Source organism: Brachionichthys hirsutus, chromosome 1 (assembly GCF_040956055.1).
Source record: "Brachionichthys hirsutus isolate HB-005 chromosome 1, CSIRO-AGI_Bhir_v1, whole genome shotgun sequence".
In the NCBI taxonomy this organism is placed as follows: Eukaryota; Metazoa; Chordata; class Actinopteri; order Lophiiformes; family Brachionichthyidae; genus Brachionichthys; species Brachionichthys hirsutus.
Window position 1 is genome coordinate 12,852,239 of NC_090897.1, and position 239,095 is coordinate 13,091,333.

A 239,095-nucleotide genomic window follows, 5' to 3' on the forward strand; every position below is an offset into this window, starting at 1 on the left:
GATGATTTGCTGAGTCTCAGCATTCATTTTGTACTTAATATCCTTTAAATGTTCTCCCGACCAGATGAGTTGTAGCCCTACAGACATATTTAGTCCTACAGCGAGAGATGGCCAGAGGCACCACACAAGCATCTCACCCTCACGCCGTTCAGACCCGGACTAACTGAAGTAATGGCTGCAATGAGCAGCACGATGGCAGCTTGCTAAAGAACTGACGCAGAGCAGAAGAGCAGCAGAGTGGCCCGAGGGACAATTAGTAGAGAGCAGAGTGGAGCCTGCTTTCTCACAGGGATGCTCTTGCTTTAGTCAGTGGGGTAGGACGGCACAGAGAGGACGTCTGTCTGTGTTTGTCTTCCTTATCTCACGAGGCTTTGCAGCATAAACACACAAAACACAGCAACCGAGAATATAAATGACTTTTTTTATCCATCAGCGGATCAGAAGATGTTGGAGGACGAGTCCCTAAATAGATACATGCTCTAACTTTGCCGACTTCTTGCATGCTTTCACCATCATTTGCATTCCAAAAGAGGCCCGGGACTCCTGCTACCACACGAACCTCTTCATGAAACACGCCTTCTTACCTCTGCAGCCTTCTCAGACGACGGGCGTCCACCCTTCTCTCAGACCAAATATTCCCTCCCTTCCTCTTCCTCCAACCCCAGCAGACAGCGAGCGTCTGCTCTGCCTCCTTCTCTGTCTCTCTCATGCCCCCCCCCCCCCCCCCCCTCTATACACTTCTCCTGTACGGATGGCTGCAGGGCTAGCACTCCCTCTTCCTCCTCATACCCTCTTCCTCTCCCATCCTGCCACTCAGTCATGCCACAGCCTCTCACGCCCCCAGCCCAGACAGCGCCAGCAGTAGAGTAGTTAGCCATTCATCCCGTTTCTTCTCCCACACACTGCATGTTTGGAATAACGAGGCCGCTCTGGCCGAGTCCCAGCACCACCAGCAGCTCTCCACCACCTCCTCCCTTCCTCCTTTACAGTAATCTCTTATCTGATCTCTACCTCTTTTACTCTAATCCCTCACTCCACAGGTATGAAAGCGATCTAATTTATTTGAAGACAAGTGGACTGCAGGGAGAGTTTGTTTTAAACTGCAGCGCCGTCAAAATCTTATGAGATAAATAGATTGGCAAACCAAGGCCCGGGGGCCATATATGGCCCATTAGGCTATTTAATCCGGCCCGCCAAAGTTGTCCAAAATATATAATTAAATTATATTTTATTATAATTAAACCTCATTCATTTGACCTTTTCCCTGTAATGCTACCTGTAAAAGGCCAAATCCTTTCAAGTAATGGCTTTTACACATCATTAATATTAGCTCACACAAATACTCCATCCATCTGTTCCTTGCCCGGCCCCTCTGCCAAATTTTAGAACCCATTGTGGCCCGTGAGTCAAAACGTTTGCCCAACTCTGGATTAGATAGATAGATAGATAGATAGATAGATACTTTATGAACAAAATAATATTAGGAGTCTGTAAATACTGAAACTCTCTTTTGCATGACATTGAAATGCCTATTAAAAACCTAGTGGAGCTGGAGGTAAGGGAGCGACCTAACCTCGTTTAGAACGCCCCCCCCCCCAGTCAGCTGGATATACTGAGGTGGGTGGAACGTCCCCTGATGATTGTCTGTGGGGTTGAAATGAAAGTGGAGCCCTGCAGGTGTACCTGCCTTTGTCGACGTGCGTTGTCTTTGTTCCTGCCTCCGTGTCTGACCATGTGTTGTCTGCATACATTTATTGTAGTTTTCATGCCTGTGGGGCCGACCCCTCTAGAGAGCAGAGCGTGTTTTTTCGTTTTTTTTACATCTTGCTTAAAGGTACTGCGTTTGCTCTGTGTGTTTGGTCTTTCTCTTTCCCCTTTGTGAGTTAAATTCATCTCCAGAAAGCAGCAGAACTTTGTTTCCCAGTCAAACGCAATCATCAAAATATTAAAATACTGGACAAACTTGCCAAGGATTCATTTTAAAATCGACATAACTTGTATTGCGTATTCCTATTCATCCCACTTGCAGGCAGATGTCTGCTCACATCTCAGACTACAGACAGCCAATGCAAAATAAAACTTTATTGTGAACCACGAGAGGCCATTCAAGCAGCAGCAAATGAAATGAATTGGTTCAATTATTCCAGTAATAATTTTCTCAATGCTGGTGCCCAGTAAGGAAGAAGAGCCATCTGAACTCACATTCATCAAAAAGACATAAAAGGGACTCCACAGGGTGACAACATGTCCTGCCACTTAGACATAGCTTGCCCTGTCAGGCTGCCACACAGAGTTCCGTCTCCGCCTCCTCTTCGCTGGCAGCGACACTGTGGAGTCATTTATGATGACTTCCCGTCTCAGTGAGGGATCAATCTTCACAAAAACCAGAGAGAGCCTGTTGGCACCTCAGGCCAAATTTTCTCTCAGCGTGAAGATTTTCTGTTTCCTGTTCCAACAGGAAGTGCCACAGTGTGGGTGGAGAGTGCAGAAAATATTTTTAGTGAAGCTGGAAATGTAGTAGTTATTACCTCTGCCGAGGAGGGTTAGGGTTAGGGTTAGGTGTTCGCCAGCATTTGGTTAGTTTGTCTTTTAGCAAAATAATAACTCAAAAAATTATGTAAAGATCTTGATTACATTTTCAGGAAATGTTGGGAATCTTAGCAGGAACAGTTGATTACATTTTGGTGATTATCCAGAAGAGATCCTGGATTCTGGATCACTTTGAAACTTTCGTTAACATTGTAGTCAATGGAGCTTCAAAATTTTATTATTTACCAATGTTTATGGAATTTGACACAGTCATGTAGGGTGGGGGCCTCTATCTCACCACCGAATTTCATCTAGATCGGATACTGTCGCAATCCAGATTTTCCCACATACTTCGAATGGAGACTTAAAAAAAGAAATATATATATATATATATATCTTGGACAATTCACTCACCAAAAATTTAAAAACCTGATCAAGTGCCAGATTTTAAATAATATTAAAGACATTTTTACATGTGACAATATGAAATGTGAGTGGTGTCCACAGTGCACTGAAGATAATATTTACTAAATTCAGGAGTTGCTGAATAAATTCCTTTTTTTTTTTTTTGCTTTACTAGAAGTTCTGTCTCAGACAGCCTTCCTGCTCCAGTGACTATAGGGAGAATCCTCCTATTGAACAACCTCCACGGATCAATCCCATTCCTCTCCCTTAGCACCAGCGCTTGCTTCTCCTTGAGGAGATGGAGACTTCTACAGAACTACAAAGCTTTCATGTTTTCAAGGAACCCTTGAGCAAACCAGGCATCGCCTCCGATTTCCATTAGAAAAATGACAACCCGACATTAGGTCCGAGTCAGCTCACAGTCAGCCCCCCCCCCCATAAGACACTCCCCATCCAGGTTGATTTTATTTAAAAATGGAACCACCATGGAGACCATTTGACCTGGAGAGGAGGGGGGGGGGGTCTTCTGAAGATAATGATAAACATGTTTCATAACCTGTGTGCAACATGCATCACCTTGAAACAAGCTAAGGCGACGTGAGAGGTAAATAAATAAATATAGTATGAATATCTCTTGGGAGGCATAATGTGCTGCTTTGATGCTAAAAAGTTGTCTGTGCAGCTTTAATAGTGAAATCCAAACTGTTTCCGTGTCAATCATAAATCTGACACTGGGATGTTTAGCAACAGTCAATGTTGTTAGAGCCAACCTTCACATTTTGGATTAATGACTAATCTAAAGACTTCAGGCAGTCAGAGCTCAATAGCAATGTCAGCGGGTTTGGCCATTATATGAAAGTGCAGGTGTGATCGGGAAAAAAAAGAAAAAAATGATGTGTCTAAATGCTGCAGTGAATAAGGCCCAACCCGACTGAATACAGTCACACATCAGGAGCAGGAAAGCAAACACGTTCCAGGAAGAACATCTAAGCAGCAGCTACAATCTGTAAAGACTTACAAGACAGCCAGTTCCTCTCCTCCGTTGGAAGCATTGTTCAGTTTACTGCTACAAATTCAGAGTCATTTTGAATATTCAAAAATCAAGCATTGCCGAAGCTACTCGTTCAATAAATTGGATCAGATACAAATCGGAATTGCGAAACTACACAGAAATTAATTAAGCCAGGCGATCTTGCTCAACTGTGTTACTGAACAAATGTAAAATATCTTGGTGTCACTGTCACTTCTCTGTCTTCTTCCTCTCCTTTCACTCCCTCTTTTGTCGTCTCTCATCATCCCTTTCTCTCACTCCATTTCTCCTCACAGGATTAGAGGGATTGAGAATGCGATAAAAGCAAGTCTGGACATTCCCGTGCCAAGCGGCGGACCAAGCCTGGCTCGGCCAAGGACTTCTTCATTCCAGACGTGCAACCATCTGAACCTTGGCAACAAGAATTTGTGCCGACAGAATGCAGATCATCCGTCCTCTATGAGATGTCGTTAGGAAGGACAGAAAAAGAAGCATAAAGCTGTTATAGTTATCAATGCAAAAAAGAAAAGACTCATGCCGTTCACCCGCGCCAATGCACGGCAACAAGTCACACACAATACGCTTATCATTTCAGTAGCATTACATTAGCTTCCTTTTTATTGTAATTTTCATTGAATGCTGAAATGTTGTGTCAGAACACAAAAATGTACCTTTCTCTGCTCGTATTACGGGATGTAACAATATAGAAATCTCAAGTCTTAAAACTGAAACACTGGACTTGGGCTTTTAACACTTGGAGATTCCCCTTTGAGTCTGAGAGGACCGATCAGCCAGTGTTTGTTCTTTTGCTGGTTCCTTGTGGCTACAGAAACGTGTCACACTCTGCAATGACAGGAGGAAGACCAGATGTTGCTGCGTGTTCAGCGCGGGAGCGGTGTGGAAATACGTCCATTGGATAAGGGACTTAACCCTTGAGTGGACAAAGGGCTTTGCATTTTAGAGATGATGGAATAGGTGGCTCTCTACATTACACACACAAACGGGAAGGCGCACAGGCAATCGTAATCACTTTTGCACCCATTTGTGAGCTCGCTAAGCCAAATTTGAAACGACAGTATTCCCATATGTGCTTGAAGGTTAATGTGTTGTGAATTTGACCTATTTCAGAGGAGCCACTCTGTTGATGAGATCACCAGAGAAAGCTGCGCACAGGACTGTTGATGCTGTTTTACGGTCCGCAGTCGTGTGCAATCGTTTCTTGATTATGACGCTTCCGATGCGTGGAGGATATTTATTGTAAGGTTTGCATAAGAGACTCTCACCCAAATGGCAGCAGTGTGTATGTGTGTAAATGGTCACTGATGCACATTTTTCCAGTCTGTTGCATTGATCTTGTGATTGCCAGTCCGCAGATGCTGCAGCAGGAGACGCACAGTATGTGTCCCAGTTCAAACACAGGACCTCCTTCCATTCTTATCTATGAGGACACAAACTTAATTCCACATGGGATTCTTTACTTTATTCTACCTGTTCATCTCACTCACTTCCACAATCACTTTTTTTATTGTATTATCTGCACATCCCTGGTTTCAGAGTATGTTTTTCAGCGTTACAGTGCATAAAAACCCAGAAACTATAGATATGTCATGCGTGACATCATATAGGCTGTGGGAAACGGCCTCATCTGCTGGTGCAGACAACAATTACATGCATTAAATTGCATGTACATCTATAGGTTAGAATCTTTTCTCCTTCTCCTCTAACTCACAAGTTACAGGGAACTAAAAGTGTTGCATGAGGACCAGAGTCTATATTTACACCGTTATCATCGCCCAAAGGGAAATCACTGAGCGGAATATAACTCTGATGAACTTTGTATTGGGCTGAGTGTGAGTAAAATAAATGATGTGTGGGTGGTGGCATCCTCCACCGTGGATGTGCACCCAGCTCCTTTCTTATGTTCAGTGAGCTTTCCAGCACTCGTTCTGTGCAGCAGGTAAACCTTCACAGGAACCTTACACGTTCAAACCTTCTCCTTCAGAAAGCACAGCGCAGCCATCACCTCTGAGCGTGATGCATGAAGAATAAACTCAAATGTGTTGGAATGAACCTCAAATGTGAGCTGGCAATGCTCAAACGTTGAAGAAAGGAGAACACAGAAACTCTACTGTCAGCTCTCGGCCTGGGAATGACACTTTATGTAAGTCGACTCCATCAAACTTCATCAAGCCCCCCCCCCCCCAACAAGGCATCTGTGTGAGTGGAAAATGGACCGCCATGGATCGCCGACAGGCATTGACCAGTACAGTGTGACCAGTGCAGCTGTGGTGAGAGTGCATTCCGTTCTCAGTCTCCTGATCACTGATGGCACAATAGATGAGAAGAACAAGAAGAGCTTTGTGACTGGACAGCGTTATTCTATTTAAATAGAGCGCCAGTCCCAATTCATCACCATTATGCAACTTTTGCATTACAATGTGTGGCTTTAAAATTTTATAACATATTTAATATTTTATTATCAATTGTTCTGTATCTATCTATCTCTATTGGTACTGATAAATTAATAGCTTATTGATGCAACAACATTTTAATGCAACAATTGTCATTTTTTTGTGTGTTTTGGCCGTTCCTTTACTAAAGAATGACATCATCGAGGCTGAAAGGGAAGCTTTTGAAAACTGGAACACCCTCATGTCAACAAGAAAAACAGGAGTCCTCGGAAGACGATAAGGTCAGAGCCCAACTTCACGTTTGCCGACTTTGTGAAAGTGAAAAGACACAGAAACCCAACTAGAGATGACAGAGCCCTGCTAGACAGCTCATGCATCAGTGTATGTAATACCCTCCTTTGCTTTGGTGAATATTGGTTGGGATAATTAGAGAAAAGATGAGCAACCTTCAGCATCACTTTAAAATCATTTTCCATAAAAAGGAGAGCTGTGGATGAATCTAAATATCAAAGGTGAAGCTATTATTTTTAATATGTCTGCAAATGTTAGAAGCTAGAATGAACATATTTGCAAGCAGCACACAGTTGGCTTCAGCCCAGACTGAAGCCTCAAGCACATTTACAAGAGGAGAAAAGAGACGGAACAAATGGATATCTCATGCTGATACATGGAGGAGTGAAGGAGGAAGAATGGCTGGAAAAATTATGTTCAGACGGGAGAGACACCAGGGCCATTACATAATAGGGAAATTACTTCATGTAATGCTTTAAAATGTCAAATATACCAGGAATCATCCATTCAATACCATCACATGCTGACACAGACAGTAGCAAAGTACACTGCCCCCAGGCCCACAAACAGGAAGCACATCCTACACACACACACACACACACACACACTGTATTGTATGTGCATCTATTCATACTTGGAGGGGAGAGGCGACGCCATTAAAGGTCTCTATCTCTGGACAAAATGCATGTCATTACACATGATTTGCTCCTCTTTTTTTTAATGCATCATCATCCTGAAGAGCAGTTTGAACACTTAAATTCAAAAGCCACAGCACAGTTTTCCTTTGGGCTCATTTCACTGTAAATTCAAGTCATAATGGAGTCAGAATGTCGCCTCTTATTGGATTGCGTGAATGCATTCACAGCGGATAGATGATTCATGCAGCGGCCCCGAGGAAGGAAGGGTATCCCGACTCATTTGGAATCACACTCAGGTTTTTTTGGGGGGACAGGCACACACTGAAGACGCACACATTGAGTCGGTTCAGGAAGCTTTCTGACAAGAAATGAGCTCATGAGGCCTGAATGCCACCCCGCGGTCAACACTTGTCTGAGGCTTTATCACATCTGTCTGCACCCCTTCTCACACACGACTTGGCCTCCCCATGTTAATTCTTTCATCTGCTTCATTTGGAGTGACGTGAAGATTAATCCTGGGTTAAGTATTCTTAATCTGATAATCTGTTGTGTATTTTCCCTACACCAGGTTTTAGGTTGTTACGTTGGTGGTTCAACGCTGAATTTAATGTGTCTCTCTCTCTTAATGTGTACGTTTGAGTAAACATTGATGTTGTCAATTAGCCATTGGTCCAAATCAGACTCAGTGATGGTTCAACGTTGGGCGAGTTGCCTGAGTACAGAATTTAGCCACTTGGCTGGATTTGTGTGTGTAAATGTAAATATTTGTCATAGTTTTCATGTCTTGAATTATTCCACGCTATGCGAGTCCTAACAACCTCACATCATGAGTGGAAGCTGGCGCCATAAACACTCGGGAAATCACTTTCAGACGTGTTTCCAACCACTCGAGCAGCTGATGGCAGCCTGTATCGCCGTCATAATTGGGATAGTTAGAAGAAGAAAAATAATCCTTTATTGTCAAATGTATGCATGCTTGCAACACACAGTACACACACACACACACACACGCATTGAAACCCTATGTTAGAACCCTACGTGTCACTTTTGTGAATAGAAAACACAAAGTTGAACTGCTAAAGGTTACAAGGACTCTTAAGGGCAACACTGGTGTATTTGTGAATGAACATCTGACAAAGAGAAATGAAGAAATACCTCGTTGTTTGTTTGAAATGTTCAGGAAATGTTGGGAATGGTACCAGAAACAGATCATTACATTTGGGTGATGATCCAACCTCTGCCGAGCAGCTCATTCGCCTCATAATTAGGTTTACACATCCACATTATGACCTTGATCATGACCAAAAGGTTATAAATTGTTATTATTGTAAAGGGACACAAATTCTGAATTACCTCCGTCACAGTGGAGTGTAATTCTCTGTTGGTGCAGAGTTGGCTTTGATGCTCCTCTTCAAAGGAGCATCAAAGAGAGCACTCCAACAGGGTGTCCGAATTTTTTGGGAGCAAAGTTTGGTAATGGAAGACAGGCATGACCAATCTTGCAGGCTGATGGAATGAAACCAGTAGATGAATGAGAAAGTTAGGATGCCCCCCCCCGATGAACAAAAAGTAGAAGGTCGGGGGTGGTGTCTTTGTTCACTCTGAATGAATTCAGCTTCCTTTACATGCATTGTCTCTGATGACATTTCCTGAGGATCTTCTCAATGTTAGAGGAAAACCTCAGGTGGCTGTCAAAAAGCGTGCCCAGGTATCTGTCCTCCTCCACCACCTCAGCTCCCCTCGGAGGGTGGTAGGAATTGCCTCTGCCTGATGAGATAGCAGGCAGAGGCAATTGTTGGATCCAATTATCCAATTGTTGTATAAGCTGATTCAGTTTATGGATAGAATGAGGATATGCAAAAATAAGCATTGCTTCAGTCTATTCCTCATTTAACAGACGGAGGCCCTGGGTGACCTTTGCCTTCTGGGGGAGGTCAGCTTCTTGCACTGAGTAATCCCACCGTGACCATCATGCCTCTCCCTCAACTCCCGTGGATTGAGAGCAAAGCTAAATCTGTCAGGAAGGTAACCCAGGGCAACAATCAAAGCTCGGCCTAGCATTTATTACCCTGTGTGTTGTTGGAGGGCACAGTGTGGATACACACTGTATGGATGTGTTGTTCCTACTTGAATCTTAGATGGTTTCATGACAACTATTTGAGATGAAGTCAAACAGCGGACATGGATCTGGACAAAAGACTGACGATTATCAGGTTTGCGCTTTTTCTGGTATCAATAAATGTCATAAAAACTCTGCACCACTTTAGAAGCAGAGACCTGCACCTTTCAGCACACTGCCGTCTTTCCCTGCAGGTCTTTCCCTGCTACTCCTGTAAAGTGCCTTGAGATGACTTTCTGTTATGATCTGGCGCTATATAAATACATTTGAATTGGATTGTCTGACAACTAACTCCTGTGCCATCCCTCCCACACCCACACGCAGTCCTAGCAATAATAATCCACCACACCTGAGAGTAGCATGGTGTCAGATTCCCACTGAAGAAAATATGTTTTATTTTACCATTTGCTCTTGAATGATCTGTAACAATGCTATGATTGCTATTTTCTTTTTAAGTTTCATGTATAATACAATCAATGATAAAATGGTCTTGTAAATTACAAACCAGAAGTAATATCTATTCTAACTGCACATATTATCCGCGGGGATTAACGCTTAACAATTCTTATTACTCTTTAAACCACAGGTGCGCTTGCAGATTTATGAATATTAAAATATCTATAATATTAATAAGGATATTGTATTCATTGAAATGAATTGTACACAATACGATAAAACACACATGTAACCCGGTTGTTGACGTGTGGGGAGAGTAACCTGCAACCTATGTGACATGTACAGCCTGTCAATTAAGCTGTCAGCCACTTTACCTTTGGTCGTCTGCTCAGGTGTGAGCCTGTCAGACTGCACTGAGGGCTGAGATGCATTTTTTTTTTAAAGCCCTGTTAACTATGCCACTTTCTCCGATAGTCAATAACTGCTGAGCGCCTGAACAACTACTGCAGAGGAAACTGTGCCATCACCGCCTGCAGCTTTTAATACATAAGATTCTATGCTTGTGATACAAAAACAGAATTATCCTTGTGTGGAGAAATAACACTCTCAAACAGGCTGCTGACGAAACAAACGCATCAAAAATCTCAATCTGTAGGATAACCTTTACTATTTGCAGGTTTTCACTGTGTTTCACTAAATGAACCAATAGGATACGATTATGTCTGGAATAAAATTTCCATTTAACCTTAGACCATGAAAAGATTTCATGTCCAGTATATTCAGCATGCATAACATTTGCATAATGATGATCACTTCGTTGATATTTTTACAGGCTGCTATCCTAAACGTTGTTTTAAAATACACAACTTGTGCAATATTTAACATCTTTCAATCCACTTAATTGGCAGTTGATGTTTTGTTGGCTGATCAACCACAGAATAAATAAGACTGCAAGACAAGTTATATAGCGAACTACTCTTCATTAAGCAAATTTATTTCTTAGACAAGCAGATATATTAATGTGTGTATGCATATAATCCAAGTTGCGGTACTGAGTTGGTGCATGATGCCCGCTGCATGCATGATATGGCTAATTTAAACTCCTTATGTTTGCATCCATGTTAAGCCTGCATGTATTGATATCTATGCTGCCTTTCATACGAGTGTAAACCTGGACTGTAATGTTGGAGGTCGAGCCGCATCGTGCAGCGGCTGTCGTTTCAGAGTTCTATCCGGTTGTGTGAGTGTGCTGAGAGTAGAAGGCTGTTTAGCCTCGTCAGCACGGCCCAGCCGCTTTGCCCCGTTTCCCTCCCAAGGTGACTTCCCTGCTGTTGGCAGGCAAAGCCATGAAAGCTCCTCCCTAGACTCCCCTCTCTGTTTTCCCTCGTATGGCCTTCAGCTTTAAGATTACATGAAGTGATGCTGCCTTATGCACCTTATTGAAGGAAATGTTAAAGCATGTGTTCATCATTCCTTTTCTTCTTCACCTCTTACTCCTCAACAGATTCCCATAACAGAGCAGGAATAATAATAAATAAATAATCTGTGTAATCATTTAAATTCCATTCACTGCCGCATGGCCTCGTCTACGGTCAGCTATGGCGTTTGGCTCAACGCCTGCCACACGAGCGCCTTGACCTTCTGCTTCTTTCAGCTCTTCGAGTAGAGAACGTCCACCTACGGCAGCAGGAGACGCACCTCCTACACAATTTATCTCACACACACAGGCCAGAGGAACATCTGTGCTTCAAGAGAAAACGTTTGTGATGACAAACTACGTCATTATGTATTAACAGATTCTGTGTGCAGGTGCATGACATGAAGAGTGTGCACATGGGCCATTGTCCTGTGTCTGCAGTAGGTCAGCTATTTCGGTCCAGGATAATTCTCTCCATGCGAGTATAGGTGTACTTATTTCCTCCTGCTGGGCGTCTCCTCCAATTTCTCTCTCTATGTTAATTGATTAAGAAGATTCAGGCGGCCGCTGCAGTGTTAAGCACAGACTGTGACCACCCATACAAACATAAACACACACACACAAACAGCTCGTCACTGTTGCTTGAGCAAGCACTGCAATAACTCTATTGCCAGATAAATGACAGAAATCTGAACCATGTTGAGCAAACTGGACCCCCCCACCAGCGTTTGGGTCAGAGCTAAGAGTTGGGATTTTGTGATTTGCTTTGTGGGAACCGGCTTTTCATCCCAGGGTTGGCGGTGAACCGTGAATTGTGGGAATCTTTCTGTTAGGTGCTTAAGTCTGCAGGAATTTGCATATTGCTTATTCTGTTAATTAGCGCCATACGTCATATTTGACAAAGCCACATGGAGGTTTTTATGTTGAGCGCGTTGCTTCCTGGAGCTGCTAGCAAAAAATAAATAAATAAATAGGAGATCAGAGTAGGCCAACTATCCAGCTCCAATAAGATTGGTGATAAAAAAGAATAAAATGCTTTAATCAACCAAAACTCACAAGATTATTATGTAGATAATGTGTCTGAACAATTTTTGCACATTGAAAGGAGGCTCAAACAAACAACCTAAGATAAAAAGACTTAATATTTACTGTCTTCTCTGAATGCAGCTCATCTAAATAAAGTTTTTATAGATCCCAAAAAAAGAATTACTTGCACAGACAAACAGCAATTGTTGCACGCAGCAAGCTGAAAACAGAGAATGCAGTGACATCTTTTCCAACCCAATCAGGACACACAACCTCAGACCGCAGCAGGATTTAGATAACCTTGCACAACTCCAAATGTATACAAAAACTTAGCATCACTCCTTTGTGGACAAACACACACACACACACACACACACATGACAGGATAACGCCTTAGACGACCTTCACACCCCAACCCAGCCTCGACCCTGGATGGCTGGTGGCATGCTGAGAGCTGTCCTACCTTTGTGACAGTCATGCAGAATCAGTTGGTGAGGAGCAGGCCGGTGTCCCCTTCTAGCAGAGAGCAGCACTGCAGGAGTGGCGGAGCGATGAGGAGGAGGGGAATATGCAGAGAGAGGGAAAAAAGAGGAGGAGACAGACAGGTTAGTGTGCCTGGCTCTCTCAGTATGGACGAGTAGCTGCTGCTGCAGTGAAGCAATGGCTGTCAGTCGGCGTGTGCTGGGCTACTACAGCAGGGAAAAGCTCCTTGGTAGGATACACCCTCCCTCCTCCTCCCTTCCCCGCTACACACACACACTGATGACGATTCCCACAGAGTGTGCATGCGCTACTCTATGCATCTGTCTCCTGCAATGTGATTAGTGACGGGATGATACAGCCTATTAGCGGGCAGTCATCCAGGGACGCAGGAAGATGCAGGAGGAGGCAGGAGCGGTGCTGCCTGGGACAGGAGAGGAGAAACTGCAGATACAGAAGAAGGAAGGGAGGGAGTTGGATGCTGTGTCGCAGTCTGTTACTCAGGCATGCACGTCATCCAAAGAGTGTTGGTGTGTGTGTGTGTGTGTGTGCGCGTGTGTGTGAGAAACAAAAGCATTCCAGATTTCTGCACCAAGTCCAAAATACAACAAATCAAATTGTTTCTATATGTGAAAACAATACAGACAACACAAAGCATATGACAATGGACGCACAAAAATACACAAGAATGTAGAACTGGTGGAGACTCTTTTGAGCACTCGGGTCTCCTCCTCCATCTCCCAGTCGTTTACTCCTTTAACTGACCCGAAACAAAAGCTGAGAAAACATCCGGTATCCAGTGCATCGACTGTCCACAATGCAGAACCTGTCTTCATTTTGTGGAGCGACACAAAGCCATCCACTCACACTCAGAGTAACACACATTTGTCACACTGTGTGAAAACGCAGGCTGAGATTCGATCTCATTAATTTCAACTTGACTTTCCATTGCTCTGAGGATTTTTAATAAATGCCAGCGATGGCACTTGTGCTTTCACATGTCCTGTACTTGTGTAAAGTCCTAAAACCACCAAAGACAAAGACGGAACAAGTCCTCATTGAGATGTGTAATTAAACGCTGAAAGGTTTTTCAGCTCACTGGGGTTGTGTCAGTTTTCGTGATTGCTGCTTTTAAGAGGTCGCTTCGCTCAGACAGGTTATCTGAAGTCCTCTTCCTACCATTTCCTGCTGGCAACAATCGTATTTCCTGTGTCTGTGTGCAAAGAGAAACCAGCTGGGATCCCATTCTGTCACTACAGTGAGTAAATGACACTGATAATGTGATATTGGCCAAAGCCTCGTCAATTAAATGACTGGTACTGTTTTACTTTTTATAAGAAACAGATATTTAGAAGGGTTAATGTGGTAAATGCAATTTCTCAGTTGACCTTCATGAATATGAGCAAGTGTGAAAGATTTTGTGCCATAAAAACATAAATAAGTTTGTAGTCTTGCCAGTTCAAATGATGAAAAAGGTGCGGAAGGAGCGGATATTATCCACTGGGTGGAGGTGTGGAGAAGGAGAGAACTCTGAAATGAGTGAAAGTCAATTGTTTCATGCCAACAGCATTCATTTTGACGAATGGAATAATAAACATCAGTAGCTGCTTGCCTATCTTAGCTGTGTGCTTGGAGGCCGTTCTGTTCCAGTGATTCATGCTGGGTCTGCTTTGGATTCAGAATTTCATTTCCCTGTTTTACTGTTCTGGCCCTCTGACAGCAGAGTGACCTGAAGGCAGCCAACATTTATAAAACTCTGCTGCCACCTTATGGCCAAAATAGGTTATTACCTCAAAAGAGTAAAGTGGCAGCATTATTTGGGAGCATTATTTTTTAACTTCTCGTATAATCACATGGTTTCCATGGTAAAAAATAAATAATAATTTGAAAGTTTGTTGTGTTTTCCATAGCGTGAGCATCTACTAGTAACAAATATTACTGGTAAAGGCCATTTTAAAGACATTCTCAACCGTTCTCTGAGTTTATATTGAAAGGTTTGGGGAAAGAATTCATCCCTGGTTTAGAAAAGACAAATTCAACGTGTTTCTTGTCTTTGGGTAAATGAGGCTGAGCTTGTTTTGGCTATGAATGAGCACACAGATAGGATGATTGGATGGACGGTGACGTCAGCCTTGGTGATGACAAGTGTAATAATATGGAAAGCTGATTTTACTATGTTTACAAAGTATAATATATATATTTTTATGCCAGTTGGATAGAAGAGTCTTCAAACTATGTGGGAATATCTTACTATTTGGAGCCAGAAAGTTTCAAATAAAAATACAATTCCTTGAAAAAGGAATAAGAAGAGAAGCAACAATCAGGCCTGAGTATCGGCAGGAAAAATCCTATTGTAGTTCTGCAGGTTTGTGAAGATTGAATGTCCGGAGAACCAGTCAGTCATTTCAGACCCTGCAGAGTGAAATTTAAACCCGCCGCCATTTTAACTCACACGCCTCTCAGATTGGTTCGGTGAACCTTCCCAGATAAACAAGGCCCTGAATGCTGAAGACGCCGCCGTGGAATCGTCTATGCTGGCTGTCAAAACACTGCAGAAGGTGATTACAGGATTATTTATTGGCTTGTTCACCATGCAATTAAAATAATTTACTCTGGGATAAAACAAACAGCACATGGTTAAATTATCATGCACAGAAAAGACAACAGTGACACCGTAACACTAACACGACATGTAAACGCTAACTTGTTGTCTTCATATTTTATCATGTCATACTTCACAAAATGCAGACACAAAACAGCAACACTGACAGATTCCTCCCCTGCCATTCTGTCTTTACAAGCTTCTACCAGTCACAGCAACGGCTTTTAAATTCACTTTCTGATTTAACATTTTCCACCGGAGCACGTCGGTTGTCACAGAGCAGCTTCTTCCTTCTCCACCCGATAGTTGCAGCACATCAGACGACAACAGCGAGAGACTGAACATCAGTCTGCCAGAACCATGAGCGCATGGATTATCCAGATGATGCACAGCGCTGTTCAGCTGCTGCTGATAAATCCTGACTCTAGACAGCATTCTTTAATGCATTAGTGGAACGATCTGCTGAGCTAATATTTTTTTTTTTTTTTTTTAAATGCTGTGCAACCCAAAGCTGTTCATCGTCTTGGTCCTGCCTTTCATAGCAAACTGGTAAGGACATGCGAAACACAAATCCCGGCTGACTCACCAGTGGTAAAACCCATCATACCAACAACCAATCGGGTGAGTCATTTTGTCAGATTAAAGGCTGCTTGCATAGACAACTTCAAACTGCAATGTTAAAGTCATTTCATGGCTGAAGTGCAGCTGACATTCCAAAGTTAAAACATCTCACCCAACAAATCAAAAACAGAACCGTGTTTCAGAGGTGGATGTTTAAGGTGACTTTAAATACGGTCATCCAAATAAAGATATGTTGCTTCACAAAGGCTATCGTTTAAATAATACGGATTTAATTCATGACCCCCAGACACATATACTGACACGGTCAGATGCATGTTCATTAATCCTGAGGCAGAGATTACTCTACTCATCTGTTCCGCAGCCTGAGGTGAACCCACTCTGTAAATCCGTTATTAATGAGTGGAAATAAGCACAGAAACAAATCCGCAGCACAAACAGCATCTATTTTTTACAGCCCTTCAATTGCACACAACAAAATGTCAGCAGAGGGAAAGATGGACACAGGAATGATGGAGGAGAAAGAAGACATTGATGTGGAACGGAGGGACGTCATAAAACTTTGCGCCAGATAAACAGCACGCACCAAAACCCAGTCAACCACCAGAACGGTTTCTGTTTTGAGTCATGAGCAACCCCCCCCCCCCCCCCCCACCCCCCGGATCCTTTAACAACGGGCCACTGCATGATCCCCCCCCACAGAAGTTGTTGCTCTAGTGGAACATTTAATGCACTGCGGCTCAAATTTCGGCTTCCCCAGCACACAGTGCGCTGCTCCATCCAGCCAGTCTGCACACAAACCACTTCCTCTATCTGAAGCAAATTGAAGAAGAGGAGGGGAGCGGGATGAAAGAGAAGAAAAATGGGTAGAGGTGAGCAAAGCTGCTGGTAGGATACACCCCCCCCTCCTCCTCCCTTCCCCGCTACACACAAATGAGTGAAATCAGTGCAAGACAAAGCGATCAATTGGTCAATCAGGCTTGTGTATTTCTGGAGAGACACGTACTGCAGATTCCTCCTGATAGGTATGTAGTCTTCGTGCCGGTGATGCATCACAACATCACGATTAGGTCTAAGTGAGTTTCTACAAAGGGGTTGTTCTGCTACTGCTGACCTCAGCAATTATGTAATGGAGTTATAAATAATCATAATGGAATAGAAAATGCAGTTCAGGAGGGAGATATACGATATCTATATATATAACTATATAAACTCAGTTACCAGACACACATCCACTCCATCTTTATTGCTCTTTTTTTTGACTGTGTTTCTGCCTCTTTCCTCTCCCTAATACACACTCACCACACACAGAGCCTGGAAAACAACACACTCACATTCAGCCATTGACAGCGGAGGAAAGGCTCAACATGTGGTAACGGTTAAGGAGACCTTTAAAATCCAATAGAACGAGAATAGAGGAAAATAGTGGAAACGGCAAACAACATCGTATATACAATCAGGACATAACTGCTGTCCCATATACTCCATCAGCTCTGGTACAAATACTCTATGAGCAGAGACAAGCAAACTGCTATCCTACTTTAGTGCATTCATTTCCTCTTTACAGAAGCCAATGGTCGTTTGGCTTTCATAAAAGTAGGAAAGGAGAAAACACATTCAAACCTTCAAATCCACACGGGGTCATTCACCAAATAGATTGAATGAGTCAGTTTGGCAAACATTAAATATTCCCCATGTCACCTCTGTCCCCACCAACGATTACGAAGTGGCTTTTATATCCATTTGGTTTTCATTTGGGGACAAGTTGAAGAGTACAACGCTGTAATTTGATGGATTTATGATTGACATTTCGTTAGAATTTGTAGATTTGTGCCACAAAGGTGCCGAGGCAGGTACACACACACACACCCTATAGGTCACACACGCTATAGTCCCAAGTCCAGTGCCCCCTCTTCAATTAGCAAAGCTTCCGTCACTGCTTTACGCAGCATTTTAGTCAGCCTCCCGTTTTCTCCCGCAGGCTTAGGACTAACAGACTACGGTTTATCATAAAAGCATTGGAATGCTATTGAACCTCCTGCAGAAGTCCGCATCCCTTTCTCTGCTCTGCCAAGATGTGAAAACAGAGACTCCTGAATCTTATTTGCTCACACTTAAGGGTCAGAAAGTCAAGCCAGTTACTCGAACGCTCAAAAGCATCCCAAGGAAATGTATTTGCGACACAGTAAGAAGAACCTCTGGGTCAATCAAGCTGCTTCACTCCTCTTATATTCTTGTCTGCTTAAAACAGACAAATGGATTGAATCCTAACATCTTTGCATTGATTGCGTTCCAGCTTTTCCTCTTGATTGTGTTCTGAGTGAGCTGGTAATCAGACTTGGAACATAAGCAGGTTCTGATTCGTGCCAGCTGCTTTGCAACCAGTGGCATATTTCTACCACATGGAACCAAGTGGCACAGCACTGTTCAGTCTGGCCATTTGCCTTGACTTATTATGATATGAAGCAATTTTTTGAATTCCAGTTCCCACAGCAGAGGGATCGGATCAATGTAAAACCTCCACACAAGCCGAGAGGACATAACAAATATATTGCATAGACCTTGCTCCAAGGCACTCTGCTATTTGAAATGCTGTGTATTCTTAATGACTTTATATTTCCAGGGGATTATGACATGTACTAAAAATGTAATGGCTCAATAAACGTTGAAAGGTGCCGCTGTAGGATTGCTCTAGTCGAGACTGACAAACTGCTTCAGAGAGTTCAATAACCATATAGAATTTTATATATATAAAAAACCCAGACAGATGCAAAGGGTGCGTTTTGTCTTTGCCACTACAGGAACCTATTTGCCGTCTGCTTTGCCTCCTGATGGCGTCCCTCCTTAATGATTTCATGCTGCAGCAGCGACTAACTCGTGTGCACAGTGGCATCTGTGTTGAAACAGCTGGTGCAAGGAGAAAGTAGGCGAAGGTGTAAGAGAGAAGACGGCCACTCGAACTGGACATAGAGGCCAGCATTTCATTTGTTCTAATAGTTGGAATCTGTTTCCTCTGGTCTTTGAAGAGTTTGAAGTTGGTGTGAAGTCTCTGATCTGACAGGTACACTGATCTCTGCAGACAGGCGCTGAAGGAGCTTCGTGAAGCAGAGCTTTTTAGGACTCGGTGCTCATAAACTGTGAAATTGAACTGGGGGTTCCAGCTGTCTGCATCAACAGGGGGCATATTTACCCGTGGCTGTCATGAAAGACGGCCCGTCTACAGTGACCCAGGGCCGTCCCGAACTCTGCCATCCTTTTACTGTAAATCGTGGAGTGGTGGGGGTTGTTGAAACAGTTTAAAAGTCGGAGTTGGTATTTCCAGCTGAACTTCTCATTCCGGGAAGCCAGCTGTTTAGCAGCGTAAAAATGGGGCTCAGGCCAGCGATATATCTTGGTGGTTTTTGGTAAAAGTGGCGGTGGACTTTCTTTCCACAGCTCATTTATTTTTTGGGGGGTGTGGGGGGTGGCATGTGATGATCATTATAAGTTTAATACTTTGTATCTGGTATTGTTAAGGCTGTATTTGGGTATATGTGTGTGGAACCCTTTGAATACCCTCCAGGTATTAAGCACCAAGTAAAAATAATGCAATCTACTACTACTACTGTACTTTGGGCTTGTCCAGTGAGGGGTCGCCACATCAAACCAACCTTCTCCACTCCACCCTGTCCTTTGCATCTTCCTCCCCAACATCCTCCCTCACTAGGTCCATGTCTCTTCTCCTGGGTCGACCTCTAGCCCTGTTCCCTGGCAGTTCCATCCTCAGCATCCGTCTACCGATATAGTCCCTGTCTCTCCTCTGGACATGTCCAAACCATCGAAGTCTGGTCTCTCTGACCTTGTCTCCAAAACGTCTAACCTTCACTGTCCCTCTTATTGTCTCATTTCTAATCCTATCCAACCTGGTCACTCCCAAGGAGAACCTCAGCATCTTCATCGCCGCCACTTCTAGCTTTGCCTCCTGTCTTTTCCTCAGAGACACTGTCTCTAAGCCGTCCATCGTGGCTGTCCTCACCACTGTCTTTTAGACCTTTCCGTTCATCCTCGCTGACACTCTCCTATCACAGAGCACACCTGATACTTGTACTTTTCCATTGCTAGCCTCAATGCAAACATTGCGTCTGTGGCACTTTTCCTCTCCATAAAAAGTCTTTGATCTAGCCCAGGGGTGGGCAAACATTTTTACTCGCGGGCCACAATGGGTTCTAAAATTTGACAGAGGGGCCGGGCCAGGAACAGCTGGACGGAGTGTTTGTGTGAACTAATATAAATTGCATTTAAAAGCCATTGCATGAAAGGATTTGGCTGTTTACAGGTACCATTATAGGGAAAAAGGTTAAATGAATGAGGTTTCTAATAAAATTTTATTTAATTATATTATTTGGACAAGTTCGGCGGGCCGTATTATAAAGCCTAACGGGCCGTATATGGCCCCCGGGCCTTAGTTTGCCCATGTCTGGTCTAGCCTCGACCACCTTTTCCCATAAATTCATCGTATGACTCATCAGCTTTATACCGTTATAGTTTCGACAACTCTGTATGTCTCCCTTCTTCTTGAAAATAGGCACCAGAACACTTCTCCATTCCTCTGGCATCTTCTTCCTCTCTAGGATTGTATTAAGCAACCCCATTAAAAACTCGACAGCTTCCTCTCCTAGATACTTCCATACCTCCACAGGTATGTCATCCGGCCCAACTGCCTTCCCGTTCTTCATCCTCTTCATTGCCATTCTAACTTCAATCATGCTAATCTGTGTCACTTCCTGGTCCACAACAGGTGCCTCTACTTCACTTTGTACGCTCTCATTTTCCTCAAAATAATTATTGCAAAAATAATGCAATCAAAGTCTTTTTAAAAGCATTTATTATTACAGATCGGTTTTGTTTGTGAGGTTCAACAGTCCAACAGTTAATCTTTATGTCATCATATATCAACATACTAAGACATGCTTCCCAGTGTAATCTGCACAGACATGGTGAAATACACCCAGAAGGTTTTACATGCAATTTTGTTGTACTTCTTATGGTGACTTCATGAATTAATATGCTACTCTTTTTTTTCCCTGTATACAAAACTCATTAGGTCATCTAAGTTCGAGCACAACTAAACCCACGTCAGTCCTTGCCATCCTCACAGCTACAACCTGCGAGAGGGGTCAAACCTGGGTTCTTTAGGCCAGTTCAGGAGCCTGGCAGCCTTGTGGTCACCAGCCCAGTGGTCTGAACTTTAGGTCATTGGGTACCGCTGACCGTGTGATTTAGGTTGTCAGGAGAATAAGTCCCCTAGAGGTAGGAGACCACTTAAATAATATCTACATATTAGATCAATTAACCTCAAATGGCACAACACAAATTCCAATGTCACATCATAAATAAAATAATGGTACACAGGATTTGCCATGTCCCTCACACTATCATTGAGTACACAGAATGTGAACTATGTGAACTATAATGTGTTGTTTTAAAATGATTGTTGCCCTATTTGTGCATGCTTTTGCATGTTCCTATCTGTGCAGCTGTTACTTTTATGTACCGTATTTTTTGGATTATACGTCGCTCCGGATTGTAGGTCGCACCAGCCAAAAAATGCATAATTAAGAAGAAAAAACCATATATAGGTCGCACTGGAGTATAAGTCGCATTTTTGGGGAAAATTTATTTGATAAAATCCAACACCAAACAACATATAGCACAAAGAACATGCTAACACGTTTACCAAAATATCAGGTTTTATTCAGAATCACGAAATCCAAGGAAATCTTCATCCTCGGTGTCACTTTTGAACAACTCCCCCAACTCGGCAGGTAGACAAGACGCCGCTTCCTCTTCTACGTCGCTTACATCAGACTCGTCGTCAGTTGCAGTTCCAATTATTCCAGCCTTTCTGAATCCCGACAGGATGGTTGCGGTTGTCACTGAAGCCCATGCTTTGTCGATCCATTCAATGACTTCCAGGAAAGTTGCATGGCGCATTCTTCCAGGTTGCCGTGAAGCTGTGCTCTCCATCCGTCATCCACTGCTCCCACAGGTTACGCAAAACTGACTTAAAGCTCCTATTCACGGAGATATCAAGTGGCTGGAGTATTTTGGTTAAGCCTCCAGGGATGATGGCAGGTATGGAGTTGAAAAATTTTAATTTATTTTTTAACTGTGGTGTGATGTGCGCTCTCATGCTATCCATCACAAGCAGAGCTTTGCGTGCTCTAAAGAAGCCATCCGGTCGCTTATTGTAGCACTTTGTAAGCCACAAGTTCATCATTTCTTGATCAATCCACCCTTTCTCGTTCACGGCGATTTCAACTGAGGAGGATTGGATTTTTGGCATGGTTTTTTGTTGGAAAATGACCATCGGTGGCAGTTTTGATCCGTCTCCACAACATGCCAGCATCACTGTGAAGTGTGATCTCTCATGACCAGTTGTAACGATATTCACACTTTTTTGCCCTTTCTCTGCAACACTTCGGCCCATGGGGATGTCAAAAGTGAGGGGGACCTCGTCCATGTTAATAATATGATCCGGTGTCACGTTGTGATCACTTACATGCTTTTCAATGAACGCGCGGAAACTGTCAACCTTGGCTTGGAAGTCCGCTGGCAGTTTTTGGGACAGTGTCGTCCTAGCTCTGATAGAGAGGCGTTTGCGCTGCATGAAGCGGTAACACCAAGAAGGTCCTCCCGCAAAGCCGTTTATATTCACTTCCCTGGCAACCACTTGGGCGCGGAGACGCAACTGCACCGTTGACAAACCTCTTCCAGAAGCACGTTGTTCAAGCACCCATGCGTGAACTCGTTCCTCCAACTGTGGCCACCTAGCTTGTTGCCCGCGATTAGCTTTCTTTGTTTTCTTCATTTCAGTAAGCATAACCTCCGCTTTTCGCCAGTCCCTTACAAGTTTTTCGCTCACTCCAAACTTTCTTTCTGCTGCTCGATTGCCGTTTTCGGCTCCATATTTCACTATCTGAAGCTTGTAAGCCGCGGAATATGACTTTCTTTTCGGCCCCATTTTCAATCAGCCCTTCTAATTGGTGTTTTTAGATAACAGGTGTGACAGATAAATATGAACCTCCAGAAACCGCGACAGATTCTGACGGGTCACAGAGTTCCCTGTAACACCTGTTATAGAAATGTGTAGGCTACTGTCTCTGCGCTCACAGATTTTGTAAAAAAAAACATATATAAGTCGCTCCGATTTATAAGTCGCACCCCCGACCAAACTATGACAAAAACCGCGACTTATAATCCGGAAAATACGGTACTTTCTAAATTATCACGCTAAGCAATGAAAGCAGGTTGTTGTTTTTTTCCTGATTAAACCTCTGCTATCATGTTGGCAGATTATTTCAACCACGACGTAGAGCACGAACTATAACTTGATTAGAACCATTTAAAACATTCACCTGATGCTTGCCAAATTCAATAGTTCTTTGAAAAATACTAACATATTTGGGGAAACCGAGTCTGCTAAAGAGCTGCCAAGTCTGATGTGAAAATAAACAGAGGGTTTAAGCCCCCGTTGGAACGGTAGCTGCCAGGGTGTAGAACAACATGAAAGACCATTGCACGTGGACTCCCCCCCCCCCCCCCCCTTTGGAAACATCACCCGATTAGCCGTTGGTGTGTTGTCGTAAGTGTTGTACTTTAAAAGTACTTTAAAAGTACATAAGCATTATGAAACCTAATAATTATAAGCAGAAAATTGTAGACTGTTTGGTTTTCCACAGAGATCCAAGACGAGGGGGGGGGTTGCACATTTACTGATTTTCCATCTGTCTCACAATGAATGTAACTGAGTGTGAGTGTGTGTTCTCCCATGATGAAGGCATGAACTGTGTGTGTGTGGGGGGGGGGAATGTGGTAATTGACTAATTCACTATATATAATATATATGGAAAAACCACATACAAGAACATGGCTGATTAAAAGTTGATTATATCTTACATGACTCTCCCGTAGTCAGCACTATGTTATCCATTATTATGAAGACGTCTAGGAAACCTCCTCACTGACATGTGACTATTACTGCATTCGTGGAAGTAATTTCATAAGGGCACAAGGCTTTGTGTTTAAGCTGTGCGTTGAGAGACGGGCTTCGCCTTCAATGTGCGAGCTTTGTGCCTTTCCATTGTCGTCCATCTTGCGGCGTGTGGCTTTAGTTTCCACAGTTCTCACTATTGCTACTGGCACGAATCAACCGGCACAATGCGCTGCCAGAGATCTGGAAAAGTTGGAATGACTCAGTCCGGCTCAGACAGAAACATTTACTTTTCTCATTCTCTGTATGCGGCTCTTTAATATGTTCATTTTAAAATATTCACCACATTAGGATTTTCCATGAAACGGTGTCATGAGTCACTATTTTACTGTTTTGAAAGGTCAGCATGTGGTAACCAACGCATCAGTGTATAATACTATGCCTAAGGCGCGAGTTAAATGGATTTTAAGTGAAAATATTTTATTTTTAATTACCCTTCAAAATCTATTGGACCTCCAAATAAAAATGTATGTACTTATTTTATTCTGAATTATGGAAAACAGCAGACTCCACTTAGCAATGCATAAAGCAAGTTGCTTTTCTTTTGATGACAGACATTGTCTGGTCCTGATCAAAGTATTTCCTTTTCAACAATAATAATTGATCCTGCTTCATGTAAAAAAACCCGTTAATTACTTTACTTGCATGATGAACAGATTGCTCAGGAATATCAACTATAACATCACCGTATAAAACAACTGCTACTACTCCCATGAATTCACATTGCAAATACAGAATTAAATATTAATCTATGTCTACAGATTATAAACCATGCACAGAGTGCACATATTTAGATATATCATTCTTATCAACCTGATATATGTTTATATATTAATAATTCTGATCATTTTAATTCATTTTTTGATGCTTTTAGGATATAAAGTTATGATTGACAGATGAGCCCTCCTCAGGATGGTTTTCTTTTTCAGCTAACACCTTCCAAAATCTCCAAAACCCCCTTCTTTTAGCTCTGGTTTGATCTCCAGCAAATTCCAAAGGGGACTCCCATGGTCTTTCAGCATTTGAGTGTGTACCTGCATCATTGCATACAGGGACAGGCAGGAGCTGTAGTTTAACACATTCTGTTTAGATTATTGTGTTGTCAAACTAGAAAAGGAGTTGCAACTCTGAATACGTCTTCAAGATTCTCTGAAGGTGAGTGAACTATAGTCCGACCGGCCAGGTACTTGGAGAAAGGAATAGAAGTTTAGCATATGACTGCACAATTCTGATTTCCAGGTCCCAAAGATACCACAGTGACTTTCAAAATAATACATGGGATGTATTACGTGTTTGTACTTTGAAATAGTCTTTCAATCTTAAAATCATGGATATCAGATTTAGACTGTTTATTCTGAATTTGAATTTTAGAAAACAGCCACACCAGAAATAAAGCACTACCTAAGCAAAGACCTTCAGTTTAACTATCTCTCTCTCTCTCTGTCTCTCGCACACATACACAGAGAGAGAGAGAGAGAGAGAGAGAGAGAGAGAGAGAGATAGAGATCCTTGCTTTGTTTATTTACCCCTCACAGTATAATTTTGCTTTTAGGTGGAGTATAAACACAACTTTCCTGTAAGAGAACAATCTTCTTCAGCCTGCATGCTCACAACGTGCAGTAACAGTGATAATGGCCCCGTGATATATCAAAAACTGATGTAACGAAAACACACACTGCCTGCTGGAGAGCCGGAATCACCAATTAGCGACTAAATCCGGAGAACAAGAGGAATGCAGATATTTTGAACATAACAGGAACAGATGCAGATGGCCTGTTTTTAAATTACATCAAAGGAATGTTGAACAGGCACAAAGCAGCCAGCACAATGAAACCTCCCGAGTCCCACGGCTCCAGGGACCTTATGCTGCTAGGCTGATGTTATGTTCAGTAATCCGAAACACAACAAACCTGAGGTGGGATTATCATAAATGTCTGAAATGACGGATTGAAATGTATGCATTTAATCACTGGGCTGGTATTTGCCTTAAAAGTTCTACAGAGACAGCTTTGGCTGTCAAAAGTGAAAACTGTTCCAGTTTTTTTCAAATTAAGTGTGACACTGCATCTCCAAAAGGACTGTACCATTAATAATAATGAAAAAGAATCAGGGTGAGAGACTGAGCTGAGAGCACACCAAGTGCTCTGGGACTGTTCATTGTTTAATTATGGCTCCTTCTGCCTTGGAGATCAGCTTCTTTTCAATCAAGACAGCTTTACGGTAAGAAATAAATCAACAGGTGGGCAGATACTGGATCTGTACAGTTGCAGATGTGACACTTACCTGTAAACAAATGTGGAGCAGTGTGGAGTTTGACCTTACTCCCTTCTGGCTGCAGACGACACCTCGGCATGTTTTCCCTGGAAAAGTAAGCAGCACACGCATTGATGCGGTTGAGAATCAGCATTTTCAGCGGTTTATATGATCAAAACTTAGTACCATTAAAAAATGTGTCAGAACATTTACATTTGAGATTTGCAGTAAGCCCATTCCTCACAAGTTTTCAGTGGAGAGACGATGCATGAAAATGCACATCCATGGATCAGAGGCTGATCTTCAGAGCAGAGCAGAGAAGACTGCAAGCTGCTTCTTCTTCTTCTCTGCTCCGAGGGACAAATCAATAAAAAGTAGTATTTATTTACTTCTTCTTCTCTGCTTCTCCTAAAAAGTCAAAAAATAAATAGTCATATATGTATTGTTGTGTTAACATTTCATTGACTACATACGTTAGAACACGTACATCTCAGTCGGATTCAGTCGGAATCACAACTCGACCTGATTTTGGTGAAGCCATTTGACAGTCGTCCTTATGAGGAGAAACTTGCAATTAAATAGCAGGACAAATCAACCTGATATAGCCAACTATTTAAAAAAGTAAGTCTATTATTCTTGGATTGAGATATAAACAGTTTCCAACGCTAACTTTGAATCTACATTCAGAGGGTAAACCTATAAAGCAGGTGGACAAGGTCAAATTACTCAGACTAAAAGTAGATCATCATTTGTCATGGGTGGAGCACATTGACTCAATTGTTAGGAGAATGGGATGTGGTATATCTATGGCAAGAAAATGCCTTTCTTTTGTTCCAGCACACATTCTGGGACAAGTTGTTAAATGTTTAATTTTAAGCCACCTGGACTATTGCTCACCTGTCTGGTGATCTGCATCAAAAAGTATTCTTAAGAAATTACAAACAGCCCAAAACAGAGCAGCAAGGCTAGTGCTACATTGCCCTCCAAGAACGAGCATAGACAGCATGCATCGTAAATTATCATGGTTACCAGTTGAGGAAAGACTTGCAATAAACACAGTCACATTCTTCAGCAACACAATTTATTCTGGTAAACTTGAGTTTTTGCAGAGTCAAGTCATCAAATGCAGTGACGTCATTTCACTAGAACAGCAGGTGAAGGCCAACTCATGTTACCTCACCCAAAATCAAATGCCCTAAAAAAAGAGTTATCTATCGTGCTATCACTGCCCTCTGTACATCCGTCACTCCAGCAACAAAACCTCATTCAAATACAATTTAAGAAGGCATTACTTACAGCTGATCAATGGTCCTGTTATGACTAATTAAATGTTTGTTCTGTTTTCTGGATGCTCTCTTGAGATATGGTTTTGACGATGAATACATGAATGTAAAGTTTGTTGAGGAATACTGATATGATGTTCTGTGTGGATATCTAGTGTGTATATGTATTGTGTATATGTACATATAGTGCTTTCCTGATTTGAGTTATGATCCGTGTAATCCCGGACCCCAGGAAGACTAGCTGATGCTACGGTGTCAACTAATGGGGATCCTTTTTAAATAAATAAATAAATTGATTTGGAGCGAGTCGGGAAAGTGTAACAGATCATTTCAGCTCCTCTGGTCTGACAAAGTTAGCCGGCTGACTGGAAGTGCTGCGATTAGGAAAGTGTTCTGTTGGCCCAGCCTCTTGAAGTACCTAGCTATATATCCTGAGTGCACCTGGCACGAAACATTTCGGCACACAGGTGTACTACGTGCACACCTTGGCATTGGGTACCAGGTGACATCCAGCCATACGGTGACATTTGATGACTCAAACCTGGTCCACAGTTTTCTAATCCCATTACTCACACAGAGGCTGCAGTCCACATACAGCAGCACTTGGGGTGGAACCCTTGGCCTGGAACACTATAGTATGTATTTGTCTCACCTCGATTACACCGGAGGGCACCAACAGAACTGCTCCTTTGTTGTGACCAGGACAGAACCAGCTGGCCAAGCACTTCAGAGAACACCATGCTATTGCGTGTCCCTGTTACCACCAGTTCATACCTGTCGACGTCCAGGATCTTCCAGGTTTGTGTTGCAGAAGAAATCCAGAGTGAACGAAGGTGTTGGCAACTAACCCCTGGTCCTGAACTTTGTTATCTCATTTGGCAACCAGAGAGAAGTTAAACCTCCAGCAGTGACAGGCAGAATGTCACGGCTTGATAGAACTTGGGCCCCGAAATTGGGAGAGGGAGGCAGGAGATGGAGGATGTATAAATGATGTAATAAATCTCAAGAACAGAGCAACGACTCTTCTATAGTGGGAATGCACATAGCCTCTTTCGGTGGCTAATATGCAGGCCCAGTCTCGTTCTTTGAACCCAGTGATCTGTAAAACAATCGGCTACGTGATTGACCTTTGTCGCTGTGATAAACTTTGCGTGTAGCATGATTGGATAACACGTGGTCAAGCTGATGCCAGTGTTGCCATGTGTTCATTGATCCGTCTTTGAGTTGAAACATCGACCAATTACGTTCAGCTGACATCTGGTGAAAAACGCCAATAGCATGAGGCCATTGGAGTTTCCGACACCATGTTCGCCACGAGTTCCGATCTTTACCCACAGGCGAGTTGAAATCTCGCTTGTGGGTAATAACTGCACAAGCACGCGTGAGGTCAGCCTGCAGCTTCCCGTTGTGCTCCTCCATGTTGGACAGTCTTCTTCTTCGGGTGATTTGTTTCCTTTTTTTAATCATCCCATTCGACTTATGTATTCTCCCAACGCATGATGACTGACAGAGCTCTGCGAGAACATCCTGTGAGTGACCTCTCACCACTTTCTCCAGGTTAATATTTGATGCAGAGTTCAAGCTGGGCTTCTGCAGCAATGTCTCCCTGCTGTCCACAGAGAAGATGATGCATAGCCAAAAGATTAGCTGCTTAAACGGTAACATGTTTTTAAAAGCTTTTCAGAGGAGCCTGAGTGTTTATGCTGTTGCTCTAAAAACCATTTTGTGTTTCATGCTTCGCCTACCTTACTTGGCTGTGATTTATGGAAAGTAATATCTCCGCAGGCAGTGAGCTTCAGCACGCACAGCCGAATGTTTGAAGAGCAATTCCCAAGCAGTAGCTCAGCAGAGAGCTGGAGATAAATTATGACCACAAAAGAAAAGACAGGATATTGGAATGTGGAAGTTCCAGTATCAGTAGATGTCTCAGGAGTCACTCCCAGATCTGAGATTCTCAATTTGTGCTCCCAAATGATTCCCTTCTTTGAGTTAGAGGGTGAACACTCCCCCTGTTGTTTTGTTACGTTACTCATGAACTTGAAGTCGGTCTTCTGAGGCAGAGAGAAAGAGGATATGAAAGAGAATTGGAAAAGAGATGGAAAGAGAAAAGGGAAAGCCTTTGTGCTGCAAGGCTTTGAAATAAAGCGTCTATTGTACAGCACTGATTAGTGACAGGTTTGTGGTGAGGTTCAAATAGGTGGTGTCTGATGTTTTTGGTTTTTGTATTTATGGTCCACCGAAGCCCACTGGAGGACATTTTTGTCAGTTTTTCCCAGGTGTAGAGACGACAAATTAATTTCTGCATTTGAAAAGTGCTTCTTAGAAAAACTGAGTTTGTCTCAGACCTTTACAGAAGTGCCAAAATGAAACTACAGAAGGTGCAAAGTGATGAATAAAATAGAAGTGACGCTGAAAGGAACCGGGAGAACATTTAAACATATAGCTTTGCATCATTTAACTCCCCGAGTGGCTGATAATGTTAAAGTCACGCTGCCCCAGGAAAAAATGCGCCCATTCATAAGGACTTGAGTAGAGAGGCCTCACGAGAGCCTCAGAGATGACAACACAATGATGGGTGACAGATAGATGCCGGGTCTCGATCCAGTCTCATCGGGGGTCGGCTGTTTGCTTCTTCATGACTGATCCCGGAGAAGCATGTCCTTTGTCTGGCCAGAGCCCCCCCCCCCCCCAGCCTGAAGAGGCAGCCATGTATCACACACAAACACATGATCCATGGGTGATTGAGGTAAATGTTTTATTCCACTTGTTAATTGACAAGAAATTAAATATTTTTTAAAAATGCTTCCTGAGCTAATCCCCCCGTTATGTCAGGGGAAAACAGAATATAGCTTCAGACATATTTATATAACGGATGACAGAGGAAAAACTTTGTTCTGTGACATGTAGACATTTGTACAATTACCTCGCCTGCACTCATCCAATGCTGTTACTCGTTTGAAGACTGCTGCACATTGTTATTTACATCTGCACGAGCAAGTAAACGTTTTTGGCAACAGCAACAGGCACAAGGTTTTATTTGTTGCCTTGAAATAAATAAGGATTCCAACAGTCGACAGAAGAAAAGTGACAAAGATGGAAAAACTCCACTGGGAAATTTAAGGATCTTTAATGGAAGCAAGACTTGATTCATTCTGGCTTTTGAAGAGCCAATCAATCATCCTGAGTCATTTAAACCCAAACCCCAACTTGATTTGTGTGATCTTTGGCTGGTCCGTGTTGAAAAGAAAAAGGGATCATGTTTGTGAAGCAAGAGGAAGTGTCTGTTCCAGCCAAAGATGTGTCTGTGACAGTCAGACAGATTTCCTGATAAGACAGCTGCTCAGAGGTCGGATACCAAAACTGGACATTTTGTCTCATGATGGATAACCTCCATAATGACTTCCACCATGTCTCACATGGGCTGTTTGAACGTCTGCCTTCTCAGGTGCAATTAGAAAAATGTACCTGGCAGACACAGACTGGGGGAAGGGTCAGGTGCAGATCTACTGGATCACCACGAATGGACTCAATGTGCACAGATGATGTTTTATTACGTAAGAGGGATCATTGTGTGTTCAGTAGTTCGGTCTAGATGGTTCAACTACACGGGTTCGAGGCAACATACGAGCCCCGCTGTCACGTTCCAGCGTTCCGCTGGTTAATTTGTGGTTGTGCCATGCTGGCAGCATCTGTGGTGAGTAGTTTGAGTCTGACAGAAGAGGTTTTATTCATGTGAAAAACACCTTTTGGCAGTGTTAATGTTGAACTGTGTGAGATTTACTTGTTAACATGGATCTGAGGATCGCACCGCTGCTTTTTTTATTTATTTTTTGTCCCGGCTTGTGTCTCTCCAGAGCTTTCAGTTCATTTCATGCCGTGTCAAGACAACCTCTGCTGTCTTCCAAGCTCAAGTGAACCAAATATCAGACTTCTCTGCAGTGTCTGTAAATTTGGTGCATGTTTAAAGAAACGTCCACAGCCTGCCTTTTGGATTTATTTATTTTTATGCCTCTGCTTTGGCTAGAGGAATTGTTTTTGGAATGCCCGTGCTGTTCTTGAGGACACGGAATCAAATGGAATGCACAAATGTCCTCCTGGAATTTAGGACAAATTTGTTTGAACTTGTTGGCCACAAGTCAACATCACTTTGACCTAACATCTGTCCCATTGTTGATAACAAGACACATTAGAAACTCGTTTGAATTTTAAGGTCTAAAATCCAAGGTAAACTTCAGCGTGATTCAACAATTTAAATCTGAAAAATGCATTTTATAATTTGGTCTGGACTGTGGCAATATTTCACATTTGGTTGAATGGTGACAATAAACCCATTTGTTCGTGAATCGAGGAGTTCGTGAACTCTGAAGCACCGATTTTCAAATAAATAAATAGGATATGTGCAAAGATTTGTAGCTGTATTGCTGATTCGGCTTTTGTGTAAACTTCTGGCAGCTAAATAATAATAACCTTATAATAAACCTTATAATAAAAATCAGCTGAGACAAGACAAAGTATACACATCACCGGACTATAACATGTGACTGAAACATAAAATTGTGGCATACGTCATGCTGATTATACTATTGGGATACATCACAATATTCATTACTGAATGATAACTCCTGCATTGCGACCACCAGATTCTTGACAATACACAACTTCAACCGGGAGAACTTCAGTCTGCCACATCTGTCCTTGCTGTTTTTGTTCACTACTGATTGACCTTATGCCATTTGACAACGCTTTTCACTAGTTCTTTGAACACTTATGTAAATATCAACTCTAAATGAAGAGCTCGTGCTTCTGACAGAAAAGCATCCATTTTATCATTTTAATCAATGCATTTCCAATTCTCATCACCTAACCAGCATTAGGAATGAGTCTGGACAGACATGGGGTGTAAACTGAATCTTCTATTTCATTTTTTTATTGGAGGGAATCAAAATTGAGGCAGAAATTCTTGTTAAATTTTTTCGAAGTCAACATTTTGTTTGAAATCTTTCAGTGGAGAGAATGTGCTTTAAATCATTCACACCGGAAAAAGTCAAAACCTCATCCCTTCAAAGTGCATGTCATTACAACTCCTCTTCAAAACGCTCCAAAATAGTGCAACCAGTCAAACCGAGTCGAGCGCTTCAGCCTGCTCCCTCGGAGTGGACCTCCTCCTCCTCCTCCTCCTCCTGCAGTCGCCTCCTACTTCCCCGACATATAGGCAACGTTTTAACTTAGACCCAAGTCAATCAGAGTGGGATCTTTAACTCTGCCTGCCACTGGGTCTCTTTGCTTCAACCCACCACATACACACTCACAGGAAGAAGCACACATACACACACACGCGCACACGCACGCGCTCACACACACACACACTGACAGATGCACACTTGCAAACATATGGAGTACTTCTTCTTTCTGCTGCTCTGGATCTGCAGCCAGCAGTTTGGTGAGTAAACAGTGTTATTCATTGTTGCTTGAACGTGAATGTCAGTCCTTCATTCAGGATAATAACGGCCCTCCAATGCTTAGTTATATTTTGAGCCATTCCAAATGCAACTGGACACTTTTGAGACTGCTGAATTAAAAGGTTGCTTAAAAACCACGTTTTGTCAGTATTTTTAGGTTTCATTTCCAAACTGAGTAAAATAAATCAAATTTTACAAAAGTAAATCAACCTTTATATTCACATTTTATACTCAAAGAAACAGTGTCATCAATTTCTTATGTGAATGAATGGCTGCATGTATGACATCATAACACTACAACCTGACCCGGAGGGCTGAGGTCAGCGGCTTTGCTGATGGACGTGTTGTCCGGTTCAGGTATAACCCACTGCCCTGCGTCTCGCTGGAAGCACACATGTTCGCTCAAATGAAAGTTGACACTGTCTTTTTTTTTCCAGTCAAATTTCCAGTGAAAAGAGACTTGCTGGTGTTCAGCCAGAACTGTGGTCAATTACCAGTGAAATCACTATAGCAGTAACACATCGGCGCGGGAGGAGGAAAAGAAAGAGGCGCAGAGTGAATAAAAGGAAAAGTACAACATCTGACATGCAGACATGTACATTCACTACAAGTAAAAACGACTTTAGTGACAGATGCTTTGCCAAAGTAGAAATTTTATAGGATCAGATCTTTATTTTTTTTAGCACTGATCCTTGGCCAACATCAAATGGTGTTCTTCACTATGGTTGTGCGAGCATGGACAATGTTTTTTTACATATTTTTTGGAACAACAATGCATTATTTACTCTATTGCTTTTGCACCACAATGAGGTTTATACTTACGAAGAGGGAACATTGAGGTATTTGAGACCAGAATTTTTCCAAGAAGAATTCATGATTCCATCATTTTTTGACATTAGGTAAATAAGACAAATTGAAGGAGTGGAACAGAGGAAACCTCCATTGTAAATATTTGGTTTGATTTTGGAATTTGTTTTTGGCGTGATGCCACAGCGAGGGAGACGCTGACCTCGGAGTCGGAAGTCTGCCCTGAAGAATTCTGCGCTGGCTGTGGTCTGGGATGTTTTGGCAGGCAGCTAGGAAGGAGGCTGCATTTGAGTCTGATGCTTTGAGTATCAATTAAGATATCCAGATATTCTTATGAAGCAGACTGTCTATGTGGGATTATTGGACGTGAATATATTTCTAAATCGAATGTATAATTTGCATGGAAGTGCGTCATCCTTGCATACCTTGGCCAAGCTGTCACAAAGTTTTCCCACTAGAATTCCAACTTGTTGCAGGAGGTTAAAGCTGCGCTGATAAATATAACTACCCTGAACTGTTACCGACATTCTCACAAAAATTATTTATTATTTGAAGAAATTGAAAATTCCGACTATGTTTGTTTGTTTGTTTCATCAAATTAAAATGGCAGGTGCCTGATTCTGATTGAGTGATCAATAATACCCCGTGAGGTGTCCTGATAATGAGGAACAGAGAGAGTCCATTATTTTCTTAATGGATAAACCTCAAAGTGCGTGGTAGCAATTATATCATGGCCACGGCCCAGAGGACTCTGGGAGGCTGTGCATCACTCCATGATTATCCACTTATAACATTTTTCTGTCGTCACTACGAGTTATGCTTCGCTGAGTTTCACCACCGAGTTCACTACTACAGTAGCTTCAAGCAGGGGCAATTCTAGAGCCAGACCTGAGGGGGCTCATCCCCTCAAGACGCTTCTCAGAACAGCAGCTTCACACGAGTGGTCGAGCCTCCCATTATAAGATACGGAGGTTTACACACAGCCTCTGCATCATTCTGTTTTGGATGCATTTTTTAGAGAGGTTACAGGTGCAGACGAGAAGAATGAAAAAGAACAACAACAACGCTGGATGAAGACGTGTGTAGTTCCAAATAAACTGAGACGCATCAAATGCATGGACAAGTTAAAATGTGAAGAAATAGACCAATAGAGTACACATGCAGAGGGTGCAAAATGGGCCTGCAGAATACAAAGGTCACCTGACACCGCCAGTCATGCTGACCTACTGCCCATGCAGGCCTTGTTCGGCCTGCCAAATATGACACATATTTTTGTATGTGCATGTTGTACACTTATTCTCGGTGGATTGGAATGTGCTTCAGATTGAAGGAATCTGGAATTTCCTATTAGAATGCAACAACAACATGAAATCCAAATTGCTGGAAGCATATCAGATCAGCTGAGCAGAGCCCAGAACCCATGCTTCTCCCAACACAGTGTGACGGACAGCTCAGAGATGAACAGTCGGTCTCTGTTTGAGGAATTGTTGTTTCTTTTCTTTTTTTTTCTCTCTCTCTGCATGATTCTGATGTGTGAAGTGTCCTTTATTTCAGAACAAGTCTGAACAAAGGCCTCTGTATGCTGTAATAACAGTGTAATAACAGTTAACACGGGTTCCTCCTTCCTCTTTGTGGACAAGGCTCCCACTGCCAGGAGGAGGACCGTGGCACTTGACGGTTAATCTGTGGGGTTTTTGGGGTATTTGCTGAAACAACCAATCATGTTGTTTGGCTCGGACAATGATGGTTTTTGCTGGAGAAGTCTATTCCTGTTGATGATGAGCGCAGTGAGCATGAAATAAACTATAGATGTACTTTAAACGAAACCACTGGCTCATGCATTTCATGAGGTGAATAGTTTCTCCCAGTTTCTGCTCTGGTTTACATCAAAGAATGCTGATGACTGCATCAAACAGCCGAGTCATGCTTTGCCCGTTTCATTTCATAATGTGTCTCAGTTTGAAATCCCGTCCAACAGTGGAGGTTTTCGCCGTTGAATACATGAAGAGGTTAACTTTCTCTGTCATTTGTCTGATATCTTGATTATTCACCGTTTATCCAAATTCACATGATGACACAGTTAAAGGTGGGGGGGGGGGGGTTCCTAAACAGGGATTTCCTCATTTCTCCATGCTGCATTCACTCCTTTTTCTGCTTCCTCGTCTGTTTTTCAATAATTTCATCCCAGTATTTACCTCACAATGCGCATCCATATATTGGCAGTAACAGCCATTACAGGGACAGTTCATAGCAGAATGTCTCATCAAATTGCCCCCCCTGAGGCCTGCCCGTCATTCAAGAGGAGTTTAACGTTGACATTTATAATGACAAGCTGTATCGACTGCTACGGCTGGTTAATGCTCCTCTGGTTAAATTCAATTCATCATCTGTCATGGAATGAATCCTTGCCATGTTCTTTCTATTGCAACAAACTGCAGCTATCTTGACAGTGTCATGTCGTTCTGGCTGATACAGTCGTTGACATCTCGCTGGCAAACATCCTGTTTTGCACTGCCTGGAGGCTTGTTTTGAATCCCCTGTTGAAATTCAGTGACTTTATACCATAAACATCTTATAACAAATTGCCCAATGGACTATTGTGCACGTCGTACATCCCTTGTAAAGATGTCTACTGCCCCGATGATGCCAGTTACTGATGCGGTGTAATGCCAGAGTACATTACAAGCGCTACTGCACATTAATACTAAACCAAATGAAATCGCATCGGCTTATGAAACGACATCGTGCATGTCTGATATGAGAATGTTCCAACCCAGGAGTTTGCACAATGCATGGATGTTCTGTGCCAGTGGTTCTGTGGTCGAGCCCCTGCAGCTTGGTGATGGGCCAAAGGCAGCATCGAACTAATGGGAGTTATGCCGGCAGCCACTGGGCTGAGGTTTATTTATCTGGGCATGGAAGCCGGTACGCAGGAAACCCAACAAGGCTCTGGAAGGGCGTTAGAACCTACTGATATTACTTGGAATATGACATCGCTCTGCCACATTAGTGGCTTGAAATGGAAACTGGAACACTTCCATTCTCATGCGTTCACCCTGACCCCCCGTTCCTGTGTCAGCGTTCGCTCATTTCTCAATCACACTACAGCTATAATTGTGACCCGGGAAATGTATTTTCACTGCTCAAGTCATCCTTGCATTAAACCAGCCACCAGAACCAAGCTTCAAAATGAAAAAAGCACCCTGCCTGTCCTGCATCGAGATTTCTATGCTTCGATTGAACATTGACTTATTTTTCACGCACCTTTTTCGTTCCCAGCAATCTATGCCCAGTTGCCGATTTTTAGGTCTCTACATAAACACAAACATTGACGGGATGTTTGGGGTAAGGATCAAACCCCAGCTGTATGTATGAACCATTCATTTGACAGGAAATGAGCAATGTGGAGAACGTGTCAATATTTACGTGAATCATTCTTGCATGGCAGAGAAAGCCATTTTTGAAATGAGGCTTTGACGAAACAGACTAGGGTTGTGCCAATCAGGACGGGACACACACTCAGTCACCTGTGAGACGTGAACCATGAAAGACTTATCTGCGCTCTTGGCTGCCGCTCCACCCGCATTGTGCTGTGGCAGAATGATCGTGGCGGCGGCTTGGACGCTGCCTGCAGTCCCCGAACCTCAGTTTCAACCCAGGTGCACAGAGACTTTCTGCAGAACGGTGGGAGTAGATATTTGTTTAACCAACCTGCTCTTAAATATACATCGTGGTCCTTTATGGTTGAATCTGAAGACAATGGACGTCTATTTAGGGTTTGAAGACCTATCGCCTCTCATCCAAGAGGCTTTCTGAGTCTTAACGCAGCGAATTGTGCTTCATTGATCCCTTTTCCCACAGGGACATTTGTCTCGGGTTGGTTTGGCTTGGTCCTGTCAGAGATCAGACTCACTGTGATTCAGTAGAAAGACATAAACATGTATAATTGGTTACATCTCAACTTTCACCTCAGTCATTTTGTTACTTGAGTTTGCCAAAGGCTGGAATTGCACTAGTATGTTGGGGTCAAACTCTGACTTGGATTATTTTGGATAAAGGGTTCATGAGCACCAACCTATCATTTCAGTTTCCCCATCTTAGTTTAGCAATCTTTCACCTTATTGTTTTACGGCCTGTTGAAAATGAAATAAGGCTTTCTTATCTTATCCTCGCAGCCTCTTAGGGGGGGGGGGGGGGGGGCACGGAGCTGTGAGTGGGGCCACTTTAGTTCAGGCTAATCAATAGGATAAACCCAAATGTGTGTGGAAGCCTCCGCTAAAATGGAGCTTGAACTGATCAAAATAAGTGACGTTTGAGCTCTCAGTTTAATTTTGCAGCTCAAATGTGAAGCAATAATATGCTTCTCATTCAGGAAACGTTTTCTCGGCCTTCGCTCCGACAGTTAAAAATGATCCACGGCCTTGTAGCGCCTGAAAGCTCAATAAAATAGCACTGATCAATAGATGCTGGTTATTAGTGAGGCAGACCACAAGGAGACTAAGCAGGAAGCAGATGAATGAGATTGAACTTTTTTTCTCTATTCGTGTTCCATAAGGAAAGTCTCATCACTTCAAACATTTTCTTCGTCTTTTGATGCAAATGATTCACTAATCAGTCACAATCTAGGTACACAACTGGAAAGAACACTTTTGCTCTAATCTGGTGCCACAACAACTTTTACATATTGCGCTCTTACTATTACTACCTGTGTAATCTGACAGGTATTAACTGGTGTAATAGATTACATACACCGTCAATTACCTACAATATCAACACAGAATTTCTATTCACCACTCTTGTCACTGCAGATTAACAAAACTATGAAGTTATGTAGTGATGTTTTTAGTTTTTGTTTTTTTTAACTTTGTCTTACAAAAGGACAATACTGTTAGCTTAGTACTTAGCAGTAAAACACATTTATGTCTTTAATATGGGCTGCTGCGATGTGCTGTGTTTGCTGGGTGGATGTCAGAAAGTCAGCAAAGCAGGTGATGTGGTTGATCATGTTAATACTGCACTGTATTAACATCAATCAAACTCCCTTGGATCTGCAAATGTCTGGTGGAAGAGCATCACTCGAAGGTGACAAACAGCTCAGTGGCAGCAAATACAGTCAACATGTGTTTCCTGTGTTTAGACTGAAACGGAGAGAAGCCGACACAGCATGGAGTAGGGACTATTTAAACAATGAGTCAGACTACTTTGCAGCTGTTTGTTGCCATGCGTTTTGAGTTGGTCCTTATAACCTCTGTTATAACTCACATACTAACACACGCCTAAGAAAACATGATGACTTGCTCTCATTTTTTTTTCAAGGACTCCACGACTGCTTCAATATCGACACTAAGAAACCCAGGATCATCAAGGGCCCGAAACAAGCCCAGTTTGGATACACCGTTCAGCAGCACGTCGCTGCAGGAGGAGAGAAGTGGTGAGAAGCTTTCATTCATTCACTCACTGCAACGTAGAGACGTGCTACAGCGGCCTGATGCTATGAACTGGAAAGTAAAAAAAATAAAAACTTTATATCAAATCCCAATCATCAAACATTCCTTAAATTAAAGTTAATCATTATGAAGATTCCGTAGTTGTACTATAAGTCTGTTTATTCACTGTGTAGGAGCTCAGCTGTTGTGCGATAGAGAGAATGTATTTGTCTATTCTACAATTTTAAGTTATTAGCCACTAGATTTTATTACATAAAACATCAGCATCTGTTGTGACGTTTATTTGAATGATCTGCTAAACTGACAGACGTTAGTGATCAGTTGCTATTTACGTAAATATTAGGGATTAGTTGAAGTACGCCAGGACTGTAGAGCGGAGTGCTGTCAGACTTCCTGATGAGGACATACGGCTTCTTTCTGGAAAGGCAGCAATCCAGACGAGTTTTCACCCATTCATAAAACAAGCTGGCGTTCAGAGTCAGATTTGTCACCTTCATTGAATATCCTCATAGCACAATTTAACACACACACACACACACTACTGCACACTAGTATTAGGCCATGTGGGGGGCCAAATCTATTTCTGGCAGCTCCAAAATATTTGGCTGCAATCCCCATGATTACCTCCATTTTCTTTTATTCACTGTGCTATGCCTTTTATTTCTCTGTGATTGCAGACTCTTCTTGGTAAAAACTATTTCAGAAGTAATTAATTTGGAAGAGTTGTTTTAAAAAGGCAGTGACAAGTGATCTGCTTTGTTACTGACACATTAGGGCTTCCCATCTTATCAAGTTATATAATAAGTCAGACTACTGCTTATATTTAACATTTTCCTCAAAGCAGCAACTCACTCAAATTCTGAGATCATAACTGTTGTCAATCACGTCTCCTCGTTGCTGCAAGGCCATTGTGACACAAACTAGGATGCCAAACAAGAGCTTTGTTCTGTTCCTTAGACTTTTCGACACACGCGTCGCCGTAACCTGAAAGTTTCAGCTTCAGTGTCAGGGTGTGCACTCGCGTGTTCTGTAACCTACCTAAAACAGACAGTGACACATTTGGAAAGTAATGTGGAAAAACCAGCAAGAGCTGCCAACTCAAGAAAATCCAAGTCTGACTTTGCCACAGGACCCCGCTTGTCAGCGGGTATTCCCATCGGATTGTAAAATCTGACCCTGTACCATTCTGAGCAGCTGTCAGCCAAGCATGTCTATACCAAAATGGGAAACGCACGATGATGCTGGCTTGTGTGGAATGAAGTTTGCTGCCCTGACTGGGGAGATGTCAGAGAATGAGGTGGAAAATCCAAATGGAGTTACTGGGATTAGGACACCTTTATTCATAAGCAATCAAATAATCCTAATGTGCAATAATAGGAACACAGAGGCTCATCTTGTATTTGGTGCGGTGGTAAACTGCCTTAAGGTCTCTCACTTCGCTTACTCTTCTGTCTGCGCGGCAGACACGTGACTCCTCCAATGGAGTCAGTGCAGCATTGTGTAAGTGCACGTCTGTGGACACAGTGTATGTACAAATTCAAGCTAGACCGTATATGTGTGTGTCCGTGAGAGTCTGCGACTGTGTGTGTGATGTATAATCTGACAGTTCTCAGCTGAGGCGGGGAACGTTGCAGCATCCGAGGGAGACGTGAACCCATGATCTCTTATCTTTGAGTAGAAGAGAATCTGCCTGGACTGTTTTAAGGGCCAGATACCAATAACCCCCCCACCAATGACAGGTTTTGTTGAGTGTCTCAATTTACAAGAACCCGTGAGTTATTATTGCACACAGTGACTGACGTCTCGATTCAAAGTTACAGTTCATGAGAAGGCTTCTCCATCCCCAGGGCCCAGGGTTCAAGATTCAAGATTCAAGATACTTTATTGTCATTATGCGAGCATAATAAAATCGTGAGAAGGCCCACGGCTTAAGGCACACATCATAACAAACTAAATTCTCTCTCTTAAGAAACAATATATATACACACAGAGAGTGAGAATCACAGGCAGTAGTGCAAAATGGCAACAGCAGCAACAGGGCCGGCATAAAGTGCAAAATAGCAACAGCAGCAACAGGGCCGGCATAAAGTGTCCCAGATCGCTACAAGGGAACGACTGCTTTCACAGCTCGGGGGAAGAAGCTGTTTCTTCCCCAGGGTGGGGGCAAAGGTGAGGTTAGGCTGCAGTACATGATTGACTGATGCCCCACAGGGGGGGGGTAGTCTTGGATTTGCACAATGCCTCAAACACTAGGTTTATACCTGCACTGCCTCAAAGTCTGGGATGGGAGCAACGCGTTGATCCACCTGCCTCTCAGTATCAACCATTCCGAGTCAGAGCTTTTGTCCGACAAATGTGTTTGTGAGACAGCAATAATCTCATCAGATCAAGGCACAATCTTTTTTCTGTTAAGAGGAAATACAAATTGACATTTCACCCTGCAACATTTCGGCAGAACATGAGCTTACACTCTCAGAGCAGCAGTTTATGCTGTTTCTCTTATGGCCTGTTTGGATATAGTCACTTAATGTGCTTATATAACTTGAACAATCGACTGAAAAGCTTTTTCATGCTTTAACCGTCTAATCTCCACTTTAACCTTCAGTGGCGTCCCCTCATTTTAGAATTCAATAGTTTTAAAATTGCTACGATGAGCAGTGTTGCCTGGGAACGTCTGTATTGGACTGCAGCAGCTGGAGCTTTATCATCTACTCTGTGCTTTGATAGAAATGGGATCACACTTTTATTCAATGAATGAATATATGAACGCTGAAGAGAGGGTAAAATTATATAATTTGTAATGGGCGAGAGGTTGAGCCAAATTCATCGTTCTTTTTTTGTGGAATACCTGACGTGGCCCGACCTCACCCAGACTTTGCCTCTGGCGGCCCCCCCCAGGTAATTTGAGTTTGAGACCGCTGACTTTGACAGAGCAGACATACTATGGGGAGCAAAGAAGAGGCCACATTACCTTCAATTAGCAAGGGGGCTTAGGTCTCTAATCCTGTTTGGATACACAGACCTGCACACACCGCGAAGCCTCCCACTTTCTATTTCCTCTGTTTGTTTTTCTACAGCTGTATCAGGTCTTCTCATTGGAGACCTGACCTTCACTCCTCGGCTCGGTTACGAGCTGTACGTCACAAAGAACAGCAGGGAGTCTATGAAGTCTTTCACTGCTGCCCTGAAATAGTGTTCCCTCTATATAGCCTGTTTGAAAAGCTGCAAAGGAAAGATATTTTTACGCCTCTGGAGATCTGGAGGCAAAACAACCCACTCACTAATTTAACATAAAGACTCACAGTCACGTGAATGTAAAGTCTGTTGCCTTCGAGTATTTTATTCGCTCCGAGTTGGAAATTAAATATGGGTGAAAGAAACAGTGAAAACAAGATCATATGTAACAAGTGAAAATAAAAATGTAAAGAAATGTTTTGGGGCTCTGTGAGGTTTTTCACCTGACACTGTCAGGTAGCACGCTAATTTGAAAGAGTATGTTCAGCACAGGAGCTGCACACTGGCGCAGTGGTAAGCGCTGTCGCTTCGCTGAAAGAAGAGCACAGGTTCGAATCTCACTTGCTGCCTTTCTGTGAGGAGGTTGCATGTTCTCCCCGTGTCTGTGTGGGTTCTTTCCGGGTTCTCCGGGTTCCTCCCACCACTAAAAAACATGCAAATTGATTACCGGTACACTAAAATTGCCCATAGGTGTGAATGATTGTCTGTGGCCCCTTGATGAACTGGAGACTTGTCCAGGGTGTGCCCTGCCACTCGCCCGCTGACTGCTGGGATATAGGCTCCAGCACGACCTGTGACCTGGTAACGGATGAATTAATTAATTCATCACAAATGAGCACTTCTCTTGACAGGTGAAGTGGACCAATTCTGGCCTACTGTACATACAGACATGTGGCGGTCCATGTAGAAGTTAACATACCCAGCATAGCTTAAAACACAGACCTATATTAAAAGGAAATTAGCATAGCTCAGTGTTCAATCTAAAAAAGAGTTAAAGCAACAAGGATGTGCCTGCATGTTTCCTACAGGTCATCTACTCACCCCGTCAGTCTGGTAAAGGTTCTTCAGTAAAATTAACAAACAAAATGAATGCCTTTCAAAAGCAATTATGTGACCATTATTTATGAGGCAGCATGAGTAAAAAATAAAAATAAAAAACTATTTTTTTTCAACATAGACAAATGGAATGTGATGAGTGTGCTGCTATTGGCGCAGCACACTCATGTTTGAGGTAGGGATGTGGTTTCACAGGACGGCCATCTCTTCCTTACAAAAATGAAACTCGACACCACATTTATGACAAGCCTGGGTTTTGGGCACGGCGGTTCCTCTAACCCCAAAGTTCTGTATTCCTCCGTAACCATGGTAGATAATTGCCTCACGTTCATTTTGGGTAAAGCTATTTCTTCGGCGTCATTACCATTCCTGTCCTGATGATGCACCAAGGCTAGCACTTGAGCCGAGTGAGCTCTGGAACACGATTGATTGAACAGCTTCTGCTGAAATCCAGTTGGTCTCCAGACAGACATCCAAGCTGAAGGAAACAATGGCCCCTTTTCATCAAGGCAGCCTGACCTGAAGTTCTGCTGTCGTGTCTGCCTTTTTCCAGCGTATGGCAAAAACCGGTGGAATGATCCTGATATTAATAACTGCGAAAAATATGAGCGCTGATCGAGCCACTGTGGCAGAAATGACTTCCAGATTCTCTGAGACTTTAAATGTTGGATTCAGATACAAAGCTGAGGCCAATTTCCATATGTCTTGATCTTTGAGTCAACAGAATCAAAATTTCCTCATGTCCTTCAGCCGCTGCTGCAAAATATCAAATTCTAATTGGGTGTTAAATGTTCTTTCTTGTCACAAGACGACAAAAATATACTCAGGATCATCCTTGAAATAAACAATCTCACCTAAATGTGCGTTTCTCTTCTGGAGCTTCAATATTTTTCACAAACAGTTTGTTCAGTTGTGATGAAATGAAACTTTTAGTGTCAATAAGTACAATTATATTAAAATATCATAACAGACTGACGATGTAAGTCAAAGATAAAAAAACAGGAAAATATAAATGTAAAATGTCATAATGTTAGATTATCATTCCTCAGAACAATTAATACAGTTTGTATACAGTCTCATATACTTTATATCATTAGAAACTTGCTGAGGTTTCAGCATAATAATAATGAGAAGACGGCTGGTGACAAAACTTCTAATTGAATGAACATCTGTGTTTTACTCTGAAATTTAAGTCTTTATTGAATTAGCAGATGAATCCCATCGACATCTGAGCTGTTGTGCCAAGATGTGCTCAAGAAACCAGAATGTAATTTTTTTTTTAAACACATTATTGGACATGGTTTTAGGCCAGCTCCTATCTGCTCTTACTATTCTGCCCTGATGAATCAAGTAGAGATTATATATGTGGTGACGAAAACAGTATTTATACCTGAAGGAATCCTCAGGACACGTTTGACTTGATGCACATCATGTTGTCATCATAATGGAATGCAATAGCGAGAAGACTCCTTGTCAGTGTTAACATCTATTATGCTGTCTCTGTCTATAATGTCTATTATGTATGGGAGGTATTGGAACTGTTGACAGGGAAAAAATCTTGGAACAATTTTTTTATGGTTTTTGACCATCCAAGCAGGATGCTGGTCATGATCTGCTTTTGCTATAAAGAGGTTTCACGTGTCTTTCCTTTGGAGCAACACTGAACTGGGATTTGCCCGTTTGCCCTCTGCGGCTTTCACTGGGAAAGATTACCGTACTTGAAGTCCTAGTTGACTACTGTCAACGTTCTCAAGGATTTGATCGGTGTAGCTTGCATTTGCTAATCAGGGCTTGACTAAGGAAATCTATGAAGAAACCAATGAAGTGATGAAAAGTAGAGTAGAGTCCATTTTAAAGAGCATTTATCAGTTGTTGGTATTCACTGTATTGTTTCTTCAACTATTTGTACGGTGGCCCTGAAGTGCAAATCACAACAACAAATCGTATTGCACACAATAAAGAAGGAATCGCGCAAACAAGAAAAAAACACACGCACAAATAAGGAATCGCGCAAACAAGAAAAAAATACACACACAAATAAGGAATCGCGCAAACAAGAAAAAAATACACACACAAATAAGGAATCGCGCAAACAAGAAAAAAACACACACACAAATAAGGAATCGCGCAAACAAGAAAAAAACACACACACAAATAAGGAATCGCGCAAACAAGAAAAAAATACACACACAAATAAGGAATCGCGCAAACAAGAAAAAAATACACACACAAATAAGGAATCGCGCAAACAAGAAAAAAATACACACACAAATAAGGAATCGCGCAAACAAGAAAAAAATACACACACAAATAAGGAATCGCGCAAACAAGAAAAAAACACACACACAAATAAGGAATCGCGCAAACAAGAAAAAAATACACACACAAATAAGGAATCGCGCAAACAAGAAAAAAACACACACACAAATAAGGAATCGCGCAAACAAGAAAAAAACACACACACAAATAAGGAATCGCGCAAACAAGAAAAAAATACACACACAAATAAGGAATCGCGCAAACAAGAAAAAAATACACACACAAATAAGGAATCGCGCAAACAAGAAAAAAATACACACACAAATAAGGAATCGCGCAAACAAGAAAAAAACACAACAACAAATCGTATTGCACACAATAAAGAAGGAATCGCGCAAACAAGAAAAAAACACACGCACAAATAAGGAATCGCGCAAACAAGAAAAAAATACACACACAAATAAGGAATCGCGCAAACAAGAAAAAAATACACACACAAATAAGGAATCGCGCAAACAAGAAAAAAACACACACACAAATAAGGAATCGCGCAAACAAGAAAAAAACACACACACAAATAAGGAATCGCGCAAACAAGAATACAAAACACACAAACAAGAATCGAAACCGCGCAAACAAGAATACAAAACACACAAACAAGAATCGAAATCACGCAAACAAGAAATGAAATCACGCAAACAAGAAAGCTCCAAACCGGAAATGCTAAATATCGGACATGAGGGGTCTGGTTGCTGATTGGACAGAAGCACTGTCAATCATTCTGACTTTCGCTCCAGGTTTCCCGTAATTGAGCAGCAATTAGTAGCAATTGAGTTGTAGGTAAGAGAACAGCGTGAGATACGAAAATATGTTTTGCCGTCATTGTGGTAAAAAGTTACCCGAAGAAGAACGGCCGAACTATTGCAGTGGTTGCGGCAAGAGACTTCAAGGGATTCTGGACAATGAACCAAGCGCATGTCAACTATTGCATCATAAGTGTGTCCCGCATCAAAATAATTACTGATGATGTCTTCGGTGGCAGCCATAATTACAAATAAACTTTCTCAGCAATCAGCATCCGGACCTCTGCATGTCCGATATTTAGCATTTCCGGTTTGGAGTTTTCTTGTTTGCGTGATTTCATTTCTTGTTTGCGTGATTTCTATTCTTGTTTGCGTGATTTCATTTCTTGTTTGCGTGATTTCATTTCTTGTTTGCGTGATTTCGATTCTTGTTTGCGTGTTTTGTATTCTTGTTTGTGTGTTTTCTATTCTTGTTTGCGTGATTTCTTATTTGTGTGTGTGTTTTTTCTTGTTTGCGTGATTTCTTATTTGTGTGCGTGTTTTTTTCTTGTTTGCGCGATTCCTTCTTTATTGTGTGCGCTACGATTTGTTGTTGTGTTTTGCACTTCAGGGCCACCGTATATTTGATATTAAAAAATAATATTTTTTGTTATGGATAATTATAGAATGGCATCCTTCAGCGACAGACAGCATTCAGCAGCCCCAGCATATATCAGCATTCATTATTACCTCCGCTGGGAAGGCTATGGTTTCGCTTGCGTTGGTTTGTTTGTCTGTTAGCAAGATAACTAAAGATTATGGACGGATCTTGATGAATATTTCAGGAAGTTTTGGGAATCTTGCCAGGACCAGTTGATTAAATTTTGGTGATGATCCACCGTAGATCATGGATTCTGGATAACTTTCAATCTTTCAGTCAATGAAGTTTCAGAATTTGTTCCTCAATATCTTGGTTGATTATTGACCGATGTTTACGTAATTTGAATCGTGTACGGTGGGGGCCTCTATTTTACCGTAGAATTTCATGTGGATCAGATCCGGATGGCAAATACTGTCACAATCCGCCTTGTCCCTTTTACTTACAATCGAGGCCTTTTGTTTTTTACAAAACAAATCATGTCTTGTAAAACATGCATTCAAGTCACTCACCAAAAAGCGTCGCGAGAGCAGAGCAGGAGGGTGGAGCGATGTGGAGCAGGAGGCTCTGGCCGGGTTCCTGACAGATATGCACCGTCATGCTGCAGGTTGATTTCTGCTCCTGCACAGCTGCGGAGGCATCGTTGGACTGAACGAGACACACCTGTTACACATCTCACCTGATCAGCTCCCGCCTCTCTGGACCGTTCTCTGACAGAACATCCTCTCTGTTTCCTCAGTATTTTCAGGCTCTCCCGTTCTATGTGTCATCCCGTATTCCCTAGTTCCATCTTTAATGGAGGTGAGGAAACAGATCCAGTTGAAATCGGGTTAAATATTCACAACAAAACGATTTTGTTTTTGGACACTTTCATTAATATCTCTCTTATTACCTCCACACAAGAGGTTCTGTTTCACTGTTTAATTAGTAGAGGACAAACGGATCTTCAAAAGCTCTGGATCTAGATCCAGCAGAATCCACCATTACTGAAAGTGGGCTTCAGTAACTTAATCTAAACTATTAATAATAACAATGTGAATCCAATTGCTAAAGGTGTTTTCATGGCAAAGTAATCAAAACAGATAGATGAAACAAAATTTTTGGTGTAAATCACAACATAGGGAGACTGAGGTGCTTGGCGGAGGTCTATGCTTTCCAAGTGCTTTCCTAGTTAACATTAATATACAACCACCTGCATATTACAATAATGCAAATATCTTTTTTCATGGAGATGCACTGATTATTGAAAGATCAGACTCCCAGGGGATGACTGGTGCTGGCTCCAACCTGCTACTGCTCGGCCACTTCATGAAAAGGAAGTCTGGTGCTGCTGGATGTGATTTCACATGCTTTGTTAAAATATTTGGATAAATAAAGGATTAAAATCATCATCTTAAGAATTGTCGAGCTTCTATTTCCTCTAGATTGGATGGGAATCTAATATGGCCTCTTAATTTGTAAATACCTAATATGTTTTTTTCTTTGCTTTGCTCTAACATTCAGCAAAATTGCTGAAAATGAAAAAAAAATGTACGTGTATTTTATGCGACTAAGTTTCAGGTCTTGCCTTCCACAGGTTATTGGTGGGGGCACCGTATGAGATGAATGGCCCTTACCAGACAGGAGATGTTTATAAATGTTCACTAAACAGACGAATCAATGGCAACGGATGCACCAAGCTCAACTTGGGTATAGTATCAAAAAACACAAACACCAAAAGTGGCAATAATGAATGCATGATCAAGATGAATGCGTGCGTTGTTTGGGTGTCCCAGTAAACATCATGGTGGCATGTGCGAGACAGACGTGCGGGTGTCATTCCAATCATTCCACATGTTAACCTTTTTTTTCTGTTTATGTACATTTCCACATGTGTGTTATACCACCCATCTCACCACACACATCCTCATATGGGCCTGGGCCTCCACATGTTGTGCTGATTAGGCCCGCAGTGTTTCGTAAAGAGCACATTTTAATCTGAGGATGTAGACGCTGCTCTGGCTTCTCAGACAGCAATAACAAAGTCCCAGATGGTGGAGCCTCTGTTTGCTCTCTGGCGGATAGATAGATAGATAGGTATGATGTATATATACAGCAGTCTGCACTTCCAAGATGCTCTCAGTGAGATGTGTTTTTCCCTCAAGGAAGGATATCTCTGACCAATGTCTCAGAGCGAAAGGACAAGATGAGGCTGGGTATGACGCTCACATCTAACCCGAAAGACAACAGCTTTGTGGTGAGAGCGGCTGTCTACATTGAGTGTGTTATTATTATTAAAGTTATAACGCATGTTTTGAGCAACTTCAGATTTGATGATATAATAGAGATCAAAATGGGTAAATCAATCCCACGGGGTTATTTTTATTTAATTTTTTTTATGCACAGTTTTTATATACTGCAACTCTTCCTAAAGTACCAGCCTCACTGTTTGTGACTTGCTGGTGTTGACATTGTTTCTCGTGCAGGCTTGTGGGCCTCTGTGGTCCTACGAGTGTGGCAGCTCCTACTACAGCACCGGTATCTGCTCCAGAGTCAATGCCAGCTTCAAGTTCTCCAGAACGATTGCTCCGGCCTTTCAGAGTAAGTAACTTTCCAGTTTGGTAATTTACCGCAAGGGTCATTTCCTTCTTCCAGTACTGTATTGTTATGTATTATTCATGATTGCCGCGTGCACGTCTCACCCTACAGGATGTGAGACCTATATGGACATCGTGATTGTTCTGGATGGTTCTAACTCCATCTACCCCTGGTATGAAGTGCAAGCTTTTCTCATCAATATTCTTCAGAAGTTCTATATTGGACCAGGTCAAATACAGGTGTGTCGTGGATGTTCCCTTTTGGACAATCATTTTAGTTGAATACAGGCCTCTTTTGTGCTGCTGTGCATCATTGCCCCTGTGTTTCTTTGGTGGACAGGTCGGAGTTGTGCAGTATGGCGAGAAAGTGGTCCATGAATTCAAACTCAGCGACTACAAATCCGTCGAGGAGGTGGTGAAAAGGGCGCGCAGTATCGACCAACGGGGGGGAGAGGAGACCAACACGGCTCTTGGCATCAATATAGCACGGTACAGTAATAATGCTTATGAGCAACAATAAACTGCCCCCCCCCCCCCCCCCATTACATGACTTATTTCACTGAACACATCAAAAATGTCTTCACAGCTCTGAAGCTTTCAAACAAGGCGGTCGACGTGGTGCCAAGAAGGTGATGATAGTGATAACTGACGGAGAGTCACACGACAGCCCAGATCTCCAACAAGCCATTGAGGACAGTGAGAAAGACGGCATCACCCGTTATGCTATTGCTGTGAGTCTGTTTGTATTTGGGTTTAATGGCTTACATTTAAGAGCATCCTGAAAGCTAATAAATTTCCAGCGCAACGTAAAACGCCGCAAGCATCCATGAGGATTGAGTCTCTCAAGCGCTGAACTAAGAATACTGCCAAAATCCTCTTGGACACCTTGGAGGGATCCGAAGCGTAGCCTCAGTGGAAATCTACAGTTAAAGCTGTAAATGAAACCCTGAAAAACCACAAGGAGCTGTAAGCTTGTGGCGCTTCTCGTAAGGCTAATGCCACACTCATTCATCATCTAGCCAGCGTCTTAGCTGGGTGTCCGAGCCCCGAGTTCTCCAAAGCCAACAGACTCCTGTTTGATCTCTCCTCACAGGTCCTTGGCTACTACAACCGCCGTGGAATCAACCCCGAGGCCTTCCTCAATGAAATAAAGTACATCGCTAGTGACCCCGATGACAAACACTTCTTTAATGTGACAGACGAGTCTGCGCTGAAAGACATTGTGGATGCACTTGGAGAACGCATCTTCAGTTTGGAAGGTTTTGCAAAGAAATTGTTTTGAACTATATGGAATTCATCTGGCAAAAATACACTTCATTTAAACAGCTCAGCTAAGAAAGGATAGGATCCAAACCTGCATCTCTAAATCAAAAATATAGGGGCGAACTTATTTATGACATGAGAAGAAGCTAAAAAACACTGCAATCATTATTATTATATTATTCAGTTATTCAGTAGATGTCAATTGTTTACAGCTTTTCTCAGTTTTCTATCTTTTAAATTGAACATCTGTTCAAATACCACTTTTGTATAATATAGCAATCGGAATTTGACCTTTGGCTACGGGAATTACAATAGTAATGTTCACTTTTCTTAAAACTGTTCACGTTGAGACTTTGCTGCACTTCTCGTGTAGGTTTTCATTGTGGTTGGCAGTTTGATTTATTTCCTGCCACAGTTCAAACCTGTAAAAGGCTGAATTGTTTACACAGGAACCAGTAAGAATGGCACAGCGTTTGGCCTCCAGATGTCTCAGGCTGGATTTTCCGCTCACAACGTGGAGGTGAGTCAACTTCGTCTTCCGCCTCTACTCGCATCATCTGTCAAAAAGCAGAGCAAGGCGTACGGTCCCACTCTCTGGCATGTTTTAATCTCTCCTCATAACTTGCCATTTATCACTTTCCAGTCCCCCCCTGGGATCCCTGCTGTGTGGCCCCAGAGTTTTAGGGCATTCTGATTTAGGAGCCCCTGTCAGAAGAGTGAGGTCTTTTTCCACTCCAAGCATCCACTGATGGGTAATGAGACACTTCTTGTTCCCCAGGGAAACATATTAGTAAGGAGCTGAGACCAGATTTAGACAGTTCTGCCAAAGATTAGCTTGGTTGTTCTTCCTTTTCTTAGAGCAGGGGTCTCAAACTTAAATTACCTGGGGGGCCCCAGGAGGCAAAGTCTGGGTGAGGTCGGGCCACATGCGGTATTCCACAAAAAAAGAACGATGAATGTGGCTTAACCTCTCGTCCAAAACAAGCATATCTTTCTTTTCTTATTTTCTGAGAAAAGCGGCTTTGAGGAAAAATGTTAAATATTACACTCTTTTCAGCATTTTTAACAATCGAAAACTCAAAAGATATTCTAGAGATATTCATTCATTGAAGAAAAAAAATGAAATTCATATAAAAATCGCAGGTCGCATTAACCTTAAACTTTCACATTGTCCTGCGGGCCACAAATTATCAATCTGCGGCCTGCAAATGGCCCATGGGCCGCAAGTTTGAGGTCCCTGTCTTAGAGGATTTTGTATCTAGCAGTAGCTGCAGCTGTCATGACTTTAAAGCTGACACAAGTGGAGGAGGGAGATTAAAAAAAATTACACACATTTAATTTTTTTTAATTCGTGACCGTCTTGTTCTTTCCACCTATTTAATGATGCAACTGCTTTGATGTTCCACTTCCACTTCACAGATAACTACATCCCCATCTTTGATGAAAACTAAATACATTAGTTTAATACAAAATGTGCAACTGGGTGGTAGGAATTGCTGGAAAATTCTGTCCACAAGGCCAGATTCCAGAGATGCTCAACGACACCAACGTGCATGTTGAGAAGAAGGAAGTCTGGAAAGAATGCTTTAAAGTGTCAAGCAGACCTGAGGACCCAGACGGTTTCCGACTTCTGACAAGTTTTTTGGCACGGTGGCAGAGTGGTTAGCGCTGTCGCCTCATAGTAAGAAGGTAGCGGGTTTGAATCCTATCGAATCCGTGGGTTTTCTCCAGGCTCTCCGGTTTCCTCCCACCTCCAAAAACATGCAATTTAGGTCAATCGGCTGCCCCGAATTGTCTGTAGTTGCTGACTAGATCTAAAGTTTATATACCAACTATATGCTTATGTATAACCAAAACGTTGGCCCTTTCCAGGAGAGTACTCAGTCGACATCTACTGCCAGTGCATGCATGGACATTTAGGTCATTGGTTTAGAAGCTTGAGCTGTTTCGGGGTTTCGTTCATTTGCCATGGAGACAATTTTGACCCAAACGGATAACCGCATCAGCATAACGCTGCTGTCAGAGAGTGACGTAGTGCAACCGTGGTGAGCACACAATTCCATTGCTCAAGACGGAACTGGAAGCCATCCAACAAATGCTTAAATGCTGGAAAATGTGTTGTCTGCATATTGTGTATGGGGGAGAGAAAAAAATGCAGCTCATTAAGTAGAGGAACCCGATCATTACAGTGTCAGTCATACAAAGTATGGTAACCCAAAGAAAATAGAAATCCATCCTCTATTCCTCCTCACATCTGCAGCTAAATGCGCTCTGGTTTGTTTCCTTTTGTTGTTTGGTGTGATTAAAAATACACACCGATAAAGACTCAGCAGTAATTCCTTCTTCGCACACTGCGGTTTTTGCTTGTGTGAAAATATTCAGCAGTCGCTCTTGTGGCGGTTGATGAAGTAGCTGTTGTTGGTCATGACCTCATACTGTCAAGCTGTACAAGCTTTAAATACAGTGCGGATGAGAAAGTCTGTCTGACGTGATGCTTTGTCGACAGGCCTTTTTTTAATTCTCTAGAAGTAGCAGGAGTCGCAGCGTGCGAGGAGTTCCAGTGGAAGGACTGTTGTGGCTGTGAAATGCGTCTGTCGCTTTTGACGTTAACAGATTAGCCAAGAAAATAAATATCAACCTGGACCATACTCTCATCCATGCATTACCAATATGGGTTTGAAGGTATTTTCATGTGTTGAATAAGAAAATAAAAATGCAATCTGGATTATATTATTAAAATAATGCAGTTCTGACCTTAAAATTAAAAAGCATTTCCATAATGAATTTTATTCTTTTAATTTGGCACTTCAAATGTATCATTGGGCCATTGTTTGCGTGTGGCGGGCATGAAAACAAAAAAGCACAATTAAAAATTAACACAATTAAAAAGAAAACTTATTTTTAATTGTGTTACAAAATGAGCAGTGTTGAAGAAGAAAATGAAAATGCAATCTGGATTATTTATTACTCATTTTATTTATGAGTCAATTAATGCAGCTCTGACCTTAAAATTAAAAAGCATTGAATTTTTGTACCTATTTGCTGGGGCATCTTTTGAAAATTAAATCTTAAATTATTTATAAATTATTTATCATTTTAATTAAGTTACAAAATGAGCAGTGTTGAGGAAGAAAATGAAAATGCAATCTGAAAGATTTAGTACTCATTTCTTTCTGAGTCAAAAAATCCACCTATATTCTGAAAATAAGAAAACATACATGTTAATGCGTTGTAAATATTGATGTCTTGTAAGAGTCTCACTATTCCTTGCATTCTGCATACCTCATAATGTTCTTGCTGTAGAGACGTTTCCATGGTAGCGATCTGATAAACTGTCAGAGACAGTTTTATGGTCATTACTAAATGTGAGAACCTCGTTTAGGTTTGATCATTATCACTCTCACCAAAATTAAGTTCAACCACAAGTCCCAAGTCCCACCATTAATAATGTGCCTGAAGCTATGGTGTGCGTCTGTGCTGCACATGGAGTCACATCATTCCCTCCTTCTCTGTTTAGAGTGAGATGCTTTGAAAGCATCGTTTCGGAATGTGCAAATTAATTCACACGGTAAATTATTGACCTGCACCAACACTATCCTCCTGGGAAATTTGGTTTGTTGTCTAAATCACATTCAGTACCGCAAGTTCACTGCTGCTGAACACAGAGCCTAAGAATGAAACAGTACTGCACCTTCCCCACAGGATGGGACTCTGGTGGGTGCCGTCGGCGCTTACGACTGGAACGGAGCGGTGCTGAAGGAGACTCGGCAGGGGAAGGTGGTCCCTCTTAAGTCCTCCTATGCACGGGAATTCCCTGAAGAGCTCAAAAACCACGGTGCTTACTTAGGTGAGAAACGCTGCGACGAAACTTAAAGAACAAACCAAAGCCTTGGGGATCAGGAATCAGGTCCGGACTTGGAAATGTTTCAAATGGGAGAAGAAATGTATAGAAATGATCTTTCTCAGCTATAACCTATCTAGTGTAATGTAGTCAGTGCTCAGCATCGCATCCAGCATCCACAGAGCTCTGCTTTTACCATCAGTGGTTGGTGTCCCGGCTTACCCCCCCTCCCCCCCAGACTGCCAATGGAAGCCTTTCTAGACTCAATAGTAATATGAATGGAAATCATAATTTTGGATAGGCAGCGAGAAAGTTTAAACTGGTGTTGGGGGAAAAAATGAGTATGAAGATGAAAGATGGATGTGGAAAAGAATCCAAGGATTAAGTGAAACTTTTGGAATGAAATTCAAGAAATGGAATCAGAACATCCAGCTCACTGGGTTTTTTTACTCACTCCAGTTGCAGCACTTTCAATTTTCCGTTGTGCTACTGCTACACGGTTCATTCTATAGGTCACATAGGTCAGGTACACAACATGTACAGACATGATATCAAAGCGCAATGTCTGGGATCTTTATTGCTATTTGGCTGACAAGCAATCACTTTGCTTAATTTACAGATCCATCGTCAAATAAATAATAAGTGTGTTTTTACATAACCAGGCTACACTGTGACATCTGTGGTGTCGGCCAGAAATGGTCGCTTGGTCGTAGCAGGAGCTCCACGATTTAACCACACCGGCAAAGTCATCATCTTCACTCTGAAGAACTCGGGGGAACTCACCATCCTGCACTCCCTCAAAGGCCAGCAGGTACTGAGCACGCAGCCGTAACCATAGCGAAATTACTCTCATAGGTTAGTCCAAGTAGAAAATGCTGTTTCAGCCGGTGCACTGGGTAGAAACTAAAATATTTTCAGACGCTACAAATAGCAGCTTTACTTTAACTCTGAATGTGTGGGGATTAAATATAGTGTGGATGAAATATCAGTCAGACAGATCAAACAAGATCCAGGATCCCATTCTACTCATGCCCCGACTCGCAGACATTAAATGCTGTGCATGTGAATAGGGAGATATGTGCATTGGTTTTTAGCACCTGGACAGCTATAAGGTAGAAGTCAATGATATACAGTAGAAAACGTACCTTTGGTATGAAGTGTGGGAAGCATTTATCTGATGTATGACCAGAATTACTAAGATAGAGGGAAGTGAAAGAAGCTCAGAGAGGTCTTGTAGCTGGTTGTCACCAGATTTCTACCAGCTAGTCAGCAGGTTAGTGGTACTTCATTCAAACCCAGTCAGCTGAGTGCAAGTCAACCAACATAACTATTGCACCAAATTCACCATAACCTCCACTGACTACTGGTATGTCGCATTTTTAACAGATTTTTGAATCCATAAATGGGATTTAATGTGAAAATGTAACATTTGTTTTGGACCAGATCCAGATGATATTGTACATAATAGTGCATATCGGACCCCTTTATGGCTGTGATTTTTAGTGAGTTAATTGAATGCAATTTTTTTTAAGCCTCCATTATAAGTAAAAGGGAAAATCCAGATTTGTTTGAATCCAGACAGATATCCGGATCGCTCCCAAAATTTAATGGGATCTAAGTTAGACCAAGACCCATCTTCAGATTTTCTCTTCATTGAGATTCATCCAGTAGTTTTTCCATAATTCTGCTAATGTCAAGAATGCTGAACAGGATGGAGTCAAAATGCAGAGACGAACGGTAGCGCAACAGAAGGGTTTAATCCTGAAAAAAAGGTTTGGTACACAGGAAACAGTCCATACTGGCAAAGGTAAAGTAAAAAAAAAAACAGGCAAAGGTTCAGAAATGAGACGATGGTGTGGGAAAAAAGGCTGGGCGTGACTGTGAGGTTCAACAAACTGGCAGAGAACTGAAGAGGGAGGGAGAAGAAGGCAGGGTGACGAAGGGAATGAGGAGCAGGTGTGGCAATCAGAGGGAAAGAGGTCAAACACCGAACACAGGAAATAATGCAAGACATAAAGGAAGGGCATGAGAGCATAAAATAATACAAGGGGGGAAGAAAACACAAACATGACAGCTAAAAAGACAAACAAGATAATATGTTTATATTAATTGCTGTTGTGTCAAAAGGATTCAAGGTCCATGTGGAAGCCTCTCCTGGCCCAGAGGCTTCTGGTTTGTGACTCCAGCGTGTAGCTGATGGCATTATTGGCTATTGAGAAGCTAATATTTTGTTTTACTCTTTTTTCTGCACCTGTATTTGTAATTATTACAAATCGCTACCCACCATAATATGAATCCATCCATCCCTTTTCTTGGAGATGAGATGATTGTCTCATCTTTAGCCACTTTGCTAGTTGCTGGAGCCTATCCCGGCTTGCTGCAGGCGAGAGGCAGGATACACCTCGGACATGTCGCCAGCGCATTGCGGGCAAAATATCAATGTCCCTAAAAAATTACACTGAAAATTCTAAAATATCTATACTATATGGTTCAAACACAACAACAACAACAAAAACACTGGAAAGGTGACACAAGGACAGTGTAAAGCTATTACCACTGGTGCTATAGATTAGTATTGTTGGTGATGGGATGTACATCAAAGCATGTGTTGGAATTTAAAGGGGACTGTCTGAGTCACATTGACTTATAAAATGATCATCGTTCCAATAAGCATTTCAAGAGGATGTGGTGTTTTGTTAATGACCATCGCCCACATGCAGCGCTGGCCGCTGCTAACTGGCTGCACGCCTGTGGGTGAAGCGAACTGATGCTGCGGGAGCTCACATTCTAACTTGTCATCAACAACTCATTGAAAGCAGCAGATGTTTTTTTTGTTGTTGCAGAAATCGTTCATGATCACAGCTCTTGAGGAATTAAAAACAAAGCTTTTAATGAGCAGATGTTTCCACTCCCAAAACCAATAGTGGATCTTCTAAACACTGATCTCACCTCGCTCCCTAAAGCGCTTCCATGCAGGCTGAGCATTTCACACACACATAACGCGGGCTCCCATTTGCTTACAATAAAGTTCATAAATCACTCCAGATTATCAACAGGCCCAAACAGCACGCGGTAACAGCGTGGAAGAAGCCAAACTTTTCGTGGCACAATAGCCAAATAATTGTTTTATATGGGATTAAAGAGTCAAATCTTTTAATTCAACAACATGCATGCGCAAATGCGTTTCTTTCAGATTGGATCCTACTTTGGCAGCGAGATTGCGCCCGTGGATATCGACGGAGACGGCACAACCGACAACCTTTTGGTGGCCGCACCCATGTTCTTCAGTGGAGGCTTGGAGAAGGGAAAAGTCTACATCTACAGGGTGACAGAGCTGGTGGGTATGAACGAAATTAAAGCGTTCACAAAGACAAAGCACAAGCCGTGATCAATCGACGTTGGTCTCGCTATTCAAAAATGTATGCCCACATCTGTTCAGACTCCAGATGTTCTCAGTAAACTCTAACACACCTCACTGAACGAGAAGCACGTGATTGCCTTCCAGCTTCTCCCTTTCCACACTGAGATGCTGCCGCAGACAGACATTGAACACATGTGCAGACTAAATGTGGAGATCACGTGAGAGGACTTTGCCACGCCAGTGTGCAGTCTTATTATTACAATGAACTCAAGAGGAAACTATTCTGTGTTTCCAGAAACCATTTCCACCAAAACAGTTGGAGGCGAGAACTTCCTTTATTAGAGGGAGACTTCCCAGCGATCCAGGTCTGCTTTGCTCACTGGAATAACACATTTCTTCAGCTGCTTTGAATCAACAAGCTATTTAGGGACCTCCGTTAACCCCCCCCCCCCCCCAAAACCACATCACATCAAAATGGTCAAACTTTACAGCCAAAGAAGAAACACAAAGAGAAAGAAAGCGCTCTTTAAAAATGTTGATCATCACGTTGACAGCCCTGTCATTTCTTCAGGACAATTAATAACAATGTGGTGGATTCAGGTGTTGCTGGACATTGATGTTGTTCTGGGAAACTATTTAGGGTCGGAGACCGTGACTCGGAAATATGTCACAGTTCATTTTTTATACAGAAAAGAGATGTCAGACTTTAAATCATAGTCCGAATCGATTTATTCGCCATTTGAAGTGAAGGAATTTACAAACTTTTATCTCTGTACAATCGAGCAACATAAAACAACGACAAATAATAAAATGCAAATTTCTTCAGGTTTTTATGGGTTGTCGTGACATTTGCGTTTCACATGCTAAAGCGGTTCTGATCAATCGTGACGTATCAACAATGGATCATAACCAGAAGCCAGAATCTGAACCGTATTTAATTTTTAACTGGTTTCACAGCACTCATGGCGGTGCTTTCTATTTCAACGGCAGTTTTAGTCAGCTACACACACACACCATCATTTCCCCCGACGCCTTATTTAGATAACGACAAGATGTTAATATCGTCCTCACGTTCTTTCTGCTTCCCGAAGCAGTCAAAAGTTGAACAACACATCCTGAGAAAAGATGTTGCCAAGGTTGTAACATCTGGAAGGAGCTATGGACAAGTTTTGACTGAATTTTTGATAGCCATGTGCTTTGCATTGTTCTCAAGTTATAAATCAAAATGATGACTTTCAGAATATTAAAGAATCCTGATCTTGATCAACATCAAGTTTGTTAACCTCTAAGATGTGCGAGGCTCCATTCTAAGGGAAAATGTTGTCCAACCACAGAGAGACAAACCGGACCAATCACAGAGCCTCCTTGTGATTGCATGTTTTTTCGGGGGGGAGGAAAACAGAGAAAACCCGCATTATCTTGTTGGTAATGTATGGACGGTATCTGATGTAGTCAGAGCAAATGGAGAGAAGCGTAGTATGTACAGGATAGGAAGAGGTCCAAAGACAAAGGCTCTGATAAAGGCACGGATAAAACTATTGGTCTAAAGCAGAATATTGCTGCATAATGTCTTTCAGCTTGTCAAAAACGAGATTTCACTTAACAGAAAGCACTTTGTAACTTTCAACTTGCTCCTCGGCCACTGCAGACCGCTCGTAACCCATCACGGCCTCCTCATAAACCATATGTTTCACATTTAAACCGTGCTGAAACGGTGTCCCCCCAGTTCCTCCATCAGTAGCCGAGAGGTAAAAGGTGCCATATCCCAAAAGGAACTCCCGTTTCATCTATTCAACTGAAAAAACAAGTGATCTCATGTTCCGTCTGCTGACCCCGAATCCTAATTATTAACTGGGATGCCAAGTGGAGCAATGACATGCATGATTACTGATGGACCAAAGTATTCGGGTCCATTTTGCCAGATTGCTTTCTTCGAGAAACTTTCCAGTTGGGTAGCAGTTTTTAAAGACCTGGATATTTTCCATCTGACGTTACGCGCACTAAGAATAGAACCTCAAATAAATATTCTTCTTTAGTTCTTTTATGACACAGAAGTAAAATTCCTCTTTTTCTTTCTTTCCAGATGTTGAAGATATTTGAGTTCTAAAGGGCCAAATGAAAAGATCATGTGGACTCAAACTTTATCTTTTGTCTTAGGGGAATTAACAAAAGTCTACAAGCCAAAAACGTTTGCATGATCAGTCGACTAAAGAGAATTAAAACGTTAAAACGCAACTGAACGAGGACAGCATCCACATGGGTATTGCCATCTTAATAAAAGGATGGGATGTACATGCATTTATTTGACATGTAGCTGCAGTTTTTAGTTTGGCCCATGCCCCAATCTGCTCGGTGGAGCAGGTGAGATTTATGGCCTTTTCTGGTGTTATTTAGCGCCAGCTGGAGGGAAACAAGACAGCTGTCATGTCAGCCATCTTTGCGTATGGTAGTTACTGAAGTGCAGCCACCCAAGATGCGTGCTGCTGATGTTGTCGAGTGGAATATGACCTCTGAACAAGGAATGACCGGAACAAAAGATGCTTTGTTAACGGTCTAAATCAAACTCGGGACGTTTTCTGGTGTTGAAAGAACAGTTTTCACGATCCTGTAACTTTTGGTCCCGGGTGTTTCTATACGACCTTTTTAGTTTAAGTAGGAACCAAAACAATAAGACAAAGCTTCTGAATTCCTAACATTCCCATGATGCATCACTTAGCGCTGATGCCCTACATAGACAGTGATGTCTGAGCAGTGATGCAAAGTGTTTATCCTCTTATTTAGTGGTTTTAAAGCCGTTTTCCTCACCAAAATGTCTGTTCATCGTCTTCTGAAGCATACTGTCCGTCCATCCATCCATCTCTTTTCTTGTCCGAATTGTCCGTAATCGGGTTGGGGGAAGTGTTGGAGCCTATCCCAGCTTGTCTACGGGCGAGAGGTGGGGGTACACCCTGGACAAGCCGCCAGCAACAAGTTTTAGTTTGAGTTCCTGTCAGATACTTAAGATGTGGGAACCAAAGGAAATATACTGTATATTCTTACTGCAATAAGACTAGTATGTGACTTTGTGTATGATAAAGGCTCTGGATTGAAAATGTCATCCTTCGACCTGCAGAATCGTTTCATTTTTGAGGGGGTGTTGGAAATCCATAATGGTGGTCAGAACGCTCGCTTCGGCTCATCACTGGCTCCGGTCCCTGATCTCAATGGCGATGGCTTCAATGACCTTGTCGTAGGGGCCCCACTGGAAGATGACCACAAAGGAGCCATTTATGTTTTCTTCAGCCAGCACAACAGAATAATACGCAAATACAAACAGGTAGGAGGTGTGCTAAAGGTATCTTTAAAAGACGGTGTCTGTAAAAGTTCATCAGCAATTTTGACGGGTCATTTTTCAAAGAATATCACATGTTTTTAAATTGATTTACTGATATGCGTGTCAGCATGCTTGAAATGTGTGTCAAGTTTCATTATACATGGGTAAATGTTCAATGCCCAGATGTGTGGGATGTTTGCATTTTCTTCTTCTACTGCTTGGTCCTGGCCACAAGGACAGTGGCACGCAATCTGTCACGAAGGGCAACCAAAGCCAGGGCAAGGAGCAAGAGGGCAGTCAAATAAAACCAGTAGAGGCAGGATTTATGTGCAGACAGTCAAGTGATGAAAATGGCCTACGTGGACCTACGATAAAGAGCCTGGTAGACAATCTGGAAGAGTCTGGAGGAAGGGGATCCACAGTCATGGCGAATGACTCATTGGTGAAAACACTGCAGCTACAGAACAGATGTGGAAGCACAGGAGAGGAAGCTGGCAGCATGCACAAATTAAGTTCAGCTGAGGCAGCGTTTATGACTTAAATAGAAGTAGGTCGATGTTTTGTTAGAAACAAGTATCTAAACTGTATCTGAAGTACATGGGATAAAACACACATCGGCTTAAGAGTACATGAACCCAATATGCATCAAAACCTTGTTTCTCATTGGTCAGATGTCCTTTTAGCTCTTTAAATGTGCGTCCCCTTACTTTGCTTTATCTTTTTTGAATAACTCATCTGCAAGCTAGTTGTAATCTGTGACCCCCCGCCTCTATTTTCCAGAGGATAGCAGCAGCAGATTTGACTCCTGGCCTACAATACTTTGGCCGCAGCATCCACGGCACAATGGACATGAACAACGATGGCTCAGTGGACCTGGCGGTGGGTTCCCTTGGAGCTGCTGTTCTCCTCTGGTTAGTATTACACCCATTCAATCATTATTTTCAAAGGGAAAAGCCAGATGTGTCTTTTATTTTTCCTCTTTACTGCTCCCACAGGTCACAGAGTGTTGTCCGGATATATACCACTGTCAGGTTCGAGCCCAGCAAGATCAACGTCTTCGTGAAGGACTGTCAGAGAGGCGGTAAAGACGTGACCTGCATGTCAGCCATTGTATGTTTCAACGTCACTGCCAGGACGCCCATTCCTCCCACACAGGAACTCGGTAAGACAGTCAAAATAATCCAAAGCAGTCTCAGTGAAGCTTCTGTGTTTCTCCCTTTGCCTGATATTTGAACTCTTCCCAGCGCAAACATAAAGCCTTGACCCAGAACTATTTACTTTATGCACATTCGATCAGATTTGTATATAAAAGGAATCCATTAATTATGTTTTAGGTGCTTATGTCGCCAGTTCTACTGTCAATCATTCTTGATGTTCTCAAATAAATTTTCACCACTATGGTAGTAGAAGATTAGCAGTATAGATTTAGATCTGCAGCAGCAATGCATACATTAAGTTTTAGTAAGACAAATCCATTTTTCAGTTCTATTAGAACTTAATGATCTACTTTACTTTGCAATAGGTTTCCTTACTCAGCTGTGGAAAAGGGACTTTGCAGCATGCAGCATGTAAAATAAAATAAAAATAAAAACGTGTCTCCTTTCATTCAAAGTGGAGTGGTTACTAGCAGCGACAGATTCGGATGACGAGGCAATTTTACTGCCAAAGTGCATTTTTCTGCATCCAAATCTGACGCGCGCTGGCCCTTTAAGTTTTCATTTCATTGTGTAACTGCTGCTTGAACACGAAGGATTCCCAGTAGCATGGTGGCGGCCGGCAGCTCATAGATAACTCACTGTTGTAGGTGAGCGCTGTGCTTCTCACATTAGGATAACAACATGAGCCCACCTACGCACAACCGCAGGGTGTCTCTGTCCAGAGTTAGTTGGACGTGTGTTGGTTGTGCCGGGTTTAATTGGGTATCGGGAAGGAAGGGAAGCTGAGGTGCAGGGGCACCGGCATCTTTATTAAATCCATCAGATGTGCCAAACAGAGAAGAGGAAGGCGAGAGGGGATATCTTGTCTTGCTCGGTTGCACACAATGCAACGCGGTTATTTGATTTTCCTTTCATTGTCATGTCTGGCTGGTAATATATGCCAGATGGGTGCAGTGAGTTTGCTGTGGGCTCCTGCTTGAAAATGAAACTTATTTTTTCTCTGTACCAGTAAATTTAATCTTATTTTGATAAATATTTATTTACAGCCTTAGACAGTTTGTTTTTAAACCAAAAGCCCGGCGGGCCAAATTAAAACTGGAAAATGAGTTCCTGACAAAAGAAAAATGTTTTCTCGTGGCTGATAATAACTGAGATGTGGTTGAAAGGGCACGGCTTCCAGTTTACCATCAGTTATCTGCCACCGTCATTGAGATTTATCCCCCTGTCTGATTATCTAGCCCAACCAGGACACAAATCATGCAACAGTTCAGCATTAGTAGCTCTCTCCATGCCATGAGAACATTCGGCAATAAATGGGAATAATGTGGCTTGGAAATCACTGTGCACTGAAGACACTACTGCATTCATCATTTCCTCAGACACCAAGTCAGTATTGCATTGGATTACCACAGCATGCCGCCTCCATTTATTCAAACCAGCCGAAGACCACGAACTCGATCATCTAAGAGGCATTTTAACACGAATGCAAGGATAAATGTTATTCTGTGTTTGCACATTGAAGCATCACTTGGTAATTCTTCCTCTGTGCCCTTCAGGGATCAAATATAACATCTCTATTTCTGAGAGGCGCTTCAATCCTCGGGCCGTGCTCGACAACCCGACGAAGCAGCCTCAAAACCTGACCCTGCTGCCCGAAGAAGAGCTCTGCGAACACATCTACTTCCATGTCATGGTGAGACACATGGCGGCGAGAGGAGTCAACGCTTCCAGAGACATTGGAATCAGAAAGAAATAGCGTTTTATAAGTTTGGATTTTTTTATTTTTTTATTTTTTTTCATTATGGCAAATGATAACCTTTTTTTTTTTTATCATGTCAAGGTTAAAGGTTTATTTTGAATGCTTTTTATTCGTCTAATTTGAACATTCACATTACATTTTCAAAATATCAACCAGCGACCACTGAACGCATCGATATCATTGCTCAAGATCAATACATCATGTACATAAACCCAATTATAATGAAGTATTTTTTAACATTTATGCATCTTGAGTATTTGTTGAAAGAACAACTCTTTTTTTTCCAGTGTAATAAGTGAAGTGTTATAATTGAAAAAATCCACATGCTAATCTTCACGTTTCCCATTAGGAGACCACAGACTATGCTCGGCCCATAGTGTTTGCCGTACAAGTGGCACTACAGCAATCGGATGACGGCCCGGTTCTAGACGACAGCTGGCCCACTGTGTTGAGGACCGAGGTGAGAGTCACGAGGCTTTATTGAGGGATCAGATGCATCTCTGACCGGCGGATCTTATTCTGTTGGCTATAGCTGCCCTTCTGGAACGGCTGCGATGAGGATGACCACTGCACTCCTGACCTGGCACTGCAGAGTATGACTGACCTGATGACTCGAAAGTAAGCGCACACGTTCATCAGTACACACACACACACACACACACAGCAGCAGACACACAAACATACTACTGATTAAAATAAAATGGCCTTTTTGCTTTCCCACTGTCCTTCCCTCCCTGCCTACCAGTCAGTTCTGTGCGCAGCCCGTTCAGTCTCGTGGCGCCTTCTGCCGCCTTCTGAGCGAAGGGGCGAGCGAGGGGTCCCTGAGGGTCATAGAGGGAAGCAGGAGGCGGATGGTGGTGGATGTCCGAATGGAGAACAGAGGAGAGAATGCCTACAACGCGTACCTAAATATCTCCTACACACCCAACCTACGCTTCTCCAGCCTCATAGTCAAGGTGTGTTACCAGCGCTCACGTGGGTCACCTTGAGAGCTCGTTTCTCTGTCCGTCTTAAGGATCTAGTGTTGCTGTTTTTGCTACAGGACAACTCTGATATCAAAGTAGAGTGTTACACCGACGACAAAGTGAAGAGCGAGAAGATCTGTAATGTCAGCGCTCCATTCATGAGAGCCATGAGTCAGGTAAGACGTCACCCAAGGAATGCATTCAACTGTCTGGTGTACATTAATATGATATTCAAACATATGTTTTATTATAGAAATCACCTGAAACTAAGAATGTAATTTTGGTTACCTTAGAATGATCTATAAATTCCTACCAAGGGAGACGGTCCTCTTCCGCAGTGTCTGCCATGCTGCTGTATTTTTCTACGGCGCCCTTCTGACACAGAGTTTTATGGAATTGCCTGTTACTTCCTGGTCTAGAGAGGGGATTTATTTATTTTTTGTGTTTTTTAGTGGCCACTATGAGGGAGCGTAAGAAGGGCTGTTCATTTGCTTCATGGATTGCAAGTGTTGCTTGATTTTTCTTTTGGCTCTATAGATAATTTTGCTTTTCTCCACGCGCCTTGGCGGCAGGTGAAGTTGTAGCAAACCTTTAACCATCATCAAAAATAATTTATTTATCTGACTAAAAATCAGACTACCATATATATATATTCCAAGGTTAAAAAGACATTGTCCTCATCCATTAAAGACCAAAACATGCTGCTTTGAATAATGAGGGACAAACTTTATTTATAATCTAATCTAAGTGACATCCGAATCCAAAATAATGTCATCTAACAAAGAGAGAGATAGAGAATAATTATTAAATAAGATAAGAGAAAAGCAGTAATTAATCAAAGTGAAGCACCAGGAAGGAGGTGTGGTCATGCAGTGATCCTTGGGGGGGGGGGGGGGTTATCTTCATCATCAGGATTCGGGAAGGTCTTCCAGATTGTGCGTGAGAGCTTTACAGAGCCGTGGTGAGAGTAGTTTCGTTTCTACATCCGGATACGGTTCAGTGCCTCCTTGATTCCAATCTCCGAAATGTAGTTGGTAATAACATGCTTTCATTTCAAAATAATAAGGTTCCTAACCAGAAAAAAATTATAGCTTCAGCTGCAGGAATAAATGATAAGTGATTTTAGGATTTTAGCTGCTACCACAGCCGCGTTTCAGTGTTCGAGCTGCTACACGTAGATGACATGATGGCAGCTTCAAGGTCATATTTGATGTGTTCTCAAGGTCAAATGTGAGCTTCCACATTTCTCATGTGTCTAACTTGCAAAACCATTGATGTAACTGAAAACCAACAGTATGGAGTTTGGGGAATTTCTGGGACGCGAGCCAGAACATGTGTGGGTCCTGTCACAGGAGCCCACTCAGCTGCCTGAATGGGACTTTGCATGTTTTTAAAGCATTAAAATAGCAGACCCGTTAAAAATATAAAAAAAATCAGCTAAGCATGATATTACTATCAAGACACACCTTAGCATAAAAGGTAAAAAAAAATAAAAAAATCCTTACCAAGCCATTAGCGACATTTCCCCTCGGCTTTAGCCTGGTGCACCAAGCGTTTTGCTCATCTGGTACTTATTCTCACATTCAGTTCTATTTCCAAACCTCTCTGTGGTCTTTTAATGTCAATGAAATTTATGACACTGCTGCACTTTCCAGTGAATTTTACAGTAGTGCATCAAGTTTTATTTTAAAGAGGGTGATGTTTGAAATGGCTTTGATAGCGATGACACTGATGGTACGGTGCACAATGAAATTCAAAACTCTTACACAGAAAAACGGTTTAAACGGAACTTCTGTACCAATATTAAGTCTGCTGGCAAACACCAGAAGAATGAAGCAAGGACTGAGTTCATGAAATGTTCCTGACCGCGTCACTGTGTGAAACAATAGTCCTCTCCGGGACAACAAAACCAAGAGGTTCAAAACGTACTGAATGATTTCATAGCAATTCATTCAGCATGAAAAGCTTCCAGAAGCCACAACGCTGATCTGCTCTGGTTGAGAGCTTTTCTTTTTTTTAAATGTTGCCCAGAGTCAAACAAGGCTGATTGTGCACCGGAGCTGCTGCCAAGATGACCCAAACCACTGTTTAGCTGGAGCGAGGAACCTCAGCGGACAGTGTTTGACTTTCCCTGTTTCTTTTGACCTGTGTAAGTCCACCATGTCCTGGAAGCATCACTACTGCAGAGACTGTCGGCACATGAGTAGAATGGGATCATTGATCTTGTTTGGTCTGTCTGACGGATATTTCATCCGCACTATATTTAATCACATCTGGTCATTACTTTCATCTCCTTTCATCACCATGTGGATCCAGGAATTTTTAGATATACGTTTGTGGGTGTGTGGGTGTGTGTGTGTGTGTGTGTGTGTGTCTGTGTGTGTGTGTGTGTGTGTGCTTTGGCGGAGGGTTGCACTCTCCGAGCGTTCTTCTAGTTACATATTGGATGAGAGCTTTACATTCTTTGTGAATTCCCATGGAAAGCCCTGCTGTTACACCAACATGCTCTAGTCAGGGACAATCTCGGTCTTCCAGTTCCACATCACTTGCATGCGTGTCTGTGTATGACAAGATTAAAGGTGTTTGTGTTCTCGGATGTTCACCACAAAGGGAAAGGCTCATTTTGCACAAGCAGGATATGATCACACAAAATCACACGCCTTTCCATTTTTGTGTGCATTAGTGCAGCCTGTGAAGGATGAGTCAGCGGAGGAAAGCTGCAGAAAGCATCATTGTGCATTCCTCTGGTTATCTGACAGGATTTCATCACAATGTGCAGCTCAGCTTGCTTTGTTCTCTCCTGCTAATCAGTCCGCTCCTTTTCTTTCTCTTCAGATTGGGTCTTTTTTCTTCTCCTTTTTGTATTGTGTCTATATTTTTGCCCTCAGTCTGACTCCATTTAGGAGTCGTGTGTCCACAGTTATGCTGATTTATATTTATATCATTGTCCTCAACTTGGGAGAAATTACGTCACTTGAAAAGTGGATCCAACTGTGCAGCCAGATGTTGGGGTCGAACCCCAGGATTTACAGGCATCTATGGCAAACTTCAGCCCACAATGCAGGACCTGTGATATAAATATTTTAAGACACTTCAGTAAATTAGAAAAGTCTCTGCCAAACAGCTCATTTCCCTCCTAATTAGATTTACACCGTCCACATGGTGATCTGGATTATCATCAAAAGGTTCTAAACTATTCTTGGTATCTTTATACACCAGCCATGAAAAGCAAAAGTGAATCAGAGTTGATGTGAATTTGTAACTGATTTTTGAATCCATAAATTGGGTTTTCAATTTTAAAATAAAATATTTTTTCCTGACCTCATTCTGGATCAGATCCAGAAGACATTTTCCATGATAGTTCATATCGGACCCCTTCATGACCGTGATGTTTGATGCTTGAGTAAATTGAAAGCATATTTTACAAGATATTGAAAATACGGTTTTCTTTTGTATTGCGATAATATCCACATGAAATTTGGTGGTGAGATAGAAGTCCCCACCCTATATGATTGTGTAGGGTGGGGACATCGATAATCAACAGAGATATTGAGGAACAAATCTTGAAACTCCATTGACTCCAATGCTAACAAAAATGTCAAAGTGATCCAGAATCCGGGATCTCTTCTGGATCATGGACAAATTTTAATTTGGTAACATTCCCAACATTTCCTGGAGATTTCATTAAGATCGGTCTGTAACTGTTTGAGTTAAGCTGCTAACAGACAGACAGACAAACAGGCAAGTGATTAATTCCTATAATGATTATTTCCTCCTGTGTAGGTAACATTTCGTCTGGAGTTTGAGTTCAGTCATACGGTCTTCCTGGAGCACATCAGGGTGATCCTGGAGGCCAGCAGGTGAGAGCTCACGTTTAAAATGTGTATTTACTCAGATGTAAATGTGTTTCTTCTCTGAATGGGATAGCGTTCCCACTAATACTGTCCTCGCTGTGGCCTTAATATTCAACACCAATCAACGCAGCCTGTCTCTTCCTTTTACAGCCATCCAGTCACAGCTTGGCATAAACCTTCCCCATTTATAAGATTTAAAAAAAAAGCTGCTTTTACGCCATTGCTGACATTTTTGTCTCGTTCGCTCAACAGTGACGGCGAGGAAATGAGCAGCGCTGACAATGTCGATGACATCTTCTACTCAGTGAAATACGAAGCAGACCTTCTCTTCACGAGGTTCACCTGAAACAATGCATGTTGAAAAACGCGGAAGGAAGCGGCGCGTAGTCGCTTAGCAGAATCTGGAAACAGCTGAATGGCATGAGTGTGGGAGGGAACGTTGTGCATGGGATGGGACTTACGTTGCCATGGATTCAACTTCAGGACAAACAGAAGATGACTGCCGCTGACTGTTTATTCTTTACTTCACAAGGGATTCCTACCCAACTCGCTATGAGATCAAACCCGAGCTGTCTCTGGAGGAGGCCGGAGTCATCGGCCCTCCTTTAAACTTAACATTCCAGGTAGGCGCCAGGCTCATGATCACCATTGCTTTAATTTACTGTGCAGGGAAAATGCTGCTTGGAAATAATTGTCTGTTTGCTCCTTGTTGTCGCAGATCCAGAATCTGGGCTATTTTCCGGTAAAGGACCTGCAGCTCAACATTAAAATCCCAGAAATGACGAAAAACGGGAACCAACTCCTGCAAATATCTGACTTCTCCATTGACCAGGCGAGTGTGGGTCAGTCTCAGCAATTAAAAGTGACAATTTCATTAAGAATACTGAAATGTTGAAACGAGTTGTTGAATTTGTTACGAATGAAATTCTTCTGCTTGATTAAATACATCCAATGACTTCTCAGAGCAGGGATTTAACCCTTTCCTTACACTAATTATTATTATAGTGTTGTATATTTCGAGAGCCATCGTAAAATAGTTTAAACTCATAACGGCTAAGGCTATTTGCTTCATTTAAGTTTATGATTTAGAAGCCGTCTAAAGAATTATTTCAACAGCTTCTGGAAATAAAGATGCTTTAGATGCGCAGGATTTATATTGTTTGAGCCGCACGATGCGCTGGCGACGCGTCCGGGATGTGCCCTGCCTTTAGCCTGTAGTAAGATGGGATAGGCTTCAAGCAATATCCGTGGCGCGCAAGGTAAAACGGCTGTAGACGAGACGATTGATGAAATGCATCAAAGAGTTTAGAGTTAGACGCTGCAATCTGCAATTCTCTGCTGTAATAAAGGTTGTATTTTCGTGTTTTTAGAACTTTTCTTCACATTTCTACAGATATCCTACATTGCATTACAGTACTCATCTGTGCCATATTAACAGGCATACTAACACTCTTTCCCACCTCAGAGAGACGGGACGCAGTGCTCACCCCCTCAGCATGTGGCACAGAGCAGGTCCTCGCCGGAGGACCTTTCACGCCTCTCCCGCCTGGTAAAGTGCAAACCCACCAAATTCACATGATTCTTTTCATGTGCAAGCTTTGTCTCCAGCCGCTTTTCTCTCTAAGGCCCGTCTTTGTCTGTCGTTGTTGGATTACACAGAATCAATCCAACACCCTAACTCTGCCGATCCAATGCAGCGTCAGCGTGGCTTCCTACAGAGAAATAGGTGTCAGAATCACGGGAGCACTGCGAATAGATACCCTGCATGCAGTGAGTATAAAGCCTCAAACACTCATGTGTAAAGTTTCATAATCACATCACGCCCTTCGTCTTTGTTGATATTCTTTGGGCGTTAGCAGTGAGAGCTCTGGCGTCGATCAGTTGTGCATGTTTCCATTCTCTCTCCAGCTGAAGTTTAAAGTCTTGGAACTGGTAACAAGTGCGTCAGTGGAGCTCCCCTCCTCCAGCTCCATGTTTCTACATGAAGAAAGGCCTGTCAGACATGTGAGTCTACTATCATTCATGCTGCCAACTGTCTCCTCCTCAGTTTGAATGACTCCGATCTGAGCGCATAACGTCGTCAGGATTCAATCAGTTTCAGCCTCTTGCCGACTTTCATCTACTGCACACATGTGACTAAGAGCGTGTGTCGTTTTGAAGGGTCGCAAAGGCCTTTAGATCATGTCTGAACAGACTGAAGGCATTAGGGTTATGTTATGTTTTAATTTATGCCGCACTACGACAGAGGACACGATCTGGTTCGGTGACAGCTTAATAAAAAGAATGGCTGGGTTCTCCAAGCAGCTGAGCCCGGGTCTGCTTCAGTGAAGCGGTAGGATCAGACAGTGGAGGACGGTGCTTGAACACATCTGCTGCGCGGTGCTTAGGGACCGAAAGGACCAGCGGCACAACATGCAAAACGCTGAGCGCTTGCTCTAATCTTTGCTGCCATCTATTGCCCAGTGCAAACGCTCCTGCACGGCGTGCCTCTTCATGGCGCTGCTGTCGTACGGGGCCCTTCGAGCTGCAACCCGCTCCGAACGTACAGTAACTTATAAAAGTAATGGAATCGTTTTATTCTAAATATGTATGTGTTACCAAAGATGTTACAGGAATCTTTCTCATGATGTGTCTGTGCTGAATAAAACTACAAAAAACTAATTGCAGCTCTTTTAATCCAGAACAATCGTAAAATATTCTGAAAGCACTGCATTTATGGGCTTCAAGTTTGGAGTGGGCCTCGAAAGTTTTTTTTTAATAACATACAGTAAATGACAAAAGACGAGTTCAGAGTGTATCTAATTAAAATATATATATATAAATATATATTGTAATGTCAGGGTGTCTCGTGTCATCCGTAGATAATATTGGAGATAAGGAAGGAGGGAGATTACAGGATCCCTATCTGGATTATCATTGGCAGCACGCTGGGAGGACTTTTATTGCTAGCCCTGCTCATCCTGGCTCTATGGAAGGTAAGTTAAATATGATTAATAATTAGGTAAAGTTTACCGATCATTAGAGATCTTCATTTGATGGACATGGCATTCCTGTTTACAGTAGGTTTTTATCATTTACTTATATCATTATTGATTACCAAACTTATTGTACTGTCGGTCTCGAGTTGTGGTCAGAGGTTTAGTCCGGGGGGGGGGGGGGGGGGGGGGTCATCACTGGCTGTGACCCCCCCCCTCCAGAAACTGTCCATCCAGTCAGAGCAGGATCTGAGTGAAATCTAACCGTTGAGCTTTCATCCCTGTGGTTGACATGATGTACTGGTGAATCACTGGTCACACGGTTATTCCTGATCCATGTGTCCAGTGAGATTTTTCAGAGTATTTGAAAAATCTGAAATATTATCAGAAAATTCTGAAATATTATTAGAAACAACTCATTTCATTTCACATATACTTGATCCCCAGGTCCAGATGAACTCCCCTGCATAAACCTATAATGACTGCATTTGTTGTTTTACATTTCTGCTCTCTGTGTTTCACTGTGTTTCCCTCCCAGCTGGGCTTCTTTCAAAGGCAGAAGCCTGGAGACGCGGATGAACAGGAAGCAAATGGAAAAGTGGCCGACGAACGGTAACGCCGGCTGAGGGCCCCCCCAGCAGACGCCTATTCCATAGGCAACCCGACACTCAGGGACCGACCCATCCCCCTCCCCGCCCAACACCAGGGCAGTTCCACACAAACCCTGTTCAGGGGCACTGGATCTGACCCCTGACCACGAAGAGTCAGCACTGTCACACACATTTAGCATTCCTGCACTGCTGCGACATTAGGATGCATCCCATCGCCCTCATTGTCGGAAATTCATAGATCAGGCTGGAGCGCCGGCGACTTGTGTTGCCATTGGAGGAAAAGGAATATATGGAGCATTGATCGTCTGTTTCAAGTTGCCCTTGAGGCAAACGCTAACCAATATTTGTTTTCTCTCTTCTTAATGCATATTTATTTTAACTCTAAAGGCAATACATGAAGAACCTCAAGGGTGATTCGCCACCCAACAGCTACCATAAGTGTAAAGTAACTATGCTGTATATTGAACGTGATGTTTAAAAGATTTTATCTGCAACATATGCAGCTCACTTGCGTACTAATTTATGAAAAAAACAAAAATGAACTCAATTGGAGATTCAAAGAGGAATGGTGACGTTTAAATGATTGCGATCGATCCTTCTAAACCCGCATCCTCGTTCAATAGTTCACTGCTTTTCTTTTCAGATTTTCATCCTGGAAAACATTTTTGATGCACTTTTATCTTGTACAAAATTAACTTGAATTTTGTAAATAGTCAAGTACCTTTTATACTCAAATATTCCAAATATCATAATGGGCTTCAGTAAACTCCGTTACTGCGTTACTTTGTAGCAGACGCAACGAGGACGATGCAACAGGTCAGCTCTGTGTTACTGAACCCTCTGAAAGATATTGCATGCCTTTTAACATGCACTGCATCCGAGCAAAGGGATGTGTGTCGGATACTGTAAGTCAAGTGGAATGTACCCAACTGATCCTGATGAAGAGCTCCGTCTATACATGGCGATGAGATTCCGTACCGGAGAGTCAGTGAACGCTTGTTTCTTCCACTTTGTCAGCACCTTCCTGGTGTCAATGAATGTTTTGTTCGCCCTGTCTGATGAGGCTCGACAAGCCGTTATATGCCTACAAATAAAAACAAATGTGTATTTACATGAGCGTCTGCTTAATGATTGTGGAAAGGAGCGGCGGTATTTGAAATCCTGTCCATTTTATCGAACACGGGGCAGGAGGGATGACTTGGGGAGGGAGAGGGTTAATAAAATGATAAATAAAATTTCCGGGATGTTGCAGTGCCTGGCCTACAAATAATGATAACAGATTATTATTACTGCCTTCCAGGCTTTGCACGAAGCTTATATAACCGTCTGGGTGTAGCTGTGTACCGTACTGCACAGACAGATATTGAAGAGTGATATCAATATCCCTCATCTCTGCTTGAAATTATTATAAGTATTTGGAGTCTTTACCATCAGTCATTGACGAGGTCACAGTGAAAACATCAATCCCCGAGGGAATGATTTTATAGATTGCTGCAAATGAAGGATGCAGGAGGTGAAGAGCAGCCCATGCACTTTGAGTTAGAGGTGAGTATAAAAAACAGGCTGGACTTCCATTGCAGTGGATTGTTGAAAGGAAATGTGCTGAATGTCCAATGAAAAATTAACAGAAAACATAAATCCAAAAATAAATCAAGAACCTCCTATTTCAACAGAAATTCTCCACCGGAGTCAGTTTGGTTCCACAGAGACTCCGGGGGAGAGTAACATGCAGAGCTCACACTGAGGCTGCGATCCATGCGGAGCTCATAATCAGGTTTGCAGTGGCTGAGAGCAGCGTGCTGCTCACAGACCAGAGGAAGAGTCACGCTATCAAAGGTAAAATAACACAAACTCAAAGCTCATATTTTTGGTCTTGGGATGCATCCATTCATTTTTTTCCAAGTATACAGCTTCCATGTTCGTTTGAGAGACGCTGAATGCACCATGTTTACTGATCATCTCCATAAGCTGATGAAGCTCATGTGTGACTGCAGGGAAATCTGAGCATAAACAGGAACACGCCAAAGAAGGACAAGACTATCGACAGCGAACACGATGTGGAAAGTTAACAGCGTCAATATATTTTATTGCCTGTGAGCTGAAGCGAAGAGTCAGTTTCACAACACAATTATGCAGTACAATATCTGGTACATTCTAAAAGGATCCCAGAAAGGTTTATCTTAAATAAACTGACATTCTGCCATTTATTTGCTCCTTGCCTCCTGCATTGCCTCCAAATGACAAGTGACGGCTGGAACGAATGCACCCATGACAATCCCCTCCCCTATAGGGGTACACCTGCAGCCCAGCTTTTTGGGCTGAACACCATAGAAACACAACAATGTAATCTCATCTGGCTCATTATTTGCCTGTATAGATGCCCCAGTCTCTCCTTTCGTCTGTGCAGCGAGCATCTAGTAAAAAAAAAAAGTGTTTTATTTGTCTTTGTTTCAACAGAAAGAAAAACCTCACTCATGTACATTCAATACCATAAATGTGAGAAAATACACAGTTTGTTTTTTTTCATACTCATATTGACACGCTGTACAGATTTGAACTGACATGAGCTCTGTGGAGTTAATGCCAAACATATACTGTTGTTTTGAAATGAAAGCAGGGAATTTGAAGAAATTGCAGCACCTGTCAAAGAAAGAAGACGACACTTATTTACAGACAGACAGGATTTAGAGAGTCTTTATCCTCCATGAGGCCCGCTTACATAGCACGACCCCAACAATGTGTGGGGAGTCCAGTCGGATACAGCAGCGGTCTTTTGCCCTTTTGTTGCTGTTCATCCCTGAAGTTCCACGAGATGAAAATTGGAAAAAGGCAGGAAGGGAAACTACAGCAGCTGCAGCAGCGAAACAAAAGAGGAGCTGCTCGTTGTCTGGTCAGATCAACACAACCCAGACACATTTTCAAGAATCAAATAAATACACTGCACTCTGAATATCCTTAAACGCGCGTGCACAAATGCTGAGCAGTGAAACAGGAGCCGTGACAGCTGCAGATGATAAAATAAATAAACGGAACAGAAATGTTATCCTGTTTATCCCTCAATCAGACACGTTTAGTCTGTGTGATCGTTTGGGGAGTTTGACAAGCCTTTCCGGACGACGACGGAGAGCGCAGAGTCTCTCTCCGTAACGCGGAGAGGCGCGACTCCTCGAGCGTCCTCGTGCGTAAAGATGCGCGCCGCGCAGCCCTTCTTGGAGGACGGCGTGGACACTCTCCAAAACAACCCGCTGAGCATCTTCCTGATCTCCGGCCTCATCAGGCAGTAAATCACCGGGTTCAAGCAGCTGTTGGCGTGCGCCAGGCACACGGTAACCGGGAACACGTACGTGTGCACCGCGTAATAGGACTTATCCCAGCTGGCCGCGTTGAACTTCACCAACACGCCCCAGAAGGTGATGGCGTGATTCGGCATCCAGCAAAAAAAGAAGGACAGAACCACGATCGCGACCGATTTGGTGACTTTGGATCTCCGTCTCGGGTTGCGCGCAGCCATGCTCCTCATCCTCACGAAGCGCAGGAGCAGCAGGTAGTTGACGGAGACGATCAGCATGGGGATGACGAAGGCGACCAGCGTCTTCTGGATGTGGTAGAGGGCGAGCAGGTCGTGTCCTTCGGGGAACTTGAGGAGGCAGAGCTTCTCTCCAGCGACGACGTTCACGGTGGAGAAGACGGCCGTCGGCGCCGTGGCCACCGTGGCCGCCACCCAGAGCACCGCGCACACCCACTTCACGCCCGCCGGCCTCCTGCAGGTCCTCCTCCGGAGCGCAGAGGCGACAGACAGGTAGCGGGTCACGCTCATGGCGGTGAGGAAGAAGACGCTGGCGTACATGTTCATCACGGTGACCGACAGGACGATCTTGCACATGGCGTCTCCGAACGGCCAGCTGAAGTCCAGCGCGGTGTCCACGGCCCAGAAGGGCAGGGTGAGGACGAACTGGAAGTCCGTCACCGCCAGGTTGATGATGAACGTGTTGATGGTGGACTTCTTCCGACCTTGACGCAGCCTCATGATGAAGAACACGAGCAGGTTCCCCACCAGGCCCACCGCGCACACCGCGGAGTACACCACGGAGATGAGCACCCGCAGGAGGAACGTGGCGTCCGGGCTGTCGTCCACGGCTTCCCAACGGAAGCGCCCGTCGCCTGCCGAGCTCCGGTTCAGCGCTGCGCTCTCGTTGAACAGTTCATCCATCTTTAGTTCTGGACCTGAGATCAGGACGGGGTTCCGGTAGCGGGAGACTAACGCGCACCCCGAACTCTGGAACCGGAACCTGAATCCCAGTGCCTGCCGGAATGACTTGGCGCCGCTTTTATACAGGTGTGACGCTCCTGCTCTCCCACCATTGGTCGATCGGGACCAATCACACTCATTGAAAAGTCAGCTCGTGACCTCACGCAACCTGAAAAACGCATTTAACGCGACCTAACTGCAAATGAAGTAGCAGTTGTGTTCGTGAAATACCGGGGAAAGTATCTATATCTATCATCTATCTATCTCTCTATCTATCATCTATCATATATTTCTCTATCTGTCATCTATCTATCATATATCATCTATCATATCTTTTGATTTATCATCTATCTATCTCTCTATCTATCATCTCTCTATCATCTATCTCTCTCTATCTATCAATCTATCTCTCTCTGTCTATCAATCTATCTATCTATCTATCATATATCATCCATCATATCTCTCGATCTATCATCTATCTATCTATCTATCTCTCTATCTATCATCTCTCTATCTATCATCTATCTATCTGCCTGCCTGTCTATCTATCCATCTATCTATCTATATGCCTGTCTGTCTATCATCTATCTATCCATCTATCCATCTGTCTATCTGTCTCTCTCTATACATCTATCTATCCATATCTCTCCATCTATCTCTCTATCTATCATCTATCTATCTGCCTGCCTGTCTGTCTATCTATCTATATATCATCTATATCCGTCTATCTATCTGTCTCTCTCTATACATCTATCTATCCATATCTCTCCATCTATCTATCTCTCTATCCATCTAGCCATCCGTCTATCTATCTATCGATCTGTCTGTCTGTCTGTCTGTCTGTCCATAACCTGCAGTGCCACCAGTCGTCCAGTAGAGGGGGCGCGGGGACAAAGCAGATGAAGACGGACGTGTTAAAGATAAACGTGATTTAACGCTCCCGTGGAAACGATCGCCTTGCTTCGTCCCGGTTTGATTTGTGCGTGACTGTTTCTCCGGTAGAACGCGTCGCTGCGTTTCCACACGGAGTTGGTGTTTCTTCTGCAAATGAGGAATCTCACGGAAACCTTCGCTTTAAAACACTTTCTCACCTCTTCTCGTCTATAAAATAAACTCTTTCTTTATTGTCAAACACACTGAAGCGTCGGATCCACACCCATTTAATCAGATCCAAAGCTAATGTCACAGTCTCGTCCTCAGATGACGCGCGTTCGAAACCCAAGAAACCCAACCAGGAATGAGACCGAAGCGTCCCATTTCTGGGAGTCGCGTTTCCCTTTAAGCCTCGCAGTCCCACTGAGAGTGAGTCCATTGTCCTAAGTCCACCCATCTGTGTGTGGGGGGGGGGGGGCTGCCAAAGTTATCTGAAGTTTCCAAGCTGTCAGGACTCTGTCGGTGGGAGGCTGATGGAGGAGAGAGGATCGCTGCGCGCAGGCGAGCCGACACCGACGCACAAGCCCCACGATGGACCCACAGCTCCCCGCGTGAGGAAGGCGATGTTCAGGCCTGAGCTTTACCGGGAGCCGCAGTATCAGCACGAAGTGATCAGTGCGTCCTGCCCAGACGGGAATCATTTGATCTGACAGTCGGCGTTAGAAAGAAAGGCGTTAAATGGCCCCAAAGTGTCCGGATAACATGACCCGTCCGCGCCGCGGGCGAGGAGCCATTCCCGTCTTCATCGCGCTCCTGGTTGTCCTGGAAAACTGCAACGCGTTGGGATTACCAAACGGAGCAGGTTAGTGGAGACTGAGTGTGAACTCCGGACCCCACGGCACGGCCCACGGCACGGCCCACGGACCCCACGGGGGCCCACGCCTTCTCGCGTCGTGGTCGCATGATATGTTGTGCAAGATCTTTGCAGCCCGGGTCGGCGCAGTGCGTGCATAACCCAGAACCGCGCAGAGGAGGCCAGCTGCGACTGTTTACAAAGCTTTGTCTGGTGACTGAATAGACCCCCACACACTGAATTATGAGGGGGGGGGGGGGGTCCAAGCCTCAAGTCTGCACCCGCCCTGCCCCAGGGGGGGGGGGGGGGAAGCTAAAATCCCAGTGAAGCTGACACTGACCTCTGAGCTCACCAGTGAAACTATTCCCCCCAGGGAACCTGAAGGACCCCTTCTCATTATCCCCACAGTGGGGCCGAGGCGTGCTCCATGCCGACAGGCCCAGTGGAGGACGTCCCGTACAAGAATGAGTGAACAGAAGATAGACTTTCATCTTTGCAGCCTTTCCTTTATTGTGAGGTTTGGATGCTCAAAGATGTCCTGAGAGTCCAGATAGAAGCAGATCAATGATTCGGGCTTTGCTCAGTCTCATCCTCTATTAATCAACCAGAGAGAGGGGCAAAACTAATTGCTGTCAAGCATCATATAAAGTGATACAGGCTGCCATGGGAGTTTATTGATGAACTCACAAGAGAAAGCGGGACAAGGCGTCGACTTCATGAAACATTTGATGCGGTTTGTACAGAAATGCACGCATTTATTCAGGAAAGTAAGAGGGAGGAGAGGAATCAGTATTGTTGGAGTGATAAGTAATGTTACCTCTGGGGCGATACGCGCTCTCTTGGTGGCACACGGGCTATTACAGATGGAGTAATAACACTGAGCCTGTCTGTTATGATGCCGTTATAGGTCTGAACTCATGTCTTTATCAAAACTCCACAGAAGGAAACTGCCGGATTCCAGCCTTAACTTTTTGCATCAAGTGAAATTGATTTGAGAAGTAGTTCGGCGGGTTTATTCATCTAATTTGGTTTAAAAAAAAAGGAATTAAAGTGGCCTGTAAAAAAAAAAAAAGTTGAAAAGCTTCAAGGCGTCTTTGCTTTGCTCGTCATTCATGCAGCCGGTCTTCCTCTGATCTGTTGGCACTGATGGATTCTTGTAAATATTTGTCGTCTCTGTGCACGACGGAGCAAACAGACGTCTTCTTACCTCGTCGGAAAGGCTGTCTGAAGTCGTTGCTTTCATCCCACATTTATCTTTTGAGTGATATGACCAAAGAGAGCTCTAATCAAGGGTACGATGAGTTTCCTCGTCCGACCTTCTCCGTGCAGCGGGAAGTCGCCTGTCTGTGAATTGCACAGAATGACTAATTGCTGTGAATCAGGCCTGGTTGTTAGACCAGGTGTTATTGTGTTGTTGTTTTTCTCTGTGCACATCGGCCAACTTTTATTGAGACATAGGCAGTAAAGTAAATTCTTTATTGAAGTTAAGGTGCTCTGCATGGTTCATAAATAGCATTTAAATGAAGCCTTACATGAATATAATTGTTCATGTGTTGGACACGCATAAAAAGCAAGATGTTTGGCTCCAAGACTTGTTGCACACTATTTAATTTTTTGGTTTCTCCTCTTTGATAATACAATTTGGTCTTAACTTTCAGTTCTTTTGAAACTTGCCTTATCTTTGAAATTTTTTGACGGTACTTTTTTAACATACTGCATCCAGGAAAGAGCAATATGCAATGCTGAACAGTAAACCAGAGATAGTCAGGGATATAAGTCTTGATGAATCTGTAGCGCGGAGCAGCGCTGGCTGCTGCTAATCCTCCTCTTAAGGCACATCCTCACATTCTGCTGATGCAGCATTTTCCAATCAGAGGGGTGTTTTTTTTTATCAGTATAATGAATTTTCAGATTTTTAGAGAGTAAAAAGTTCCGCTCGGAATATGGACAGGAATCCAGATTGAAGCAGGCGCCGCATAAGAATGACAGATTACACACTCATATAATTTTTGTTGCAGATTCCTCAGTTTTGTCTATAGCTTTTCAATTATTTATTTATCCTCCTCTTTCCCATGATTTAATCGCCGATCTTCTCTTCCCATGTCTATGACAGAGAGATTCCGACAGGATCTTCCTCAGTATGAAGTGGTTCACCCAACGAGAGTGGATGCCAGAGGTCACTTCCTGTCCAACTTCCTCTCTCACCACGCTCGCCGTGTTCAACGCAGGGAGGCCTCAGAGAGACCCGCCGACTCGGATCGAGTCTTCTACCAGCTGTGGCGTGGCGGCCGCAGTTTGCACTTTAATCTCACACTCAACCAGCACCTGCTGTCTCCGGGCTTCCTCACGGAGAGGAGGCACGGCGGGCTGGAGGGGGCTCGGTTGCATCGTCCCACATCCTCTCAGTGCCATTTCTTAGGCGAGGTGTGGGATGAGGCCACCGTGAGAGGAGGCGCAGCCATAAGCACCTGTGGTGGACTGGTGAGTAAATGAAGAGGTTCGGCAGTTGTGTTAAAATGCGTTTCGAGTTAAATGCACATTTCTCAGGTGCAGCAGGGTGACTGTCCTCAGAGCCGAATGAAGTCTGCGACAAGAAGTTTAGTTCAAAAGACCTCTGACAACTTAAGAGTCGGGGCGACAGCTGCTCTCATCGGACGGACTGTCCACGAAGCAGAGATGTGTTTGAAGCTACCTGCTATTATTATTCTGGCAACACAACAGAAACATCACAGTGTCTTCTTCAGATCTGCAATAAGTGAAGCATGTATGCGCGCACACACACACACACACACACACTGCCGAACAAAGTGCCTCTTCAGTGCATCGTCACAACAAGAATCTAACAGCCCGTCATTTTCTGCTCACTCTTGTCCAAAACGTTTTGGTCAAAAAAGGCTGCCCACTCAGAATTGTGTTCCCACAGGCAGAGTGGGAACACAGCATTCCCAACTGGGATCAATACAGTATTCTGATTTCATGGCAGCCGTCCCTGCATTTCCAGTCGTTCACCATCTACTAAAGGCTGAATATACTAATAAATAAATAATAATTGAATAACTCATCTATTATATTTTGGATCTAGTAAGACTGATCTTACCCTGCACTGTGTTTGAATGTTGAAGTGACCACTTCAACTTCGCAATCTGAACACGGCCTTAATCCGCAAACTCTTTGAAGAGTTGCACCACTTCAAACGCTTAAAAGAGCTGAGAAGTGAGAATATACATGAAATTCTATCATCACAATATTCTGATTGGCAGCCCATCTGATCTGATGCCGTTAGCTTTAAAGCCGAGATAGGAAGGGTCATATTGCTTTAAGTCGACACAGTGCAGCAGGAAATTCTGTTAACAGAAGTTATTGAAGCTCTGGTTTTATGTCGTCATGGTAACAGAGCCTAAGTAGAAGTGCTGCACATAAATATGAATGTCGCTTGGGTGAGAACCGATGTGTTGGAGGGAATGCTCAACCTTAGTGGAGGTTCGTAGTCTCCCAAAAACCATTGGGGGAAATTTTAACTGAACATATTTCAATATTGCAAAAAGAAATGTTATTTCCATTCGACCTGGAAGAGGAAAGTTTCTGACATTCTTTTATTTCAAATCCAGAGTGCTGGAGAAACTATTTTCTTGGCAAAACACGGCTTTGTGGAATTGTTTGCCAGAAATCCTAAAGTTTTTTACCCCGTAAATCTGAGATGTGCGTTGGTGTTTTGTGATTAATCTCATTTTAAGCTTGTGTCGTTTTGATGGAGGAATCATGAATCGTGACGACAGGTCTGGAGGAAGAGGCCTGCAGGTCTTTGAGATATTTGTGTTTGGATTTTTGTCCTGCTGTTGGAGGAATCACAGGTTTTCAGGACCCAATGAGGAATATGTTGGTTATTTTAGTCACGGGAGAGGAATGAGGACAAGGGATGTGTTGCCTTTCATTCATTTATGCTGCGCTTTCTCTTTGGAGACACAGATGACCTTAAAGTTTTATAATGATTCTTACCAGCCATGCTATCGCTGCTGCGAGACATCATACGACAGTCTGTGAGTGTTTGTATATAGACAGACCAGATTATAAAAGATCAATATCTCTCGTGGGCTTTAATGTTGACGTTGGCATCTGTGAACGCTGGAGTGGGATCGCATCTTTTCAGATCAGAATCCGCAAAGACTGTCGCTGAAACCCTTCAACAGGTTGGAGAATTGGAGTCAGAGCTGTGTGTGTGGGGGGGGGGGATACACATTATGTGGATAAATAGTATCTATCTATCTACCTTTTCATGCATTGGGTCTGATGAGGCGTTCTCATAGCCAGTCCCTACATGTCATACCTTCCACATCACTAAAGGAAGGTGTGATAGAAAAAAAAGAAAAAACCCTCTTTGGTTTCCTTGCAGTGAGATCCATTGTCCTTCCAGAACGGACTTTGACAGCAGCTTCTAAAGACTTTGGGCTGGAAGAGTTTGTACAAAACATTCAAACGTTGTGCCAAACACAACAATGTTTAAGTCGTAATGTACAGACATTATGTTACCTAAAGGAAGCACATCTGAAATAAAACTGCTGTACAGCAAATAAACAGATTTGGTATTTCAAACCGTTCAATTTCTTATTCATGGTGAGGAAAGATTCATTTAGCTTTTGACTATATTCCAGCGAAGGCATCACAGGAACTCAAACCGTACAAACAGCAGTGCAGGTAAGATGAAACATGCAGCATACATTTCTTACCACAGACTTTTGGCAAGTTGAAATTAGACTTAAAACACAATTCCACAAGAACCCATTGCATGAATGTTGCAGAGGTTTTGTTTGCGGTGCAGCGGATCATGTATTCACAGCACAGACAGGCGAAGCGAGTACATGAATGGTGGTTATTTGCAGAACAGCGGTGGTGTAATAGAGAGCAGAGCCGTCTCTGCATGTAAAGCCATAGTGCCTTGTAATCAGAACAGCAACAATGCCATGCTTGTATTTCCCTTGCATTCAGATGTAAAATGAATCCGTTCTCTGGTAGATGATGAATGAAAAGCTCGGGTGTGACTTTCATGATTCTGAATACACAGGGGTCCAGATGAATGTAGCAACACTACAATTGGACAAATTCACCCAATCAGAAACAGGAGTCTGAACATCTAGTCCTCTGTGTCATCATCATGCAGCAAGGGCCGCTTCCATTCGGTTGTGTTTGTCTGCAGAGGCCTGTCATGTGTCGTAGTAGATCCTTAGTGGGATCCTGTGACAGCTGAGACTTAGTTAATGGGGCGCTGGACAAGAATTGGCAATAATGGTGTGGATTTTCAGCAGAAAAAAGAGGGTGGGGTGGGGGGTGGATCCTGGCTTTGGACCCTTTGCCAATGTGATTTTGGGTCCAATGATTTGCGTGACTGCTGATCTTTGTACCATGGATGTCTGCCGCAAACCAAAAGCGTCAGGCTGTTCAGACTGTTTCACTGAAGGTTGTGTGCTGAGGGAGAAAATAAACCACTGAGCATGTCAGAGGGAAACACGGTTTGTTTTATTCAATATGGGTCTGCATGTAATTTAGTCAATAGAATTAAAAACATAAAAGCTTTTCTTACCTTAAATTCTTCAATAAGATTTAAAATCTCTTGTCCAAATTCATCAAATATTGAATTCACAAAAAATGTAAGGTAAAAAAAAATGTGCTTGTTTACAATAAACTTATTATAAAGACTTTTTTTTTTTTTTTTTTTTACACTGAAAGACGCATTCATTTTGTTCTCCCCAGACTGGACTGTTCAGGTTGGCTGATGATGAGTTTTTTATTCAACCTCTGGAGAAGACGAGTGATGAAGCACCTCAAGCCCACGCCGTCTACAAACGCCACGCGTTCCCTCGCCACGCTCCAGCTGTACGCTCCATCTCAGGGGAACAAGCTTTCAATGGCACCTGTGGAATTACAAGTACGTCCATTACACACACACACACACTCACACACCTATACATGCGTATCTGATGCATTACCACTCCATCAGATCACACATCAGGGTCAGCAGAGGCTATACTCTATGCAGTGGCCCAGTTCTCTTGTTCCACAGTGAGAATTGAATGAGAGGAAAGACAAAATGAGTCCCTATTTTTCCGACATCTAATAATCCCCTCCGAAGAATAAAACCGGCTACTTTCCAAGTGGTTTCATTTTCCCGGGAAGGAGCATCTTGTGAATGCATTCTTATCCCAGCGAGGGACAAAGGATGGAGGAGGATGCAGGAAGGCAGATGTTCAGTGTGTCTGTCTGTTTCTGTGCATACTTCAAAAACTTGATTTGTGTTTTATTCATTTCCGAGTGCTCAAATTGAACTTTGTTCCTCTTTCTCTCCCAGATGATGCTTTATTTGCCAATATTGTTTCATTAAACTTAAAGTACGTGTCTCCCATGGCCCAATATGTGATTGTGACAGCCTGTGTGTGAGTTAATGAAACTACAGATGAAAACTAGCCTTCTGGCTAATTCTGGCTTCTTCTCTTTTTTACAATGTGTAATCATGCGTTTTATGACATTGTCCCCTTTCAAATAAACTAATGTCAAATTTCCACTGGACTTAGAACACATTTTCAAGGATCAGTCAAGTTCAGCCATTTTTTGACAGTTGATGATGAAAGTACAAATTAGTAGATGGATGGATGGAAAAACATCATCATCTCATCCATCTTCTACGGCCGCTTATCCGCCTTATCCGCTTTTCCACGGGTCTGCTGGAGCCTATCCCAGCCGACTCCAGGCGAAAGGCGGGGGACACCCTGGATGAGACGCCAGTACCACCCACTGCGCCACTGTGACGTGAAAATAGTCAAGATAAATGTAAAATGATTCAAGGACCATATTCTAAAATCATTGTGAGGTGACGTAATTCCGTCAGAGCGCCGCTCACTAATACGGTGAAGGATGGCGTGTCTGATCATTTCATGGCATCCATGAGGATGAGGATGTTTTTCACTCAAAGTGTTGTGGTTACTCATGTTGCATGTCAAATTGAGTCCTGCATCATCCCTTATTGAATTTGAACAGATTTTTATCATATAGTTCAAGTCTTACTGGCTGTGCTATTTGTCCCTGGTAACATAAAATGATGGGGGGGGGGGGGGCTATAATCATCAAGAAAAAACAAAACAATTGTCACGTCTGTCTGTTCATTTGTCCTTAACCATTTTGCCATATATTGTAAACGGCAGATTTTTTTTCCCAAACATAAAACACAAATTAAGCGTGGTATGTTTTGGTATTTTTCGTTTTTCTACTCATATTATTTTTTGGTGTTTCCTCTGAGTGACCATTCTTCGTAGGCTTTCATAAAGCGCTAATAGACGATCGTCTCTCAGATTAATTCCTCTTTCTGCCTCTCATTTCAAGACTCCCATCAAAGTTCCGTTGGCACCGAGAGGACGCGGGAGCGGTGGGAGCATCGGCAGCAGAGACGGAGGACAATCCGTCAACGTTCCGTCAGTAAGGAGAAGTGGGTGGAGACGCTGGTGGTGGCCGACGCTAAAATGGTGGAGTATCATGGAAGCAAAGCCGTGGAAAGCTACGTCCTCGCAGTCATGAACATTGTAAGCACACGCAAAACCGAGAACATCCAGGCATCAAAGGCAGAGCTGTGTGAATTGCTGCTTCGGCTTTTTGTGCTCGTCTTCGTTCACCAGCAAAAGGACTTTGCAGGAATAGTTCAAATGTCTAGGAAAATAAGATTGGATTCTTCTAGGAGTTAGGTGGGTTGATGCCCCCCCCCCCCCCCCCCCCACTCTCATCGCTGCACGCTGAACTCTGAGAAAGAGAATGTGAGAAGGGTTTCGATTTGGTCAACCCTGAGCATGTTTCTCAAATTGTAAAAGTATTTTAGTGAAATGGAAGCCTGCCATAACCGTCATCCAGCCGACGCACGCCGACTCGGAGCTCGGACATGGCCATTTAAGTGTTAAAGGGTTGCCAAGCATCCGCGCCAACATCGAGGTCGGACCCACGCACACAGGCCTGTTTGATGATGACAGTAATATTTAAGTGATCTGCCCGTCAGGAAGTGCACGAACCACCTCAGGACCAGATTCCCTGCCATTGAACTGGCCGCAATTTGTCCCGGGGGGGCTACTTCCTGTCCGTCAGGGTCAGTTAGTCATAAACATGGCTTTGTTTTACCAGCAGGTTGCGGTTGCCTTGGCAACAAGCAACAAAGGAAACTATGATAACCTTTTTTGATTTCCTTCTAAAGTGAACGGTTGATTTGCAGTGGAAGCATCCAAACTAGACGCCCGACTTATGTCAGCCGGGTCCCTGAGATACGAAGGTGCTGCGGTTCTGAATCCAGCCGCCCAACAGAGGAGACTCATTTCTTCCCCTTGCGTGACCCTGTCTGGGTCACGCTATCCGCTCATGTCCCTCGGTGAGCTTGGAGCGCAGACCAAGTGTTAAATCTAGAACATCGCCTTCTAACAGTAGAGGAATCCGTCATGAAAGAGCTTCTGAACCCGGAGGAGGGTGCTCGTCGGTGAGCTGTGAACCATCGGCCTCAGCTGGGCGCGACCCAAACACACAACGTGTGGCCAATGGCGAGGCATGTTTTCAGTGATAATGCTGTTTTCACTTTACTGAGGCTGTTTTGGTGACACGGTGGCGTAGCAAGACGGTCATGGGTTCAAATCCCAATGTTCCCAACATGGTGTTTCTGTGCAGAGTTTGCTTGTTCTCTTCTTGTCTAAATGGGCTTTTCTTCAGGTACTCCGGTTAGGAACATTACGTGATGTATTTTTGTTGTACAACTTCTTCTTCTCTTTCAGTTTTTCCTTTCCTGTTCAATAACACAATGGATGGATGCGTTCCCAATGTTCCCAACATGGTGTTTCTGTGCAGAGTTTGCTTGTTCTCTTCTTGTCTAAATGGGCTTTTCTTCAGGTACTCCGGTTAGGAACATTACGTGATGTATTTTTGTTGTACAACTTCTTCTTCTCTTTCAGTTTTTCCTTTCCTGTTCAATAACACAATGGATGGATGCTTCTCCTCTCTTCTCCTCTCGCTCTTTTATTCCCTGGCTCACTAGCCTTTCACAATATTATTATAGCCTTTTCATTATGGTATACTGACTCCCTATTTGTCATTGGCTAGTTTCTTTCCAAAAATGTAGTCACATCTACAGCTATTGGAAGTCAAGAGGACAAAATATCAGGAAAATGAATTCAAGGACAAATTAGCCGACTGAAGAGACGATAATACGCACAGGAAGCCGCCATTATTCTCCACATCCTCTCCTCCGGGTTCTTTTTTGAGTCCTCTATCCTCCAGCTCTGAACTATAAAGACCCAAAAGCTTGATGAAAATGTTCCCACACGCGTCCAAAGGAAACAACCCCTCACCCGTGTCCGAACAATCAGCGATGCCATGCTCTTCCTCAGGCGCCAGCTGTTCCATTGTCTCATCGCTGCCACTGTCTTGACGTTGTCAGCGTCACGATTCAGATCGTTGCGTTCTGCTGTGCTGCGTGAGATTTACAGCCAGAGAGGTCGATCCCAACAGAAATCAGGAGGAAACCCTGCTTCAAAAATAGCTCCGACTTCCTTTCACATGTTGATCTTACGGTTATTTACTGGAATATCTTTGGGATATTTATACAACTGCTTTTTTAGCAAACAAATCTGAACAGCTCATGTTGACATAAAGAAACATAGTAGTATAGTAAAAAAAATATATGACCCTGTAAATGTACAATGAAAGTATTGGTCTTTATATATATATATATATATATATATATATATATATATATATATATATATATATTGCATTTTATTTTTGAGATTTAAAAAAATCATAATACATTTAAAATAACTGCAGCTTCATTTAAAACTAGAAAAGAACTCTGAGAGCACAAACCTCCGCCAAGCAGCTCATTCCCCTCATATGTGAATTTGCACCAAGAATTATGGTCTTATTTTTATTTTATTTGCATTTTTAGATTCAATGACCATCATTAGTTCATGGGTATCCATTGGCAGAGGTAATGATTCATTAAGATGGGTATCCGGATCTCTCTCGAAATGTAATGGGATCTAAGTTAGACCAAGACCCATCTTCAGATCCACCCAGCAGTTGTTCCGTAATCCTGCTAACAGACAGACAGACAATCAGAAACCGTCATAAACATAACCTCGATGGAGGTAACAATAAACAAAACAGGATTGAGGAAGAAAATGATGAAATATGACTCAGCTAGAAAATGTGTACCATGAAAGGTCATGTGAGCGGCAAAGAGAGATTGAATTGAGTCATGATGTGAGTCACGGCTGCTCTATGTGATTTGGCAGCAAGATGGGCAGCTCGGTGGCAAGAAGGTCACAGGTTCAAATCCAACTTGGGATTTGTGAACGCTGTGAGGAGTTTGCGCGGTCTCCCCGTGTCTGCGTGGGTTCTCTTTCGGTTCTCTCTAGGTTCTCTCCGGGTTCTCCAGCTTCCTCCGACCACCGAAAACATGCAGCTCAGGTGGATTGGTTCCACTAAATTGTCCGTAGGTGTGAGTGTGTGTGTGTCTGGTTGTATGTCTCTGTGTTGCCCTGCGATGAACTGGCGGCTTGTCCAGGGTGTCCCCTGCCTCTCGCCCATTGACTGCTGAGATTGGCTCCAGCTTGGCCCGCGACCCGATAACGGATTTAGCGGTTGGGACAATGAATGGATGGTTACACTAAATTGTCCATAGGTGTGAATGATTGTCTGTCTGTGTGCGGCCCTGCGATGAACTGGAGACTTGTCCAGGGTGTGCCCCGCCTCTCGCCCGTGGACTGCTGGGATGGGCTCCAGCACGACCCGCGACCCGGTAGCGGACAAAGCAGTTCATAAAATGAATGAATGAATTAAAGGACGGACGTCCACACGGTTAATGGATGTTTCTCTCTTTGCAGGTGGCAGGTCTGTTCAGGGATTCCAGTATTGGAAATGCGATCAACATAGTGGTTGTTCGACTCGTCCTTCTGGAGCAGGATGAGGTAACAGCACATCTGTTCACGATCATGAGATGAGTGTATTGATGAGAGGACAACCTTGCTAACGTGAACAGACGAGCTGAGCAATAATGTGACAACATGAACGGCAGAGTTGTCTATATTTTTTTTAGTGATGCTGAGGATTTCTTTGGGGGGGGGGGGGGGTCTGCCTCAGCCCAGTGGAAAGCTAACGCAAAGATCTATCTTTAAGGCATTTGAAGCTAACAACCATCACGTAACTAGACAGCCTCAGTAGTTTAATGGTCGGGTATTGGATAGTTACCATTGCTGCTCGTAGGATTCTAAAAATGTTGCTGAACGCAAAGGAGCATGAATTCGGTCCACGTTGTCTGGATCCTTCAGGAGGATGGATTTGAGAGATATTTGAACAGATGTTGGTGAAATTATATGCTGCATGCTCTATTTGTGGGGTGTTTCTACTGTCTTTATGCTAAGCTAAAATAACCAAATGCTGGCCTTTAACATCACACCGTGTTTAAAATTCGGGCACTTTCATCCCAAAAGATGTTATGCTCCAAATGAAAAGCAGAATCCATGATACAAAGCAGATAAAACAGCAACAACACTGCAGCTCAGACAAACACATCGAGTGTAGCCATGCAGTGAATTCTTTTGTTTTGTTCATGAACGGAACTTTGAAGAAAAATAAGGCCTTATTTGTCTTCATGTGGCCAAGAGAAAGACAGAAGCAGACAGATTCTGTCTCCTTGCTGTGCAGCATCGCTTTGTAAGTCAATTGAGACTAATTTAGTAGAACATAATTATTGATCGAGAGACGTGTCCTTCAAGTAGCAGGGTTTTTATTTATTTATTTAACAGTATTTTCCTTTTGCATTGCTGATGAAATAACCTGAAAACACAAATAAAGGATAAACGAAGGATCGATAACTCATTTGTGTTATATACCTATAACATCTATGTCCCATCCATTTTAGGACTCATATGATTATTATTATTATAATAAAACATAATGTTTGTGCATTTTGTTCCATCTTCGGTTGTTATGCAGATGATATATTTAAAGCGCAACATGCAAGACCGTTTTTCTCTACAGTGTTAAAATGGCGACTAAATTGTGTCGGGATGGTAGAAAATCATTTTATTCCTGTATTTTATTCTCACGCTTCGTGATGAAGTGAGTGCAAATCCCTGACACTGTTGCCGACATGGTGCAGCTGAATTGATTTCATCACAGTAATCATTATTTCCCATCTAACAGGTGCAGTAATTTGCTTCAGCCAATCTTGTGCATGATTCGTGCAGTATGATTGCGATGCGATTCGTGTGCTTGATGTTCCTCTCCCCTCTCAACGTGACATGTGGAGAGCAGGATGACTTGAAGATTACACACCACGCTGACAACAGCTTGAGCAGCTTCTGTAAGTGGCAGAAGAAACTCAACGTGAAGGGAGACGAGCACCCGTCGCACCACGACGTGTCGGTGCTGCTCACCAGGTACATAGAGGCCCGCCTCCTGCTGCTCGCTTCCTCTCTCTGATGGAGGACGCGAGCAGAGAGAATTAAAGCTGTGGCACAATTATTTCTTAACATGGGGGTCTTTGTCATGTGCCCTGCTGCTGCGACCTGTATTGAATTTAATAATAATAACCTGAAGGCGAATTTGAAACGTAATTAATAATTTCAGGCGACAATTTATGTTCCAGTCCACTCCTGACTGATAAACGAGAAGATTGAGCCTTTCAGATGATTCAAATAATTATGGCAGGGTCAAACCTTTTACTAAAATCATGCTATCAGAAAAGACCTTCACCCAAAAGGGAATTAAAAAAGGAAGATTCTCAAAACTCATTTTGTCTAATTTGACTTTCTTCTCTCACAGGAGTGTACATTTCTGAATGAATGGCATTGCACCAGATCTAACATGGTGGCAATGACTAACACAAAATAATACAAAAATGTCAGTAAAAAAAAACAGCATTATTTTAAACTAACATTTCTATTTCTGTTTCCTTTTTGTTTTCAAATTTGATTTTGAATGTCAGTCTGCTTCTTTGTCTTTCATGTGGTCGTGCGATAATCTGGTGACTTGTATTGGGTGTACCCCGCCTCCCACTTAATTTGAGTTGCGATAGTTTCCAGCCCACCCATGACCCTTAACGTGATAAGCAGTTAAGAAGATGAAACAATGAATTCCAGCCAGCCAACACTGCTCCTTGATTTTCACAGGAAGGACATCTGTGCAGCCGTCAACACGCCATGTGAGACGCTGGGTCTGTCCCACGTGGCGGGGATGTGTCAGCCCCATCGCAGCTGCAGCATCAGTGAGGACACAGGACTCCCATTGGCTTTCACTGTAGCTCATGAACTGGGACACAAGTAAGGTTAAAGCGAATGTACACACACACACACACACACACACACAATATGATAAATAATATTGCAGTTCAACTCAAACTAGTTAAACTTAATTACCTCTGTCAAGAAGGTTATGCTTTTTATGGCGTCTGTTTGTTTGTTTGTTTAACAGGATTAGGCAAAAACTGCTGGATGGATCTTGATGAAAAAAATCTGAAGATTGAACTTGGTCTAATTTAGATCCCAATTCATTTTGAGAACAATCTGGATTCCTGTCTGGATACAAAAAAAATAACAGAAAACTGGATTTTCCCATTTACTTATAATTTATTCTACAAATCATATTTGGTAAAATATGCATTCCATTCGCTCACCAAGAAGTCATAAAAGGGTCCGATATGCACTGTCATGTAAAATGTATTCTGGATTCTTTTGATGATGATCCAGATCACGATGTGGAAACCCACATCGTGTAATTGGTGTAAACCCAATTAGGGGGGGATTGAGCTGCTTGGTGGAGGCCTGCGCTCTCTGAGTGCTTTTCTAGTTAATGAATTAGTTTACCTTGTAAACTAAGTTTACAATTCTTTGAAATTCCTTAACTTCTCTCTTTTAACTTTAAAAACTAACAACATAACAAAATAAAAGCACTCCCGTATATCCTACTGTAATAAAACAAACTGTTGGATCCAATAATTAGATCAGTAAATGGAGCAGTTGTTTAATTGATCGTTCTGTATGGACAAAAGCCAACCAATAAAAATGTCTTAATTTTCCCCCAGCCATGCGTGTGCAGCTTAATGCTTGCTTATACAGGAGGACTTCGAGATAATGGAAGATTTTGTAGACGGACAGAAATAAATTCTTTATTGAAAGACAAAATAATGGGAGAAAATGATTTGAGTGCACTTCTTGTTTGACTGTAAAGAGAGCTGCTGTCACACAGTGGTACAATGCAGCTCACCATCGCCGTAGTTACTGTTGTCTTGGTGTCAACATAGTTACTACACAAAGACAAACGTGTTCTGCCTTACTGCAGGCATCACACCGGCAAGTTTCAATCAGGTCCCAAAAAGTAATTGTTGTATAAATCTGGTAAAACGCAGCCGAACAGTGGGGCTAGCAAACAGACACTAGAGAAAATGTAACTTCCTTGTCAACGGTAATAAAAAGTGTGATTCACTCTGCAAGAGAGACGTTGTGTGTGTGTGTGGGGGGGGTTCTTTTAATTCACATAGATGTAGCGGCCGCCGAGCAGCGGTCGGGGGGGGGATGAGACATCACATAAGCTGATGGACTCTCACTGCGGTTGCAGAACTCATTGCTTCCTCCCTTTAACAGATGTGAGACTTTTGGAAGAAGCAAATGTCGCCGATTAGCGAACAGCAATTAACAGTGTGGATGCTCATACGTCCTGTTTCTTGTTTCATTGTTGTGCACAGAGATCGCTGCTCCATCCGCAGCGCAGTGTTCTGTACACAAGGCATGCAGTTCAAACTTGTTTTTTGTGTGATTGTCATAGCTTGTCCTCAAAGAACGATCGGCTCGTTGTGCCCACTCACTGTCGCTCTGTGTGGGATGTGCTTTTATGTCGCAGCTTTGGGATTCAGCATGATGGCGACGGTAATGACTGTGAACCGATTGGGAAACGACCTTTCGTCATGTCTCCACAGCTCCTGTACGGTACCTCGCTGCCCAGGTGGTCACGCTGCAGTCGCCAGTATATCACCCGCTTCCTCGAGTGAGTGCCTCACAAAATGACTTCTGAGTTCATGCTTTTCAAATTAACCACAACTTTATTAATTTATAAATTTGGATGTTCTAAATGTGATCTGTGATTAAACACTGTGTATAAATTGTGTAGGTATTTCTGTGAATTCTAGATGACCTATTCCACGTCAAAACTGCTAAATTAAGATTTTAAAGGCATTTAAAAAGTCAAATTGGAAACCTTTTTTTCCAATGATTCTAAAATTGTATGCTCGTCTGTGTATGTATAGAACCGTCTGTCTGTCTGTCTGTCTGTCTGTCAGAAGCCTGGCTCTGGATGCTGGCTCCAGTAGAACACATGCTCACCATCTGAAATAGTTCTCTACAGTTGCCCGGGTTGCTCAGCTCCAAGCATGTGGAATTCATTTAGTGGGTGTTCTGCTGCTTGACAGCATTGTAGCTTCCTGACTCCACTGTGGGGAATAGTGCTGGAGGGTGATAGTTACACTTGTGGGAGTTTTCTACACAAAGGCTGCCCGTTGTGTTCGTGTTCATGTCTGAAGAGTGGTTATTAAAATGGAGACAGACCTTTGATTTGAAAAATGTATTTTCCTGACCAGCATGCAAGAAAGTCATGTTTAGCAAATTATCATTAGCATAACAGAATTTGACAATTAGATTTGTATTTTTAATGTATTGGGGTAAAATCTTATCATGAAGTCTTTGACAAATGGAATGTAATTTTGATTCATCCTCAAACATTTTGCATTTAATGGGATTTGATTAGTTTATCCATTAACCATCTGGACATCCATCCTCTTAATACTTAATACGTTTCTACAAGGGGCGCCATTTTTTCATAGTAAATATGCCGCTCACAGCTACTTTAGCCCAAAATACGGCCCGGGGGACCGTATGTGGCCCGTTAAGCTTTTTAATTTGGCCTGCTGAATTTACAGTAGTAGTACCCGCCTCTGCTGCTCATGTATCTCCAGCGGTTTGATCTGGAGGTGTTATTTTATGTGGAATGTAGAGCGTCTTACAGATCGGATCTAAAAGGCGGGTTCCTCATGAAGCGAGGTTAATATAGGATCTGCAGATGTTGAAATAAATTATTGCATCCTCCCAGGTCAGATATCGCCCTCGTAACTTCACAATATATATGATTAAAATATATATTGAATATAAAGCAATGCTGATATGAATGCATTCAGAAAAAACATGAATTGATTTTCATCAGCATTTCCTGGAAACGTTGGTTTGACTGACTAGAACCTGATTTTCCCTTTGAGCTGCATTCCAGTCCAGAGTTGGACACGTAGAACATTTTAATTGCTGCCGATCTGGACTGTGAGTTCTTTTCAAATTAATGAATTGGTTTTGTTAAACATCCAGCCTGCAAAAACGTTATTCTAGTGTGTTCATTTTTAGAATATTTTTGGTTAACTGATGGAACTGAGAAGGACAAGGACATTTATTTTCAAAATAGGAACAGTATGAGAGCAAAACTGACCAGGCTTCTGATCACGTGCTTGTGTACTAGCCTGTATACGGTTATGATGAACCATAATGCAGTTCTGTGCTGAATCAAGGAATTTATCCATGCGTTTTGAATAGAGATCATTCAGAAGTGATAATTTTTGTCTCCCAAATGTTTCTGACCAATTTCAGACTGTCGGTTTAGTCCATTAGTGTGTCAGTAATATTGACTGCAATGATACAAAGACGCCTCAGTTAAAGAAGGAAGTAGTAATCATCTGAAAGGATTGTACACTGAATTATGCTGCAAGGTTGACACTAATGTCCAAACTTGTGTCTGAGGACACTGTGGCTAAATGACAGTACTCTAATTCCCACTGCCTGGGGCCTGTTACAATGAAACGTGAAGCTGTAATATCTGTCAGTAATGACGACATGACCTGAAATCACTGAAAGAAAAAGCAAAGCCAATCCATTACCTTGAGCTATCCCATAGCTGCCAGTTCTATCAGTGCAACATAAATATGCAGTTTAACGTCATCAATGCTGTTTCTGTTTTGTTTGTCAATGTTTGGGAGGAGAGAAAGTTCCTTATCATTTATAATTAAAATCCGTTAGCCACCAGGCCTGTTTTACTTTTAATTATTACCAGACACACACACATACACACACAAATCTGACAACATGTCAGAATGCAATTACAATCCTGTCAAATCTAATCTAACTGTGTCGGCATGTTTGTCTGCCTCTTCTCTACAGAACACATTTTCCATAAATAGAGTGTGTCTAGGAATGTTAATGTGTGCTCACCAGACTCACTTATCTGCATCCTCCCCCTCCTCACAGTCGAGGCTGGGGCTGGTGCCTTGATGATACCCCGGTGAAGGAGAAGCTGTCTCTCACCTCGGTGCTTCCCGGGGTTCTGTACAGCGCTGCCCATCAGTGCCGACTGCAGTATGGATCTGGGTCTCTGCTCTGCGATGACATGGACGTAAGAACCACTACACCAATAAATCCATTAAAAAATGCTTTTTTTTAAATTATAGTTGTTATAGTTATCTTAATTAGTAATTCAATTTTCACGAGTAAGAAAAGCAATTTCCGATAGCTACACATGTTACAAATAGAATTCCCCATTCAAAATAACAACATTGACAAATATTGATAGATATATATATAAACAAGGCATTCAAAGGATATTCATATTCTCATCTGTATGTCAATATGTCATTTTTGCCATTTCAGTAGACTTATCTTTAATTAACATGCAATTCTCTTAGTTTCATACTCTATATGTGACAATGCCTGTTTTAAAGAATGACTCATGTGCAAGTACTTTTGGCTTGTCCCGTGAGGGGTGCCAGAGCAAACCAACCTTCTTCACTTCACCCTGTCCTTTGCATCGTCCTTCCCAACACCAGCCACTCTCATGTCCTCCCTCACTACGTCCATGTATCTTCTCCTGGGTCGCCCTCTAGCCCTGTTCCCTGGCAGTTCCATCCTCAGCATCCTTCTACCGATATAGTCCCTGTCTCTCCTCTGGACATGTCCAAACCATCGAAGTCTGGCCTCTCTGACCTCGTCTCCAAAACGTCTAACCTTCACTGTCCCTCTTATTGTCTCATTTCTAATCATGGCTGTCCTCACCACTGTCTTGTAGACCTTCCCCTTCCTCCTCGCTGACACTCTCCTATCGCAGAGCACACCTGATACTTTCCTCCACCCGTTCCAGCCTGCCTGCACACGATTCTTCACTTCCTTTCCACATTCTCTTCATCACTCTGCACTGTTGACCCAAGGTACCTGAAGTCCTCTACCTTCTTTACGTCTATTCCTTGTAACCTCACTCTTCCCCCTGGGACCTTCTCATTTACACACATGTACAGTACTCTGTTTTACTCCTGCTCACCTTCATTCCTCTCTTTTCTAGAGCAGACCTCCTCTACCTGCTCCCTGCTCTCACTGCAGATCACAATGTCATCTGCAAACATCATATTCCAAGGAGCTTCCTGTCTCTCCTCATCTGTTAGTCTATCCATCACCATGGCAAACAAAAAGGGGCTCAGAGCTGATCCCTGGTGCATCCCACCTCTACACTAAACTCCCTGTTACTCCTACTGCACATTTCGTCGCTGCCATACATGTCCTGAACTACTCTGACATATTTCTCTGCCACTCTTCCTCATGCAGTACCACAGTTCCTCTCTTTCTTCTTGAAAATGGGCACCAGCACACTTCTCCTAAAATTACTCTGGCATTTTCTTTCCCTCTAGGATTGTATTGAACAATCCGGTTAGAAACGCTACAGCTACCTCTCCTAGACACTTCAATACCTCCATGGGTTATTTCATCCAGGCCAACTGCCTTCCCATTATTCATCCTCTTTATCGGCTTTCTAGCACCATTGCCGAATGTGTTTGTTGTCATTGAAAATGGCATTTAATTGTGAAGACACTGTGTAGCTTGTTGTTCCTAGCTCACGAAGGTGACTTAGATGAGTGTATTTGCGATTTATATGCTAAAATCTCTTATCAATCTTGATAAATGTAGTATTTATCAAAATTTTCTGTCTCAAAAGTATTGAGACAGAAAATCAACTTCAAGCAGTCAAAATGAGGAAAAACATGCCCTCTGGCGCCCACAGGAAAGCAGCTTGCTGGTCGCGGTTCATGTGTATTAATGTTATTCATGTTTATTCATGCTTAATTTTAATCAGCCGTAAGTCAATCAAGTATTTCAGAAGCCTGCAGAAATTACCGAGCTCTCCATAATATCATGAAGGATGCGAGGACACACATTTGGCTGATCCAGCTCAGTTAATTAATTTCATGTGTAGTCTTTATAAGTTGATTCTTCAGTCTGCCTACGAGACAGAATTGTTTTTCAGTATGCCTATTTATGTGATAAGCTGTTAATTGTTCATCTTGAATTGCAACAATTTCCTGCTCAATTATAATCCTCTGTGTACGATCAACAATCACAACAAAGGTTCAGCTTTCATGGCCTTTTGCACCTAAACATGTGACCATCCGTCGCACAAGTATTACATCCAGGCTGGGACTACCGTTGCATTCCCATCAACGTCATTAGTTATTGATTGTTATATCTTACACATATGTATTTTTAATTCATTTTCTTTCTTGTATGTGTAGATTTAATTATTGCTATTCATCCTTGAGCAAAATAAGATTATGCAATTTCCGGTCACCCATGTTGGCTGACCTTTCTGATGTGCGATGTAATATTTATCCTATTATGAGACGAATTATAAATTCTCAGATAGAAAATGTCCTATTCCACAAGCAGATCTGCTACAGAAAGCATCAATAGCCTTTATACAAGCACAGTGGCATTATTTTCTTTACTCTGTGTTACTCAACTACCGTGTTTGGGGTAGTGTGTGAAATGAGGCCATTAAAACAACCGGGTTGGGAAATTGGGAGGGAGACAAAACGCAGATGATTAGTGAAACCCAAATCTGCCTCACTGGACCAGCTCTCTGCTTAGTAATGTCTGCTGACAAATGTTTTGAGGATTTTTTTTATATAGATCATCACCTTCAGACTTTCATTTCTGTTGTGTATTTGTTACACTGCTGTGTGCGAAGGCTAGGATCAGATATACAACAACGGGTGTGCACAGAGGCCACACACACACACGTGCATCTTCCTTCGAGCGGCATAATGTTTCTTTAGGGCAATTTCATAAAACACATGCAGGGTTTATAAGATTCTCCCAAAATAGAAAGACATAAATTGGAAACTTGGCAAATTTAGTGAATGCGTGGTGAATGCTTCTTTTTAATAGCATGGTTGACGCTTCAAGGAGTCATGTAATGTTTGCATGTTAATTTGTTCAAAAGGTTCAAACATTTTGATGGCAAAAATCCTGTAAGACTAGCTTGCAGGCATTGGCATGAATTAACAGTACTAATACGTGTCCTGCTGTAGCTGATCCATCTGCTACGATTTCTTCTCCCTCGCCCACTCTGTTCACCTCCTTCACCTGTGACTCCTCATTTGAGGAGGCTTCTTCGGTTGCGAAAGTGAAGAAGCCTCTTGGATGTAGAGGTGAAACGTCAACCAGCGTTAAGGGAGTCTGGTTGATTCTTTTTTTTCTTTCTTGATTTACCTCGACCTGGATGAGAACCTAGACAGACAAAAACACCTAATTTATTTCAACTTTCTGTTTGAGCAGTTTGTCAGATGATAAACTGCGAGGAGTTGAACTTACCAACTTTTAAGTACTTGGCTTCTAACCTTGTAAGTTTTCAATCCACTCAACCATTTTAACCCAATATAAAAGCAGAAACAGCCTCTGGATATTCTTTGCATTGCATCTCTTCCATAGATACAATGCAAAGAATAGTGATTTCAACTGTTTTGCAGGTAAATAAGGTCATTTTGTTGGTGCATGAACGGCAACTAAGTTTGATGATTAATCAACAGAATCGCTTTGAAGCCATATTGGATCATTATTTGAACATGTTTAGGGTCTGACAATCATCTCCTCTTCTATCTCTTTGTACATACGTGGTATTAAAGGTCCCATATTATGAACTTTCTATGCTATTATGGTGCATATGGGTCATTATCAACCCAAAAACAGCTAAATAAACCATCCAGTCAATCCTTCGTAGTTTGTGTAGTTCTGTAATCAATTACAGAAGTGCTTCTGGAAGAACTCTAACTGTGACGACACAGTACGAAAACGTGCACATGCATGCACGCGCGTGCAAGCAGCTGCGCGAGTGCACGCAATGAATTTAGTTTAGTTTTCAGAGGCTTTTCTGACCGAGCTGTTTGAGACAGAAAAGAGGGGACGTTGTCCTGCAGCATCTGTTCGCTATTTTGACCAAAGACTGTCACAGATTTTTCATATTTGGTGTCTGGGAACTGCATTAACTTGTGGAAAAATGTTTATAATATGGGATCTTTAATACATCAGAAAACTGCTATTACACATTTGTTCTCCAGTGCTCTGATGATTAGGGCCAACAAACCTATAAGACGTTCTGTCCAGGCAGTCTTCATTTGTACTTTGGCAGTGAGATGCTTGACTTGTTTCTGTGTTTTTACTTTCAGCTCATGGTGACTGACAAGTTATTGACATTTTAATGGGAATTCCACAAGGACATTGAAACTTTTGACACGCACATAAAATGTTTTTAACTGTACCCTTCCCAGTAAAGTACTTAAATTAAAATGTTATCACAAGCTTACAGTAAAGTATTTGGTTTCAATTTAAAATTTGACTTCAGCCAGCAAAGAAAAAAATTACTCTTAATAAAATTCTGTGAAAGTAATTCTTCTTATGCAATTCTTATTCACTGTTCCATTTCATTAGTGTATAGCTGTTTTATCCTGCAACCCTGACTGTTAAAAATATGTTGTATTTGTATTGTTTCATGTACAAAAAACACATTTGGGTTCATTTATGTTTTACAGTCTCTTTTGGAATCGGATTTAACAATTTGAGTGTGCCAACAGTCAAACTGTATAATCCGGTTTAGCCTTCCAGATGTGTGAACTGAGGAGGCCTGTAGTGTTTTCAAACTGTATACAGCCACACATCTGATTAATGTTGTACTCAGATAGAAGGATCACATCAATCATTTGACGACCAGCCAGTTTTTGGATTTGGGAGAGTTCCTCTACTGATTTCTCTACTTCTTCATGAGAGCTGGCGAGAGAACGATGTCAGGTTTCAATAAATCTCCCGACTGGGGGGTGGCTTAGAAAGCCGGTTGAAACGCCAAGGAGAATCAGATCCAGCTTGTGAGTTCGACGCGGAGGAATTATTTTAAGAAGTGTTCTTTGGAGTGTGAAGGCCATTCACTGAGATCTTTCCAGTTCTCTTGGAGGCTAATAAAAAATAAGCATAGTGTGTTTTTCCAACTCTTCATTATCAGCTGCAGGTTATCACTTTTGAACAAAGCTAAATATTGATCATAGTTCTTTCATTGCTATTGCATATTTGAAAGTTGCAATAGCAACTCAACAATATGAAATGCAAAATGTCCCCACATACATATTTGTCACAGATGACAGCAGCAGTAAGAATGAGCTTCTACAATCGCACCATTCATCCAGGAAGCGGTGACCTTTTGACGACTGCACTCGTTGCATGCTCAGATTCTTACCACTGTAGGAAATAAACATCATCTTCTTTTCAGTCATTGTTATTTGGAATTACGCAATCAATCACTTTGTGCTGCTGTTGTGTGTGCTGTGGTGATGCTATGAGGGCCACCAGCAAGCTTAGTGTTGCAGCATACAGTTTAAAACAATCATGCAAGAGGACGCTTCACAGAATGCTCGTATGTTCAAAGCTAAATGTGCTGCTATGTTTAGTTGAAGAACCAGTAAGGCGTCAGATCATATATATTTTTAGATTTCTTTTAACAAATCCTGAGTGTGTATATGGTAGATAATAGTATTTATTTAGTGTCCTCACGGACTTTCAGTCCTGTCATATTCACCTTTTTTTGAAAGCATAATCTGTTCGGAATGTTGATTTGTATGTTCAATTCTGAATATGCAAATCAATATTCCTTCGATGGTTTGGACATGTCTAGAGGAGAGACAGGGACTATATCAATAGAAGGATGCTGAGGATGGAACTACCAGGGAACAGGGCTAGAGCTCGACCCAGGAGAAGAGACATGGACGTAGTGAGGGAGGACATGAGAGTGGGAGGACGATGCAAAGGACAGGGTGAAGTGGAGAACATTGAGTTGCTGTGGGGACCCCTCACGGGACAATCCGAAAGTACAGTAGTATAGTAGTAGTAGTAGTAGTAATCTGTTCGGAATGTGTACTTTTGTACATAAGAGTATTTATGAAATTAATCATGAATATTTATTCATAAATATTTCTGAATATTTAACTTAAAGCCAAGTTAATTAAACTAAGCTAAGCAGCATTTAATCAGTTTAACTCAATGAGAAAGATCCTTATTCAGAATGTTGAACTGCAGCTTGAGTCCAGATTTCACACAGATCTTTATCTGCTGATGTATAAAGAACATGATAAAAGTGAGTACTTACCGGCCAAAGATAGTCTGTGTAACACAAAGCAAGACCAACTTTTCCGGGCTCATTCATTAACATTAACGGCGTAACCTGCTACTTGATCTGCTACTGATTGCTCCGGTCGTGTCGCGCCTCTGTCTCAGAACGTATGCAGCACTCTGTGGTGCACGATGGGAAAGACCTGCCACTCAAAGCTGGACGGGGCCGTGGACGGGACCAGGTGCGGCGAGGATAAGGTGAGTCTTCCAATACATGACAGGAATGATAAAAGGTGTGAGTTACGATGAGAATAGCAATGCCATCAGAAGCAGGATGCAGAACCCCAGTTGAAAGTATATTCCTACATATAAAGGATATTCTGTATTTTAACTTAATCATTCATCCAGTCATTGAAAGGCGATGTGGCCGATTTAACCGGGTGAATCCCAGCTATGTAAAGCAGCAGCTTCCTCCACATTCTTTCAAGTCAAAATGATCAACATCACAGTATGGTTTAATTGAATCATGTTTTTACCAGTGGTGTTTCAGTGGAGAGTGTGTCCCTGTGGGACATCAGCCGGAGGGCGTGGACGGCGGCTGGGCGTCGTGGAGCGAGTGGTCGGCCTGTTCCAGGACGTGTGGAGCCGGAGCCCAAAGTGCCCACAGAGAGTGTGACAACCCAGTGTATGTTTAACATTTCACATAAGAAAATACTTTAATATATTTGGAAGTTTTCTTGTTATTATATATTGTTGAAAAACAACATATCACATTTGAATGTAGGTAGCTGGGGAAAATGAAGGCTGAGAAGAAGCATTTTGTGACCCTTGCAGTCAAAACGGTTGCAGTTAGAGCTGGAAACAGTTTCATAGTCTGGGCTGCATCAGGACAACATCTTCAAGTTCATGCACGACACCAGGGAAATAGTACAAGTGTCCACAGCGTCTCCCCGTGTGAGACACTGGTCCCTGAAAGACTCCTCTAACAGGCACAACAAAGACTCTATACAGATGCATGTCTATTAGAATAATATGGCCAATTTTGTTTTTCAGCCATTTAGAAAGTGAAAATTCGATATTCTAATCTAGACTCATCACATCTAAACAAAAATGTTTCGAGCATTTAAAAAAAAAAAAAAAATTATCATTCCAGGCTACAACTTTTTTTTTTAATGTCATTAATAATTATCAAAAATACTTCATTTAACTGTTTGCTACAGTCCAAAGTACCGAGGGAAGTACTGTCTGGGAGAACGGCGGCGGTACCAGGTCTGTAGCAGCACGCCATGTCCCTCTGAGCTGCCTACCTTCAGAGACAGTCAGTGTAGGCACTTCAACACCATGCCATACAAGGGCAAGTTGTACAAGTGGGAAACGGTCGTCAACAGAGGTGAGCGCGCTTAACGTTTGTAAAAGTTGTGTGTTTGACCTGTTGTTGTTGGATCTCTCTCTAACCGCTTCCAGTCAGCCCTTGCGAGCTGCACTGCCGACCGCTGAAGGAGCATTTCTCTGAAAAGATGCGGGACGCCGTCATTGACGGGACGCCGTGCTACGAAGGCAACAAAAGCAGAAACATGTGCATCAATGGGATCTGCAAGGTACCGACGTCATACCTGCTTTTATCTCGCGTCTCTGTTTCAAGCAGTCCCAGCTCTCTCAATCGTGCAGAACGTTTAGATGACCCCCACTTTGTTGTTGCTCCAGACGAGTATTGTACATTTGTCACGGTGAATGAAAATGAGCTCTGCGGCAGATGCAAGCATTGTTGCTGTTGTCGCTCTGCCCTTGCTTATCACCCTGGGCCAAAATGTCAGCAGCTGATACAGACACTGTGGGGACGCAGAGGGAACCACGATCAGATTCCAGGCTCCGATTCCTTGACATTCAGTGACATTTTTCTGCGCACCGTTTTCTCTCTGGACGTTATAATTTGAAGGATTTCAATGAAACATTAAAGGTTGAATCATGATTGGGGTTTTTTTTGCACTCGTATGAAATCAAGGATTTCAAAATGATTTCTCTGTTTCTAAAGTGATGTAATTTTAAGGTAGAACTAAAGCGTTATGTGTCAGAATATTTGTCCGGTTAGGGCGTGTTATTTAGTTCTGTTGGTCGTCGTCGGGTCAATTCTAGATGGTGCATCATCAAATGTTTGCTGCTTTATATGTGTTACAGAAGGTAGGCTGTGACTATGTGATCGAGTCCAGCGCTGTGGAGGATCGCTGTGGCGTTTGTAACGGCGATGGCTCCACCTGTGCGACTGTGAGGAGAACATTTGAGGAGAGTGAAGGACTTGGTATGTTTCAAGGCACTTTAGTTCCAGAAAGAATTTTTTTTTTGCCCAAAAGATACCATGACGTGCCACCGCAGGAAAATGTGTCCGTCATAAGATGATGGTTGAATTTAATTAAGCTGCAATCAAGTGTGGGCTTCTGGCACAACTTCAGCTCCTTACCTGAGTGCATGGAGAGGGATGATGATGATGAATATATTTATTAGATAGAATGTTAGAGTACAAGTACAGTCACACAGTAGCATGTATTACAGTACAAATAACGTCAAACATCCGGTCTAAGAGGAGCATTTCAAAAAAGCCCTTGCGGGCTTGTTTCCGTTGAAAGTCCTTCGTACATAAATCATCCACAATAAGGGCAGAAGCGTCTCAAGAGGGGAATACTCCAGCAACACCTTTACTTATAGGCAGCTGCATTTTGGCCTTCATCAGGGTCTTTATAAATGAGTCGTAAAAAAATTATTTTATAAACGGTGTGTATGAAATCTAATTCATTCATTCATTGTCCAACCGCTTATTCCGTCATCGGGTCGCGGGCCAAGCTGGAGCCAATCCCAGCAGTCAATGGGCGAGAGGCGGGGTACACCCTGGACAAGCCGCCAGTCCATCGCAGGGCTGTATTTAATCTAAACAAATTAAAAAGCCAAAAAATATTAAATACATATAGCCATGTACATTTTTGCACACATTAACCAGTGATGCACCCACACGGTAGATCTGGGAAAGAGGTCACATGGTTTTGAACCAATTACCATCCCATGTTGACATGTCCCCTAAGCTGAGGGACATGGGTAGCATCACAATTAGTCTGGTCAAGTGCAATTATGGAGCAACTAAGTTGGGTCTCAAGATGTGTTCCTTGACAAATCTGGAAAGATTCCAGTTCACCATTTGGTTGAAAACTGTGTACAATAGGGTAAAGTTAAAAACGCAGCAGGAGGAGGGACAAGATACGATGTATAAATTAAAATGAACAAAAACATTAGAGAAATACATTAAAAACATAGATTCATGAGATGTGTCTAAAACACTAAATCCTCATTCAAGCCCTCTGGAAATAAGCTTTTGTTTTGCAAGATCCAACATGTGTCTGTTATTATCCCCAGGAGGGGGACATTACCACCTCTTTAGCCATGTCTTATCTTGTGCCATGCTCACCCTATGTTTACCGATTCCATCGTTTAGGACACGGGATGGGGCCCCTATATCTTTTTGGCACACGGACACTGAATCATGTATACAACACTTATTGCTCGGCAAGTATTGAGGTCCTTAATGGTGATTATATTTCCATTACTTCAGTGATTATATAATACTTTAGTGGATTGGCAGTTAATGCAGGAGCCACACAGAAGTTGCCTTGGATAGATTGTGATTTTGGGTGCTGACATGGTCTTACAACTCTGTCACTTATGTTTCTCCCTCTTTTAGAAGTTACCATTAAGATCGTCTTGAAGGGATGGATCATTTTCAGGGCTATAACAGTGATTCAAAATTATGTCCTTGATGTTCTTTGATTTACGGCTAAATGTAGTGCTGGGAATAAGGTGTGGCTTAGATTCCGAGGATTTAGTTAACTTGCAGATTTTCCTTTCTGCCCTTTGAGTCAACTCTCGTTTCTGTATATACAAGCCAAGCTTTCTTGTGTGTTTGTCTAAATTTGGAGAGCATTTCTTCTTCAGCTTTGGCATACTGTTCTGGAGTATCATAGCTCTTGTTGACGAGTAGGTAAACTTTCTTAAGATGAGGAGGATGAAAGTCTATTATGATCCAAAGTTTAGTACAGACAAATGGAGAGCACAATCGAAAGGCCAGCACTCTACTTAGTTTAATTTAGTTTACCGTAAGTTAAATCCTTTTATTTATATATGCAGGACACACCATTCTATAGTTGGAAGCTGTTATAAGATACATTTAGTTATAAGTTATGGTTTTAATAATTGAAGCACATTTGGTCAAGCTTCATAAGCCAAAAAACCCTTCCTCCATCTCCAATATTCATTCACTGTGTACTAATTCCCTGTGAATATTTGTCACTGGCAAAACCTTTCCTTTAGGATACGTGGACATCGGACTGATCCCAGCGGGAGCCTGGGACATCCGCATTGAGGAAGTGGCTGAAGCTGGCAATTTCTTGGCACTACGAAGTGACAACCCCAACAAATATTTTCTGAATGGTGGCTGGACGATCCAGTGGAACGGAGAGTACAAGGCAGCCGGGACGGTGTTCACCTACGAGAGGACAGGACACCTGGAGAACCTGACGTCCCCTGGTCCCACCATGGAACCACTGTGGATCCAGGTAAGGTCATTATTCTGTCAGAAAAGTCTTAGACTCTTGGAGGAGACTTATCCAATGCAGCAGCAAGATATACTGTTTATCCCTATATCCACTCTCTGAGTTTGGACATTGGTGGTGGTGGCCAATGACCCTGCTGAAGCGCATGAAAGAAGCTGGTCTAGGGTCCAGTTTCCTTGAAGAATTTTGTAAGCTGTCTCTTATTTTAGAGTTTATAATATGATTGCGTTGTGTGTTACAGCTGCTTTTTCAGGAGACCAATCCAGGAGTGCGGTACGAGTACACCATCAGCCAAGATGTTTCAGAGGACAACGATGTCCATGGCTCAGGTTTCTTCTGGAAATACGGTTCCTGGACTGAATGCAGTGTTACCTGTGGAACGGGTAAGAGAAACACGTTAAAGAAGAGATGAAACCTTGACTCATCTGGAATTCTTAGACTTCAGAAGTCATATTAAGTAATAGTAGGTGTGAGCAGGGCATTCTTTAAAAAGGCTCACTGATTTAAAATTTAGGATTTTTCTTTCCAAGGCCATAAAAAAAAACATAATTGAAGGTAAAGTATTCTCTGAAAAATACAATGCTTGCTTTTGGTCCACGTGCAAAATGTGACTCATTCAGAATGCATTTGTCCATTGTGTGCAAGCTCAGCGGACATTTGTCCCGGTGACTATCATACAATCCATTTCTCTGCATGTGGCTGGCAAGAGTAGCTGCTATCTCCTTATAGAGATGCTTTCAAGGAGGAATGATCCGTCAGATATTCATTATGGGGGGGGGGGGGGGGCAGGGAGGGGTGATGATGAGTTGGAACTCGCCTCAGGAGTGTGAGAGTTATTACAGAAAGAGGCGTCGAGAAATGTGTCACAGCCTCAGGATATCCTGGCGCACCTTTGTGTCATGCTGTGTGAAACCTGGGTAATCTGTGCCTCAGTACAAGATGGTTTTAAATAGGTATGAAAGCGGGAACTTGATAAATGAGGCTGTCATTGAGTTACCGTGCGTCTTCTTTGTGCTGTATATTAAAATGGTGTTTATGCTAAAAGCTGAACAGAATCATGCAATAACTCAACGACTTTATTCTTCCTTTGGCTGTGTTTGAAGAACTAAAACGGAAACATGCAACATGAACACTGTCAAATATGTTGAGATAGCTTCCTCTTTCTCGCCGTTAATATTGAAGAGAACATATTTACAGTTTTTCTCAATTGGCTTGGCTCATTTATTACATTATCCGAACAATTTGCCAATTGTCCACAACAGAATTGAATTTCTCTTTCATTTCGTCAAATAGTAAATCTCAATGTCTCGGCGCATCTTTGCAAACTAATTTCTTACAGGTAGCCTGCATAATTAGCACAATAGCCAAGTGAATGGATCTCGTTGATCGACACTGATTGTTTGATTTCTCAGGTCGAATGGTTGTCCTTTCCTAAACATGTCAGCATCTTTTGATTGCATCATCACATGCACAATAGTCTGATCAATTACCGTACCAGAATGAATCAACAACATATTGCAGAAGCATGAATCGCTCTATGCGCTTTGATGTGGCTGGAGGACGGCCAGGGGGGGCGCTTGGTAGTGTTAGTTGTTCAATTCAAACTTCATTTACAGTGTCGTAAGCTACATGTAATTGTCCTTTTGTTATTTATACGTTTATTTATATGTTTATATTACACAATGTGATGTATGGAAGTTACTTTAAAGGAGGTGGTAGGAAACTGGAGAACCCACGCAGACACGAGGAGAACAGAGAAGAATCGAGCCCGCTACCGTCTTGCTGTGAACAGCGCTAATTACTGCGCCACCACGCCGCATGAGTACAATGTGTCATGTCAAAGCTTGGAGGCTAGACAATTAGCTCGACAAAAAAAAAGACACACACACACACAGTAACTACTGTGAATGAAGGACTGGCTTAAGACTTAGAGGTGGATGTGAGGGATATTTCAATGGACATCTGCCATAGAGATAAACCATCTGAACATTTTGACTCGCAGTGCTGACAATGCCAAAGAGATTATGCATTTTGTTAGCATTGACTATTTATATTTCATCACATTTCATTTATTTATTTCAGGCAATGGCAATAATGAGCAAACGAAACAACTCCACAACCCGTGCCACATTGCACCACCCGCAAACCAAGCAACCACATTTTAAACAAATGATGCACCTCGTGAGAATAGATTTGAGCTTTAACAAATGAGTGACTTGTTTTGGGAGAGATACAAGCTTTTGTAGGTGAGCTGTGCTGTGCGGTGAACCATCCAGGTCATTTTGGCAAAAGTACCAAAGTGTCGAGAACATCTGGTCCGTTTTAAGAAATGAGCCGAAGCAATTAAGAATCTTTCAATTTTGGTGGCAATGACTGTTTATATGGAAAATGGATTTAGTTTTGAAACCCGAGTGAACAGTTTTGGGAAGGAAATAAGCTTTTGCAAGTGAGCTATGGTGTGTTTTGGTGAACTGTAAGACTGTTTTGCCAAATGATCTTAGAGTTTTGAGAATGTAATTTCAGTTTCAATAAATGAGCCCAACCAATTGAAGAAAAAAAAAAACTGTAATAGTGGCATGATAAAGCTCGACAATAAACACATCCACCTGGTTTCACAGCCATGTTTGTGTGAAGCTCTTGGTTCTATAACCTGATTCACAACCATCTACTATTAATCCGTCAATACTAACAGCCAACCGGATGTTCCTCTAATTTATGCACAGATTCTGCAGCGGTCATTTCTTTGTTTTAGTCACGAGCATTTCTCCGCTGCCACTGGCGTTGTAGGTGTTCAGCGGCAGATTGTTCACTGTGTGGAAAAGACAACTGGAATCATGGAGGGGCACATGTGCGACCCCTCAACTCGACCTGCTGACAACCAAACCAGCTGTAACAAGGACCCGTGTCCAGCCATGTGAGTTTCCCTCCCAGTTATCAGAGAACAACTGCAGCAGTACTCAGATACAATCACTCAGAGATGCTAGGCAACCCCTCAAAGAGCAAGCCCCGGTCCTTGTGCAAACGTACTATAGTTCATGTAGAAAGTAAATGTAAATGAATTCAGAAATATGTCTTTGTCGTTTATACAAGACTCGAGTTTGCTTTTGAATTTATTGTCGAGTGAGCAATAAAAGGAGCTTTCCGTATGACATGAGCTTGTGTCCTTTGTAGATGATCATTAATATGAGTGTATTTTTTACAATAATTAGCATTGGATCAAACGATTCTAATACGCTGTTATCATCAGCCACATCGTGAGCATCCCAGCATCCACTGGCTATGGAGAACAGAGCTTCTCAATAATGACCAACAAGTGGAGTGCCAGTAGAAACAGGTGCTCTGTAGAGCTCATTCTGAGTGAACGCTTGATTCCTGTTAACTTTGAGCAGTACTGTTCTGATTTTCACAACGTTTGAAAGAGGAAGGGCTTGTCATTGCTGCGCAGAGAGGGAAAAAAAATATACGTATCCATTTGCACTCAGTACTATAGGCCATTTATTGTTATCAGGCCATTATTTAGTCAACGTTGGCTACCGGATGTTTTTGAGCCGTTTTTGAGCTGAGTGTGTGTAGAGTCAGGACTGATGACAGATTAGCTGCAGGTGAGCCTGGGAGCACAGGTGTGCGGAATGAGCTGATTGCAGGAGGAGGATCTAGAAGACAGGGGATGTAGAGGGACAGTGAGTGCATGGAGAAGCAGGGGCCCGCCTCAAGCTGTGAGTGACACTTTATTAAGAGTTTTATATTCAGGATACTAGTTAGAGGTCAGGTAGTACATAAAGTAATCACACCTACCCAGCACCACATGTCCCCTGTCCCTTGTTCTTGTCAACATAATCTCGCATCACGCTGTTTCACTCACTCATTGTGCACTTTTATTTTAATATTTAATATAATTATATTCAATATGATGATAATTTGTTATTTTTGAAAAATCTTAAGGATTTTTATCTCAAGTCAAGCAGGTTAGTATCCGAGGTTGAGGATGTCATTTGGAAAACAGTTTTTAGCAGTTTATTCTATATTGAAACCCAAAAAGGTCATAGCTCAGCGATTTAAGACCATGGGGCATCAAACAGCAGTGTAGTTTAGCTCCTGCCATCTGTTTTGACAGGCAAAAATCTCACAATTTGAAAAATAGGCGTTATTTTTATTTATATAGCACTTTTTTTAGAAATAAAATTCACAAAGTGATTTTACAGACAATAAAAAATAAATAAACATGAACCAGAACCTATGTATTCCACAGCAACCTTGCTCTGTGGAATACATACCTGTACAAACTCTCTGTTTGTACAGGTAGAAAATAACGTCTTCTTTTTTCTCAAGTGGGCCTTCACATTTCAAGCATTCGTATCTCTTAGATGGTGGGCCGGAGAGTGGCAGAAATGCTCGTCAAGCTGTGGAAGTTTGGGCCAGGCTAAACGGACGGTGCTTTGCATCCAGGCAGTAGATGTTGAGGAACAAAAAGCCCTGCAGCCCAGTGAGTGTGAACACGTGCCCAAACCCGAGTCACTATCCTCCTGCAACACGCACATCCCCTGTCCTGCTGACTGGACCGTGAGCAGCTGGTCTAAGGTGAGGTTTCAATTCAAAAATGCTAATTTCTTTCCTCATCAGATACTCTTACAACTACTTTTCTAAAATGTTCCATCTCTAAAATATAATATTATGGTATATGCAGGAATCACAGAGAACGCCGTCGGGGCTCTTGAGTGATGCATTTCTTCATTTTGCAGCATACTTCTTGGACATCTCCTGAATACATAACCTGAAGTGCTTCACACAGAGACTCACATTAGTATATTTATGATGGACAATATGTCATTGCAAACCTTCAGATTTGTAACCGGGACAATGACTACAGATAAGAAAGCACCATCTGACGTCCTTAGAAGTAAATAAAAGAAGTTGCCTCACAACAAAGCTTAATTCATGTACTTTTCTCCCGTTAAATTACCTCAGTAATTTAAGCCTTGCATGTCATTCTTCCACCACCTTGTCTCAACTCTCACTAATTTCTGGATGTTTTGCCAATCAATTTCATTGATATTTGTGATCCGAATAGAACGGAGCCAATTAGATATCCTCTGACATTTCCCCTGGCATCATTTGGCTGACATTTGTGTTTTAGAAAGAAATTAAATTAAACTGATATTGGAGGGATTGCGATGACATTTCGTCGACATGTTCTTGTACAACCTTTGTCGAATGCATTATTTTATTTTTGACTTACAGTCAATCTATGGCCAAATGTCAGCAAACCTTATCACATTCCTATCAGCCCCAGCTGTTGAAAGCTAGTGAGCAATTGTTAGCATGCTAATTTGCTCAAATCTTAAATCAAGGAAAACACTGTACAACATGCTTAAAGGTCGAAATGTTAGCATTTTTATTAGGAGCATGTCCTGGACATACGCTATTGGCTCTGACAAGTTCAGGCTTTTTCATTGCAGCTGATATAACTGACGTGCACAATGACCTTAGGCTGTTAAATTAGTTATTAAAATGCATTTATTATTATCGTTTTAACCTCTGCGATGACGGTTGTGTGTCTTTCCTTGTGCAGTGTTCGCTGACTTGTGGAAATGGAGTCCGGCACCGTAACGTAACCTGCTCCAGAAACACAGGCATCGACTGCGACCCCCAAAAGAGGCCCCTTGCTGTTAGCGTCTGCTTCATCCAGGACTGCCCGCAAGTGGTGGATAATTTTGCTGTCGACTGGTCTGGAAGCGGCTGGTCGAGCAAAGAGGTGCTCAACGAAATAAACTCCATACCTGAAGTCAAACCTCCACCTAAGTACGGCCCAACCAGAGCCCAGCCAAGGAATCACAACAACCTCCACAACGTCGTCGAGGGAGATTTCCACTACCACAACATCATTGAAAATGTCGATCGATCTCCGGTTCAAGTTGACGATTTTTATTACGACTATAATTTCATCAACTTCCACGAAGACTTGTCGGACGACTTCGATGATCCGGGGGAGAGTCACGGAATCGATGCTTCGCAGGAGTCCAAGCCAGGAAGCAGTGCGGAGGAAGACGCGTACACGGAGATGACGGAACAGCCAATTCGGGACAACGGAAATGCAACGACAAAGGAGTCTGTGCAAACTAATCGGGAGTATTCACGCGACTTTCTGTCTGAAGAGGCTCTTCTTCCTGTGTTTACCACTCGCTCGCCGCCATTGTCGACAGCTCAGCGTTCAGAAACCTCGCAGAAAGCGAACAATAGCGTGTGGAGGCCTGATGGCGTTACCACAATGCCTATTCCGGCATTCTCTACAGAGGAACCCACGCAGGATGCGAAATATGGGGAAGAGGCTGAAAATAGCGATGACAGTTTCACTGAGGAGGAAAACCTTATTGCGACTTCCGTACGTGCTGCCCCCGCTCCCGAGTACCGGACCTTCACTAATGCAGCTGTCACTACGCCGGGTGCTCGGGAGACACCGGAACAGGATCACAGCGCCAGTGATAAAAGCACAGGTTTAGACATGTCTGCAGACCAAGAGGATGTAGAAGGTCGAGAACCCACAGCAGAAACGGTGATTCAGTCTGAGGTCCAACTCGACAACGATGCTTCAGGAACACCTCACGCGACCAGTCAGTCAGAGATATTCCAAACTGCTTTCACATTGGAGCACGTTGACTCCAATCAGACGGATTTTGATGCAGTTTCTGCCACTCGTCAGTATTTATGGGATTCTGACCCTGACCTCGGTGCGACTTCACTTCCTGCCTCTGAGAAAGCCACTTCTCTCCCCGCTCCCGTTCTCATAAACTCAGGAAACCGAGCGACCTCTGATGACTCCATATCTGTAACTGGAAAAGACATCACACCTCCCACATCCCTGAAAGCAGACACGCTGCCTCCCCCAGCTGACTTCCTGCCAGCGACAGCGAAATATAAGCCCACAGAACCAGCTTTCAGCCAGAGGCCTGGAACAGATTCCACATCCCGCACGCCATCATTCTCTTCAGCTGCTTTTGACTACAGCGAGGAAGACATTCCCGAGATGGTGACGACCAGTAGAGACGGAGATCCCAACCCTTCACACCAGCTCCCCGAAAGCAGAGGACCTGAGCAAAGCACACCGTCTGGACTACACATGGAATCACCAACACCTGCTGCGCCCCTTTTTCCAAGCCGTCCTCCTTTACTGCGACCAACATCTGTTAATACTTTAGCCTCCACACTCCTCCCTACCGCAGCCCACTGGGTCACCGGCAACTGGAGCTCTGTGAGTCCACGTGAACCCAGCCATTCTGGTGTTACAGTTAAGCTGCAGGAGAAACTGTGTGCCATTATTTATGGGGCTGTCTGCTTTTATCATGCAGACACTTCTAGTTTTAACTGAGTTTTATGGGAACACCATTTCATTTAAAGCTACTGAATTTCAGCGTGACCATCTTGCACATGAAGAAATCCCTGAATTGTGCATGATATGTAAGGTTATCAGTGAAATTCCTAATCCAGTCCTCAGATTGCCAATTTTAAGTCGTGTTTTTCATGTGTTAATTACATTTGTCGGCCAGTGCTCCACCACTTGTGGTCTGGGAGCTATCTGGAGGGCTTTGGCGTGCAGTACTGGCTCCGATTCTGACTGTGACCCAGCCAAGAGGCCGGCACCAGCCCAGCGATGTTACCTGCGCCCCTGCTCTACATGGAAGGTTGAGGAATGGAATAAGGTGACACCATTTCACACTAAAATCAGCAGATAATGTGGTCATTTATTTTCATTTCATTTAACTTTTTCTATCGCGCTTCATTCTGAAAAATAGCCCATGCACTGATAGTAGTACCGTATTTATATTTATATAAGGGCTGAAATCTGTCAGGTCGTAGGCTAACAGGTGGAACCCCAAAATGTAGATGCAAAAGCAGGGAATAACTCAGGAATCAGGAATCCTGATACTCAGGAATCAAAAAAGAAGGCAAGGGACTGGCTGGCTTCCTGAAAACAGTAAAAAAAAAATCGCAGCCAAAAATATAACTAGCAGCAAGAAGATCAAGAAGACTAGCTGAGACTGGTTGGAGTCAAAACTCGAAAATTAGGACAAAAAATACGCCGCCACATGAATGCAAATACTAAATCAAGCTGGAAGCATCACAGGCATGAAGAAGGTGGAAGGGATAATCTGGCACGGGTGAGATGGTGGAGAGGCAGAAACAGAAACAGGTGAGCAGGAAAAAATGAGTAGGAGCAAGTCAGCATGACAGAAATCAACTCTCAAATGGAATATCATATAGAACAGATATTGTTACACAAAAACGAATCTAAATTTTACTTACATTGGCAGTCCACTGACCTGATCTCCATCCGGCGTGGTTCACTTTTGGATATCCGACCCCGATATTTGATCCAGACCCTCAGGATGAATTGGATTTGATGATCCTCAAATATGTCCCATTAAATAAAATGATTATTAGCCTATGAAAATGTAATATATTTAATCATATAAACTGGGCTGCTGTTTGTTCCCCCCCCCCCCCCCCACTGCTTTGTATGAATGGTCGCTCCTATAGCACAATCATACTCACATTTGATTTTTTTTGGCCAGTGCTCCAAGAGCTGTGATGGCGGTATTAAATCTCGAGGGGTCCAGTGTTTTGATATGCGAGACCAAAGACTCCTGCGACCTTTCCACTGCCGGGCCATGTCCTCCAGGCCACCGATCCTAATGCCATGTAACCTTCAGCCATGTCTCGACTGGTACGCCTCGTCCTGGGGTCAGGTGAGTAATGAGTAATGAGAATTGTAAACAGATTTTTACAATTGCTTGGTCTCCGTTTCAATTATCTTGTTGTTGTTTTTCTTTCTAATTTTATTTGTGTTCTAAATGCCTTCGGGTAGGTGGGACTTTCTGAGAGACCAGATGATCAATATTTCACTTAAAAGTTGTTTTGGAAATGAAAACACAAAACATACGTATTTGGCATTGTAGAAGAAGGTTGAGAAGTTTTCTGTAAGTTGTTGAATTCCTTGACAAAGGAGCAGCTTTCAAATCGATTCAACACATAAAATATATCGGGGGAGGGAAATTCAAGGTTCATTCAGCCATTTTAAAAAGCTCGTTCTGTTTTTATTTGCATAAAGTAAATTTACAGTTCCCCGCTGGGAGATGCATCAATAGTTCAATGTTCCTTTGCTGCTACTCTGTCTACACCAAATAACAGCGGTAGGTGTAGAGAAGAGGTAAAACAGATGCATAGATGATAGGTGTGTGTGTGTGTGTGTGTGTGTGTGTGTGTGTGTGTGTGTGCGCGCGTGCGCGTGCGCGTGTGCGTGTGCGTGTGCGTGTGCGTGTGCGTGTGCGTGTGCGTGTTTTCCAGTGCTCTGAGGTGTGTGGAGGAGGAAAGCAACAACGCATAGTTGCTTGTCCAGAGGAAGACCGATGCAACAAGGAGCTTCAACCCGCAAACATCCAATCGTGTAATAGTCAGTCTTGTGCGCAGTGGCTTACTGGATCTTGGGGACAGGTACAGTGCGCGCGCACACAAACACACACACATACACACACACAGATAAACCTAAGGGAATGATTCATTATAGTGAAAAATTCATGGGCTAGTTTGATTAATTCCTCGCTGATTTAAACATCATATTTTATTATACATTTTTAAACAAAGGCTTATAACTAATCCATTAATATTCTGTGGCATTGATCCAGCTGTTACTTTCTGAACTACAATATAAACAGTCTAGTCACTACCCTTTAATGTGATCCATGGGACACATCACGCTGATTGTGTCGTTGTGATCAAGGGGACCAGCAATATAACGCTGCTGAATCCCTTCATGGATTACCTGATTTTATTCAACACTGCTGTCAGGCGTTCCTCCTGTCGCTTGTAATCCCTTGTCAAAATCGTGGGAAAAAGATGCAGTATTTCCATAGCCAACAATCAGAACAGTAATTTGTAATGTGCATGAAGTCAGACTGGATGATGAACATGTTGAGCTCCCTGGACTGTCCCTTCCATATCTAAGACCATTGGGTGGGAAAACAGCGAGGAGGACGCATTCACATTGCAAAAACCTTTGAATGCTTTTCGAACCTCTGCAGTGTTCAGCTCCGTGCGGTGGCGGAGTGCAGCATCGACTCATCAAATGTGTTAACACAAAGGCTGAGACAGATGAGGCCGTGGACCAGGCACAATGTGACCACAAGCTGCAGCCTGAGACCACCCAGAAGTGCAATTTACAGAAGTGTAAGAGCGGCCCCTCTGGTGAGTACGTGCTTTGGCAAGTGAGATTCCTACACAAATAATCCCGTTAATATTCTAAGAAGAAGGAATATTACAAAAAAAATTCAAGGACGTCTTTCACACCATGTTTGCTTGTTTCTAGTGTGCGAATGACATTTAAAACAAATCCTACATAAACTTATCTTTTTCTTTGACATCATGCAATGACAGAGTTCAGCAGCACTTACGAGAAGTAACTGAAAGCTCTATTGCTGTTGTAAATATGTGTTTGAACCATGATTTCTGACCAGAATGAATTTTCATTCTCATTTTTTGTCTTTGCCGAACCTCAGGTAATAAATCTGAGACCAGTGTTTGGATATTTGTGCCTCCTCCTGGCTGATCAATCGGGCCCACTGATTTGATTTTATGCCTTTTGCAGCGCTTTGAGAGAAACGAGGATAAACAAGCGTGTTAGATTACATTTTACACAAGAGAACAGGTTTGACCTACAGTTATAAAAAAATTATTAAGCCTCACATTCCCCTGAGTATACGTCTCAGTGTACAGTGAGGTATCGATGGAGAATGCTTTTAGTGCACTCAAGGGTTTGAAACGTTAAGTGGACTGATGATAGCACTGTCTTTGACTACAGAGTAGAAAGCGGCAGCAGTTATATGACATGGAATCCACAGCTTCTCTCCTACTTATCTCACTGAGCCACACTGCGGTTCCCTCAATGGTCATCTTTGTCAGTGAGACACACAAAAGATGCATTTTGTCAAACGTTAGCGGAGCCGTGGAAGACGATTAAGAAGCTATGCACTGGAATGCAGACTTTGCTTTTCATTTTTGGCTTCAGCTGGGCAGGTATTTTGAACCGATACATTAAATAATTAAGGCGTTTAAGATGAGAGCTAACTGCATTGAGCGTATCAATAGGGCGATCTTGCAAGTTTTCTTTCACCTCCCTGTGGTCGAGTAGAACCTGTAGAAAGCTTTCATTTATTACATGAACCAACACCAGCACGTGGTTAGATTGAACATGCATAACATTCACATTTGCACTAATTAAATATGATATTAAATGTGACTGAACCCAAACCCAACATTTAGTTAATCAGTGTCATGCCTGAGAAGACGCAGATTAAAACTCCCTGAAATGAAACTGATTTTTGAGAGGAAAACTAACAACCGAGGACATCCGCACATCTATCCAAGAAGAGGTCAGGGCCGGACTACCAGCCAGATTCCAAAGCAGTTCATGAGTAATCTTTCTGGTTAGATAAGAGTTAATTCACCCGGTCTGAAATTATTATACTGAGATGTGCTTTATCCCAGAATAAGTACTGATGGAATCAATGTCTAAATCAAAAGTAAACAGGCAGTGATCAAGAAGGGAGTCTTACAGCAAATCTACACACACACACACTGCTGTTATTCAGAGTGTGAACTCAAGGTAACATGATGCACGTGTAAGTCCAGGTGGTCTTCTTCCACTTTGGTGCACTTGACAATTTATCTGAGCTTCTGGTCATTAATGTCCCACCAGGGAGCTGAGGGTGGCTGTGAGTACAAGGAAAAGAGTAAGATGATGTGGGTTCACTCTTCACATCGACTGCCATTGTGGAAGAGGCTGGATCAATAAACAATTAGGGAAAGGTTTTGTCAGGCATGGAGCGACATGAGCTCTTCTCAAGTGCTCACTGTGTCACGTGTCTCCCTACATCCTCTACAGACATTTCTTTTTTCATTTGGTCTTTTCTATGATGTAACGATGCATAGCTTTCCTGTCTTTTACAAGAAGATACTTGAGTCCAGTCTCATTAGGCCCGGGCTCATTAGGTCCAGTCTCATTAGGTCCAGTCTCATTAGGTCCAGTCTCATTGGGTCCAGTTTCATTAGGTCCAGTCTCATTGGGTCCAGTCTCAGTAGGTCCAGTCTCATTGAGCCCAGTCTCCTTAGGTCCAGTCTCATTTGGCCCTTTCATTCATGTCTTTTTCATTCATATTCTTTAATTCATAAGAATTAAAATAAAGCAGAGCAAAATTGTAATACTTTCTGCAACAAGAAATGAGTCTGTCTTTCTTTTATCTTTATAATTATCTGTTTTTGAAATGGCAATCCTTAAAGCCTTTTGTGGTTGTTCATGGCTCCAACGTCTACAGCATGATGGATGGCATCTCTTAGTATTCATGTATGAGCTAAGAGTAATGTCGAGCATACAGTCTGTGGTCTGTGTTCAGCATGCGTGTGATCTGGGAAGAGCTGGAAAGAGAATGGAAGGTTACATGAAAGAATGACATGCATTCATTCTGAATGTGGATACAGAGTGCCATCAGAACTGATGAGCTACATGTGGGGTTGTCATGGTTACATACTGTACATAGAATCTGTATCCACCCAACCTAGATTATATTATTATTAGTAGTAGTCGTAGTAGCATTGTTGTTGTTGTTGTCGTTAGGTCACAAGTGCACCCATTTTCACTGCATTTTATTTGCGATTGCAAAATTGAAAATTATTCTCCGACTGTTCTGTTTGGGGACAGTTGCCCATTGTTTCGTACGGACTGTGCACCAGTTACTTTACATAAATGGCCGTCACGCCCATTGCTTCTTCCTGTCTGTAGCAACAGCACGCTGGTTCACCATGAAACCTGCAGCACAGCTCCAAAGCAGTAGAGCAATACAATTTAACAAGCAGCTGTTTGATACAGTGGCACATGTAGCAGCTGAGGGGCCAGATATTCCCTTCAGGAGTTCATATAGAGACCAGCAGAACTAAATAAAAGGGAATATTCAGTTTACATTCTGTATCTAAGCAATACTATTTTGGGGTCTGGTCTTACTGGACCACCTGAAGATGTTGATTGGTTTTTTATCTCTTGGGCTGAATGAAGCAGACGTGTTTGAGGTGGCTCCCTCCCTTTAATGTCATGGGCAGATAATAGCGATGCCCGCATGTACTGCAGACTGAATATCTTCTCTGTTTAGCACAGTGCGTCTGTGGTGGTCAGTCTATTAGCAGGTTTGTTATGGAACAATGTTCTTTCCATTTGAAGCTGGAAAGCCCCCCCCCCCCCCAGCCTCCGGGCTGTGTATGTACTGGTATATCATGTGACTTTTACATTGCTCACAGGTCGTCTTTGTAATTATGTGTCTTCTGAGGGTAATTGTCACACCAGAACTTCTTAGGGGCATCACAGCAAAAGCAGTGAATGGCAATTCTCAATTTTCAGTCAAGAAATACAAACAGAGGGAAAACCACTTTTTCTAGTGCATGGTGCTGAAGTGGTTCATCCCTTGATGAGGCTCCTCTTGTCACAGGAAAAGAAAACCATATTCTTGTTCCAGGCTTGTCTCAGGACTGGAACGAGAATAACTATCGTTATTGGACTGTGACGGGCATCTTAATCAATAAATCAATGCAAAAGTGGGTCAGTTGAAGAGGAGAAGCCAACAGGATTAGTGGGAAGTTGTGGTGTGCTGCGACATAATATTTCATCATTTGTGCACAAATACAGACAAAATCAAAAAATAGTGTTTAGATTTGTATGAAATGTAATTTATTCAACACATGGAGGTATGCGCTGTATCGAATGCTCCTCTGCTTTAGTTTTTTCTTTAAAACACTTAACAGTTTGCCCGTTTAGTGGGTTGCAGCTGTGACCTTTGTGACCTCTGATGTTTGGGTAGTGGTTCATGGTTCTTGATTGTACCATCAAATATTAAGACCCACTCGGGTCACAATTAAAGATTATTGAATTTAAATTGTTGAATGTACCTCCAGAATTTGATTTGAAGTGTCAATGTGTGATTATGATTGATTATGCTGTAAGCCTTGTCTGAGCCTTCTCAAAAGATGAACCCTGATGCTTTTTATGGCCCTCTGAACATCCCTCTAGCATCACCCTCAGATCATATAGCCTATTTGCATGCAATGTCTTCATGTCTCGAAAACATCAGAAAAAACGGACAGACTTTAAACCTGGTCATCAAATATAAACTGATATTATATTTAATTCATTTTATTGAACTCAACCATTTTGCTTGTCCATGATATGAGTTATGGCTGCTTTGCCCCCCCCCCCCCCTACTATAATTTTCTGTTGTACTGCGACATAATATTTCATAATTTGTGCACAAATACAGACAAAATCAAAAAATAGTGTTTAGATTTGTATGAAATGTAATTTATTCAACACATGGAGGTATGCGCTCTATCGAATGCTCCTCTACTTTAGTTTTTTCTTTAAAACACTTAACAGTTTGCCGTCACCCACCCGTTCCAGAGTTACGAACAAAAGCATTCAAATCATCTAATCTGATAACCAGAATGTCACATTTGATGTGCAGACTGAATATTCAACTCAAGCGTTGAACTGGGGGGGTGCAGCTCTCAACAAAAATGTATTCCACTTTTCAGAAAGTTTATATTGGCTTCTCATACACAAGTTGTCTGTAAAAGTCATCAACTGTTGCCTCTGCCTCTCACTAATGTGGAAAATATTCACCCGAATTAAGATTCCAGCAGGAAAATGGGGGCAGTTTTTCTTCTTTTTAACATTTACAGCTGCTCCAGCTGCTGTTCTTGTGGAAACCAGAGGACAGGTGGTAAACTTAAGAACAATATTGGTGTCAGATAAAGAGTGATAATTCAATAACAGCCCCCGCTCAAGCGGCTGTGGTTTTCAAATTTCAAATCAACTCTGATTCACTTTTAATTTTCATTAAAAGAGTTGAGAATGAAGAATTGTCATTATAGAAATAAACCAACCCAACCTCAATTTAAACCCTAACAGTTTTAAATTGCTTGGTTTGGAACTGAATGGTAATGCTGTTCATCTTCTCAACTGTTTGATCATTTTCAATCAAGGTCAAGGTAGATTGACGCACTGGTGGGTAAATGAATAAAAAAAAAACATTTATTCTTCTATCATTATGCATGCAAATATACTCAGGACAAACCCACACAACGAAATAATATTTCTATATTTAAATCCAAGCCAACAAGTAGCCACCAATCAATGGGCCTTTGTTTCCTTCTGTATGCTGTTTCAGGCTTCTTGGTTCTATTTTTTATCTACAGAATTAAAGAACAGAGATACAGAAAGGCATGTCATTATTTATTGTTTTATTACAATGCTGAAGGGTGAATAAGAGCAGAACTGTGGTTTTACAGTGTCTATAATGTAAAATATTTACATCTTCATCCGCTCTCTCCTCCTCTGCCTCCCACGCAGGGGCAGTTTGTGTTCGTGATCGACTGACAAATCGCTTCTGTCAGACTCTCCGCTGGCTCGGCAGGTGCCATTTGGCCAACATACGAGGCCAGTGCTGCAAAACGTGCAGCCAGCGTTCCGTCTCCAGCAGCGCAAAGGATGCATTTGGAGGAGCGCCACCGGAAACGCAGACTCCTCCTCCTCTGGGGTCACCCACCTGAGCGTCTGACTTCTCCTCTGAGGTCACCCACCTGAGCGTCTGACTTCTGCCCCACTGAGGACTAATTGTAAATCAGCCCCATTTAAACCTGCATGTTCATGCTGGTGACTTTAGAGGGCATGCTGGCATGAATTGAAAATGTAATCAATCATAGCCTCATAGCTTAGCAAAAACCATTAGAATGTAAATATTTAGTTTGCACTTTTTATATTATAAAGTTTTTACCAGAATAAAATTTCAGGGTATCTGTTTAACAGCAAGGGTATTACTCAACGGGTCTCTTGTAGTAATTCTTTTTTTTTTTTTTTACACATGTCGATAAACTAGTCAATAACAGTAACTGTCGGTACAATGCTTTTATTTTATTGACGGCAGCAGAAACGGAACAAAACGGACAGGTGTACAATGCAAAATAGTGTTTTTAAGTATACAGTGGTTTTGGTACAAGTGTTATGACACAAAACATACATTTTGCATAAATGCTATTTGTTTTGATTTACAAATGGTTGACCATATGCCAAACATGAGGCTGCTCAAATGCAGGCGGCACATTTTCATTTGAATATGGCTTTGATTTTACACCGAGAGACAAAAGCTGCCGCCGTTGTTTCTCGTCTGTGGCGTTTTACCACAAACAATATTCCATGGTAAGATTTAACTAAATCAATGTTAGCTCACCAGCCTGTTCAAAAACGTCATGTCATGTTGATGTGGTCATATTTCAAGCAGAATTATAATCAGAACCTGTTCGTTTTATTCACTTTTATATATAAGATATTATGCAAAAAGACTGAAGTAACAATCTGCAGCAGGTTTTAGTTTTCAATCTTGCAGGACAGTTGACTTTGGGATTGTTACCAAACCAAGGGGTTTATAGATATAATTAGACCTGTGGTCTTTGGACACAGTGAAGTCCAAGGCTGGATGCACTACAGGGCCTCATTACGGACGCTAAGTATCGCTGTTCACAGCTTTAGCTAACGGTCAGTTCAATCAGGCCACAGCAATTAAAAGCTTTTAGTCCTCACCACGCACATTTTAGATTTCACAACATTAAGTGTAAATGTGAAAAGTGGAGTGGCGGGAAATACTTGGTGCTAGAAGCGCAGCCGGCTTCAAACGTTCGGGGTCAGGTATTGGCAGGCCCGGTGCCTCATCTACTTGAATTTTGGATAATTAGTCAACATTACTTTTCACTTGATTGAAACATGAGTAAAATGCATTAATTTAGAAGAGGCGTTTTAGAAATTCTTCAAACTAAGGGGAAGTGTTGGAATAATGTCAGTGTCATATCATTAGATACAGTCTATTATTTGGGTTATATTGTGTCTCATTTTTTATTTGTATTTTTCTGTTATGGAAAATACTGTTGCTTTAGCTTTTTCCTCTGCTCAGCTCTGCTTTCAGGATTGTTGGCGCTGATGTGTTTTCTCAGTAGGGATTGATCAGACGTGTGAATGCAGTCCAGCCCAGGCAGCTGTGGTGCCATCCTGTATTTCTTTATGCTGTTTCACGCAAAGCTTTCTGCTGCACTAAACAAATAAAATCCAATAAGGAGCAAATGAGGAAAGAAAAACAATGGTACTCGTATTTTTTTTGGTATGCTGCTTTGCGTGAATAGAGCTTTTGAAGCAGCCTGTCAGCATTGAAGGTATCGCTGCTGGTCAGACGGTAATTGCATCCCATGGTGCTGTGGTTATCGCTGACAGCTGTGTGCGTTCATATTAGCTTTCACACAGCTCTCATGTGATTAACAATGCAAACATGCTTTTCCTTCAGTGCATATATTTAAATTTCACCTCGTTTACAAAAAATGTGCAAATGTTTGTAGTGAAATTAATGAACAACATGTAACCATGGAAATGGGAAGAAAAAAAAGCCCAGAGTTGGAAAAGGCACCACTTCATGTTGTGGTTGATATGTGCACAAAGTTTCATCAAAAATAATGGAAACAAAGCGGGGGGCCAGACGATAAACATTAATCATAAATCAGAGCTGCGTTCAGGACCAGTTTTAAATGTCAGGCTCAGTGGGAACAGCTCTTTCATGTTCATCCAACGAGCAGCGTAGGTTCTCAATGCTTTATCACCTTTTAGTTAGTAAAAGTTGAGGTACTGGTGAGATCTTTAACTGCAGCATGCTTGCTTTAAGTTTGTTGAACTGATTTTTTTTTTTTTTACTCGTTTTAACTCCGAACGTAAAAGCAATGCTTTAATTAAATTATGTAATAATCGTTGTTTTTAAAGACTTTGTTCAAAAGCAATCAATTGGCTGAGAAATCCAACTAAATTAAAAAAAATAATTCATAGAAAACATAATTAAAAACATGTCAAAAAAGTAATTGAGTTGATGTATTTATTAATCATTGGTGTTATTACATATACATATACATATACATATGCTATACAAACATACGCAAGTTTGTATAATGTATAGGCATGAAAAGGGTGGGAATTTCAAGGTTTTAAAACTGACTGAATAAGCCGAGCCACATGACACCTCGTATCTGTGTGGTAGAGTCTTCATCATTGGTGCTTGTGGAAGGTTTGTCCTTGTAAATTCAGTAATCAACAGGTGGCACTGTGACCATCTGGGTGAACTCTTCATACTGGACTGTCCCGTCGGACTTGATGTTTGCTTCCTTGAACAGCTCATCCACTAGTGAAAGAAAGCAGAGGAAACAGCCTTAGAAGTGAACTTGACCCCCCCCCCCCCTCCCCAAACGCAGGGGGGCGGGAGCTTTCGACTGCCTGACAACAGCTCCTTCAAAGTGAAGCCAAAGCCTCAGTGCCCATCCAGCCTGTCAGTGTGTTCGCTATTCCTGTCCTTGATCCTTAATCCTTGTGGATGCAACAGTGGGTTTGTTTTTTTTCTTCTTTTCTCCCTGGAACAAATTATTTCTGTCGTATAGACAAACGCATTACCAGCATGTCTTCTACAAAGGAAGCAATTTCCTTCAAGGTCCCAGAACTGTTTGGCTCAGTGCCTTACAGGACGGAGTCTATCCCGGCTGACTTTGTGCAGGGTGTTCCCATAAATTTTCACTGAATAGCCGATTAACCAAGAGGACGGCCACCTTCCTGTGGTTGGTTGCTTTGTTTGTTCTGTGGATTTCTGTCACAGACAGAATACAGCTCTTGCATTGTGCAGGTCTGGGGCTCCAGATGTTTCTATTTATTTTACCTTCTTTGGTTGTGAGTTTCTCTCCTAACATGGTGAGCTTGGCTCGCAGCTCAGACGCCTGGATGTAACCTTTCTTCTGCTTGTCGGTCATCCTCAGCGCCTCCAGGATTTCAGTCTTGGGGTCTTCCTGTTGCATCTGTCTGTGCATCATCGTCAGAAACGTGGAGAAGTCCATCTCGCCTGTCTTATCTGTCCACGAATAGAGCACAAACATATATACAATATATCTGGCGATCTGATGTTTATTACCCTCGCCGAAGCGGAGGCGAGGGTATTGCAATTGGGTGCGTTTGTTTGTCTGTCTGTTTGTCTGTCTGTCCGAGCGCATAACTCAAAAACTAGTAACCCAAACGACTTGAAATTTTTACACAAGCAACGTTCTGTCCGTGGCTCGGTCCTCCCCGAGAATGGCGTTGATCCGGATATGGATTCAGATTCTAAAATTATTTTTACATCTGGAATTGTGCCTGTGGTGTAAACTGTCACTTTAAGAGGGAGGGAAACGAATGGCATGATGGGAAAAAGAGTCCAGAAAGTGTCTTGTAGTACGTTCCGGAACAGCAAGCTAGAGCAGGTTTGGCCCCTCTGATCCGGAAGCCCTGTTTACTGTCTCACAAGATCGAATAGTCGATTGGAGGCGAGGGTCTGCAATCTCTGATTGTCGTTTTCTAGTTTATAATGAGAAGGATCTCTGCACCACATATATTTTTACCATACACATTTCTAAATGAGTTCCTGCCTGTGCAGATCACTTCACTACGCACATTTTTATTTGCAGTGTTTTGCGCACACAAGCTTTGCTGGCCTCTAACTTAATAACCTCCTTACTGCTTGTTTTGCTTTACCTATTTTGTGAACTTGTAGATGCCTTTCAATTTCACCAAACGTCGGGCTTGTACCGAGGCAGCGCATCACCGTGATCAGGTCTTTGGCCTCTATCTTGCCCTTTTGCTTCTTGTCGTGCAGAGAGAAGCACTCCTTGAACTCTGCAAAGGAAATGGAGAAAGTGCTGAATTGTAGTATTAAAGGACATTTTCAGTGTCATTTTTTCCATCATCTTGTGGCTGCTAAAAGCATAGAAATACATTCAAATGGAACAGAGTGGCATTTTTAATTCTCGCCTTTCCAAAACTATCTTGATTTATTTAAGGTTTGATAAAAGATAAATGTAAAGATTAGATATTTATGAAAAACCACAGATTACAGATGATAATTAACTGCAAAAAAAAAGTGGTAAGCAATGTGCGATATTGTAGAACTACTCCTACCATTGATTTGAGCTGGTGTGAAGAATTTAGCCTGCAAGGGGACAACACATTGATTCCTTTAGCCAGTAGATACAAACATCACATCAAATACATTCTGGAGAAAACAAGCCTCAATGCAGACATTCTTACTCTTACCATTTGTACCTGCTGTTCCTTTTTCAGGAAGGAGAGCGTTTCCTGTTGCTCACGTCACCTGTCTCTGTTCAAAGTCCACTACCTGCAGGTCGACACGTAATCTAATATGCGTTGCCGTGGAAACACAGATATCGGATCCCACAGAGCCGCATTGTCCTTTCTCTTCCCAGTTCTCCAATAGAAGCAGGTCTCCAGCTAATACCCAGCAATCAATGTATTATCTTCCTTTGAAAGAAGGGAGCGTGTAACTTGATAAAGAGGAATAATCTAGCTCCTCTGAGAATATGTTGGCACAAAAGCATATTTAAAAAAATGTTATATAATAATGCATTGGTTTTATATGGTGCTTTGGTGCCTAAAAATGTCATTTTTCTTTAACAATAAACGTGAGTAATAATAACCAGCAAGTAGTAGGTGATTAAATCAAAACAACGAGATCCATCCAATAAACAGAATTTCACAAATTATTTTGAAGTCAAGATGCAGGACAAAATATTAATGCTTGCATTGGAACATTAAACCTAAAGGCAATGGTGCTGACCCAACCTGTTAAAAGAGATTAACAAATGAATAATGCTATAGAATGAAGGAGTTTCACATTTTAAATCCTCCTTGGAAACGTCTTTTATGGACCATCCCTGACTGTAATGCTATCGTTAGGTAACACTAGGCCTGTTCACTTTCGCAGAACACCTTTTGACACGTTTGTTTTTCCAGTGAATTTTCATATTGTCATATAATGAATGAATATAATAATGCCATATTTATCATTTCAGCCTCAAATGTAGGCTATGCCTCTTAATTTACTTTTTAATTTGTAACTTTTTATTGTAAAATATTGCTTATAAAAAATAAAATATCAACGTTTTTAATTAAGTCCAAGGTAACTCAGTATAACAGAACTATAACACAGATCCACTGACACTATTGACAGTAATGATTTATCCTTGTTGTGATTCAACTAATCAGCAACTATTTAACCTAATATATAATATAATGGGAGGTTTTTAGGTACCATTATTCATTCTTCAGCAGGTTTACCGATATCTTCTTTCTTGGCCTAATTTATTATGCATATTACTTTCACAAAATGTCATGGATTTATCCGCAGCTTTATCCTTAGTGAACTCTTTCAAACTAAATTTGGCACAACACTATTTTCTTGTGCATCTGGTAGGACATAAAAATCTCTCACTGTCATGTAGACGGTTGAAGGTTTGTGTTCCAAGGCAAAGACAAACATTACCATGACAATATTAAATCACACAACCTTGTTTTCTTGCATTCAACAGCACCTTGTATCTACATCTTGAGAATTACAATTACCGTATTTTTTGGATTATACGTCGCTCCGGATTGTAGGTCGCACCAGCCAAAAAATGCATAATTAAGAAGAAAAAACCATATATAGGTCGCACTGGAGGATAAGTCGCATTTTTGGGGAAAATTTATTTGATAAAATCCAACACCAAACAACATATAGCACAAAGAACATGCTAACACGTTTACCAAAATATCAGGTTTTATTCAGAATCACGAAATCCAAGGAAATCTTCATCCTCGGTGTCACTTTTGAACAACTCCCCCAACTCGGCAGGTAGACAAGACGCCGCTTCCTCTTCTACGTCGCTTACATCAGACTCGTCGTCAGTTGCAGTTCCAATTATTCCAGCCTTTCCGAATCCCGACAGGATGGTTGCGGTTGTCACTGAAGCCCATGCTTTGTCGATCCATTCAATGACTTCCAGGAAAGTTGCATGGCGCATTCTCCCGGTTGCCGTGAAGCTGTGCTCTCCATCCGTCATCCACTGCTCCCACAGGTTACGCAAAACTGACTTAAAGCTCCTATTCACGGAGATATCAAGTGGCTGGAGTATTTTGGTTAAGCCTCCAGGGACGATGGCAGGTATGGAGTTGAGAACTTTTAATTTATTTTTTAACTGTGGTGTGATGTGCGCTCTCATGCTATCCATCACAAGCAGAGCTTTGCGTGCTCTAAAGAAGCCATCCGGTCGCTTATTATAGCACTTTGTAAGCCACAAGTTCATCATTTCTTGATCAATCCACCCTTTCTCGTTCACGGCGACTTCAACTGAGGAGGATTGGATTTTTGGCATGGTTTTTCGTTTGAAAATGACCATCGGTGGCAGTTTTGATCCGTCTCCACAACATGCCAGCACCACTGTGAAGTGTGATCTCTCATGACCAGTTGTAACGATATTCACACTTTTTTGCCCTTTCTCTGCAACACTTCGGCCCATGGGGATGTCAAAAGTGAGGGGGACCTCGTCCATGTTAATAATATGATCCGGTGTCACGTTGTGATCACTTACATGCTTTTCAATGAACGCGCGGAAACTGTCAACCTTGGCTTGGAAGTCCGCTGGCAGTTTTTGGGACAGTGTCGTCCTAGCTCTGATAGAGAGGCGTTTGCGCTGCATGAAGCGGTAACACCAAGAAGGTCCTCCCGCAAAGCCGTTTATATTCACCTCCCTGGCAACCACTTGGGCGCGGAGACGCAACTGCACCGTTGACAAACCTCTCCCAGAAGCACGTTGTTCAAGCACCCATGCGTGAACTCGTTCCTCCAACTGTGGCCACCTAGCTTGTCGCCCGCGATTAGCTTTCTTTGTTTTCTTCATTTCAGTAAGCGTAACCTCCGCTTTTCGCCAGTCCCTTACAAGTTTTTCGCTCACTCCAAACTTTCTTTCTGCTGCTCGATTGCCGTTTTCGGCTCCATATTTCACTATCTGAAGCTTGTAAGCCGCAGAATATGACTTTCTTTTCGGCGACATTTTCAATCAGCCCTTCTAATTGGTGTTTTTAGATAACAGGTGTGACAGATAACTCTGAACCCCCAGAAACCGCGACAGATTCTGACGGGTCACAGAGTTCCCTGTAACACCTGTTATAGAAATGTGTAGGCTACTGTCTCTGCGCTCACAGATTTTGTAAAAAAAAGCATATATAAGTCGCTCCGATTTATAAGTCGCACCCCCGACCAAACTATGAAAAAAACCGCGACTTATAATCCGGAAAATACGGTACATTGTTTTCACAGAAAGGAGCACAGCTGACTTTGTTCGTTTGGCAGTTCAATGGCTGCCCCGCTCTTACAGCTTTAATGATGAAGAAAGAAAAATAGACTCATTCATAATACTTAATTACAGCTTAGAAACATAACAGCTTCTATTGTCTCTACCTGAACTGAGTTACACTGAAAAATACACAGTGATGTTTAAAATAATGACAAACGTACAGGTAGTCGGCGACGTACGGACACGATTTGGTCGTAAACTGGCCCACGTTAAATTACCGTGAGTGTATTATGCTTTTGGTAGACATCGTGGGTGAAACCGCAGAAACTGGCGTACACTCGAGTCGCTCGGTCGGTTTTCCGGTCGTAAAGTCGTACCAGTCGTACGTCGATGACTACGTGTAAAACTATTTCCAGCCGGGTGGCGAGGTGGGCGGCCCAGGTTCCGATCTGGGTGGCAACTCCAGACCGACTGTAGAACGTCAGTGTAAATAGATGGAGACCAACGTCAGCTGGGATAGGTTCCAGCCCTCTGCGACGCTGCACCGGACAAGTCGTTACAGAAGCTAAACTATTATTTATTTATTTATTTTATTAACACAAATTTTTAGTCCTCAGACTCGTGACAGCAGAGCGTCAGAATGAGCCGAGAGAGAACACTTAGTTATTCCTGGTGTGCAGGATATGTCGGGGGCCGTGACTCCATCGGTCGGGGAGGGGGGGGGGGGGGGGGGATTGTGATGCAGTCGATATTTCAGCAATGAATATTTGTATCGTTGCCACTTCCTTTGGAGCATGAACGGTTGATTTCATCGTCCTTGATGGGTGACACCTTGCGTGCCTGGAGTGGTCAGGTGAGTGGACAGGTGAGTGGACAGGTGAGTGGACAGGTGAGTGGTCAGGTGAGTGCAGCGTAACTACAGGATGCCTGTCTGTTAGTCTCCTCCTACAAACGGAGCAACGGTGGATTTGATGCCTGCGCGTTGTACAGAACACTGAACTGCAATTACGGCGAAAGCAACTGGTCCACATCAACGCCCCCCCCCCCCCCCCCCCCGAGTCGCATCTACCCATCCGTAAACCATCTATCTATCCATCACAGGAAATCTGCAGAGGAAAGAAATCACATGCACATCAGCCTGTTCAAAAGAATGTAAGTAATTCAGACATTCGTCAAATGTCAAACGGACCCGATGTGCTGTACGCTTCACTGCGTCCTCTTCAGGTGTAGGGTGTAGAAGGACCACGGTTCCGGCACGTACATGAAGCCAGGGTACTTGTCTCGCAGCACCGGGTCGTTCCACAGATAGACCACCCACGCTGCCACCAGGAACACAGTCAACCCAAAACTATAGAACAGGAACAAGCCATTGCTGTCAGGGCTGACGCCTCGACGCCGTTGATGAATAATCATGGTAACCATGGTGAGGAAGGTGAGGAGGAAAAGTTCCGTGATTTGTCCCTCAGTGACCAAGTACCTTGAGGAAAAGAAAAGAAAATTGTCTGATTAATGGCACATATCTAAAACCTCCACAATAATCACGTAATCCCGCTAGATATTTCGACAGAAATCTTTTGATACCTGCTTAGTGATGAGAATAATAACTTGGAAAAGGACATTCATATTTAAATAGAAGGTATTGCTTCAACAAAAGGCACACTTTTTAATATGCGAGCCATCCGGGGCTCCTGCCTTTCTGGCAATTAAGTTTGACTTAATGCTTACTAAATTATGTAGGGACGCTCATTCACGTGGCTCCTGCTAGAATCGGCGGCACGACAAGTTTAAATTGTCGTTATGAATGACAATCACTTATCAATCACATCATGAATTATAAAATAATCCCTGATGCACAGTCATTTTTATCATTGCATTACACTTGCTTTGCTGTCAATCACCTAACAAAAGGATATTCTGCAGGGGGGGGGTTGTGTTTGTACACGTTCCATTTTTTTATTTCACATGGCAAAGATCACCCTGCGTCCAACTCTTCCAAGTTGAAATCGTCACACCATCGGAAGCACTTCCTCCTGTGAACTAATTCATAATTCCAAGCTCTGTAAATATGACAAGACGTCATACCAGTAGTAGAGGGCACTGGGTCCCAGTAACAGCCAACCAGACACAGGAATCCTCTTCTCTTCTTTGGACTTAGTGAAGCATCCGGCGAAGTAGATGACCAGAATGATGAAAAAAGGAATGTACCTAGAAGAAAAACAGAAGCAGAAAGTGTGAGGAGGCCTCGTCCCAGGTAGCGTTTCGCATTTCTTCCGTAAATGGATGATGCAACCTGGAAAAAAGTGCAGTGTGTGCTTCATGTGTGCAATTCCACCAAACACTCATTCAGCTGAGATCTTTATAAAATCCTCTTTCCAAATCCTCAGAGCTGCCTGAAAACCAAAAAATGTATCTGCACCCAGACGATCAGAACTTCCTCTGCCCAAGTCTCACATTACCTTCATGGTGAAACTTTCTGTTTGGTCAGACACAAAATATTTAAATGGAGAATCTGAAATGATTATTCATAAATACTGAATCATGCCTTTTTTTTCTTTTATGATATGCGGACATATGGAGAGATCCCCGCAATGATAATTGTATGAAAAGTTAAGAGTGCTCAGCTTTGCTTTTATTATGAACTTACAAGAGACACAAAAGACACAATATCCACTAAAATCCGGTTGATCGTTCAGATTCAGACTTCAGGGTCTGAATAGGTATTAAAGGTCCATTCGACCTTTAATACCTTTACTTTCCCAACATGCTACGAACATGTCATCGAACACGTACCACATTAAGTGTCCCAGGTGTTCGTCGTAGAAATACAACAGCTCAAAGGAGTCTATCTGTGAGGGAGGGAGAAAAGGGTTAAAAGAAACTCGGTCCATTATCAGATACACGTTACTGACATAACTCTAGAATAGACTGCAGCCATTCTGCTCCTAGGAAACAGTGCCACCTACTGTTCTCGTGCCGGCATTGCACTATTACAGTTTTAATTAAACCTAACAATCAAATGCAACCTCATTGGCTACCGTTCCTGTTCAGTGGATTATCATATGGATTTTAAAAAGTAATTATGTCTGCTGTGATCAATTAGTTTGAACTTTTTTCCATTTAATCACAGACTTCTTTATAACAGATGCCTTGTGCAAGAATTCCTTTGTCATTCTTAAACCCCCGGATGTAATATGTCGGTCCTCCTTTTGTGGTGTATTCTACACCGCTGCATTGCATTTGGTGAAGTAAGGTTTGGATGCAGCCGCTCAGCCATGGAAAGCCATTCCACGAAGCTCTCTACGCACTGTCCTTGAGCTAATCTGAAGAGGACACAAAGTTTAGAAGTCTGCAGCTATCGAGTCTGCAAAAAGTTGGCAAGCTCAGTGCATTAAACACCTCGGTATCCACTGAATGTGGCCTTCAGCTCCGTGGATGAGTTCCTGTTGCTCCCAATCACTTCCACTTTATTATTGAACTACTAACAGCTCATTGTGGGATATTTAGTAACGAGGACATTTTAAGGCTGACCTTATTGTACGGGTGGCGTCCTGTCAATGTACCAGACTGGAATTCACTGAGATCCGGAAAAACGACCTTCTCTTTTGCAAATATTTGTAGAAGTGTCTGTTTGCCTTGGTGCTTGATTTCATGCTCCAGGCTATGTAAGTGATTGGAACAACAGAATTCAATGATTTGGATCGGTGAGAAAATACATTTTGCAAATTAGGGTATCTGCAAAAAGTCCTCGGTGGACTTTGATGAAATATTTTGTTGGGGTGGAAGTTTGAATATTCTGAGGTGGACCCGGGTATGCACATGAATTCTGATCACCATTTCATTTTTGTCAACAACATTTTCACAGTATAGTGACAAACAATAGGCTATTGAGAAGAGGAACATCAAAGTATGGACTACTGGAAACCATGCAAAACTATCCAGATCCAGATTTTAACCCGGATCTGGTCAATTAAAACATACATTTAGATGGGAGCACGGTCTTTTGGTTGAACGTATGGTAACACAGAGACACCAATGTGCAGCTGGGATAATGCAAGTTCAAAGAAAAATGGATTTCAGGCATCAATGAGGGGTAAAGACTTTCAGAACAATCGATCTGGAGCCATGGAAAATCACATTTTGACCCATAAATGATATTTCTATCACTGTGTATCAAAGCAAACGGATCATTGCTGTATCACATTCTCACAAGGAGTCCTAAACACAACTTACAGAACATATAAAAATGTTCATATAAGGAAGTCAAGCACATATAGATTTTTTTTCCCCCCCCCAGCATCCCATTATTCCCAGTATCATCATGGATTAAACCCGTTTCACAGTCCTCTTCACTGACACTTACCAGTGAGGCAGGTTTCAGGTCTTTGATGATCGGGTTCTCTCTGACTGACAGGTGGAGCTGGTACCCGCTGAGGATAAGCCGGTGGTTGATGGAGTCTCCTACCAGGTGGATGCTGGCGCCCATGACGAAAGTGATGATGGAGAGGTAGACCGCTGAGCGAGGCAGCGTCCTGGGAGTGCGCTCAATCAGCTGAGCGAAGCGGCAAACACACAGATTTTACTTTTAAATCGTTTTTGTGGCATTTTAAGGAATAGAAAAGTGGATTAACAGCGAGAATAAATGTACGATCATAATCCCAGGCATGACCTTCAATAAAAACCACGGAATAAGCAGCTAAACTATAATCACAAGGATACAGGTTCTGTCATTACAAAGTCACAATAATCAATACTCCCAAAACAAGAATTAGAATTAAACAGCATTAAGAAGATAATAATCAATAACTAATATTCAGCAAAGTGAAAAAAAATACATACATCTATAAATACTATGGTCAGTACAAGGATTTCCCTCATAGACAAATGTTTGAACTCTTCATATTGAATTTCTATGAGAGCTTTCAAAAAAAAAAGCTTTGTTGTTTTTACGCCGACAAATCTTTGCAGTGGTCGGCTTCCCAATCACCAAAGCAGGGCTCAGACAAACCTTGAGCATCAGGAACGGCGTTATCACATTGTAGGCCATGTGGAAGTAGTCTCCAGCACTGGGCTTGTTGAGGGGAAACCACTCCAGAGGAAGAGTAATCTATTACATGCGATCACAGAAGCTATTGAAAAAGTGCTTAAACATGTCTTCATTACTTTTATTAAGTTATTATCTATACCTTTATGAGGCATTTTATGCACTGCAACATGCACTAAACCTGCATACCATGACTATAGGCCTTCCGAAGTCCAGTATCCAGTTCTGCAGCGTCAAATAGAGCCAAAGGTCAAAGTGGAAGTGGAAGTGCTGCCTTCTCTGCTGTGGAACATTTTCCTTTTCACCACCAGGAATGCTGTCAACACATATTTACAGTGAGTAAAAGTCATCGTGATAAAGCAACAATACAAACGCAAAGAGAAGCGAAGATAGGCAGGTTGGGGATACTAATAAACGAAGGTTCACCACGGGGTTTACAGCAGCAGGAAATCTGCGTTAGGTTGACTTTGCTGCTTTAAACGCGTCGACTTTATGACGACTTTAAATGCTGAGCCGCAGACGCACATAAAACAGGAACACAACGCCTTTATTAGCAATCATGACCCAGAGGCAGAGCATGTACTTAGTATACTGTGCGTGTTGTCACCTGCCCTGAACTAGTTTTTTTTTATTATCATACAGTACAATTAAAAAATATTATTGGCATATAAGAGAATAAAGAAGTGGAGAAGGGGAATATGCACATTACAGGCATCTACTTCCCAGATACCCTTTAAGGCACGACTGGAAGAATTATTTTATTTTGGGGATTGCTGAATTTATAGAATTTAAAATTGGAGCATTTGCTATATTACCAGTAATAGATTAGGTGAATAACTTTAACTATATCTTTTTAATCATTTTTAGAGGGGAACAACTCGCAAAAATGTGCTTGTTACAGCTTCATAAATGTAAGGATTGGCTGCTTTTCTTTGCTATTTCTGAAAGTAAATTAAGAGTAAAGTAACAAAGTAACTTGATTTTAAATAAAATCCCATTTTACTGTATTTATTATAACTTATATTCCATTCTGCCTGAGCCGCTCCCATGCTTCATATCGGTCACACGCAACAGGAGCGCTGACAGCTAACACTGTCAAACAAAGTGGAAGTTGCGTCATCTTTCTGGGCGCATACATGCCAAGGATGGTCGATAAGCGGGTTCACTGGTTCTGTAATTTCTGGAAAAAGTCTGCTCTTTATTGATGAATACGTAGCGAGTAAAGCAGAAGTAATTGTAGCGAAATGCTTAGATTGCGTGTCCAAACCTGTTTTGTAGTGGCTTGTGTGAATTTTTGCCTCGACGTCTTCGTGTAGTAAGCATTTTGAGAGACGTGTTTTTTGTCCCGGTGTCGTTAGACCTGCTCTAATGTTGCCCTCGCGTACAACACTTGCAAAGTTCACGCCATTAAATTCACGTGAAGATATTTCTGTCATTAGTCGACTTCGCTTCCTGTTTGTCTTCTTGGTCCCGCCTTCCGGTTTAATCCACCAATCAAACTGCAGTATATAATTCGGAAGTGGAACGGAGCACATTTAACCCTGAACGTGGTTTTCAGGCAAATTCACTGCATTCACTATTCATGAGCGACAAACTCAGGATGGAGTTAATTAAAAAACTCGCCAGAATATACTGATATTTTTTTGAAACCTTAATTGCTATGCTTTAGTGATTTTATAAATATAGGTTTTGTTGACACTCTTAAAAAAGCATATTGTAGGAGGTGGACCTTGGAGGTTTTCTGACAGATACTGCACTTTGCCTTTGTTTTACAGCAACAAATATATATGGCCACATAGAGATAAGGTTTAAAAAAATATTCTGTGAGGTCATTTAATATTTTTTCACAGTATGTCTAAACAGTGACAAAGCCAAATCTCCTAAAGAAGTCACACCATTCTATTTTTCAAATGGACAATTGTATTATTGTTATTATGAACGTGGTATAATTCCAGTTTTATTCATATTCAGCCACTGGGAAAAAACACCTCCCATCTCAGAGATTCAGGTCCTTGAGAGGAAATTGTTATTAAAAACTTCCAATTGAGTGTTTGCTCTTGTTGGTGATTAAACAGATATAAATTTCAAAAATGAAATTTCCTTGAAGACAATCATGACCTAGTTATGACTGAGTAAGGTTCCATGGCTGTTGGCAAAAGTGATGGGACAAACAAAACTAACCTAAAGTCCCAAGATATGCAGAAATGCCACAAACATTATTTTGACAAGAAAGAAGCAGGCAAAGTTGAGGCGGGGTTGGAGCCAGCATGGGTTCTCTCTGGGTTCTCCAGCTTCCTCCCAACACTAAAAACATGCAGCTTAGGTCCAGGTTGTTATTGCAAAAGATAATAAATTCTCAATTAACTTACCTGGTTAAATTAAATAATACCTTGCTGATACTTGAGCATTATTCCTGACTTCTTTAAAATGTCTTTGTAAAATGGCATTGATCGTGGCTTGTCAGGACATTTCAGTTTTAATAAGTATGATTGTATAATTTTTGAAACAACACATTTGCTTAGATTTGAGTTTTGTTTCATTGGGCTGGTTCAAAAACAGCATAGCAGAATTAGTTTTTGTTCCATACGTAATGAAAAAAAGATACTGGTCATTATGTTCTGTTTTTTTGTGATTTTTCTTTGATACAGTCTTGGCCTCGTCTCGGTCTCGATGCTCGCTGGTCTCGGTAATGTCTTGGTCTCGGTTGGTGTGGTCTCGACTACAACACTACTCTGTGCTTTATACAATATGTACTGGTGTGATAAAAAAAAAAAAAAAACATCTTAATGAAGAAATGATGAGAATTCACATTTTGTAGTCCAGATTCTAGTGAATGCATTCAGAATTCTGACCAGTTTGATTCAAAAATGGATTTCTGTCTTTAAAGTAAAAAAATGGGAGTCATGCGATCGTGATCCTCTTCAGTATACAACTCAACACAGTTGTAATTCTGTTCAAGGGACAGCATATGTCCCTAAACGTTACTAAAGTGGCTTCACGAGGCTGTACAACAGGCATGACAAACTACGGCCCCTTGGGCTTTTAAATCCAGCCCACCGAACTTGTCCAAATTATATCAATAAATAAAATGTTATTATAATTAAACCCCTTTCATTAGACCTTTTCCCTGTAATGCTACCTGTAAAAGGCCAAATCCTTTCATGTAATGGCTTTTACATGTCATTTATATCAGTTCACACAAAAACGCCAACCATCAGTTTGCCCACCCCTGCTTTACAACATAACAGCCTCTCAAGCAGGAGGCTTAGATGGATGTACCGGTACCCTGAATTCATTGGTGACTTCAGGTTATGACATTTGAGGATCCTTTAGGAACTCACAATCACCATCTGTACAAAAAAATACAAAGAATATTTAGGAATATTATTTATTCATATGTGCATAAAGGAGATTTTGGTCATCAGAGGATTGAATTATGTGCTTGTGTGATCTCAGCGTTCACTGTCGATCAGGAACAAACTGAGTCTTCATCCTGCTGTGAACCTCACTGCAGTCCGTTCCAACATCCGCTATTCATGGAAAGGAGGACCCCTCCTTCCTCGGGGGGCCTTCCACAAGAGGAACGTCATTCTCCTCAATCCACTCTCGGATCAACATGGACTTGCACGCTCTCCTGTTGTTTCTCGCGGTCACCGCATCAACCCTGGAAGGTAGGAGCTCAGCAATCAGCACGTTACTTAGATCCACACCGCAGGACGATTTTGATTTGGAGGCATGAGAATGCCTTCTTCAGGAGGATGTTAGGTAATGATTGTTTCGTTACCAGCGTTCCCAGTGAAATAAAAAATGTTCTCCAACTTTAAAGCTTGTCACGCAGAATAATCAGTGCATGTGCATATTGATGCAAGGACTGAAAGACATTTGCAGGTTACAGTTGAAAAGCATGTGAGCGTTTGCTGCATTTATATTTTATTTTGAATATAAACTTTCAGACTTTCAGATTGAAATGAGTGAAATACCACAGTAGCAGGCGGTTCCAAGTAAAACTGACTGTAAACCCATTATCAGTAAAGTGTGTGTGCGTGAGAGAGAGAGAGAGAGAGAGAGAGAAAGAGAAAGAGAGAGAGAGAGAGATCAGATTGAACAAACTTTTTTCTTTAAACTATAGTGTGACTTATTTGTGCCTCCTCGTAGTACTGCATGTTTCTATGTCTGACCTTTAATTAGTTGTCCTGAATTTTCATAACTTTGATTTTGCAGCAAATCACTCATTGACTGTACAGGAATTGCCCTGTTATGTGCACGTAAAAGCCGTTGAAAGGCTTCGTCTTCTCCAGGTCTCTTTGACAACATATCAGAAATGTTTCTCGCGTGGAATGATGGCCAGTAATTTACTGTGAATGAAGCATTTCGGGTCAATAACACACACTGATGTCATCTTAAAGATCCCCGTTGTGAAATTGGATTTTGACTGATTGTTGTTGGAAATCTGCCGGGGATCCAGTCACAGACAAAGAGGAGCTTTCATTCCAATCATTCAGCTGTGGAGGAACCGGACGCAGGGAGCACAGGAATTTGGAGAATTCCATAGGCAATACAATCTGTGCCAATTCATTTGGATGATGGATTTCCTGTGAGAATTGTATGATTTATTCCTGTTCTCCTGCCTCAGATGTTTCTGTTGCCTGATTAGTGCCTGATGCTGCAGCTGGCGGATTGGTGGGAGGGGCCTCTACACACCTGATGCTCATCCGGTCATCGCCATTGGCTTCTTAGCTCCTGTCCTTTGTCGTCAGTTTGTTGTGTCGGAGTGCGTTCCCTGTGATCCAACGTGTTCTAGTTGTTCTGCTCAGTGTCGGTTCCACCATCTCGCCAGCTGCTGGTTCTCCTTTCTTGTTTGGTAGTTCTAGTCATGTTTTTGATTGATTATTCGTTTTTGTGCCTATCCACCACTTACAGATTGTTTTTTGAGTAAGTTTTAGTTCTGTATTTTCTATAGTTTTGCTACTCCTGCCTATATATATATTATTTGGCTGTGTTTTTTAATTTATAGCATGCATGGACTCTGGCCGGTTCTTTCCTTAGTTGACTGTAATTCTTTTGCTTGCTTTAGCAAAGAAGCTAAAACTGTCTCTTATGTGTCTCTGCTTCTTGGAGTCTGCCCATTATTCCTGGCCTTAACATTTCCCGTAGGAAGCTTCAGATATTTGGGTTATTGCCACTAGGAAAGTGAGAAACCGTGGCCAAAATCTCCATAGCTCAAGTGGAAATAATGTTAAAATGGACGGTACATATTTCTAGGGATTTGTAATTGCACAATAATAATGAAATCCAGAAGTTGTGTTTGGATGTTTGCCTCATCTGCACCAAGTGTTTTTATAACCTCATATACCTCCACTGAACTAAATTGTCATGACTCAGAAAATAGATTTCAGGCTTTGGTAAAACAAAATTGTGTAATTTTTGTGTTTTTTTTAATGGCCTTCTGAAGAAGAAAATCTGTTCTTGTGTGTGTGAAAGAATTTAGCCCGATTCGTGCCACTGTGAGAAATCATGGCTCGTGTCATTGCACCTGGGGCACAGCAAACATTCAGGTGAAACTTCATGTGTTGTACTTTTCAGTAGGTATACGTTATTTATATAAATTGGTCTCGTATATATTTGCCCCTCTTTGTTAACTTTTGATAGTTGAAGAAAGCAAAAGGGATCCAGAGTTGACAAACACAGATCCATCTGCCGGCGCTCTCTGACCAGTGTTAATACACAGAATCGCCTACTATTATTTATTATTAAAAATTATTATTGTGATCTACTTTTGCCATTGATATGTTAAAAGGTGCCTTGCCTCTTTTAAGGATGTCACATTCTAAATATGCATGCAGTATATGTTTACTACATGAATGTTTCTCCATCCTCCCCAGTTTCTCTTCAAGGGCCGCACCAGCTCAGGCTTTACCAAGACCTGATGGCTGACTACAACGAACTGGTTCGACCCGTCGCAAATGACTCCCAGCCTCTCACTGTTAGCGTCGGTTTAAACCTCATGCAGATCCTGGATGTGGTACGTAAATAATGATGCCGCCTTACCTGACAGCATGGCTCCACCCGACACACCTTGATGTGAGGATGAGTTCCTCTTGTTGAGGCGAATGACCTTTTAATATGATCATTTGGTACCTTGTCACTTTTGTTCAAATCAAATGTCATGTCGTCTTATTCGCCTTTCCAGCCCTGACCAAGATTCCTCGAGTGTGAAACCAATGCTTCGTGATCTTCTCTTTATTTAATCAAAGCATTCACCATTGAAACACCATGAAAATATTCAGATAATAATCTAATCATTTACATATTAAGACTAACCAAAGTGCATAATAGAAAACGAGGTAGGTACGTTATTAAAGTAATTTGCTTACCAAATTGGGACATCAGTGAACCCTATAATTTAAATTCCAGCAAGCAAAGTGTGTTTCATTAATGGCACATTAGAATCAATGCATTTAATTAACAGTTCACAATAATAGCAAAACCACTTCCTTTAGTTTAAGTTGCAATAGTTTCAGATATTCAGGTACCCTTGAGTATTAACAGGTTTGTGACATCTAGATTTATCATATATTGATTACCCACCCAATGGCCTCCCTGAACTCAAATTCACACGAACCGCAGCAGCTCTAAATCGATAGACGTACACGTCGATGACTCTTTGTGAATGAGAGATGCTCACAAGTGCTTTTTAAATCTCTACACCGTGTCTTAAGTCTGGAATGGTTGTAATGAGTGGCTTCTAATCCATTTAGAATCCACAAACTGCATTGCCATAACTCCTCTATCAGTACTCCAACAATAGCAAAGCCAAGCCACAATAATTGCACATTACTGTACAATTATTATTCACCATGGAACAAGTGGTAAACAGAGGAAGAGGAGCAAACAAGGGAGTCAACTACAACTAAACCCTCCAGAACGAGCATTTAAATAAATGCAAGATCCAACATGTGCAAACTAAAGAATGAACACTGAGAAAGAGGCTCTGTCACAACCTCGTATCAGCAAATTCTAATAATCCAGATAACCTCTATTGCTACGAAGCTAGTAGCAAAGCTATGACTGGATAGAGCTAAATATGTAACAAACCACCCGCAGCCACAAATGTTTGTTTTCAGATCCTTTCCCAGTCTAAAAAACAAAAGACAGCAATTCTTAGGTTCCTATCTTGTGTGAAGTATTAATCAAGATTCACAACAGCTCATCTCACGCATCCCAGGGGCCCGTGGACTGATTTTAGATCGCTGCCCCTGCACCTGCTATCAGGGGCTGGTAGCTTTATGTGAGTCGATCCAGAATATTTAATGGTATACCTGAATATTAATGAATGTCATGTTTTCCTAACAGGATGAGACGACCCAGATCTTAACGACTAACATTTGGCTGCAAATGGTAAGACTTTTCTCTGACAAGATCACTAGTACATTCTAATGTTTACAAGTACGTGCACACAACACTTTGCTGATTAAAACCAAGTTTAATGACGAATCAGACTGCAAAACTGATGACAATGAAAATGGTGGTAGGAAATCGAATTTGAAATCACAGATATTAAGAATTTACTGATGTAACAACTCGTTATTTCCCTGCTACACCTGTAAAGTGCCTTGAGATAACTTTCTGTTATGATCTGCGCCTATAGAAAAAAAATGAATTGAATTGAATGAGATGCCAACTCATCACAGGGCTGTATGGAAGTATGTACCTCTAAAATGAATATATGATGTTGATTATATGTATTAGATAGAATGTTAGAGTACAAGTACAGTCAAACAGTAGTATGTATTACAGTACAAGTACAGTCAAACATCCTGTCTAAGAGGAGCATTTCAAAAAAGCACTTGTGGTCTTGTTTCCGTTGAAAGTCCAAAATTCATCGACATGTAACAATACCAATAAAATAAAAATAAATTACTCCACAGATGCAAAATAACAAATGTTCTACTTTCAGTTTATGTTTTGGGTCTCAGAATTTTTATCCTCACGTCGGTGTCTTCGTTGCCAATACACTAAAACGTGGGATGGATTATTGTGTCATCCTGGAATAAAAGATGACTCTGAATGTGTGTTGATGAACAGCTGCTGAATGACGCCATCTGATTGATGAGGTTTCACACTCATTATAGTAGCAGATTACCCGATGCTGCACAAATTCACTCTGATTGAAATGCAAAAGCAGCTGTTTCTCTCCAGGTGCCTCTGAAACCTGACGTGTTGGCTGAGCTCAAAGGAGTGCAGTAAATCTCTACAGTGTTATCCACCACCTGTCGCATTCACCCGCATCGCTCAACTGCAACTGCCAAGTGCCAAATCGCAACTTGAGCTTTCACATTTCTTGGCAAAAGTGTAGACTCTGAGACCCAAAACAGGCTCAACGGAAATGTTAAAGACATGGGAGAAAAATGAAATACTATATACACTATGTGTTGTCTCCGCAGTACTGGGACAATGATTACCTCCAGTGGAATCCGTCAGAGTATCCAGGCGTGAACAACTTAAGGTTTCCAGATAACCTCATCTGGAAGCCGGACATTGTGCTGTTTAACAGGTGGGCCGTGTATCAAAACGTCAACTGTATTTTCCCACAGAAGGCTAAATCCTCTTCAGTTGACGAAGCTGCACGTACAAGATGTGCAAGAATATTCTTCATTCTATTTCCCATTTTACGGCAGACCTGGAAGATCAGTCTCCGTGAGGTGAATGTGCAGTATATCTTGAACATGGTGAGCGGTTATGATAAACGCTACCTTGACTCAAACGGTGCGGGCTGCTTGGTAAATTCTACTCTCCCTAAAATGAATGAAGTGGAACTCATTATTTATCATTGACTCTTGATTTGGGCCAATTTCTGAGCAGCTCTTTCGATTTCGGTTCGACTGCACTCTGACCTCAGGATAGTTTCTTTCTGTGCAGAGGATGCTGGGTGATGGGGAAATGAAGGTGGCCACTGAATAACTGTCTCCATGTTCATGTCTGACTGTATTGGGATGCTTTCCACAGATAACTCAGTAGTTGATAGTCATGTGGCTCCTTATTGCCCACAGCGCTGATGAAAGACTGGATTCTACCTTCCACACCAACATCTTGGTGAACTCTTCAGGCTCCTGCTCCTACGTACCTCCAGGTAAGAGTAAAGACTCTCACTCAGCCCTCACAAAGATAGATAAGCTTCTTTAAAGGCCACTAAAAATACATTCTAATTGATTAAATCACTTTGTAAATCAATTGGTTAACAGAGAGTGTTCACAGTATGTATGATGCAAAGCATATCTTCTCGAATGATGAGGTCGGGGGAAACACGTCAGTTAGAACTTTTAAAAATAGGAAGAAAAACTGTCCCAGCTCTTTAATATCTTCCAATAATATAGATTCTAGAATATGATGGAAATAAAATGTAATTATGGAAACAGACATATTTTTTTCAGATATCACATGTCCTGTGTTTTCATTTTAGGGAGAAAAAGGATACCGAATGGAAGAAAAAATATTTCTATCTAAAACTCCAACCGAACGCTTTATAATGAATACGTTTACACTAACTGATGACATTTTATATCACTTTTCAGTGACATAATGTTCTGCTGATTATTCGGTACTGAATTAAACAATTTTCTATATCAAATGGTCTGAAGTCGTACAAAAGAGAAATCGCCTGGAAGGTTAGACTGATTGATGATGATGATGGTGATGATGATGTTACAGTGTAGGTGTTATGGAACCACTGCAATGGAAGGAAAACATTGTTCCACTTACTTTTGATCAGGTGGTTGTTATGGTGAAGGAGCTTGTAGGTGAGTTTTGTGAACTCGACAGATTTGCCCATATTTACCGCAGCCAAGGTGTTTATGTTTCCACCGGCGTTGGTTTATACACGGGTAGTATGTGCCAGTCCAGCAATATAAGATTATGTCAACACATGGATCCATCTTTACCACACTGTTAGTGAGGCTTTGAATTGTGATGCACTTTACCTGATATAGTCCTTAATGACTTCTATGCTTCAAGAAGATTTGTAACATTCATGTACTTGCACGCACACGCACACGCACACACACACACACACGCACACACACACTGAAACAGAAGGCCCTCAGTGATTACTGCTGCCCCTGGCACACTCTTCTTCGCATCTGCTTTGAGAGATGCTCACCTGCCTCGCCTCAGGACGGTAATCAATAGTGCAATAAGTAGCTTCTCATTGAATTTCCTCTGCATTAACTGCCTCTGTCGCCAGCAAATTGCCTCTCAACTTTTGTTACAAATTAACCCTCATTAAATGCAAAATAGTAATTCCACTATTGGACTGAATAGGAATCCGCTCATCTGCTGCTCACCGCCGTCCATTCCCCGCTGACATTTATGATCTTCACGGCGCTAACACAGGAGAAAATGTTTACTACTGATGTCCCCGATCTTTCAGAGAAATGGATGTAAAATAGATTTGCACCTGCCTCTCAAGAATCATTGTTTGCTTTCCTTTTTTTTTCTTCCTCCGTTCTGATAAAATGAACTCAGGGTTATTGTCAGGGTAAAACCTCCCTTGCTGCCTCTCTAACATTTAAAACCCTTTTTTTTAAATCTTCCTTCACTGCCGTTCTTCCAGAGTAATTCTCCTTCAGCGATCGACACACTGCTGCATCCATTTCTGTTTCCTCTCTTCAGTAACCCTCTGCAGGTGAAGCAGGAACTGACATCCATGTTGCCCTTTCCATGTTTCTCACCACCACCAGGGATCTTCAGGAGCATCTGCTCCATTGATGTGCGCTGGTTCCCTTTTGACGTCCAGAGGTGCGAGCTGAAGTTTGGCTCCTGGACACACGGAGCCATTTCTCTGGATCTAAAGATGATAGAAGCAGACATCACCGGCTACACCGCCAACGCAGAGTGGGAACTCGTCGGTAAGAGGAGCCGAGGATTGCATCACAAATGTTGCTATTTGTCATTTAAATGTTAATGTACCCAAAACCTTTCCTTCCCTGTGTGCTAAAGAAAGATGTGGTTCCTTTTTTGTCTAACAGAAGTTCCAGGACAGATAAACCAGCGTTCCTATGATTGCTGCGAGGATATGTATCCTGAGGTCACCTTCACCATCGTGATGCGGAGGCGGACCCTCTACTACAGCCTCAACCTGCTGGTCCCATCCATTCTGATCTCCACCCTGGCCCTGCTCGTCTTCCTTCTGCCTGCTGACTCCGGGGAGAAGATCTCACTGGGTTTGACCCCCCCCCCCCCCCCCACCACCACCACCACCACCATCACACACACACACACACACACACACACACACACACACACAAGTTACTGACTGCAGGCATTGATAAGCTGACAGATTTTTTAAATACATTTGATCCTGACTGAATGATGCAGCGTTTCATTACTGCACATTGAAATGTTGACAGACAAACATCACTGTTGAAAGTGTGGGTGGGATGTTTGCACAGTATTAGATTTATGGAATCTAGATTTCTGGGTCTGTGGGAAATGGTCAAGGTATTTGTCTGTGTAGGTTCTCAGTCATCCTGGTCGAAGTAAATCGAGGTATTTACGGCAGCCCAACATGGAGGGTTATTCAGACAGTGGGGGGGGGGGGGGTCACTGACCCTAAAAGCCACCTCTAGATTAGAAGATGGATGAAAAGCTCACCAAGGAAATTGGTTGGTGGAGCATCTGGGTGTTGTAAATTGTAAATCTGTTCTTGGGATGGGCCTGAAATTGTATCATAGCTGAAGAGGCTTTATTGTTGTCAGAGACACGCTCTCAAAAGTGTTGCATGTATTTCAGAGATCTGAGTCATCGCACCGAGTCTGTACTTCAGAGAAATAGCAACTCTCATTGAACCAGGAAGAATTTCCCTGAGAGAAGAAATGGCAACTAAGAGATAATAATCAAACTACATTCTAAAACTCTCTGGAGTTCTGCCAAGCTTTAACAACCATATTATAGAAGATGTTACAAATCTCCTCCTACAAACACTTATTTTTGTGTCCTCAGACAGAAACTCACAGAATATTTACAGAACATCAAATATTAAGTGCTGCAGTTCACAACACATGTCGAGAGCTGTCATTACTCGTTTATTTGATAATACTATTCCACTGGAACCTGAGGTTTGGTCTCCCTTGCAGGCATCACCGTTCTGCTCTCCCTGACTATCTTCATGATGCTGGTTTCAGGGGTTATGCCTGCCACATCAGAATCGGTGCCTTTGATAGGTAAGCCAGGCTGTTTGGGTTAAAGCAGGGGTAAGCAGACCATCCAGGGGTCTATATATTACAGATTAATAATAATGCATTGGGTTTATATGGCCCTTTTTCTAGACACTCAAAGACGCTTCACATTGTGCATTATTCATTTACTCCATACTTGCTTAAGGTTAAAATTAGTTTTGCACTCTTGGACTTTAAGATCTTTTTTACTGAATCCTTTTATGTTGTTTTCTCCCTGCTCCTGTTTGAACAATACTATAATGTAAGAACATGATATGATTCCATATCGCTTTACCCTTCTTTTCCTTCACGTAGCTCAGTACTTTGCCGCCATCATGGTCATTGTTGCTTTGTCAGTGATCGCCACAGTTTTGGTCTTACGATGCCACCACCACGACCCTGATGGAAGTAAGATGCCTGAGTGGGTGAGTATTTTTTTTGTTAGGCTAGGGCTAGTCATTTCCCTCCAACTCCAACCCAATAGTAGTAGTACAAACACATTTTACTGCTTTGTTCAAGTACGAGGACTGACTGTTTTTCCGTACTGATTGATACCGAAGATCCGTGTGATCCTGCTGAACTGGTGTGCCTGGTTCCTGTGCATGAAGCGTCCCGGTGAGGAGGGAGTGGATTCAGCGTGTCTTGCCGAGGCTCACAGGAGCGGCCCCTCCAGCATGGAGCTCAGTCCGAGTGCCCCAGCCCCACAATCCACCAGCGACATCCCAAGACAAGACCAAGACAAGGACAAGTCTATGTGCAATGAGTGGAAATTTGCTGCTTCGGTCATCGACAGGCTTTGTCTCGTGGCTTTCTCACTCGTCACTATCTTCTGCACTGTTGGGATCCTCACGTCAGCACCCACGTTGTAGAGGCCGTTTCCAAGGACCTTTATAATTGAGGGCTTTCTAGAAAGCAGAGAGAGCACAAACCTCTGCCAATGCCAGTGTCAATAAAACAGGAACAGCTGTCAGATAGTTTCCAGGTTGTGGCCAAAATTAGATTAAATAAAAAAAACAACCAGAGGTGCCGCCGCCATGATGATGTTGCTTTATTGGAATCTGCCTCATAAAAAACTAAGTTATCCAACATTGACCCTGGAAACCTACTCTGAACATTTGGAGTGATGTGTTTAGCCAAAATATGATTTGCCAGAGTGACCCCAATATATATATATATATATATATATTATATAATAGAATATATTATGTATAATATATTATATATAATATTATATTACCAGTATATATTATACTACATTATATAATATATTATATATAAATTATATTACCAGTATGTATTATACTACATTACATTATATATTATAGTATTTTATATTAGATAATATACTATATACATATATATAAACACACACACACCAGTTGTGGTTGGCTAGTTGATAGTTGGCCATGTCTGGACATTTTTATTTTGCTCATTAGACTACAGTATGATTATAAGGATTATATTAATAACTATTTTTATCCTGTTCTTTTATTTCTTCTTCTGCACATTTTTTGATGTCCCTACTGGATTTCTGCTTTGCTCCCACTCATGGATCGTTCTCGGAAATGTGTGAATGAATCCATTTTTAGTGTGTTATTTCATATCATTAAACACTTTGGTTAACAAAATACCATATAAACATTTTAACTCTGCATTTTATTACATACAAATTTGCTATAATTTACATGCCAACTCTTGAGCATTTACACAAACAAGTAAAATTTGAACCTTTCACAACAACTTCACTCGGCAAACAAGTGGAGAAAATGATATTATACAAAGATGATCATAGTTTAAGTGAGAGACTATCAATTAAATAAAGATTCAATATTATTCCACAGACTAATGTTGGGTTTACAGCATGCAAGTTTTCATTTTGTTTACCTGCAATGATTTTAGATCTGCAGCAGAGCAGTGTCGACACAGTTTGTGTAATGTGTCAATACGCTCCTTGAGGTATCATTGACCCATCACTATTCTTAAATTGTGCCTGTCAGCCATTTTTATGTGCATAAACACAAATAATGACTTGTGGCATTCGGCTGGTTCTCAGAATTCCCATGGTTCATAGATATGACCAACGCTTTGGGCTGAGGGGCGCCTTCTGTGTGGGGAACAATTTCAGTTGTTTCTGTCTCCGTACGTGAGAAGTGTAAAGGAAAGATTGGGTACATCATTATTTATCTACAAGTACTTTGATTTTTCTCTGAAGAGCATGCCTTTTCATATTATTTTCTCATGAACGGTACTGTTTACGCGATGAATGCTATATATGCATATGTTATTACTCAAACTAATGGTCAGTGTGTAAATGACCTATGGATCCCTAACCAATCACATATGTATTGTCGGTACTGAAACTAACCAATTAATGTTAATTGTACACTGTCCCTGTATACATAAATAAAATAACCAAACCAAATTAAAACTATGTACTAGAAGTTAGTTATTAATGCATCCCTTGCTGGCTTTTTTGTCTGTTTGTTTGTCTTCTATTAAAAAAAACTTTGCTTTAAATGTTGGTGTCTGGTTGTGTTTCTTTAAAAGTTTACTAAACACTATGCACTTAAGACTATTCCTGTACTTACTGACGATACAACTGATATTATTACAGCAGTGAACATATTCATTTTCAAAATGAAACTCACAGTCCCAGCCCCAGTTTAAATTTCGATCAGTGTATTCAATTTTTCCTGTTTTCTAAAGCTCCAAGGAAAATAGCTGGAGCTATGATCCTTGTTGTTAAAGAATAGCAGTTAATATCCAGAGGGAATGTCTGTTGAATGTGGCTTTGCCCAATTGAAGAGGAGCTGAGCCTGAATTAATGCATGTCGCCATGGCAACATTGGTTCAGAAGTTAACATTTGCATCTCATCTCTCATCACTTATGCATCATATTGCGACTTCCGACCAGCCTAAACTTTGTTTTATTCACATTTATTAAGGATTTCTTTCATGTAGATACACAGTTTAAATTTACTTCTTACCTTCTAAAGTCCCTACTGATATTTAGCATAAACAGGGTTTATGGCCAGCAGCGACTCTTCTGTCTGAGGAAGCTCGCTAAATTCCAGGTGGACAGGAGCCTGATGAAGATGTTTTATTGTGCCTTCATCAAATCCGTCCTCACGTTCTCGGCTGTCTTTTGGTATGGTAACCTCGCCATCAAGGACAAAAACTGCCATAGAAACATCGTCCGTGTAGCGTCGAAGGTAGCCGGGGAGAACTTCAGCAGTCTGGATGAAGTTTTTCAGCTTCACCTGCTGAAGAAAGCGAAGTCGATTCGCAGGAACACAAACCATCCCCTAAATCAGGAATATAAGATGCTCCCATCGGGTGTTCGACTAGCACTCCCCCCGGTTACTAAAAACAGATATAAATTCTCCTTTGTCCCACTCTCCATCAGGGCCATGAATGCCACAGAAAAGAGGTGACCCTGCTCGTGTACCTGTATGGAACCAGTCTGCTCTGTTTGCACTGTTTTTATCTTGTACAATATTTATCACCTTGACACCGATGCTGCTCTAACTTGTCATTTGTGCCCTATATGTCCCTTAACTGTGTCTTGCGTGTCCATTATATGTTTAACTGTGTCTTGCGTGTCTGTTATATATGTTGTGGAAAATGTGTATATGCTGTAAAACAAATTGCCCTCCGAGGGACAAATTCAATAAAAGTGAAGTGAAGTGAAGTGGAGGGTTGTTTTAAGATGCATTCATTTTTTAAACTGCGCTAATCTCAATCTTAGTTGTGCAAATGTATCTCTGATGTTTCATACTATTTGCGATGTTTTTAAAGTCATAATTTGGTGACGGTCAGGACTGCCCCATTCTGGGAGAAGAAAATATTTAAAATTTTCGGAATGAAATTTGGAACGCGCTGCCCCCCCGAAATTGAAACGTCTAATGGGGCCTGGGCCTACTAGCCCAGTGGTCAGCGCTGGATGGACGGATGGACAGAAACAGCTCATTCAGAGGACCTTTGATCCACAGCACAAGTTGCTTCAGGAATGTTTTCTCTGAAACACAAGTAGTGACTGTGTGCGCCTTTGTTATGCCCTCGACTGGAAACATTCACTCAGTCAGCACCTGCGTGCGCCGGAGTCTTTTAGGGAGACCCACGACGTTTCAGACTTTGATAAAATGTCGGACGTTTTGTTGCAGTGGTGCGTGGAAGAGCTAAACCACAAGTTTGGTTTGGAAGCATGCGAAGACATTGCCCAGTAAGAAATGTTTACGCCGCGTTGTTTAACTGTGACCGACGTGCTGATCAGCTAAACGTTCCCGTTCGATACGTCATTGCTTTTATATTATCGTAATTATTAAAATAATTTATCTCCTGATTTGTACTGAGTTACACTAATAGCCTTAAATCTGTTTTTTTTTGGGAGCTGTCATAATGCCCGGATAGTTTTACAGGTATCTTACTGAAGCTAAATGTTAGCTAAGGTTTTACCAGTACGTACTTTCTTCCCCTATTTCTTACCGCTTGTCATGCCCCACCTTTCAACGTAAAACGTATTTGTTTCCTTTATGCTCAAAATACATTTTAAAATGACCTTTGTAAATTTTGTAAGGCTTTTTGCCTTTACGTTCACGTTTAAGTAAAATAAAAAATGTCTTGTGTCGTGGTTTGAATGTCAATCTCAGAGAGCGACAACAAAGTATTACGTTATCTGCGAATATAAATAACCCATACTCCCAGAATCAAGAGATGTAATATTGGTGATAGGATTATCTAAATTAAAGTAGCCATTCCTGAATTATTCTATCGCTGATCATGTTTGTGTGATTCCGTCTTGAATGTTCTCAACATTCACTTTGATTCGACCTTTAACAGTGACTAGTAAAACCACTCTGCTGTCCAGGTACATTCTGTCCATTGAAAAAGCTGAAGAGATGGTGGAGTATGTGGGAGACCTCCTTCAGGGGACAGACGGGACTAAAGGGCAGTTTATAGATGAGCTGCACATCAGATGGGAGAAGACTCGGAGACAAACCACAGATAACAATGGTCTTTTGTTTCTCAAGGACTCCTCTTTATCAGAAGGTACATAAATAAATATCTGTTGTCGGCCTTTTCATGTATTTTGAACACATGGATATGCTTTAGAGGGTTTTGGACATGATTGACTGTCTCATAAATGTTGCATTTCAAAGTTTTTTTTTATTGAATGCACAACCCACATTTTTGTTGTTGTGTTGCTCTATTCTTAAATAATCTTGTCTCCTTTTGGAGAATTGAAAGACATCGGCAAAGACACCCAGAAGAAGTCTAAACGCAAAGGTCGTAACAAACAGGAAGTGGTAACTGTGAGCCAAACAGAACCTGAGCAAGAAGCTGTCAAAACTCCCATCGATCAGATGAGGGTTAGTATCAGCCTAACATTTGTCTTCTCGTTTATAAAAGCTGTTTTCATTGTGAAGCAAAGACAAAATGCCCAAAGCTAATTGGTGTTGTGGTTTGACCTTGTGTTTTTCTCTCCTTTCCTGCTGCCTCCTCTATCCTCCTATTCTAAGGCGCAAGAAAACAGCCGTACCTCTTCAACAAAGAAGAAAAATAAATTTGTCAGCCTATATAATAAAGAAGGACAGGACAGACTGGCTGTTTTGCTCCCTGGTCGACATGCCTGTGAGTGCCTTGCCCAAAAGCACAGCCTTATCAACAACTGCCTCAGTTGTGGTCGGATTGTTTGTGAGCAAGAGGGCTCAGGACCCTGCCTTTTCTGTGGAAGCCTGGTTTGTTTAACTTTATCATCCTTCAATTCCATTTTCAAATTCACTCAGCTTGTGTGTTTCTTATAATCTCAGATATTATTTTGCGGAGTATTGCATTATTATTTTTTCTTATTCAGGTGTGCACTAAAGAGGAGCAAGAGATCCTACAACGAGACTCAAACAAAAGCCAGAAACTAAGAAAGAAGCTCATGGGAGGTGAGACGCTAAAACGGATCTAAATGAAATAATAAGTCTGTCAAATAAAGATGTGGGTCGATGCTGGGAATTTGTTTTTCATTTTGAAAGAAGGCCCTGGAGAAAGGGATTATCTCCCACATCAAGAAGCCTTGGTGAAGGCCGGTTTTGAGAAGGCCATAAAGCACAGAGACAAACTGCTGGATAATGACAAGAATAGGTATTAAAAAAAAATTATGATGTCAGCACTTAAACTGGGCTTTTTTTTTTTATTGCCATTGAATGTTATCATGGAGGTTGAACTTCCCTGTTTGTTTGCTGTCTTTACTCCAAGCGTTCAGAGAATGCAGGTTCTGGACGATCAGTCGGACTACTTTGCCTCCGAGTCCAATCAGTGGTTGTCACCCGGCGAACGGGAAAAGCTGAAGAAAAAGGAAGAGGAGCTTCGAGGGCTTCGCCACGCTTCTCGCAAGGACAGGAAGATCACATTGGACTTTGCTGGTCGGCAGGTGCTGGATGAGAGAAACAACCTGAATGAGTACTACAACAAGTAAGATGGCGTGAATATCATGGCTGTGATGGCTTTTATGCTTTGTTTTTGTGATAAACCTCCCCTCTTTACAGGTTGGATGAGGCGCTCGAGGCTATGAGCACTGACGCGACATCAAAATCCCAAGTGCAGTCTGAAGGGCGAGGTGGAAATCGGAGCAGCAGATCGCTCGTCAACCCCAACATAATGCAGTCTGCACCAGAGGTGGGTCAGCTGGACCCCGAATGTGTGGTGTCGCCCTGCGCTACAATTATTACATACCTCTGAAAAGATGTCATGTTTGAATTTGTTGTTTAGAAAAGCTGGTAGAAGTTTCTCTGATCTGAGTTAGCCCCCCCCCCCCCCATCTGGACAATTACACAAATGAGATGCTGGCGCTGACGGCGACGCTGAATAAAACGATAATGAACGTCCTCTCCAGTGGGTGGATGTTGGCAGAAGCGAAAGCTACAAGAGAAACGAGGGGCAGGCGAGGGTCGTGGCGGAGGACGTGGGAAGAGCGGCGCGTTCCAAGCTACGGCTCCAGGACAGAGAGCTGCAGGAGATGTCTGACGGAGGCTGGTGCCTCAGCATGCACCAGCCGTGGGCCTCACTATTGGTCCGAGGCATCAAGAGGTAGGAGCTGCAGCAGCGAAACAGCCAGTTCTAAATCTCTATTAGAGGCATGTTGTCTGCCAGACCGGAGAACGAAGCGGTCACTTTCCTTTTTATGTGGGCGTAGGGTCGAGGGGCGCACGTGGTACACGCCCCACCGGGGTCGTCTTTGGATTGCCGCTGCAGCTAAGAAGCCCACCCCTCAGGAGATTGCTGAGGTTGAAGCCATGTACCGCCACGTCCACAAGAAAGGTAGAGACTGCACACAACGAAAGCTGCTCAGAGCGACGTGGGATTTTCCTCTGTCAGTTCTAGTTGGAGGAAACATGATGTGAGTTTGTTGTGTCTAAGTGCTTCTGTAATTCTTCTCTGGTCTGTGCAGAACCCAGGTTTCCTGACGCCTACCCCACCTCCTGCCTGTTGGGCTGCGTTAACGTGACCGACTGCCTGTCTCAGGACCAGTTCAGAGAGCAGGTCAGTGTTGTTTTGTACCAGAAAAGTGTTGCGTATAGACTGAATTGCAGTTCATGTCTTATTGCTATAAGTCGATTGTGTGTGTGATGGTTCAGATCTGGAACCAGGCCATGGCACCATAATGAATACCAAAACCACTGAGGAAGACTGTGGTTTTTTTGTTGTACAGTGGTCCCTGGCTGTAACGCGGTTCATCTTTTGCGGCCTCGCTGTTTCGCAGGTTTTTAATGCAATTTTGCATGTTTTTTTTTACAGTGCTTGAACGCACACTGTGTTCTGCTGTAGCACAGCCACGTCAAATCAGGAGAGAATGGACCTTTCAACAGTAAATATTAACAGTTAACACAAATTAATATTGATACACACAAAACAGAACAGGCTGAATATAACAGCTACGTGTCTTGAGATATTTGGGGCTAATTTCATGTTTTAACGCTGTTTGCTAACTTACCAAACATCGGTCCTCTCACACAAACTTCGTGGCGGAAGGAAATGACGCGTTGGGTTGAGGGTTTTGACTGACGGCTCACGTGTCCAATAGCATTCAAGAAAGGGACCAGAAAAGTTCCAAGTGATTAGGGGATACCCAATTAGGTGGAAGTCATTTTGGCTTTAACGTGTGGTAAAAGGTTTTCAGCCTTAAAACATATATAATAATTGTAAAAAAATTAAGCTGACTTCTTCACGGATTTCACCTATCGCAGGTTATTTTTAGAACGTAAACCCGCGATAAATGAGGGACCACTGTATTAGTTTTCTGGTGACTGCTGAGACTTGAAGCTGTGATGGTGTAATTACGTCTGCATGTAAGAGTTCATGTGATCTCTAAGTTTGTTTGTTGTCTGCAAAGGATTTTGATGACATTTTGTTGAGGCTTGTATCTTTAGCTCAGGAAGACTCAAACTTTGACTCCTGGTGCTGATTCTTTACTTCCTTAAACACTGTGAGATTCCGTTAGAATGCCAGCACTAATACCTGAACAATGGGAAATATTGTTGCTACGTGAGAACAACAATATGTCTGCTTTGTATTCTGTAATAATCATGGCAGAGATTTGTACTCTGTTTTCTAGTTTAATCTTGCTGCATACAAATAAACACACCTAACTTAGAGTTGAATAACGGCTCTGTTTCAGACAAAAACAATTGCACTGGAGGCAGTAAAACATCTTGGACATCGCCCTCTGAGTTTATAGATAACCAGAAGGTTACTTCAGAAGAATTGTGCTATTTGTCTTTTATAACATGCATGGAGATAAAAAATGCTCATTTGAGTTTACCGTATCAAAGTTATGAACATTATTAATGACAGACTGAGTTGTTTGCTTGATGAGGTTAAAATCTCGATGGTCCATGTCTGTCAGGATGACCATAATTTCCCTCACACCTGCTATCTAGACTCAGGTTGACCATTATTGCTGTCTGTTCCTGTATGATTTCTGCAATTGCACGTCTTACCAGCAGAGGTCAGACCCTCACCAGAAATGCTCTGCCAGGTTTACAATCCTCGCCACTGGGGACAGTGTGCGCCACAAGACCCTCCTACACACCTCCCACCAGAATGGTGATATACTCTGTGTACATAAGCATGACATTACTATCATCTTATTGTACTTTAATGGTGATTATCTTTGCATTCAGCCAGAGAAGACAGGAATAGTAAAGAGCACAATGAATACTGATGCAGCGATAGAATGTGCTGCTGTTCTCTTCGCTTTCCATCGCCAGTTCCACGAGGGCTGCAGCTATCGATTATTTAAGTAATCTATTAATCGAGTAATAAGATAAAAATACATTAAAGTGTTTCAGAATATTTTTAAGACGTATAAAACAAACAAACAAATGTTAATGCTTGCAATAACGTTTATATTAAACTGCACACACATCAGCATTAATATTGCACTTTAATTTCACAAGAGCGTTCAATGCAAATAAAAATAAATAAAACACCTGAGTGAAGCCTCACACTGTATGAAAAATAAATATATAGATAATATCTAATTGAATGTTTGCTTCCTGTTTAAGTGCTGCAACATCGATGTAGTCCTGTTGTGATACGCCAGCTCTGTTTGACACCGCTAACATTGCACCGCGTTCTCCGTGGGGGTTTTCAGCTTGAAATGGTCCCAAACGTTTGACAGTTTCTGTCGTTTTTGTTGGACTCCTTCCTCCTTTCTCCTTTCTTTTGGGTCTTTCATTGTCATTCTCTTCTCCATCTTTCTCCATGCTCCACACTGTACTGTGTTTGCCCTGCTTGCTCTGCTCTGGCTTTCCCATGGACATGCATGGGCGGTTCCCCCGCTTAAGTTCCGAGTGGTACGCGCCAGCAGTTTATGGGTAATTTTAATACGCAACACTAATTAAACGAATCCTCATGGCAACAGAATTGAATTTGATGCTTTTTTTTCTAATCGACTTAATCGATGAATCGTTGCAGCACCAAAATCCGCCCTTAATGTTACGAGGACTCTGGTTTGACTGACGCTGAACATGTGATGTGGCAAAGATAATCCGTTCACAGTATTTTAGTGCTGCCATTCTAGACTCATAAACTGTTTACTCAGGCTTTGACGCCCAAATGGCTCTACTTCATTTTTGGGTTATATGGAGTACACTCTGGAAAGTACACTCCATTCTCATTAATCCATCATATGGGCACAGAGTTTCTGTCATAAGCACATCCAGCGGAACGTGTCGAACAGTTACGTTGCTGTACTCGCCGTGCACTTTTCTCCTGAGTGTTGTCGAGACGGCACTGCCAGCAGGACTTATCTGTGTGTGTAACACTGTACACACGCATAATTAGAGGTAGGGCTGCACAGGATGTTGTTTCAGTAGCAGCACCAGAGGTCATGCAATGTTAAGTACAGCTAATGAACTCATACGTGCTACGACTTTCTACTACATGTCCCAAAAGGAAAACTTGTTTATTTACTCCATTTAAAGCACCCATTGAAAATGAAGCCATCTTGTATTTGCTTTTGCGGTGCCGTTATTTGGTGGAATGTTTCTTTTTCCATTTTATTATTATACACTGTTGCTCTGTGTGACGGGGCTGTTTTTATTTTGTAATTATTTTTCAGATGTGACTGCGACTGGTGGCTCACTTCATTTCAAAAGTGTCACACCCTAGAAAGTTCCAGAGCCGTTTGAGCCCGGGTGAATTCTGAAAATGTTTGTGTAGCAAATTTAAGACTTGGAATAATAGTTCTGCCTTCACAGGAGCCTTTACGCCAATTAGCTCAGAGTAAAATAAAACAATTCCACACCCACTAATATGTCAGCTGGTCATCATTTTTATTTTATATATCATCTTTTAAATTCCTGACTGGACAGTTGTCCTATCACACACACACACACACACGGAATAATCTACATTGAACACTATTATGTAAATGTTATAAGACTCCACTCAGACACGTCCCATGATCCATCCCTGTAAAAACTACAATCCCTAGAAATCTGACTGGTGTTTCTGTGGAGCTGAAAGCGCGTGTCCTCATGCCATCAATCCAGTTGTCTTATTTTTGAGGAGCTCTGAATTTTGCTAAAACGAAAATAAGAAAAGCTGTGTGTTGCTGCATGGTTTTCATTCTTACTGCAGGGACCTGTAAATCTAAGGGCTTTTCCTTTCTGTACTCTGTCCTCATTCTCTCCTACACCACTCATTCCACCCTAGGCTGTAAAATCATGTTTGCAGGCAGTGTGGCTGCCCTTTCATCCTGTGAAAGGGTATGTGTGTGTGTCCACTTGCACAGAGCAGCCATAAATAACACCCCACACCCCGCACAAGGCCCCTCACAAAAAAAGAAAGGCAGATGTAGAAAACAGCGGAGCAACCAGAGACAAACAACAGTACCGAAGGTCTAATGATGGCGCTGAGTATTTGGTTTGTGCTCATTCCAGTCGCCAGTTTGGAGACTGTTAACTGTTTAGCCTTTAGCGTTTCAAGCCTGCTTCTTTTCATGTAAGCAGAGGAGTGCGTGTTGTACTAAAACAGAGTAGCACACAGCTGAGCTGCTCGGCTGGGGGGGGAGTGGGTGAGGAGCAGGATTTACTGTCCTGTGCTGGCAGTTGTGGGTGGTTAAAGCAGGCGGGTGGTGAAGAACAGAGAGCCATTATTTTTCAGGATCTTCTAAATCTGCCCCTAGTGATATATGCAATATAAAAAAAAGTGTAATGTGGGTAGATCAAGAGAAAATTAAAGAAAACTGTGAATGCAATAAAAAAAGGTACATTTTAAAAGATGACGAATCCAACATTACAGCAGCCCTTCTTCAGGTGGTGCAAAGCAGCTCCAAAAATCTGACACCCTCATGACAGATAGTGAAGAAAGACCACCCCGGGCAGAGCAGGATTTCCATCTGCTTGACTTGGACCAGTTCTTTCCCTCACTAGAAATTGACTGGTTTATTGATCCATTCCCCCTATAATCTCTCACTCCTCCCAACTCCCCAGCCCCCCTTGCTACAGATAATTGGTCAGCCCTTATGATCCGTGTTCTCTCTTTCCACCCCTCCCCCCCAGTGCTCACTCAGCATTGGGTTTAAATGCATGCCTGACCCTTTTCTGCAGTGAGTGGGGGGTTGGGGAAAAAGAAAAGTGTGTTACAGATTGAAAATGGTCATATTTTAGCTGGAGGAGGCAGAGTGAGATAATTAAAAAGAATGAGGAGTGCGCGCCAGCCAAACGAAGCAGGTTTATGGGTGGTGGAAACGCTGCAGATGGTTTATCGCACATATAGCAATTACAGTCAACTGTGCAATACCTTAAATTGCTCATAAAACATAGTCAAACATCATCACTATATTTTGAGTATAATATTTATTTACCCATGAACAGACACATTTTCAGTCTGGTTTGCCCCACAGGCAAAGCCGCATCCCACCTCACCCAGAGCTCAAATCACCATCAACCTACTCCTGTGGTGAAAAGATTTACTGGATCAACCACCCAATCATAACAGGGATCTGATTTATTACTCCAAATACCATATCTCCCACGACAGAGCTTCAAGTCTCACAGAATATAAGTCAGGGAGGTCTATTCCTTTTAACAGGCATGCCGAGAGCAAAAGCAGTTAGTGTTCAGTTCTCGGTTGATTCATGTGAAATGAAGATTAGGGCTGTGTGTGATCTCTGCATATGTAATCAAAGAGTTCTAGGAATTCCCTGATGATGAAATGTTTACATGTGTTTGCCATATAGAAGTTTAAACCTTCAAAGCAGTTTCTGAATAATAATCTTTGACAGATATGGTAGTCGCATGTTGAAGGCTGACATTTCACAGGTCCCCTGACAGTTATGTTCATCAGACACTTATACGAGACGTGGCTTGTACTCAGTGGTTTATTGCAGTGGCCCCCTATAAATGCCTTGTTTACAATGTGGGTGAAATACTTATAGATGTTATTATTATTATTGGCTGCTCACCTGCTCCTACATTTTGATGGCTTTCATACTGTGTGGAACATCTATGTAACAATACATTGATTGGCCACATGGCAGCATACATACACTATTACAGCATCATCTGTATTTGTGGTATGTATGCATCAGTATCATCTGCATGCAGCATGTAATATGATTTTTGTCAAACAATCACGTGCATCTCAAGAACTTGCCATAGATGCAACACAATATATTTGTTGTCTGACTTACCATACTTACTATTTTAATAACTTAGGACCCTGTATTATCTCACTCTTTTTTTTTTCTTTAGCCTCAATACTCATCGATAGAAGTACTTTAATCTTAAAAACCCAGTCATTACACAGTATATGATATTTTCTTCATTGCAGTTTTTAGCTCCTGCATAACCTCAGTATATAACAGAATACAGTGTGGATCAGATAACCAAAATCATTGGTTTATACAGTATAAGCTAGCTGCCAGCCCAGCCAACCATCTGTTAAAGGAGCGTTGCTTTCTGTAGAATTCCATTTGTCCGAGCTGCTGTTGGCCTCCAGAGTGGGGCTCCCGCACTTGTTATGCCGGCTGGTGGCTCGGACTGATTCTTGTATTTCCTATGTGTGGTAATGTGATATTTATATGCTGAAAGCCTTCCTGCCAGCATAACACACACACACACACACAGATATACATTGGATACATTCTAAGGGAAGATAAGACAGGAGAAGCTATTTGTTTTATTCCCCTGGTTTCTCCAACATTGCGTGAATCCTAGCTGCTCCTGTCTCTCCTTCCTCCCCTCAACCCTCTACCTTTCCATCTTCATATTTTCCCCACTTTCTCTCCAACAGTATGTTTTTCAGGTCAGCCCTGTGTAGTTGCATGTGCTAGTGGAGAATTCAGATTATGCTAACTGAACAGACACACACTTTCACCTTGTACCTTCCTCCCCACTCTTCTTGTACAGTCCCAGTCACACACTCGCATTCCTCTCCTTCCTCTCCTTTCCTTGCTGGGAAGTTTGCCATCACAGGGAGGTCAGACGTCATGTGACTCTGCAGTGTTGTGTTGAATGCATTCAGCCCTGCTTCCCCAGGCACTGGATGACGACCAACCAAACCTCAGTCACAGGTTTTCAGGAGCATGAAAAATACATAAAACCATCTGCCATCTTGAAATGGTTGCTTCACAGCTTTCACAGAATCTCACTGCTGTCCTCAGACCACTTTGTTGAATGCCACACAGTTTCTGCTGTCGGGGAGAGCTGACAGTTAATCCCTCTTTATTATCACCACTTATCTTTCATTTTGTTCTGGTCATTTAATAGGATTTGATGCTCTGCCGTATGGTCGCAGGACATTGAACAGTGATAAAGGCAACGTACACAGCTTCCTCTGATACTGAATGATGACAGTGTTTTTTTAAAATAAATCTGAATCAAAGGGATGTAATACAAAGCTGTATTCAGTGTTAGCCTAAAAGATTGGATTTATTCTTTTCACTTTAAATACAATGTGTTAATTCTCCTTTAAACTAGCGCTCCTTAACTTATGATCTATTTCTAAGATGAAAAACTTCTTTTGTATCTTCTGAACTGGGAAGGCCTTTGATTAAAACACACCACAATCATTGTACAGTCCTTTAGAATACAAACAGTGTAGCCTGCAAGGCTGGCATCACATTGTCCACCGATCCAACTGATCGTGGACATAAAACCTTTTATTTCTACCAGGTCAAACAGGTTTAGCATTGAGTAGCTTTGTTATCTTGCTAGTGAGGAAAATTGTTTTTTTCCTCTTCGTACAAAATCTGTATTTTGTTTTCTTTTTAGCAGATTTAACTGAAATACATTCAACATTATAATTGGTATTCATAAAGCATTAGCTGCCATGTGGCCAAAATTGCTCTAAACTTCAATACTCGTGTTTTTATCACAACACATTAAGCCTAACAAGAACTAAAATTGATTTACAGTATTCCTCAGTCATTCTTTTGAAATCTTTATCCTGTTTGTAGGACAGTTTCCATACATTTTTGTCTAATGGCCAAAATGTTTTTTGTTCTGTTCAGACATTCCTAGCTGGATGTGGTCCCAAAGTCCTTGTAAATGCAGGTCACACAAGCCAACAGCTGTCTCTGGTGATTGTTTGCTTTTTCAATGGTGGATAGAGGAAAAAATGGATGGAAACAAAAAAACACGTTCCTTTTACTGCCCTCAGTGAAGTCGTGCAGCAAATAGATGCAGTGGATTAAAATCAAGTCATTGGACTTGAAGCTGTAAACTGAAGCCTGTAATCATGTGGTTTAAGCATGTTTAGCTGTTTTTGAACAGGCGTGTTTGGAATTCTCTCAGTGTATGTAACGGGGTGAGTGTTTTATTTTTTCAGTCCACTAGTTTCATGTTTAAAACAAATTCCCCAAAATGATTCCTCGTGAGGCCACCATCTGTTCAAGTTTTCTGTTTTGAATTGAATAAATGAACGAAGGTTATGCTGCACAGTCGGTGCTTACTTTGCACAAAGTTAGAAGGCAATCCATTTTTCCTGCTAGGAAGTTGCTGTGAATTGGACGTACTCTCGGTCTCATCATTATTGTGTTTGCTTCTTCCCATCCAAATGTGAGCACAGACATTACTTCACTCATTACGTGGAGCAGATTTGGAGTGTATGCTGCCAGATTCTCATGGCATGCAGTTGCGTTATGTCATACATGCCTGTGCGTATGTGTGTGTGTCGATTTGAGAGGAGAACTTTATTCTGCCAACTCCTGACCAGCAGAGAGGAAGAGCCAGAGAGACAGCGAGCCCGATACTCTCTGCCACTGGGTCAGAGATCACTGACTCAGTTGTACTCTGCTGGGTGACATGTCTGCTCAGCAACGTCCTGCTAGCGACACCAGAGGGGAAGAAATTATGGAAAAAATTGGGGGGAGACGATGGAGGCTATTGTTGCATCCAGTGCCATTAAACTTTCTGTTGGTTTGAGCACAACAACCAAAAAGATCTTCCGCTTGCCCTTCAAGCCAACGATTCTTCTCCAATCATTATTTGGATGTGTAGGAAATAAAATAGCATTTTAAGTTCAAAAATTGAGAGGATATTCCGCACTGATAAAAATCAGAATGGATATCTGACCCAGTCAGGCTCATGGGGGATCAGTATTGATCACTGATCTGTCATTGCAGTTGGGCAATCCACCAACAATCTTGGTTCTAGTTTTCAAAGAATTCTCTTCATTACCGATTGTGCAAAATCTCTTCCATGTGTTTGATAGATTATATTAAGATGGTACATTTGTATGTATTGTGGAGGTTAAATGATAATAATCTATTGGTTATAGAATGCCTAATGAGTACATAGAGAAGCTTTTCTGCCTATGTCATTATCAGTAGGATGAAAAGGGAAAGTCCCGAGACTGCCCTCAGGTTTCTCAGTCTCATCTGTTCGGCCGATACATTCATTTGTTCTATTAAGATGTCTCCGAGCTGACGCCAGATGCTGCCAGCTGTTTTTTTAATCTTTGTGGGGATTGCAAATGTCTTTACGATGGTCTGACTTTGAAATTAGCCATAAACAGACACAGAGGTAGAAAGCTCCCGTATTGTTTGTATAATGTTTCTATTGGCCATTCAAATTACCAGCTAATATGTCAATTATACACAAAAACGCAATATTTTGCACTGAAGAAGATCTTTGTCCATTAAAACGGTATAATTGCCTGTCACTTACAGGTTCAGCTGGGTGTTGTTGTCCATCGAGTGTCTGAGCTCCAGAGGCTCCCTCACTAAATGTCTTCATTCCACAACAAGAGGAGCTGAGCCGTTGTATGAGCTGTGTCCATTTAAGTGAAAGTGTGGTCATTATTTTTAATGAGGCTCTAGTGATATGAACTGAGAGAGAATGCTTGCAAGCCAGTCTGCCTCAGACTCAGCAGGCACCTTGTGATCAAGCAGAATTAACCAACTATGATGTTGCTTTCCCTTTTTGTATTTAAGTCTTGCAGAAATGCCTTTATTGTGCTTGACTATTTGGCCAACAGGAATGGATAAAGTCCATAGAATGGGTTGCTCATTAATAAAAGTACAATTTGAATCCATCTCCCTCAAGTGTCACAGTGAAGCCTTTTTAAGTTTAACATGTTTGTTGTTTATTGTTACTGTATTTGCAATTCCTACTAGCTATCACTAAATATAAATGTAAACGTAATTTTTTTCCATCTTTCAATTTGATTGGTAGACATTACGCGAGGTGCGTCGCAGTGGTGTAGTGGTTAGCGCTGTTGCCTCACAGCAAGGAGGTATGGGGTTTGAATTCTATCGGAGTTTTTAGGTTCTCCCGCGTGGTTTTTCTCTCACCTCCAAAAACATGCAATTAAGGTCAATATATTTCTCCAAATTGTCTGTAGTGTACGAGTGTGTGCACGTATGGTTGTTTGTCTCTGTGTGGCCCCGCGATGCGCAGACAACGCATTCGGGGTGTACCCCGCCTCTTGCCCATAGCAAGCTTGGGATAGGCTCCAACAACTCCTGTGACCCGCAAAGTGGAAGAAGATGGATGGATGGACATAAAGTGACATCCATGTGTGATTTGTAGCAGGTATCAACACTTCAGCATGTGAGACAATAGGAATCTTACTGTATACAGAAGTCTAATTAACATGCTTTTGTTTTTTTACAGAGAAATTATGCATGCCTAGAAATACATTTTATGAGCAAATAGTTTCCAGCTGAGCAACTATATATAGTTCACATTCATTTTCTTAATGATGCTTTTAATACTCTTTTCCTGGTGGGTGAGATCTACAGTAATTCTCCAGGGATCATTCTTAGTTTTATGTAAAATTCTTGCCATGTATCTAAATGCAGTAGTCTGTTTGTAAAATTCAGAATACAAGCATCAATGTACAATAAGGAATTTGCCGGCGTATTCACTTTCGGCTGCCACTTATTTTCTCTTGTGTCTTTGCCATATTTACAGAGATTTCCTGAAGCACGCAGTCCACAAGCTCTTTGCTGTGGTCCACTGGGCAAATATGCATTTAACTGCTTTTGCAGAAGTAGCGTATTGATTTACATGCACCATAATCTTCTTTCCTCTCATTTATCTAGTGGTTAGTGTAGCAAGAATACAATTCAGCATAATCTTTTGAATGACGCTAGCATTCCACATATCTTTAAAGTAGACTGTGTATTTCCCATGCTAGGCTGTTAACATGCCAGTATACCGGCTTACCAAGGTCATGAAACGGGTCTGAACACTATTTGTAATTCATTTTAATTAAAAAATTCCCTATAATAATCAATTTAGGCAAATGTATTGTCAGCAATTTATCATTCGGCATCTTCTTCTCTGACACCAGGTTCAAATAAAAATAAGAAAAACTATTTCACATGAAACAGAATGCTTATTTATGCAAAAGCGCAATGTGAATTTGCATGGTGTACCATCAACGTTTAGGAAGAAAATATAATGTAATATGTACGTTGATCAACAAAGTTTGTTGAAGGAGTGAGATTTTCTTAAGTTGTTTTATTGGGAAAAGAAAGTCAACTTCTGATTTTACCTCGTGCTGAAGCAGCAAATCATCGAGCCTATCACCAGTGTGAAACCGAGCATTCGTTCCAAGGCAAAAGAACAAATCAGTTTGGGTGCCGGTTACCCAAGAAAGCACGCAGCACATCTACTTTGTAGTATTTCCCCACTGGGTGGAAGCCAGTTTTCAATGCTAGATCTGCATAGCCTGAGAAATATTAGAAGCTCAGTTGTGCTCTTTATGGGACTCGGGGCGTTTATGCAGGAACATCGGCTTTTATCTCTGCTAACATTATTTTTACATTTACATGTCGTAAGTCCTCTGGCCAAAAGCCTGCTGTCTTGTAACATTAACTGCAAAATAATATTTTAAATGCTCATTTGTTTATCATATAATATGCATCCTCATTCCTCATATTTATTACACTGCAGTACGAAAAGAGGATTTCTTCAGTGCCGTGTCTTCATGTGAATCGACAGCTGGTAAACATGACTTTTTTTTTGTGAGACATCTAAATTTAGCCTCAATTATTTATCATGTTTATCACAGTCAAATAAATATTAGATAATCCCTAATTGATCCTCAGACGGGAGACGTCATTGCTACCACAACACACGGGCTGAAACATGCAGATAGATAGTTAAATAAAAATGTGAATCAAGTAAGACTTGAATTAAATGTTAATTATACATTTATACACTTTAATGCACAACAGTAGATCCAGATTACCTGGGGGGGGGGGGGCTACAGGCCATTCAGTGTGCAATTACCTGTTGTCTATTTGGTGGACAACACCAATGGTCAAGGCTAGAAATGGGAAACTACCTTTTTCCACCCTGTTTTAAAGTCAAGGACTAGTTGTTTAAAAAAAGAAAGACTTCCAAGGGGTAAACCTGGAACAGGATGGAAGAGTGGAAAACTCGACAGCTACAGTTGCTAAGGAGTCGTAAGGCTGATGTTTCAGTCAAAACCCGACTGTTTAAAGCCAAAGAGGATTCATGGCCGCATCAGTTCAAGGAAGATTCCACCATCCACTTAATATCCAAGATACGTCTCGGCACAAAAATCTCCCTTACACAAACTACAAGCGTACAGCAAATTGAAAAGGAATTGTAAAATGCACTTCTTCAACACTTTCTCTTTTGCAGTCCCCTGTTCTCTCCTGTGGAGCATATCGGTTGGATCACTTTATCTATTGTAAGCTGTAGTACTAACGCATGGGCTTAGAGAAACCTAAAACCAGCCTTGATAAGAATCAAGGAACTGGCTTCCTTCTGTGCTCTTTTCTCAAGCCTTGCGCTCTGGCAGCCTTCAGACTCGAAGGGAAGAGGCAGTCATTTCCCACAGCGGCTGAGTGAACACAGATGGGAGGGCTGTACCCCACTGCCACAATATCAAAGCAAATATTCACCTTAAGAGACAGACATGTTCATAAACTCTCCCCCCCCCCCTCCCGTCCTCCTCAATTTCCACGTTATGAAATCAAATGCAAGTGGTTTGTTAGCTTGCTTAAAATACAAGCCTTTTTTTCTGACAGCACCTACGTGAAGCAGAGCTGGATTTTGCGGCATCGATAAAAGGAGATTGTGGTGGAAAATAAGACGTTTTAATGCCTCCGATTCTCTGGGACTTTTCTTTGAAGTCGAGGTTTGAAAGGAGACATGGTAATTGTCTCCAGGGGTCCCCACTTCAGCGTGTGTGGTGTAAAGGATACTACAAAGTGAGATGCATTGCCTGTGTGGTTTTTTTTTTGTATAACTGCAGTACAGTTGTCTGATACTCCAAATCAAATGGATTTGGAATTCTATGTACATAAATTTTACTTTGTTGAACTAGTGACTTTTTCCTTAATGTCAGTTTTATTCACATCATTGGTTTTTCTTCCCGTACATTTATTGTGTCCATTTACTTTCTTTCTTAATTTCACCACGCAGTCCTCGAGCAGAAGCCTAACTGTGAGTACAAGAGGGAAGAATTTTCCCTTCGGCCGTCAGCGTGTCGAGTGAAATAAGCTCCGACCGTTGAGAAGGCAGCCTTGTTTTTTTGTTGCCCGAGGGCCACTGCAGGAGGTGAAGTCATGAGCACGCCTGGGAAAGTGGAGACGGGCTAAGTGAGTAAGCCTGTGCTAATCTCCCTGCAAAAGAGCACATGACATGTGCTAACTAGCATGCTAATGTGCACCGTGTTTGTTTCCAGTAGCAATTTTTGCAGAGTTAACTTGTTAAAAGGTAGCGGAGTAGAAATGTGTTCCATCACCCGGTTGCTCCTTTCACTCCTATTCCTCTGATGAGTTTGAGTAGCTGGGCGTTGACAGCTTGAAGTCACGTACATCAAGACCGTAACGAAGCTTTTACTGCTCACGCAGAGTTGATTGATGAATGAATACACCCAAGGTATCAGTTAATGTCACCCGATCAAGATTCTTAACTCTCACAGTGATCCATTCGTTAAAAAGAGTTTTTAACTCTAATTTATTTGGAGCAAACCTTGTGCCAACTAGAAGGGTTGCTTTTTTTTTTTTTTTTTTTTTTTAACTTTTTGTTAGAGCAGAATGTGTCAATTGATCTTTCTTTAGTTGCCCTGAAATGGATTGTTTATGAGGTACAGGAAACTCGCGGCTCAGCAGAATGACACGTCGGTGGTAATTGGAAAGCCTTGGCCCCAGCGCAGAGTGTCTGATAATGAGACTTGTCTCTCGTTGTGTTGAAGATATTAATTATGTAAAATTCAGGAGTCAGTGTTGGACACTCCTAGATAATTAATGTTCACTCTCTGACTTGACACCAGTTGATTCTGCAGGTGAAGTAGCGTGCTACATTTTTAATCATCTCTGTGCACCTCTGCTTGCCTGGGCTCAGTTCAAAGGGACAAAGTGAGTAGCAGTTCCCCGTTTTTGATGGAAGAAAGCGGTTTTGCTTCAGGAGGAAGTCTGACGGCACCAGAATAATCCAGAGCCCGTGTCCACATTAGAGGATGCAGTGAGGACTGATCCATTGATTGATGTCATTTAGTGCGCTCGGTGCTGTTGGTGGTTCAGACACTGGTCTTAAAACGTCCCATCTGCGTTGTCTGTATTCTCTTCCTGAGCAGTTAAAAAAAAATGATGCTGTATTGTGTCACTTAAAAGGAAATAGTGATTAATACAGAAATAAAGGTGGTGCAATCGTGATAGGTTGACCTGAGTTATGGGGGTGTAAGGGTTGAGGATATTTAACTGGAATCTAACAGAAGCCGAAGGCCAGAAGCCAGAAGCCATGCATTTACATGCATGATGTGACTTGGATGGTTTCCATTCCCCAGTCGAGATCCTGTTTACAATAAGCTGTTTGCGTGAGCCGTTGACTCCTCGAGTCTCTGTAACCACGAATAAAGCAGCAGACAGCATATTCTAACTGATCTAATCTCCAAATGTCTATGGAGCCACCCACTCAGATGCCAAGTCATCTCTGATAGAGGGAGGAAACCATCAAACACAGTGGTCTCTTTATTTGTGTCAGTCCTAAAACAGGTTTTAAGCATCAGAAGCAAAGAGGGTATCTCAGTCCTAGTGAGAGGTGTTGTTTCAACTGCATTACTTTTCTTTAATGGGTGAAAGCAAAGACCAAGGGAAGATAAGTAAATAAAGTAAATATCACGCTACTTCCATCAGTACAGCCATCCAAAATGTACTTTATGCTGCTGCTCTTTTCCCCTCCGTAGCAGAAATGCTCATTGTTCCATTCGTTCTGATAAACTCTACTTTGCCACCTTTGGTGATGCTAAGCTGTTCTTAATGAAACTCAACACTTGCTACAGATGGTTCACAGTAAACGCGTAAAGATTATTTCTCCTGAACTGCTCGAAGGCTTTTAATGTGAAGCAGATGGAGCAACGGGTTTGCATTAACGGCAAAAGGGAGATGAGAATAAATCAGGAAGGGATTCTTACTGAAATAAAAATCCAACGCATAAAACGAGGGGAATAAAGGTCCGTCTGTTGTAATGTGTGTCTCGGTTCCCGATCCTTTGTGGTGAAATAGGACTTATTCACGCTTACAAATCATGATGTGGTGTTTATACTCGCTGACTCAATATCAACAGTGGAATATGTACAAATTAGACATGTTAATAAAATAAACTGCTTTTATTCCCTGAACGCCGACTGGTGCAAACGTATTTGTTTAAGAACCAGACTGTTCAGTGCCAACTTCCAGTTCTGGATCTGGTTACACAATAACTGTATTGTGAGTATGTAAGTGTGCTGAACTCTATCCACGCTCTTTCATTGACATAATATCTGGTTTGGTCGTCTGCCGTTCGCTTTGCAGGCAATGCTTGCACTTGCATGCCCTGCGTTGTCTGTGTGCTGTGCAGCCATGGAAAAACAAATAACACACTGTGTGCGTGCAGAAAGCTGAGAGGCCGTTGCAGTACAGTTTCCTGAGAGCAGCTGCATTCGTTAGAGGGTTAATGAATGCCAGAAAACGGGCTTGTGTTGTTTGGTGAACACGATAGATTAAAGAACGGTTTGAACGATTGCTGTTGCATGCAGTTCCCAACAACACCCTTTCGCCTCCCACATGTAGCCTGCATCTCAGAAACAGCCCATCTGTTTCTCCATTCCCAGGGTGAAACCAGCCTTGACAGAACCGGCTAAGCTGTATTTCAGAAACGACGTCTCTGGCTTGTTCCCTATCTATCAAAATCTCTGCGTCTGTGTGTGTCTCCTTCGCTTCACACTCTTATTATCATTCGTTCTTACGGAATCTCATTCCATCTTTTCACTCTCTCACTATCCCTCGCTACTCCTTCACTCCATTCTGTGTCTCCCTCCTCCTTATTCCACCCTCCTCATTTTTAAAAGCCACATGCTCTCCCAGCCCGTCTGGCTCAGTTGCTCCCTGCCAATGAAGGGCTTTTTATTGGGCTGAGATTGAGTGCAGCCAAGCACGGTCTGGCTAGGCTGAGGCTTTGGCCGTCCTCACAGCCCCCCCCCCCCCCCCCCCCCCCATCCTACCCCCCACTGCACAGACCTCTCCACATGCCTGTTCTGCTCTGGCCTTGTCGCCCAGAAGGAGATTACATGTCTCTGCTGCCCTTAATTGCAGACAGCAGCTGAAAAGAGCCAGAGAGAGAGACATTGTAGAGTAGCGTGAACGGCGTTGGCTCATTGAGCTGCTAGATGACTAGCTTGGACTCAAAGGTTTGTGTTCCTGCTGTCAAATCCTGAATCTGTGTTAGTTGCCTTTATTAAGATGAACGTTATTTTCATCAAATGTTGGTGGGAAGTGCGTCGTGCTCTGGCTGAGCCCAGAAGGAATAATTCAATCTACCGGTATATAGCATGCAGATGATGAGGGAAAGGAAAGGTGATGACTCACAGGAAGCCTGAACCTCAGTGCGCATTACTTCATTATAAAGATGTGCCATGAGAGCAACAGAAACTTTGCCCTCTCCCTGGCCTTAAAGGCTCTGCTATGTCTCACTGCGCAAAGCTTCCTCCCTGCAGCCTTTTTACTGCACTCCAAAATTTTCCAGCATTTCATATTTGTGCCAGTAGATTATTGTTAAATCCCCTCTGGCTTAATCCAAGCAAATTAAATAGTGGGCAGGTTATTGAATTGGCCGTCTACAAAGAAACTATGAAGCTGTATGAATTCTAACTTATTTTTCCTGTTAAGTGCTTTACAATTTAATTCAATAGAGGTTTTTTATTGTAACTGTAGCATGTTGCCACCTTAACATTTTCTCATCCACCTTCCCACCGCCAAAAGCTGATTACACACAGAATATGGTGACCTCAAAACAGAAAAGCACTGATGGAACTACATCATGTTAAACTAAGGCTCCACCGTTTGGAAACTTCTCTTACTCACCTTTTGTTCAGTAGATCGATGAAAGAAAATTCAAACCCACTGCCATTCCTTTGAGGTAAATTTGGATCTTGTATTAGCAACATGGCGCAGCCTGGGCTGAAGTGCTGCTACCGTCGCTGTTTTTTTTAAGTCTTCCATTTTGGGCTACAAGCAAAGTAGATTGTGAAATCATCACAACCTCATCCTACTTTGCATTTAAATTTCCAATTTGACACTGTTACTGCCTCCTCTTTCATCTGCCTCCAAGAACTATACATGAGACAGTCGGTTCCTCTGTCCAGAATCCCTGAGGGCAGGAACCCAGGCTGGACCTATTCAGAAAACACAACGCTAACAGCTTGCTTCGCTCTTAACTAAGTTCAATCTGACATTCATTGTCACTTGTAGTGTTTCTATGTGATTCCACCTTATTGTAGTAGTACTTGAGTTTCTCAACAAGCTCAGAAGCATTACTAAGCAGCTCTCTGACTGCGATAGAGCTCCAGTTGTCTATGGATGGCTTTAGCACACCTGCCCGTCATGCAGTCACCGTGTTATGCAGCCTTTTGACTAACATTGAATGGAAACAATTAACTGCTTTTGTGGCAAAGCAGCAGCACATTCAACAGCTTTACATTCTAATTAGTTAATGGAGGAGGGATATGGCAGAGAACTAGTGGAGTTTCTCCTCGGCACACAACATATTAATGTTGTCAGCAATCTCAGATTGACTTATTTACTGGTTTCCCTTTAAAAAAATAAACTTTTTAAAGAATTAATTTAGACCAAATATATTACCTTGACTGCTTTGTGATGTGTCTGTACTTGTATGTTTTTTGTATTTTGTCATTACTGTTACATGTAGCACGACTTCACCGAGAAACATTCCTAGTCAGTGAACCCTCACTGACAATGGCAATAAACTACTTCTGATTCTGATTCTGATTCTGGTTTGACGTAGCTGCAGCCACTCACGCTTTGTCAGAGGAACACCATTTTGGTTCCCTGGGCACCTCAAAAAATGCTGCCATTTTGTGAATCTTGAGACTTTTTGTCATCGTCATGAGGCTTAACTCATTATTAGGTTGCATTATTCCAACGCTGCTAATTTGATTATCCTTATATAATGTAAATATTCTTGTGGTATTTAAAGTTTGGTAAAAATCTTTTCTATGTGCAGCGTCTGCTTTACGCAGGGCTTCCGGGCAAACCGCTCATACACAAACAGAAGACCTTTTCATCGGTGGAATATTTAGCAAGCCAGACTTCGTCACGCCCTTTCTTCATTCAGGCATATTTGTCTTATATTGATTTTCTTTTTCCGCCATTTAACGTGCAACAGAATTAACTAAATTATTTTTTTTCAAAAAGGTCGAAATACACGAGCAGTAAATGTTGTGACTTGAGTTGAGTTCTTATTGTACTGGTGGATCTACATCAAGGAAATTGTGGTCAGCCATTATATTTTGGAATGGGGCAGAGTCAGTATTGTCTTTTGCTTTTTTGAACATTGCAAAATGAGAATCAAATGATCAGGGGATTGTTGCCTTTAGGTTCAGTGAGACTTTGCTGCCTCTCCAGATGAGTACTTTCTACTTTCATAACTTGGACTTGGTCGGCTGGTGTGATTACATCTGGTTGTAAAAGATGTTTTCTTCATATATCTGACATGAAAACATATTAATGTTGTCAGCAATCTCAGATTGACTTATTTACTGATTTCCCTTTAAAAAGAAAAAAAAAAACTTTTTTAAAAATTAATTTAGACCAAATATATTACCTTGACTTTTGGACTTTTGTTAAACTTCCAACAGGTTTCCCTCACATGCCTGACTTCTACCTAAACATCACGAGCGCATTTATTGTGTGGGCAATGCTCATAATGTGTTCAAAGCATATATTTAAAGGTCCCATATTATACCCTTTTTACACAAGTTATCGCAGTTCTCAGGCACTTCGGTCAAAATAGCAAACAGATGCTGCAGGGCAGCGTCCCTCTTTGTACAACACACACTGTATACACATTGCACCTTAAAATACTGCAGTGAAAAAGAAAAACTAAAGTGTTTGTCATACGGAGTACATCCAGTCAAAGATGCGGCGATATCGTTTTGAACCAGCGTGTTTTGTTTCGTGCCAGGGCTAGCATTAGCCGTAAAACACTCCCCTCGAGCTTTTACACACGTCTTGTACTGAATCGTGTGGTGAAATAAATGTTATGTATTTTCCCATTTCGTAGTCTTCTCACACTTTTTGCATGTTACTGTGGTTTGTTCTGTATCTGTCCTTTTTATCCCAAACCACTTCCACATCAACAAAGTCGCTGAATGTTTGGGGACTATCTTTTCCTCTGTACTTCTTTCAGGCATGCTTGCTCTCCCATCACCACAACGCAGCTTTACACACCGGTGCAGTGCACTGCGCAAGCAGGTGTTACATTTATTCCCTCATCAGTCATTGACTCTAGGGCTGGATGATTAATCATAACAAAATCACAATCTCTATTAGCATATATATATGCACTGTTATTGGTTGAGGGAGAATCACGGGGTGTAAAGCCACGTTGCTGGATTCTGTGGACGAAAGTAGCATCACCCGTTTGTGCCTTTCTACCTTTTGTATACCAGTACATGAAATGAAATGCACAAGAGTCGTTTTATATACCGTATATAAAACGACTTGTCAGCAACGCGGCTTTACACCCCGTGATTCTCAATCAACCAATAACAGTGCAGCTTAGAAGCATTTCAAATGAGATAGTAATTGGGAGTGAGTGACAGAGTTATGCAGAAAGTGTATTAAACATTGCTATGTGGTGGAAAAAAATATAATGCCAGAGAACTATGATCTGAATTTGATGCAAGAAAAAAAAAAATCACAATTCATATTTCCTACAGAACCAGGAAGCTCTAAAGTCTAAATCGTGTAAAATCTCCCTCTGTACTAGGATTGTAGTTCCAGTAAAGCGCTGGTAAGACTGTATGGACAATTACTAAGAGACTGGTAATCACTAGATGCACAATGCTGAAGCAGTTGATGTCACTGTAAGTGTGGTTTCATTAAGACCTAATGAGGTCATTTACCTTAGTAAGCTATTTGAGAAGCACTGAGTCGTCTGGACACTCGACAGGATCAATCTTTACGTTGTCCTCTGGCTAGTTGATAATAGATGGCATTCGTTCCTTCTAATCTGTTCCGCATTCATTTCTGCAGTGAGCCACTAGTATCTCTGTTTTAATAAGTCATAGTTACGTGTAATTTGAATGCATGTTTGTTCATTAAAACTCATGAAATGACTAAAACCAACAATGTATTTATTATACCAACACACTATGGTGTAAACAGATGTGCTACTCAGGCATGCAAGTAATGGTCGTTACGGAGTTGTTATGATGAATTGGATAGCTGTACCTCATGACGAGTCAATAATAAATAACTAAAAAAAAGATTCCCATTCAAATGTTTTATATCAGGAATGTGCCGAATGCTGCTTGACCTGCTTTGTAGCTTCATCAACAACCAGAAAGCATCTGCAGTTCTAGACCCACAGTTTAAATGTCCACACGCCAATTTTTCCTTTTTTTAATTTGCACTGCAGCACATTAATATTATAATGCGCCCCCACTTTAAGGTTATTGACATTCAGATGTTCCCAAACCACAAATTGCGTTTAAACTTTTGATTATTTTTGTATTATTTCATGACATATATATTCAATTCAAGCGAAAGACAAGCTGCAAAAATAAAACTTACTGGAAAGCGTTCCGACATACGAGCCAGCCTGCGAGGAATATTTTGCTTTGAGATACGCGTCCAAATGCTGACAATTAATGGTCGAGCGCTCCAAGCGCGCTTCACTCCTTCAGTGATTGTGGCTATATCTGAATATTCTTTATAATAAGTGACGGGTCAAGAGAAAGCGAGCGGTAAGGATGGCAGTGAGAAGAAAACAAATGCACGATGACGATGGAGATGAAGCATGAAATTATCGATCAACATGACCGACAGTACGAGCGGAGTACATAGACGATATGAACAATCCTCAAACAGAAGGATGCTATCAAGAACACAAAGCCTTCCAAAGGCACAACTGTTACGTCTAAGTTTATGTGTAAGGTACAATTACAGAATAAAGTGTCTGCGTACCGTCCAACTCTCGCTGCTTCCCTGCTTCCCACCACGATTAGTCTGTCTCAAAGGTAAAACTCATCATAAAGCCACATTTTTTCTTACAGTAATACTGTATGTAATTATATCGTTTTGGGTGTGTGTCTATGTAGCAATAAAAAAAAATCCCAATAATTCCATTGTTATTAGCGTTGATTTACTTGTTTTCGACAGCCGAAACAAATTACTTGTTTTCAGCTAATTTATGTGAAATTCTTTTTTGATTTACGAGCTCAGTCCAGGGACAAATTATACTCGCCTGTCAAGGTGTTACTGTAATTGTTTGAGCTCTAAAGCTCGTAAAATGAAAAAAATTAGATTGGTAATAAAAATAATTCATAGTTCATTGTGAGCAGCCTTACAGCAAGAAGGTCCTTGGTTCGATTCCACCTGGGGCCTTTCTGTGCGGATTTCGCATGTTCTCCACATCCATGGGTTCTCCCGCTTCTTCCTCCCTTTCTCTCGGTGGATTGGTCACTATAAAGTGTCCGTAGGATTAAGTGTGAGCGTGAGTGTCCTTCTCTGTGGCTGTGCGATGAACTGGCGACTTGTTCAGGCTGTACTCTGCTAAGCGATTGAAGACAGGATGATTATGAAAGAAACGAGAGGTGAAATAATGAAGAGTTCATTGTTGGTACCAGTAGTGCTGGTTTTCTCTTCGACAGCGGAGGGTCCTTATTTTTTTGTATTCTCAACGACATACATGCTTCAATTCTTAATATAAACAGACAAAAAAATCTCCACTAGGCCTCATTATTGTTTTTGTGGGATTCAAAGATGTTAAAAAAGACATTTCCAACTTTATCCTATTAAAGTTTTGCCACTGCCTTCATTCTAAATCACAGATAATTTAGCTTAAAAGACATCTGGGTAATTATTTTTAAATCCTTGGAAACAGCACACCAATTTAATTGGAATCGCTGTTATTTTGCGGAAGGAATCAAGGGGCTCTTCAAGTGCCCCCATCAACGTGTAACGGCTTTGAGTGTTTACATATTTTATCACTCGCTGGTGTATTACACTCAAGTCGACATGGACTGTAATCGAGTATAAACATCTCTATCATCGCTCCCCAGTTTGTCAGGGACCGTACAGATGGGTTGCCCACTCTGTCGATTTCCCTTAAAAGCCCAAATTTGTCACAACCTTCTGCATTCCTTTGAGAGAGATAGAGAGACTGTGAATAGGGGGGGGTGGGGGGTGGGGGGGGGGGGGGGGGCTTGCTGTCATGAGTAGAGCTGCTTCCTGGCTGGCTAGATGCAATCATGGGCACTATCTGATGGCACCAGAGGATATTGCATGAGCTGAGAGCCGTTTGCTGCCAGCGATAGGAAAGATGACTCCTTTGTCACTGTGTCAGTCAATTCCCTACTCTCACCTGAGAGACCAATCAATAACACGGGAGAGAGAGAGAGAGGTTTTCCTCTTGTCTCAAGGCCTTTGTCGACTCGGCCATGCTGTCAATGTGCGAGCCGTAAAACATTCTCTTCCTCACAGGAACGTAGTGTGAACTGTTATACGGGCGATATAAATACATCATGGATGTGTTGAACGGTTCTGCATTTCTATGCACATAGTATGTGCATAGAATATCTTCCCTCCATCCCTCCACCAGATTGCATCCATGGGATGTTTGGATATTTTGGATTTTGCTTGGGACGTGTTGAAGCTGGTCTCTAGTGTTGAAACTGCATCTCATTAGGCAACTGCCTCATTAGCTGTGTAACTTTAGTGCATCAGGCAGGCTTGTATCAGTTGCTGTCAGGCATGCAGTATTGCATCAAGCCTTCAGAACGCTTCATATGATGTATTAAGAGAGACAGTCAGTGAATGATTCATCAGCCTGATGCTGTGCGGCATGCACGCTATCATATCCAATGTACAATATGGCTTTTATAAGATGATGCTGAGTTGTTTTTTCTTTGTTTTTCCTCCCACCCATGCAGTTCTCTGATACCTGTGAGGAGTCTGCTTCCCCATTTGTCTTCATCTGCTCAAATCCCCAGGAGCTGCTGGTGAAATTCCCCATGAAGGGGAAGCACAAGATCTGTGAGTCCTATACTGAAATTGAAATTAGCCTGAGCTGTTTTTACATTTCCTATTCAGCTTTCTCCTTTGGAACTTACACTCTGTGTGCATAGACTGATATATATATATTTTCATTAAAACAAAATTACACACAAACAAATGATTGTGAACACACACACGTGTACAGATCCTCTACGGACGTCATCTGTAAAGACAGGATTTTGCTGTCAGGTTGCCTGGGGGGGGATGCCAGGCCTGGTTGGGCTATACTGCTGCCATATTGTATGATTTATCATAGGACGCAAACACATTTTCCCCCGGCTGCCATAGCTGCTGCTGCTGCAACATGATGTACCTGCAAGCTCGTTTGTGAACATTTCAAAACCCTCTAAAGACACGAGAGGATTGTTTATGCAGCTGTGGCTCTCTCAGATATTTCCAGATCAATGGCAAACCCTTTTGTAAGGATAAAGGTAAAGTGTTTTTTTTTTTATTCTTGTCCAAACTGGAATGGGTCTGTCAAATGGTTAAAAGTTGATGATGTTGAGTACAGAACGTCTCACACACACAAACCGGGCCCAGAAAGATGTATAGGCACGATAGACACAAAGGCTGTGGTCTCTGGAAATAACCCTGATGGAGCCTGACTCAGACCGTGAGGCGATGAATTGAAGCCGATCTGTATAATAATGACTAGCACACATTCCAGTTTGCCAAATATGTTAATTATAGGTCCATGTCACGATGAAGCGCAAACCAACAGTGTTATTTGTGGTCTCCCTTATAGTGAGCCACGACTATTACACAAACACATTTCATTTGACAAACTCACATTAACGTCTGCGGCTCATCGCCACGTCTCGCATCACGTTCCTCACAAGTGCTGAAATACAGTGGAATCGCACTATGCGATATTTGATATTATTGTTCTTATCATTAATGTTGTAATTATTATTAATAATAATAATGAGACTTACAATAATTTATCTCCTGATTGAGATTTAAATGCTTGGATTTTTTTTTTCTTCTTCAAAACATACATTCTGATCCTTTTGGAGCTAAATTTGACCTAAAATCCCAAATTAGTCAAGTACAGTTAAAAACATTCCAACAGGAAACAGCAATATAATGTAATCCTAATGGGAATGAATGCACTTGTATGTAAACCACTTATTGCCCTGACTTGTAGACTCATTACGTAATGTTACGCCTTTCTCTAGTTTCAGCTTCAGGCGAGGATGCATGGATCGGTTTTGATGGTTTTAGTCCCTCTACTTGTATGAATGTTCTTTGTTGAACAATTAGCGATGAAGGGGACACATACTTTAATCTGACAGATGACTTTTGTGAGGATGAGTGGATGTGATTCCTCTCTCAGCGACACTTTGTGTTGTCATTTCTCACAAACAGTGTTTGTGTCCTCGAGGACAAACCCTCATTGGTTTTTATGAAAGGTGTCTCATGCATGACTTTACATTCCTTTGGAGGAATGGAAATCAATTATCTCTGTCTTGCTTCTCCTTGTCATCTTCACTGCTGTGTGTGTGTGTGTGTGTGTGTGTGTGTGTCTGTGGTTCCCTTTGTTCTGCCTGACAGGCAGGCCAGGTGAAATGGATGTTCTTTGGTCAGTAATTGGTGTTTGTGTGTTAATAGTATGATAACCATCAGATATTTTGCTGTGGTGTACAGTGAAACAAAAACTGCAGCTCTATTCTCCACCGTGGGAGGATGTCTGCCGTTTACGCTTTGGTTTTGTTTTGATGGTTTTGCATTTATACTATTCCATAAAGAAGCTGCACTAGCACTATTTTAAACGCTGTACCTTTTATTGCCCGCTGAGTTTTGCACTGGGCTGGTATAATTATCTAACTCTTCCTCTGGTCCATCTGCCCTCCTGATCAGTTTCAACTCTTGTGCTCGTATTCATTATCTCGCTAATTTCCCAGCCTGCCTGTAGTGCACCCGGATGACTGCCTCTCTTATTCTTGTTAAGCAAACAATTAATATACTGACATTACATCACACAGTTGTCACATTTAAGATCACTGATGTTTGTTTGCATTAAATACTTTTAACGACTGTATATTTTCTCAATTATATTTTTTCTATATAATTGTATATATATATATTACAATACAGGTAAAATAAGTGGGGTGTAGCTACTATGTGGAGTTTCACCTATCAAGGGGGGTCCTGGAACGTAACACCCACGATAAACGAGGGACGACAGTATTTGCATTTGTTATGGTGACCCATGGACCCTCACAGTCCAACGTGTCTGATGCTTCTGTCACCGGCTAGCTTTTCTCGCTGTCACTGTGTTGCTCTCTTGCCCCTCTTCCACCACAATTCCCACTGCATCTCACGGGTCAAGGCATTGTCGGCGATCTTGCACTGAGGGGCTTAGCTCGAGTATTTTCTGCTCCTCTGGCAGCTTACGTTGATTGGATCCACTTGTCATCGACAGTGGCAACCATCGCAACAAAATGGTAAAGCGCCCTGCTTTTGCACGAGAGACTCCGACTCAGTGCTTTACTCCATAGCATGCGGGCAGTTGTTGTTGTGTTTACATTCTGTTTAACATTAATGTGGTACATTTTAGCATATTTACTCAAAGCTATGTAAAATGTACAGTAGTTGTGTGGCTGGTAACTGTGATGAGCCTTGATATTAAAAATGTTGCTGTTAATCAGCGCCATCTTTCAAAAGGTAGTTGGAATTCAATTCAGTTTTATTTCTATGGCGCCAGATCATAACAGAAAGTTATCTCAAGGCACTTTACGGGTAGCGCAGGGAAAGATAGAACCCGACTTGTCCCACAATAGCAAGCAAGGAGGCAAGGAAACGCTTCCCTTTAACAGGCAGAAACCTTGAACAGAACCTAAGACTCATAATTGGTGGTCATCTGTCATGACCGGTTGGGTTGAGAAAAAGAGAGAGTGAAACATAATTTATTTACAGTACATCCAGTGGTTCACAACATATAATCTGCTGAGCGAACCACTGACTAAAGGAAATGTTAAAACGGACACGATAAATGCTAATGCTAGCAATGAGGATATCCGTTTTAACTGCCACAGGTCCAGGTTCTGCAGCGCCACGGACAGAAGAACCTGCAGACTGAGAGACAGAAAGAGGAACAAACAGAGGGGGAGAGAGAGGGATTACTGACATATATTTATAATAAGAATAACCAGGTGGAGAGGGAGGAGCTCAGTGTGTCGTAGGAGGTTATGCCAGCAGGCTAGGCCTATGTCATCACATTGATTATTGTGTGGATTAACTATTAGCTTTGTTAAAAAGAAAAGTCTTTAGTCTGCTCTTGAATATGGAGATGGCGTCTGCCTCGGAATTCTAGTTTTTATTCTATATTAATTATTTAGATTCCCCTTAGCTGTTACTTTACCACAGAGCTACTGTTCCTGCAGTTTGTTTGAGGATATTCCTCAAAGTTCCATAAATTGAGATGCTTTCAAACTTTCCCATCAAGGACGTAAGTGTCACACTCATACCCAGCTCAAATGACTTTAAAACCAAACGCAAAATATGTAACTATAAAATTGAACGTGATTGGTTTCCAACCCATTATTTTAAAAAAAAGTAACTTTTTTTTTTATTCGACCACTGTTTACTTTGCTCTGTCGACATTTCGTGCCTGCAGATTGGCAGCTACTTGTGTTTTTAAATAAATGATAATTGTTTCAAATTTGTCAGACTAGCAAGGCAAACAAAGCTGAAGCCAGTTTGTTTGGCCTTCAGGCTGCACGACCCCGAGTTCTGGCGCATTGTTCTTTTTTGTAGGATCGGCGGTCCTCGCGGTTCCTCTGTTTCACTGCCAGTGGAGTATCGTTGCGGGTGGAAACATTAAAAGGTCAGGGCAAAGCTAGCACAATCACATGTGGATGGAAATTATTGGATGCATTGGGCAATTATGAAGTAATATGATATTGCCAGTTATGCAGTTGGGCCTGTAGATAATATACCAGGAGGCTGTGCTTAATGCAAACTCTGGTTGATCAGTCATTGCCCCGTGGAGGAGTCCATGACATTTAAAATGGCACACGGCCATTTTCCCTCCCTGTAATAAGGGATCTGTGTTATGGTTTATGGTCACGTCTTATGAACGTGTGTGTGTGTGTGTGTGTGCTGAAGGTCACTCTGGCTGTTGAAAGCTATTTGGCTCTGACATTAACCTGCATTTCCTTTTTCTCTTCCTTATAGCTGTCCTTCACTTGCCCCCCATGGTTTTAATAGCCTGACTTCCTCTAAATAGTATAACACTACAGGCACGAACGCGGACGGGGAAGTGGGAAAGCAAACCTCTGTACTCCGATTTATTTTTCTTTGCATAGCTATAAAATTCAAAAGCACGCCTCTTTATTATCCTCTATAGAACCTGATCTTAAAGTCACAAACACAATAAATGACATAAAACCTGTTTGTCATCGGGCCACGTAACACGCCTACATAACATTATACCTTGTATAAAGCACTGTGTCCCACACTGACTAGCTACCAAGCATTTAATGGCCCAACTATAATTGTAGCAGAAACTCAGAGCTATTCGGCTAATCTATTTAATCAGTGATGATGACTTTTCAGAGAGGCGGGTAAGTTTGTTCCTGTCATAAACCGTTCCTCTTTGCACCTTAAGACTGACTTATTTAGTATAAAACTGAGATTCTTCTGTCCGTTTAAAGACCTTTTGAACGCCATATCCATCTTAACCGAAGTCAGCACACACGCTGAGACTGTTGTTGCTGAACAAGCCTCAGGCATGAGTTCACCTAAAAATGATCTAACCTTCCTATTATACCTCCGAAGAATTATAATCCTCTCACTTCAAAGCGCAGCCGAGTGCGTGCACAGAATAATGTCCATGAATGAATCAAACTGCTTCGTGCAGTTTAAAGAGGGCTCGACCCGCAGCGTAAAAATGTGCAGATCTCTTGTACAAAGTCTCTGGCAGTACATTCAATCGACACAAGCGCTGAAATAATCAAAGGAGAGCAACGGTTGAGGATCAGTCGACACTACATTATCAAATGCAGTCGATAGATCATTAATTATTAATGCATTTTTGTTCTATATTTGGATTAATTGGCAGGTTTTGAAGAATGCATCGCGATATCAAGATTAAAGCCCGAGAAAGAAAGTTCAAGAAAGAGGAATGTTTTGTACAGCGTAGCATTCCGTTGAAGCAACAACGTTAAGATGTTAATTAACGTTTTTAATCAAAGCAGCAGCTCACAGAGAGCGTTGAGAAGGGAACGGCGTTTTACCCGAGACAGAAACTAAACGGAATGTCCTTTAAACCGCTTTAGAGTTGAGCGGCCATTTCCAGATCGTCACTCCGCTCGAACACTCGCTGAATTCACTGCTTTGTGGATGCTGGCCTATCTTTCTCTGTAACGATTAGTCCCTCAGACACTACTGCGGATACAAAAGATCTCTTCTGCTGAGGTTTTATCCAACTGCGCTGAAGGCAGTCATGGGTATAATTGCTAAAATGAGAAATTCAGCTCCGGCAGCAGCTCGAAGTCATCGGCGTGTATAATCTCGACATCGATCTGCAGCTTGATGAAGTAGTTTTCATGTCTTAAAGTGCAAATATAATTCATCATTTCTTTAGATGAGCTATTCTGATTTGCTTAAAGCAAACAAATGTTTTACTATATTTACTCTTTGTATTTCTTGCAATCAATCCAATTGTGTTTTGGTATCCAGACTTTATTACTGATAGAGAGTGTTAGCTAAAACCATTTTACTGCATCCTTATTGACTCTCTGTGACATTTTGAGATTGTTGAAGATAGTTCATTCTGAAACTGCGGTCCCTTGTGTGCATGCAGTAAACGTGAAGGCTGCATCTGTCCTGCTTGTTTGGTTTTGTTCAAATTATGTCGACAGCATACCTGTGGATACGATCCCTTTGTGCCTTTCACCTGACTTGTCAGCCAAATTTTGCGAGCTCTTCAACGAGCAGAAGGGATTTGAGCATCCCTTAAAATGAACTTGCACCTCGTGCTGAAGACTGCGTGGCGTTAAGGAGGGCTCATAGTGTTAGATTTCAGCCGTTGGGATTTAGCAACACCGGCAGGTGTTACTGACAGCAACAGCGAAATCAGTTCAGTGTTACAGCAGACACTCTGCAGCTTGTCAGGGAAAACGCCAGCTTCTGTTGAACACACTGAAGTCGTGTGTTAGCAGTAACTGGAGAGGGGGGGGGAGGGGCGCGGACACTGCTGTATGGGTGGATAGATTTTCAAACGTATTCACATTGTGTCAAAATATGGTTCTTAGCTGTCACCGTCGTTACTTCTGATCTCCCTTTGTGACCGTATGTGCAGAGACCCTGCTGTGCCTGCATCATCTTGTTGTTGAACAGGAGCTGTTTTTCATTAGCAGTGACTAAATGCACCTTTGATACCGTGCATGCAGCGTCAACAGCGAGGAGCGAGGCAGGAATTAATTGGTTACAATTAGCGGTAATGTGTTGCATCACATTCCCCGTGTAAGTGAAGACAATTTAATCTCGGTACAGGTGAATTAACAATGAGGAATTCTTTATGGGGCGGTAATTACAAAATGTACATACATTTAGATCCCATATTGATTGATTGAAACCAATGGCGGCCATTTAGAAGGGGTTGTGATTTCTGAAATATTGCACATGTGTTTATTTCACTCTTCACGCTATTCTCTGGTTGCTTTTTTTTTTTCACTGTTTCTGTAACACGTACAATTGCTGCTTTATGGCCCATCCAGCCACAACGTACCTTAACTCTTTCACTAGTAGCTCATGCATACTTGTGTTATGATTTGTCTCCTTGTGCTCTATTAGAGAATGCAGGCCAATGCAATTCATATAAAGGAGCATTATGGGAATAGCTAGAAGCTAAATAATCTATATTTACCTGTTCCTGTTCAACAGCCGTGCACCGGGGGTCTGGTGTGTGAACATCACACGTCAATGGTGCTCTTTTACCTCCCTTGTTATGCATTCAGCATCGTACCCCTTGTACACGTTGCACTTCCAGCGCTCTTTCAATGTCATTAGCATATTCTACGAATATATTGGTGCGCTTACAGTATTTATTGCTTTTATCTCAACGTATGGAAATAATGCACTTTTTTCCCAGTGAAAATATTGCTGTTGAATGTTGCTCTACTAACCATGGGCTGCACCGCTACCTTGTGATTACCTCTTTGCTTTATGTGTGAAATCACAGCGCCATGGGATTGCAAATAGAGAAAGCCAATTACCTAACAAATGTCCACATTCCCTCCAGAGGTGGTAAGGACTTTCTCCTCTATTTCTCCCCTGCACTCCTCTTCTAGTGAGACAGAAATGGGTTAGTGCAATGGAAGTCCTTTTTAGTTATTTATTCATGGATTTCCATTTAATATTCATGCTTTTTTCAGGACTATCTGGGTGCAGAGGAGAATTTGCTGCCTTGGAGGCTGCTGGGGCCAAAAATCAGGTTTCAGCTCCAATGAGCCCGGCGGATGAGAGGAGGAGTTAGAGAAGAGAGAGAGAGAGAGAGCAGGGTTTCATGTGTTCTCTAGTAAATGAGAGCCAGGCCTTGAAGGTGACAGGCTGTGTTTATTACTGATCTGTCAGCCGGTTAATGGGGGAGAGAGAGGAGAGCTGAGTTGTTGTGCAGAAACCAGAGCACACAGGCATGGGAGCAAGAGGGGAGGCCCCAAGCAATAAACTTTACCTCACTAGATGTGTTTGTTCTTACAGATTCCGTGACAACACTCCTGCATACTGAATTACATTCACAGGAAACTAGATTATGCTCTGTAATAAAAAATATGATTTCACTTTGTCCCTATGAATTGTCTAGTTTTTAGTGGACAAACAACAAGAGAAAGGACATATTGTTTACATCCTGGAGTTCCTGTGGCTAATGCGTTCATGCTATCTGCATCCATTCAATGGTCAATGGTGAGATTTGTAGGATTGTAAGTGGAGGTTGATGGAGACCTGAACATGAATCTGCACAGGTGTCTCAGAAAAATGGCTTTTGAGTAAATCTTTCTCTTGTTTGAGCCAAATCTAGCCTTGGACACGTTTTAAACGGCTCCAGCTTTGGTAGAAAACAACCAAAGACCGGCCAACCAACCAAGACTTGCGCATTTTCTGTTATATGCCAGAAGGCAATAGAGTGAAGTGAATATTGGGGCGGGGGGGGGGGGGATTGTTATCTTTGTGTCCAAAATTGTTGTTTTGTTAGCAAAACTCAAAACAGATCACATTAATATTTGACAAATGCTTTGTTTTTGCTGCAGAAGAGGATCCACTTTTCTGTCTCAGATGTTAAAATGTTTGTCTTAATTCTCAATATCATATCCTTACCTTTGTGTGCTGTATCAGAAACATGCTTTGCAGTGTGTGATTGCAGCCCAGATAATATACCAGCTGCCCTGGAAGGAATGTCATGCATTTCCATGTCAGTACAGCATGAAAAGCCCGCCTTAGGAAATTGCCCTTTGTTGCAGCCATACCTAGATCTGTCTCTGTGAATCTTTGCCCAGCATTGTTGCCTTTATCAGTCAGCATTAAGAAACCCAGAGAAATCAGCATTCGGCGGGCCGTTGCTTTCTTTACTGTCTCGTTTGCTGCATGAATGGAGTTTTTATTTGATGTAATATGAAAGGAATATGTCCATTTGGAGAAATCTTGTGGACTATGTTCCATGAAGACATGTGGCCCTACATGTCTTCCTGCGTTTGAGAGGGTCGTACTCTTATGGATGAGAATTATTCAGTCTTCAGGGCTGCGCTATTTGTGTGGTTGAATACATTGCAAGGAGCGTTTGAATTCCAAAGCACCGCCCACTCCACAGTTTACTCACATCGTTTATTTATATGGGTCAGTACACATCAATGGAGGTACACAAGGTGCATAAACTGCCCTCGCTGGCTTCTCTTCATCACTAAGATGTCGGTGCGGTTTCTGTTCAGCTTTCTTTTTTACTGCAGCCATATGTGCCCTCGGTTTCCTCTTTTCAATCTCAGATGCAGGTTTTCCTGATTTTGTCCGTCTTGTGTCTCCCTTTGTCTTTGTTTCTGTACAAAGCCTGTCAGAGTAATCAGTGTGGTTCAGTGGGGGGGGGGGGGGGGGGGGGTGCAGACAGATGTGCTCTGAAATGTGATCGATGTCCTTGATTAGTGAGCGATTACTCCCGTGTGTGTGTGTGTGTGTGTGTGCGTACGTGTGTACGACTGAGTCAGAGAGCTCTGCTCCTGAGTATTAAAGCAGTTAGCATCTTGCCTTGATTTTGTTCATTTGTCAGGTTCGGAAAAGGCGATCAATAGGTGGATTATTTGCACAGTTCAGCTAGCTGACCGAGGCGAAGATGCAAAACGACAAATGGTTAATGAATCATTTAAGGTTGTTAAAAAGGGTCAGTGGATATTTTCCCACCCAACTGCAAAGTGAATTTTATACTTTAGCCTGGGGGGGGGACGTCCTTGTGCAGCTTGACAGACAAATTAATAGATATTGTGACACATTCAATATTGTAATTGAGGTTTTTTTTTGGAGCCACTCGTGGAGCTGAAATTATGAGCTGATTTGATGAAAAGTAAATTGATTCGGACCAGTTATTTTTTATGTTTTGACTGACAACAGTATTTCCCTGGTTGCTGCTTCCTCTTTTCTTCGCCTCTTGTGATAAAAAGAAAAAACTGACTGTTGCTCAGACGTTTGTCTGAACTGCACAGTTGGTGCGTGGGATTGTCTCCAACTTGTGTGTGAGTAAAATATTTCCAGTAAGCCACTGCGCTATGAATGGAGCGCTCCAGCAGCCGTCAGAGAGCATCATTCATGACATTTATATGCCCACAATGACAAGACAGAGGAGGTGAACCTCGTCTTTGCTTTAGGACCGACCTCCTTCACATCTCCTGCTGTTTGGAAAACAGCACATGGGATCTATATTTTGGTCGTCACCTGCATAGACTTTAGCGACGGCCTCATTACAACCCTGAGCTGTACATTTACTGCCGGATTCTTTCTTTTCTTCCCGCTGCGCTCTGTTCTCAGCCGCTCTCCTCACTGCATGAAAACCTGGATTTCTGGACCCACACCTGCCTGCAAACATCAGTAATGCCCTTCATTCTTCATCCTTTTTCATCCGGTCCATAAATCGCATGGAACAAATCACTGCAGTGACTTGTCAATCACCCTCTTTTGCTCAAGTACGTACATTAAGAACTAGAAGAGCACCCGGAGAGCGCAAACCTCCGCCGAGCAACTCATTCCCCTCGTAACTGGATTTACACCAACAATCTCATTTTATTTTATTTACATTTTTAGATTCAATGACTGTTTGACATATAAGCTTTAATCATCTGTTTCTGATGACATTCCCAATGTTTCCCGAAAGTTTCGTCAAGGTCCATCCCTAACTTCTTGAGTTATCTTGCTAACGGTCAGACAAACAGACTGGCAGCGCGGGTAAAAATCCCTGGATCCACATGGTAATCTGGATCATCATCAAAATGTTATAAAGGTTAGGACTTTCTTTATAATTCCGTAACCTCTCAAACTGTTTTAATTACTTAGATTTTAATTGTTTTTAATAAATCTCTTTATTAACTTTGAGGATTTATTGATTTAGATTATTTAGTTATTTTTTGGGGTGTTGGGGCATTCACTTTAGAAGGAGTCATTTCATTCTGACATTTTATAAAAAATATTAAGTCAAGTCAAGAAAGTAATGATTTGTTGGGATATCTTTAATGTGTTATCAATAGATCAAGAGTGTCGCATGTCAAAATCTGATTAAATACTAGTACAAGAATATAAACTTGTCGGGTCCCTTATTTGAAAACCTTAAAAGTACTTTTATACCCAACTAATCAGTTATTTTTATTTATTTCATTGTATATTTGCAAAATGAATCTTTTGATAAAAAAACATTCAATCAATTATTTGTATGCTAATGAACATATTTTACAATGAACACAATCAAAGCGTACCCAGAATGCTGTGACTGATAACAACTCCAGTATTTACTTATTTATTCATTTAAAGTGTTACACTTTATAATTATATTCTATTATATTCATGTGAAAATATATCCAAGCATTCAAAATGAATTGAGTTGACAGTTTATCCAGTTTTAATTAATTAGATATGTTCTAAAGAATTAACACACGGTACACATTTTATATCTTGTGTGCTCTACAGTGTTTTGTAGAAGATAAAAGATGTTTATGTTTAACAAACGTCATAAAAGTATGACATGACCTTGTAATGTTAAGAGTGAGTGATGAAATAACACAAGTTTAAACACAGACTCACTGCTGCCATAAGTCCATTTCCAAACCTGTGTTACCACCGTGATGCACTTGTGAGAAAAATCAACAGCGGTAACTCCCCTGAGAGAGAGCTGTTAGCCTTCCATCAGCTGTCAGTGGTTTTTAAAGACCATTTGATTCTTGCAGTTTTCCTCTCCCTCTGAAAAATAAAGAAGAAAAAAAGCAGACAGATGTAATAGCCATTAGCCTCGGGGAGAGACAGCACAGATGTGTCAACAAGGCTTGACTTTTACAGTCCGAGTGAAGTCTGTGCAAACAGAGGCTGCGTTAGAGGCCTGTGTGGCTGAGCAGTGATCCCGGGACACGGTTGCACGACGTTGTTCCGGGACTTCAAACAGACCGTGACCCTAGTTCTTATTACAAGAGTGGATCAGACCAGCCCAAAAATAAATAATGCAGGGGAAAAACCTGAGTGCTGCCACCTCAGTGATGATGCGCACACAAGCTTGTCCTTCATGAATAAGTGGCTCAACCTTGTATAGATCCCACTCCCCATGTAACCTCTATTTTTTATGCGTCTGCTACTGTGTTGGTTTTGATTTCTAAGATAAGGCTGCTGCTGGCTTTAAAAAATATATAAAGTAAAATGATACATTCATTTACTCAGTGTTTTCTCTTTTTCTATATTTGTCTTTTGTCTTTTTATTTTTTTTATCTTTTTTATTTATATATATATATATATATAAACACAGATTTTCTATCTAATAATACTCTAAATCTAAAAACAGAATTTTGGTATGTTTACTTGAGAAAAACTCGTCACCAGTTAAATTCAATATCAACTAATAATTCCCCATTTCCTAATTTATCATGTCTTCAAACCGTTTAAATTATACATTCTTTATCTTAATTTGATTTCCATTTCCTGAAGCATTCGCAACGGAAGGTCTAAGATTAAAGAGTTGAAATTCTAATTAAGCTGAAATGGCAGCAAGTTCTGATATTTTCTCTTCCCTGTGTATTTCCTCCCTCGTCAGTCCTCTCCCTATGTTTAGCTTGATCTCTTCAAATTTATTTCCCACTTTGTAACCAGAGGCAAGAGCCCTTGACTTGCTGCCCCCACAGCCGCAGCCAAGGCAGCCATTTAAGTTGTGATTAAAAATTAATGGTTGAGTGAGAGGCAGCAGAGAGGGAATAGGGGAGGGCAGGAAAAGAAAGAGACAATGCTTAAGCAAGAGGACAGGCTTTGGCGAGGGGAGCCGGTCCAGGCAGCAGCTGCTCCCTGGTAGAGCGTTGGAAGGTCTTCTGACAACTCTGCAGTGTTTAACTGCCCTCCTCACGCCCCACCATGAATATTGCATTACCGGGCTGTAGGGCTCCTTGTGGAGACCCTGCTGAGGCTCGAGCAGAGCTGCAGTCATGAAACATCCAAGTCGAGCCTTTCTCACATTTAGACAGGCACAGCGCACAAACCTGACCAGCTTTTTACACCGCATAATTGGCAGAGCAATTATTTTTTAGAGAGAGGACTGCATTTTCCTCTGCATGCCACTGGCAACTGTGATATAGTAAACCTAAAAAAAAATGCCAGCATTGCTGCTATTTTTGGGTTGCGTTGCCATTGAAAAGATTCTCATCCGTCTTGAACAGTTTCCAGTTGCTGTGTAAAAAAAAAAGGGATAGTAATGGTTTAATCTAAACACACGTGGCTGCTGCATTAGTTGTGCTTTAATTCATTTTAGAAATGTCAGTTAAATGGAAGGGAATCTGTTCGAGTATTGCCTTGCTATCTTGGCGCATCATTCGGCTCTCCGGCCATTTCTTTAAAAGACCACGAAAGGTCCTAACCTTGAGTTTAGCAGATGAATAGTGGCTCTTAAATCACGGCCTGATCTTTTCTTCCTTCAGGCCACTGTTTCAACATTTCTCAGTAAATTGCCCACAGATACACGCACTTATTCGAGTGCTGCCAACACTGTCTCCCTGAAGAATAGCTTATCTGGAATTGTACCTTTTGTGGAAATAATTTGCCTAGCATAACTTGATTAGATATAATAAGATGAAAAGATATATTCTCAAAACACCATTTTGAAGTAATCTTAATGTAATGCTTGTAAATTCTGATGTACTTATTTGCATTCCCGCAGGGAATTGGATAACCTTGACATGGCTATCTAACATCTATACTATGGAGCTAATGCCGGAGTCAGTTATCTTAGCTTAGCATTAATACTTGAAGGATGGGGGCAGACCTTGCATTAACATTATCTCTAAATAATAAATAGCCTGTTTTATTGCAATTTTTTCAGTCGGTTTCCAGATTGCTTTATGCGAAGCTATCTGATTCATATATCTGTCAATATTTAATTCACAGAAAGAAGCCTGGTGTTATCGTCCACCAATCTGCCAAAATGTGATAAGTGCATTTATCAAGGCATTGATCAATTACGCAGCAATTTAGAAGCGGGAACCCTTGAAATGTCTGATCTAATGTACTTGTACAAACTTTGCCAGTTCAAGATGGGCCAGGCTGATTGCCAGGTAGTTCCTGTTGGAGCAAGATGTTATCATCATTTGGAGGCAAAGAAAGAGAAAAGCCCTGCCACTGAGATCTAGCTCTGAAGTTGTTTTGGATCAAGTGGCTTAAAGGCTTAGTTTGGATTCACCAAATTCGCAAAATACCTGACACTAATCGATCGAGGCAGTGTTAGGTCAGTGGTTCACTTGATCAGCGAGGTAAATTACCATCTTTTTCAAAGCAGCCCGATTGGCTTTTGAGAGATCTCATGTGAACCTGCTCATGACAGCAAGGTAAATGTAAAAAAGAATCTATAGCATGCATTTAAATTGATAGTTTTTTTGATGGAAAGAACAGGGACAACATACACTGCACACTACGCAAGAGAGTTTCTCCTGTCTGCCTGTGAACTGTGTGGAATTCCCTCTCATCCGGTACCCCCCCCCCCCCCCCCCCATTCACTAAACTGGGTTGCAGGTTTTTCCACAATATGGAGATTTACTTGGCTGACGAGATTGTGTGAGATGATTTACAATGTAGGATGTCGCGCTGAGTTTCTTAAGCCGCTAAAACAGTGCCATAAAGCTTTTCAGATGCTGTGCCGGATTAAATAGAAATTGTAACAATTGTCAATGATGTATTGGTTATGGATAAACTAGACTACTTCACAGTTTCTTGGACATTGAAGGACAGAGACGCTGTCTTTTGTAGCAAGATGATAAACACATAACTGGATGATGTTTAACTACACAAGTCTGATGGCATGCTAGCTGCAATTAAGTGAGTTTAAGTGAGCAGTTTGGAGAACTTTAATGTCCTTGGCCATTAAACAAAATTCTGCTATAAATAATGAAGCTGAACGACACAGTGAAGAGCTTAAAGATCTACTGCAGAAACGGAATGAAATGACATAGATTAGAACCATTAGTTGAGGCACGATATGATATCTTAATGACCTTTTCAGTGAAAACGCATTAAGCTGATGATAAACTAAATGATTGGTTTGGATTTGACGGCCTTAAATCTTAGCACTCTTGTCATTGAACTGCAAACTGCTTTACCCATTGGAATAAGCTCCTGTGTAATTATTTACTTTAATATCAGGCAGCAAGCCTTTAATTTATTTCATTATCAGAAACAATGACGTGAAAATATGACCTACAGTGTTTCTTTTCCACCACATTTAGCGTCAGATTTTACATTTGTGCTCAAGTGAGATAAAGGGGCAAGATTTAAAGTTGTTGATTCTTGACAATATGCCTCCATAGCAGAATATTAAGAGTCTACTGAAAAGGGAGGAATGACACCAATAGAAATAAATGGATTCTAACCAAGAAAGTCGAGATGTATAACTAACCTCATCATCCACCTTCTTGTTGCTAGCATATTTCCGACCATAACTTCCACACTTCTTACATAATTAGTTATTTCTGTCCTATTTCCTCTGCTGCTGCCATCACTTCTCTTACTTTAGGTCTTATTTGCAATGCTAATGAGGCGAGGCAGCAAGTAATGTAAGTGGGGGGAAAGAAGCTGCCTGGAAAGATGGTGATATCTTAATATGGCTAACATCTTTTCAAAAAGCAGTGAACATTTTCAAAGACCACAAGTATTTTAAAATGAGCATTTATCAGAAAGGAAAATTGTAGTCTGTTCTCACACGAAGTTCAAGTTATGATAGGAGGACATTAAGCAACACAGGCATGTTTTACCGCTTCCCAGTGACAAGCCACAGTACAAATTTGATATCCCAAAAATATTCCATTCTGTTATTCTGAGAAAAAACAGAATGGAAATGAAAAGCTGCTCTCACCTCTCCGTGTTCCATCACTGTAATGAACTAGATGACTCTTGATTACGCAACAAGCAAGAACCCATTACTTGATTTTAACTGTGTCACCATCAAGCAGTTCTCAGTGGGGTGCTTCTCACTTATCTCCCTTCTGTCCTTGAGACTGGAATTGCAGTCATGCCAATAGGAAAGGCAAGTAAATGGATTATTGAGCAACTGTAAGTGGCTCGCTCCACACTGATGGCTGAGCGCTCACTGCCTGGACAGAAAAGAGTCTAATGGCAATAAACTGCACATTCTGGCTCTCAGAGAGTACAAGCAGTATTTATATTTTTGCTTCTTTTATTTGGACATTATTAATTCCTCAGATAGTTGTGTTAAATCGCTTCTGAATCAGTGGTGTGCAGTCAGGAGAGGCAGGTGAGGCCGTACCTCACGTTGTCATGCAAAAAAAAAAAAGGGGGGGGGGCAGGAAAATTAAAAAATAAATGAGTTATATTTATCCAGTGATTTGTACTAAAAAAGTTATTTTCCATTTTACTTCAGCCGTTTTAGATTACCGGTATTCATTTCAAATTGCTACATTTTCACATTTATTGTTCAAATAATGAGAATCGATGGAATCCTCTTGATGGATTGATCAATCACTTGGCTAACTGTGCTACATGCTAAGCAGCGAGACCGTATTGCTGTCTCTGTATGTCCCTATTTACTTTAGCTATAATAACTAAATTACCATCGTTTATCTGATATATATAATGTAGTGGCTTTTTGTCAACAACTGTTGTGTAACATGTTTCTTGTGCTGAACAATCATAAAACGGCTGAAAAAGAGGCACAAGGTGAGGCACACAGTTTTCATGCCTCATGATAGGGGGCGCTGTGATCCCAGGTATTCTATTTGTGACTCGTCGACTACAGAGTAAATTACAGATAGAATCTACAGAGATTACTTACAACATATTTGAATAACTTTTGAGAGAGTGAATTGTTTGCTGAAGATTGACAGATCAGACAGCTTCTCTGACTGATCTATGTAAAATATTGATTTCTTTAAATCCAAGCGGTAAGGAGGGAATATAATTCCTTTGTGGCTCTCATTTGGTGAATTGCATGAAACCATTCAATCTAATACCAAAATGAGGCAATCATAATACATCAATCCAATCATCTTGTAAAAATGGTGAAACAAGCATATACTGTAATATTGTGTTCTTTAATTAAGATGAAAACTCGTGGATTTGTTTTGATTCATTAAATAAAGCGGAATAAAGAAATTGACTGTTAAGAGCTGGGTGAACATAATTTGTCCTGGTTTGGGAAAAAATATTTTTCACATCATTTCTTCACATGAAAGCGAGAGAGAAGTTTTCTCTAGTGTGCAATTAAAGGATTTGAAGAACCAGCATCAGATCATCCTTATCCCTGGTGATTTTATTATTTATAATATATTCATACCAGTGTCTAGTTTTTTTATTTGGTTTTTTTTCCAGTTGATTTCTCTCAGCAGACTGAAAAATCTTAAACTTTCCGTTGATCTGAACAAACTGTTTGTGTCCTTCCACTTCCTGGTTGCATTGGCTTGATTTAGCCGTGGCCAGTGGGTTGTGGTTGGATTGCTTGTGATGAGAGGAACTTAGTTTGCCCTTTTGTTAAGGAATAACAAAATTACTAATGTTTGATCTGGCATATGGTTATACTTTAAGCCTCTTTTGGACTTTGGGCTCAGCTTGATCTACATCCATTGTGTTCCAATGAGCACAACACATTCCAGGTTGTTTGCTTCCCATAATGTCTCTTCAATAGAGTTAGTTAGTAGGATCTTCTGAATGATTTAGTCTTTTTTTCCTCTCAAACAGTGTTGAAGTAATGGTGTCAACATTGTCATGGAATTCATGTAAAAACATAGCTCGAAGCTGTAACATGCTGTTGAGGTAAGAGATGGGGGCTGTTGTCATTATGGGGCACCAGGGATCCTGTGTTCATGAAGGCTGCAAACTAGAAGTGCCCCAGTGTGTCATATACTGTAATACACTGTCAGAGTAAACAACGCATAAACCTGTCAGCTCTAGATTATAAGAGTATGCTTTACTATTTGTCGTTACGAGATAAATGACAAAGAAGATGTGCTCAGAATATTTCTTTTTCAGGGCCCAAGGTATAATTCTACTCGGATGAAACTCAAACATATAACGGATGAAAGCAGCAAAATATAAAGGCGCTTCAAAGAAATTCACGGCAGTAATTTTGGCTTCTGTGAAATTTATTTTTTTTGAGTGTTTTGAATCATGTTGTGCAAGTTCTCTGCTGAATATAAAACGTATTTTTACTGTTTTTAGTGTGTTTTTGGCACAACTTTGAAAGAGTCATGTGCATGAAAACACAACTAATTCAAAACTGTACGAAATGCCTGTGAAGCGATTGGTGCTAAGATCTGGGGCAGCTTACGCTGACATACTTGAACTAGCCAAACGGCGTTGATTGGATGCAGAAAATGTGTCTGACCCTCAGGTCTGGTTCATGTAGCAGGCTCTGAGACTTAAATAGACTGTCAAACATATTCTGAGTTTTAAACACCAAGCATTGAGCGCACATCATATGAAGCTACAAGTGCTAATTACCCTCGCCGAAGGGGAGGCGAGGGTATTGCAATTGGGTCTGTCTGTCTGTCTGTCTGTTTGTCTGTCCACGCGCATAACTCAAAAAGTAAAAAGTAGTAACCCAATCGACTTGACAATTTTTACACAAGCAAGGTTCTGTCCGTGGCTCGGTCCTCCCCGAGAATGGCGTTGATCCGGATCTGGATCCAGATTCTAGAATGTTTTAAGGATTCTTTAACATTGCGAGATAGGGCACTTTTTGACATTTTTCTTAATTTCTTCAAAACATATTGCGGTATGGATCTAAAAAAAAATCACACATAAGTACTCCTTAAAGGTCTATGACCATGACTAATTTCGGCCGGATCCGGATCACAATCCGGATCTGAGAGCTAATTTTTGTTCTAAAATCTGCATTTTTCAGGAGTCCATCCTGACCTCTATTTTGGAGCTAGAGACTTCAAATTTGGTGTGCACACTCATAGTTCATTCTAGTTTCATATATGTTACAGTTGTAGTTGTATCTTTTCCCGTTCTGGAGCAACAAGCTAGCGCAGGTTTGGCCCCTCTGATCCGATAGCCCTGTTTACTGTCTCACAAGAGGCGAGGGTTTGCAATCTCTGATTGTCTTTCTAGTTGAAACATTGCAGTCGTTTCGCTGCATTCATTCTGTTTCTAAAGCAGCCACCAGCCTCTTTTCTACAGCACAGATTTGGTGTTCAGCACACTCCTTAAAATTGCTTTTTGCATGAAATTGCCATTAAGGGCTTGTGTGCAGAAGCCTCTGTAAAAAAAAAAAAAAAAAAACAGAAATTAGAAAATGTATAGACAGAATATCTTTTCCTTCCTTCCTTCAGAACAATTTGTCCTATATGAAGAAAAATAAATCGAATAAAAAAATACTAGTAACAAAACACAGTAAAAGCCTTTAAGATATGACAAATGTAATGTCAGTGGGCGTTGCTGATCATGTCCGAGTCAACAGTCGACAGGATTATAATTTCACCAATAAACTTTATACTATGCACTTGCAATAACTATTAAACAAGTATTACACCAATATCTACTCACCATCAGTTGTGGTCTCAATAACTGCTTCTGTCCTTCATGTTCATGTGTTTTGTTTCACGAATTCCACATTCTTGTTTTTTAATCCAGGGTTCTTGGTCTCTATGTGCCGAAGCCGGTTTGAACCCTTCATTGCCTCGTTAACAAAGCCAGGCAACTGTAGATAAACCCATGTTTTAAGTCTGACTTAATTAGGATTCATGTTTTAAGTCTGACTTAGTTTTCCCCTCAGCAAAGAAGCTCTTCAAAGATGTTTGTTTTTTATTCATTTTCACTCGTTTATGGCTGTTTTTAGTAACGTATCACGTGACCAGGAAAATACCCAGGCGAATGTTACGTTGGAGAAAATCCTGTCGTTTTTCAAAATAAAACACCTTTCAGGCGCTAATAATTGCTACAATGGGAATTTTATAAATTAGTTTTTATTTCTGCGCGGCCCGGTGGTTGGGGACCACTGCTATATACAGCATGTAGTGCAGCGTCAATGGAAAACCAGTAATCTGTGTGTTGCTTGAAGACAATGGAGGCAAATAAGCCTGTCAGAAAAGAAAAGATGTGACACTTGAATTGACAGAAGGAACAGGCGCAGTGTGATCTCTAAAGCCCTCATGAATAAGATGGAAGGAGTAGTGGCTCCGGCGTCTCGCTTCAGTCTTCACTCTGAGCTCTTAAGTCTTGATGTCGCTCTTTTCTTCGCTCTATCCTCTCTTTCTCGAATATCCCCTCTACAAACTCTGCCTGAGAGCGCCTGAGCTATAAGGAAAGGATACACACACACATATATGTGTGCACAGCATATATGTTGGTAAAGCCACATTCAGACAGGGACTCTCGCCGGGCCCCCTGCTTGCAGCGGTGTTGGGATTGCATCCATCTCCATGAGCCGTGGAAATTGTCTCATCACGTGATGGCTGTGAACTAATATAGCTCAACAAAGAAAGATTGCACAAGCGAGAAATATTAGTAGTTTTATAAATGCGATTTGTCATTTACTTCACTTTAATACCAAATTATATTATGCCCTGGGACTGAGCAGGTACTCGCAAACGTATCCGTTGCAACATCAGCATTCGATTTCTCTTGATAGACATTCATTTTAATTAAAGTATTTAACTTTGCATTTAAATCTGAACTATTTTCTCTACCATTAATATTCTGTTACAGAAAATGCGGTGGGGAAACAGTCCATTTACAATGAAGGAGTAGACTTCTGTCTCGGGAATAAAAAGCAAATGAATGCTTCTCGAACCGTTGCCTTTTTCCGCTCTGTTGACCGCGCTCACGTCGAACAGCAGGACTGGCTGAGAAGGTCAAAATCAGCTTGAAACATTCATTTGATGGCCTAATCACTTGAAAATAAATGTAGAACAATGCCACGTCCACTACAGACTGCTATGGCAACAGAATAAAACAGGGCCTCATATGAACAGAGGAGAAGCACGTAGACCAAGCACAGTTAGCATAAAATACCCACGGCTGTGGGTATTAGTCCAGTCTCCTGCTCACACATTCTCTCAGCTGTACTGCATGTCGTGCTTGAACCGCCCCACGTCTTTAACATGACTTCCTTTTCTTGCTAATTATGAAGTGTGCTGCCTTATTCCTCCGGCAGCTTGTTGAGCTCTCCAGGAACGCGGCTGACCCACTTTACATGCAGGTCTGTAAACCTGAAACCTTGCTGATGTTCTCCGTTCCCTCTTTGCACTCAGCCCGGCGACACTGTAGATTAGGGGCACTTAACCTTCATCAGAGATTCTGCACAGAGAATATGCATTTCAAATTTACGTTCAGCTACATTTGCCTGTTAACAAAATGTTGGAGAAGCTTAAAAATAAAAAACAGAGGATGAATTCATCATATATAATTAATTAGGGTGAAAATAGGTGTTGCAAATCAATTCCAGCTGGATGTCCTTGAGTTCTAATTGCATTTTTGTTTATGATTTCATAATTAATAATAATGAATTAATAATTTTATTGATACTCTACAACAGACAATGCTACGCATGATGATGTGGCAAAGCAGCTGCAGTATGTTGCAGTGATTGACGTGGATGTCGGCGTTTAGGGGTGTCCTGTTATCGACCTATTTGCTGCGTAAATCAAAATGTTTGCCTGTTGCTAAAAGAAATCAGCAGTTCTTGCGCTCTTGTAAAATGCGATATTAATTGGCTCAGGTGGTGTCGTCACCAAAGATGCACGTTATCTCGTCCCATCTTGTCCATCAGCTGCCGTCGTGTTTTATTTAGAGTGTCCTTGGACATTCCGTGGCCTAATCAAACCGCTGTCAGTCCAGTGAATGATTTTGTGACAGACTTTACTTAAGCATTAGAATTCAGAAAACTAAATTAAAATCTGCCACACCTCTCACCCATCGCATTTGTTGCTGCTCTGTCCTGCATTGACCTCTAGAGCTTTATTAGTTAGCTGTTGAGTCAAGGTGGTTGGTCTGTAAAGAATGAAATGTTCAATATGAAATGATCAAAATGATGATGACATTTCACAAGAAGAAAAAATAATTTCAACAATCACCCCTTGCCTGAATTTAGGCTAATTTCTTCATCACAAGCCACATCAAGTGTGTCTTATTAGCACTGCGAAGTAAATATCAGTGTCCCTGTCAAGCTTAGCTTAGACACAGACATGATTTAAATATCCGGCACCAATTATAGCCCTGCTTGTTCGCCTAACTTGGTTATGCTGCTTGGAGCCCTGTCTCGATGCGTCTTGTTTTCTGAAGGTTACACTATGTCCAATTCATCAGACTGAAGCCACCTTTAACACAGCTTCTAAGTCATTCCGAAAATTTCCACCATCAGGCGAGTACCTCCTCTGGGTCTCACCGCCCCCACTCTTAAAATAAAAAAAAAATCCATGCCATCTGCTGCTGTGCGCCTAAACCTTGCTGAAAGAAACAAACCGTAGGTCAGCTAAATTGAATAAATATCCAGATATTTTTTTAGAGGTGATGATCTCGACGTTTCCTCTCCTTGATTAGGTAATAAAAAAGAAAGCGAGCGCACTGATAATGCAGAGAAACGCGAAGCACCTGCTTTATCTTTCGGATAAATTAAACATGAGTGTGTAACTCACGCTTATAAATAATGATGAAAAGCACGTCAGCACAAGGTGCAACAAGAATCTACCTGCCCTCAGTGCTTGCGGGTCGTTAGTGGGCCGCACAGAAATCGCTAAGCTAACAAACGCTGCATTTAAGCGAGATAATTGCATGTTGTTGTATATTTGCTGTAATGATCAACCCCACCTTCCGCCTCAGACAGCCGTACGCTATTGACACATTAGCCTCTTCAAGCATTCTCAAAATGCACGTGATGCAAAGTGCTAATCAGCCAAAGGGATTTACGTCCCCTCACCCCGTATCACCTTCCCCCTGCGGGCCTCTGTTTATTTTCCTGGCGTCCGTTTGAAGCGTTTCACCGACTCGAAAGCAGACGGCTACGCTGGTGGAGGAAATGTTTGTGTGCTAATTTATCCTCAAATAACACTGCAGCTTTCCCTGAATTGTTGGAAGTCATCGTAATCATAATATTATTGAATCATGCATCCACTCACAAGCTTCCTTTTTTCCAAGCTGCACACCTTATTCATGCACGCCCATGTGTGAGTACATTTATGTTTTGGATGAATTCACCTGTGTGCCGTGTGTCTGCCTGCGTGCACATGAGAATAACATGGCTCGATTTCCATTTTTATGAACAATCCAGTTACCTCTGTCAGGGAGACTGATGGAGAGAGAGAGGGCTGCAGAATCAATGCCATCCTGCCTCTGGCATGCTGAGGAGTGTGTCCATTGTGCTACTGCTTCCTTTGCTTCCACTCAACCCAGGCCCAGCACACACACACACACACACACACAAACACCCAATAAAAATACACGCAATTAAAAGTTGATCATACACACAATCTTCCCTCACCGTTTCTCATCCATCGCTCAACAAGATGCATGCTGACGTTTGACAGGTCCGTGCACATTTCTTTCTTCCTCTGTCCTCTCTGTCTGCAGACAGTCAGTTGCATGGAGAGACAAACCTTGACCTCATTTAACCTGGAGATTAATGAGCGACTTAACCAGACCCCAGAGATTCTGCTTGTAGTTGCTGCTCTTATTGTTAGCCATGGGCGTTCCAGCAACTTAACAAGACCGATAATGTTGGAGCATTTGGAGAAAACTGTGAAAAGCAAGTTGGTCACTTTTAAAGTACCAGCTGTTGTTATTTACTGCATCTGCCACCCACACAGAAACACACACACACACGCAGCATTTAGAATCATGTGCAGAGTAAGTGAAGGCTCTAACCTCTTCCCTACTGAGCTATACTGCACCACATGAAAGAATCAGATCCTTGGGGCATGTACGATTGATCAGAGGTAATGGTGGCTATGAAGCAATCAGGCAAATAAAATGTGTTCACCAATTCTTGTTGATTTCAGCACAAGAAACACAACATGCCGAATAAGGACAGCATGAAGATGGTCTGGCAAAGTGTAGAGTCTTTGGATTAGGCCAGGGGTGGGCAAACTTTTTGACTCGCGGGCCACAATAGGTTCTAAAATTTGACAGAGGGGCCGGACCAAGAACAGATGGATGGAGTATTTGTGTGAGCGAATATAAATGACACATGAAAGCTATTGCATTAAAGGATTCGGCCTTTTACAGGTAGCATTACAGAGAAAAGGTCAAATGAATGAGGTTTAATTATAATACAATTTTATTTATTGATATAATTTGGACATGTTTGGCGGGCCGGATTAAAAAGACCAACGGGCCGCATATGGCCCCCGGGCCTGGGTTTGCCCATGCCTGGATTAGGCTATTGAAAGCAGAATTCATTCCCATCACATGATTCGTCTGAGACGTGAGGCCCACTGAGGGTCTGGAATATTACAAAGCATGAAGCGTTGCACAAACTCCTCATCCAAGCTTCGTGGAGCTGCCACGTCATCCTACGAAAGGACCCTGCAGAAAAGAAATCGGATTGGAACACAAAAACATCTGCCGTGTGCATGTGTTTTAATTTGTTTTTAGAGCGTCCAGTGCGTTAACATTGTGTTGACGCCACTGATCTGTATTTACAAAGGAGCGTCTATCCTGTTCGTTATGTTCAGTTTGCACCAAGTGGTTACTTATTTAGTTTTTTTTTGTTTCCAACATGTTTTTCACTGGGAGTAAAGATCTCGAGATTTTACACATTTCAGAGTATTGAGCATAAAGATGGACACGGGGAATCCAAAATGCAGCACGTCACGAGACTATTGGTTATTCTCACTAATATCCCAGAGAATATTGTCAGAAAAACTCTCAGAATATTAAGGCTGGCCTTTCATCTGGTGTCATAATCAATGTACAAAACAGAGTAGCATGTAGCTTCATTCAGCCATTGATCCTGTGCAGGGTGTAATTTATGTTTAGGAGAATTCTCAGCGCATGTTGCAGCATGTTTACGCGCCTCATTGCGTATTCAGAGTTGCACTAGGTTGTTGGTTCTTCACACGCTTATGTCTCGCTCTGCATAGTGTTGTTGGGTTTAGCTCCAATAGAACCAAAATGTCTTTGACATGCATTTAACATATGAATAGTTGTGTTGCTGCGTGACAGCAGAGGGATGGCCTGCCTTGCTGGATCCATTCTCCAGAAGCGCTTCTTGTACTTGAGGTGACTGCTAAACAGCAAGCATCACCGTACATATGACTGTGTGAGGAACAAAGCAATGCTTAAAGCTTCCTATCGCCTGACCTTAAGTCTAGTGTGTGTGTGTGTGTGTGTGTTTGTTTGTGAGTGAGTGAGTGAGAGTATCAGTGTATGTGAAGAGAAAATGCCTGCAGGGGTGTCAGTGCAGGTTTAAGATATTCAGCTTGCTGTCAGCGGAGACACATTTCTCCCTCTGCACCGCTGCACAGATATGCAAATCCAACCTCCTCAGAATGCAGAGGACCAGATCAGCTTCAATTTATTCCATTCTGCTGTCTCCCTCTTTCTGCACTGCCTCTACCTCTCTGTTCCTGTCTGCTCTCCATCCCCCCCCTCCTCCCTCTGCTGTTTCCTTTCTGTCTTTGGTTTTCTGTTTGGTCTTAGCTCCTCTTTTCATGGCATATGCCCCCACAGAGAAAATTGTATGGAGGTGAGAGGATTTCTTCAGAGCAGCTTCAAGTCTGTGGCTTAGTGAAAAGAGGCGCTCCATTTTTTTTTTTTTTTTAGTCTGGTGGGAGGTGCAAGATTGCTTGAGTGTGTGTGCATTTGTGCAGCCATACTCTCAAGTGTGTGTGTTTTAGTCGAGGCATTGTCGAGCATAGTCTGTGTTGTGCGTATGGAGCAATCTGCCGCTCCCGCTCCTCTTGTTAATTCCCAACGTTAGAACAGCAACAGCCCGTATTGCTAGTGGTGAAACACAATTAGTCAGTTGCCAAGCGTCTCTATAAAAGGCTATCTCAATAACACACAGGGCCATCAGTAATCTAGTCTTAGCATAATCTAAATGCCAATGCCTATCCTCCGTGATCCATCCCCAGTGCACAGTACATTTACATTCTAATTAGATGTGGCCAAGGCTGCTTTATAAGGAGCCTTTCTTAATAACACTTCTGTATTCAGCGTTTCAGAGTCCCTTTGCGGCTGAGAAAGAAAGAAAAGAGCCGACTACATTTTATATTTTGTCTCTTTGACATTCTGCCTACTGAGGAGTTAAGTAGCTTTTTAAAGCCCGAGTGTGTGTGGAATGACAAGAGGTTTCCTTGTCTCTTGAGTATGAATTGTAAATGGACTTGTAAGAAACGGAGATGGAGTTTCAAAGCAGGGATGAAATGATTGCACTTTATACTTTCTGCCAAATTTGTCCATAATTAAACATGAAGGACCAGTCCGATTCCTCTTTAAATTTGCACAAGTCAAGACTAAATTTGACTTTTATACTATCGGTGCAGTCTTAAAAATTGATTGCATGAATTATGGCGTATATAATAATATTCTGTTGTTCCGCGTAACAAAAAACATCAAATGTTGAATCTTGTATAATATCTATATTAGCACGTTTTCTGATTTTGAACGCATCCCTGTGATTGAAGTGATGACAGCTACACTTGCATGGGTTTAAGTGGCGCAGCATTGCTCTGACAGCATTTCAGTGATGTTGGAGAAAGGAAAACATCTTTTGGTTGACTGCCTTCATTTTGATTCCCTCCAGGGTGGTAAGATCCAAACTGACAAAAGCTAATTTTACCAGCTGGGGGGGGGGTTCTCACAGAAACGTTTAACTAAATATTTCTCTGTATTTTAGATCTGAAAGGTTTCTTTATAGTCAGTTCAAGAAGTGTCTTCACTTCATCGATGCCTCTGTACTGAATAAAGATCGGCTTTGGTAGTACTTGCTGTAACTATATGTGTTCTGATGTGATGCAACTATCAGCAGTACTTCATACGTACACCTCCAGAAACCGTCACAAAGAATTGCTCATTTCAGACATGGCTCCGGTACGGTTCAAGTACCGTTACACGATTTAAGTGAGTTTGACGAGTTGTGACACTTCCAAGAATCTTCTCTCGCTCTGAATTCAGAAGTGTAAGAGTGCTTTCACACTGCCGATGTTTGCTCCCCTATAAACTGACCAGAGTTCCTTTCCTCGGATAATCCGCTCTGTTTGGGCTGGTGTGAAAGCGCATCTGGACTCTGGAGAGTCCTCTTGGTGCAGTGTGAAAGTACCCTAAGAGTGCAGTCACAAGAAGCTATTTTGTGACTGATTTTGTGTGTTGAACTTTGAGCTTTTATGGATAATACGTGATGGTGTGGTAGTGATACAGGGAAATAGAAATGGAAATGCAACAATTAAGTTATGTTTGCCGTGTTTCTCTGAATCCGGTTGACAAGACGTCTTCATTTTGATGCATGACCACTTATTGCCTCTCGTATCCATCCAAGAGAGTATTACATTTTCTTTGTTTGTGCAGCTACTGAAAGTTAAGCCACATTTACTTGTCATATATTGATGCCAATGCAGTACCTGTATTGACTATCAGTCTGATACTACTCACATTTTAATACTTTATTACACTGATACAAAATTACTCATCGATCCGGCTTTATGCCAGTGTAGCACTAAATACTAAGTTAGGCAGAGGCGGGGCGTCGTCAGCAATATGGAAATATGTCATGTCAGAGATGATGAATAAATATTAAACAGATTCTGAACTGTGTTCTGCTAAACTGTCAAGAGGATGTGTGGAAAAAGGCAAATTGATTAAACACCCGAAGAATCCAAACAGCGCAGGGTTCAAGGAATGTACTAATGCTAGCAGCAGGAAGGAACCGGTTCCAACCAGGTCTGGACTTTGTCATCTCCTCCACATACGAGATCCCAAATATTCCCAGCCATCGCCACGTCATCGGAGCGATGGAGAGGGGGTTGAGATCTATAAAGGTTTATAATGTCTTGATGCTCCGGGCTGCAACAGTGTAAGTGGAGCTGCAGTCCGTGGAGATTGAATTGTTAGTTTAGTTGCTTGTTGCCATGGCTGCATGCTTTCCTTGTAGTTTGATTTACGGGCTTGGGCCTGTCTCAGTGTTAGGATCTTTGCAAACATCAGCAAAGACGGGGGGGGGGGTTGTGTATCCGACACTTCAGACTTGTGCTTCAGTGGAAAGGCAGCAGAGCGCTGCAAACATGTTTCTTTGGTTTGATTCAGACTTTCTTTTCAATGCTTTTAAAACACAGCTGGCGTCTGAACCCTGTGTTTAATACGCATGAATTCTGATGGTGGTGTGACGTGGGCCACAAAATGGGCATTTCTGAACATTCATGTAAAGCCGAGTTTTCACAAAACTATGGAATAAAATGGCAACAAAAATCATTTACTGTTCACCGCTGCCTTTTAATTCGCAGTTGTGAGAGTCTCACACACAAAGCATCACACCCCTGTCGTGTCCTGCTGCTTCGCCAGCTCAGTGTCTAAATAAAGACGCCAGTTTAGCTCTGTTTCCACCCCCACTGCCAACTCAGAGGCAGAACAAAATTGACCCCTTATTCTGTATTCATACACTTCAGACAGAAGAGCTTGGCACAACAGCCTCACCTTGAGCAGATAAAACAGTTATGTGGAGGAATGTTGAATAGATCCATAAAACGCAGCGTTCCTGCCAGTGGTCTTAAAGTGTGTGTGTGTGCGTGCATGTGTGTGTGCGTGCGTGTGTGTATTTTCAACAGGATGTCACAGTGCAAGGAATTGATTTTCCCTTCATCTGCAGCACTCATGTTGTGACCAGCAGACCACTGTCTGCATGTTTGAGAATAAGAATAGAACCCAGTGGCCCCAACAATAAAATCTACCTGAGATTTTAGGAGAAAAAGCAATAGTTGTGCTTTTTTCACCTGCCACATGTAGAATGAATAAAATCCACACAATGAAGCAGAATGACATAATGATACGTCTGAATTTAATTGTTTGGAAGTGATCGAAAGCATTTTAGACAGACCCAGACATCTGTTCTGTAATATATCTATAAATGATTAGAAGTGTGTGACGCTTTATTAAAGTGCTGCCCTGCGGTCTTCCTAATATCATACTGTTCCGCAGTACGTGTGATAACCAACAGCACAGTATGATTCTGCGGACAGGAGGACATAAGACATTATTTCCAGAGAGAAAATGTAACCATTCATTCATTCATTCATGCTCGGCAGGAAATTGGAAGGTTTAACCCCATTTCCTCTGTGCAGTACCGACTCGACTCACCTTTTTGACCTTTCCATCACGTAAAAAGGTAGCTGGGACTATTTTTTACGCACCGCTTCCGTTGTGGTTCCAGAGTTCTAAAAATCATGAAACGTCCGTCGTATAATTATTATAATTTTTATTATTTTTTTTAGATGTGTTGCTGCCATAATATTACAGGTAAGCATATCATTAGAATAGTCAGGCAAAATAATGAGGTACAACTTTAAAGTGCAACCGAATGTCAGAAAGGAAATGGTAGGGTTTTTTTTTTAGAATTGGGGTTGCACATCTTGTCCTGCTCTAAAACCCACATTCGATCTTTCAGCAGCTGCATTTACTGTTACCAAAGCTTTAATCTTTATATTGCACAATGCAAAGTCAGGTTGCACTGCAGCATATCTCCTGAGCTCTTGCCCCTTAGAAGTCTGACATTATTTGACTGGCAGACTCTGAACTCTTCTCTTTTTTTGTGGTAGTTATTTATTCTGCATGTGATCATAATCCCACGGAAATGTCAACAACAATCCAAATGGGGACACGTGACTGAGTGCAGGTAGTCGTCGACTTACGACCTATGCGACTTGTAACAGCTCCACTTTTACGACCGCACTGGTCTGATGTCTGTTTACGAGGTGTTTTTTACGACATACCGCAAAGTGAGCAAGCGACCAAATCGGCCTACGGACGATCCAAACGCGGTAGTACCAGTAAGTCAAAGACTACCTGTACTGAAAAGTTTTGAAACCATGAAGTATTACATTCCTTTAATGTAAACTCGCACAGAATAGCCTCCAGCACTAGATCAATATGAACGCTGTCTTGTGTGTGACACCATTGTCTGACTCTTAAGTTCAAACACACGATTGGATTGATTGCTGCCTACAGGCGTCTTTTCCACAAGCTAATCTGAACCTGTTCATTGTTTCATTCTGCCATGCAGCAACTCGGTTATTAAATGCATGTGTCCATTACATGGAGCACGTTGTAATCTAAATATTTTACCCACATAGCTGAGATTGCGTTTCAGTTCTCATATGTACCAGCGTTTAGTTTAAGGTTCCTGCTTCACAATCATTTCCTGAGACCTGGGTTCAGGAGAAGACGGAACAACTCGTGCTCTATGTACCTCGCACTGGCGTTGTTAAAGATCAACTGGCTCAAGCTGTCCCCGTTTGTTAGAATGTTTGAGCACAAGGTTTCCGTGTGTTCACTGGAGATGCTCTTTATCCCACAACTTTCTACACACAAGAGAGAGTATGTTCAATTTCCTGGTTCTAGGACGGCTCCTTCCCAAGTGCAGACTGAAAAATTCCTTTGTCCCTCTGGCTATCGTTCTGTACAACTCCTCACTCGGGGTGGGGGGGTTAACAGGAAGATAGAGAATGGGAAGGAGCTGTAGCTAATATTCAGAAGAGTATTTAATGGTATACAACATACCTGTAAATAGTCGCATGCATATTTATTTATTGCTCGATGTTCCACATATGTGCTTGACTGATTGATGTTGACTTATGTTTCCAGACAAAGTCCAGCCGTGAGGTTGCATGCGGCGTTAACGGCTCCAGGCTGCTGCCATTAATGTTTAATAACTGTGTGTTTAGCTTCTGCAGCGTGTTTGATATGCTAATGATTCTGTTTGACTGGATATGACTAAGATTTCTAACTCTCTCTCTCTCTCTCTACACGTACAAGCAAACATTTAATTTTCCGTCACTCCTTATAATCCAGTTCTGAGGAAACATAAGGGCATGTTAAGTGTTTATTGAGTTACAGTATGTGTGAACTACAACTTCCATGAGTCTATTATGACTGATGTATTAGAACTATGTCACCATCAATCATTCAGGCACAGAAGGAGCTCTGAGCAAATGCATGCCAGCAGCATCATTAGAATGTTTATAGCGCATGCAGCTTTATTACATGTGAAATTCTAAATATGGCTATTTAAGTGTTGCCGGTGATCTTAATGTTCAACATAAAAAAGATTATTTGGAACTAAATGCCTTGAATTGGATGATCTTCCTGAAGTAATGTGGGCAGAGCATATTGCAGCAGCCAGTGAGTAGAACTCTCGTAACTTAGAGCAATGCCTGAACCAAGGAAATTTGAAATGGATTTTAATTATGATGTTTATCTGAGGCATATATGCACCAAAAGGACCCAACTTTACTTTATTATAAAAATATTTAAAATAAAAAAGTGATCTCGTATAATGAACACATTATTTTCTAGTTTGCACAATACGCAGGGAGCGCTCCTGTGAACCAATTATCGCTGCTCCACATTCACCCACCAGCAGCACTGCATTTTCTGTCCACGGCTCGTCACACGCCGCTTCTCTAGCAAGTTGTAATGAACTGCCATGTGCGTGACTGAACCGGTTCAACGGCGCGCTGTTGGCTGGAGAAATCCCTCAGCCATTACATCCCCTCAGTGTCTGTGAAAACAGCTTCAGGCGGGGAGTTTCGGAGCAAGAGATGGAGCGACTGCTTTCTCTGCCGTGGGAAGCATGCTTCATGCTTCTACCTAACCCTTTGCAAACCGCATGCCAACACAGTCTTGAACAGCACTCTCTCGAGCCACTTGTAAATTCGTAAATTCACCAGCTAGGCAGCGCAAGAAGGGAATGTAAATTAAGTGTGACTAACAGCAAGATGGGAATTCAGGCAGCTTCCCCCTCCTCTCTTGCCGCTCTCTCTCCCTTGGTTACTGAGGGTTTGTGCACATCCACCCCCCCCCCCCCCCCCCCCTGCAGTGCTCAAGGCTGTCGACTCGGTTTCACGTGAGAAATGACTTCAGCTGGAGGTGTTCTGAGCTGAGGCCAGATAAGGAAGACAAGATAGAAAGGCAGTGTCGCTGAGCAGAAGTCAGAATGAAGCCCTTTTAAAGAACCTATTCAATTCATCATGAACTGGGAGTCCCTTCGCTTCATCTTCATAACCATTGGAGCAGTTGTACTTACTGAAATGTATGGGAAATGCAAAGGCTACATGGGATTTTCCCTGCAGCATTCTGGCCCCATAGACTGCTGCAAGCATAGTTAATCAATTGATTATTTTAAGGTGGTGGAGGATAAGGACGGCAATGCCTTCGTTATTGCAAACCGCTCAGACTGTGAAAAGGCCAAAATAAACATTAAATCAGTATTACTAATAAGTGCAATCTTTGTAGTCAGTCTAATATAGATTATTCCTCTGTGACGTCGGGCTCCAGTGTAGCCCAAAACGATAAAAACAAACATCAATGCACCACTGCGATCATTACCTTTAACAAGGGTGCTGTCATTTACCCAAAGTCAGTCCCACACACAGAAATGTGCATCTAAATAGTCCCCATGAAATAAGCCATTTATCTTATTTTAGTAACTCTCCTAAAAAAACCACAGTATTCAGCTGTTGCAGCGAGCGACTTGACCTTTTTTACATTTTGTCGCTTGGTTGAACTCAAATGTCCGCTGAACCATTGGATGGATTGTCATGAACTTTAGTCCAGACATTCATGGCGCCCAGAGGATGGATCCTAATGCCAATTGTAACACTTTCAAGCAAAAAAACCCCAAAACAATCGCATTTCCCTTAGCCTCGTCTCTATGTTGTACTTACCGCTAATTAGCAAGTGTTAGCATACGAAAAGACAAATGAATGCAGCAAACATAAGAATCTAAACATTAGCATTTATACCATCTTATTATTATTATTATTATTATTATTATTATTACCGGTTAGCACGAAACACTTTTTATAGCCTCAAGTGAGTTGCTAGCATAGCTGTAGGCTTAGCCTTCTATGGACCGGTAATTAAATCCACACAGAGGTTGCCTGTTTTTCCAAGACTTCCGTGTTGAACCGAGACATGAACAAACACATCGGTTCTAATGGATCCATAAATTATCACCAGCTTGATGTGCCAGACCCCAGAGACCCCCCCGAGCATATGTACCGGTACCAAAGCTCATAGCTCATACTGCTGCGCTAGTCGGATATGTGCCTTCACATCTCTACCTTTGCGGCATACTTAAATTCATGCCTGCGTTTAAGTGTGAAGCTTTAATCACCCTGAACTACTTTTTTTTTTTTCACCATTCATGCAGTGCACCTTTGGTGGGAGCCTGGTGGGAATGAATCTAACAGCTGCTGTTAAAGGTGCTAAATTCAAACACAATGCTGATGGCGCTCCGATTTTACATTCCTTTTCTGTGTCGTCATTTGCAAGCGTGAAATTATCTGTGTCAAAGTGTGTCATCGGGCGGCGGAGCGGCGTTTCCAATGCACAGCGTGTGATTTCCGCCGCTAGGGTTCTCTCATTCAAAACAACAACAGAAGATGTAACCGGGATGGCGTTGCGAAGGTGCCGTTGGATCATGGGTGTCTTTATTGTCTTAGGCACAGACACAGTTATTACAGCTATTATTCCCAATGAAAACCTGTCTGACATGGAGGTCATGCGTTAAAGTTCGATTCACGTTACATTCAGTTCAGGTTTGCCAACTTCCACGTCTTCTCATCTGCTGGTTCCCGAGAAGTTCCAGCGACACACGATCTGTTAACTTTAACATTATTTAGGGTAAATCTGTACACAAATTGACATAACTTGTAACCATTTTATTCATTTTTAAACTTGTAAAATCCTCTGCATGTCAACATGTTTATGTGCAGACAGAGGTGTTCTAAGGTTTATTATCCAGGTGCTTTGGGACCGGCTTGTAATAAAAAATAAAACACAAAATCCTGCCATTTTATTTTCAGTGCATAGCCCGTTACTCTCACAGGGGGGAGGAATAGCAACCAGACAATTATTACTGTGATTATTACTGCGTGGCAGTACACAGGTCTGCATTTTATTGATGTCAGCGAGGACGTCAATGGACCCTCTATTTCAGTTTAATAAATATTCTTTGCACTGCTGCCCCTGGATTTTCAAGGGATTATGCTTGTCCGCTTCCCATCAGCGGTGAGCTGTGTTCTCCTATCATGTGTAATGTGAATATTATGCATGCAGTCACACTTATGAATATGTAGGAGAGTATCTAAGGGTAGTGGGGTAGGGTATGTTTGAGCATCTGTGTGCCTCAGAGTGAGCTCAGGAGTGTGTGTTTTGCCATCTTGATGATGGCGCGCTGGCCCTGTGCAGACGAGCTGTGCTGATTTTATGGGCCTCCTCCCGAGCTGCGGCATGTGAGCAATAAACCTTTCTCCAGCAATCTCCAAGCGGCGAAGCAATCAATGGGAAATTATCTCAGCCAATCGATGGGCCAGGCTTGCTAATTCTCTGTCTCTGCCTCTCCCACTGTCCAATGTGTATCCTTTCTCACAGCACCCCTCCCTCGCTCTCCCTCTCCTCATCCCTTCTGTCTCGTTTTTTTTTTCTTTTTTTTTTGCTGTCTCTGTTTTTTGCACGCGCTCCTTCACTCACCCCCTCCCCCCACCTCCGCTTGCATCCCCTCCAGTCCTCTCAGCTCCATAACAGCTATTCTGAAATGCGACAGCTCAGCAGCTCCAGAGCCATTAACAAAAGTCGCCTTCCACCATGGAATATGTGGCACAACTGGATTGACTTCCCCGGTGAATGTGATGATTCTCACTTGTACATACGGACAGGAAACATACGTGTGCCAGCGGTGACAACACGCCCACTCGTTTGTTTGTTTGTCTCATGTTGTATAAACCTCATTATTGCACTAAAGCTTCTATGTTCCTTTAAAGTGGACGGAATTACCTAAAGACCTCTTTTCAAGCTCCCTGCTTGAGAAACAATGCTTTGGTTGCTATGGTGAGTGCAGTGGCGTGTCCATTTGTGTAATTTATAATCCAGCCAGGTGTGGAGATAATTGCCCGTTCCAAATGGCGTATCAATCAGCGTCCAAATGTTGGCATTAAGAGGACATTGTGAGGCGGAGACGGCGTGTGCTCAGCGGAGACATTTAGATGCTCCATTGTGACCCTTTTTTTGCTTTATTCGACATCTACATTCCTTCAGACTGCGTCTGAAGGACGCAGACCCCGACTTCTACAGGTACTGCTGTGTTTGATGCTTTTCATCTTCTTCTGTAAGCCTTCAGAAAATGGTGCACAAATACAGATGAGACGAAAGCGATTCACAGAAGTCCTGTTTGCATCCATCTACCACCTTAAGAATAATTGGATATCATGGTTACACAAACAACAGACTGGAGGCGGACTGAAAACTCCACTTGTGTTTATTTAATGACTCAACATCAGCTAAATGACACATGTATTTTACAATAGCTAACTGGGCTCACGGTCGACCCTGGCAGAGTGCAGTTGGCTGTTATCAGTGAAAAGGCTGTAATATATGACGGTAAAGTCACTTGCTGAGCATTTAATGGCAGGTGGGTGAGTATGTGGTGAACGCGTTGGAGCGTTTAACGGCTAAGGAGCCAAGTATTTCCCTCTGGAGCCGGAGACAAAAGCAGAGTGAATATTGAACTTGTGGAGACTGCTTTAAATATATGATGAAGTTGCCACGTAACTGCTGACAATGGAAATTGGCAGCTGTTTCCACAGCTTTATGGGGTTTTCCTTTTTATGCTTGCAGCTACTTGCTCTGCTCCCGGCTAGACAAAGCATCGGTTCATGCATCCGTCTCGGGGAGTCGTAGCTGAAGTCATTTATTTTTAGTGTTTTTCTGAGGAAGCTTTTGTGTACGACTTTACTCAATCAGCGGCCAAATTACTGACGGCATGGCAACGCAGGCCGCGTCCTGTCAGCTGTATTTGGTTGCATTTAAGAGTTTGCCTTTCGTCCTATTGTGACCTAAATCATCCGTACTTCTTTTCACATTTGCAGCTCTCAGAGATCAGTAAATCACTGCAGGATTCGTTCACTGTGTTTCATCCACCCAACAAAATGTATTTGTCGAAACAAAGACGATGCATCTTCATCACAGCGCATTTAGCTCTCGGCATTCTTGACTTATTTGCGTGCATGCATGTGGGGCCAACTGTTTTGACATTGGCCAGATGAAAACCAACACAATACAACTGCTAAATACTCATTCCATGAGTTCTTGCTTTGACTCATGTAGAGTAATTGCTTTCCCCTCACCCCCCCCCACCCCCCACCCCCCACCCCACATATGCTTCACATAAATGTCACTGTGTCATGACAAGGAAAACTGCCAGAGTCAAATTTCGACAATATTAACTCCAGCTGTCACTCTCACCCAGAAGGAAACACGAATGATGTATTCCTGCTCTGGTAGATCTATCATTAAAGTAATATTGAATAAACATTTGGCAGCATTCAACACTATTTTTTTTTACATAAATATCCCAGAGGTATTTCCACACCTAGGCGATACTTGCCTCTGGGAGAACAGACAGACACTGACAGCCATTCAGGCAGACCTGGAAATGGTGAGCAAACAGCACTTGTGCTGAACACTTTGTGTATGCTGCTACTACTCACAGAGTTCAGCCATAACGTGACAACATGAAAAGAAAGCACAAACGACAGACGCCAAGCCCTGCCTGTCACGCTTGAATTTCCCCCCCCCCCTGCTTCAGCCAAGGGGAAAACAGCCAGCTAATGTGAGAGGCAGAGACACACTTGTTATTTTGCCTAAGATGAGGTCAACGCTGGTTAACAAAATCCAGCAGAAGTTGTTCTGCAAAAAGCTGCAGAACATAGTAAGTGAGAATGAGTTCAAAAGGAGGAATCTGGAACGTGCTTGATATTAGTAAAGATGTCAGAGTTGATTAAGAACCCCTTGACTGCAGGAGTTTTATTTGCAAGCATTAAAGGTCCCATATTATGAAAAACTCACTTTTCCCGTGTTTCTACTGTCCTATCCTGCACTTCTGAAACTCAATCAACTCATGGCATGAAAATGAGAGAAATGCTTCAAGTCCATGAAATGGCATGAAGATGTTGACGTGGCATGCTGTTCAAACGCCACGCCACTAGATCAGATTGCTCTCACTAGCGTATAAATAGCAGCTGGATGAAATCCCACTTTGAAATTCTCAGCTGTGCTCGTCTTTGTAAACCTCGTTTGAGGGTCACGTGAATTAATCAACATCGCATTTTAACCAGAGTAATTCCCAGAACAATGGAGGCCACTTGTTTCTTGCTGTGGAATGATCATCACTCACAGGTTCATACAGGTGGCTGCTGGTGCCAGATAACTGGTTTAGGTGCAAAATCCAAAAATAATCCTTGACTGGCACATTCTTGGCAGACGAAGAACTGTGCACAGATATTAACATTCTTTTCAAAGACAGTGCGCTGAGAATCGCTTCATCCTGCTCCCTTTTGGTTTTCATTCTTCCGCTTGAGCCTGGTGCAAATATTCCAGTTTTTGCAGATATATATTTGCCGATGGTTTAAAATCAAGCTGGTTGTTAGAGGTGTCCCTCAAGGATCACTGTTAGATCTGGTACTGTTTATTGAGTACACCGTTAATATTTGTTTTTCAACTGAGCTATGTTAAGAGAACATCTTCCTGCTTTTAGCACATGCCAGACAATCCGTTTTATTAATTTGAAACTTGTTCTTAACTCCAAAAAGACGAAATCTTTCCAAGAATATTCAAGCTTTAATGATATTTATACAGCAATAAGATATATTTAGACTGTCGGTACCTCGGAGGATTCCTACAGATTTCTTCAAATCGACATGAATGACCATTTTTATTTGCTTTTCAATTAAACACCTGTTTGCATTTGAATGCTAGCACTGCCATTGTTGTGTTCAGCTGTCGCATGAATCAGGCCTTCCCTAGTTTACTGTCAGATTTAATTTTACATTAATTCAAGGATTGACAGGGGTTGTTCATTTTGAGTTGTTCCAGGTCCTTATCAATGGTTTTCACCCTCTGTGTTTGTGGAGAGTCCGTGTGTGAAATCATTGTCGGGAAAGGAAATAAATGCGAGGACTGTGGGACGTCCTGGTCGTCAGGAGTCGTACGACCTTGTGATAGTTAGCTAATATGTACATTTAACTGGGATGATGCTACCGCATCAGCTATAAATACACTCCATTTCTGATTGAATGCCTGTGCTTGTATGTACTGTAGATGTTTTAAAAGCTGCCGCTCAAATCGTCTCCGGCATCCCGAGACAGGAGCGAGTCCAGCTAGTTTTTCTTGGGCCTGGCTATTCTTCTGTAGCCATCGGTGTTGCTTTCTTTTAACTGACGAAATATTTACGAAGAATATGAACAGTGGGCCCATTCGGCCGTCAAATAATCTGTTGTGGCAGACGCAGCTATCGCCTCCTCCGGCACACACGGGCGCCTGACGCATAGTTGTTGCCAGTTTCCAGGCCATCTCTGTGAGTTATTTTTGTACAAACAAACTAATAGCAGTATTTCCCACCTCTCTTCCACGTCTAAGACACACACACACACACACACACACAAATGCTGCAGCTGTTGATCTTTGGCCCTGCTAAATCAGTGTGGTGTGTGTTCAATACACTTGAACAAAGGATGATGTTGCTTTAATGTCTTATTGGATGAAATGGTCACATGAGAACGTGGCTAATCTCTGTATCATGAAGGGAATTATCACAGGCCACCGTCGTTATTGTGTATTTCTCTCAAGTGGCTGACTTTAAACCAAATGGGTTTTTGTTTTTTTTTGCATTGCAGATGCACAACACACGACGCGCGCTGAATGGTTGTATAGCTGATCGATTATTTGTCACACCGAGAACTGAGGCAAGACTTGCGAAAAAAGACAAAAGATCTTTTCAGAAAAGGCAATAAAATTATGCGAAACAAACAACTGGCAACGGAAACGCTTCCGACACTGAATTTGTTTCGGCGACCTCCTTAATCATTGATTACATTACCTTTCAGCTCGTTACTCAAGTCATCTGTGAGCGATCGGAAGATGTGACATCAGCGTACCTGCATGATATCTGCATGATATCTGCAAGCTGCTGAGAGGCTCGGCAGCTTTAATTGGGCTTAACAGATCCAGAACCCCGCCGTGGACCGCTACTCCGAACTCTTCCAGAAGTAGGCCGGCTTGCTGGTGTAATAACGCCGGCTTGCTGGTGTAATAACGCCGGCTTGCTGATGTAATAACGCCGGCTTGCTGGTGTAATAACCATAAGATCATAATAAGATCTGCATCTGGGTTGGCGGTTGTTAGCGATGCTGCGGAGGACAGCGTGGGCGACGCCGCTCTGTCCTCTGGGCACCTTTTTACTGACGTGCGTATTCGATTGTGTGAACTGCCTTGTGTTCTTGTCTGTTTGTAGATGAGATGTGTTTCCTCGTACTTTGTCATCCTTTGGTACGTGTGGTTTTATTGCGATCGGGTCACTCTGAATTGATATTTATTTAACTGAGTTAAAGGTGCCGTGTTTTGCTGCTGACAAAGGCAGCGCTCTAATTGCTCTTTGCGATGGAAGTCCTTGTTGGCATTCATCGTCTCTCTCTCTCTCTCTCTCTCTCTCTCTCTCCTGTGCTGCCTGCAATCAGCAGGCCCTGAGCTCTCAGAAAGGTCACTCTGTCCCTTTGATGGGCTTTTGATTCATCCCTTCCTCTTTTCTCCCCTCCCCTTTCGAACCCTTTCCCTCACAGGGAAGCTGGAGAGTCAAGACCATCAGGGTGCCAAGAAGGGGCTGTTCCCATCAGCTGCAGAGTGACGTGGGGGAGGGGGGCGCCGAGGAGGCAAAGGGTCGGATGTCACGGGAAAAGAGGGAATTATGTTTCTACATAAAACAGTTTGTCCCAACATTTTTTCAGGAGCGTCCTGATAGAGATGATTTATTCCACTTCTGTGTTTGAATCACTAATCTTTACAATATACACAAATATGCAATCATTTTGCAGAATTCTACAGATAGCTTTGTGACTGACTGTTTGCAGAAATAAAATGTTCCTTATCATTGATTTTGTGCTTCTATCGTTACTATTAACATTTGATTTGTCAAAATGAATAAAAGCTTGTATGCAGTAATGTATGTTCTGGTTTTTTGAAACCACTATTTTTTGAAATCCACTATTGCTGTAAAGTTAAATCAATCAATCAGGTTTTGTCAGTAGAAACACGTCTGCTGTCTGTCTGCTCAGAGGAGTGACGGAAAAGGGTTCCACAGCCTTGATCCTGTCGTCGTCAATGTCCGGAGTCGCCAGGCAGCACCCTGTTTAGATCATGTTCATGTTACAGTGGGAGAATGGCAGGTGTGTGAGCTAGATCAGAGTTTGACGCCACCCTTCCAGTGTAGCCTAGGCTGTGTGTGTGCGGGTTTTTTCCCGCACTCAGAGCAGGAAGGGTGGACACCCTGATAAAGCTGTGTTACACACAGAGAGCTTCCTAATAAGTGGAGACGGCTCTGGTGGCTGAAGCAGAATAAGTTCTGGTCATACGTCTTGTCAAATATTGGATTTTATTAGATGAAAATGAGGAGAATGGCAATTTTACGTGGCCTTTGATGAATGAATCAACGGCTGCATGCCGTGTGGTTCAATATGATGCCTTTGGTGGGTGTAAAGTAATCATTTTTCCATATATTATGTTGTTGCTGCAGCATTATACCCCCTCAATCGTTAGTTCCGCTCTTATCGCAATGATGATTGCGCACCGAAAGTGCTGCGTTAACTGAAGTTAGCACATAATGATGAGTGCTGCAGGATTACGCCACATTTCGTTGCACTGTTGACTGTGTTGAATTATTCTATGGTGCTTTTAAAAAGCCAGGCGGGCTGTCGTGACCTGGCGTGTTTACTCGTGAACAACAGTTGGGTATGACTCAACAGACGTGGATTAAAGCGGCTTTTCGAACCCTTTTCATGGTGGACGACTCCTCCGTGACGGAATCTTTGCTTCCTTTAAAATCAAAGAGGCCAAAGCCACAAGAAGAGCTGGAGTTTCACATGCAGGCACCTTATAAGTGTATTATTTATACTTTCTTACATGTCTCCTGTCCTTTTCTACAAGTAAATAGCAGGTTTTTGATACCTATATCACCAGTTGTTTATCCTGTTTAAGTGCTGTTGTGACAGGCCCTGATTGATATTCTGCTCGCGTAATGTAATTTTCCTTTCAGCGTTTTATCTGTTCTCGCAGTACTGTGTGTTTATTTCTTTTCACATGCCTTGAGTAGCTCTTAGACTAAGCCCTTTTCTTGCCTGAGGGTGTATTTCACCGTGGTTTGAAAAGCACGTATCATGAATCACCAGCACACACACCCATCCCAAGCTGTTATGTTTTTGTTTTTTTTTGCTTCTTCCTCGCATTGTGATTCGCTGTTGATTATCTTAGATTTACTCTTGTTTGAGTTGAAGATTAGCTACAATTCTCTGCTCCACTCCATTCAGCATGAGAACGCATAATTGCACCAGCCTTTCCAGTAATCTCCCACCCAGAGAATGTAAGAGGGGCCTCTTTTCTAAAGTTTCCGCATAGAGAGGCTGCTTAAGAAGGCTCTAAATTCCCCCCCCCCCCCCAGTGGATCAGCAGTGACAGCTACTTGCCCTGTGGGTGGCCTTTTCTTCTGTCTTTCAGATCAGGGGCATTTTCCTGGACGAGAACAGACATCCAAGTTCACGTAAACAGGACGCTGAACAATTAAGCACATTCAGTTTTCCTACGCCTCCTGACATTAAACCACCAGATCACGTGCCGTTGGGTTTTCATGGTCTAAACTAAAACACGATGGCACCGAGTGTAACAGATATAGGTCAAGTAGAATTACACGTTCCTGTATATTTATCATTAATTTGGAAACGGCCGTGCGGACCCTCAGTGAACCGCAAAAGATGAAACCAGCAGATTCATCTGATTTTTAAAGGGAGATTTCTGACATTTTGGAAAGCCAATCATAATGATAGATTTTTATGAATGGTATTTGATTACGAGTACAATGATAACAACTTTAAACAAGAAATTCTTAGCCAAGAGGTTTATCCGGACGCTTGATAGACATGTTCTGTATAAACTCAAATTATGAAAACTGCCCGATCTCACAATGTTAAAGATTCCTTTCAAAGAATTCCTGGATCCAGATCCGGGCCACCGGCGAAGTTTAACCACCTCTAGGAAATACTAAGGTCGACATTTCATAAACATTTCACACAGATCCATTCACTGGAGACCAGGAGAACAGCTTAAAATAGAGAAACTGTGAGCCTCCTGAACAAAACCTGCTAATCTAAAGCGGCCAAATGCTTTGTGTTTTTATTTTACGAGGAGATTTGTGTTCTTTAAGAGGTAGTAAGAACACAATTTAATAGGCTTTTGCTCATCGTTTAGGCGCCTGTCCCAGAAATGGACATCTTTTACTTTCAATCGCGGCCACTTGGTATCGGTGGTGTTTTCTAAACTCGGCAGCTTTACAGAACCATCGAACGGTCCTGCTGTTACTGATGCTGGTGGACGGGGGTGGGGGTGGGGGTGGGGGGGGGGGATCGCTCAGAGTACATGAAGGAACGGCGTCTAATTATGGCCGCCAGTAAATACTCCAGCTAATATCCCTGTTGTGCAACTTTCATCCAGCTGCCCATGGTTTCAAATGAAACTAGAGCTAAACTGTGATGTTTCGTACTGCGTTGTTCATCATGTGAGCTGAGAAGCTGGCCGGCTACATCTCCTGATTGATATCCGATCTAATTGACTCCTCTCCAGCAGAATGCCCTCCTCACCATTAAGCCGGGTTTCCAGTTGTCGAAGCAGCAGGACCTTTGTGTGCTTGCTGGGAGACTGATTGGACTGAAGGCACAGGCTCCCATCCCCGCAGGCCATGGAAAGAGGAATTAGTGCTTTGGAGCACTTTGGAGGGGGGGAGGGGGGGGGGACAACGCGACCTGGGAAATGCTTGTGGCTCATCCATCTCTTGATGTGACGCAGAACACCGCTGTCGAGCCCGTGTGGATGCACAAAGGGAATGATTGTCAGTTGTCAGTGCTGTGGCTCATTGCAGACATTTTGACATCAGAATTTGATGCGTCAAAAGTGTTACGTGTCACACGAGTGGTTTCCGGAAGCCAGCAGGAAGCACGGGGTGGAACAGTCGGTCAGATAAAGGTGTAGTTCGTGGAAATGGGGTTATTGGTCAGGCGGTTTTTCCTTTCAGTATTTACGAGATCCATGATCACAATCTCCTACGACAGTCCCAATATCTGATTTGTGGCCGATGCTTTTGGCACCTCGCCGCCGTCCCGCGGCCGCAGTGACTCCTGGTCGTGCGTGTGCACCTTGACGGACAGAAGTTTAGAGACAATGAATGTTGCCTTTACATGGCAGTTGATCTCATCGACTCATGAGGCTTTGGACCTCTCACCTTTTCTCCAATCTCCCCCCACCCTGCCTTTTCTTTGGGGTCAGAAATAAACAAATAACGGCGGACCAATCTTTCCTGCAGCTAAATATGATACCTGCCTGCCTCACGTTCGGCCATCGGTGAAATGAAAGCGGTAACAAACTTCTGGATGAATCGTTTCCTGATGATGCGGGACTGATGCTCTGCTTAGAAAGGATAAGATGATGTTCCTTTCCAGAGCGTCTTCGCTTGTCATCTCTGGTGAGCCCAAAGGTAAGAAGTGGGTCTTATCTGAGGAGGGGACGCTCATGAACTGTAGCCCCTCGGGTCGGGAGAGATTCTGAGGCGTTATGGACAGCTACATGTGTTCCCTCTGTCTGTTACGCATCTCTGAACTGTTTACTACTGAGAGGCGGGTGAATGCTACTGACTTATTCTATAAATGCTACTTTCTACCAATGAATGGCATCAGTAGAAATGTGTAAAGTGCAAATATCTGAATCAAACTGAAATTACAAACTGGTACAGGTTTAACCCCCAATTGAAGTCAATTCAAAATTTATTTCCCATCACAAATGGCTGAAGAACCGCCCATCTCATTCTCAACTGTGGAATGGCCTGCTATCTGCAGCATCACCACCGGAGGAGGTGATATTTAAAATACACATTTAATAAAAGGAAAAGAAACATAGAAACTCCCGGTGAAGGGAATAGAAATGGCAGCTGAAAGAGAGAGCGTGTTCATGTTAACGTCTTATGACTGTCCACAGGAAACCCCCCCCCCAACAGGGCTTCTTTACAACTTCTTTGAGGTTTTTAAACGCACATGACGCCACACAAAGGAGCGTTCAGATAATACTCTGTCCTCAAGGCCTCCCCTGTCAAGAAGGCTAAATCTCTGAGCATAGTCGTTTGTCAAGCTCCAGACTCCAAGTCGTAAAATAGTCCCTCCAGGTTTCTGTTATCTGAGGAGCTGGCACTGGCAGATATACATAACGTGATTACTCAGGATTAGCTATCGGCGCCTTGCTCGATGAATTAAGAGCCTGTTTTTTACCCTCATGACTGTTAAACTGTGACAGTAGTTATTTCACAAAATTATAATTGTAGGGACAACAAAAGTAAATCACCAGAAATTATTTTTTTTCTATTTCTACTTGGCCTTAACGTCAGTAAAGAAGAAAAAAGAGATGTTGCTTCAAATTTAGAGGAGAGTAACTGAAAGTCCGTTTGACCTTTTTGATCTAGTTTTCATTAAAGGAGGGGCAGGGATCACGCGTCAGAGGACAAGCAGTTTGCTCTGCGTCCTTTGAGAAGCCCTTTCAGCTCACACGTTTGCTCTGGGAGCAGAACTCTGAGCCAGATTTGTCTATTTATTGACGTCACCGTTCAACCGATTAACTCCAGTCGATCTGATGGTCATGAAAAATGATTTCTGTTGAGCTTAACGCGCGTCGTCGCCGTTGTCAGCATGACATGACCATTAAGCTTGGTAGATAAGCTGAGTCGAGGTTCGCATGGCTATAATCAGGCAATCAGAGCACAACAAATCAAATCCTCCTCCTGTCCCTCTGAATATCCGTAACGAGATTATGGCGGCGTCTGAAATTTACTGACTCGCTTCTTCTAGAACGATTGAGCGGTTCATTTCAATTACAGTCACCATTGCTTGTATAAACTTTTGACATTGCATTTATGGCAGGTAGACTAAGTACAACAAAAAAAAAAAAATTCTGTCTGAATGTCAGCATTGAAATTAAAAAAAGCAGTTTTAATGTTTAAATGGCAGGTGCTTTGGACTAAGTTAGCGGCTCTGTGACGCTGTGCTTTGAGCTCAATGCTAACACGGATGCTGATGTTTATTTGATAGTGTTGACATTTTAATTCAACGTAAATTGAATCACCTAAATTGATTTTGTTTGGGGGGGGGTGGGGGGGGTGGGAGGAAACCGGAAAACCCAAGTGAACAGGGGCAGAATATGCACCAGGATTCATCCTCTGGGGACTGGGAATGTCTGCACAATATGACATTCCATCCAATAGCGATACATTGCAGCCTGGACCAGCGCTTACAAGTAGATATAATGCAGAAGACAAATCAGACTCCAGCTCTCCAGGAGATTTGCGGAATGTAAATGGTAAAAAGTAAAAAAAAAAATATCTTTGTCAAGCTTAAAAGACTGTATCCAAAGTTGCTTTCCATCGTCTCGGCGATTGCATCATTTGGTATCGTGTTTTCATTTCTGTGCTTCAGTGACACGAACCCTTTTACGACCGCAGAACACGATTCTGTGAAATGGGCTCCGGGACCTCACAGTTTCATTTATAGAGCAATGGAAAGATGATCACATGAATCACGCCAGGCCCACTGCGACTCCACATGGCTGGCTGATTAGCCCTCTTCGCGCTGATGGAAAACACATGGCGTGCACACAGCTTGCGTGTTTCAGGTTTTGTTTGGTGTGACGCTCGGCAGAAAGAGTACTTGGTGCAGAGCCTCAGCCTCGAAGGGCAGTCGTCGTCAGAAATCGGTCCCCTCCAGTTCCCACTTTCCCCCTGCCTGTTATTTAGCTTTCCAATGGAGGTTGGCTGTTCCCTTGGGAAGGAATGAGTGTGCCTGCCAGCAGGAATGCATGGGCGGCAATGGAGGAAGATGGAGGATGGATGGAGGAGGGAGAGGAGCTGCTGATTTTCCCTGTGTGTGAAAATGAGTCCATTAATTCAGCCCCCTCCCCTGCCTCTCCCCCAGCTCTCCCTGTGCCTGTTGTCTCTGTTTGTTAGCGAGATGATTCCTTCTGTCATGTCAAAGGCAACATTATCATATTCTTGTTGCCTGGGAAACCAGCGCTGAAAGAAACAACGACTTAAAGCCTCCATGGTGTTTGAAGCTGGTAAACATGAAAGGTTATCTGTGGTGCTGTGACAGTTGGAACATCCGAGAACATCTGAGAGGGTCTTAATAGTAAAAAAAATACAAATACAATTGGCACATTGAGAAATTCCTTTTTGGTTGTTTGATAATTCGCACAATTCAGGCAAATAGTTTATATACTCACAAAAGGGTTCATGATTAAATTGCATTGAAGCATAAAGATCAAGGACTAACTCCAGCATTTATGTCTTTAATTTAATTTCTGTATTATTCATCCATTTTCTTCCACTTTGCGGGTCATTGGAGTTGCAGAAGCATATTTCAACTTGCTATGTGTGAGAGGCGGGGCACACCCCGAATGCGTCGCCAACCTCACACACAATTAATTTAAATAGCATGGAAACCAGAGAAAACGCACACGGACACGGAGAGAACATACGAACTCCACACAGATAGGAATCAAACTTCTTGCTGTGAGGCGACAGCGCTAACCACTACGCCACCGTGCCACCCCAGTTTGAGTATTAAACATTTTCATTTTTTGTTAATGAAATGATGCTTTAATAACTAATAAATGCACCATTTGTGTTTTTGGAACAGTTTTGTTTGTTTGTGTATAGAAGTTATAAAATTTAAAATAACTACCATTTTTGTTTTGGGGCCAGCCAGATTAGTTAATCCCCCAATGTGTACTTCTACTGGCTAAATATATTGGTATCTGCTGCTGTCAAAAAGATAATTCCGCAAACAGATCAGATCAAACAGCTCAATACAACGGATATAACAAACGCAGCAAATTATATTTGTACTAACTGCAGGTAACTTTATCCCGACATACTTCCAGTATTTTTGGAGTATTTTTGTGTACATGCTCCTATTTTATGCTGTAATCTGCTCCATTTCCTTTATGGACACTTACTGATTTGGCCATATTATTAACATACATATACAGTAATTTTAATACGGAAATATTTATTAAAAAAAACAACAACTTTAAATTATGCTTTAAAAAATGTCCATCAAATTGAATCCCTGGATGATCCAGATCCGGGTCTTCGCCCCTCCGGTCCGGCTCGAGCGGCTCTTCCTGGTTTTCCCAGCCGCTCCCGCTGGTTGGTAACATTGTATCGGTCCCCACTTCCCACATCCACAGCGCTCCTCCAGAAAGGCTCAATCCCGAGGAATTAACGCGGATGGAAAGCGGCTCTCTGCGGGACTAACCGGACTCGTGTCGGGCTCGACGCCGCGCCGATAGAATGCCTTCCGGAGCGGGCTGTCGGTGCGGACGGTGCCGGAGCGTGATGGCAGAAGTCCAGTGAGTCGCTGGCCTCCCATCCTCCTGTGCTGGATTGTCTTGGTTTCTGGTACTTCGGAGGTTTCCCTTGAAGCCAAGTCGTCCGCTCTGCTGGGCTCTTTCTCCGGACTGCGCGCCGCCATGGACGGGCTCGGGGCTGGAAGAGGAGCGGCGGCGACTTGAAGTCGGTAAGTTCAGACTAATTGTGCTCTCATTGTTGCTGATGCTAGACTCGTTAGCCGGGAGAAGGTTAGCCTCGCGTGCAAAGGGAAAGCGGGCTAGCTAGCCGAGCTGGACCGGTGTTCCCGTCCAGAACCGAGCTGGACCCGCATTGTTTCTGTCTGAACCTGAGTTCCGGTCCAGAACCGAGCTGGACCCGTACTGTTTCTGTCTGCCAGTCTGTGTTCCGGTCCAGAACCGAGCTGGACCGCACTGTTTCTGTCTGAACCTGAGTTCCGGTCCAGAACCGAGCTGGACCGCACTGTTTCTGTCTGCCAATCTGTGTTCCGGTCCAGAACCGAGCTGGACCGCACTGTTTCTGCTGCCAGTCTGCGTTCCGGTCCAGAACCCAGCTGGACCGCACTGTTTCTGTCTGCCAGTCTGCGTTCCGGTCCAGAATCCAGCTGGACCCGCACTGTTTCTGTCTGCCAGTCTGTGTTCTGGTCCAGAACCGAGCTGGACCCGTACTGCTTCTGTCTGAACCGGTGTTCCGGTCCTGAACCAAGCTGGACCCGCACTGTTTCTGTCTGCTAGTCTGTGTTCCGGTCCAGAACCCAGCTGGACCCGCGCTCCGAGCCCACTGTTTCTGTCGGTGAACCTGTGTTCTGGTCCAGAACCCAGCTGGACCCGCACTGTTTCTGTCTGCCAGTCTGTGTTCCGGTCCAGAACCCAGCTGGACCCGCACTGTTTCTGTCTGCCAGCCTGTGTTCCGGTCCAGAACCGAGCTGGCTGAGCTCTGCTTGCTTCTCCAGAAGTCGAGCTGGACCTTTGTACCTGCTAACTTAACCTGCTAACTTAAACCTGCTCTCTGCAGAGACACCAGCTGCTAACAGCTAACTGCTAACAGGTCAGGAGCAGATCTAAAAACTGACTCGTTTACACGAATCGTTCTAATGAAGATGAAACTGTAAAATGAGACGAGTCAAAACGCTCCCGTCACAAAGCTGCAGATTCCACCAGTGTGTTGAGTCTGTCGTGTTTCCAAACATTCCGGGGTGGCCGTGGGATTTGTCTGGGGAAAAAGAAAAAACTGGCATCACTCTGGAGGTTTAAATGCAAATATATTTACTCCGGTTATTTGTATTTCACGACGCCGCTGGAACAATAATGCGCCTGTAGCAAGTTCTCTGGAGAACGAAGTCTTCTCCAGCCGGACTCAAGCGGACGAGATCTGATGAAATGGTGGTTTTGTGGTCTAATAACCTTCTAGTTTGGTTTCTGACATGGGGGGGGGGGGGGGGGGCTTTTTGTTGGCTGCTGATGCTGGGCCTGTCTGTGAAATGAGTCACGCAATTAAATAACTATTTTGTTACGATTCCTCAGTGGACTCCAACCCTGTGTTCTGTCCTGAGTTGTGTGTACGACTCCGCCACGCAGTCTGTTGCCCAATAGCCAGAGCATCGATTAAATGTTTCCAGACATCATGTCTTCAATACCTGAACCGGACTGGAGCTTCTGGAAGTGTTGAGCGAGTTCTCCCTGAAACGCCACCGTTCCTCTCGAGTTACATTTGTAGCGTGATGACGAGGCTTTCTTTTACTTTTTTTTTTATCAGCATTGTGCAAACACGAAAGCGAAGATATTCTAATCGTCAAAGGTTTAGCAGTCTTGTTGTTCATTGTTCCTAATCCATTCTGCTGGCATGTAATCTCATAGGACTGGTTGTCCGTGTATCAAATTTGTGTTGTGCGTTTCTGTTTTTTTTGTTCATGCAACAAGTGCTTTGTAATGCGGCTCCAGAAGCCTCCATCTGGCGCGACTAACAATGAATGGACGTCTCGTCTCGGCGAATTGGGACATATTTGGGATTTAGTTCAACGGTGTCTGTGAAAACACGAAATTCTGTTTTGCTTTTACACAAACTGATTGTAAATATCTGAGTAGCATTTTCTACATGAGCTAATGCCTATTGGTTTTACCCTTATCAATGAGTGCTTTGGTCACACAGTGCAGACCACTTGTTCCAGCCCCCACTCATTCTATTTGGCGCCAACCTTTTTGAGAATGCCAGTTATCTTACCTGAATTAAAATTTTACAAATCCTAATCTAATCTAAAATCCTCCTCCAAGCATACCTATCGGTATCTTGAGATCGTGGCCTTAACCCTAGTCTTTAATTGTTCTCTACGTATGGTTCCTTGTTTTTATTTCATGTTCTTGTGTTCCACTTATTTATGCTTTATTCTTGCACATGTGCAGCACGTTGTGTCAGCTGTGGTTGTTTTAAAATGCTCTATAAATAAAGTCGAGTTGAGAATGTCTCTAACAGCGAGTCTGAAGCTGGCGTAAATCTAGTTCTGGTTCTGAAGCAGGTCCCTCGTTGGTAGTAGACCTGGTTCTGGAGCAGGTCCCTAGTTGGTAGTCGGACCTGTGCGCTTGAAGTGTCTTCTTGTCGGGCTTTCCCATTGTCATCTTGCCTGTGCAGAAGTCGAGTCCATGCCACGTTGATTTTTTGTTTCGGCCACGCCTCACCAAGATGGGCCTCCACAGTGGAGCCACAGCACGCCCAGCCCACCTCCAACTACTTTATGGTGATGTCCCACTGAGTTGTGGACAAACCCAGCCACCCCCACCCCTGTGTGTGTTCCAAGTCTCAGGTCGTGGGCAGGAGAGCAAAGCAAGTTTAAAGTCTGCTTGTGTTAAGATCAGTGTTTAGCCAGTTCCGTCCGTACCTTTGGGCATCTGCTTTATTTCATCAGTTTGTCTCAGCTGTAGGAGACATTAATTTACTGCTGGTAGAAAAAAACCCACATTTCTGTACTTTACTGCTACAAAATAAAAGCATTTGAGTAACAAAATAATCTGGGAAAGATTGAAAAGCCCCGTTATTGTCGCAACCGGTGTAGCCAGATTTGGGATTCAGGTGTCTTGCAGCCATTAATGGTACCAGAGTAGGATAATGCAGGCAATAAATTAACTATGTATTGATATGCACAACAAATCATGCAGTTTTACCCACAGAGGCAGAAAAGTGATTTTTCTTTTTGTCACATGCGTGTGTAGGAAGATCAGTTTTACTACAGCTACTGTAATTTGTCAGCTATGTCTATAAATAATTCAAGCCTTTCACTTCGGCTCTGAGAGTGTTTGGTCAGTGTATTGATTCATTATTCACTTAGGTATTGATTGTGTACATTTTAAGGTTGTTTTCTCGTTAGACCTATTGTTACTTGTTCTTATGTCTCTGGCATACTGCAATGAGTACGAGACTGTAAATAAACTCTTTCGTACCTGAAAGATTCACATTCCCACAGATTGATATCTCCACATTCAAATAATTTGGCGAAGAGAAATGTTCCCTTTTCGTACGCGTGCTTCCTGTTATTTGTTCTGTCTGCTAAGAGCTGTCTTTCTAACTGACAACGTTTTTCCAGTGCCGGTTTCCCTCCGATCAGTAAAGGTGTTGTAGAATGTTTTAAGTATTTCTGTCAATCTGTTGAAGCCATCAATCGTAAAGTTACATTTTTAAGATTCCACACTCCGCATTAGAGCGTGAGAATTTATAGTTGTCAGAGATGGAGACTCTTGAGATGAACAATAGAGCAATGCTGCTTGAAGAAATGTCCATTTCCTCATCCAGTAGTTAGAATTTTGTGCTAGCTACATTAAGATGTGAACATTTTTCAGAGGAACTGATGGCAAAGATGATTAAGTGGTGCGACGGCAACATGGCTCCCAGTCAAATGGTTTCCATTGACTACAGGACATTCGAAACCTGTAGGATATACAAAATGCCTCGGTAGTATTGTTATGTTTGTGGTGCAGGTCAGGATAAGGGGCATCAGAGAAACCTTGTGGAAGAAGATACTTTAACATTGTTTGTTCAGCGGTCCAGGGCATCAGATTAGTCCTGGACTAGGGGATTACGCTGGCTTTGTAAGGCTCCTGTCATCTCACGGCTGCACACCGGCTGATTGCAACGTAAGAACGGATTTAACGTATATCCTTCAAGGTAAGTAGATGCTAATTTAAAGGAGGTTAGGTACCTTAAAATTATTTGAATACAGCCACTGAGTTGGGTTGTAAGTACACCACCATATGCACTGATATATTTTAGAGCACATACAAAATGAGACTTATAAGCTTTAATTAATCCCTGCCGTTGTGCAGCTGGAGTCCTTATTGAGCCTCATGCTTGTCGTTCATGCAAGTAGACAGGTTGGGATCATTTTATAGTTTTAGAGGCCATTGGCATGGTTCCTTTAAAAAAAAAAAAAAAAAAAATTATGAACTGACGGGAAGCAAGTTCCCGTCTTCCAGTTTGACGGAGACACTCGCTGCTGCGGCAGATTATATCAAGTTCCTGACCTGAATGGATCAGGTGTGTGTGTGGGTGGTGGTAAACTGACTGAATACAACCATGTGGCTGTAGAAGTGTGTCTGTGTTGGATATTTAACCTTCATCAGGCAGGGCTGTCTTAGCCAATCACACTGCAGGAGTTCTCTGCTTTCTGTCCGTTAGTTGGTCACAGGGTGGCGTTATCAGTTGAGTGAAAGTAGGTCACATTCATGATCAATGGTGAGTTTCCTATTTTTAAATGTTTGGTGCATCTTGCGTTGAGTAGGAGCGATAACTATCCCTAAAAAACATTCTGCTCTTCCGGTCTTGACCGTTGTAATTTCTGCATACCAGCCTTAACTGCCAACATCACTGCTTCAAGGACATTTCACACCAAAGGAATTTAAATGGAGGCAATCTTAAAAAGAAAAATGAAACAATGCCACAAACTGCCCAGTCCATCCGCACTTGCACTTAAAACCTGTCACTGCCGGTTTGTTTGCTTTTCCAAACATCCAAACACGGTGATCAGGATTTCTGACGGCATTCAGTTTGCCTGCAGCGAAGCAGGTCAGAGTTGACAATGGATCTGACATGAATCTATGTCTTTATAATCAATATTGATCCGCGCATTCATCGCTTGTAGGCCAGTGTGACATAGTTCCAAGTGTGAAGAAATTAATCTGCGGGCGGGCCACACAAACAGATTTCAGATCAACGCGAAGTGTTTAGTAATTGAAGAACATCAGCTAAACGCTGACTAGACGTGTGACGCTTGTCAGGTGACCTGTGCGGTCGTGTTACGGGTCAAAGAGGACGCTTGGGTTTTATAACTGGATTTCACAATAGTGAGATGGTAGCACACTTTTAATTCTTGATGCACAGCTGTGACTTTGCCAGAGATTAGTGATCCATCTTTTCCTTGGATGCGAGCCCAGGTTGTACTCAGCTTTCCCCACACCAAGCTATAAAGATATTGTCAGCGTTCGCGGCGCAGCACAGTCGGCAGTGCTGCAGAACTGCTGTCTCATTAGACTGTGTTTGAGGTACTGTGTTGTGTTCTTAGAGAGAAACTACTCTGAAATGATGAGTCATTTCAAGCCGTTCAACGCGTTATTTGCGTTGTTGTTGTAATAACCGAGCTCTGTCGAATTGCATCATGCTTAGCATTCTATTGCCTGTCCTCATTCATCCACTCAGGAGCAACATGACCTCGTTTATCACGCTTGCTTCGCTTGCTCCTGACACTGATGATATTTTCACTGATGGCAACACACGACAGTTTTCCATTTACAAAAGGGTGATTAATGCACCAGAGAGATGGAAATGGAGATGAAATTATTGTGATTGAAAGCTCTCCAACTATGCGGTAGCATCATTTGCTGGCAGAAAAACAAGCATCTTGTCCTACAAGATGCTGCAAGCTATATTTTAGCCACACAAAAAGCTGTGACATTTTTAAAACGTGCGTCTTTGAATCGATCTGAGTGTAGATCTTGAAAGCTCTGTGAAGATGTGATGTGTGGGAATTCCTCCAAAGCACATCAATACTTGAGCGTGGTAGCAGTAGAGTGGGTGGTTCAGTCCCCGGCACCTTAATCATGCTGCCGCATCCACTGCCCGTCAGCTGTGGAATCAAAGCTGAAGCATTGTCTCTGCTGAAATATGCCTCACTTTTGATGAGAGCGCGCCCACAAATGGCAACGACTGCTGCAGTCTAAATTGTAAGCACATGATCAAAGTTCTGCATCTTCAATACCGATGCATTTTCCGTCCACGCCTCTGCTAATGCTAGTGTTCTGCTATCCTGTTTCGCCTCAGCACACGCATGGTAACACATGCGTAGAAATTTTACATCTGCTTTCAGTTCAGACGCCATCCCATCATAGCTTGTTCGGTTTAGAGAGCAGTGAAGTGTTATTATCGAGGCTCGCAGTGAGCGTTGGTAAAGAATAGAGGGGGGGGGGGGGGGGGGGGTCACGGGTTTCAAACAGCCCGTCGTTGGTCGAACATCTGCTTTTCAGGTGTTCAGAGACGACCACTAAATAAAGCGGTTTCTTTTGTTTATATTTATCATGGAATGAATTTAAAACTCTTTCACACCGTGTAGAAAAATCCCACATTAAACCAGAGAACAGTGGTCCATTCAGCATATAACTACTGGCAGGTTCCGCGTTGAGACCCTCCAGGTGTGAGCAATGGTTGTCCAGTTTCCCTTAACACCCAAGTCTCAACCACGTCGACCATTTTATGTTGTGTGGCTCTGGTTTTGATCATTTTCGAATGAAATCGCAAAAGAAATTGGACGGCACAAAATTCACAAATTGTGGGTGTCCCATGTGGATGAAAACGCTCCTGCAGAAATCCAGACAGTCCTCAGAAAAAGTTGGTCGTGCCATTAATATGACCCTTTAACTCGTTTCAGAAATTGAGAGTAATGGTGCTAATTAGATATGCGTGGCTGAAGGCAGTGCGTCTTGTTTCCGTATGGTGTCAAGGCCATTATCCTGAAAACACTTTCAGCGTCGACATTTATCTCAGCAGCCAGAGGACAAATCTTGTGGCTTTAAAATGACTGGATCGGACTGTCCTGACCGGTTTGGAAAAATATGGTTGGTTAACATTTCTCTCAACAAACAGCTGAAGGCAGATTTATACCCATGTGTTGAGATGTGGGATCAACTTTCAAGGCTGCATGGCCAGCATATGAATTCTAATTGAATGAATTGCTGCCTTCCTCCTCCTGAAGTCTCCCATTGCTGTTAGCGTGTGTTTAAAAAGTAAACATGGAATAGGTAAAGATAAGTCCCCCCCCCACCCCTCCTTCTCAGGAACGTTAGAGAAATATGGATTTTGTGATCTTGCAAAATGGCCCATAACAAAATGCATAAATGAAGGTTAACCCCCCCTTTCCTTTGGTTGTGTGATAACCGTGTGACATAGCCTGATGGGGTAGAATGCATCCATCTAGTGAGGGAGCAAGGCCTCGACAATCAATGAGTTAAATCCTCCTCTGATCTATAAATCTGTTCCGTTGCTGAGGGCATCAGCAGCAGGAGCCGTGAAGCTACTCGACAGAGAATCATAAATTCAGCTACAGAGTTATTAGTAGTAAAATGAAACGGCGGAATCCTCCAAGCTACGAATACTTCACACTAAGTACAAGTATGTGGCATTGTACTGCTTGAAAACCGCTCGTGCCTCACCAGAAGGTGAAATGTGCTCTTGGGTTTCCTTTGCTGTTCTTTGACAAAGAAACTGGATTAAATGTTGATGTAAAAGGAAGCAGAGGACGTTCGACAGGCTGCCTCTTTGCATTTAAATTTGGCAGGTGCTCGAAAAGGAGATTGACAATGCTGGAGAAAAGGAAAGTGTGTAGGCATGTTAAAGGGTGATGGAGATGGATCACTGAAGGAAAGCAGTTTGTACTATTAACAGTTCAAGTTTTCAGGTTGAGTGGGCGCTGACCTAGTGGACTTCTGTGCCATAGCGTCTGTTTGCCCACGTGTTATTTCCTTTAATGCGTGACCAAACAGTAACGGAGGCAGAAATGCATAAGAAAGACCGTCAGACATGCAAACTATGATGAGACGCACTGATTGCTGTTGTAGAACCTGCTAACCATGGCTGTTTATGACGACACATCCAGGAGGTAAACGGCATGTCATGCAGAATAAAGAGCTCAGTGTGTGCTCTGACTGAACACTCGGTGAGCAATAACAAGTGACCCTTGGTCAGGCCTGCCTGCACCAACAAGCACAAAGTCATAGTCAGTCTGAAGCATTGAGGTTTTGCTCAGAGTAGCATTGCATCTGTTCCAGGCTGTGCATCCACAGTGTCCTCACCCACTGGAGATCTTGTAACAGCTCTGCAACACACACTCTTGTTTTGATCACTGAACAGCACCGTGATGTTCATAAAGCAGCGTCGGCATTTAGTTTTCTAAATCACACGTGGGCCCAGCGCATTGTAAAGAATGGATTAGTTAAAGGTAAAACAAATTTGTTACCTCTCCAGGTACACAATGGTGTACCTCATGCTTTATTTGGAGGACAAGCAGGTGCAAAACTTCATCTATCTTCTCCAGCCCTTTGAGGTAATTGCTAAGCTGGCTGCTTTTAGTCTTCTGGTTTGTGTAACACTCATAACACATTCTTGAAAACCAGACCCTTCCAGCCTATCCGGCTCACTTTTAAACAGACTAGCAGCTTGACACTGCCACTACCTCCGAACGCCAAGAAGACAGTCAAATATGACGAGAGAGGAAGTACAAGTCCCAGCAAGGATTCTGTAGGTGAACCTGTGCAAAAACCAGACTATCATTGCATTTATACTGATTGTCATGGAGGGATAAAAATGCACTAGTCCTGCTTTAATAAAGCTTTGTAATCATTACTCTACTTTAGCTGTCTCCTTTAGCATTTTCTGGAACAACCTGCAAGATAAATGGGGCTGAAGGAAATGGGGGGGTCTATTTAATGTTGACATGATGTGAAGAAAAGCTATTGTGGAGATGAATATTGATTAACAATGAACTGCTGGAACTGTTCCGCTCTGCTATTCCCATCGGTCCTGAATTTGGGATAAATCCTCCACCGGTTTCTGAATGTGCCCGTCGGGAACGAACCACCGCTGCCTGCCTCGCTTCTGGAGAGACGCCAGGCTAGAGTGACAAAGCTATTTGAGGCCATGCCTGTTGACTCGGCCTCTGTTTAGCAGCTGCTGGAAGAGAGACGGGGAGTTTTTCAAGTTAATAGTTGCCCAAGCGCTCTCTCTCTCTCTGGTTAGAGATTCACTTGGCAACCCCTCAGCTGTCCATGGAACAAACACGAGTTCAGTACTGCATATTAGTCACTCAGCAAAGACCTTCACGTCTCTGAAGAATTAAGTAGGCCAAAGTTTTCTCTGCTGCTTTTGTTGCAGTTTTTCTGCACATCAGCTCACACAGGTAAGTACGATCTTCAGTCGCTCGTAGTGTGTGTGTGTGTGTGTGTGTGTGTGTGTGTGTGTGTAAGTTTCAGCTTGATTGAACGCATGGTGTGCAGTATTTCAGTCATAAATCATTGGGCTCATGCCTGACAGGATGACTGTAGTGGAATGCTTGTAAAAGACAATACACAAAAGACTGAGGATAAAAAAAGTAGTGTATTTATCTTATTGTGTATTGAGTACACACACACACACAGAGAAGTGTTTGTCAAAGAGTTGTTTGCTATTTAGCCTCAGGCCTTATCCTTTCACGATTCTTGTCTGTCAATTATCAGTAATTATTTAGAGCGAAAAGCCAAGTGTACTTTACCTATCATGTTATTTCTTTCTGTTTGCATTGTTAAATTGGAAGACAAACTAGCGTGAGTAATAGCAGAAAAATAGACCCTGACATGCACGGTTCTATCTTTTCACTGCTGGTACAGTTTAAAGCCGCTCCAGTCACCAGTACGTTCCTGCCTGCCTTAATTTAGCTGCTTCTTTTTGAATTATGTTGAATCCTCCATGAATGATGGTGCAAATTACATAAAAAAAATCTCCAAGATCCAGTTTTGACCGGGAAGACAATCCATAAAATGTTCATTTTATCTCTCAATGAGGGTAAAATAGACTAAAAATGCCATGACCTGTTTTGTAATATGTTTGGTGTGTGTCTGTAACTGCATGGCAGTGCTGCACTTGCATTTAGATGTACATTAAGTGCAGCAAATAAGACACAGTAGAGTAAAATTAAATCTTTATAGTTGCTGATTGTGAAATGGCCACGAGGTACTGCCCTCTAAGTTTGTTTGGAGAATGCATTATGCATGACGACACTAGCCTGGTTTCCCTTTTGTTCCATGTGGACCTGGATTTGGCAAGAAAATGTGACACATCGAGCATCGTCCATCTGTTCATTTTAAACCTCCATATAATTTAAGCCATGCTTTACAGCAAGCGTTTCGTCTTTCTTCAAACGTGCAAAGAACGTGTTCCTGTTAGCTCTGACAGATAATTGCACATAAGAGGGGAAAACAAACATGCTGCGTTTGTTCAGATTGGTGTTGTCTTTACAGTTGCAGTAATAATCTTGACTTGAAGCCTGTTTTCAGTCGAGCTAAGTGCAACCAGTCAGGCGTGAGGCTTATGCTGATTACCTTCTAATTAGAAGGAGCCTGAGCCTGCAAGCGTTACCAACTGTCCTGACCCCCAGCATCGCTGCTGCTTTATGATGTCCTCAACATCGTAAGCGCACTTAAAGTCCAGACTATTTACTTTGAAAAGTTCAGTGATGAAAGTATCAATAATATTTTGAAGAAGCAATTTCAAATGAACAGCAAGAATAAAGTCTTAGGTCTTACCAGCAAATCTTATGGAGTTGGATTCTGTAGATATATTTGTACAAATAATTGTAATATATACATATTCAGGAGACCCATAATCCCCCTACAACCTCAAATTGATTTGTTTACCATTCTTTGGTTCAGAAGCGACTATCCAGTGAATTAACTTGTTTTTAATTTGCTTTCAATGCAATGGCTGGGGCCTGATGGTTTGTGTAACCATAGCAACAGATTTAATGAGTGGATGTGGCTAATGCCGATCGTTGATCCAATAAAACCAGTTTTAATGCTGAGAAACGGCTCTGGAAAACCAGTTCAAAGTAACAGGAACATTTTTATGTGGCGTTTACTGTACAGTCACAGCCGACTATATGAATGGTGGTGATCACTCAGGAAGCCGATGTTGTTTACTGCTGCCTTTGATTTGAAGATTTCCACTCCCACTTCTGAACCTTCATGTCACGTTACCATGGGATCATTTGAGTTTTCTGAGACAAGATGTCTCCATATTGTCAGTTGGGCTGGCAAAAAGTAAGATCGATGAACAACACCAAGAATGAACTCTGTTACAGAAGCAATGGCTGGTGGGACGACACCCTGATGTTATGTGTATGACTCAGAATATCCCTCCGTGGAGGGGTGTAGTTGTCGACAGTCGGGTCAACACAGAGTACTTCATCTGCTCTTAAATAATGCAGTTTCTTTTCATTGTCAAAGTTCCTCTTCCTTGCAAAGCCATGCATAATTTAGAATGTGGCCACGTTAAGTGACAGCTAGCTGCTGTCTGCCTCGCCTGATTTTATAAACATTTTTATGTTAACTATTTAGCAGGGATCAGCAACCTTTTTCATGACGTGTGCCACTTTACGATATACTCAAGCCCAGAGTTTAATAAAATGATTTGTAAATTATCTGTTTTTACAGTTTTTTGCAGCGTTTAAACATGTTCACTTAACAGGAAAAAGGTTGGTAGGGCACACACAAAACTTACCGCAGTCGATAGGAAAGCCTCCTTCATGTATTCTCCATCAGCGAATGGTTTTCCTTGTTTCACTATGAGAAAACTGAGCTAAACGTGGTGCCCTCCGGAGAACAGCAGTAACCTACGGTGTCTTACGAAGGACAAACAAATTCCTTTGCTCAGCTCGTCCTCTTACAAATACATGCATGTTGACTTTGCAATAACAAACACATTCTGTATATGTTGTACAATCCCCACCCACTTTAATAAGTGTGGCTCCTCTTTTCAAAACTCAAATATCCAATATCTCTAAAATACATTTACCGTATTTTTCGGACCATGAGAATAAACTGAACTGATTAGATGCTATAGAAAGACCACTCGATGAGTGTTTCTCAGGTGCTGAGTAGGAAAAGCATCTCTAAAATTATATGATGATGGTGTGTCTAACCAGCCCATATGGATGTAGCAATGATACATTAATTAGCATTGATTACAGGTTCCAACCTTGGTCAGTCCTCAGAGATAGAAAGTTCCCAAAAACATGAATTCGTGTTCCCAGCAGAAGCTGCTGTAATATATCGACTTCCATTGACTGTGAGTTTTGAAATGAAGTGAGCAGAGATTATGAGAAGTGCTTGTGATGCAGGAGTCATGGCTGAACTGATTTGGGCATGTTGATGGGAGCTCCTCTTGTTTCTTCTGGAAACAGGAAAAATAATTCTGACTGGCAACCTGTCAAGCTTTTACGATTTGGCCTGCCTTACTCTGTGGTCGTTGTGTTAGTTTTAATTTCATCCTCAGCATCAACTGTTGACTTAGACACCGCATTTTGACTATTTATTTGTATGCATGGGTGGGTCAAATTTCCAGTTTAGTCACGAATAGTCACCATTACTTAGGCTTCAAATAATGATAATCTTACTTTTCCAAGTTTTCCTTAATCTTCTGAAAATGAGGGAATGTCCCATTTACAGTTTCCATGAAAGACAAAAATGTTATTTATTGTGGAAGGACTTCCATTTCTGATGTGCTTGAAGTGAGTGTTTTGCTTCTCTTTTTTTTAGCAACTGATAATTCAAGCGTGATTAGAATTATCAGAGCGAACCTCACATCTGTCAGCTGCTTGAACACAGAGCGTGTTCTGTCATTGAATCCACTGATGTCACTATCAAAGTGACAACAAGCTGTGGCGCTAGAAACACTGAGTGATTCAGATACTTCACTAGAAAAATATTATGCATCAATTCACCAGCTAATCTGACAATGTCTTTATTCCCATGCTGCAAACTGGTGGCTAGTTTACGGCAGAAGCATTTCAAGCAAGCAGGTTTTGGTCTATGCTCGGCCTGTTCAGTTGTTGTGGGTGATCATTTCACCATTGGGCACTATTCTTATTAGGTACGACACAATTTAAGCCATCTTCAGCCTCCATATTTTCACCATTAATTACAATGTAAAAATTAAGTGGCCTTTTTAGATTTAGTCCTTTCAATTCTGCTTATCTGACTCTGGGTTGGTTTTACACAGCAGTATTCAGGTTTTTTATTTGTCTACTCTGTACTTGACTCAAGGTTAGATTACCCTTTTTTCTGAACTAATGAGGTAAAGACATATTTTTTTCATTTATACCGCCATCTTTATTTTGGGGTGATTAGCATTTTGTATTTATTCTCTGAGTACATGCTCATCAAAATAAAAAATAAAAAAAGGGGATGAATTAAATCAACAAATACAATTATATATATTAATACAAAACACGCAAGGCACAAACAGTGATCCTGCATTGTGATATAAAATTATACATTTAAATTGTATTTATACACTTCGGAAAACAATCCCACTTCAAATTATATATTTTTTTCCTGCCGGCTTGCAGGAAAGTGGTTCACTCATAGTGAAGAATGTGAAGAATGCAGCGACTCGTACAACTGCTCCACAAGCGTCTGGCTCAACACCAGACATTATGAATGTTAATAAATCCTGAGCATTGTTATTGTCCTGGTGGTTTCGTTATCAGGACCTCCTACCAGTCATTTGGAACTGAAGAAGCCTCTTGAATGAGATTTGAAACTTCTTCAACCAAACTTGAATTTAACGTGTAAATTCAGTGTACTGATTTAAGCGGATACGGGAGTAAAGAAAGCATATAAGATACTGATTATTGCTGCATCTTTATCAAAACAGAGTCAGATTTATTTTTTCG

At 42.2% G+C, this 239,095-nt stretch overlaps 7 protein-coding genes across 7 annotated transcripts; 4 read left to right on the forward strand and 3 right to left on the reverse strand.

Moving 5' to 3' along the window:
- Positions 1-32,882: 32,882 nt before the first annotated feature.
- itga11a (integrin, alpha 11a) lies at positions 32,883-72,654 on the forward strand. The gene is made up of 30 exons (XM_068750010.1): positions 32,883-32,931; positions 39,074-39,188; positions 48,551-48,663; positions 49,119-49,210; positions 49,440-49,554; positions 49,663-49,790; positions 49,891-50,039; positions 50,137-50,281; positions 50,644-50,809; positions 51,263-51,333; positions 54,516-54,660; positions 55,317-55,465; positions 57,848-57,991; positions 61,128-61,331; positions 62,109-62,239; positions 62,324-62,490; positions 64,042-64,178; positions 64,594-64,704; positions 64,777-64,862; positions 64,990-65,200; positions 65,287-65,385; positions 68,993-69,069; positions 69,316-69,399; positions 69,596-69,686; positions 69,782-69,899; positions 70,533-70,612; positions 70,723-70,833; positions 70,972-71,067; positions 71,925-72,038; positions 72,577-72,654. The coding sequence occupies exons 1-30, from the start codon at positions 32,883-32,885 to the stop codon at positions 72,652-72,654; spliced, it is 3,576 nt and encodes a 1,191-aa protein (XP_068606111.1).
- Positions 72,655-75,719: 3,065 nt separating this feature from the next.
- LOC137896225 (relaxin-3 receptor 1-like) lies at positions 75,720-76,880 on the reverse strand. Its single transcript, XM_068741759.1, has one exon. The coding sequence runs from the start codon at positions 76,857-76,859 to the stop codon at positions 75,720-75,722; it is 1,140 nt and encodes a 379-aa protein (XP_068597860.1). The 5' UTR covers positions 76,860-76,880.
- A 1,653-nt stretch (positions 76,881-78,533) lies between these two features.
- LOC137896237 (A disintegrin and metalloproteinase with thrombospondin motifs 7) lies at positions 78,534-122,368 on the forward strand. The gene is made up of 24 exons (XM_068741771.1): positions 78,534-78,633; positions 80,738-81,105; positions 84,370-84,544; positions 85,993-86,189; positions 89,520-89,603; positions 90,952-91,076; positions 91,809-91,958; positions 93,535-93,678; positions 95,973-96,117; positions 102,303-102,395; positions 102,677-102,822; positions 103,358-103,527; positions 103,602-103,735; positions 104,313-104,433; positions 106,488-106,732; positions 106,971-107,112; positions 109,517-109,643; positions 111,094-111,307; positions 112,299-113,975; positions 114,271-114,423; positions 115,297-115,470; positions 116,069-116,215; positions 116,803-116,965; positions 122,169-122,368. Exons 1-24 carry the CDS (start codon positions 78,534-78,536, stop codon positions 122,366-122,368), a joined length of 5,394 nt encoding a protein of 1,797 aa, XP_068597872.1.
- Positions 122,369-124,886: 2,518 nt separating this feature from the next.
- calml4a (calmodulin-like 4a) lies at positions 124,887-126,956 on the reverse strand. Its single transcript, XM_068741782.1, has 5 exons — positions 126,948-126,956; positions 126,819-126,849; positions 126,396-126,536; positions 125,551-125,739; positions 124,887-125,025 (listed from the first exon to the last, which is right to left on the reverse strand). Exons 1-5 carry the CDS (start codon positions 126,954-126,956, stop codon positions 124,928-124,930), a joined length of 468 nt encoding a protein of 155 aa, XP_068597883.1. The 3' UTR covers positions 124,887-124,927.
- Positions 126,957-131,197: 4,241 nt separating this feature from the next.
- Positions 131,198-136,355, reverse strand: cln6a (CLN6 transmembrane ER protein a). The gene is made up of 7 exons (XM_068740126.1): positions 136,300-136,355; positions 135,222-135,348; positions 134,997-135,095; positions 134,352-134,540; positions 132,782-132,837; positions 132,074-132,196; positions 131,198-131,468 (listed from the first exon to the last, which is right to left on the reverse strand). Exons 1-7 carry the CDS (start codon positions 136,353-136,355, stop codon positions 131,198-131,200), a joined length of 921 nt encoding a protein of 306 aa, XP_068596227.1.
- A 2,288-nt stretch (positions 136,356-138,643) lies between these two features.
- LOC137900321 (neuronal acetylcholine receptor subunit alpha-7-like) lies at positions 138,644-148,113 on the forward strand. Its single transcript, XM_068744422.1, has 10 exons — positions 138,644-138,703; positions 140,915-141,054; positions 142,386-142,430; positions 143,477-143,586; positions 144,083-144,162; positions 145,769-145,936; positions 146,057-146,251; positions 147,164-147,250; positions 147,560-147,669; positions 147,805-148,113. The coding sequence occupies exons 1-10, from the start codon at positions 138,649-138,651 to the stop codon at positions 148,111-148,113; spliced, it is 1,299 nt and encodes a 432-aa protein (XP_068600523.1). The 5' UTR covers positions 138,644-138,648.
- Positions 148,114-151,386: 3,273 nt separating this feature from the next.
- On the forward strand, positions 151,387-217,607 carry trip4 (thyroid hormone receptor interactor 4). The gene is made up of 13 exons (XM_068740108.1): positions 151,387-151,466; positions 152,112-152,293; positions 152,483-152,613; positions 152,764-152,982; positions 153,099-153,177; positions 153,268-153,376; positions 153,491-153,706; positions 153,781-153,910; positions 154,128-154,321; positions 154,428-154,552; positions 154,683-154,774; positions 177,662-177,764; positions 217,274-217,607. Exons 1-13 carry the CDS (start codon positions 151,387-151,389, stop codon positions 217,336-217,338), a joined length of 1,725 nt encoding a protein of 574 aa, XP_068596209.1. The 3' UTR covers positions 217,339-217,607.
- The last annotated feature ends 21,488 nt before the right edge of the window (positions 217,608-239,095 follow it).

Coding starts and splice junctions, on each gene's coding strand:
- calml4a (XM_068741782.1), bottom strand. Junction 126,537..126,818: donor CACACCAGCTCAAATCAATG/GTAGGAGTAGTT, acceptor TTTCCTTTGCAG/AGTTCAAGGAGTGCTTCTCT. Junction 125,740..126,395: donor TCTACAAGTTCACAAAATAG/GTAAAGCAAAAC, acceptor ATTCGTGGACAG/ATAAGACAGGCGAGATGGAC.
- LOC137896225 (XM_068741759.1), bottom strand. CDS start 76,859: ATGGATGAACTGTTCAACGAGAGCGCAGCGCTGAACCGGAGCTCGGCA.
- trip4 (XM_068740108.1), top strand. CDS start 151,387: ATGTCGGACGTTTTGTTGCAGTGGTGCGTGGAAGAGCTAAACCACAAG. Junction 153,178..153,267: donor AAGAAAGAAGCTCATGGGAG/GTGAGACGCTAA, acceptor TCATTTTGAAAG/AAGGCCCTGGAGAAAGGGAT. Junction 153,707..153,780: donor CTGAATGAGTACTACAACAA/GTAAGATGGCGT, acceptor CCCTCTTTACAG/GTTGGATGAGGCGCTCGAGG.
- LOC137900321 (XM_068744422.1), top strand. CDS start 138,649: ATGGACTTGCACGCTCTCCTGTTGTTTCTCGCGGTCACCGCATCAACC. Junction 141,055..142,385: donor TCATGCAGATCCTGGATGTG/GTACGTAAATAA, acceptor TTTTCCTAACAG/GATGAGACGACCCAGATCTT. Junction 145,937..146,056: donor CGCAGAGTGGGAACTCGTCG/GTAAGAGGAGCC, acceptor TTTGTCTAACAG/AAGTTCCAGGACAGATAAAC.
- LOC137896237 (XM_068741771.1), top strand. CDS start 78,534: ATGACCCGTCCGCGCCGCGGGCGAGGAGCCATTCCCGTCTTCATCGCG. Junction 84,545..85,992: donor TGGCACCTGTGGAATTACAA/GTACGTCCATTA, acceptor TCTCATTTCAAG/ACTCCCATCAAAGTTCCGTT. Junction 91,077..91,808: donor GTGTCGGTGCTGCTCACCAG/GTACATAGAGGC, acceptor TGATTTTCACAG/GAAGGACATCTGTGCAGCCG.
- itga11a (XM_068750010.1), top strand. CDS start 32,883: ATGGAGTACTTCTTCTTTCTGCTGCTCTGGATCTGCAGCCAGCAGTTT. Junction 49,211..49,439: donor CGAAAGACAACAGCTTTGTG/GTGAGAGCGGCT, acceptor TTTCTCGTGCAG/GCTTGTGGGCCTCTGTGGTC. Junction 69,400..69,595: donor GCAGACCTTCTCTTCACGAG/GTTCACCTGAAA, acceptor TTACTTCACAAG/GGATTCCTACCCAACTCGCT.
- cln6a (XM_068740126.1), bottom strand. CDS start 136,355: ATGCTTACTACACGAAGACGTCGAGGCAAAAATTCACACAAGCCACTA. Junction 134,541..134,996: donor CGCCGTTCCTGATGCTCAAG/GTTTGTCTGAGC, acceptor CGCTTCGCTCAG/CTGATTGAGCGCACTCCCAG. Junction 132,197..132,781: donor CACCTGGGACACTTAATGTG/GTACGTGTTCGA, acceptor TTTTTCTTCTAG/GTACATTCCTTTTTTCATCA.